Raw genomic sequence first — 285,997 nt, forward strand, 5'->3', positions numbered from 1 at the left:
AATTTCCCGCAACTTTTCTATGACATCATGGAACCTTGTTTGTGCGATTGGCGGCCGCCTAACTGACCTGTCGTGACGACACATGACTGGACGCCTGTAATGGGGCCTCTAGTTCCATTTGACCGCATCACTTGAATGCTAACGTGCAGTTAATACACTGAAAATTGTTTTATTGTTGGCCCATATGACGTCATTCTTGCTTATAACACGTCACTGTGGCACAAAATTTGAAAGATTTTAAATACTTGTTGCTTTTTTTTCGTTAAAAAACATATTTTGTGGCTGTAATGGAGCTGAGTGAGATACTGAATCCTATTCTTTCAAATTAAACGAAGTTGTATTTTCTCTTCGTGGCTCCTTAAAAGGCTGAAATGTAGGTTCTCTGAAAATCTAACACTTTTATGAAGGTTGAAGAATCATACCCCAACATACGATCCTTACTCCAGTAACTGCAACTGTACCCAGCGGACACTAAAACACGATATGTACACGTCTTTGTTCATTTTCGCCGGGGTGGTGCGACTTTTGCTCCCAGGGTCACCTCGTGCGAAAGGCTGTGAGCTAAGGACCTTGTCTATTAATAAATGGTCTGAGAACCAAGATCTCGAGGCCGGAAACAGCCGTGTAGAAATGTGCTCTTACAATAACCACATTGAAACTGCCTCCGCAAATACGTGTGGCTTCACCGAGAGAATTGATCCACTGCTGGAAATGAAGACTACGAGGCTGGCAGGACAAGGCACTGTCATGGTCCTTTGCGACTTCATCCTACATGTTTGGCCATTCTGTAAGGTTAGCAGTAATCAAACAGCCTGGCTTGCTGCTTTGCTGGTTCCAAAGAAGTTGTGCTACTGTGCATTTTATTTTGTGCGTATCTACTAATACAAACTTATGTCTGTATAACATGGTCACTGTGTGTAACACAGTGATGATGGAGTAGGCATTAATTTACAAGCTGCTACGCAGGACAGCAGTCTTTGAAGTATGCGATAACTACTTTAACCACATGTGGATTGGCTTTGACAGACTGATGTCAACCTACACAGATTGCACCAGACCACCCCCCAACCACAAGAGAGATGGTGGTGGCAAAACGTTTATTGAGCCAAAGGGAAGGGGTAAAAGGGCGTGGTTAGCCTCCTAAGTCCAGGAGGCCTCTTATCCGGGCTGCCTCCAGTGCATGCCGCACCAGGGCGACCTGGCGCTCCGGTGCGGAGCTGGTCAGCTCGGACTCCCACTGCTCAGGGGAAGAGGAGGGGTGGGGATGTGGGTGTTGAGAGGGATGTGACAAAGGGGAAATGTGGGATAGGATGATGTGGTTAAAGTAGGTTTCGGCCTGTAGTCGGCAGAGGATGTAGGCCTGTTGGGTGGTGAGGGAAGGGTTGGGGGGCGGATATCACTGTCAGGAGTTAGTGTGGAGGGAGAGGATGGAGTTGTACGTGGGTCGAGAGGTGTCAGGGCTGCTGGGTCGGGGCGTGGGGAGTTGTTTGGTCAAGGCAAGGCGAGGGACGTGTCCGGGTAATCAGAAGAAATCAAGCTGTCAAGAATGCCAGAGGGCACGGCAGTCGTCGCTCGGCATTTTTTCGTTTTTCAGATATCGGAGTTTAGAAATGTTTCGAACAAAAAGAAATGGTGAAAAATGTGCCTCACCAAGCCCGAAAGCTTTGGATTACGTGCCTGATGCCATACCAACTCGGCTACCGGGGCAGCTGTATTTTTGCTGCCACTTTCTGCAGAATTTACATACATGTAACCATATCCTACGCTTGAGGGGTGGTAGCCAGGGCTGATGCAACAACTCGGGGTGAAGGGGACTTTATTTATCACTTTTACCCCTCTGCACTGCGAGGAGGGGTGCTAAAAACAAAACAAAACAAAAAAAAACCACTCACATTCACACGTGGATGTGGATAAAAGCAGAGTTCTTCAATAGTATACATCAGTTGCGAAACTCCGCTTCATAATCCGGGCAGCCCAAGCACCCCCGTTTCATGGTAGGTAGCTGAGGGGCGAGTGTACCGGCTTGCTACCTAAGGAACAAAAACTGAATTCTGCCGGACATTCACTTAATAACACGACCTAATAAAAAAAAAAAAGAGCTTGCTTTTCAAATTAGAAAACTTTAAATTAGGTAATGTTTACTTATGTTTTCCGTTTTCCTTTCCATGGCTAGCAGCAGCAGCTGCAAGCCCTTGAGTACCTACTACTTCAGCTTTCTGCCGACAGATGGCAGGCTAGTCAACTTGCCCCTAAGGTAATTTCAGGGACCTTACTTGCCCCTGTTCGCACCCAGCGCAGGGAGGGCCAACCGGCGACCGTTTTTTGATACACGAGCCCTATGGGGAGTTTCGAAACTGGTGTGTATTGACTAACTCTGGACAAAAGAGAGCATCCGCATTTGTGTGGATTGTCTCTGACTTCTCTCAGCCTCCTCTTCAGCCAATAAAAGAGACGACAGCATCCGGCATCCATCCCGTTTGTATTCAGAACACGCAGGACATCTTTGAGAGCACCTCTTCCCGAGAGAGCATGTAGTCAACAGAGCCTACCAGAGAACTTTCCAGAGACAGACGGACCCTACAAGGAGGGAGAAGGCAACATTGCTCAACACAGAGCAACCCATCTTCCCGAGAGAACGCAACAAGACAGCGTGTATACACGCACAGCATTTTAATACACCACTTACAGACTAGACGGTACAGACAGACAGAAGCGACAGAGAAAGGAAGGCGGAGAAGGCAGTGTCACTGTCAGTCCTTGACGTCGGCTATACCCTGTGGGGTGATGGCGAACATGGCCTCGGCCTCTGGCAGGCAGGGCGAGTCGTAGATCTTGCAGATGCGGGTCTCCCCGCGGCCCTTGCGCAGGTAGAGGCGTGTGGTCGATGCATGTGCCATGATGTTGCCACCGATGGGCTTCTTCGGGTCTGCCGAAAACATGGCTGCACCGTCCACCTAATTGGGGGGAAGGGGAAAGCACGAGATGTCTTATTAAAGGGACCCTGCAACACTTTTTGAGTAGTGCAAGTAAACCTGCACGACGTTTAGATTACACTGCCAGGAATACCTGAGCCGAATATTACACATGCACGGGAAGCGGTGAGCGTGCAAATCGCTGTGAAAGACACGGAAAAACCAATGCCCTCTCTTCAGTTTTCTTCATTATGCCCCCCTGGCGTGGCCTCAACGACGTCATTGAGACCCTATTGGCTGTCACTGGTCAACTTCGCAGCTTATTTCCCACATTTCCTGTGACGATCTGCCGCCGTTGGCACTGTGTACCAACCTCTTGTATGCCTGAACCTGTACACACAGTTTTGGCGTTTCTTTTGTGTTTTAGGTGCGCGAACAGTTTTAGTCACAAACTCAATACTCCCCTTTCAACGAGACCACTTGACAACAAACGTTAATTGCTTCAAAAACGCCCTACCAGCCTGAGTGTGCGCTTGCGAGCAGGCAGCCATGCCTGCTTTTTGTGGCACCAAACCGGAAATAGACCCCTCCACGTTGCAGAGAAAAGGAGAAAACTCCCCGGCCCGTGATAAGTTGAAAGCCATGTCCCCCCTTAAACAGCAACCACCGTACATGACTCCCTTGATGCAAAGAGGACTTGTATCAGGTTACGTGAGGACACAGCCATAGTGTGAAGTCCCTGCCATCGACTGCAACCTGTAGCGCTAAAACTGTAGAGATTTGCTTCTATACTCGGTGACAACTTAAGAACGGCACCGGAAGTTGCCGCTGTGCCTTATCGCCGTAGCCGGATGTTTCTCCGTGCGGCGCAAGTATTTTTGAACATGACGTGAGCCATTCCCGTGATTTTTTGGGCTTAATACGCTTATAAACGACTCCAGTGACGACCAACAAACTGCGTGAGACAAGGCAGACGATATCACGCATTCATAGCAAACCCCTTTCACGACGCGCGCGCACTGACGTCACGGGTCCGGCGCTTTGGTGGAGTGATACACTACATGAGGTGGTGCCGTTCTTGAGTTGTAACCGAGTATAATGACCAACTCCGACACAAATTCCAGCCCTGGCACACCCACCTGTGCGACCACCTGGTTTGTGATGAGGACTGCGACGCCGAACTCGTCAGCCAGACGCAGCAGCATGCGTAGGAAGCGGGCCAGGTGCATCTGCCGTGCGCTGAGCTCCCCACGGCCGGAGTAGTCCGTCCGGTACAGTGCCGTGGCCGAGTCCACGATGAGCATGGCGTACCGCGTCTCTGCCATCATGGCCGACGCCTGCGAGAAGACGTTTCAAGGAGAGAGGCCTTGTGAATGGACGGCAAGGGAAAGAGAGAGTCGTTTGGGTGCCTCGAAGCGATTTAGCTGAGCGAATGCGGGGAGCCCCGAACATAGAGTTCCAGTGGGTCCCCGTAGAATTGGGAGCAGAGTAACTCGTTTATTTATTTAGGTACACTAAGGGCCCAAGTGGGCATTACATAGGGGGGGAATGAGTTGAAAACCAACGAAACGTACAATATTGCAAAAGAAAAGAATCAACACAACAAAAATTACATTGGAATACCATAAAAGTACAAGTACACAATACAATTGCAAAATACCGCGTTAAACGTTGTACCCCAAAACAAGAAGTGTAAAAGTGACCAAAAAATCTGGTATTTTAAAAACAGGAACACACATTTACAGCCTAGAAAAGATAAGCATAAAAAAGGCAGGTTACGGAGTATTTCGAATAGCTAAAAATGCGAGGAGTGCAGTTTGAAAAGAAGAGGCGTCTGTTAGCTCCACTAGGCTACTTGGTAAAGAATTCCATACTTTGATTGCCAATACGAGGGGTGAGTTCTGATATTTGTTTGTTCGGGCAAAAATTGGCCTAACTTTGTGAGCGTGGTCAGTGCGTGCGGACATATAGGGTGCCGGAAGGATGAATATGTGACCGAATGGTGTTGGATGATGGTACTGGTTGTGAAAAAAAGTTAATTTTGAGAACTGCCTGCGTTGGGTGAGAGGGAGGAGGTTAAAGGGGTCCTGAAATGCCTTCCGCCGATGCATGGATGTACATGTAACCAAATAAAGCAATGTATTAGCAATCTCCTCCTGCAAGAATTTTGTTAAAGCGATGAGTATTAGCTGAAAATCGTAAATCGAAAACCGCGCATTATCGCCGCGCCGTATTTCCTCCTCCTTTCAACTGTTTCTTCTCTGTTGGCCTCCCCTCCCATGATGCTTCGCTCCTCAGCGGTGACGTACTTCCGCTATTGCGCTCCCACAGACTGCCGTCTGCTACGGGCCAGCTCTTTCGGCTTTTTCGTCTTTGTTGACACCATGGACACTCCTCTAAAGGCTGGAAAAGCGAACGAAAGACCTGGCCGCATGTGTGCGGCCTGGCCTTGCCCTTTCGCGGTGTACGTAGCTGCAGTTGGTATCGGCGGCGAACTCGCAGCCGCGCAGGGAGAATCGTGCGCTCGTTCCTTTGGTGCACCGCGCAATGTTTATCCAAAAAGCGCGGTCTCAGATGTGGGCCCGCTGGTGCCGGGTCTTATTTTGCGGTGGTTGTAATTCCTACTACTGGCGGCATGTGAAAAAAAGACATTTTAAACCGACACAGAACCCGTGCACAAAACGCGCCGGATCGGATTGCTTTATCAGTGGCGATGAACGGGAAGGCGCAGAGCAAACCAACGCCGCACTCGAGCAGCGAGCATCCGTGTTCTGCCAAGCTGCACCCGTGTGTTGCATTCAATACTGATGGGAAAGCGTTGTTTGAACTTGTTTTGATATTCGTAAAATGTTCAGGCACTCCGGCACTCCGCTAGCAGATCAGCCGCCGAGTCATTTCGGAAAACATTTAACAGATGGCGCCGTATGCATTAGCATGTCGCAACGCAAAACTGATGAGACGTTATACTAAAACTCCCCTCGCGATGTTTACGTAGCGGGACGCAAAAATTTAGCGTTTAGCGTATGCAAAGGCACAAACGCTGTACTAAAACTCTCTATTAGCAGCAAAATAGCGTGCGTACGTGAGGCTGCTTGCGTTTACAACGCTGCACGCCGAGCGCTTACGTTTCAAACCTAGTGACATCGTTTAAATACACTCGTAAGCACAGTGTGACGTAGTCACATATCAACCGTATGCTCAGGCGACAAGCAAGACCTTATTTAATGTGGGACGGAGATTGCGCATAAAGGCCCGTTCGCACTTGCGACGAAAGCGAGCGAAAGCGATGGGAATTTCGTCGCTTTGTCGCGCGACGATCGTGCTTGTCGAATTGTCGGGAGAAATTTTCGTCGCGCGACAGAATTCCCGTCGCTTTCGCTCGCTTTCGTCGCAAGCGGGATTGGAAAGTTCTGCCCCTGCCGTATGCTACGCAGCACGGAGGCAACCACGCGATCTGCTCGGGCGAGACGAACGCGCACACTCCCGCACGGCAGCCCCCCAAGCGGCAGCCGGCCGCGTACATCGCTCCCGGCGCACGCCTGGGGCCCGCCCTCGGCACACTAGCAACACTAGCCAGCATATTTCAGGCACAATAATGGAGGAAAGATCTTTTGCTTCCGATGAACCAAGTTCTTTGCCCCTGTGTTTTTAAATACGTGAAGTGGTTAGCACGTCGCCCTCACGCAGCTCTGTATCGTCGTAGCATCGCTGACTGTTCGAACGAAGCTTGCAGCTAAGCCAATGCAGCGACCGAAGCTGTGTGTGTGTGTGCATCGCCTCCTGTGTGTAGCGTTCGTTTCGCGATGAAATGCGACGTTGTACTTCTGCGGGTGGATAGTGCTTCCCATGGTCTCGATTATCTTTCTCGAACGACGAACGACGAACGACTCAACCTCGCATGGGGTATGTGTAGTGTGCCTGGCTAAAAGCCTTCTCGCTTGCGTGCCAGAGTTCAGTGACTTGCTGTTCGTCCCCGCAAACAAAGCGCGAGGTGAGTGCCGAATTTACGACGGGCAGGAGGAAGCAACCGATCGTCTGTCAATCGCGGTTCAGACTTGCAACGCATATTGTGACGTTGTGTTCGTTCGAAACGCATCTCTGGTTTGTTTTGAAGTTGAATAAAATGTATCCGTCAAACCCAGGCATTCGGCTCAGGGCGTTCTCTGCGATTGCACGAAAGAAGTGCCACGGGGCTTCAACGCTTTCTTTAGGGAAGGTACTCAGGCAAGAGAATATCCATGTCGTGTTATGGCCGTGTTGCATTCAATACGAACGGTTAAGCGTTTGTTTACACTTGTTTCGTTTGTCGTAAAATGTCCAAGCACTCCGGCACTACGCTGGCAGATCAGCCGGCGAGTCGACGCTGAGCAGACGACTCATCTCTTTGCCGGAAGTGCGTGAAAAAGCCGCCCAATAGCAGGATGTCTAGCTCATGACGAACATATGGGAATCGATGATGTAGACATGTGAAGATGGCGGCGTCCAAAAACACGAAGGGAAGGGTGAGAAAAAAGCGACAAACTTTGCAACAAAAGTGTGAGCTTTCCGCTGCGCGTAAAAGAGTAATACTTGGCACAGCTGACGTTGACGACCCAATCTAACGATTGCGCTAGTTCATTTAGTGTGCTCAAAATGCCTTTCAGGACCCCTTTAAGTGTGTCCTTCAAGGCAGATACACTCTGGTATCTTGAATACGACAAAAGAATGAAGTGTGCGGCCTTGTTGTGTATGGGTCATCTGCTAAGGAGATGCATGGGTCACATTCTTTGAAAAGTATGCCACTGATGCTATCAGTGTTGAACGGATGCAGCGACATGTCCGCTGCAACTACATTACCACGACGATAAAGTTCGCAGTTTGCCGTTCGCCACTCCACGTGAATGCATGTGAGTTTGCTGTTAGGATCATGACGATAAAGTTTGTTGCTAGCTATTTGCTACTTGATGTGAATGCATGTGAGAAATTTTTCAAGCTCGAAGGGCCAACAATGTGGCGGCCGTAGGAAAAACAGACACCTTAATAAATGCTGTCTTTGTTGAAGAAAATAAATTCCAAAATAATCTAGCTTAAATACGACGAACTGAACACTCTATAAGCAGCTAAAATGTGAAGGTGCGCAAACATCCACAGGAAATAAAAAGGTGCTTTAACTCTTTCGAGACCATGCCATATGCCATCGTTACGGGTATCGTTGATTTATTTTTACAAAAAGAGAAGCAGTGATGAAAAAAAAGAAAATACCCCCTCACCCATACTCTCTCTCAGCGCTGCCTGGTGGAGTGTTGCTCCATGGCAACCGTTCTCTGCAGTGTTCGCATACGTAGTTTGCTGTGGCTTTGTGGTTGTGTTCCCGTTTCAGCCTTTTCTGTTAAATCCACCCTCCCTGATAATTTTCCCTCAATGATAATGCTGGTGTGATTCACTGCGCAGAGAATAAAACTGAAGATATGACTGCCAGTGTTCAGCCACCGTCCCAACGGTGTTTTTTTGAAGACTTATGAGAGGCGCCGATTGCAGTGTCGAACAATGCAAACACAATGAAGTGTTTACATTGTTTCTCATGCGACAAAGAGGAGGAAGTTCAAGTAATTCTGCGGAACACTTACGCCAGCTATCGTCACTGACATCATCACCAAGGGCACTTCATATCTCCGTTAAGCAGCGCACAGCCAGTGTCATTCAGGGAGCCTGAGTGCACACGGCGTAAGTGCACTTAAATAGGCACGTTTGATAGCGGTATTAATGGTTCCCTAGAGGATGAACCAGATTGTTTGCAGCTGAAGCTGAGAAACATGTACGAGCACTTTAAACGATTTTGTAAGCAATGCAGGAAAGCTTGTGAAAGGACGTGCTTCACCTCCGGAAGCTGGGAAGGGACCTAATACAATGTGCAGTCACAAAAACTATCACGAATGACATCTCTAAGCCAGCCTGAGCGATTTCCTGTTGACATGTTTGAACACATGTTGGTGCTGATGTATATAAAGCGACCTAGTGTGATTCCTCGGTGTTTTAGAGTTTTTGGCAACAGGAAACCTTGGCTACAGGAGAAGTGTTTCCCGGGTCCCATGAGTGTTGCTTCTAATGAAGTTTTAGGCAGGCTCAGTTTCTTTTGTTTCTTTGCTCGCTGCGTCTATTTTCTTGTTAGGTTCTGGTACCAGAGATAATCTGTAAAAGTGGCACTAATGATTGTCAACTGCAGAGAGAAAAGCCTTGTTCATGTTTCTGCTTGTGGCATCGACCAAAACAACAGCAAATAAAAAAAAAAAATCTAATCCTGAAAGCGTGATTCAGCGCACAGCAACATAACAGGGAACCCACACCGGGCTGACCTGAGCCCGACGAAATCGTGTCCACCACCGCGTCCACACCTGTATAAGCGGCCACACCTGGTAATTTGAGTTGCGTTGCAGTTAGAGGCATGTGCAGTCATGGAAAAATGAAATGCTAACACAAAAATACGAATTAGAACATGCAAAATTAAAAAACACAGTTTCTGGAGGTCCAATAATGGCATGCTATTAGTGTATTTGGAAAGCCACACCTCCCAACCTTGTTGCTGTAATTAGGCCACGCCTTGATTTGAACTGCATGGAAAGAATTCACACAATTCGTGTGCTCCAGTTCGTATTTTTGTGATTGCATTTCACTTGTCTATGACTGTACATTCAAAGACATTTATCTTGGAGACGTGCAGTTAGAGACATGAGCAGTTAAAGAAATGTGCAATTAAGAGGCATCTGCAGTTAAAAAAATGTGCATTTATAGACATGTGCAGTTAAGGAAATGTGCAATTAAGAGGCATTTGCAGTTACAAAAATGTGCATTTAGAGACATGTGCAATTAAAGAAATGTGCAATTAAGAGGCATCTGCAGTTAAAAAAATGTGCAGAGACATGTGCAGTTAAAAGACATGCAGTTAGAGAAATGTGCACTTAAGAGGCATCTGCAGTTAGAAAAATGTGCAGTTAGAGACATGTGCAGTTAGCGAAATGTGCAGTTAAGAGGCATCTGCAGTTACGAGACATGTGCAGTTAAGAAACATGTGCAGTTAAAGAAATATGCAGTTAAGAGACATGTGCAGTTAAGAAACGTGCACTTAGAGACATGTGCAGTCAGAGACGTGCCCCACCTGTATGAGCAGCTGCGTCTGGTGGTCCGAGTTGTAGGCGCGCGCATAGGCCACGTTGTCCAGCACGTCGGGGCCCGACAGGCCGAACTTCTCGGCCACCGCGAGCAGGCGCTCGGGCCGGAAGGTGCCCTCGGTGTCTATGTACAGGCACTTGCCCTCGCCCCCGCTGTGCTCAATCGGCAGCTGGCACGTCACCGCCAGCATGTGGCACAGCTGCGTCTTGCCCGTCCGGAACTCGCCAAACACCTGCGTTCACACAACAGGCGCCACTACGTGTGACAACATTTCAGAGACTATAATCTTTCTTGGGCTACTCAAATGAGAAAGTCTGTCTGCCTGTCTGTTCATCGATCCAGCCACGCCGCCAAAGTTGAAAGAATTCTTCGGCGAGATGTTTATATGAGCAAAACATTTGCAAACAACCAAATCTAGAAATATACTCCGTATTTGTCAACATTGCTCAGAAAAAAGATAATTGCAGGCTTATATGAGGAAACACATCAACAGGGGCGGATCCAGGTTTTTTCTGTGGGGAGGGTCAGCTTCTATTAGTCATGATAATGATGGTGATGATGATGAAAAGGAGGACAATAGCCTTTTTTGTTCACCAAAATTTTGGATTACAAAAAATACAAAAAAAAAAGAAACAATAATCAACTAGACTTCTATGATCTGACTGATCATCTTCTTAGGGGCATAGAGTTTCATACAATAACAACTAGAGAGGAATCTGGCGCTGCGATTGTACGCCTCAATGGGCGTGATGGGTAGTTCTGGATTCAAATTGGCGCTCGATGGCTTGTGGAAGCTACTATGGATTGGAGGCAGTTTCGTTTTCGTTTTGGATTTACATGAACGCATTTGCCTACGCAGGGTGTTGGAAGAAGCTATCAAAAATACGCTGCTCCTTGAACTGCATGTCGCGCGCGCACTGACGCCGCCCTGAGTGGAATGTTTTTTAACCAGTTGTGAATTGGGTGGGTTATCAATTTATTGCCGGCACAGTGAGCACGAAAACACAAATGACGGCGCTCTGTGCGGCGAAGTTGCCTGCAAATTAGGAGTTCCGGCGCTGCTCATTCGGCAGAGCAATGCATTGTCGAAGCTGACGACGGTTGTGAATCGCTTGGAACAGCCACACCTTCTGTGCGAACGCCGGATCCTACGGCATAGACCAGCAGTACTGGCGGCTGATAGGAACGCAGCTTGATGAATGTCACAAATTCAGGCAAGAATAACTTCTCCAAAGGTAATCGGTTTCTTTTTTTTTTTATGAGCACAAAACTTTTCTCTTCCTATTACAAACCACTAGCACCGAAACTTTTACAAGTAGTTTTTAAAGAAGTCCGCGTCCTGCTGTAGTTGGCGGCAAGTGGCAAACCTGCTCCACAAACCTCCTCGACTACGCGTCTGCTTTTTATTTAACCCTTTGAGGGCCGAATTTTTTTTTTAAAAAACTTTCCCTGGTGGTCAAATTAGTTTATTGCGGATTTGGAATGTACAAAATGTCTAAAGTCAGGATTAAATGGTAAAAAATTATCAGGAACAGTATTTTGGGGTCAGCATCACTTAGAACAGAAAAATGTTCAATAGAGTGTGGTATTCCTTGAAACACAGGTCTACGCACAGTGCCTTATCGCAGTCTGCATGCATAAAGCGCATGTCCGAAAATGAGCTGTCTTCTTCCGAAGAAAGACTGTCTTCCAATTCAGACTCGGTGAAAGGAGCAAACTCAGAGTCAGAAGAGTCATCGCAGTCGGTGTCATCTGAGCGGGCAGTTCGTTGGGCCATATCGCCGCTTTGTCGTGCATCTGAAGAACTCGAGGGCAACCCAGTAAACGAGGAGAGCGAGAATAACTCATGCGCGCCGGTGATAAACAAGCTAATAGCAGCGCCAATATAGATAGAAATCAACTTCTGCCGCCCCCGCAACGGAGTCTCCGATTAGGTTACTTCAGTTCCAAGCAAGGAGCCCAAGAATACCTAGTGAGCATGGGTAATAAACAAGATAAGAGCAGCGCCAATATAGATCGAAATCAACTTCCGCCGCCCCTGATAGCGAGCGCCGATCAAGTTTCGCGCGCCTCCGATGCGATCACGTGGCGGAACTGAAACCAAGAAACGCGTTGACACGTACAGACGCCGTAACGCGCCGAAGCCAGAGTTCTGTTTTTCACCGCAAGAAGGTAGCACAATCAAATTTCAAACACTTCTTGTGTGTCCCAGGAGGTGGCAGCACCTCCCAGGGAGCATGCATCGTTAATATGGCGCGAAATTTCAAACGGATGCTCGAAATCGTACCCGTACGGCAAAGACCTTGCGGGACGGAAAACCGCCGCAGTACACGTACGGCAAAAACCCTGAAAGGGTTAAACGCGCCGTTTTATTTCGTACAAAAGCGTTTTTTCGTCACTTTCTTGTTCGCCTTGTAATTTGTAAATGGAGAACTGGGCGACAAGAGTTTTTATGTCAAAAAACACAATTTGCGCAGTCAAAGGCCAGTTTCGATCCTACGCAATCCGGTTTTAGAACTACCCATCATTCCCATTGAATCGTAAGCGCCGCTGCCATGTTTGCATTGACACTAGCGCCAGTTTCCCCTCTAGTTATTATTGTATGAAACTCTAAGCTTAGGGGTATAAATTGTAAAATGAAGGGGGGACATCTGCCAATGGACATCAGTACATAACTGGTTTTTGCAGTGTGCTTTTCATTCAAAGTAGACACGCGCTCGATTTTGCCGAGAGTAAATTAAGAAGAAAGAGGTTTAAAACAAGGCTGGCACCCAAGCTTCATGCTCATGGCTCGAGTGCCAAGTCCGAAAAGATGGTGCAGCAGTGTAGATGCGGCCAAATTAAACCCTGCAAGCCACCAATGGGTTGAATGATACACGAGGGGAACAGGGTCAAAGTTGGGCAGAGGAGACAGGAGAGGCAGCTACGTGGCAGGGGCACCAGGATCTTTCAACATTTGCAGCCACATGACCAGATGCGTGGCCCGTTTTTTTTCGCACTGTACGTATTCAATGCCTTTCTTCTACAATGCTTCCTGCTGTATTTTATATGCATATAATGGGCCTAAACTAGCTCCACTTATTGGCCCAACAGTTTGCGCTACATATTTTTTGAAGAATTTGCGATAAAAAATTATGCATTCCTTTGTCCAATGATGACGATGCTTGAATCCGAAGATTTCTCACATGAGGGATTCCTTGGTCGCCGTCTGAGTTTGGACTTTGACTCGCCGACAATTTGGCCTCTGACTCGTTGAGCTTTGACTCGCACGCACTTTCGACTTTTGTTCGTAGCGGCTTCAACTTTGACTCTAAGCCATCTAATTTGTCACAAAGAAAGCTCGTGTTGAACTACCGTCGTCATTAGACGGAGGGGTGCATGGTACTTATGACTGATTTTGCACGTCCGTGCACCCCTCCCGACATCCACACTGCTTCGACCGCGTCGGACTGGCACAACTGGCGGAACGTTCACCTCATGATGTGAGGGACCCAGGTTTGATTCTGACCACTCATGATCATCATCATCAGTGCGTTTTTGACGCAACATGAGCCATCAATGAGACAAAGAAAGCTCCGCTTTAAAAAAAGAAGAGACACCCACCTCGGTGATGGAGCCCGTCTCGATGCCTCCCCCGAGCAGCTTGTCGAGCTCCTTGGAGCCCGTGGTGATCTGGACGATGTCGGAGCGCTTCTGGTGGATCTCGGTGGCCGTGGTGAAGCCGAGCGGCACGAGCTTGGCCGCCTCGGCCAGCAGCTTGTCGGCCTTGGCCTCGCTGATGCCCTTGATGGTGAGCAGCTGCTTCTTGGGCGCATACGCCACCGCCTCCACCGTGTGGAAGCCCGCCTCCTCGAGCTTCCGGATGTCCGCCGCACCAATGCCGTTGCCCTGCGACAGCGGGGGTTTCGGCAGAGAGTAAGAAACGAGACGGGAAAGAAGGAAGAAATCTGCTTCTCGAAGGTGGCTAAATAACGACGCAAGCACTTGGTGCGGGTTAAAGGGACCCTGCAACACTTTTCAAACTTTTTTTTTTCTAAATTTTAACTGCTTTAAGAACGTAGTCAACCAACACACAGTATTTAGAGTAGGTGGTCGCCAAGCACCTCAGCCAAAAATTACTGCTCTATGCCCATCGGATAACTTGGAAACTTGCTCAAAAGATTTTTCTCTCTTTCCCGGTCCTGGCATTATTCGACCGCTTGAGCTACATCATTACAGCGGTGTAGCGGCCATTGGCCGGCTTTCTTTCAGCTGCAGCAACGAATGCATTCGATAGCCAGTTCAAAATGAAAGCCACAAGAGTAAAGCAGAAACGGAAAGTGTATCTGCTGCAACAAGCAAATCACGTGGTGCTTCCAGATGTGAAGGAAAGAGTGAAAGCGTTTATCGGAAGTGCTGCAGAGTCCATTTAAAATAGCAGCATCTGTTGTGGACAAGAAACCACACCGACACCGACATCGGCATTCTGCTGTGCAGCCAAAACGTGCGGTGGCCACAGGGTCAGTGTGTGACTGCTATCATTTTGAGGAAATAAACTGAAATGAAATGAAATCTTGTTCGCGGTCAAAGCTGCAACGCTTCACAGTGCACACGCTGCATTCATTGTGTCATTTTGTGGTGCTTGCTGCAATGGGTATTTCACCCCCTGAATGAAATCTTGCTCCGTGGTGGAGAGTCACCGAATTAAAGGGGCCATACAGACAGAACACAAGCTTGGTTCATTAAAAAAATTGTCTTGTTGGAGTCATACTGACACCGCTTTTACCCTAAAAATCGCTCAAATAAGCTATATAAATAGGAAAAAAAGGGAATGGCTGAGCGACCCACTAGCTCATTTCCCGCAGCAGAACATAATGTACGTCCAGCTGTGCGATTGGCCGAGGCCGGCACAAGCAATTGCAAATTATGCCGGGCTTATGAGCTTGCCACACGAGCTATTTGCGCTTAAATTTAAGGCAAATTATTTTTATAGCAGTAAGAATGGTGGGGTAAACAATGAAAGTTACCAAAATACACGTAAGCATAGAAGCACCGATGCACACTGCTGTTCGCATTAAGTGCACTATGCTTGTTTTAGCTGCACAGCAGACTGCCGCTTTGGAGTTGTCTTACACGACAATGGCCGATTGGTGTAAGTGTTGTGTCTTACATGATTCTGTTCGTCGAGCAAAACCCATGTTTCACACAACGATTACTTTATACAGTAACAAAAACAAGCCAGGAGCAAATACGGTCGAAAACAAAGCAACGAAGGACAACGGTTTGCGGCTGAGTATGGTAGCACCATCTGGGAGGACTGATGGTAAGCAAGGCTGCAGAGTTAAGCGACGCACTGGAAGTTCGTTTGAATACCCGCCCTCGTGACTTCATGGCAGACGTCTCAAAAACACACGTTTTGGCGGAAGAACCAAAATATTAACTTAAATTGATTAATTTCTCAGTGAATAGAGCGTTGTTTGCTTCTGGACAAGCGCTGGGAGCACTATAAGACACGAATCATCTTCTGAATAAAACAAACTTGTATTTTGTCAGCATGGCCCCTTTAAAACACCGAAACTGTTCTGAATGGGGAAACTACTGCCTGGGCACAACCACAAAAGCTGATGCAACGAAGCCCTTCACATCCCTGCTGCAAATGCAGGATGCACTCCTAGTCCACAAAAGAAATAGCCTCGATGACAATCATCTACGGCTCACTATGGAAGCAGATGACACGGCAGCATGACCGTGGTGAGTGGACATGCTCACCAGTACCAGCTCTCATTGGTCTATGCCAGTGCATCCTGTCTTCTGATTGGCCGATTCTAGCTTTTGCCTCATTGGAGTTGCACTGACGTGTTGAAACAAATGGTATTTTTAATTTTCAAGTCCTGGGCATTTGTGGGTAGTCCACAACTACTCCCGTTAAAAAAAAAAATAATAAAAACTCTTCTGGCGCAGTTTTGGGCAGTCTAAATGACAAATGAAAGAAACCAACTGTGCAGTTCTATCTGAAGACTTCTGCTACGGTTACAACAGGTTATCTTGGGTCGCAGAAATGCAGCGATGAGTCTTCTGCAAAACAGATAATAGCCTGCCAGTTCAGTGAATAGTGCCAACAGCTCTAGTTGAGCAAGAATCATGGGTATTACATTAACTTTAGCTAGGAAGGTAGTTAGGTAAATATGCTAATGAATAAGTACTAAGATCAATCAGTTACTGAAATATCGCTGTTACAAAACAGTACTCGGAAAGATTTCTATTTCAGATATTCTAAAAAACCCTGGCTACGACAACAGGCCTAGCCAGAGAATTATCCGAAGTAGCTTGGAGCAGGGTATGCAATGCTTTAGTTATTGTAAGAAACAAAGCTCAGAAAAAGACAAAGGCAGCATGCGCTTGTGACACTAGTGTCTAATCACCGACGTTAGCTGCATTTCTAAATTTACCTCTAGCTTCTGGATCTTCACCGGTCCATAATTCTCGGCCTCCTCAAATGCCACGGCATCCCGCTCCTCCAGATCCGTCATCTTGGCTCACGATACGACGTTCCTCGGCTGCACAGCTCACCAACACGCGCGCTTCGGTCGAATCAAGGAACCATGGCTAGAAAAACAAGAAGAAAAGTGTGAAAATGGAGCTGTATTTGTGGATAACTATATAGACTCCGAGAACGATGGCAGCAGGAATGGAACAATTAGAATCACATAACAAAGTACACACAATAAAACCATACATAGGTAAATACGTCACTGATAAACACGATAGGTTCACTAAAGTGTCCATTAGCAGATTGCGAATAGGCCACACACGCATATCTTTTGAACGGCCCGCTCCCACCAGTTAGTGACAAATGTGGGGAACGGCTCTGCATGCTCCACCTATGAATTGTGCACATCCTGCAATGCCGCGAGAAAATGACACTTTCCTAAAATCTCCACATACAACATTCCGCAACACCCTTCACTTTTTTATAGGAGATGAACCAATGTTCGCTTACAAATGTATTGTACTTAACTTGTGGATATCAACTTCTTGAAACTCGTATCGTAAAGGGAATGACTTAAGACCCTCTCATCCTTGAGGGAGGTCCTGATGATTCTTTTGTGTGCGCAGGGAGCCCCGCTAGCGCATCGCCCTCTGAGGCTCCAGGCGATGTCACGTCTCAATCACGATCCTCTTACATCCATCATTAAGAGCATCTTCAGGTTTTAGTCCACGGGCCCTCTACACCCATATAGTATACATTTTTTTAGGCAATACCATTATCATCTTGTAATGAGACAGCACACCATCACACCCGAGTTTTGACATCCCGGGCTCCCTTTCTTTTACGCCTACACACGGCATCCCCGAAATGTCCCACGCGTACCTACTTACGTACAGGGACATAACCCAACATCAACAGCCTTCTCCGCAGGAACCTACCTCCCCCGCACCCTTCCTTTGCTCCGCCAGCAGCGCACATGTGGCGGCCCTTACAAACCGCACTCTCCTTGTGCACACTCACCCACACCAATTCACCTCCCCTCACTGCGGCGCGATGGACACTCCCTTCCACTCACTCTGTGAGTGTCCGCGCAACCCCTTCCCCCTCCTCTTCTCACTGGGAGCAGGCTCTGGGGAGCTCTGACCTCACAACGCAAGAAACCGTCACGGACAGAGCCCTGGACGTCGCGGGGCCCTTTGGGCCTCCGCCACCCCCCCTACACTGAACCCAATGTAAAATAAAGTGGCACTACTACTACTACTACTACTATCATCTCAGATATTTTATGCCTGAACCTGACACTGAAAGACCAGCTAATAGTCTGCCGCTCTTTGGTCATAGATACCCATGGTGATGTACTACACTGATAGAACAAAGACACATAACTTCCTTAGGATTTGTTCTAGATTAATTATCACATAATTTTTCAGGACAGTTTCGATAAAACAAAAGTTACAGCCGTTTTCTGTATCCATACTACCCTACATAGATCGCCATGCATTGACAGCAGACAGTAATTCTGTAACGTTTACAATTGCACTGTGAACTAATTATGAGAAGTAAATGAAACTCAACGTAATCATAGAGTCGTCGTAGTGGCCAATTCCGGTATGACTTTTTTCCCCCAGATACCTACATTAGCAACGTTACTAGAATAAGTTGTACATTAGATTGGGAGTGCGAGCATTTCACGCTACGCTGAAGCGAGCGAGTGCGATTCCTTGTCGACGCGACTTGACAGGCGCACCTGGCGCAAGACAGCTTTGCTGAAAAAAAAAAAAGTGTCCCTTTTGACCAAGAAATAAACGCCGGGAAACAGGGTTCGGCTTTCATTTGCAACACTCGCTTCTGTTTGTAAACGTCCCCACACGCTAGCTGAGGAGACAAACAATGTACTAAATGTTGGATACAAAACGAAACAAAAAGAGCACCAACACGAGACAGGCGGCTCCGGGAATCGCGCTGTCTTGAGAAAGTTGGCTGATACACCAAGTTTTGCCGATTGACTTCCTTTCCCGCCTTTATGTAATGAACGTCAGTAACCACGGTTTTGATTACGCTACTACATAGCCCAAGTATGTTAATTTTTGGTTACTTTCATCGCAATTATACGAACTTCCTGCCTGAGCCACAAACTAAAAAAAACTGCTCTAAAGCCGTTCCAGGCTAATTATCAGCTGAAGACTTTAAAATTGTCGTCTGCCAACTTCAGAGACAGTTAACTTACCTTTTAGTGCTCTTCGGCATTCAAATCTTCCTCATAAAGTCGTCAGTGCTCCAGTTCTCAGCAAAGCACACAAATACGACTCACGCGCTCAGGAATGCATGTCCCAACGCGAGCGTCCAGTTGGCATAGCCCGCCTGTCCCGCCGGCGCGCCATTCAAGCAGTGATTCGAGCGAATCAGCCACAGGCCCGCAGGTCAGCAAAAGTCTTGCAAATCGTCTGAGCAAGAGTTGCAAAAGCAAATCCAAACTTCAAATAACGACAATCTTAGTGAATGCTTAGAACGAGAGACTATTTTTCACAGCTGAGCGTACAGTACAAAACTGCACTATTTTACACGGTTGTGAAGCAGCTGTTTCAAACCGTAATTTCGTGGTTAAGAGTTTTAGAATGCAATATAAACTTAATTTCTAAAATAGTAAACGCCGCTAAAATAGTCAAACTGATGTTTTAATTGTGAAATATTTTTTCACAAGTATTACACATCTTCTTAATGCTTTTTATGAGCGCTAGGACAGCTACAGCGCAAATAAGCAAGATGGCGGCGTCCAGCACGTTGCGAGCCATGGAGTTGCGAGCGTTCGTTCGACGTTGATACAACGACGCAGTTACAAAGCTGTTATTTTGTTAAAGATAAGTTTATTTTTGCCTGAAATGACCGGGGTGATCGCGTAAGGGTTGCGTGTATTCGTCGCTAACTGCCTACCGGTAAATCAGAGCGTCATGAGCTCACAAGAGGCCAGCTCGTCGCAACCGAAACCCTCGCGCGTCCTGAAGAGCGCCTTAAAAGCCCTGCACTCATCGAGCTCGGACGTTGAAAAGCTGGCGGCGCTTCTCGTCCTAACGAAAGCCGTCGACGCCTCATCGTTAAAGCCCAAAGACAAGCGAAAACTGCTAGATGCCATCGGTGTACCGTTCGTCGTGAGGTTGCTGCAGGAAAAAGAAGATTCATTCCGCGTCTTGGGCGCAGACATTGTTTGCGCTTTCGTCGGCGAAGCCACCCTCTGCGATTCCCTTCTACCAGCCTTGAAGGCGTTCGTGGAAGCGTTGCGAGACCTGGACCCATCCAGCGGCGTCGAGTGCGCCTCCCGGCTGGTCTGTCACTCCCCAGGACGTCGAGCGCTTGTTCAGAGCGGCGTGCTATCCGCGCTGTTCGAGTCTTCTCCGCCCGAGTTGGGTGCCCTTTTAGCCGTAGTAGCGGCTGACCTACCCGACTCAGACTTGGGCGACGGAGATGCTCTACTGGTGGTCGTTCGCCACGGCTTGGGCCAGGCACGGGCGGGGCGCTTGAAAACGGATGCGCGTCGCGGGTTGTTCGCCCTGCTCGCCGCGCTGACAGAACACCGCGGGCCGCACGCGCTCGACGAACCGGCCGTCGCTCTGGCCGCGGTCGAACTGGAGATGCAGCTCTGTGGGGAAGAAGGCGAAGTACCAGACGCCGGACTGGTGGCCAACTGCTGCCTGCTGCTTGAGGCAGCTGTGGATGGTGCCGTTACCGGGGGAGATATGCCTACCGCTGCTATTCGTGTTCCGGCCGTGCTTCTGGCCTTTCTGGAGCAGGTAGGAGCCTTTTTTTGTTTATTTCCAACCTGTGGTTGTGTGCAGAACGAGGAAGCAAAGAACATGCATGCGGGAAGGTGATGTAAAGTGGTGGGTCATGAAAGCTGCTGGTGTCGTGGGCTGGTGGCTATGTGCACAGCCTAGTGTTGTGCTCGTTCAGTCGTCTTTTGTAGCGTGCGCTACCCGAAGCTCAGCAACATGTCAAGACAGTGTGTCACACCCCTTGCGGGCTTGCACAGCCTAGAGCATGGTAACTGTTGTTTGCTAGGTCAGTCGGCCCATTTGGTTTGCGCATGCATCAAGGTTGTGGTAAGGATAGGTTGAACAAACGGACATTTACTGCTCGTCTCCTGGCCAGGCATAAAACAAAAACAGCAATACCAACACACGCACACAACTGACAACACACAAATGAACTATCAAAGGCTAAATCGGAGCTTTTAGTACATCACAAGAATGGAGTCCCCCCACCCCTTGGTGATGGCTTGCATAAAACAAAGGAATGCTGGTGGACCCCATGTATGCTAACTCGGAGACGAGGCCTATCCATTACCCGAACGACATCCTCAAACAAATCCTGCCAAGAAGTTGCACGGTTGCCACGTATGAGTTGAACAAAACAGGCAGTCGAAAACTCAGTAAATCACAAAGCTCAACTTGGAGCTTTAACAAAGATACGGAATATGGGTTGTCCTTCCCAGGGTACAGCTTACCAGAACAAAGGAATACTTGGGACAAACACAAAACATCCTCTCCACGCTGAAGAGAGGGCAGGAAAGAAAGACTGCAACCATGGTACATCCAGATACAGTTAGTTCTCACAACTGCTGCGGGATGAATCATCATTGTGCCGACACCTGTCTGATGCGCTGGCTTCTCCACACTACACACTGGCGTACCGTGCACACGCAGAGTAGCAGTGAGGCAGTTTGTGCTGAATCGTTACAGGGTGAACACCGGAACATGTAGCACTGCTCCTGGGAGCATTGGAGGTGGAGTTCTTGCTGCATCATCTGCTTGAGATCCTCACCATCGTTGCACTCACTGTCCAAGAGTGCGCGATCACTCCGACTGTCATGCCCTAACAAAATGAAACTAGGCCCATTTAGGCAGGCTAACAAACAGGTTCTTTTGTACGGACATTTTTGCTCACAGAGGTTCAGGTGGGGGTGTCGTGCTTTGAACCTACACGTGTACTATGATGCTTGACATAGTGGCGCATTGGCAGTTAATTCAGACTCTCTGGAGGATCTTTATTACGTGCCAGAGTTTGGATACCTGGCTATTTTTACCTTTCATTGCCATAAAAAGCCTTTGCTCACCTAAATTCTTTTATTCCGGGAATCATGTGCTTGGTACTTGGGGGGTCAGTAGTCAGGGCTCTCAATAGTTTTTCATAACCAGCTGTACAAGTGCAGCGTGTCACATATTTTATGGAGTACGGGCACCCTACATGGAGGGCTGGTAGCATTATGAAGGAGTCCCTGCTTATATGTAGATTAACGTGCGCACAGCAAAAGTGCCGCATAATGTTTATGGACTTGCCAGGTGAGGTAGAGTCCAGAAAGTGTTCGAAAGCACCGTGGGTGCTTTATTTTTTATGGGGCTAGGCTCACTACAGACTATCTCGGATGCCTGTACTATCCAACTAATAGGGATAGTATTTCAAGCTCTGGATGGTTTATTGGATGCTCCCCAAGCCAAGCAGCGGAACTCTTTTGTCCGTCTCGGCTAAAAGCTCAGGTCCGAACCTTAGGCCCGGTTCAGACTGTTGTCGCAACTGTCCTAGTATCTTCAAATAATGACATCATTTCATGTTACAGTTAACCAAACTGTGTGAAGTGCCATTTTTTACGTCCATAGCACACGATATGTCTGTTACGTCGGTAGTCTGAACATAGCATTAGGATGTGGAAGACATTATGCACCTATGCCACAAGCCCAAGCCCCAGACATGGTTTTCTTACCTTGATGGCCGCGCTATGCCACAAGCCCAAGCCCCAGACATGGTTTTCTTACCTTGATGGCCTCAGAACACAAAAAGTTCCTGTCATTAGCAGACATCCACACCATTCAAATACAGTCGAACCTCTGTACAACAAAATCGTTATTTCAGATAAAAGCTTGTACCGTGTATAGCATGTCTATTTTTTTGTTTCAGTAGCATTTAAGATTTGAAGAGAACAAAGATTGTTACGTTGCAGATTTCGTTGAGGTTCACCATAATGGGTTCCTTATGTGTTCTTGCATTTCCCGATACCCTCTTAGAGTGAATTGTTGTTCTGATTCTCAAAAACCTTAAATTTTCACACTGGACAAGCTGAAGTTATAGTGCAGAAACTTCACCTTGAAAGCAAACTTAGCGAGTCCGAAAATCTGCGAAAAGGACGCTATGTATAATGCTTTCGGATAGGAAGCAACATCCTTGGAGTATACAGTTCTGTGGGAATTAAGCAGGACACACAATTTGGCAGACTGACTATGCTATGGCTACCAATAGGCATGGTGAGAAACAAGGGCAGTCAGAGAACTCGTAAAGGAGGAAGCTGGAAAAAGTTCACCGTGCCAAATAGTGGGTCTGGATGGCCCAGGTCGAGGCCATTTAGGAGAATCTTCATTCTGCGGTGTACGCTAATCATCATCAGCAGCAGCCTATCTACGCCCACTGCAGGGCAAAGGCCTGTCCCATTAATCTCCAATTACCCCGGTCCTGTTTATTTATCCCCGCAAACTTGTTGATCTCATCGTCCCATCTAACTTTCTGCCACCCCCTGCCATGCTTGCCTTCTCTGGGGATCCACTCTATTACCCTTAATGACCAACAGTTATCTTGCCTGCGTAGTACATGCCCTGTCCACGTCCATCTCTTCTTCTTGATTTCTACTAATATGTCCTTAACACGCGTTTGTTCCCTGACTCGCTCCACTCTCTTCTTGTCCCTTAATGTTATAACACCTATCATCTTCCATTCCATTGCGTGCTGAGTCGTCCTCAATTTGAGTTGAACCCTTCTAGTGAGCCTCCAAGTTTCTGCCCCGTAAGTGAACACCGGTAAGATGCAGCTATCATGCACTTTCTTCTTTAGGGTACACTAATAGACTGATGATAAAGTCAGGCAGGATCCTACTCATTCTGCAGTTCGTATAACCTCCCTATTTTTCCCTGCAGGCGTTTCAGTCTCCGTCCTGGGGCCCCGGTCATGAATCGGTGCTGCCCGTATCCCGCCTGCTGTTTCGATGGTTGGCCGACGACTCGACGTCCATGCGGCCTGAAGTTGCCAAAGTCTTAGCCCCGCTCCTCGACCTTGCCTCTTCCGAAGAAGCCATGCTGCCTCTGGTCGTGCCAGCACTGTGCCACCTGACAGCCGACGACACACTACGGCCGATCGTGCTCCGGTCACCGATCCTACCACGACTTTGCCAGTATCTGACTCGATGGAGTGACTCGTCCGCACAGCAGCTGGAAACCTGCGCTGGCATCTTTCTCAACCTGGCTGTTTTGGACGCGGAAGCGTTGCGCCCGTTTCCAGAGTTTCTGGACTTGTGTGTCGGGAAAGTGGTGGCAAATGAGACGGAATGCCCGGCGCTGTTGAGAGCGAATTTGGCGCTCCTGGGTCTGTTTCTGCTGCGAAACAAGTTGCGGAGCTCGGAACCTGTTCCCGACGCGATTGACGTGCGGGAGTTCGTTGGACGTTGTGCGTCGCTGTTTGCGTCTTTACCTCCTTCTGTGGATGATGCCGCAGAGTGGGAAGAGTTGAGTTCTTTGGGGAAGCAGGTGATTGCAGATCTGGAGCCTGTTGTTCAGAGGACTGTCCCGGGTGCCGTTGTTAACTTCTAATAAAGGTTTTGTGCATTTGCTTCGTAAACGACAGCTTTACGAAGTGAGGAGTGAATCCTCTCTGGCCTCATTCAGAAATTTTACTGATAGAGTATAAATTTCTCATTTGTCTTTGGCACATTTGCTTCAGACGTACTACCCTGTGTTCCGAAGGCGCATGCTCTAAATGATACCTGCCTTGACTTTCTCACATAGTAAATATCTCATGTCAAAGTTTAAAGTGGTCGCATTATTTTCCAGCTGTACTGTTTTAGTGCTTGCGGTGCTAAACAGTCGCATTGGTCTGCTATTTTCCAGCACTCCTTTTGAAGACCTGTCTTTCTCGTTTGAACTGATGCGATACCTCCCACTTGATGTCAACGCTTTGTGTTGCCTACTCACCTGCTCATTATTTCAAGGTGCTGTACCAACTTGATGGAAGCTCACTTAGCAAGTAGAGTCCCGGAAAAAAAAAAAAAAATTCCCGTCTGTCATTTTGTTTCAGTACTTGGTGGCTTGAGTCGCAGCTGTGGCAGCATTTATTCGAAGGCTACGATGTGGAGTGTGTCCCTGCCTACTCTCGACTAACTTATCAGTAGTAATTCAATCAAAGGCAAAGGCAGGTCCAAAGCCCCCTTGCCCCTGCCCACAATTGAATACCGACTTGGTGCTACCACTTAAGCCAACAGCGCTTGGCAGATCTCCACTTTCCATGCTCCGTACCCACTGCACCAATACTTACTCCCCATAAGAAGTACCCTTGGTTCGGCTCTGATCAACCGAATTTCCGCAGCAATTTTCTGCAGTGATGCTCCCTGCCAGCAAAGATATCCGAACCGCTATGGTCAAACCAAATACCCGTCGCAGATCTCGTAGATCTTATGGTATTATACGCATTATGGAATTATGCAGTCCCTCAAAATGGGTGGTCGGGCAGAAGAACAATACTTACAATATTTTATTTCTACACAAATGGGCTGGAGTGTACTGGAAGGGTTGAAGGAACACACTGAGGGGCCGAACACACTGGCCTAGACAGTGTGGGATTAAAATCAGGATTGTCCAGGCCATGTGGTTTCCCAGTCCTTGTCAATGGACGATTTATTTGAGTAAACACAAGCATTCGCGTTGTTCATCTGGCGCCAACGTCACAAACGTGCGTATTCCTCCCCGCATTCGCGTTTTTACTAAACTAAGCGACATGCGACGGATGCCTCGCGTGCTCCGGCCGCTCACGTCGCGTAGCGCTGCGATCGCATTAACCGAAAGTGCGTGGCGGCGTCGCGTCCGCGTCTTCGGAGTCCGGCAGCAGTCTCGCAACCGCTGACCGTAAAAAAGCTATGCTCTAATTTTTTTTTTACCACCTTGTTTTCCGCCCCAAGCATCCAACCGTCCAACCACGGTGCAAACAACCCACTGCCGCTGCTACCGTCACCCTGCGTCCCCACCCAACGCTAATCTGTTCATGCGGCCGCTCCGTTCGGAATTGACATCGGAGATGATGCCGTGGTAATCCGAACGCCCAGCGAGCGCAAAGCTGGGTAAACTCCGCGCCGCGCTTCCCGAAGATGAATCGGTCACGGATGAAGATGTGAGTCAGCCGGGCCCGTGCGTCGAACGCGTGGCGTCTCTAAGCGTCCTGCAGCTACCGGCGGTGTGCGTGTGTGCCGGCGAGATGGCTGCGTGCGAGGTCGGCGGCAAAGACGAGTTGAAGACGCAGTTCACGACCCGGGAAGGCACATACAAGGTTCTCAGCCTGTCCGAGTACTCGCGTCCCAACCGCGTCGGCTACACCAGCACTCAGTCCAACAGCCCTGTCAAGGTGTCCTTCGTGTCGCTGGCCGACGCTGCCGGCACCGAGGATCGCATCTGCTTCAATGTTGGCCGGGAGCTGTACGTCTACATGTACCGCGGCATCAAGAAGGTAACGGAGGGAACTTGTAAGGGACCGGGGCGGGGTAGTCGTTACTTGGTACAAAACACAAGAACGTAACTAAACTAAACTACGGGACTGAGGGGTTACTTGGTACAGAAAAAAACTAAACTAAACTACGGGACTGAGGGAGGGACTTGTCTCCTCCTTTCTTTCTTTTTTTTCGTCTCGTTAAATGCCTTTAGGTTTTACAAGTCCAGAATGTAACCTGAATCTCTTTCGCCTGCTTTTACTTGGCCAGAAGTCAGTTGTGTCGCTGTCTATATCCGTTTCGTTTCATGATGTAATCACTGCATTGCATGAACTATTATTTTAGCTTTGTGGCAGAAGTTTTTAGCTAGAAATTGCAAGTTCTCCGTCAAATCTTTATTGCGACTGCCTTCGAGCAATTCATGCATTGAAGAACAGGTAAAATCAACAAGGAAAGAAAACACATAGACGGCCCACTTGAGGTTAAAATGCATTTGACTAAGTGTATGATGAGGTTAAAGTAGATTTGCACTGCACATTAAATGTCGCGCAATGATTTTTGGGGAACAAGTCTGTCTACATCACTAAACATGACCTACCGTCGGTTCATCATCATTAAAGTATTCTCTGCTTTAACTCTGTTAATTACGTCCATACCACGCATGTGTGCTTAATGAGTGAATTGACGGGTTAGTGACCAATTGCGAAATTCAGCAAGAAAAAAGGACAACCGCAGCAGATGACCATACTGTACTTACCGAATTGACCAATCGCCCACATTTTGGGCGTACTGTAGTGAATTAAATGACAAAGAAAGGTGCACAGCTCTTTCAGCATCAGTGTAAAAAAAAAATTCGTTTTTGTATCGCTGCCACAAACGCCAGGCATGGAGTGTATAACCATTAACCTCTAACCTGCTCTGTGGTTCAACACCGATTCATCGTAAAATTAGCGTCAATCATTGCAGGTTTGTATCGTGCACACAGAGCTTTTTTCTTCAGTTATCAAACCGCAGGTATGCTGTAGTTCACCCCTTCTCTCGTCATATTTTCAGGCACTGTTTATGATTAATCCCTTGCTCACACTGCATGCATAGAGCTGAAGGGCCCTTGCTATTTGGTAATGTCCCCTAACCCGTGCAATTTGGTGTGCTTACATTCGAATCAAGAACCCGTGTCTGAGGCAGTTGACTCATTGCGAGGTTGTTTATGCCCCTGTCACACGTTCACTTTCAATCCAAATTGAAGTAAAGCGTGCAACGCAATGCCGCTGTTACACGGCACATTTCGATCCCGATTGAGAAGTTGCACCGGTTGCGCTCACGTACGCCAGATGGCACCAAAAATGGACTTCACGGCCGGCGTAGGTGTACGTAACTATATAAATGTTCCCGCATTCTTATTTGGGTCAAGTTATTTGACACAATTTCTGGCGTTAGTTGAAATTGTCAACTTCTGTGCCATTAGACAGTGGGGACGAGAGTATCACCGCTTTCGTACGATTACGCTTGGAAACCTCAATCGCGCTTGGGAAACCAGGGTTGAGTTCGAGCACGATCGGGCTCGATCGCAATTGAAACTGCCGTGTAGCAGCGCGCGATCCGGATTGAGCTCAATGCGGATCAACTCGATCGCGGTTGAAAGTGCCCGTATGACAGGGGTATTACTGAACCTGTTGTTTGTTAATGGAGTAAGAAACAAGAACGCTCGTCGGTTCTTCACGACAACTGTGCACACGTTAAAGATCCCTAGGCGGGTTAAATTAATCCAAAGCCAGTAAATATGACACACCTCATAGCGCATGTGTAGTAGCTTTGATGAGTGAAAACCACAACTTGAATTTGCGTCAGCACGACTAACTCTCTCTTCTCCCCTGTTCAGGCGGCCGACTTGAGCAAGCCAGTGGACAAGCGCGTCTACAAGGGCACCTACCCGACCTGCCACGACTTCCACCCGGCCACCACGGCTGAGGGTGGGCTCCTCCTGCTGGTGGGCTTCTCCGCGGGGCAAGTCCAACTCATCGACCCCGTCAAGAAGGAGCTCAGCCGTCTGTACAACGACGAGCGCTTCATCGACAAGACGCGTGTCACCTGCCTCAAGTGGCTGCCCAACTCGAGCAGCCTGTTCCTGGTCTCGCACGCCAGCGGCCAGCTCTACGTCTACAAGGAGGACCTCCCCTGTGGCTCGACGCCGCCCCACTACCAGCTCTTCAAGCAGGGCGACGGCTTCAGCGTCTTCACCTGCAAAACCAAGAGCACCCGCAACCCGCTCTACCGCTGGGTCATCGGCGACGGCGTGCTCCACGAGTTCGCCTTCTCCCCCTGCGCCCGCTACCTGGCCACCGTGAGCCAAGACGGCTTCCTGCGCGTCTTCTGCTACGACACCATGGACCTCGTCGGGCTCGTACGGAGCTACTTCGGCGGACTACTCTGCGTTTGCTGGAGCCCCGACGGCAAGTACGTCGTCGCCGGAGGCGAGGACGACTTGGTGACGGTGTGGAGCTTCCACGACAAGCGGGTGGTCGCGCGCGGTCAGGGACACCGGTCGTGGGTGCAGGGCGTGGCCTTCGACGCATGCCTCGAGGGCAGCGGACACGCGTCGGGGGACTGCCCGCCGGTGGACACGTCGTACCGGTTCGGGTCTGTCGGCCAGGACACCCAGCTGTGCCTCTGGGACCTGACGGAGGATGTGCTGAAACAGCCGCGGGCGCCGCGCGCGTCTTTGCTGCTGGCCGGCGGGAATAGCCCGAACGCGGCAGGAGCTCAACAACCGCAGGCTCCTCAGCAGCAGACGACGCAGCAGACAAAACAGCAGGCGACGCAGACGACGCGCAGCGCCAACGCGGCTACGGTCGGCTCGGCACACCAGAAGCTGGTGGGAAGTCCGGCTTGTCCACGGCTTGATGAAGTGCCCATGTTGGAGCCGCATATCTGCAAGAAAGTGGCGCCTGAGCGGCTGACGGCGCTGGTCTTTCGCGAGGACTGTCTCGTGACGGCCTGTCAGGAAGGTTATGTCTGCACCTGGGCGAGGCCTGGGAGGGCGTCCACCGTCGTATGACTCTCGGTGCTGCTTGGTGGTGCGCGTCCAATAAAAATTGCTTGGCTTGGCTTGTGGATTGAGGCAACCCTTCTTTGGACTGCCTAGCTGCCACTACAGTTGAACCCCTTTATAAGAGACACATACGGGGGAGCAGTTTCTATCTCTTGTTGAGAGGTCTCTTATTGGCAGGGAACCATGTTTTCATATACTGGTCAACCCCTACTTTAATGTGAGCAATGTATGACTGAAATAAGCTCAAAAGAACGGTACAGCATGTTGAAAAAGGTTTATTATAATTTGTTTTGCCCCCAGAATATATGAAATAGTTATGACTCTTTGTTCGCTTCATGACTGTATTTATACTGTTTTTTACAACAGCTTCTACAAGCTTTCTCTTCTTTCACTGTCTGCAGAAGATAAAGAATCTTAGATGTTGAGTCCACAAGCCTGCTGAATAGCCAGAGTCCACACTTTCTTCCGCTGTGTTCTGTGGCTGTTCAGGAGGCTTGCAGGATTCAACATCTGCAATGTTTCTTGATTGGGAGCTACGTGATTTGGAGAGCCTACTGCACACTCCCGGTATTCTTGGCTTGCGCAGACGCCCGCATGCGTAGTCGCGCTTGTACGCATGGCAGTAAGCTTTAACCACTTCTATACATTGCATTTCCAGTGGCAGAGCTTCTTGTCATCGTTTCGTAGCTGACTGAACCACTGTGTGTTTGCTGAAGTTATAATAAATAGCGACTGCGGGTGTCTGTCGTCCCCTTTGATTAGTGACTGGTGGAACTGCATCTAAAGCTAAAAATGTCTCTTGCAAGCGAGCACTAAAATCCAAGGATAACTTGTACTTTATAACCAGCTATCTTTTACATCCAATGTCTGTTATCAAAGAGGTCAATTTACTAGGAAAGATAGGGCGGCCATCCATCTGGGTGTATAGTGTCTCATACCCGATTGTCTCTTACATCCATGCCTCTTATAACAAGGTTCAGCTGTAGTCAGAAAATTCTGTTACAATCAAGCGTGTTCTAAGATAGCAGTGCAGTTGATTGATTGATTGTGGGGTTTAACGCGCCAACGCAGGCGATGAGGCGCGCCGTAGTGGAGGGCTCCGGATTAATTTTGACCACCTGGGGATCTTTATCGTGCGCCGAAATCTCGTACACACGAGCGTTTTTGCTTTTCGCCTCCATCAGAAAAGCGACCGCCGTGGCCGGGAATCGAACCCGCGACCTCGGGCTCAGCAGCGCAACGCCTTAGCCACTGAGCCACCGCGGCGGGTAGCAGTGCAGTCTTTGCAAGCTATGCTATAGAAATGATCTTATGAAGCATAGGCTTACAATCAAGCGTTGTGTTCCTTGGAAGGCACAGATGAAACGACTTCAGTGCGACTGCATGTCGGGTGCCTGACCAGCCTGCCTGGAGCCTCGTGAGGCATTGATGCTGACACCACACGTTCGCAAGAAAGTGGCACTAAGGGAACAGGAGGCATTACTTCCCATGCTTTTTTATTTGTCTCTAATGCTAGCAACGCCTCAAGTTTTCTCGCTACAGATATAAAAAGTGGGCCCTGCTCTTTTCGGAGTGGAAATTTGTCACATCCAGTTGCCCTTCTCCTCCGCATATATGTGAACCGCAGTTAATACAGCCAGGCGTTATCTGAGCTAGTTGTGGGGTTATGTACACAGCTGAAACTTGCCTAAAGCACATAAAACCACTGTTCGTGAAATAAGAGCTAAAACGAAACCAAAATGGGCGAAACCACCCTAATTGTAAAAAAAATTAATGTTGTCACAGCCAGCTCTGTCAACCCTTTGCTGGCCTATATGAACAACCAAAACTAACATGAAGGAGTCAAAACCAGCCAACTAAAAATACTGTGAATTAAAACCCACCCAGCACAACACCACAGTCACAAAAAAAAAACTTGGAACAAAAGTTGCTTGAAAGGAACAAAACCACTAAAACCTACAAAAATAGTAGCTAAACACGAGCTGAGAGAAGTAAAGCTACCTGAAATCTCATTTATGGTGCACAAAAGTGTCGTAGCAGATTATACGCTCGATGAAAAATATTCTCGTTGAGGTGTAAGACAAATTTTAAAAATACAACCGGTGTTTTTATGGGGTGAAAACCCAGCTTGCTATCCATAAGCAATATTTACACCACGACGCCAGCTTGTCCAGTTCAGTCAAACTAAGTTTTAGGAGGCAAGTGTTCAAACGTGCCCCTTAATGACACAGTGTGTCACTGCTCTCTAGGAAAGCCTATACGTTACCCCTTTGCCATTGTATTCAATGTCTTCCCTGTATTACCACCCCGTATCGCCTTATTTTTCGTATTGCTGGCACTAGCAACACAAGAACATCCATGTGTGTGGCACTTGGTTTGCTCCAAACTTGCAAAAGGTAAGTGTATTCCAAGCACACCCTATGTTCTAATTCTGACTTCAGAATTGGGAACTCTCGCTTAAAAGTTGTGTATCTTTGTCCACTCTACACAACCAAGCCACTTGACGCCATGCCCGATATCACTCTGTAGACAACCAATACATTGTGTGCAAATTTGGCCTGAAATGGGTGTTGCTGCTGAACCTTTGCAAGTCTGTTGCGGTGTGCATTAGTTCAAGGAACGTGTTGTAGGGAAGAACGTAATAAAGACAAAAAGGGGACAATATAAGCATTTCATCGTCGTCTTTTATTCTGTGTAAGTGTTTCCTTCAAGGCGGTCTCCTACAAACTAGCCAAACTCTCTCTGTCATCCGCTCAGAAGGCGACTAAGGAACTTTTACGCTTTCTACGGGCGACGAACTTAAACACCAGACTATAGACTGAACGCCTTCAGTGTCAATTAGGGTCAGTGCTTGAGCGCTGGACATATGTGTCTACTCCAAATTCTCTTCATTCTTTCTTTTCTCTTTTTTGCCTCTTTTTCCCTTTCCCACTTTCAGGATAGCAAATTAGCCTCTAGCCAGGTTAACTTTCCTGCCTTCCTTCTACACCCTTCCTTCCTTCCTTCCACTTTTATCAAAGAGACGCGGGTTCGATTCCCGGCCGCTTTTCTGATGGAGGCGAGAAGCACAAACGCCTGTGTGTTCGAGAAAATCAATCCAGAAACCTCCGCTGTGGCGCACCTCATGACCTGCATAGTTTCGGCGTGTTAAACCCCATTATCTGTCTACCTTTTACCAAAACAGTTGGTCTAGCCTTGCACAACTGCAGGCACCTCTACCCGCTTTCGCCTTTAAAGCAGCCATGAAGAGAAAATACAACTTCGTTTAATTTGAAAGAACTAGGATTCAGTATCTCACTCAGCTCCATTACAGCCACAAAAGATGCTTTTTTAACAAAAAAAAAGCAAGTAAAAACTTTCAAATTTTGCGCCACAGTGACGTGTTATGAGCAAGAATGACGTCATACGGGCCAACAATAAAACACAATTTTCAGTGAGTTAACTGCATGTTAGCATTCAAGTGATGCGGTCAAATGGAACTAGAGGCCCCATTAAAGACGTCCAGTCATGTCTCGTCGCCACAGGTCAGGTGAGTTAGGCGGCCGCCAATCGAACAAACAAGGTTCCGTGATGTCATAGAAAAGTTGCGGGAAATCGGCTAGGGGGTCGCAACTGCTTCACACGTTTTCTTTAGTATCTCCGTTATTTGTTCGAAGATTGCGGTGGTATTGGTATCATTGTTATCGGGACTAAGCACTCTTTCTAATAAACCCCACTTGCATTTTGTCTCCATGGCTCCTTTAAATTTGCACTGACCAGAGGTGCAGGGCTCACGGTACTAGTGACCTGCCAATATGTTAACAACGGTTAAGTGTACTGTGAAAAAGGGGGGGAGAAAGAAACCAATAGTGTCTTTTTGAATACATCTCGAAATGTTCCCGCAGAAGATGGAGGGTGGGGGTATTGGTGTATCTGGTGAGAGTTGTACAGCTAGGAAAGACGAAGGGAGGCAAAAAAAAAAAAGAAAAATGAAGGAAGCTCACACTAACGTGTAAGACTTGAAGGTAGCGAAGCTGTACGCAAACCTTCACGGCCATCACGAAGGTTCGAGTTCATGATTGCAGCCTGGAAAAAGTTTTGAAAAAAAATTGCAGCCGATTTGCTTCTTCTTCGCTGCCGCAATGACCTTTACTCCGTCGATGTTGCTATGCATGCGAGCTTCTTTCATTTTTTTTGGAAATGATATTCATTGGGAATCGCCTTAGAGGGGCGTACACTATGGCGTCTCTTCCTCATTCCAAGCAAGTGTTGATTACAGCAAACGCTGGAATTTTTCTGTTTGGCCAGTCTTGCCCAATCTCCGCAAATGTGTATGCCAAACGTACACCTGGGATGCTCGGTGGTCCACGCAAGGCATGCACGCACGAGTGCTCATAATTTTCTTGTTTTTTTTTAAATGCCAGGTGGTCGCCGCGAAGCCCGTTCTCAGGGTTGTGCACTTGGCATTTTTTTGGTATTTTTAAGTGCGGAAATGTAAAAATTACAATATGCTAAACAACTTTGCTGTTAAAAAAAAGATTTAACAGCAGCCTTCCCAGTGCGACAACAGAAAAGAAGTGAAATTCAAAATTGTCAGCGCCAAGAGGCTGGGGGAAACTTGGCCCAGAAGCTTTAAACCTAAAGAAACGTTTACTGTCTACCTGGGAGTATACTGATCTTGAAAATTGTGCATATATTGATAAGTGATCTGCTAGAAATGTGTATGCAAGTGACGAGACATATCAGCTTGAGGTCTGAGTCGTGTCTAACGACTCAGACCTCAAGCGATTTTGGCAAGTACGGCATGATAGTAGCACACATACTGGGACGTTCACTTTGACGCTCATAGAGCTCGTGGCTTGGCCCTGAGTGAACTTCGGAAGTTTTTGTCCGCACACATGACAATCCTATAGCCATGAACAGCTTTGTGGTAGTGTAAATGGTATGGGATAGCTAAGGTTATGGATTTTCAAGGTGCAGGACAGTGTGTGGCCTTTCACCTTTCTCTTGCTTACTAGTACAGATTTCTTCCAACGCATAGCTGACGGAGTTCTGATTGTGCAACTAGTTTGCTTGCAACCAAATGAATTGACCAGTTGTTTTGACCGAGCGTCAAGAATAGCACTGCTGTGATTGTAGGCGATATGTTCGGAAGGCGTCTTTATGAGTACAGCCCCGAACTACCAAAGAACGGAACTCCTCTGATACAATCGTGGAGTCTGTCAAGGAGTCGTGTGATGGGTTTGCCTTGTAAAATACTACTGTCAGGTGCATGGCAGAGTAGCAGAACAACTGGAGATGTTAAGGGCACGCTTGTTCCACATACTTGGTTGTATAAAGCCTTTGGAATTACTGAAAAAAAGAAACAAAACAAAAAACAAATTTGTAGACGCAAGCGCACAGTTTGACCAGACTTGGCATATGTGATTGCATTTGGTGCTTTTTGGTCATGGTGTCTTCATGCCAGAAAGAAACCAATATCGTAGCGATTTCAGGTATACAGTATTTAGGTTGTCATGCAAGTTAAGAGAAGATATAACACTTGAGTGAGTAAAAATTAAGAGGGCCTGTCCACTGCTATGCACGAGTGAAATGCAGGTGGCTTGCAAGTACAAAGTCATTCACAAAACGTTCTAACAGTTAGAGGCAGCGTCTTGCCACACTGTGCGGTCATCGCTCAAAAGTAGCAAGTGTAGTTTGCAAGAGAGAGAGAAAGAAAGAAAACTTTATTTTGGTTAGTGCCTTTCAGGCCGCACTTGTAGCCGGTGGCATTGGCTGGTCCGCTGGTGGGCAGATCCGGCAGGAGAGGTGATAGTGTGTGTTGATGTCATTAAATGTGGCCAGGAGATCCCTCACATACTGCTCCCCGTGATAGGGATGGAGATTAGGCCCTGCCCGGATTGTGAGCCCTCAGCTGTGTTCGTGGGCCGTCCCTCGTTTTCTAGAATTCTAATTTTCTAGAATTCTGAGTGTCACTCGTAAAAACTGGCCAAAGTCGAAATTTTTAATTGCTGTCTTGGAATCAGATATTACAGTTGAACCCCTTTATAAGAGACACGTACCGGGGAGCAGTTTCTGTCTCTTATACGAGATGTCTCTTATAAGCAGGGAACCATGTTTTCACTTACTAATAAAACCCTAGTTCAATGTGGGCACCGTATGACTAAAATAAGCTCAAAGGAACGCTACAGCACGTTGCGAAAGATTCCTTCTAATTTATGTTTGGCCCCCAGAATTTATGAAACAGTTCTGAATCTGTTTGCTTCATAACTGTAGTTACATTGTTTTTTACAACCGATTCTACAAGCTTTTTTTCCTTTCTCTGTTTGTGGAAGATGAATCATAGATGTTGAGTTCACAAGCCTGATGAATAGCCAGAGTGCACAGCTTCTTCCGCTGTGTGCTCAGGCTATTCATTACGCTTGCAGGACTCAACACCTGCGATGCTTCTTGATTGGGAGTTACGCGAGTGGGAGAGCCCGCATGTGCGGTCGCGCTCCAATGGATGGCAGTAAGCTTCAAACACTTCTGTAAGTTGCATTTCCATTAGCAGGGCTGCCCATCGTCATACTTTCATAGCTGACTGAACCACTGTGTGTTTTCTGAAGTTATAATAAATAGCGACTGCAGGCGTCTGTCGTCCACCTGTGTTTCCACAATGGAAGCAACTGCAGTTAGTGACTGGCACTGCATCTGAAGTTAGAATGTCTGTTACAAGCGAGATTATTGATTAAAGTTCAAGGATGACTTGTCCCTTATAACCAACTGTCTTCTACATCCGATGTCTGTTATAAAAGAGGTCAAAGAGGTAAAGAACTGCAATGGGAAAGATAGGGCAGCCAACCATAATAGTGTCCCTTATACTTAATTGTCTCTTACATCCATGTCTCTTATAACGACGTTCAACTGTATTGTACTGTCTGTTTTCTGGGTGGCTCATATTGTTGCCAAGTTCAGAGGCCCGTTAGTGACTGCGTGTGCATCGCAGTGCCCGTATTCTTCTGCACATGGGTCTTTGGGACGAAAAAGTGCCCAAAAAAGCATCTTTTTAGGTAGCACTTTTCTCTTGATTTGCACAGCTTTTTCCTCTGAAAATTCCACACGTGGAATAGTACCAGATACTCATAAAAGCCATAGAGGCCAGATTTAAAAAAAAATAACAATTTTCCCATAATTCCCACTTTTTCGCAATGAGTGGTATCCCAGTGATACAAAATTCTCGAGAGGTACGTCCCAGCATGTAGCGCAGCTAGGAAGATCATTTCTTTTGCACTGTGAAGCTGAAAGTTTAAACCATGTGATATGGGAAGCAGATTTTGCTTTTTATGTGTCAGTATAAATGTATAATTAGCATTATTTTTAATTGCTCAGCAAGAGTATGTTCAAACCTAGAAGTTAGAATTGATGTAAACATGCATATGATTACTAAACAAAAGAAAATGCCTCCCATATTTCCTTCTACACAACTTCTGGTATCTATTCATGCCTCGCTGGTAGTCTTTTGTTGAATAGTTTTTTTTTTTCAACAATATGGGAAAATTTTTAATTAACTCTGAAACTAGTTACCTCACATCAACACTAACTAGATATTTGGAATCAGTTAGAAAAACTGAACAAGCCCAGGAAGTTTCGTCAAAATTGGTTGGAAAGCAAAAAAAAAGTTTCTAAGACCAGTGTGCCCCCTCAAATGCTTTTAATGGTTGTGTTGCAGTGTGCACTAAAGAACTGCAATCGTTTCACCTGCTACGACATCGGAAAATGTATGGTGCCAAAGTGACCCATTATCAAATTGCAAAGCCTCATTGTTCTTAGAAGTTACCTTTCAAGTGCAGGATTGAAAATTCACCCAATTACTGCTTGCTATCTGTGATGTGTGTCCATTTTGAGACTCCAAAACATGCGGACTTTCTTCTTCTGTAGTAGAGGGTTTAAAGACTTCATTGAGAAAAATGATACCACTTTGCATTATGGAATAGCAGCTTTGCTTGCTTACGACGGTAGTGCCGCTTCCAAAAAATACCATTGGGGGGGGGGGGGATTTACTAAGGTCCCCCCCTGTTCCGGGAACCCTAAAAAAACGTAAGCAAAATCCTACCGAACTCACGTTTTTGAAGCCACATATTTTCTGTATTTTAAATTTGATCCGCAGATTTAGGGCGCACATTTTGCTTTTATCTAGAGCTGTTACTTGGCTTTCAACCTGGCCGTGACCTACTTACGATGAGGATCCGTGATCATTAGGCACGGTAATCAAAGCTGCCGAATCGCCAATCTTTTCACGAGTAGACATTCCGACTGGTCAAATTAATATGCATTATGTTAGTACGCTTAATTCACCGTATGAACTGCCAGAGCGTTATCTCTTCCCTACCGTCTCAGTAAGGCAGGCTTTGTAACGTTACTTCGGCGCTGTGCAGTGAAGCCACGTCAGCTTCGGTACAGGGCGCGCCGCATGTTTGCAATGCTGTACTTGAGCATTGTGCGCGCACATTTTCCGTATAGTCCCGAACTAACCTTAATTACAGCATAAATTTAGCACCCGCTACAGCTTGCGCATGCAGGGATTTCGTTGTACTAACTCCGCAAATCGGCGTGCAAAGCAGGCAAATGCTTACACACGATCGCCCCCCCCCCCCCCCCCCCCCCCCCCCCCCCCCCCCCCCCCCCCCATTTCACACAGGAAGCACAAGTGACTCAGCAAATGAAAATTTATTTTAACACAACAGTACTTTATATAAACACAAGCATGAAAACGACACTAGGAACACAGGTGACGTGAAAGTTCAGTGACGGTGGGCAAATGTACAAGTGACTTTTTTTCACACGACCACACTAGCTGACCAGCAGCTTAGTCGACCTCCTCCATCCTCGACGCGTCTTCGTCGTCACCCTCCAGGGGCGGCATCTCTTCCGCCGCCGCGGCAGCAGCCGACGTGTTGTCCCCAGCCCCAGCAACCTCGTCCTCGTCGATCCCCAGGCCCAGCTTGATCATGCGGTAGATGCGGTCGGCGTGGAGCTGCGGGTCCTCCAGCGCGAAGCCCGAGCAAAGCAGCGCCGTCTCGAACAGCAGCATGACCAGGTCCTTAACCGCCTTGTCGTTGCGGTCGGCGTCGGCCTTCTGCCTCAGGGTGTCCATGACAGGGTGGTCGGGGTTCACCTCCAGGTGCTTCTTGGCCGCCATGTAGCCCATCGTGCTCGAGTCCCGAAGCGCCTGCGCCTTCATGATACGCTCCATGTTGGCCGTCCAGCCATACTGCGACGTGACGATGCAGCAGGGCGACTTGACCAGACGGTTGGACACGATGACCTTCTCAACCTTCTTGTCGAGGATGTCCTTCATGACCTTGCAGAGGTTCTCGTACTTGGCCTTGTTCTCCTCCTGGCGCTTCTTCTCGGCCTCGTCCTCGGGCAGCTCGAGCCCCTCCTTGGTGACCGAGACGAGAGTCTTGCCGTCGTACTCCTGCAGCTGCTGGACGCAGTACTCGTCGATGGGCTCGATCATGTAGATGACCTCGAGGCCCCGCTCGCGGACGCGCTCGACGAAGGCGGAGTTGGCGACCTGGTCCTTGGACTCGCCGGTGATGAAGTAGATGTGCTTCTGGTTCTCCTTCATCCGAGACGCGTAGTCCTTCAGCGAGCACATCTCATCGCCGGAGGCCGAAGTGTAGTACCGGAGGAACTCTGCGAGCTTCTTGCGGTTCTGGGAGTCTTCGTGGATACCCAGCTGCAAATAAAGCAAAGGGTATTCATGAGCCAACATGCCAAAGAAGAACATAGGATGGGGCTAGTTGGTACTGCTCCATAATGAATTGCACTGGGTATACCATGACTATGGGGACTGACTAAACGCTTTATCCTAGTTCATCGCCCAATTTGTCATACACAGCGCAATTTGATGCGAAGAGCATGCAAGGGCACAAATTTAAGTTCAACTACATGGGCGAGACTTTAATGCAGAAATGTTTTTAGAACGGGCTTTAGAGCCAGAAATAGTGTGAGCTATGGTACTACAGGAAATTCAGTAGAAATACAAGCAGAAATTACTCTTATGTCGTGCATTACAACGCGAATTTACAATGAATGTAGCACACAATGATATGTAGGGCGTGTACGATTGACCACGCCAATTGGGCATACAGAGAGAGGCCCTGACGAGATCAGAGATTTCGCCCGGGGTTAATATCCTTCCGTTAATGCACCACCGCAGACATCACCGCGACCGTCACCGGAGCCCCACAGGGAGGCCCAATGCCAGCGCTTGTACGCGGCGCGTTTTGTGCGGGAAGGGATTATACTACGATACGAAGAGCGGGTCAGATTCAAAAACGCTTACCTTAATGTTCTTGCTGAACTGCTCGTAGAACTTCTTGTACATGTCGCGGTCCTCGGCGACGCTGTCGAAGAGCTCGAGACACTTCTTGACCAGGTTCTTGCGGATCACCTTCAGGATCTTGTTCTGCTGCAGCATCTCACGGGAGATGTTCAGGGGGAGATCCTCAGAGTCGACGACGCCCTTGATGAAGTTGAGGTACTCGGGAATGAGGTCCTCGCAGTTGTCCGTGATGAACACGCGGCGGACGTACAGCTTGATGTTATTCTTCTGCTTGCGGTTCTCGAACAGGTCGAAGGGAGCGCGCTTGGGAACGAAGAGGAGAGCGCGGAATTCGAGCTGGCCTTCGACGGAGAAGTGCTTGACGGCCAAGTGGTCCTCCCAGTCGTTGGTGAGCGACTTGTAGAACTCGCCGTACTCCTCCTGCGAGATGTCGTCCGGGTTGCGCATCCAGATGGGCTTGGTCTTGTTCAGCTCCTCGTCCTCCGAGTACTTCTCCTTGATCTTTTTCTTCTTTTTCTTGTCCTTGTCGGCCGACTCGTCGTCATCCTCGACGTCCTCGATCTTGGGCTTGCCCTCCTCGTCGGCCTTCTCGGCGTCAGCCTCTGGCTTGTCGGCCTCCTTCTCCTCCTCCTCTTCGTCGTCGGAGACTTCCTTCTCGCGTTCCTTCTGGACGAGCAGCTTGATCGGGTATCCGATGAACTGAGAGTGCTTCTTCACGACATCCTTGATGCGCCGCTCCTCCAGGTACTCCGTCTGATCTTCCTTGAGGTGGAGGACGATCTTGGTGCCGCGCCCGAGCGGCTCGGTGTTGTCGGTGCGGATGGTGAATGAGCCGCCGGCCGACGACTCCCACGTGTACTGCTCATCATCGTTGTGCTTCGAGGTGACGGTAACCTTGTCGGCGACCAGGTAGGCAGAGTAGAAGCCCACACCGAACTGACCGATCATGCTGATGTCCGCGCCGGCCTGCAGCGCCTCCATGAACGCCTTGGTGCCGGACTTGGCGATGGTACCGAGGTTGTTGATCAGATCGGCCTTGGTCATGCCGATTCCGGTGTCGATCAGCGTCAGGGTGCGGTCGTCGCGGTTGGGGATGATCTTGATGAAGAGCTCCTTCTGAGCGTCGAGCTTGCTGGGCTCGGTGAGAGACTCGTAGCGGATTTTGTCCAGGGCGTCCGACGAGTTGGAGATCAGCTCCCGAAGGAAGATCTCTTTGTTGGAGTAGAATGTGTTGATGATCAAGCTCATCAACTGAGCGATCTCCGCCTGGAAGGCGAAGGTCTCCACCTCCCCGGACTCCTCCATGCGGTTTTCCTCGGGCATCTGCGAAAAAAAGCGAGAAAAAGGAGCGGTTCGGTCAGAAAATGCAGTCACAACTATCACACACGTCACGAGAGTCAGATGCCGGCGATAAATGCGAGCTCAAATCTAGATTAAGCCAACTGCGCAACGCAAAAAGAGCGGCACCTACTTTCAAATGTCACTCAGTCCGTAGCTTCCACGGCAACGAGCGAAGCAATGAGTGGCCCACGAGGTGATCGCTGACTTTTAAAGAGGCCGCAGAATGTTCTCGGCGCCGTTCTTAAGCGTGTCACTGCGCACTTCCGGTACGAGAAACCAGAAGCGTAGGAGATAAATTTACAAATTACTTTAGTCCACTTTTAGTGCACTTAAATAAAGCCATAAAAGGATAAATATTGCACTTTGTGTGTTTGAAACTTAATTAGAAAAACGAAAGCAAACCTACTTTGAGAACTCTTTACCGGAAACAGTAATATTTGAGTGAAAAGGCAGAATGTTCTAGAAGTTTCTGGAAGGTTCGATCCAAAGTAGTCCCTTTTCCGGCGGAAGTCGCTTTGACGGCGGTGACGTCGTAGCCTTTGTTCCCGTTTATTTTTTCTAGTATGTTCGGGAAGCGTCTAGGTGCAACGGCATGAAAGTGACGATTAAACGTATGCCAGTGTTCAAATCTTTAACTTTTTAATCGCAAGTAGTGCCCGAAGCGTAGAGCAACGTCCCCAGCACCTGATGTGGCGTGGAATTTTACTTTCTGGTTGAAATCGGGCGGTATTTTCGTGTTGAATTGGCATGTGCCGCCCGGCGTTTCTGTCGTTGCAGGCAATGAAAAATGTTTTATGCGCATGTTGAGCTTGTAAAAGTATGCCGATGTTTTTTTGCGATCATAGTAGTGCAGCATGTTTTTTTAGCGCAGCGAAGTTGCTTTGATTTTCTCGCCGGCGTGTTGGCGCCAACCGAACACGCATGCTTTGCCGCCCAATCGCGGTTTCTTCCTTGCAAAATGGTTTTGTGGCATTATTTTCTCCAGCCCGTTGCATTAGTAATTTAATCAAGCTGTATAACACCACGTTGCGAGCGGCTTCGCATCTAAACGCAACCTCGCCGGCGTGTCTAACTGCGTACTACACGTTTTTTTGCTTGGGAGAAAAAAGGCGCGCCGCTGTTTTCCACTTACGTGCCATGCGTGAGATCAAACTCGTGAAATAAAATTCACCTTATCGTTATGTTCGAGTACGCGACAAAGACAAATTCCGCCGTATTTCTGGGAGACGCATGTTGCGGTCGATTCAGCATCGTCCATTGTGCGTCCACATTTCTGCGCGTTTATTAAAAACCTCGTTCACCCAACCGGTGAGATCATTCGCACGGCGAAACACGTTGCTTAATTTTGCTGCCGCAATGAGCGGCCTTCGTGTTTCCCTCAGCGACGTAATCTCGCCGGTGTAGTAAATTGTGACTCAGAGAACGAAAAGGAGAATAAATGTGCGGAGAAGATTGCACCTGTATTCAACTCGACACGGGAGAGAATATCGTAAGGAAGAGAAGTTATTGAGAAGAGTTTTCATTGTCCAGTGCGGCGCGGTCAAACGTATCACGTACTACCTCGTCGATGCAGCGTCCGGGAATGACTCGGCCGCGCCCGCACCGCGGGCGTCGCCTACGTGCAAGCGATGCAGCTAAGTGCAAATACCAGTACCGTTAGAAATGAGCGCTTGCCTCTGCAAAACCAGCAGATCACGTGCCAACTGCGCCCTCCGTTATTTTATCCACCCCCCGTTGATTTCGCGGTTCGGCGATACAATAGACACGTCGCACTAAAATAGCGGTTGATTTGCGACAGATAGGAGGGAATAGAAAAACGCCAAGTGCATTGCTGTTAACGTGTGTGCCAAGGTTGCAACCTGCGCTGTCTCTTTTCACTTACCTTCATAGTTTTCATTAAAAAAATGTGAAACATCATCTCAAATAAAAGAAACATGATTTTTTTGTGGCAAGAAGCTAGGTGTAACCATAGCAGGGAAGTGGTATAGTGCCTTGAGTGACCGGTATTTCACTGGTATTGCAGGTTGGACCAGCGTTGCGTCGTGGCGCTGGGTGGCTAACGACGACAACTGCGGTATTTGCCGGGTGCCTTTCGATGGATGCTGCCCCGACTGCAAAATGCCTGGCGATGAGTGCCCTTTGGGTACGATTTTAAACACCCCAGTCCCTCCAACCTTGTGCGCTCTAATGCAAAGTGCATTATAAATCCAAAAAAAGTCTTTCCACTACGACTTGCCTCAGTGTTTCGTTAATTAGTGCGGAAAGTTGGGCAAGTTGGTACTGGGATAACTGGGACAGGTTTTCTAGCACAAAAAAGACGGGACTTAGAGAAGAATACGGACAGGACAAAGGCTAGACATCAACTGAAAGTACAAAACATTAAACCATGAGAACGCCGGTGCCCCCCCCCCCCCAAAAGAAAAACCACGCTTCTGTGCACATTACATCGCTAGGCACATTTCTTGTTGAGATAACTCAGTTCCTTCTTTAATAATTCCAGTCATATTCTCTACTCTTCTCTAATGCTGTATTCTTCTGTAAGTTCCCGTCTTTTTTGCACTAGAAACGTCCCAGTTATCTCGGTGTTCCAATTCAAAGGGGTGTAGCCATAACTTAAACTGTTCTGTTGATAAGCTTCCCTGAAAGACCGCATAACTCCCCAATATTATAGCTGTAACAGACTTGCAGTTCTCTATTGAGAACAGTGTAGACCGGTACGTAGTCACTCATACAGTGGAGCACTGCTGAAGGATGTAGTCAGCCCCACAAACTCTCTTTTGGTAATGCTTTCGATCGCAAAGCTGCCAATTAAAAAAAAAAATCTGCCCATACGATTATAATTGGTTAAGCAGTGTATATAGTGTGGTGTGTGGTTGTTATTGTTAGTGGTTAGAATTCTCTCCCTTCTCCTTTTTTTTTTTTTTTTTTTTTTTACCGCTTGAATGGGTGAACTGGTTTATCTCACCTAACACAGTCTATCAATGCAAACCTTGTTTGTTTGGTCTGGGTGTAACAGCTCGTAGAAAAGAAAAGCAATTAATTTACCTTTCAATGACGGCTGCTTACATTGAAGTTTACATCACAGTTCATGCAGGTTAGACCGTCTGATGTGTAGTGCTGGGGATATCCTTTTGCTTTTTTGTGTGTAATAGGAACAACATTGAAGTGAAGTGCAGTTTTCTAACTGAACAAACGGATTACTGGTCTGTTCGTTCGGTTCTACACAACCGAAATCATTTAATGGTTACTCCCTGATGCTTCGTGGAGTGAAACATTGAAATTAAGCACAGGTTTCTAAGCGAACGAATAAATCGTGGTTTATTGGCAGATTGTTCAACCCCTCATTGTTAATTGTCCTAATTAAAAACGTAACAAGTGTAAGCATTGTCCATAAACAGCAGTGGAAACACAAGTGCCTCATTTGGACCAGGTGCTCCCCTTAGCTCAGCACCTCACTATTCTTTAAAAAAATGTAGAAGAATAATTTGCATAGCAAGTACCATTTTTTTTCAAAGTATGTCGAGAGTATCAGCTAAATTAGTAATTTGTGGCCTAGTGAAATTCAGCATCTCGTTTCTCGAGTGTCGTTTAAACAGTTAGTAGCCGCTGCTGAGCTCAAGACAAAGCTAAACTCCCCCTACTAAAGTTCTTCTGTGCTTGTTGTATGGAGGGCCTGTGGGAACATGCACAAAAAAGCCAAACAATGACTTCTTTTAGCTTTTTTTTTGTAATCTCGACAATAATGCACTCCGAACCTGTGCTCTACAAATAGTTGCACTTTGACCCAAATAACAATAGCAGGTTATTATCTAAGCTCTCTGTCTGGCGGGATAAGCTGCGTTTTTACTACTCGCATAGTTTTTATTGCTGAAAAATGTAGTGGCATCAGTGTTGGTGTTGACAGTGTGGTTAATTTACAGCTGGGTAAGAATGTTGGTAACGGAGCTTTTCATCACAAACAAGTTGAGAAAAATAGAAAAGGTGATCACATGTAGCCGCAAAAACACGAAACCTTTATGGAATTTGCCATTCTTTTTAGAGAGCATGCATTGAAAGAACCTGTAGCCCAAAGATTAACGATGTTGAGATAAAAATTCTACTCTTCAGAGAGCAAGTAACCAAATCCAAAGCCTATCGAAGTAGTAAGTTTGTGGAAATCGTATCCTTCATGCAACAATGTGGTAGAAATGCAGTATGGGGGGTCATCTTTGTCCACTGCATAGAATATAGCTGCCATGAAAAAGCATCTTTTTGATATCCTTGGTTTTTAAATGTTGGTGCTTAGGTTGTAGACCAATTCTTCGTAAAAACTTAGATGGCTAACTTTGCAGTTGTGATTACTCTGTTCACAGCGGTGACCATGCTAATGCAGTGAGCTATTAGATAGCTATTACCTGTTTTTGTTGAACTTCAGGCGGCCTTCTTGATTATGCTGGTGAATTAATCAAATTTTTATATTCTCATTTTTATTCATTCTGAAAAAATGGCTGCGCATTATTTGTTGCAGGTTGTCGTCATTCACTTTTGTGCCATGTTTATAAGTTGAGCATTCTTTTCGTTGTTCAGTCTTTGCTTGGTGGTTAGCCCTAGTTGGCTTGACACTTTGTGGACTTGAAGCCGCAGTACTAAAATAGTTAACACCAATGGAATTTCTTGGAACAGAAAAAGCCAAGTTTTGCTTCAATGTACTGCCGGTCCGCAATAACTGATGCTATTAAGTGAAAGCTTTCATAGTGGGGCTGATGGCGTCGTGTCAAAAAACTGATGGATGCATTTCCCCGTAGACCGGTTGGTAGACCGAAAAGCTCTGATAAGAGCTCTGTACACACAGCACGCGCAAAAAGCCGGGCCTCCATTGTGTCAAAAAGGTTACTTGAAAACCGAGAAAAAGGAACAGTACCAGATTAGACAATACACGCATCGATCATGAAGGAGGAGTACGATAGTATACCTTAATCTCATAAACCACGTATCGGTGTATACATTTAGATCATTCGTGGATGCGTTTACTTATTGCACTGAAAATTGTCGCATGGGTTTGCTTTTCATTTGCGATTTGGGTCTTTGAAAGTTTGACGACTGATTGGACGCGCTTTCAGTGAAGGTGGGATGCAATTTTAGCTTTCGCTCTTCTCACAACTTTCTTTTAGGAGGGATGGTAAATTTCTTAAATTTCTGTCATTACATAAAAGTCTGTCTGGAATGCAAAATGGGGAAAGGAGGCTTTTTTTTCCCCCGCGTCCCGCGAGAGGAGTTGCCCTATGGAAAAAGAGTTAGAGGCTAAGTGAGGTCATTATAAAAAATCACAGCATTCAACCCAATGTTCACCGTTCCACACCAATTCGAGGTGCATGATTGATGTTTTCGGACAGAGTGGTGAAGAATTAAACTGAAATACTTCACAAGTGGATAGTGCGGGAAATCAGCACTACATCACCAACGTGGACGTTTCTCTTTCTTTTGTTCAAAAGCTGTTGTGACTTCAATGTATCTTTTCCTTCGCAGCCATGGGCCTAGTCTGGACCTGTTAAAGTTGCACACAGTTTAAAACATGATGTGACCACTTTTGACCTTCACTGACCTAATAAAGGGGTCATGAGGACGACATACAACTTTGTTTCATTTGAAAGAGCTAGCCGCACGCCTTGATTCCATCTGAAAACGATATTTTTTAACCAAGAAAAGATAGTACACATTAGAACGTTTCAAATTTCTTTGTGCCCGACGTCAGCTGCTACATAATAGGGGGAATTCTAATAACATAGCCATCACTGTTAACTGCTTGTTAGAATTAAAGTGATACAATCAAATGGGGTTAGATGCACCGCAACAGTCGACCAGGCATGTTTCTCAGCAGTGGCCTTGGTTGGCAGCCGCCACTCACACGACCCAGATGCCTGTGATGTTGAGAACTCACCGAAAAGTGGCTGGGAATTTCTACTGCTTTATGTGTTTTCCTCAATATTTTGGTTATTAAGTGGGGACACTGGTCTTGAGGACATTTTTGTTATTTTTTAACCTATGTGCTTGAGATTTACACATTGAGTGCATTTCAACATCCTGAGCATAACTATGCAGTCAGTTTTTGTCTATGGGGTGTAAGTCTAGAGTTGTGCAACATGTTATGTCACTCCGTTTCGGGCAATTTTTTCATTATGTACCTATGAAATACTCAAATAGCTTTTATCCCTTTGTGCTCTAGAAGGACCAGGGAGTGCAACTATACCACTGTAGTAATTTTAGCATAGTTTCTGCAAGCACTGTAAAATTCGTAAATGTCAGGTCATCAATTTGCAATGTTTTTGTAAAACTAACTGCATAAAATCTTGTGCCAGCAAAAAGAAATTCTGTACTTTTATGGTTTTATTGCACTGTTCAGTTCATAAGCTTTCGAATGCAGCAAAAATGATGTAAATCGAACCAATACATCCCAAGATATTGTACCCGACAGCTGACCATGTGGAAAAAAAATTGGTTCGAGAAAACAGGGCACGAAGTTTGCAAACATAGGCAAAAATGGTCATTTAGGCGACTTCAAAGGGCGACAGCTTTGTGAATACTTATGATACAGCTATGATATTTTGCAGGTACATTATTTAGGACCTGTAGACTTCAAATAAAATTAATACAGAAAATTGATTTTTTTTGGCAAATTTTCGGTCCTCAAGACCAGTGTCCCCCCTTAAGTGCAGAGCACTTAAGGCCTTGTTGTCGTAACTCGCTCACTGGACCCAAGTAGAGCCACACGGCGTTCTGTCGTAGCGGCTGTTGTCACGGCGTAACCCAAAGGCTTCGAAAGCCAAGTGGTTTATTTAGTCATAAGCGTTCGAAACTCGTGAACCGCTGGCGCTTGCCATACACCTCCCCGTTGTTTAACACAAAGAAACCTGCAGGTACATTTGAGGCAAAATATACGCAACGGGCAGTGCCCGCGTTCATTTAGTTAGGAACGCTCGTTGGGTTGGTTCTTATGGTAGTAAGCGAAAAAAAGTGGCAGTGCAACGCCGGCACATGCGGGAGGAAAAGCGAGCTCAAAAAGAACAAAACTCCCGCTGGCGCAGTTTCAGGCAGTGGGCACGCGAGCACTGCGAAGGCGGGAAATTTGAATTGCATTGGGTGGTAGCAGTGGGCGGATAACGGCGCTACAGCCCATTATGGTGAATCACTGCTCTGCACTTCCGACAGCTTTCACGTTGAGTGGAATGGCTTTATTTTTTTGGTTTGTGTTTGAAGTTTGCGGCCAAATTGATATCATTGTAATGGTGGCCAAGCAATCTTTTGAATCAAACGAACTTGTGTTTTATCTTTGCGATCCCGTTAATCTCTCGCCCCTCCCCTCTCTCCTTTTGTTTTCAGTGTGGGGCCAGTGTTCGCACTGTTTCCACATCCACTGCATCATGAAGTGGCTCAACTCGCAGCAGGTGCAGCAGCTGTGCCCCATGTGCCGGCAGGAGTGGAAGTTCAAGGAGTGACCGTGCGGACATGGATTTGGATGTGGATGTGGCTACGGACCTGTGCGTCCATCCTGGACTTTCTGCACTCCAGCTTAGCTGTGTGTCTGTGTCAGAGAATGGATCTCAGAAACCGCTTTGTGTGTGACACAAGATATGGACCAATTTGAAAGAAAGTGCGTTGTACTGGAGTTGGTAATAAGACACTGATTTATTCCCACTACTACTTGTCTTTTTTTCTTTGCGAATGATTGAAAAAAGGGTGCTGGGGGCAACACGGTGGACTCTCCTGCAACGGAAAGTTGGTGAGTTAATAGGGATACTGGACAAGACAAGATGGAACACTAAGAGGTCGACGGGTTATCAGTTAAAAAGATGGTAAAGTGTTGAACTCCCATCTCTCCCGTCTCTCTTTTGGTCACCTACCTTCTCTTATTTTCATTTCAACTAGTAATGAAAAATGACGGTTAGCTGTTCTAGGGCGGCTCCTGGTCACGGCCTCTGGTGGCATCATGTCACGCTCTCTCTAGTGCAGGTTTCTCTGTTGCCCAAAACCAGTTACAATATGGAAAAAATCCACAAAGAAAAAAATAAGGAAAGGTCCTGAGGCATTCATATTTTAATACAAGATGACTTGTATTGCCACTGGAAGAATGTCTTCCTAGCAACACACTTGTGTTCGTAGGTGAAGTGAACTTTAAGGATATTGATGTGAGCTGGCTTTTTCACATTCCACAGTGAAGAATGGCCATCCATGGATGGAGTATGCTTACAGAAAACGGCTTTAATTCTTCGTGTTATCGAAAGCATCTCGAAGCAAATCATATACCAATTAGCCGCTGAGACAACTCTACCGTTATGCCGAGTTTCATTTACCTGTCATGATTGGTCAGTTCGCAGTGCAGTTGTAAACGTTTAAAAACAGTCTGCTGTCAATGCATGGCCTTTTACGGACGGAGTATCGTTACAGAAAACGGCTGTAACTGTTGTGTTACCGAAACTATGCGGAAACAGAGAGCCCTGAAGTTTTGCATCTGAGCTTATTTATAGCTTCAAACCAAAGGATGTCTGACCTCCGTTGAAATAAGCAGTGTTTCTTCATAACTTCGTTATTGAGGGGTAGGAATGGCTGTTTGAATTAGGAGTCATTTGCTAAAGTGCGCTGTAGTGAAAGGCTACGGATTCCTTTTAGACCTGCTAGGGTCCGCCTATGCAAGCTGAAGTCTCATAAAGGTGATCAACTTTTTTTCTTTTGCATTTTGTCTTTGCACTCATTGACGACATGCTCTCTATACAGAGTTCAATTTTGGATTATTTTAGAGTGCCCTGAGGCTTATCTGTCTCCTATAATTCGCACGAATGCAATGTCACGACCTCCAGAATACCGGTCTGGTATTCCGCACCAGAATACCGCACCAGACCGGTATTCTGGATGTCGTGGGTTTGGATCCCACCTGGCGTGCATTTTTTCTCCGCTTTCTTTCTTTCCAAATTCTTTATCTGTTTCAATGACCTACCACAACCTCCCCTTTGCTTTCCGAGGTTTTCTTGACTGCCAACCCTTATTTCTGTGTTATATATATATATATATATATATAGAGAGAGGTTTAATGAATAATGAAGAGGTTAGACCCACAAATGGGAGGGCTTGCTACTTCAGATGGGAACATAGTGATCAGGGGTGAAAAAAGAAAAGAAAGGGGAAAAAGTTCTCAGTAATAAAAGTATGGGGCAGAAGAAAGTAAAATCTGTTAGGAGCGTAGAAAAATTTAGAGCATAGGGAGAAAAAAATGTGAGCATCTCAAGGTTAAAGAACTCTGATTACTCCTGAGTCAGACAAAAATGGTAAAAGAGCCTTTCTCCCTAGCGCTGCATCGGCGTGATTCTGCCATGGACCAAGAAAGGGATGCAGTTCTAAAGAGTTTCTGCATAGCAGTCGCGCAAGAGTTCTTTTCGCTGTTTCGCATTAAGTTGTATGCTTAAGCCGAAACATTATAAGCATACAACTCAATGCGATTGACACCCTCAGTTTGTTTTGGTAGGCCTCGCGGAAACTGGAAATTGCGCTGAGGGTCAATCGCATGCAGAGGCAAGGATATTCCAAGAGGGTCGTGCCAAGCTGACGGCTGCAGTTTCCATCCCATTGCATTCACAGCTGTAGTTCCGTCTTGTCTGGAAACAAGCAGATTGTGCGCCTCTTTCGCTGCTGCATCAGAGACAACGTTCCCTTGGATGCCAGAATGACCTGGCAGCCACTGATGTTAGATTCGGTGCCCGTCTCGTAGTCAAGTGTGTGCAATGCGTTTAACTCGCGCTCAAGTTGGCTCCAGCGGTGGGATGGCTTCATCAGTGCTTCGACAAAGATCAGAGTTGACAAAGATTATCCATCGCTGAGTGGGACTGTTGGGGATGTAAAGGAGCGCCGCCCTAATAGCAGTAATTGAGTAAAGGTGGACGTCGTCTTGTGGCTGAGTTTCTCTTTTACAGTTAGTCCTACTGGCTAGACAACTGACGGGAGTAAGTTCAGGTACTTTGAATATACCACACACTCCCGAACGACAATGTTTGTGAAGTTACGTCGAACGATTTTCCACTCAGTTCAACCAGACTTTAGTAAGAAAGCATAATAAAAACACAAATGGATTAAGTTATGGGTTATACAGTGTCCATTTTATTCTAATCTATCCTTCACCGATTTTAGTACTATTCCAAAGTGTCGAAATTGAGGACAAAAGAAAGGAAGAAATGCAAATCAATGAGGTATAGCCATAGCAGAACAACGAGATGCATTAGCACATTTACAAAGCAAAACTGTCAAATGCAAGTGTATACGCATGGGACGTAGTTTTAACCTTGCCATAGTGCTTTTCGGAGCAAAAATGAGAAACTCCCCCAACCTTGTTCGTGGCTTTGTCAATGCCTTCTGCCAGGATGTGGCTCTTTAGGGGGTACTACATGAAAACGGCGAAGAGGTTTAGGAAACTACCTTGTCAGGGTACCCTCCAACCTTGAAATATGGTGGTGGTATGGTAGCCACCGCCTCCTTTCCAATGTATCCCAGTGTTTCCCAGTGCTTCACGTTGGGGAAATTAAAATGAAAAGAGCATTCAGTTGTATCTGGTTTATCGCAGAGAGGGCATTGACAGGATGAAGTCAGACTGGATTTAGACTGGATTTATGTAAGTAAAGAATTAAAGAAGGAATTCTTCATCAAAAAATGTTACCCTTCTTCATTTCTTAGATTCACAAAATCTTGGCTTCCGTTATAATGAATAAGTGAGTTGTGGTTATAATCATGAGATGAGAGAAGGGTGTCTTGCCGATGGCTTTGTAGATTGTTTGAATAGAAAACTGTAGATTGGAATTGGACATTGCATGACCAAGAGACAGACTGGCCTTGCAACTTCGTTCTACGTACAAAATCCAAGCGTGCATGGCATGGGACCCACACTCATTGATGTATTTGCAATGCTTTGTACCACTCCCGTCAATAATGCCCAATGGGCCATGAGGGTATCTGAAATAAATACATAAATAAACTGAATCTCACGAAGCTGATGAGGAACAATTGAACGGAAGGTGCAGATGGAAGAATCTTTTGTTAAGGTCTTGAGGACAGAAAATTTGCCAAAAAATCAGTTTTCTGTATTAATTTTATTTGCCGCCTACACATGTCAAAGAATGTACCTGCAAAATATCATAGCTGTATCATAACTATTCACAAAGCTGTCACCCTTTGAAGTCGCCTAAATGACCATTTTTGCCTTTGCAAACTTCGTGCCCTGTTTTATCACAACCAATTTTTTTACCACATGGTCAGCTGTCGGGTACAATATATCTTGGAATGTACTGGTTCGATTTACATCATTTTTGCTGCATTCGAAAGCTTATGAACTGAATTAGTGCAATAAAACCACAAAAGTTCAGAATTTCTTGTTGCTGGCACAAGATTTTGTGCAGTTAGATTTACAAAAACATTGTAAATTGATGACCTGACATTTATGAATTTTACAGCGTCTGCAGAAACCATGCTAAAATTACTGCAGTGGTATAGTTGCACTCCCTGGTCCTTCTAGAGCACAAAGGGGCAAGAGACACCCCATAGACGAAAACTGACTGCATATTTGTGCTCAGGATGTTGAAATACACTAAATGTGTAAATCTCAAGCACATAGGTTAAAATTTAACAAAAATGTCCGCAGAAAGAGTAAAAACACCTGCAATGTTATGGGGTAATTTTTGAAGAGTCACATCTGGAAAATATCTTAATCAAGTAATCTAATTGAAAAGGACCATACAAAGTACTGGGAGGATATGCCGACTTCAGCCTTCTCATTGGTGTTACTGCATCGATCTTTGACCACCATGCTCAAATAAAGGTGAACTTGCTTGACCTTTATTCAACCTACCTACATTGCTGCAAGCGTTTTACCACTTGTGAATGGCTTGGGACAGAGAAAAAGAAAAAGGAAAAATAGAAGAGAAGACCATGCAGGGGAATTGGCAAAAATGTGTCAACTTTGGAGCAGTTTTTCAACGGGAAACTTTAATTGCGGGTGTACCTTCCCAGGGGGCACCGTATGAAGGCACAACGCATATGCTGCGCACTTGTAATGACTGTTGAAAAACTTGAAACATGTAAAAAACGTAACGTAGAAACAAAACAAAAAAACTGCCCGGTCAGGCACCGGTGGGATTCGAACCCACGATCTCCTGTTTACTAGACAGGCGCTTTAACCAACTAAGCCACGGCGCCGACGAGGCATCAGGGGCGAACAACCGGTTATGTCTTACGTCATCAGAATATTCGTTAGAACCTTTTCTTTCCTCCATGGAACTTCGCGTATTGCTGCTACCGTTATCATTTGCAACAGATGATATGAATTTATTCGTGCATGCATGTAAAAACTAGTAGTCTGTGGCTTAAGAGATAGGAGGAGGGTTGGGAATGGGGTGCGGGGCTTCTCTGGATCCTAACCTCTTCTTCCTACGCCGTATTCTTTCAGAAACTGTCTTAAGGAGACTAACAAATAACCAAGTGACCATTTTAGCAAACACAGAACGACATCATGTTTGAAGCGAGCGGGTAATCTTGCGCTAGAGTGAACTTGAGTTCTAGCATGTTCCAGTCTACAGCCATCGCCTATTATAAGCATCGGTGTGCTTCACAAGGTAAAATTGAGACTGGTGAAAATGCATTTTATTTTCTCCTGCAGTTTTCTTTCGAGAAAGCGAAAAATGAGGCCGCGGCCCGCATGGCAGCTTCCTGTTTTGTTTGGCAAGCCGCTTCCAATCCATTCGTACATTCACGCATCCGTCATTATCCATTCCAAGCCGGACCGCCAAATATTGATATTCGGCTGCTGATCGACGCCTGGAAAGTGTTTGCCAACTTTATTCGGTGGATTTCCACGTTAATAAGACTCAGGACTGATCATCGTCAACCGCTCTTGCCGTCGCCAAGGAGGAACTCATGAATCGTCGATCGTAGCAGACGGCGTGCCTACGGACTTCGAGGGCGCCCTCCAAGGGCAAGTGAGTAGCCGTTTTGTGGGACCATGTCATCGCCGACTACCCCGAGTGCAGAACTCGATAAATTGCGCGTCGAGGTGGGCATTTTGTGCGTGCTCATGCGAACCGTATTCCCTCGGCTACCACCGGAGAGCGGTCTCGGTCGTCTGCGCAGACTGCGCCGAACCCTTCGAGCTCTTGTTGGGCATTCGCGCAGGCCACCCGGGAGAGCGCTTTTGGCTCAAGCAGCCGCAGACTGCGAGTTGTGCGGGGCCCTTTTAATGCAGCGGATGCATCAGGGCCATCAGTTGGAGACGCTGCTAATGCTGCTAGCTGTCACAGCTCGCACGCGTTGTCTGGTTGAAGCACTGCTCTCCCAGCGAGCTCATAGCAGACAAGATGACGGTGTGGTCGCTCTCAAGCGGTTGTACCGCAAGCTGGTGAAATCGGGGAGCGGCGATTCCGCGCTACTCAAACGAACGTGTCTCAAAGGCCTGCGCGCCGTCCGCAAGGGAAGCAGCACTGTAGCCAGAGAGTCGCGGAGGATGCTAACAGTTTGCAAGCGCAAGATACGCTAGTCAGACCCGGAACAGTGAGATTTTCTCTCGTCGAACTGTGTTGCAGTGGTCTGGGAAAAGTTCAAGGCCATGCCGGGTAGCGCTACCATTCTGGTGACCGGCTGGATGGCGATCATCTACTGCGGATGGCTGAAGATCAGTCAGAACGACCTGTTCGTGCCCCCACACGAGCGGAAACCACCGCCCCACGTCCTACTCCGGGACTACTTAACCGAGAAGTTCGGCGGTTCGGCCGATGGACCGCCGGCCGGCGATAATAAAGGAAAATGAAAAATGCAAGTCGACTTCTTTATTGCTGCTGGGGTTGGTCGTCGGGCAGTCGTAGTTGGCGCGCTTGAAGAGCAGCTTGGACCTCGGTACGGGCCTGCCGTACTTGCGGGGCTCCGGCACGTCCGGCTAGGAGATCTCGTTCGAGCTGGGCCAAACGTCCGGCTAGGCCGGCCAGTTCTGGTCTGTCGTCGCTTTCAGCGAAGCTGCAGGCACCCCTGCGCGAAGACGAAAAGACACGTGAGTAGTCGGCATTTAGGTGCTGCGAGGGCTTTGAACGTACCGGACCAAACCTCTCCAGACGGCAACTTGGCGCAGCAGCTGGAAGCCCTCTCGGAAGCCCTGGTCGAAGCCCGCTTGAAGGGCGCGTTCTTTTCCTTCGGACAGGCCGTCCCGAAGTCCGTCCTGGTCCCGGGCCGCTTGCAGCCGCTGCCACTCGACGTCTGCGACGTGGGCTTCCCAGTCGTCGGCCATCGCTCCGTCACCGCTGTCGCAGCTTCACAGCCATACCTTCTACTAGTTCAGCAAGCAAGTCCTCAAGTTACTGATAAAACCAGTGAGCAGTATGCGAAAGCTATTTCCGTGCAGGCGCACTTGTTTGCTATTTGTAGGCGGCCATTTTGTTGTGGCTGTGTTTGGATTGGATTGGCTCTCGATGGGTTAAGCGTCGATTGGCGACTGATGTCGAGTCGACAATGCGAACATACGTAGTTTTAGCTCAGGCAGTCATTGATCGCATACACCTTGTCTTTAGATTCAGAGAAAAAAAAAACATACAGAAATTATACCTCCTAAATGGGAGTTCTCAGATGAATGCGCAAACCACTGTTTTAGCGCGAGCCCCCGTAAAGCCGTCTTGACTGCTACACACGAATGCATTGTTCGGAAGGCATTTTTCCTGGGCAAAAATAATCAGCCTGATATGACAGTGGGACAAATATCTCCACAACACCATGTGTATCTCTGCAAAGCTCAATGCATTAAGCCCCGTTCAAGCCGCCTTCACAACTACACATGAAGGCATTGTTGGGGTAACGAAGTTGTACCAAGTGTTTTAAACTACCTACAAAACATATAAGAGCTTACAAGCATTAATTACAAGATGTTCTATGTTCTACATTATAAAACAGTGCTCAGATGGTGGCAACACAAAATGGCAGCTTGGGATCCGGTTGTACTGCCATACAGGTCATGCGAGCTCAAGACCGAGACCGTGCTCACGCCGGCGCTGGCGCGCCACGTGTGCCCGGAACTCTACGAGCGGACCGAGTGCTGTGTGTGTGCGCGAGTGCCCGCGGACCTGGCCCACATCATGTGGAGCTCCGCCTCCCGCCGGATATTCGCGAGTTTATCGGCTCCCCGGAGCACGGCAACCAGCTCAGGGCCGTCCGAGGCAGCTGCTCTGGTGCTGCAACGGCGAAAGGAAAGCCAGCGCCCCTCGCCTCCCGGCCCCCGCGGGGGTCGAGCGGACGGCGACGGCGCGGGCGATCCGAGTAACCCGCGCGGCCAGCCGGGCACGACGCCTCGGGCTCCGCCCGCTACCTAGCGCAGGTAGTTAGACGAGGTGCGGCGAAGCCCTGCGTGGCCTGACCCGCACCTTTCTCGCAGGACGAATCAATAAAGGTCATTTCTCTCTCTCTCTCTCAAAAATATCCCACTTTATATGTATGTATACAGTGTGTTGCAACGATAACTGGAACACTTTAAAAAATTTTCCTGAGCGATCCGCCGCTCTGTTCACGCTCAAACTTCACACAAAGGTCGCATTTTGTGGTCTATTTTGTTTGACACCGGGAACAACAACGGTACTTACCTGTTTATTCTGAAAATAAATAAAAACGATTTTCGCCTATGGGAAAATGGCGGCGATTTGGACGTGCGAGTCCGAAAACCGGGTTTTCTGATCGTCTGTTAGCTCATTTCTAGGTGCATTTTCTGATCGTCTGCTGCACCATTTGGCTCCGTACGTGAATCCCAAACGTGCGTTTCCCTCTGCAGGTGGTTCCGTCGTTCCAACATCAACTTGCGCTGGCTCGCACGTTCAAATCAGCGGCCATTTTCCCATAGGCGAAAATCGTTTTTATTTATTTTCAGAATAAACAGGTAAGTACCGTTGTTGTTCCCGGTGTCAAACAAAATAGACCACAAAATGCGACCTTTGTGTGAAGTTTGAACGCGAACAGAGCGGCGGATCGCTCAGGAAAAATTTTTAAAGTGTTCCAGTTATCGTTGCAACACCCTGTATATCAATATAAAAATAGCCCCATCTTCCCGAAGGGAAACGCTGAGTAGATGCGGAGCATGTCGGGGTTTCGTTGGTTCCGTTGTGTTTCCGTTGTGTTCGTAGTCGAATTTGGGCGCCAACCCACTGACGGGACTGTTGCTTCCATCACACTTCATCGGAAGAACGGAGTGAAGTGGAGTCAACCGCAGCAAGCGCTGAACCACAGAACAGGGAGGATTTTGGCTGAACTGAATGCGCGCAGCGCGCTACCCGATTTACATTCAAGGTTGAAGGAGAGGAGACGAGAGGAGGAGAGATGCGCAAGCGCCGAGCATGCGCCGCGAAAGCAGAAGCGAGAACGCGGGAGAAGCGAAAGCGAAGTGCACGCAGCTGGTACGAGAGAAGAAGTGGCAGGAGTATCGCGCAGCTGTGGGAGAGAGGGAAAAAGGAGAGTTGCGCATGCGCCGTGTGAGTGCGGACGCCGACGCGGGACATGCCCAGACTATAAGATGCTCCGCATCTAAAAAACAAGAACACCCTAGAAAAATTTTCGTGGCCTTGTGAGACTGACACCGCAAATTTATTACTGGCAAGTTACTTTAAGGTACACCACTATAGCAATTAATAAAGACTGATAAAGTCTTACTCGCCATTTTTGGAATGCATATGCACACATCCTGTTCGTAAGTGTGGGATATGGTCATGGGCCCTTGCAACAGTTTGATGACAACTCAACAACCACTGCAGTGTGCAAAACTTGCAAATTTTCGCAATTTCACAAGGAGATACCTTGTGCTACCTGGGAAGGACTCCTAGCGCAGCCAATGTCTTGCAAGGCTCATCATCACTTACCAGTGTCCATTTCAATACATTACCCACAGCCTTTGATGCATTTAAACCACTTTTAATCCTCACATCACTATATGACAGAAGACTGTGATCTACTTGGTTCTAGCTTTGAAAGGTGGTCGTGGAATGTGGCAAAAGCTGAATGACTGAAAGGATGTTGAATGTTTTCCACAAAGGCATGTTGTAGCTAAACGTGACCTTAGGTCAGCATTTCTTTAGCCACGTGTATCGTTTCACTCTGCTGTTTGTGTTTGAGGAGTCGTGGCACCCCCTTCCTCTTTCTTTTGCTTTTAACTAACTTGATAAAAATCAATTTGCACTGGGTGACATGCTAATGCACGTGTCACCCGGTAATCTTAAAACGAAGCATATTTGCATGCTTTTTTTTATGGTCCCATTATTGAGAGCTCAGAAGCAAATGAGATCTCCGAAACACACAAGCTCCAGGTGGTACAGGAATGGAGGCAAAGAAAGGTGGAGGTAAGGGGGGCAAATCAATAGGCCTTTATTACTCATTCACTGACATCTCCTATGTATGTACACGCGTGGCCATTCGCTGGCCGTTCGCCGGCCACATTAGTAGGGCCGGGATGCCTGCTGGTCAACGGCCTGGACGCACTTGGCCATGGTGGGCGACGCCCGGCTAATGGCGTCCGTCATGTAGAAATCCCGCAGCGACAGCAGCTGTGGCCTCAGCGGTTCCTGGGCCGAGAGTTCGGCGGATTTTGCGGCGGCATCGTCGTCCGGTATGGGGCCGGGCTCCTGTCGTTCCCCGTATCGGGTCAGGTGGGGCGCCAGCTCGTTCATGCGGCCCCGCACCTCGCTCAGGCTGTCATAGGGCAGGGGTGCTCCGAGCACTTCCGACAGGGCACGCACGACCTGGGTTGGAGAGCATAAACAAAAAAATTGAAGCTGTTCCACTCAATGCGAAAGCTGTCGGAAGTGCAGAGCAGTGATTCGCCATAATGGACGGAACGCCGGGCTCTACTTGGGTCCATTATCTCGCTGCGCCGCCTGATTTCGGCAGTCGCTTGACATCGACCGTTAGCGAGCTACGACAAGGTGAGCCCATAAAGTGCTTTGCACTTAAAAAATTGAACCGGTTTCGCTCAATGTGAAAGCTCTCAAGTGCGGAGCAGTGATTCGCCAAAGGGGCTGCGGCAGCCTCTCTTGACTAAATTCAGTATCAGCCTGGCGTTGATACTAAAAGTAGCCAAGAGAGAGCACTGCAGCCCCTGAAGAGGCATCTCTTTCTTCGCTTCCGTTTTGTTGGTTTTCAGGGCGCATTACTAAGATAGGCACGTTGGCAACGCTTCCCATGAACAGCTCACCCAGAATCAGAGTTCTTTGTAACTGACATGCACCTGCTCTGCTCACGGTACGAACACATTCACCTTTCACACGGCACGCACCAGGTTAGACAAAACAATGCTAGGCATAAAACTGTAATCTTCATATTTCCTGATACTACGAATCCGGGTGAATGCACCATAGGAAGCATTTTTTTGATGCATTGCTTGGAACTAATGACTAACACTGTTTTTCTTGTCCGTTGTTCCTCCCAAACTGGCCGATTATCTCTAATTATCTCGGGTAATATTTGACTGACCCAGAAAATAGTGGCATATTTGAAATCGGTGGAAAAAAAGCAGCCAAGACTGACAAGTTTCAGAGTTCACTTAAAAGTTAAAAAGCAATCGTTTTAAGACCCACGCCCTCCCTTTAAAACAAAATAGGCAACAGTTTTGCGGTGCTGTTTTCACTGCACACTGCCTTCGCTTGCGACATTCTCGGAACTTATCTGGAGCTGCAGCAAGGAACTCCTTGCTAAAAGGGAGACCTCTTCGAGGGAATTTCTGTCTTCACAGTGGCACACAACACCTTCAACTAATACCTCCAGGTTCGAAGTACATCTTTTCTGAGCAGTTTTGTACACCGACGCCTCTTATGGCAAACACTATTGCAACTTGCACATTGTTACAGACCTCGCTAACTCAAGGTGGGAAGCATTATGATGACAGCTGCAATGTGTCACAATGCATGCACGGACAAATGTTGGCGTCACGCCAAGCCTCGGCATCAGACTTCACAACAAAAACACACCCTGCCTCTTTTTCTGTCACATTTCACACACACTGCACATTATTCTCGCACGCAGAGCAACGACTGGGGGAGCAGCCGGTCTCGCTTGAACAGCCACGGGAGTAGGAACCATTTATACACACCACCAAATCCGAGCTTCAATTCCTGCCTGTACTGTGCCCCTCTGGGCATTTAGAAAGCTACCACCACCATCATCATCACCAGCTTGTTCGTGTCCAGTGATGAAACAAGGACTCCCCCAAATTCCTCCAGCCATTGCCGTCTTGCTATTTTTGTAATCTGTCCTCTGCACCCATAGAGTTTCATACTAATATATGCTAGACGGAAATCTGTCGCTGCAGTCGCATGCTGTCATGGATACCACCATAGCAGCAAGCGACGTTCCTCACCTACTTGACTTGGCTAGCCATACAGCTTATTTTCTCTCTTGAAGCCAAAAGCAACAAAGAAAAGTAACATTATTTTCTTGTTTGTCTTGCATAAAGCTTCTAATTAATTTCTGACGAGTAAAATTTTTGTGTAACCCGATTTTGTTCATAATTAAACACATCTAAATAATCATTTAGAATAAATAGTATTATATATTGCTTCTTTGCAGCCACAGGCAACTTTTCAGCCTGTTTATGAGCCACGCCAAGGACAAGTGGAACATACATGACGGCACCGTCGACGAAGCACAGCCTGCCTAGACACTGGTGTCATATTTCTCTCTCGTGTATATATTAGTATGAAACTCTATGTTGAAGGTGAACATTTTGACAGACTTCTGTCTGGTTGGGAAGTTACTGAACTGAGATTTAATTATGCTCCAACCAATACATAGACAAAACCTGACGTTTCGAAGCCCGCTCGGCTTCTTCTTCAGGGGTGACTGGGGCCACGCTGCAACTGCGTTTCTAGTCTTTCACTTTTGCTGGCCTCACACAAAGCCCCTCGCTGCAGCACGTAATGCGTGTGTGTACACCGAAGGAAGAGTGCCAAGCGAGCGATTAACGTTCCCAGGGGTGCGTGGGATATGCCACGAATCAAGGAAAAGCCGCTTCCGCCAGTTCGTTTCCCTATCGAGGATGGCCGTTCCGGAGAAGTCAATTTTGTGGTCGGCCACTTCATCCCCAAATTTCCTTATTTTGTCCCTACATTGAGTTAAACTGTCTTCCCCTGCTTTGAGTTCAGTCTTTCGCCAGCCATTCGTGGGATAGCTCAAACCGGTGAGGGTGAAAACGTAGATGCGCGGTCACCTTCCAGTCTTCACGAGCTAGGCCGGGTGGGTTGACGGCGGGCAGCGTCTGCTGGGCCCGCCCCTCCGTGTTGACGTAGGTGGCCTGCTTCTCCGTATGGGCTGCTCCGGGCAGCACCGCGTCCGCCAGCTCGGCACCCCGGTCACCATGGTGGCCCTGCGCACACACCGACCGCTCAGGGACACCACTCCACCTTCTCTCTCCCTCTCTTCCACCGTTAATTTTTGGGAGCGCAAGGGCACGAAAAGGCATGCACAGGAGAGAACCCGTCAGCAGCACAATTCCTGCCAAAATTCAATTCAATTAATTTATTCAGCCTTCTTAACAAAGAACAACACGAATGCTAGGGCAAGGACAAAAAGCCACTAGGCAGCAGCTTGACAAAGGTCCTTGCCCCTGAGTTTGGCAAGGTGCAGCAACAAGCATGATCGAACAAAAACACAAATACAAGCTTACATCGAACTTAGTGAAAGAACAAGCGTACAACCAACACATATACATTACACCTTGATACAAAGGTTCACAATGTTTCATAATAAAACAGACAGGAGACAACAACATACAATATTTCATATCTTGAATATTATTTGCAACAATCAAAATATATACAATCAAAATATATAAAATATAAAATGAGTTCTGTTCCCCTAAGAGTGAGTTCTCTTTCCAGGTACATCATCAGTAACAGTTTTTGACGAGTGTCTGCTATGAGCTTGTTGTACACTTTGGTGATCCAACGGTGGTAGTAAGTTTAGTACCATTTGTGAGAGTACCATTTGTGTAGCCATTGAGCAGGAGAGGTTCGAATGGGGTCACATAAAACAGAGGCCTAGCAAATCAAAAGAAGCAAAGAAGGTTAACTGCTCGTTCCCTTCTCAGTGACATTAAAGTTTGCAGCCAAATTGGGTGCAAACACATCAAATCTGGGGCGGTATTCTCGAGTTTTGTCCCTTTTGCGTCCCTTTCAAAAGTGTCCCTTTTGGCGAGCTCTGATTGGCTAAAAGCAAACAACCGGAATTGACGTAACGCAAGCGCGGCAAACCTACTGCCAACCTTTCTCCATACTGCCAACGACCACTTCTTAACCGGAAGTACGTCATGATAAAAGGGACGCAAAAGGGACGTTTTCAAAAGGGACAGTTACGAGAATACCGCCCCTGTGTGTGTAGCAGCACGCCGCAGTATAGGTGTTGTGCTGGAGTGCAAGTGTGATTTCACTCAGTGCTGAAACGAGCCAAAATTGGCCAAAGCTAACCATAACTGGCTGGCATGACACTGAGCCACAGTGCACAAGGGTTAACTACGGATCTCTTATTTTCCACCCTCCCATTGACAACGACCGAGAAACCTCATGAACTGATGTTAATCCCGCACTGTCTAGGCCGGTGTAGTCCTCCAACCCTTCCAGTACACTCCAGCCCTTCTGTGTTGAAATAAAGTATTCTAGGTATTGTTCTTCTGCCCGACCACCTGCACAATCCCATAATAGGTCCAAAAAAAGCGAAGCTCAGTCACAGTGCCGGGTATTTTTCTTGCATCTGTTGGCAAGTACGCTGCAACAAGCTTAGTTCTACAGCGCCCAGCATCGACTTCCTGCATCAGCCTGGACTGCAGCTGTCGAAAAGTAACAGAGGGGTAAAGGTTAATTCAAATCACCGTTCTTTTTAACTTGAGCCCAAAGCTTGCACACACGCCTATCTTCACACTTCAAAAACCTCTTCTTGCTCAGCATCACAACTCTTCAGCTGTCCCAGCATTGCAGTAGGTACAAAATCTACAGTAATTAGTTGGTTACAATGCACAAGTGGACTAAATGATTGACCAATTACGGTCATTACTTCCGTCCCTTGCACCACTCTGCTCACACAATAGGGCTCTTCGACTATTGGCTCTCGACTGCCCCAAAATGCAATCCGGTGGATTTAACTTTTCCAATAAAATCTTGTAGTGTGGAGAGTCTACCACTGAGGCTGCAAATTGAAAAGCAGCGCCAGAGTGTACGCACGAGCAAGCCTCCTGCTTTGATCCCTTCCTGCCGCGAACAGAAGCGGGGCCAGAGGGAGTCCTTGCCTGGTACACGACGAAGCAGTTGGCGGGCAGGTCCTCCCTCCTGACGGCCCCTTCGTCAGCTCCGAGCAGGTAGAGTACGTTGGGCTTGACCTGGCGCACCGCGTCGGGGCCTGGCCGGAAGCCCAAGTCCAGGGCCGCTCCCTGGGCGGCAGTCCGCTGGAGGACGTTCAGCACCCGCCAGCCGGACTCCGCTCCCGTTGCCCGCTGCGCCACCTGGCGGGCGAGCGCCAGCACGGCTGCGCCGTCCGAACGCTGCAGCGGCACGCTGCCCACCAGCACCAGGGGGCGCTGCGCTTGTGCCAGGACCTGTGCGGAGGCAAGAGGCCAGGAAGGAGGTGGCACATCATAATCATCATCACAGGGTGCATTGTGTCCACTGTAGGGCAAAGGCGCCTGTTCCAGCAATCACCATCATCATCGGGTGCACCATGTCTACTGTAGGGCAAAGGCGCCTGTTCCAATCATCATCATCAAATGGCACACCATGTCTACTGAAGAGCAAATGCGCCTGTTCCAATCATCATCATCATTGGGCAGATCATGTCCACTGTAGGGCGAAAACACCTGTTCCAATTGACCACTACATCTACGCGAGCCGAGAAGTGCCAGATCATCATAATCATCATCAGCAGCAGGGCAGATGACGTCCAGCATAGATGTCTGCCCCGACTGACCGGTAAGTCCATTGGAGCTGAGAAGTGGCACGTCATCATCATCACTACCATCATTAGAGGTCGGTTGATATTCAGTGCAGGGTGACAACATGTGCTATGATAGACCAGGTAACCTACGGAAGCAGAGTAGTGCCAGATCACCATAACCATCATCATCAGAGGTTGGTTGATGTCCAGTTCAGAACAAAGGCTCCTTTCTGTTTGGTAGACTGGTAAACCACTCCTACTCAACCTGTGCCACCCAAGCACATTCCCTGCCTCCTCGAGAGCATCAAGAAGTTGTCTGTCTGCATGTGGGCAAAACTACCTCTCATTGGGACTGGAACAGTGGTGTGGAACGACTGCATCTTGAGACAACGCTGCTGATAATGAAGGGGCGCCGAGATGTGCAGTCTTTGTCAAAGGTTTCTAGGCCATGCTGAGGGCTAATAAGCTGAAAGAATTCAAAATAAAAGCTCACCTCTTGGGTAAAACTGAAATTTCTTGCCTGGAAAGCTGGCAAAGGACATTTCTTTCTTAATGTCACACACTAATTCAGTCCCACTTGAACGTTGAGCATTTGCTTTGAATCCTTTGTGGCCCAGAAGCATTTCAATAGGCCTAGGAAATTTTGACACCGACTGAACATACATGTGTCAAGGCTTATCATAATCATTATCGTCAGCACTTTTTGTAAATGCTGGTGGTGACCATAGGAATAATACATTGTGACTTACTAATATATGAGTGTCAAACTAATTCGGTCACACTATAGTGCCAAGCTTTTTGCTTTGAAATATTTTCAGCCCAGAAACGTTTGGCATGACCTAGAAAATTTACACAATGATTGTACATGTGTACAGCAAAGGTTACTGTAATAATCGTCACCAGCACTTTTTGTAAACGCTGGCAATCGCCATGATGATAATAAGTTGTGACCTCCTCACATACACTCCGAGATGTAGTTCAAAAAGACTGCGAGTCAGGCGAGTTGCTGAATATTCATCATTACCGATCAGTGCACAAGAAACAAGCCACAAAACGTCTAATCTGGAGACAGTCTTTGAACTGCTGCGCTTGGCTCCACTACTAATCAAGCAGAATCCTGTTGGTCTTCACGCCGTGTCTTATTGTAGAGTCCATCACTCCTTTTTGTCTCGTTTCATGTGCACTGATCATTCATGATTTACATTTCGAGAAAAAAAAAGCACACCATGCTCCAAAACAAGCAAGTCTGGAGTTCCAAAAGGCCCTATTTGTAGTTCACATCTCAATTACATGCAAGGCACTTGACACCAGACGATGCAAACATTTTCCTGAACTATACAGACAACACATCCAGCTACATTCACCATACTTCTTGGCAACAACCCAACGTTTTCTATCAAGCGTGTTTTTCAGTTTTTGAAAGACGTCAAATTCTTACAGCTCTTTACATATCATGCACAATCATCCTGACCGTATACACCAACTCTCTTCATTACCTCTTGTTTCGTTTCACTTTTGTTTTTGCTGACCTAATTTAGTATTTACGTTTACATCACTGTCATTCAATAACTCTTTGCCCTAGCAGGCCTTGTGCCACTAAACACCAACCATCATCATCAAACATACCACCACACTCTCCCCTACAATGACCTCCACCCCCCACCTTGCAGAAGGGGTGCGACCCGGCCGCCAGCGCCTGCAGGGTGGCCGGACTGTCGCCGAGCTGCTCGTAGTCGTACGTCAGGTCCATGTCGGGCGGCCCCAGGGCGGCCACCCGCAACTCGTTGTGCAGCCAGTTCTTGCGGATGCGCGCGTTCAGCGTCGTCGCCTCCCACCTCGGGTTGGCCCCGAGAAGTAGCACCAAGTCCGCTTCGTCTACGGCCGCCAGTCCCGCGCCGAACAGGTAGTCGGCGCGCACGTCCGCCGTACCTGGGAGGCGAGATCCCGTTCCCTCATGGGTACAAGCCCCCCACTTCCTGTGCGAACCCGGCGCCACCTATCGGTTCACTTCAAACACTACCGCTATTGTTCTGAGCAACTGCTAGCAGCAGTAGCAGTGTGTTTTAGTGGCGCAGGGGTGCCTGACGCCAAAGAGCGCAAAGTCTATGTTGCTTAGTTTTCCAATGTTTCGTCTTCCGTGAAGAAAAAATACAAGTTTGGTTCAGCAGAACGACTGCTTCGTCCCAATTAACAATGTTAAACCAATTTTATGGCAAGCTTCGAACAAAACATGCGAAGCAGTGGCGACTGCCTAGCCACTTTTTGGCAACTTTGTTATGACTTTGTTATGATTAACGGCTGCCAACCTGAACCATCGCTAATACGCCTGCCACACGGCAAATCTAATGTCATTCAAAGTGAATGACATTAGCTGTTAATGACATTCGGTTTGGCTGTGCGGGTCTACACGGCGAAACAAATGTTATCTGATAGTAATAGAGCTGATGATTAGCGAGCTCGCAAAATCCGCAAAATTATATTTCAACTGCACCTAGAATGTTTTCATATGTAACATCTTTTTAGGACATAACAAAGGATTATCTTTTAAAATAAAAATAAGAAAATTACCGGTTTAGGTGACATCAGTAGACATTACAAGCCAAGAAAAGTCCGCAAGAAATCCGTATTAGGGTAACGCACGCACTGGAGACAAGATTTTTTTTCTTGTTAGCACTTGTTTGTCTTTATTTAAAAAACAACACGACGAGGAAAATATAAGTTTACTAACAGTTTCTAGAGACAGTATTCCTTGATTTATTACGTACTCAACTTTTTTCTCTAGTGAAGCGCCACTGCTGTCGAGGCTACTCATTTGGCTGCTGAATGAGCTCCCAAACCTCAGTTAGCTGCTAAATGTCATTCGCCTCAAATGTCATTCACTATACCCGTGTAGCGCCGAATTAATGACATTTAGAGCGAATGACATTTGCTGTAAATGTCATTAGATCTGCCGTGCGACAGGGGTATTAGACACGACTGGACGATTGTAAGGGGGCCTGTAGTTCTTTTTGATCGCATCGCTTGAATGCCGATGTGCAGTTAACGCACTGAAAATTACACTATTAGTGCTGGCTTGTACATCACCCCTGCCCATAACACATCACTGAAGCGCGAAACTTGAAAGATTTTCAATACTTCTTGCATTCTTTTGATTACAAAATGTGTTTTGTCTGCAATGGAACAGAGTGAGGCGCTGAAGATTAGTTCTTTCAAATTAAACAAAGCTGCATATTGTCTCCATGGCCCCTTTAAAGCTACTGATGGGGTGAACGTGATGTACACTGAAACAGTTAATCATCACCATCATCACCAGCCTACCTAAGCCAACTGCAGGGCAAAGGCCTCTCCCATTAATCTCCAATTACCCCGGTCCTGTGCTAGCTGCGACCACTTTATCCCCGCAAACTTCTTCATCTCATCTGCCCACCTAACTTTCTGCCGCACCCTGCCACGTTTGCCTTCTCTAGGGATCCACTCTGTTACCCTTAATGACCGACGGTTATCTTGCCTTCGCATTACATGCCCTGCCAACGTTTATTTCTTCTTAATTTCCACTAATATGTCCTTAACAAGCGTTTGTTCCCTGACCCACTCCGCTCTATTCTTGTCCCTTAATGTTACACCCATCATCTTCCGTTCCATTGCTCGCTGAGTCGTCCTCAATTAGAGTTGAACCCTCTTAGTGAGCCTCCAAATTTCTGCCCCGTAGGTGCAGATAAACAGATAATAGAGGGGCGTAAAGGGGCCTCGAACTACAACTTGCAGATGGTCACAATGAAAAGTGAAAATGATGATGTGAAGGCATAGAGGATGCCTTGAGCCTCAGAGCAAGGCCCTTGCCCCACCAGGGACAGCAAGAGTCCCGGTACATAGCGGAAAATCTCTAGAACCGCCCTCGTTCCCAGGAAGGCCCGAGGTTACGTGCGGTAAGAAATGAGTGATAAAAATCTGCCATGAAGGTTAAAAGGATAAAAGTCACATGGTTAAAAACACGGGTTCATCCACTAAAGACAACGAAGGGTGCAATGAGGCTCTGCGTTTTGAGAAACTGCCAAGAGACCCTGCTGTTCACCCTCGGTAGTCTAACGGGTAGAACCGCAGGCTTTGGAATGAACACACTGAGTTCGAGCACCAGCATTGCCACTTTCTTTTCCCTCAAAATCCATGATCTTTTCCTAGTGTAAAATGTTCTCTTAGCTCAATTCTGCACACACTATTTTTTGTAAATAAAAGTGGTTTAGTATCCTTCAAGTTGTTTTTGAGGTGGGGCACGGCATATCGACACATTTAATGGATGTTCTGCATTTCACCGGAAATGCCAGGCTTGTACAGCCATGAGCAAAAGTTTACGAACCACGAAAATAACAATTTTAGGTTATTTCTCTCTTCCAGTTGTAGCCCACAAACAGGGGTATACACGTGAAATGTCGTATGATTACTCAGGTATTGCAAGAATACCGTACGTAATGCCCTGGGCTGCCGCATGGCAGAGAAATAACCCAAAAATGCGGCTTTCGCGGTCTATAACCTTTTGCTCTTGACGGTACCTATCATTAATTTTTATTCTATAATGTTGACTCAACCCAGTTCTATGCATCCTGCCGTAAATAAGGGTGGTTTGGTATCTTGTAGGTCAATTCAGGGGTGGAACACGGCATATCGACACGTTTAATTAATGTTTTGTGTCAGATCAAAAGTGTCGTTTTTGTACCTATCTCGAAATGGAATGTCGTACCTGGGAACCGTTCCTCCGTGCATAGAGTCTCCGAGCCCAAACTGTTGAATAGGTCCTTGAGCGCAACCAGGGCCTCGGCGTCAGCGAGTGCGCCCGTCAGGGCAGCAATGCCCCCCGTGCCATCTGGAGACGCAGCCGAAGCTGCAGCCGACAGGCGGTCAGCCACAGCCGACAGCACCTGCTCCCAGCTGCATGGCTGCAGCAAGCCCTGCAGAAAAGGCGAACCAGCGTGATATTGGTGCTAATGCGTGAGCATTCTTAGGCAACTTTTTACAGAAATCTGTCTGTCCCACGCGTACATAACGCACGAAATGGTAAGACGTCACAAATCCAGCCTCTGCCAGCAAGTTCATAACGTGACACAATGCCCTTTACACGTGTACACGAACCATATGGAGGGTTCATGCACAGACATTTGAAATGTTTGCCAGTTTGCATACACATTGTAGGTGTAGAGGTGCCGTCAAAAGTAGTTGGAACACAGTCTCGTGAATTTACTAGAATTTCTTCTTCTGGAAACTGCTTGGCTGTTTGGCTGTGCATTTAAAGGAGTCCTCCTTAAAAGAGAAAAAGCTTCCTGTAAACTGGTAACGGCTGTCATAAACCAGCAAGACAAATATTTCGCGATATTCACAAATCCTTGTTCAGGTTACTTATGACGGCACCTGTACATCGGCTACATGAATGGCCATCGCACATGTCACACCACGCTGCAGCATGTCTGGTTACGTGACATAATCTTCTTCCACTATTAATAGAGCTCCCACAGAAAATATTGTATTGGACCAAATAACCAGGTAAAAGTGTGGTCACCAACTTGGTGTTACACAGAGGGGGCCATAAAGTGAAATTTTTGTGCAAAACTAGAGTGCAAGTGAGCGAGCAACTCGCCTTCGAAAACGTTTTTTGAAGTGGCTTGATTAATGGTGCAACGTGCTGTATGGTATCATTTGTGGCGAAATCAGTTTGCCGAAAATAGAAGCATGATGGTGTGTATTTCATAAAGCAATTAATGCTCTTCCCCACAACTGACACACTATTCTCTACTTCATGCTGTCAGCTTACAAGAAGGCATCATGCCTTACTAGCAGGTTACGTAGAAGAAGATGAAGAAAAAAGCATGAACAAGTGTAACATGCAGAGTATATGAGAGCAGAGCTTAAGTTATTCCGAAGCTGACGCAGCACTTCAACAAAATCTTAGCACATTTTCATTAACACACCCGAAAGTTCTGCCTTGGATTACAAACACAAATGAAGCTGCATAGAACCCCACAACCTTTTGCCATAGATGCTGGCACCATGTGGCGTAAACGCCACAGCGGTGGAGTTTCTCCTGCGTTTTTAACACCCCAGCGCAGTTTTTCGAGCACCAATAAATGCAAACAATAAAGCATCGCACTCCAGGATTGAGAAACTCCACCAATGCACTTCAGCTAAAAGGGCTGTCTGTTTTACACACCGAAGCGATTTCACCTCCAAGATGCATCGTATCGAAGAGTCTTACGTTACTATTAATAACCAATACTGCGTTGGATCACAAGGCACTGGTTGGATGAAACACACATCGGGCTTTTTCTTTTACACGGTTGTCACACTTTGAGATTGCATAGTAGATGCTCCACCCCCCCACCTGCCGGTCTCGCAGCATTGGCGTGGTGAGGCGCTGTCGTCGGAGGCCGTCGTAGGCAAAGCGCGTCTTGTCCGAGATCCACTCCTCGTTGATGTCGTCGTTGGGCCGCGGCAGGACCCGGAGCAGGTCTCCCGTGCGCGTGCTCAGCACGATGTTGCTGCCGAGGCCGTCCAAGATGTCAATGCTCTCCACCTTGCGCGTCTCCCAGGGCCGCGCCACGAACGAGTACGGCTTGGACGTGAGGGCGCCCACGGGACACAGGTCGATGATGTTGCCCGACAGCTCCGACAGGAACATCTTCTCCACGTACGTACCCACCTGGGTGGCGAAATCGGTTTTTCATCATCATCATCAGCTTGTTCACGTCCATTACACTTTGATCTTATCCAAAAGTTCACTGTATGACAGAGGTCTTCCTTACTTTACATGTTTCAGTTAGTTTCAATTCTTAACCTTCTTCCCCAATAAGATAAAAGTCTGACTTGGCCAATCCCCCAGAGTGGGTATGCGCCAGTGTTATGTTGGCTCTGACTAACTACTCAAGGCCTCACCTGAAGCTTTCCAGATGCTTCCACTGCAAGTTTGTCCAGTTCGTTCTTTTCACGGTTTGGGAAAACGTGCACTATCGACAGGGGGAAGAGAAAAAGATGACGACACAAAGCATCTTCTTTTTCTCTTACCCCTGTCGATGGTTCGTGCTTTCTAGAACCCTTATGTCACACCAACTCGCCCAAGCAGCCACTCTTACAAGTTCATTCTTTTCCTCGCAGTCGGGTTGCCTAACTTAAACACCACAGCACTCCAGCACCAGGTACACTCTACAAGTTAAAACAGCTCTGGCAATGCAACATGAACTAAACAAACCCTTGGTACAGCTCCGTCAAAGTGAAACTTGACCTCAACGTCTGGAGGGGCATTTAAAAACACAGGCACCAGCATGTCGTTGGCAGACAGCTTCTTGGCCAATCCCCCCTGGGTATGTTCCATGCTCTGAGTCAATTAACCAACCATCCAGCCTCTCCAAAAGATTTCCAGCCACCGAGTTCATTCATTTCCCCGTAACTGGTTAAGCTAACTTAAACGAAACAGCGCATAGCAGCACCAGGTGCGATCCACAAGTGAAAGCAGCTCTGGTGACACTACGTAAACTAGCGAACCCCGCGTTTGCCCTCTCTGTCAAATTGACAATCGACCTCAAATCTTGAAGTCTGTGGGAGGGGTATTTGAAATTGAAGGCGCCACCTGCATGTCGTTGCCGCGACCGGTGGTGCCGAGGTCGTCCACACCGGCGACCTCACTGGCGAAGCGAATGCAGCGCGTGCACTGGATGCATCGGGTCATGATGGTCTTGACCAGCGGGCCCACGTCCTTGTCTTCGACGGCGCGCTTGCCCGAGTAGTGCACGTCGGTGAAGCGGCTGCGGTCGCTGCCGAAGGCCATGGACTGGTCCTGAAGGTCGCACTCGCCGCCCTGGTCGCAGATGGGGCAGTCCAGCGGATGGTTCATCAGCAGGAACTCCATGACCCCCTCGCGGGCCTTGCGGGTCATGGGCGAGTCGGTTCGCACTCGCCAGCCCTTCATTACGGGCATGGCGCACGCCGCGACGGGCTTGGGCGACTTCTCCACTTCCACCAGACACATTCGGCAGTTCCCGGCCACGGAGAGCCGCTCGTGGTAGCAGAAGCGCGGGATCTCGACGCCGACCATCGCGGCCGCCTGGAGCACCGTCGTGCCAGGATCGACGAGCACGGGCTTGTCGTCGATGAAGACCTCGATTTTCTCCGGCTTCGCCTGCTGCTTCTGCTGTTGCGGCAGGCAGGCGGCAGTGCGCAGGGCACGCGAGTTTTGCGCTAGGGGCCTCAAAGAGGCCCGTAGGCCCTGATTAAGCGGTACGCGAAGCATGTTTACACACAGAACAGGGAGGATTTTGTTTACAGCCGTCCGGGCTCACCGGCTGGGACCGCACGAAGATTATGGAGGTCACATTGACGCCAGCGCCCCCTGCGCCGTCGTTTTATTGGCCGCGTAGCAGCAGGCCCAAGAAGCTCCGCAAGAAGTCGGAGCTTCTTCTTTTTCCTTCTCTGCTTGTGAATTGAGCAACTAGTGACTGACCTAGCCTGATTCGATGCTGTTATCATCTTTGCCAGCTTTCTCGTCACCCCTAAAGTGCCGTGCTCACGGATCTGTGTGCCGGCGGATCAGCTGTGAGTGCGGCCGATATCTTTCCTGTTGACGGCGCTGCCTCCGTTGCCCCTGACGTGTACTACCACAACCGGGAGCATGGCGCTCGCCAGCAGTTTTCCTTGCGCCGCGCTCTTACTAACTTTACTATGTGAAAGTAGGCTCGCTGGAGCATCGGGCCTGCCGGAACGAATCTGGTGCGTCGACAGCAATTGCCAAGGTAAGATATGGCTGGAGATGCGGGCTTCAAGTGTATGCGTGTCTCGGTTGACTGCCGCTGTGTCACTCGAATGCACGCATATTGTCCTATCTTTCGCCAGCAACGTTCCTTCCTTCGAGTGTGCCGTTTGATTCGATGACAGTGTGGTGGGTCGTGGATGTGTTCGTGAGAAACTGGCCAACGTTTTCTAGCCGTTTTGGTGTGTTTGCAAAAACTCCTTTGACGCCGTCGTCATACTGGGTGACCGAAGGGTGGACTTGCTTGCTACTCGTATCTCGCATTCCCTTGCCGGCTTTTTTCCTAGCTCGCGATGTTCCAGACGAAAGTTCAGCGTGCCCTGTAGCAATTATTCTACCCCGTTTCGTTCAACGCCAAAGTGTTTTCGCCGATCTAGCGCGCACCGTGACCGGATTATGCAAGAGGCGCTGAAGCATCACGAAGCTTGGGGCGGGTAACGGTTTCAGCTAGCTACTGTAAGCTGTGTTGTCTTGGCTTACCTTGCGACTACTTTTCCCTGTTCCATTTAAAAGGGCAGTACCACGAAATCCGAGCCGAGAAAGCTTTTTAGATGTTTCTTACGGGGGTGCATTGTAAGAACCCCCCCAAAATTTCAGTAACACCACTTACTGGTGTACATTGTTAACCCCCCCTACCCCCCCTAAAAAAAAATTGCAGTAATACCATAAAACGACATCTGCCTACACAAACGCAGTACAAGAAACCACGCTTGCTTCGTACATTGGGTTCCAAAACACATCTACAAAACTGTAATCTGGATGCCTCTGGTATCAGCATTGTTCTACACGTATTCTGAATATGTATTCAGTAGAATAATAAATGTTTTTCTGCGTGTCATTTCAGAAAAAATAGGGGAAGGAATCGCAGTGCAGGACTACCGGGCCATTGACGAGAACTACGTAAACTTCAAAAGAAATGACAGGGTCACTGTCTATGGCATGGGAGAGGACGATGTCCTTCACGTGGAGGTACTTTGTTGTGCCGTACTCTGCCTGTGGAGATGTGAATTCTTGTCGGTCTGACTGCATTAATTCTTTCCAGGTTGGCAATCAACGAGGCTATGTTACAGCAAGTTTCGTCAAAATTGACAAGCAATTTAAGAAAAAAGCTGATCTTGTGGAAGGCAAGGTAATTGAACGATTAAACGCAGTGACAACAGGAATTTCATTAACGATTTTGTATTACAAACTTTTAGATTCCTGGCCTTTCAAGTGAGGCATCTTCAACCGATGTGACTGAAGGTAATATTATCCACTTTTCATTGTAATTGAAACTTGCTTGGCTTGTAGAAGGGCTTGCTCAAGGTAACGTATAACCATACGTAAATGCTATACTTCTAACTTCAAAGCACTAAAATGCAAAGAGGTGTTTGGGCAACATTGATCCTTGAAGAGCTACTGCTTTACTTTTGATAAGAGCTTGCATGCGCAAAGGAGCTTGTCATTCTGATTCTGCGCTAAGTTAAAACCTATAAGTACGAATTTAGGGTGCCAACGTGCCTGCATGTGGGAGCGAATCTTGCACACTGCAGTTTCAGCGGGAGTTTTAGCATACTTAGTGTAGGATTCATCTGCAAAATCCGGGGAAATGCATTCTCAAAAGTTTGGGTGTAGTCAGGGGTTTGAGCACTCGGCGCATATGTGACACAAATGCCGCTAAAAACGGGCCTATGCTGTGACACTCCATGGCGTGTCTAGAGAGCAGCAAAGATGTATCAAGCACACATTTTTCATTGTCTAACACACAGCTGCTACTATACCAACAACAACAACAAAAAAATCTTGGCGCGGTCAAGGGTGGAAACAATGGAAAGAAACAAATGACGTTTGCGCGATCAAAGGCGTGGGGCTATGCTTGCATTTATCCGAAACAGTGCACTAATAGAGTTATAGCCAGAGGAAAACCGGTCCTAGTAACACAACCGGTACATGATTGGCACAACCGGTTTCACCGCCTCCGCGTGTGTGCAGTGGTGCCGGTTCCCTACCGGGTACCATACTGGGACCGGTTCTCTGCTCTGCTCTCTCTAATGTCCTGCTTCTTTAGAGCAGTTTGGTAACGGTGCCGGTCTGCGTCATTTTGCTTTTAGTACTTAACCGTATCAGCATGCCGCTGCCTCTTCTGCATGGCTTTGCTTGCACTCTATGGTCTAGAAATACACTGGGAACGACCTAACCCCTGTGCACGTGCCTCTGTTTTTAGCGGTGAAAGCCACTGTGGAGCCCATGCTCACAGATGCCGTGCCCAGCTCGCCCATCACAAGGAGCTGCAACCTCCACGGTACCGTCATGTACGGTGAATTTTGCGACGATGTGGATGCCACTGAAGAGGCCACCGACACCAGCGATGACCCCACCCGGTTACAGGCCAGTATAGACAGTCCTGGTGCGTTGCCGTACACCGGGTTGCCGCTGTTTCGTGCCCCGAATGGTGCCAAGCCTGGTTCACCAGTGGGCGAAGACACTAAGCTTCCGCTGGACGGCCTTCCAGTGGCCAGCACAACGGAAATGTTTGATACAAATACCACCGGTGAAGATACCGGTGTGAAAGCGGCGGAAGCCGATGAGCAAGGTTCGTCCTCAGAAGCAGTGGAAGTTGATAGCGAGGCATCAAAGGATGAAGGTGCAGTGGAAGAGGAGGAGGAGGAAGGTGAAGAAGCTGAAGAGAAGCCAAAGCCAATCCCCGGAGAAGGAGATGATGATGATGACGACGGGCACGTGGAAGAGGTGACGCCTGATGAAAGCGACCAGGTGGAAAGTTCCCCTGTGGCGTCTAAGGAAGTGCAGACGTCATTGCCATCGGAAACGAGCCTTGATGCGAGTCCTGTGGATGAGGCGGCGGCGTCCACTGCGGCCACACCACCACTGGAACAGTTCGGGGCAGTTGATTCTACGGAGGGCACCTCCCCAACCGTTAGTTTGGGAGAGTTGTCTACATCGACAAGTGAAGCTTCGATAGCTCAAGAGACGAGTTACGGTTACAGTCAAACAGCGGATGAGTCTAAAGCGGCCTTCAGCATGTCTGCTGAGTTGCCGGAGCAGCACTTGGATGCGTCTTCACTACTGTCTTCTGAACAGTTTTCTAGCGTGGCTGCACCGGATGCGAGTCCCAGCGCAAGTCCTGTAGATGAATCTTTGGCGACGTCTAACACAGCCATGCCGTCTTTAGAACAGCAGCAATCCGTTCCATCTGCTTTCTCTGAAGACGCCTCTTCAGCAACCACTGAAGGTTTAGCAGCTTCTGTTGAAACTGGCCCCGCTGAAAGTTCCGCAAATGAACCTTCATCTTCAATCTCAACCACGCCACTAGCAGAACCACCGCTGTCCGAACAAACTGCCTCTGCTCAAGACGTAGTCTTACCTGCCTTGTCCTCCACCGCACATCTGGAGTCTGAGCCAGCCTCCCTTGCCACTTCAGCACCCGTGCAGGCAGAGGAACCCAGTGACAGCTTCGCTGGTCAACCTTCTCCGCTGTCCTCAAATGTGCCACAAGTGAAGCCACAGCTGCCAGAAGAAACGTCCTCCGTACAAGAAGACCCCTCCTTGCCTTCGTTGTCTTCCATTGCTCATCAAGAGTCCGAGTCTTCCTCCCTGGTTGCGTCAATGTCCCCACAGGCAGTACCCGGTGAGAGTCCTGCTGGTCAGTCCACTGCGTCCTTGTCCGCACCACAGGCTTACTTGGTGGACGACCTTTCTACAGCCGTGTCCCAATCAGTCCTCCAGGATTCTTCAAGTACGGCTGCTTTGCCACCCCTCGATGCTTGGAGTGCCTCGACTACAGTGGATGAACCGTTGGCATCGGCCACGACCGCACCGTTTGTGGAACAACCAGTGGCGGCACCATCCGTGGAAGATTCCTCGCCAACGCCGTCATCGGTGCCACCCAACCAATTCAAACAGGAACCTCCCGGGCCAGACTACCTTGGTGGGTCCGTTCCATCAAACGTGGTAACACAGTCCCTGGACCCGCAGCAAGTCCAGTCGGCTTTCTTGAAAGAAGGCCTTTCGTCCGCTCTGCCGGGATCCGAGTCTGACCCCGCGGCTTCCCTGGCTCCGTCGACCGCAAGTCCGTCGGAATCTAGTGCAGGGGGAATCGGAGCTACTGAGACGCTGGACGCGCACACCACTCCATCGGTTCCGGTGGGCGAATCCTTAGAGCCGCCTCCCTCCTTGCTGCCGGCAGATGGACTGGCCAAGCCCCCGGGAGTCCCCCTGCCCGAGAAGCTGACGCAGCCGACAGAAGACGAGCCAAGCGGATTCGTGATGGACTGGAAGGTGCTCGAGGAGTACCTCTGGCAAGTCCTGGCACTGGTGAGTGGCTTTGGCCGTGGCGGGTGCAGATAGGCTTGGCTGCGGCTTTACTGTTTTAAAAGGACCTGTGTAGTGACTACTTGCACCCCCTAGGCCGTTGGTCATCCATGGGGGAGATTAGTTCGAAAAGCGATTCTTTCTGACATGCTTGCTCCCAAGGGTGATTGAGAACTCTACAAGTCAGCAAATGGAGTGTGGGTCGTGTGTGAGAATTTTATTTGGCATTTGTTTGGAAAAAAAAAAAAGGAAATGGGTTGTGGGAGTCCGTGCCACCGTGAGACTGTGCAGGGATTAAAAGAAAAGTTTGAAATTTTATAGATTCTTAGACAAGAGCGAGATGATACGGTGATCTGAGCTGGCATGGTAAACCCAAATGGTTGTCTGTATATATCAGAATTGCTGGTTTTTCTATACCATTCCTAATTGTCTTATGATAGCAGTGAATTTACAGTGAAAGGCTGCTCTAGCGGTATAGATAAGGAGAGGAGAACTTGTCAAAGGGTCGTAGCCAAAAGAAAGAAACTGATTTTTTTTTGACAGTACAGCACTGTTCATTTGCCTAAAAGTACACAAATGCGGTATTTACTCGCATAATGATCGTACTCGCATAATGATGGCACCCTTGAAGTTTGTTGTCAAAATTCGATTTTTTTTAATTTCCCGCACAAATGGACGTACTCTGAACTTGCCGCAGCAGATGTCATATGTGTGCCAAGTCTGGCTGATGATCGTGCTTACCTTGGTTTCGTTTCCTTTCAAAGCAGACATGTCTACGTTATTGCGGCAGACTTGCTGATATTAGCGATATCGACAAGCATGCGTTCAATATTGATGAGGAAGAAACTCTCACTAAATGCACATAATGTACTCGCAAGACAAAGAAGAAAACGCGCTCGGCTTGCTGCGTCGGCCCCCATATCTGGTTTGAGGTCCCGCACTGTGACAGCGGCAGCCACTCATCGGTTACCCTGTTGTCACCTCGCAGCAAACTCGTTCCGGCGCATTCCGTTATTCTTGAAAACATTGCATTTTGCGTCACTTTGCAAAGTGGCTGGCGGCGGTGTGCGGAGTTTTTATTATGTTTTTATTATTTTTATTATGTTCATGAGACCTATTGTAAAAATTCTGACCCGCAACTTGCTTGCCTTTTCTGTGCTCAAAAGTTTTTCGCGAAAAATTTACGCCGCGTAATGAACGCACCCCTAAATCTGCATCAATTGTTTTGAAAAAAAAAAGTGCGATCATTACGCGAGTAAATACGGTATAGGTGGCCCTATTTGGAGCTGGCTTTCAGCAAGCCTTTAAATTTGTAGTCTGGCATCTGTATGTTAATGCTTTGCTTTAAAAAAAAAATTAAGAAAAGGAAAGCAAAAAAGGACAAATTTGCATTGTGCACAAGAGACTTAGATGCAGAAGTTTACAGTTTCGTGCCAGAACATGGATACTTTGAACTTTATAATAAACGTGCCATGTTGCTCAGAGCTCAGGTGTTTGTGCACATGCAGTTAACCATGTAGACAGCTGTCCCCCCTGTCCTTCACCCTTCACAAAAAGGTGTAAGGAAACAAACACACACACACAAACAAAAAGATTCTGCTGGAAATTGGCTGCATGGAGAAGGAAATGGTACAAGTGTGGAGGCCTGTGAACAACAGCTGGTCTCGCAACCGTCTGCCGCAGCACATGTCCTACCTCCCAGTGGCCTCGCGTTGGTCTAGTTTGTGCCGGGCAGAATGGGACTGCCGATGCTTTGGGTGATGACGTCTTTTCTGATTCTCGGCGACATGAATTTCACGCAATATTGTGTTTTCTCATGCCCACTGAGTTCAGCTAACAGTGTTGAACCCATTTTAACAAAGTGGCCAACATTGCGTTGGGCGCTTTGCGGCCTCGAAAGTTTGTATAAAACAGGCATGTCAGCTCCAGTATCGGAGTTGTGGGAGTCTCTGTTTTTATAAACTTTCATAGCCAATATCAGTATGATTGTTGTCTTGTGTTTTTTTTTTTTTTTTTTTTTTTTGGACCACACAAGCTTCCATCCAAGTGTTGATTTAAAATTACAAATTGCACTGAGTTATTTTCTGTTCCTTTCAAGTTTGGAATACCCGAGTTCAACTGCGTGCACTTTGTGGAGTTGTGTTTGGGTGTATGTGTTCAGTGGCAGGGCAGTGACACCCAGTGCACGTGTGGTGCAGGTTCCGGAGCCACTCCAAGCGGCCCTAGAGTGGCCCCTGGTGCCCTCGCTGCCGCTGCTGATGGCCTGCTGTGCGCTCCTGGTTTTCAGCCTGGGAGCCAGCCTTCACACTGCCTGGCTGGTGAGGGATTTTGTTACGAGGTTTTTGGGAGCTGGGAGGCTCTGTTGTCTTATGACTCAACCTTTTTTAATCCTCTTATCCACTGCAGATTACATCTTGTGGGTGTGATTAGCTGTTCCTAGTCAACACTTTCTTAAAAACTGAGTTTTGCGTAAAAACATTGGCATGCTAGCTGCATCAGGCATGGGATTGCCATTTCAATACAATAAAAAAACTGTCTTTTCGGTTCTGAGGTTGAACTTCAATGCAGCCTTTTTTTTTTTTTTTTTTGAATCTGGCAAGAAAATCCCGAGAAATTAACCGGCAGTGAGTTTGGTTATTAGGTGTTAAATGCATGGTGAGGTGCACATATGGATGATGTCTTGCCTTCGTATTGTATGGGTTTTTGTTACAGATAACGTTAAATTGCTATTTAAATTTTCAGTTTTTAATGAGTGAGGCAGAATGTTGTAGTTAATTAAGCTGTTCTGCAAAAGTGCATTCGAACCGTTAAATAATAATGTAGCGGAGCCATCATGGGAAAGGGGAAAGGTTTTATGTGAAACGCCCGTGTGTACGAAATTTCGGCGCACGTTAAAGATCCCCAGGTGGTCAAAATTAACCCGGCACCCTCCACAACGGCGCGCCTCATCGCCTGAGTTGCGTCGGCGCGTTGAACCCTACAATCAATCAATCAGTCAAAGTTTTTATGTGAACGAGAGGAAAGAATTATGGGTGCTCCGACTTATCCCGTCGTGAGCTGCTATTGTCAACGCGTTAAACCCAAGTTTGAAGCATTTTACTGAGGTTTGTCTATGAGTGCGGTTGGTGGCTTTGCACCAAGCAATGCCATCTGATGTGCCATTCTGTTTGATATCGTCGTCACCCTAGCTGGAGATGAAAGCCATTGATATTTTTTTTAATGTGTGGGACTTAAGGGCTTAAACAAATTGTCTACGAATTCGAACCGTAGGCGCTGTCTTTTCAGTCGAACATTTAAAGCTGTTTCTGGTTCTGTGCAGTACTGTTTTTTTATAAAAAAAAAAAAAGGAGGGGAAACATGTTCGCAGTGCTTCTTCTTAATTGTAGTCTGGCATGCATTGTCAAAGTTACGGTAATGGCTTCAGGGATCTTTAACCTCTTGTTGTTTTTGTCTCCTTCCTCCAGCAACGTCGGAAGGTTTCGTCCCTCACAGGTGAGTGCTCGTTTTTGCTGACGAGTTAATGTGATTCCCCTGCCGGTAATAATGTTATAGGAGGCAATTTTTGGGGAATTTAGTGGTGCCGAGGGCTCAGACTTTCACTTTTCGCACTCCTTGAACACTTTAGTGCAAGGAAGGTGGAACTGAACCACCAAGTAACGAGTGCAGCGGTCACAAGGTTACGCCGGAGACTTAACGGGGTCCTAAACAATATTCAGCTCTGCCAATAGGTTTTAATGCCAAAAGGTTTTAGTAATGCAAGAGTGACGCAATGTGCACTTGTGGACAAGTGAAACGCAAATGGGAAAATATTAACCAGAACACACAAAATCGGAAAATACTGTTCATAGAGGTAAAGGAATTGCGCGCAATCGGTATATTTGGAAAGCCACATTCCCACCGATGTTACTGTAATTAAGCCAAGCGTGAATTCGAGTTGCGTGGAAAGAAATTGCGCTATTCGTGTGTTCTGGTTGATGTTTTTTGTGATCGCGTTTAGTTTGACCATGACTGTACCTTACGCTGGACATAGACGTTTTTGTGTCTACTTACTAAGCACGTATCAGCAAACAAATCTGTGTATGCGAATCCTTTTAGTGCATTGAGTGTTTTGGCGAGTGGCAGATAGGGCTGTTTGCAAAACAAGAAATCGCTTTGCGAGTGCACTCCGTAGGTCAGGCATAATGCAATGAAAAAAACTCTGTGCGATTGTCACAATGCGTGCGTGCCTCTGTGTATGTTGCCTCCCTCGTTTTTAAGCTTCCCGAAAAGTTTTCAGTCATGAACTGTGGCTTTGGCTTAAAAAGTGGCTCTGGCTTGGCTGTGTGCGTGCGCGCATGCCCAGGCATCCTGTCGGAGCGGGAGCAGGAGCTGTTCACCCTCAAGACGGAGCGCCAGGTGCTGTCGGAACAGTTGGCTCAGGCGAATAAGGACTCGGTCGGGAACGACCGCTCGCTCTGCGAGCAGAAGCGCGAGCTTGAGACGCTTCATGAGGAGGCCAAGGTGAGTCCGTGATAGGCCAGCTTGAAACCTGTCTCAAGGGGGGACACTGCTCTTAAAGCAGCTTCCTTTAAGGGGGGACGTGGCTTTCAAAATCAACTTTTTTATTTCTTTGTGGATTTTGATGAAAAATGGCACAGCAACTGGAAATGCTTCCGTGATAACACCATAAAAATTTCAAGCTAATATTCTGAAAACTTTTTTATGTATTAAATTTTCTTTCTGTTCCGCTTGTACCGAGCTTGAGCGGCTTATAAAACATGATAGAAAATTTGTTCGAAGTGCTTTGCATTCCCAAATGAATGGACGAGGTCGTGACAGTTTTAGAATTTTTTTTTTACAACACAATGTTTTTTAGTTTTCATTTTTTTAGAGGTTAATGTGCAATAGGCATGTTGACGGTGAACGATTATGTGAATAAAAAAATCACAAAAAACAAATCTGGAAAACCAAGAGTGTCACGACCTGAACTGTTCATCAAGGAATGTAATGCAAGAAACGGAATCAAAATAGACCCAGCGGTCACAAAGAAATCCCTGGTACAAGCGACACAGGTGGCAAAAAAAACTGTTTTGAGAAAACGGCTTCCAAAGTTGCAACATAGGTTTCACTTATCAAAAGTCGTCACGGTTGTAGCCTTTCATGTCCTTTTGAACATGGGGCTTCTGGAATGCCTTGCCTTGAAATTGGAGTGCCTTTCACAGCCTTTCTCTTTCCAGAAAATATCATTTTCAGCTCCTCTGTGAAGAGTACATACCCCACTTTGCAGATCAAATGAAGGGGGAGATGGGTTTCAATGGGCTTTCAATGCAAAGTAGGTTAGCTGGTTGGCTGTATCGCACTGAACAGCCTCCTTTTGCAGTGTTGTCACCATGGCAACAAGTTAAGCATTTTTTCTACTTAAATTTGAACATTTTTGGCTTTTTTGTATGTTTTATCATCTTGCCTAGCACAGCAACTTAGTACTCATACGTGCAGGTGTTCATTGCCAAAAGTTTGCATACCACAAGGATGAAAATTAGCTACTTTGAAGCTTGGTAGAGTATTCTGCATAACTCCCAACTTCAATGCAAGAGCATATTTTTTTACTACTTTTGACATTCAAGGCATCCAATATTTCTCGCAGCAAAGCCAGTATGCCCTGAGCAATGGAATCAATAATTTCACTAAAAAATCACTGTTAAATGCTGCGACAAACGTACATTTTTAATGCAGAGAACATATTTTTATTCCTATATTACTAACTCAAACCTGTTCGCATGAAAATTACAAGTGCACGGGAAACGTTGCGCAAGAAAGGCGATATGGCTCGCGCGCATCTTAGCGCACGCTTACCGCGACATATCGAACTTTGATTACAGCTGATATGGCTGGTCAGGTCGCTTTTAAGATTAAATCTAACGACGCAGGCATTAATTACAACTACTGGCGTTCAATCGTAACCGGTTGCCCAGTCATGTGCTGCCCCAATGCGCGTCGGCTATGCCGTGCGCGCCGCAGCGTTTGACGCGTCGACCGTTTCTTTCTCAAGGCTAGCGAGCCCACAGTCAAAACACAGCAATAACTAAGCGTGTAAACATCGCAAACCCGACCAAAAGTTCACTTCACGAACCGCTATTGCAAGCGCGCACACCGCGTCACCCTCCGGGGTCTGGCGACGGTAGAGTCACGCGCACCACGAAGCGTTCGATGACCTCCTCCTTTCGAGCCACACAACTTCCCGTAATCTGGCTCGTTATCTCCGGCATTCCCACCGCGATAACGTCCGTGTTGAATGCCATAGATTGAACAGAAACTCGGCCGAGCGAAGCGGCGAAAATGAACTCAAACCGCTCGCTACGCAGCTCAGGCGGCCGCCATCTTGCATTGCGCCCGTGACATCCAATCAGGAGGGTCGGTGTTCCGCGCCCCGACCGAGGACCAATAGCGCTTCAGCTTCTATTTCTAGCTTCGTTTGTGCGTCGTTTCTTTTCTGCCGTTTGTGCGTTTGTGAATGAACGAAGATAAAAGAGACGAGCAGAACCGGAAAGACGATCGCTCGGCCGATCTAACCATATCAAAATGGCCGCGCCCGGTGGCACCGGTGCGGAGATAGAGCGCTCCGAAAATTGCCGTTTTTTCGCCCTTTTGCGCTGATAGTTTGTCACCGCGCCTGACAAAAGTATTTTTTTATGCCACTTTGCGACGCTTTTCAGCCTAAAAACTTTGCAGACGCATAGAATAGGAAACATAGAAGCCGAATATGTGGGTTTCAAAAAAACGATGTTTTGGTCATTTTTCCGAAGTTGAAAGCCGCGTCCCCCCTTAATTGTTAAGTAAACTCTGTGAAACTTGTCAGTCTTGGTGATTTTGTTCCACTGATTCCAAATATGGAATTGTTTTTTTAGTAAGTCAGTTCATGGATAATTAGAGATAATTAGTCATTTTTGGAGGAACAATAGACAAAACAGTGTTAGTCATAAAAGTAAAAAAGTGTAGTTTTCAATACTACTATGTACCCTGGTGAGTGCAATAAGAGAAGCGGTTCTTTGACTCATTACTTGGAACTTATTTTATAGCTCATTAAACCTTGGTGGCACCAGTGGCAAGGAACCATTTCGACTGCCCATTTCAAACACCAAAGCTTAATGAGCTGTGAAATTAGTTCCAAGCGGTGCATCAAAAATCCGATTCACTTATTGCACTCACCAGGGTTCATAGTGTTGGAAAATATAAGGATTGCAGTTTTATGACTACCGCTGCTTTGTCCATTGTTCCTTCAAAAATGACTAATTATCTCTAATACTGGTAACTAATGGACTTACTGAAAAAATAATGGCATATTTGAAATCAGTGCAACAAAAGCACCAAGACTGACAAGTTTCACAGGGATTACTTTACAATTAAAGGAAGCTGTTTTAAGAGCCATGTCCCTTAAGGCAGGCAGTGGGAGAGCTTGTTGGAGTGAACACCGCAAGAGAACTAGTGCCTCTGACAGTAATTAATTTTTTCATTGCTGCAGTAGCTGTGTAGACCATCTTCCCCTGAAGTCGCTGTGTTCACGCGGGTGTTTTCTCTGTTTGTGGGTGTCAGGAACGCAGCAAGAAGGTGGACAAGCTGACCGGCCAGCTGTCAGAAAAAGTGCAGCAGTTGGAGTCCGCCCAAGCAGCCCTTCAACAGGCACAAAAATTGGTGAGTTCCTCCTCCTGTTCTATTTTTCTTTTCTTTGCTGCCTGAGGACTCTCGAGGTTGGGGTAACTGAATTGTGCCTTGAATGCCGGTTCCTAGTTTGGGGCCGTGATGACGCAGGGCTTCGATTCTTTGTCATTTTCTGTGAACATAGGCGGTCAAACTTTTCACGCTTATTGCTATTTCAAGTGTCTTTGAAGTAGTAGGGGAGCGCGGGCATTTTTCATAGCATTCAGACAAGGCAGTTTCCGGTAGCCTAAAAGTAGTGAAGTATTCCTGCTCATGAAAGAAAATGCTCCGAACTGCCTCTGTTCAAATAAATGCATACATTCGGCTGAGAGTGCGGTTCTGCTGTTTGGTTAACTCACTGGTGAGGAAAATGAAAAGGTTCTGTGTGCACTGCCCAGACAGCAGCACTGAAAACATTGCAATCGCCACTGTGTACGGTGGGCCTATTTATCCAATCTCTCTGTATTCTATTCACTGTCGACTAGCAACATTCCGCTAGTTCGTAGAAATGTTAGCGAGGGACAAAGTGGCACAATGCTAAAGTGTTGACATATTTCGTATGGCGGTAAAATTCCTGCCATATAAACCTTACATATACCTCGTTAAACCCAATTCTGCTCATTTGTGCGAGCATAGCTAATAGCGAGTACTATTTCAAAGAGGCCGCATGTAGAGGGTAGATGCTGCAAATGTGGGAGGTTTAGCGGATCTACTGTGGTTCAAGAGGAGCGGACACAAGCTTAGTGCTGCGTTAAAACTTTCAGGGTGCAGTTGTAACTGAACATGGGCCTTAGCAGAGGGTTTTAAGAACTGGTGTGTGAGAGCTGACGTTGCTGTGTGCAGCTCCAGCAGCGCTCCGCGGAGGCCCAGGAGCGGGGGGATGCGGCGACCTCCCTGGAGGAGCAGCTGCGAGAGGCGTGCGAGGAGCGCGACCGGTGGCAGGCGCAGGCCCGGGAGAGCGAGGCCCAGGAGCAGATGCTGCGCCAGAGCCTCACCGACGCCACCGAGACCAGCGACCGGCTGTGGGCTGAGCTGGAGGCGCTCAAGCGAAGGTCGGTCGTCCTCCCTGCCGGTCACCCGCTCATGCCGACTCGCCTGATTGCGGGATTTCGGTTAACCCTGTAATGCCCAACATTTCATATAAGATACACCATCTTTCAGCTTTCTTGTACTTGCACCTGGGCCTTTCGATCGCCAAGAAATGCCCACTGTATCATTTCTGATACCTCCTAAGCCTTTTTCAAAAAACTGTAGCTCTATAACTGGCCGCATGGAGTCCCAAATACAATTTGAAAGATGGATTCCTCCATTGTAAGCGCACCCAGCGGGTCTACACCTTCTTTCAATGGGTGTAGATACTTTTTTATGAAGTATACGATTCATTATATACCTACTTTATATGTAGGTATACACATACCTATATGTAAACGGGTATATGGTACATTATGTACCTACATTATATATGTAGGTATATTTTTACTTACTTTTTACGCATTTATGATACATTATGTAATTTTATAACCCTAGGGGAAAAAGTTTTTCTTTGCGTTTCTTTATTGTTTGAGTCACAAACTATAATGTAACAAAGCATTGGAATTTTTATTTAGTGTTTTAATTGTTTGGGCATTACAGGGTTAATGTGGGGATGTAGGTCTTGGAGAACAAAAATGGCTCCCAAAGTAAACTTTTGAAACAAAGGTTGTAGAGAAAACGCGGGCGGAATGTTAGAGCTCTGTCAGGAATACTGACCAAGCTGCCGCTCTCCAAAATGCTCGAAAGGCCTATTTTTGCCAACATTCCTTTTAACTTGCTCGCTTGTTTTGTGAAGCACTGAACTTTGGGCAACTTTAAAAGTTTCCCGCGCTGATATCTCGGCACCTAGTACAGATGAAGTTACAATTTTCTTTGAAGAACGAAGCTTAGTATATCAGGCATGCAACTTTGGCAGCATATTTTTTAATTTTAATGTTGAACAGGAGAGGATATTCCCAACCCCTTCCCTTCGTACATGTGTATGCAATGTGTGCATAGTACAGTCTAGTCCACTTATAGCAATATCCAAGTCCAAAGGAAATTCCATCGTTAAAACAGATAATTGTTCTAAGCGGCATGTGTAAAAAAAAAAGACTAAAAGAAGACCAAAAATATTTTATTTGCATGCATGCAAGGTTTTACTACTACTTTTTTGCAAAAAAAGAGCCATAGTCGGTCAGCGTAGTTTGCTGCACGTGAAGTTGCCGCACATCTTTTCCAAGAGCATCTATAAGTGCTTCACCTAGCTGAGCGAAAGCGCCACAAGGTCCTTGGAAGAAACGCAGTCCCTGAGGGACTGTATCATGCGTTGGGCCTCTTGCAAAGACCCTACCTGAGTAGGCTGTGCATCGTCAGGGTCGTCACTGTCACCGCTGTCCGCAGCCTGTATCCGCGCAATGATCGCCTCTTCAGTGAGGCACTTGGACGTTTCCAAAACATCTGCCCTGACGTCCCTGCCGTGGAAGAACATGGGTAGTTGCAGAGGCACCCAGTCAAATTCAAAGTGGCACGCACGTGACACAACAAGCAAACGGGCAAGCAGGCGCGGATACGATGCCAAATCGCCAGGAGGGGGGTTCAAAAGAAAAACTGCTCTCCTCTCCCCCTCACTTCCTCGTAAGCAGCACAGTCGACTCATTTGCTGAGGGGTGGAAAGAAATGTGAGGTGCATCGCTTCACGTGGCGTGTACCGCTGGCGTGGTCGGCGCGTAGAGCCGGCAGCAGCTCACATTTTTGGGGCACGCGGTAACCAATTTCAATCATTATAACTGGTATCGCGGCACTGGAGCATTGTAATGAGTGGTTTATTTTACCATAGAACGCATACAAAAGTGGACGGTGCCATAGCTGTTCATCGTTATATCCGATCTATTGTTATAAGCGGTATCATTATAAGTGGACTCAACTGTATTGGGGCATCTAGGTGGGGGAGATCTGGGCACGGGAATTCCAGTGGGGATCTTAGTGAGGGATCTGGGTGGGGACGCCATCTGTGGGTGTCTCAATGAACCCCCTCTCACCTGCTGTTCGCGCCCTCTGTCTCGTGGCAGGCAAGATGAGCTGTGTGAGGAGGTGGCCGCCAGCAACCGACAGGCCGACAGTGTGGCCGAGAAGCTCCGACAGAAGGAAGACCGCATCCAGGTGGGTTTCCGGGTTTCCGGCACCAGTTGGGCTTTTTCGGTGGAGACAACTCTCCCCTCTCTGCTCCCGCAAATTGATAGGGCGAGTAAAGAAGCCGTCTCGTTAGCGGGGGAATGTTGGATGCAAGAAGTTACTTGCTGAAATGGAAGATTGGGCAATTTGGTACATTTCTGAAAAGAGTCAACAGTGCAAATCAATGAAACACATGAGAGAGAGAGAGAGAGAGAGAGAGAGAGAGAGAGAGAGAGAGAGAGAGAGAGAGAGAGAGAGAGAGAGAGAGAGAGAGAGAGAGAGAGAGAGAGAGAGAGAGAGAGAGAGAGAGAGAGAGAGAGAGAGAGAGAGAGAGAGAGAGAGAGAGAGAGAGAGAGAGAGAGAGAGAGAGAGAGAGAGAGAGAGAGAGAGTATGAACATGCACACCGCTGTGTATGTTTGTATTCTTGTTCTTGTGTTTAGGTGTTTCGCGCTGCTTACTCTTTTAAGAAATTCCAAAAGTGCTCGGTGAATTGAAAATAAACCTTGTTTATGCCCTTTCTTCTTCTTTTCAAAAATCTTGGCCAGTTGGTCATTGTTAATTCAGGTTCGTTAGTAAATCTTGATGACTCAAGATAAGCCACTCTCTGCCATTGGATGATGTCCTCGTTTTGTTTTTTTTGTGTCACTGGGCTGCCTAAGCTAAAAACCTGTTATGTTCAGCTGCTACTCATTTCCAACCCACAAGTTCGTGCAGGTATGCATGTGGTATGGTATGCAAGCTCTGTCTCGTCATTCTTCGTTTTTTCTGTCCTCGTTTGTAGCGCTCGATTTTCCTTATGCAAGCTGGTATGCGTGACAAGCTGGTTTTTCGTGATACCAGCTGAACATCGCTCCGTCTGCTGCTTTTGCTGCGTTGGAGTTTTGACGAGTTGTCTCGTCGCAGGTGCTGGAGTCTTCGCTGGAGCAACTGGAGCTGCTGCAGAAGCGGTGGAGGACCAGAAAGAGCGAGAACGAGTCTGAGAACGGGGCCGAGAACGAAGTGGATGAGGAGGACGGTGAGGAGGCGAGTCGGGAAGAAGGGCGGAGGCATTCCGAGCTGAAGGAGCTCTTGGACGCCACGCAGGTGGGTGCTTATTTTATGACGGAGAAATTTTATTAGGAGAAATTTTATGACGAAAAGCCTTGGGTGTCTGATCGAACATGGAAGGTGTTCGTAGTTGGAAGTAGCAATATCGGTGTCAACGTGAATCGTACCAAAATGGCCGCCGCTGGAAAAAAATAAATGGGGTTTGTGTGGGATTTTGAGTTTGGGTTGTTTCATGGCAAAATTTGCGTCAAAAGACGAAGAAGCGAAAGCAAAGGAAGAGATGCAAACAGTATGTAGCAGTTTTTGATAGTCTTTGATAATGGCTGGTTTTCGCCTTCAAAAGCATCCAATACCCCCCCTGCTACACTAGCGTCCGAATGTCCTTTGAACCAAATGCCATTTGACTCAAATGCGAAGTTGTGCTGCTGCACTGGGTTTCAAAATGCCATTCGGCTCCAATGACATTCGAGCCAAATGAGAACCCAGAGAGACATTTGTGGCCTTTGAATGCCATTTCTAGCACTCTTGCACACAGTGTTCCAAGTTAACATAAACAAATACATTACTGGTGTACTTAAAACAAACAAAATATTCTTAATTGTGGGCCTTTGTTTACTTCTCGTTCACTTAAATCGTGATATCGAGATGTAATAATTCTGTACTCTCAGCACCAGTGCGAGCAAGCGGCAAACCAGTGTGGCCAGACAGCACAAAACAGCACGAAAAAAATCTCGATTGCCTTTCAGAATTAAGCAAAAACTGTGTCAAAGCTTACGTTATTGATAATTTGATATCATTTTAATGACAGAGACTACCGCTAAATTTGATTGTTGCATTACTGTGTAAAAACAGAACTCGACAGGCGCACCGCCGTGCAGCATAATGAGCAATTGTTAAAGCTCTTTCAAATGACATCTAAATTGTAGTGGAGCACGGCGGGTTCTGAATGACAGTCGAAGCACCCTATTTGAGGCAAATGACATCTAGTTTAAATGACATTCGGACCCTAGTGTAGCCGGGGTATAAGCGTACTTAAGTTCTGGGGGGAATTCTTCGTTATTTTATTTTTTCCCCTTTTTGTCGCGAGATGTGGCCTGCAAGTAAGGAGTTGTTCTTTGATTTTCGGCAGGTGATGTAAACAGGCGATGTCAGAGGTTGTTGACACCTGATGGCCCTTTTGTGTTTCGGGGAGAGGTTGGCATCAGCACTTCAGCACCAAGGCTGTTGACACCAATTCGCAGCGGGGGATTTGTGTTGACAGGCATCGTTAAATCGTGTGGCTCGGCGAAGCAGCAGTTCACTGTACTGAGAGCACTTCAGAGTGCATTATTGCAAGACACATAACAATTTTTTTTTTTCCAGTGTGTTGTAGCACATTTAAGGTTGTGATTTGGCTGGCAGTTTGTACATCAAACGGCAAATTGAATTTGAGGCCATTCGACAAGCTCTTCTAGGCAGTGTGGGTAATTTGCCCTTCATCCGTTCTGCTGCAATGATAGTTGAATGTGGTATGGGGATTACAATACAAGTGACGGAAAATTAAAAAAAGTCTATTTCTACTTTTCATTTCTTTTGTTTTTATTTGGTTTAAGGGCAGAGCTGCCCATTCCCCGTTTCATTCTAGCGCTGCCTACACTGCCCCAGTGGCACCCCAGTGTTGCCCCAGTGTCGCACTCTTCCCGCACAGGCTCGTCGGGAGCGTGACCAGGCGGAGGAGCAGTGTCGGCAACTGCAGGCACAACTCGACGAGCTGCGGGAAAAGCTCCAGTCCCAGGAAGGTACGGGGGGATTGGCCTCTGATGGGGGATTGGCTAAAGGGGTGCAGGGGAAGCTGAGTTGTAATTATGAGTGATTCTGAACACTCTGGAAGTTGGTGTCTTTGGGGAAAGGGGGGCTCTGGGCATCAGGACTCAAGTTTTATCTGTGAAGTTAAATCCTTTTTGTTAACTAAGGCTGGATGGTCACTTACGAGAGGTCAGCGGATTAACAGTGGGCAGATTGGATTGCTACCATCATTTAGTGTGTGTGCATGTGTACGTGTTTGACGTCATTCGACCAAAGGGGGAGTAGAAAATAAATGTACGATTTCTCGGTGCGGCAATCAGGTTTTTTTTTTTTTCACATAGGATATACACCACCTCACGCTAAAAAAGGAAATATAGCTCTCACATTCACCTGCGTGTACAAGGCAAAACATTCAACTGAAATCGGGGAACTGAAGCTAAGCTTAGAGCCAGTAACAGTGGGAAAACCTCTTCAGTAAGCTTCAGAAGCTGAAATTTGTCCGTTTAGAAGCGTGCCCTCCAGAAGAGGTTCCCGTACACAGTTATTTTTACCGTTATGGTGTCTCTTGCAATTTTTTGTTTCTTGAAAAATGCTCGGGCAGGTTCTTGTAACCCCGTTTCGTCATTCATGATTCACGATATCACGAATTGTGCGGGAAAAACGGGAAAAAATGTGTCCGGTGCCAATAGCAGTTTTGATGCTTTTGTCATTTTTTTCTCCGTTGCCACAAGTGGTTTATACCTATTCACAGCACTGTAATATTCTTCTGATATAGGCAGACTTTTTTTATGCTTTAGTGTCGCTTTAAGGGTGCATGTGCCCTTTGTGTTCCTCATATAAGTGGCGCAAAGCTCAGTATATTTGCTTTACCTCTCAATTTGATCAAGTTTAGCTGTTCAGATGCATTTCGGATGAACTTACGTGTCTTTATCTACCTTGGTTAATAAGATTTCGAGCTAAATTTGGCCAGATTTTTGGGATTTCGAAACAATCTGTTGATGGTGATCCACCGATATAATGACTCCACTATCACTGACGATGTCGCCTCTAGCTGTCGCATTCCTGCGTGTACAGTCTTTGTCAGAATTTTCTAGGCCGAGACGAAAGTCCACAGGCCGCGAAAACTTCGACGTAGAAGCTTACGTCTCGAGAGCGAGGCGGAAACGTTTTATGCCGGAAAGCTAGAGAAAACACCTTTCTTTTTTGGTGTCATAAAATAATTGTCGCCGTTTAGGTTAAGTTTATTCTTTGAATTTGTCGTCCGGAAGGGTTGGGTTGGCCTAGAAAATTTTGGAAAAGACTGTACATTCCCAGAAGGAATACCATCTGGACTTGTGAAAATGTTCAAATCTTGTGTTTTTTTTTGCTCGTAGTGCAAGTGGAGTCCCTGAGGAAGGAGCTTGAGTCGAGCGTGGCGATCAAGGTCGAGTCGGAGCGCAAGTGCGCGGAAGCGCAGACCAAGCTGGAGGTGCTCACGGAGTACTTCAAGGATCGTGAAGTCCAGCTGCAGAAGTGAGGTGGCCTCGACAATTAGTGCGGGCTTTGTGTTTTCTAAACTTTTGTCTCGCTTGGTGGCAGCGAGTCTTCAAACTCGAGTTATGTGGTTTGTTAGTGAAAAGCGGACCGCAAAGGCAAAGTAAATCCCGGTTGTATTTGCGAGAACAAGCTTTTGACGACTTGTTCGGCGCCGTTCCGGTCCTGAAAAACAGTTTTGATCAAAAGGGGATTACAGATATTGAAGTTTTTTTTGCAGCGTGAAATCTGCAGTACCAAAAACAGCGTAGTTATCAGGCGCACTACTTCTGTGCTGACATTTAAGTGCTGTGGGTTAAATGGGCCTGAGACACCACTTCACTGGCGCAGTCATGGCCATTGGTGGTAGCTTTTGTCAACAGCTGCTAGTTGTACAAACCGAGATTTTACCCAGAATGTGGCTGATGAAATGCTGCTATGTCTGTTTTTGTATTATGAAAGTCTAGCTTAACCGTTAGGGCTAAAACTGGCGTGACTTATATTCTCACGTTTCAAGCTTTCTTGTGTCCTCTTTGTGGTCCCTTTAATGCGGTGAAAGATGTGTAGAAAAAAACAAAACAGAAAACGAGTCAATTTAAAAAGGGCAGGGCACAGACACACGGGCAGGTTGGGATTATTTTTTTTTTTTCATTTCCACATATATTTTTTTTTCTTACGGCCCTGGCTGCTTGTGTCAGGGCATGCCCCATTTTTTTGTTTTATTTTGGTAGACGAGAGCTGCATCATATTGCAATCTGTCTTTCTGACGCTGCTGCGTTATAAAATATTTCACACGATGTTATACTTTTCTAAAACTAAGAGGGAGGGCGTTTTCTTGCTGGAGTGCTTGTCCCTGCTGTAACTCGTAAAGGCCTAGTTTAGTGTTCATGATAGGCGTTTTGTCGTTAGTTTGTTTCCTGCAATCGTGGCGTGGTTGGATATGCCGTTCCTCTTATTAAAGTCGTTTAACGTATGGCGTTCCTTGTCACTGGAGATGTAATACATATTGTTTAATGGTAATGGATATTATGGAAACATTAATGGCCATAGTCGAGAGCTCAGTTTTTCCCAAAAGAGAGCAACTGAAGGTGATGCCATTTCTCTGAAAACTTTTTCCGGTTACTGACGAATATTGAGGTACGTGTCGATTCCTTTTGACATTGCAGAGAGCTTCCCTTTATAATAACCGGGGCTTATCTCTTGCATTGCAGGGAAGTGGGCCTGCAGGAATTCCAGCGGAGACAGCGAGAGGCGGACGCCAGCACTACCGCCCAGCAGGTTTCAGTGCTGGAGCAGCAGTGCCAATCGTTGCAGTCAGTATCCGCTTATACCCATCCCCTGCTTTTTATGCCCATTCCCCCCCCCCCCCCCCATTGTTGAGCGGTGGAGGTAGAAATAAGAAAGAGTGGTCAAATGCTTTTTTGCTGTTTATTGGGATCCTGGCTTAACGTTTAGGTGTCTAAAGGTATGCATTTTACTTTGCAGTCAGTATATCCACTTATGCCTATCCCCCACATTTTATGCCAGTCCCCCTTTGTTCACAACCCCAGCAAAGAGCGGTTGAGGGGTGGGGGGTAGAAATCTTAAAAGGGATCAAATGCTCACTACGTGTTTATTGTGATCCTGCTTAATGTTGAGGTATCTAAAGATAAGAATTTTGACCTTTTTCTTTTTGTAATTGCAGCTAAATCCCCAACAATTGAATGTTATAGTTCTGAGGTTGGCACCACCCGAATTGGGTTCTGGTTGCATCGTTGTTGGATTTATTTGCTGCTTGGGTAATGAAAAAAAATTGACTGCGCGTAGAGGGTTGATCGCATGATTGGCGCCGTTCGGGAGCGTGCACAGTGACCGTATAGGCAATGATCTGTATCAAACCACGCTCTGATAATCGGCTCGAAAAATTGGTAAACCGCGTTGAACCCCACAAATGCAGCAGACTTAAACTTCATCATCATCATTACCCGCCGCGGTGGCTCAGTGGCTAAGGCGTTGCGCTGCTGAGCACGAGGTCGCGGGTTCGATTCCCGGCCGCGGCGGCCGCTTTTCTGATGGAGGCGAAAAGCAAAAAACGCCCGTGTGTACGAGATTTCGGCGCACGATAAAGATCCCCAGGTGGTCAAAATTAATCCGGAGCCCTCCACTACGGCGCGCCTCATCGCCTGCGTTGCGTCGGCGCGTTAAACCCCACAATCAATCAATCAATCAATCAAACTTCATCATCATTATTTATTTTTCTCTTAATTAAGGGCCCCCTTTTGGGGTATAATTTAGAAGGGGGAGGGGGGGAGGTGGGGAAAGCAACAAGACAATAAAGCGTGGCTAAAAAATAAAACATGCATGTTTAGCGAACGGTGGCTCAAAACACACATTTTCACGATTGTGAGTAGTATTTGATCCAAAAAGATGGCTTGCGTACTCAATTTCTAGGACTGCGTTGCGTTTGAAACAATCCCTTGAAGCCTAACAGCAGACGCCGATTTGGCGCGGTGCAGAAAAAGTTGACGCGATGCGTTTGTACTCAACTGTGCAGGTCTCAGCTGGAGTCGCTTCGCCAGGAAATGCAGCTCACTGAGCGCAACTACAAAAACCAGGTGAGGCGGCGGCAGTGTCGTTCGGACTTTCGGACTCAAAGCTGTGGCACTTCGACGCCAGCCGGAAGCGACGAAGCCCTCATCCAGCATTAAGGGGGCATTTGGGTCTTTGGGGCCGAAAAACGGTCAAAAAAAGCGTTTTCTGAAAGATGGCATTTTTGGCCTTCATGGCCATTTTGCTATCAGTCTGTAAATATCCTCATCAAAAGGAACTATATTTTGTTGATATTATATTATAATACCATTTTAAAGTGCACTCTACAGCTCAGTTAGCGCAGAATTCGATGGTGAAACGGCACTTTTCTTGCAATGCAAAGCTAGCATTTCATTCTCAGATATCTTGGCTCCCAGAGCAGGTACAACTGTAATTCTTTTTGCTTCTGATACTGAAATCTGTGCAGAATACAATGTTGGAAACATTTTTCAAATGGAGGCTTTGGAGAATTATTATTGTGTTGAATTGGCACCACCCGCGAGCCATTTCTGGCAGAGCGCGGGAGAAGCGAAGTTCACTGAGTTGTAGAACGATCCAAAATAGCTGAATCAAAAAAGTTTTTCCTACATTGTATTCTTTAGTCATTTGTCTGCCTAGCCACATGGTAATTGCCATTCTGTATGGAGTGGTTATTTTGTAACTGTGACCCAAAATAATGGCAATAAGTCATTAATTAACTCAAAATATAATCAACTTACAAAAAATCTAATAGCATATTTGAAATCAGCACAAAAAACTCTATAATGCAGCGCAGTTTCATTAAAATTGGTTCGTAAATAAAAAACAATAGCTCTAAGACCAGTCTGCCTCGTTAATCGCAGATTTAGCAATTAGTACTCATAACCTCGTTGCCGTTACTGTGAGCAAATGTACTCTACGTTGAAAGTTCTTGAAAGTGGAGCTTTTTGACACCCTTTTGACCCCACAACCACGCCTTTCAAAGCCTTCATAACTTTTAATCTTCCCGTGAATTTCTTCCCGGTGTACTACTCTTTTTTATGGGACTCAGGTTGCGAATACAGGAAGCAGTACAGGACTACTAAGTAAAAAAAAATCCCGGGCCATCTCCACTACAGGAAACTTGAGGAAGAGCGAAGCATGTAGTGTATAAGTGTATTCTTTCTGCCTTGCCGTTTTTGCCAACGGAGATGAAACCATTGAGGGGTAGAGGTATACAGCTTTACCGTAAAAGTCTCTCGTCTTTGAAGCACGAAGCTCTCTAACGTGAGGCATAAACGAGTGTGCCGGTGTTTTTTTAGTATGCGTCACGTTCTAGCGCAAGGTGCAAACGAGTTTCCCGGTGTTTTAGTACCGTGACTACATCAGACGAGTGACTATTGCGACGCCGACGGGAGATGCCAACAGCCCCAGCCCCTAAGGGGCTTCATCCCTAAGACTTGTGTGTCTGCATCTCAATCACGGTGGCAGCTGTGGTGACCGGTGTTGTAACGGAGCCTGTGACTGGTGTGAGCGATTCTTCGCTTATTCTCTGCGTGTCGTTTCAGGTCACCGACCAGGAGAAGAGGGCACACGACAATTGGGTGAGTGCGAGGCAAAGAGAGTGCTGTGTCGGTAATATCTAAGGAATTTGCCGGGAATGTGCGCTACACTGCTGGCCCTGGCAAACAAGCTGTTAGAAGTCGGCTGCGTGGCCTAAGGGATGGTTCCCCGCAAAACACTCAATGTATTTTTGTTGGCAACGAAACATCGGTACTTTGTAGCTTGCTGCGCTCATAAAAGAAACAATGCAGTCCTTTTTCTTTTTCTCGTAGTTAATGTGAATGCAAAAAAAAATAAAAATAAATCAAGTAGTTGCTTTGAAAGTGGCACGTCCCTGCTTAAGCCATAAGAGCTAAGGGAGAGCGCAAAGAGACCTTGGTTAGTGGTGTAAGGGCTAGTTGTATGGGGAGCGAAAATTAAAAGTTTAAGGTAGAAAAGCGAGCTGTTTTCCGGTAGAGTTTGAACCTACATCCTTTGAACCACGCGTCGTTTGCCAAGAAACGCGCTTCGGAAGCAATACTGCTCGCCTTTCTATTTTTCTCAGTATTTTTGTTTGCACAAGCAACTTGCAAGACCAGCGAGACGGGAAAAGTTGTGCCTTCTCGGAGAGGTGCTGCCTCTTCCCGCCGTGTCTCGTATTTCACCTGGGTGTGCCTCTGTTGATGAGAGAGGGAGGTTTCTGGGGTTGTGGTTGCGAGGGTAGCTTGCTTTGTGGTGGACTTGTACGCGCGCCACACGGCAAATTTAATGTAATTCCCATTGAATGTCGTTCGTTCAACTTAATGCCATTTTCTTGATGCGCTGCCACGCGGCCAAAATTAATGTCATTTGCAAAAATGATGGCAGTTGCGATGGTGAAAACTTGCAGAGAAAAAACATTTTAGTGAGCACTTCAATATTTTTGAAAACTGAGCGAAGAGAGCTTAAGCACCTTTACTGCACTTTAGGTGCAGTTGCAGCAACTTATTGAACACAATTCAACACTGCCGTTGCACCAGCATGCAGTATATAAGCCGCTGGCGCCCGCCACACCGGCTGAGGCTGGCCTGGTAGCCAGACTAGCAGTTTTCATTTTTACACCTCTATTCGGCTTGTTTTATATAAATGAACAAATGACTAAAATAATATACGCTTGTAAATATACAGCCAAACCTCATTACAAGAGACACTGTTACAAGAGACACTTGGTTATATAAGAGACGTTAGAATGAAACCACTTTGGTTGGTTTTCCTATGTTTGCAATGTTAGCAACATTGAATACAAGAGCCCTTGGTTAAAAGAGACACGTTTTCTAGGTCTCCTGAGGGTCTCTTATAACGACGTTTTACTGTATTACAGTGCTACTGACGCTTTAGTAATCCGTTTTGGGTGGGAATTCCAACAGAGTCTCTGCTGTCGAGGTAGCACATCTGCTGGTGAAGCGCAGTTTATTGGGTTCCGCAGACTCCTTAGGTCTCTAATGTCATTTTGATTGAATGTGATTACGTTTTCCTCTGTGGCAACGAACAAATGTTGTTTTGAAGGAATGGAATTCGATGGGAATGGCGTAAAATTTGACGTGTGACAGGGGTATTAGTCTCATGTGGGTGAGGAAACTGCATCGAGCTTAGCGAGAGCAACCTGCTGAGTGTGCTCACTTCTTTTCTTTCAGCTGGCAGCGAGGGCAGCCGAGAGGAAGCTGGAGGACGCTAACCGCGAGTTGTCGTCTCTGCGCCAGAGGTACGCCGTCCTAACGTTCGGACGAATCCGGGAATCGTGTGCTTTGAAGGGGTCGGTGATGCCTTGGCCTTTTCTTGTGCCTTTCCTGCACAACCTGGTGGTTCTTCGTGACAAAGATCATCACCAGAAGCTCCTAAAATGGGGTTACATCGAATGTCATTCGTTCAACTTAATGCCATTTTGTTCGGGGTATCGTTTGCTTTGAAGGGGTCGGTGATGCTTTGGCCTCTTCCAGTGCCTTGCCTTTCCTGCACGACCTGGTGGTTCTTCGCAACAAAGATCATCACCAGAAGCTCCTAAAATGGGGTTACATCGAATGTCGTTCGTTAAACTTAATGCCTTTTTCTTGATCCGATGCTAACACGGCAAAAATTAATGTCATTTGCGATAATCGTCATCAGAATCATCGGAAGTTCCTGAAATGGGGTTACACCAAAAGTGAATCTCCTCGTCTTTGAACGAAAGTTGGCGCTTGTTGGCTCTTGTTTTGCGGTTCTTGTCCTGCCCAGTTTGCGTGTCGTCGTTTTCATTGTGAACGAATCGCGAATGACGGGCTGTTGGTGGCAGCCAACTCTTGACTTGCTGGTTGCCCAACTTTTTTTTTTTTCTCGCATGCGTACTGTTCCTGCACGATATACTCGGAAAGTTTCTCTGGTTTCTTGCTTTTACTGAGGTAGCGCTTGCGGAAAAGAGGTTGTGTGCGAAGCCACATCACGATTTGTAGCTGTCGGAATGTACAGCGCAACCGCATTGACTAATGGGTAAAAACTGGATGGAATTAGATGAACACTCACACACACACAAAAAATCAAAGCTCCTTCCTAAAAAGAGAGATGGTTAAAACGCAAAGCTTTCTCCCACGCAACTGGAATCAAACTAAGTCTAAACTGCTTGTGCCTTGTCGGAATGGTGCAATCAGATAGACGCTGGCTTTATAACGCGAGGGACCCAGGTTCAAATCCCACCAGACGAAGTGTCTTTTTTTTTTTTTTTTTTTGAGCCACTTGATGTGCCTTTACTTATCATCATCACCGTGTTGTGAAACAAACTCTGCAAAGCCGGCTTTCCTGCGGCGCGTTTTGGTGTGTATGGTCGCCATCAGTGGGGCATAGTAAAGCTTCGCGTCTAAGACACTTGTTTCTCATCTGTTTTGCCTCATGGACCACGGCTCACGTTTTTGTTGTTGCCTAGAAGCAGCGCTTGAAAGTCTGCTGTTGTAGCCGATGTTGGTGATGGTGGCAATGCGGAGGACCTAGTGGGGTCACGGTGGGAGTTGGAGTTGGTGAAAATACCGGCTGTGATTGCCTCGTTGTGCGAAAAACTGGCATTGTTGTTGTCTGGTTCAGAAAGTGGGCTCAGCCCTAAAGAGTAAAAAAAAAATGCACGTTTGAGTTTGAATGGAAGTAGAACTTCGATCTTCACAGTAGGAGCTGAGTCCATCACCCTGCCAGTGGCAGAAGGTCCACAGGGAGTCTAAATTGATCCGGAGACCACCACTACGGCGTGCTCCCTAGCCCCCAAATTTTTTCGCCCCAAATTTTTTCAACAAGTTTTTTCGGATTTTGAACGAGAGAGCTAGCCTTGTGCTTTGTGAGAGGCGGACGTGACGGCACGTGAAGTAGAACACGTGCGACACAGCCATGGGGAACGTCAACTCTGAGGAAGCTGGGGACAACGTAAGAACGACTTACTCGGCGTGGTGCAAAAAGTGTCTTACTTGTGAGAATTTTGATTGTGACACAAGTCATTTCTGTGATTTTTGAATTTAATCTGCTTCTAAATTCCTGCAGCGACGACAAAAGAACTAGGTGTGAAAAAGAAGGCGATGTTGCGCATGAAGCGCAATCTCGTTTCAAAACACGCATGCGTGTTGAAATCCATGTTTGTTGCTTTGGCAGAGGGATACACTACATGAGCTATTGCGGTTCTTAACTTATACCTGAGTATAGTTCACCCGCCTGCTGGTTTCCCCGTTAGTTGGAGACACCGCGCCAAACGGTGACGAAATTCACAGCACCCTCGTGCGGCCGTCGTCTTTTTCTCTCCGGCAGGTTGACTCTGGCCGAGCGGGAGCTGCAGCAGCGGCCTCCCCTGCTCCCTCCCCCCGACATGTTTCCCCCTCCGCCCCTGCCGCCGCGTCCCCGGTCCAAGGACGGGGAGGCCTCGTCCCTAGACGGGTCCGTGCCCCCGCCGCCCCCTCCGGACATGCTGGTGCCACCGCCGCCGCCGCTGTTCGGGCCCTTTGGCATGTTCGGGCCGTTCCCGCCGCCGCCACCGCCGCCGCCGCCCGAGCTCCGCAAGATGATGCGCAGCGGAGGAGGCAGGGGTAGCCCGGGCTACTTCGAGGACGACGACGAGCTGGGTAGCCCCATGCCCCCGCCGCCTACGCACCACCACCACCACTACATGGCGCCGCCGCCCAGGGAAGGGCGGTCGAGCCGGACCTCGCGTAGCTCCTGTGAGTGGGCTTCTCCGCGCGCTCATTTCCTCCTTTGGTTGAGGGTTAACCTCTTTGGTGAAACCACAGTGTTTATGGAGGATGGAGCTGTCTTCCTAGACAGTAGAACAGTCTGCGGGAGTGTGCAGGGGAGAGTAGACCTGTTTTATTTGTCATTTTGCACTACACCAGAGCAGCTCTCTATTTTATTTCTTGTAAAATTTCTGTTGCAAGAACAGTTTTGAACTGCCCAGGAATCGATCGGAATGGCTCTCAACAGGCAAATAAGGCTGTTCGTATGCAAACCTGAAGCTCTAGCCCTGGGCCACTGAGGTGGAACAACGAAGTTAATCTGTTAGTCTATGTGGACAGGTTTGTCAATTGCGCTTCCTCGACAGTGCGACATCTATACTCGGTGTGGTTGTGCCATATCATTTTGATTTTCCTAAAAGTTTCAGGGAAAAAAAAAAAAAAAACACACTAGAACTAACTTGGGGTGTTTAAGAAAAGGGGATGCCTTGAGTAAAGGAAATGCGTTCTTTACTTCACTATTAAAGACGGGTGTTTTTGCTGAAGAAGCTAATGTGTAGCGCAGGTGGAAAAAAAATTGCTGGCATTGAGTGGGGCAGTAATTTCAGTACATTATGAATTGCCTACTTTTCGCTAAATCTTCGAGTGATCCTCATTTTATTAACAATGGCTGTACAGCAAATTTTTCAAACCGGAAAATTTATTTGTTTACTTATTTATTTGATATCTGCCCAACATTTTGAAACAAATATCGCTTGACCCCTTTGTCTTCAGAATCAACAAAGTATAATACGATTGTAAAGCTCCCCACGTCAATGCTGGGCATAGCTTAAAACCAGGCATGCGCAAATGTTTGAAAGTTTCGGATATTGAGGTAAATAACACGATATTTTATTCTGTTTCGAACGGAACAGTATTGTTCCACAACTTTGAATATTTTAGAAGTAGGGTAGTACTTCAAATTTGAAATTGCAAATAGGCAGTTGTCTTGACGGGCCCGGATACATGAAATTATGCCTCGCTGAGAACCAAAAGGGCGCCGCAACAAACACGTTCAAGATATACCATTCGCACCAAGTTGGACTCTGGATCTATCGACCACTGGTGGCTTTCTCCGTTAGTGTTGATGGGCTTTCCCTTAACGCACCAGTGTGTGGCTGGAAGGCGACAGGAAGGGGCCTTTGGAGCCCCTGTCATTCCCTTGGCAACAGGCCAACTTTTGCTTCTCTTTTCGCGTCCTGATAAAGTGGTCCCTCTTGGCGGCACCCGAATAAAGCTGCACTGACGGGAAGCTGTTGACGCTGTGGCTCTTTTGTCTCAACTAAGAAAGGTTTCTTGCTCACATGTAGGCGTGTCAGTAGTCTGTACAGTCTCTGACATTGAAGACTGCGCGTAACTAGTGTCTGGACACATCATTACAGAAGTGGGTGAAGTTTTCTGCAACATGTTATGTTTTCTGGGCCCCGTTTCTCGCAAAATTCAGTGCCAATGTACTACTCCAGAACGTGGTTGGATTCATGGAATATTGAGCTAGCAAATAAGAAGTCATTTGTAGTATTATCTGGGAGTTGGAACAAGCACGCCAAGTTCATTTGTCTGTGGAGGCAAATGTGTAGATTGGTAGGATTTGCAAAATGTTTCTGCAACACGGAGAATTCAAAGCAAAAGCTTAACCTTCAAGTTTGACCGAGCTATTTGATGACGGTAAAGAAAAAAAAAAAACGGCGTGCTTTCACCAGTTTTTTGGTGTAAAAGATTTCAGTGTCACTCAAAAGGGAATACTTCTGGCATGACGTAAAACCTTCTGACAAAGACTACATTCAGATACACGTGCATGCACTTAAGCTGAGCATAAGTGTACTTTGTAGTTGTGATGTGGTCACTAAGACATATATGTGCTGATCAGCATACAGCACTGTAGAGCAGGAGGAACAGCAGTGCTACGACCTTTTGAGCACCAATATTTTTATACCCTTTGTTCTTAAAATGGAATAGCAGTGAAAATGTTACCTTCAACAATTTGGAGGTAATTCTTTGAGCTTTTAATACAAAAAGTTGTCAACCCTTCAGATATCGCTCCTGCAAGCCAGTTCCTGCAGAAGTATGCCTTTACGGAAAAAAGTGTCATGCTCCTAGATGTTTGCGCACAACATACGTGAGTGAAAAAGAAAAAAAAAGTCTAATGTGGGCAAAATATTATAAAAGAGGATGCTAGGAGAATTCTCCATTGCAGTGGGATTGGGAGTGTTGCGGCCAATCGACCAATTTAGTGCTATGATAAAACTAAATATCTGGCAGTCGGTCAGAGTCGTCAAGCAGCTTAGTAAATGATGCATGGTAACAGCGCTGTGGTTACGAGTCTGTTCTTGTATCGTCTCTTTTTTGTCGTCGTGCTGCATCATTTACTGAGCTGTTCCTTTTAAAGTTGGCTAAAAATTCAAGTAAATGGAAGTTTGTGTTGGCAAGATTGTGCGTAAATGTGCAGTGCGGAAGATGCGAAAATTTTGTGTCTGACAAGCAATTCCGTTGTCTCATTTGCAGCTGCATCCGAGAGCAGAGGCCGGCCAATCAAGTCTAGTCCGCAGTCTCCACTTTCCGACGACCGGAGAAACGGAACCAGCGGGCGCAGCACACCGCTATGATCCCCCTGACCTTAGGCGACGACTGTCATCGGGTAGAAGAAATTTAACTGTTCCATCGCTCGACCCCACGACGATCATAGACTCTCGCTAGGACAGTGTGACCCTGCCCTCATGCGCCCTGGAAAAAACATTGGGGGACAACCAACTGCGCGATTCCCATCTGCAACGAACTTGCAGTGCAGCCCCGAGTGAAGACACTGCAGTTTTTATCCTGGCACCTGCGTCTGCGCGCAATCGCCAAGACGTGTGTAAATAAAAATGATGGATCCTGTCCGCATTGTCTTTGTCTGGCCGCATGCTGAGCAGCTGTGTTCGCGGCTGCTGCGAAGCGCCGCGGAAAGGGTGAAACGGGGGAGGGCGCGAAGTAGTCCTAACGAGCTGGTGAAAAGCAGGTGTCTGCAACAACCGCTTCTGCGGGCGTCGCTTTTTGGCATGCGTTTGTCCTTTTCTGCCGTTTGTCGTGCAAAGCGCCGCTCCTGAGAGGTTCAAATTTTGCGCAGCAACAAAGCGTTGCCGCAAGCGCTCGTGACGTCACGGCGCTGTCACGACTGTTTTGTGATTACGCGAGCGTGCCTGCGCCATTGAAAGGTCACGTGCGCCCCCCGGACCTATCGCGTCAGTTGTTGGTAGTCGCACTCGCTGGCGGGTGTCGAGTACTGCTCTGCAAAGTTTGCACTTAGCCCATGGCGGGTGAAGCGTTAATAAAATAATGCCGAATCGGACTGACAGAGAAAAGGTGGGTCGAGCGCTGACAGCCGCGTCGAGAGCCGGACGGCCGGCCGTCCGTCGGACGTGCGCTGGCAGTTTGGCTGCTCGTTAGGCTTAACTCGGCTCGCCCATTCCGGCCCCTCGCAGGTGCCTGTGAAAAACAACAGCTCCAGCGCGACGGCCAAGAATGGCACCGGCAAAGAGGCGAGCGACGCCGCTGACGAGGTGAGCTGGACGTTCGCGCGCGAGCGTCTCGTGTTTGTCGGCCGCCCGTCGCCTGCGCAACATGGCGGGCGACTCCGAGAGAACGGCCGCTCGGCTGCGCAGCCCGGGTGTTCTCTCCGCGCGCGCGGGGCTCGGGCTTCTGTCGTTCGCGGAGCCGCAAGCGCTGCTTGACGTTTCTTTATTCTCCGCTCGCGTCGGCGCGACCCTCCCGGTGCGTCTCGGCGGGGTGTCCGTCCGTGTTGACCCCGCACCACCTGTCCGGAAAACCATGTGCAATTTGACAGGCCAGCCAGCCGGGGCAGCTTTTCAGCCAAACCCAGCGTCCTTTGAGATTCCGTTCTCAGCCCCGCCCTGGGAGGTAGTAGCACTACGCTTGTCAATACGCCGTGATACGTGGCAACTGTCGGACCTAGAAAAAAAAAAACACTACGTGCTCGGTTTGAGGAAGTTGTCGCCGGTGGTGCGCGGACGTTTTTTTGTCGCTTTGGTGTCGTGAGAATGTCCTACTCGGCGTCCACGCAGGTGAGCCAGCCTTGCAACAATAACAGCGGCGCCAGCAGTGTTCACAACAGCAGCAATGGTTCGGGCGGTGGTGTTGGAAACACGGCGGCTGCTGCTACACGGGGTGCCCCGAAGTCTGCACCCCCGCCCCGCAAACTTGGTCTCCAAGTGTAAGCTCGCCGGAGCCGTGCCGACGGCTCCTGGAAGCGGGGTACGCAAGGAGAAGCGACAGAATTCGTCGCGTTTCAACGTTAGTCACAACCGCGAGCTTCAGAAGCTGCCCTCTCTCAAGGACGCGCCCCTGGCCGAGCGCGAAGATCTCCTCCTCCAGGTGAGGATAGCCCTTTCGAGGTCGCTGCCCCGGTGCGAAGCGCGGGGGTTGTGGAAAAAGTGTTTTTATGGCCACTCGATTGCTGCGCTTAGCTCGCGTGTTGTTGGTATCGCAGGTTTTTTTGTTGTTGTTGCTTCAAAAGTGGACAAGTGTGTGTCACCTAGCCCTGCTTTTGATCTAATTAGCCAAGGCCAGACGCAGTTCAAGGTCAGGAGCACGTGTCTTGTTTTTGTTTTTCTAATATTTTGAACACGCCATGCCTGTGGCGAGCCGTCGCTACTGTGGATTTACTGACTGTTGCGCAATGGTTCCAGATGGTTCATAGAATCATTTACTTTCAGCCAGTGTTTCCAACATGGTTAACTGGTCAAACCTGTGCCTCTTAATTGTTAAACACACTGCAATACGCTGCGATGTCGTCTTCGTTCAGGGTGGTGTATGAAAACTTTATTCATTCATTCATTTTCGCAGCATGGCTAATGAGACAATTGCTAGTGGGACGCATACTCAAGTGCGTTGCGTTCAAGTTTGGATGGGATGGTGGGATTTATTAGAATCATTGTGATTGCAAACGACCTTACTCATTTAACAGGGCGGAAAATGTAAATGATTGATAACAGCAGTGTTTGTGTATATTTCGTGTGCAAACCCTCGTACCCCTATTGTGTGATTACTTATAGTGGTGTGTGGTTTTGTTTACTGGTTAGTGGTGTGTAGCTTGATGCAGATTGACAGCGTTGGGAACTTGTGACCGTTAAAAAAAAAAACAAGCCCTGATGCAGGTTGACATCGTTGAGAATTTGTGTCCATTAAAAAAAACCAAGCCTTCATATCGTAAGACAATGCAGCCCTAAAGCAGTATTTTACAGTATATCTTGAGAGAGCAACAACCTTTTTGTATTGCTACTCACTTCAAGGAAGAAATCAAGCATTTGTGACCTGTGCAGCTGGTCACCGAGACTGCTTTGTGAAGTGTTTCTTCGGTGTAGTTTCTTATTTAACTGCACTGCGGCCGTTCCTTGATGATGGTAGCTGAGAAAGGGGAGGAGCATTTTGTAGGCTTGGTGTGGGTTTCGAGTTCATTAAGTTCTCGTGCAGTTGACTTGCTGACTGTCGCCATTGTAGACAGTTCCCAGCGGGGCAGTGTCATAGCACAATAGAGGTGGCTAATAAACAGGTGGTGAAAGAACTGTTCAAAAACAGATAAATGCCTCGAGGGGAGTCTTGTTATGGGTGTCTGTGAACAGTTTCTCTGTGGGCAAATGTGTTATGAGATGAAAGGACGTTGTTGCGTCCTCTACTGTCCTGTATACATCAACGGTTAATTGTGTGTAGATACGTCTCCAGCCGATCTATATATGTTCAATGTGTGGTCCTATATATGGGACTGTGTCGTGTACATGTTCGACAGGTGAAATGGCCGCCTCCTTCCCCCACCTCCCGTGCAGAAAATCCGGCAGTGCTGCGTGCTGTTCGACTTCGTCACGGATCCGCTGTCGGACCTCAAGTGGAAAGAGGTGAAGCGAGCGGCGCTGCACGAGATGGTCGAGTACATCACCTCGCAGCGAGGCGTGCTCACCGAGCCCGTCTACCCGGAGATGATCCACATGTTCGGGGCCAACGTCTTCCGAACCCTGCCGCCTTCCTCGAACCCCAACGGCGCCGAGTTTGACCCCGAGGAGGACGAGCCCACGCTCGAGGCGGCCTGGCCGCACCTCCAGCTGGTGTACGAGCTGTTCCTGCGCTTCCTCGAGAGCCCGGACTTCCAGCCCGCGCTGGCCAAGCGGCACCTGGACCAGCGGTTCGTGCTGCAGCTGCTCGAGCTGTTCGACTCGGAGGACCCGCGGGAGCGGGACTTCCTGAAGACGACGCTGCACCGCATCTACGGCAAGTTCCTGGGCCTGCGGGCGTACGTGCGCAAACAGGTGAACCACATGTTCTACCGCTTCATCTACGAGACGGAGCACCACAACGGGGTGGCGGAGCTGCTCGAGATCCTGGGCTCCATCATCAACGGCTTTGCGCTGCCCCTGAAGGAGGAGCACAAGCTGTTCCTGCTGCGCGTGCTCATGCCCCTGCACAAGGTCAAGTCGCTGAGCGTGTACCACCCACAGCTGGCCTACTGCGTTGTCCAGTTCCTCGAGAAGGAGCCCAGCCTCACCGAGCCCGTCATTCTGGCCCTGCTCAAGTTCTGGCCCAAGGTGAGGGGGGGAGTGCCACAGGGACCCCTACTCGTGCCTCTCCTCTTCCCTCCTTCTGCTAGGAAGGCTAGGTATTACTTTGTTTTTGAAAAGTTCACTGAACACAATGTAGTGCTCTGCTGAAGTTCTCACTTCTTCAAGGAGGGTGGATGCCGCAAGGGCCGCTACTGTGACCTCTCCACTTTCTATCTTGCTTTCCTTCCTTCCACCTTTTTCTTTTTTGTATTTCTTCCACTAAGATGCCTGGTGCTTTTAGTTTACGTTGGTTACCGTACTTACCCGATTCTAACACGCCCACGATTATAACGCGCACCCGATTTTCCTGGCAAAAAAAACGAAAAAACTTGCACCTCTGATTGTAACGTGCACGGAAATTGAGCAACAAAAACGAATGCGAGAGAAACGGGCGATTTATTTCCCGAAGTAATCTCGCTCCTCGTCGTTCTCCACTGACTACAACATCTCGTCCTCGGTGCCGTGAAGCGCGTTCGCGATGCCACACTTCTGAACAAATGTTCAACCATGGTCGATGGAATCGTGGCCCACACCTCACACGCCCATCCCGCGAGCTTCTCCAGAGGCGCACGCTTCGGCCGATCACTCGTTTTGAACGCGTGAGAGCCGCTGCTGCCATTGCTGTTATTACGCGCGCAAGTGGACCGATTTGATGATTTGTGTGAATGCCGATAGAAAAGCCTAGGCGCCTGTTTCCTGCGTCCAAAAAATCATTTCTAGAAGCTTTGGCAATGGGTGGGACAAAATTTCCGCTGTTTCGGTATCGTATCTGATTCTAACGCGCATGCGATTTTTCGGCCTATTTTTCCGGAAAAAAAGTGCGCGTTAGAATCGGGTAATTACGGTACGAAAACATCACTGAGCCTGTTGCACTCCCTGTGCAAGGTTAGGCGGGAAGGGGGGCGGGGTGGCGGCACAGGAACTGCTACTTGTTCCTGTTATCTTTATTTTCCGCTTACTTTCCTTCCTTCTTTCTTGGTTGTTTTGTTTTGTTTCTTCTACTAAGATTGCTAGTTATGTTTAGTTTATTTTAATTGCGAGAAGATCGTTGTAGCGGCCATGCTCAAGTTCTGGCTCTAGGTTGGGAGATTTCGCAAGGACCGCTACTTGTACCCCTTTATTTCTTTCACTTCTATTACCATGCCATTTCTTTTTAGTTGACTTTAGTTGCAAAGAGGTTATCTGACATTCTGAGCTGACATGTTGTTGCCAGAGCATCTCACTATAGTTGTGAATCGCAATAAGGGAACGTTCCCCTAAGATTTCTACCATGAGGTCAGGGTCATACCTGTAGTGCCTGCGCTTTGGTTCATTGTGTGTCTGCTGTAAAGTCTTTCATTGCATTTCGCCAGTGAGAGAATCCAGCAAAATGAGCGCTGTAAATCCAGCATTCTGTTGGCATATCTGATGGGTGCATGGTGAATAGGAATATTAAAACCCAGCAAAATTGTTGAGTAGGAATGGCCATTCATTCCCCTTTCGGCCCTTACACTGTTATCGAGTCTTACTTTGGATCTAAGCATGCCAAACTACTTTTGGTTTCTTCATTGTATATATGGGCGCAGCCTGGGTGCAGCTTGCCTCAGTACACTGAAGTAATTAGGGGGGGGGACACGGCTTTCAACTTCGGAATAATGACGAGAACGTTTTCTTGAAAACCACTTATTCGGCTTCTATGTTTTCTAGTCTGTGCGTCTGCAAAGTTTTTCCGACAAACACAGTCACAAAGTGGTGTAGGGAGGAGGAGGACGAGGAGGAATAAATGTTTATCATACGAGCGCTGGTGCTGCAGTTAGGGCACCCGCCCGGTGGGGGGCGGCGTCCCTAGTCCGGGATGTCCTGGCCTTGGCTGGCAGTCCAGGCCCTCTTCACCAGTATGTGGGGAAAAAAAAAAAAAAAAAAAAAAAAAAATCACCAGCCGCGGTGATAAAATAACCCAAAAGGTGGTAAAAAAAAACTGCAATCTTCAAAGCGCTGTATCTCCGCAACATTTCCACTGAGTGCGTCCATTTTGGTACCATTAGATCAGCCAAGCGATCCCCTTTCCGGTTTTGGTTGTCTCTTTTATCTGTATTCATTCATGAACGCATGAACGGCAGAAAAAGACGCACAAACGAAGCCAGAAATACATGCTGAAGCACGATTGGCCCTCTTGGGGCACGATGAAACGGCCCTCTTGATTGGGCGTCGCTGCGTCAACTCAAGATGGCAACTGCCTGAACTGCGTAGTGCGCGTTTGAGTGCATTTTTCGCTGCTTCGCTTGACCATGTTTCTGTACAGTCATTTTATCTGCTGTGGTAATCAACACGGACATTATGGCGATGGGAATTCCTGATATTGCGAGCCAGATTGCAGGTAGTTGCGTGGCTCGAACGGCGGAAGTCATCGAACACTTCATAGTGTGCGTTACCTCGGAGGGTGAAACACGGTGTGCGCGATTGTGATTGCAGCTCGCGCAGGGAACTTTTAATCTGATTTGCTATGTTTACACACTTAGTTATTGCTTTGCTATGTTTTAGTGGGCTTGGTACACTAGCCTTGGGAAAGAAACGGCAGACGCACCAATAGCTGATGTTCTTGGTCTGACGCTCTAACTGTTGACAGTAGTGCATACCTGACTGTGCAACCAGTTACGATTGAATGCCAGCAGTTGTAATTAATGCCTGCGACGTTAGATTTAATCTTGAAAGCGACCTGACCAGCCATATCGGAGATAATCAAAGTATGATAGGTTGCGGTGAACTTGCGTCGCGATGCGTGCCAGCCATATTGCCTTTCTGGGGCAATGTTTTCCGTGCGCTTCTAATAATCATGCAAACAGGTCTGATTTCGGAATAAAAATGTGTTCATGGCATTAAAAATGTACCTTACTGTTGCAGCATTTAACTGATTGATTAAATCATTAATACCAATGTATTCATCCATAGTTTAGTGCACATTGGCTGTGCTGTGAGGAGTATTGAATGCCCTGAATGTCAAAAGGACTAAAAAAATGTTCATGCATTGAAGTCGGATTTATGCAAAATATTATACCAAGCTTCAAAGTAGCTCATTTGCATCCTTGGGGTATGTAAGTTTTTGGCAGTGAACACCTGCAAGCACGAGTTCGAAGTTGCTGCTACAGGCAAGGTTATAAAACATAAAAGAAGCCAAAACTCAATCTTCAAATTTAAGTAAAAGAAGAGAGTGCTTTACTTGTTGCCATGGTGACAACACTGCAAAGTTGTCCAGTGCGATACAGCCAACCAGCTAACTTCCTTTGCATTGAAAGCCATCTCCCCCTCCATTTGGTCTGCAAACTGGGCTATGTACTGTTCACAGAGGAGCTGAAAATGATGTTTTGTGGAAAGAAAAAGGCTGTAAAAGGCACTCCAATTTCAAGGCAAGGCCTTCCAGAAGGCCTATGTTCAAAGGGACATGAAAGGCTACAACCCTGACTACTTTTGATAAGTGAAACCTAAGTTGCAACTTGCTCACTTGCTCCAGTGGTTTCTTTGTTACCACTAGAACTATTTTGATTCCATTTTTTGCATTACATTCCTTGATCAACAGTTCAGGTCGTGACACCTTTGGTTTTGGTTTACTTTTTGTGAATTTTTTATTCAAGTAGTCGTTCACATTCGGCGTGCCTTTTGTCATACCTGCCAACTCTTCCGAATTTTCCATAAGGTGTACAAATTTCGATCCGTCTTACTATTTTACGAATCTTGCCTGAAGTTTTACGGGAAATATTCTGTTTTTCGAGCGAAGGGGAACATTATTAAAACGACACTGTGGTACCTTGTGCCGTCACAAGAGAGAAATACGCACTTTGTTATCAGCAGCAGCTACTTGTTTTTTGTTGTTGTTTTCTCGGGAAGGGCTACACATCCATATCTAAAACTTGCTACCACCTCAGCAAGCCTATTTACAGCACATTGTTCGTAGGCCGGTTAGGACTTCCGTGTTCGATGCTATACGACTGGGGGTACGACCGCGGTAGTTGTTTCACAGCGCAATGGCGGGCTCGAAGCCACGACAGTACTACCAGTGTTCTTGAAATCGTGCACGTCAGAATTTCCACGCTTAGTGCCGTTGAAGACAGGAGAGAAGCGTGGAATTTGCACCATGTGTGCCTTTAATGTAAACCTTTCGCATGGCGGTAAGTCTGACATCTTGGCTCACATCGCTTCGAAAAAGCACCAAAGCCGCAGACCACCAGCAAAGCCTGACACCTTTTGTGTGTGCTGATAGGGACTTCAGTGTGGTTTGTGCAGAATGCCTCTGTGCATGCCATTTTCAGTTGAACCCAACATTCCGCTGACGCCCATTGGAGTTGTTGCTCATTACTCTTCGAGACTTACGGTTTTCAGTTGTGGTTGTGAACACGTGAGAACGCTTGTCACAGAACGGTAACCCTTTCAAACAAAAAAAAAAAACCAGTTTCGCGGGTTTTACGAATTACCACGTTGGCAGGTATGCTGTCGTACATTCACCTCTAGAAAACTGAAAACTAAAAAAAAAGTGTTGTAAATTAAAAAGAATCCAAGAGTGTCACGACCTCGTCCATTCATTCGGGAATGCAAAGTACTTTGAATTATGAGCCGCTCATGCTCAATACAAAGTGAACAGAAAGAAAATTTCATAAATGAAAAAATTTTTCAAAATATTTTGAAATTTTTATGGTGTTATCACAAGTGTTTCCAGTTGCTGTTTCAATTCTTGTCAAAATATACTAAAATAAAGAAAGTTGGTTTTGAAAGCCACGTCTCCCTTACGCACAAGGCACATTGACCTAACATTTTTAAAAATGAGACAAGCTTTTGCAAATTTCGGTGTTCACGAGTAAATTTGCTGGAAAATGATATTGCAGGATTTTTTTATGCCTGATACTTGCTATTTTATTGTAGCGGTAAAATGAGTATTTCAAATGAATAAATTCACGACACAGACATTAGTTTCGATTGTTGATCTCAGCTGAAAGTGGTCATGTCAAATGTAGTTTAAAACATTGAATTGCACTAGCTAACTGAATGGGATTCAAGGGAACTTGTTCACACTTGTGCCCTGAACTGACTTGTGTTGCGTTTGCGGTAGAGTTGAATGGCGCTCGAAATTACGTGGGAGTTTGGACAGCCACCGAGTGTTTATTTTTAAACGTTTGATCATTTTTTTCTATCTGGTATCTCGTAAATAAGCGCGGAAAGTCTGGAAAATTTCAGTCGCAGCATTCTGTGGTGGGAATTTGTCGATGCAAGCCTAAGCATGTCGCTTGACATCAGTCGCCTCTGAATTATAATTTTTAAGTTCTATTCTATTGGCACAGAGCTGCTGGCACTTGTGCAACATTGAAACTTTGTGCGCGCATCTTGTGTGCTGGAATTTCGAATTCACCCAGAATTTTTTTAATATGGGTGTACATTCCTCGTAAATTTGAACGATTTACACAACTGTGTATTTACAGAGCGTCTGTTGAATTTTAGTCATGTCAACACTTATAAGATTTTCTAGCCCAATTTTGTTGTGAAAAACTCTCTACTTAATTTCGCAGTTATTTTAGCCTTTTCACCAGCAGCCATTAAGGGGGGACATGGCTCATAAAACAATTTCTTTTAATCTTCAGGTAAACTCTGTGAAACTTGCCAGTCCTGTTTTTTTTTTTTTCCACTGATGTCAAATATTACATTATTTTTTGACTCCCTCAATTAGTTCCCAAGATAATTAGCCATTTTTGGAGGAACAATAGGCAGCACAGTGTTAGTCATAGAACTGTAATCTTTATATTTTCTAATACTATGAATCCTGGTGAGTGCAATCAGAGAATCGGTTTTTTGATGCGCCGCTTGGAACTAATTTTACAGCTCGTTAAACTTTGATGGCACCAGTGGCAAGGAACCATTTCGAAGGGCCATATCAAACACTAAACTTTGGTGGCACCAGTGGCAAGGAACTATTTCAAATGGCCATACCAAACACCAAAGCTTAATGAGCTGTAAAATTAGCTGGCAGCACACATGGGACACACAGACAGATAACAAACTACACTCAATAAAACCACACCTGGGAAGATACACAACAGAAAAACAAAACTGATTCGTTGAAGTATCGATTCATAAGCTGCGCACAGGTCGTGTCACACACGCATATCCTTTGAATGGCACACTCTCACCAGTTTGTGACAAGTGTGGGGAACGGCTCTCCGTCCTCCGTGTATTAATTGAGTGCACATCCTGCAATGAGGCCAGAAAAACGGCATTTTCCTAAAATCTATAGCTACAACATTCTGCTACATCCGTCACTGTTTTTAGAAGATGAACCTATGTTTACAAAGAAATGTCTTTTAATTTTTCTTGCAGACATCAATTTTTTGAAACTCGTTTCATACAGTGCGTGACATTAGAGCCTTCCTTGGTTCGCACGGGGGAGCCCGCTTGGCTCGAGCTGCAGTCACGTTTCCATGATCCCCTTCATCAGCCATTATGAACATCTTCGTGTTTTAATTTACGGGCCCTCTACACCCATACATACAATATTTTAGAATGTATCACACTCATCTCGTTCTTGTTTTATGATTAAACCTGACAATTGAAGGACCACATAACATAGTTTTGGCACTCATTGGTCTTGGATACCCTTGCGCCAATAAACACAAACATACATACAATTCGAAGAGGTGCATCAAAAACTGATCCTCTTATTGCATTCACCACGGCTCATGGTATTGGAAGATAAAAAGGTTACAGTTTTATGACTGGCACTGTTTTGTCTATTGTTCGTCCAAGAATGGCTAATTATCTTGGGAATTAATTGTGGTGCTCAAAAAACAATGGCATATTTAAAATCAGTGGGGGAAAAAAGCAGCAAGACTGCCAAGTCGCACAGAATTTACTTAACAATTCAGAGAAATTGTTTAAAGAGCCATTACCCCCCTTAAAGAGGCACTGAATGGAGTTTGCCTAGTGATAGTATCAGGAAACCTTTATTGGCCTTGCTGAAAACCACTTTGAGGCTGAATCACACGTCAAAAGACTAGTTTCTTTTTTCCCATGAAAGGGATTGCTCCCCGCCCTTTTGTATTTTGCTGCATGTGCCAATTTGACAATGCGTTTCGCGAACATATGCTCCTTTGACAAGCACATATCATGCTGCTGTGTTGTTTTTGACCTTTTGCGATCTCTCTTGCCAGGCTTTGCAGTTTTGCTCAGAGTGTACAGTTAAATAATGTGCAGACGTGAGCTTGTGTCTCTGCTTGCGAGTCTACTGATACTTGCCATAGGAGCGATATGACATTTCTAATTTTAAAAAAAGTTTAGTTTTTGTTTATATCTTTTTGCAAAGAAGGGGTCAGTTCACAAACTGTGAGTCTACTTTTATTTTTCTGCACAGAAAGTAGCTTTCATTATGAAAAACAAATTTTTGTTTACTTGCAAACATGGTATTGTTAACGACTAACTAGATAAATGTAGTGTGATATGTTACAGTTCTGTGACTTTACCAATTGTCACTGGTAAGCAAATGCTAATATCTCATGAAATCAGGAAATGGACAAGGGCATTGCAAGGCAGGTGGTGAGAGGACATGGAAGAATCCTTTGTCGTACAATGGACACAGACGGGCTGCTACTGATAATGATGGTGATTGGTTCTCTCAGAGTCTGCAAATGCGCTCCCTCTAATCCAAATGACATGTGCCAAAAGTGGCCTTTGATTGGCTGCGGACCATGAGTAGGATAGGACTCCAGTCGATTGTTGACGTGCGCTTTCGCAAAAAGGGTGTATACCAACGTTTGCCAGGAGTGATCTCGATTGATCTGGGTGTTCAGAAGGCTTGGAAAATGCATAAAGGGTGCGATGGACGAAACAGCGCAAACACGCAACTACTAACTCTGGGTCGTCTGCTCTTGGGTAGTTGTTGGGCAACCCAAACCTTCTATGGGTAAATAAAATACGGAGCTGCTTTAGAGCAGTTCTGAGCAGCCCAAAATGACAAATATAGAGGCCTTTAGAGGAAAATTAAAGCCGTTCCACTCAATGTGAAAGTTGTCGGAAGTGCAGAGCAGTGATTCGCCATGATGGGTTCTAGCGCCGTTATCCGCTCACTGCTACGATGCAGCGCAATTCAAATTTTCCGCCTTCGCAGTCACCCCCTGCCTGAAACTGCGCTAGTGGGAGTTCTGTTCTTTTGTGCTTGCTTTTTTCCTCCCGCACGCACCGGCATTGCACGGCCACTTTTTTTCGCTTACTATCATAGAAACCAACCCAACAAGTATTCCCGACTAAATGAACGTGGGAATATTTGGCCTCAAATGTACCTAAAGTTTTCTTTGCGCTAAACAATGGGGAGATGTATGACAAGCGCCAGCGGTTCACGAGTTTCAAACACTTATAACTATACAAACCACTAGGCTTTCGAAGGCTCTGGGTTACGCCGCGATGACGGAACGCCGTGTGGCTGTACTTGGGTCCAGCGAGCGAGCTACGATGACAAGGCGAGCTTTTAAAGTGCTCCGCACTTAAAAGAGAGAGATAACTTTATTTGCTTAATGACCAGCTGGGCAAGCGCAACACTCCGGGACAATGCAGTGTTTATTGGGTTACACAGTTTTTCTAAAGAAAGGTCTTGGTTCGTGGGGTGTGCAGGCACTTGGGCATGCCCCTAGGACGTGTTGAAGTGAGGCGGATGTTGAGATGGTACACTGTATGTGGACCTTCAGCTTCAGTTGTGTGCCACTCGATGAGAGGAATCGACGCTTCCGTGCTGCATTCAGGTGCACTCCCCGAAGGAGGTGATGTTCCTGAACGAGCTGGAGGAGATCCTGGACGTGATCGAGCCGGCCGAGTTTGCCAAGGTGATGGTGCCCCTGTTCCGGCAGCTGGCGCGCTGCGTGGCCTCGCCCCACTTCCAGGTGGCCGAGCGGGCCCTGTACTACTGGAACAACGAGTACGTCATGAGCCTGGTGAGCGACAACGCGGCCGCCCTGCTGCCCATCGTGTTCCCCGCCCTGTACCGCAACTCGCGCGCCCACTGGAACAAGACCATCTACGGGCTCGTCTACAACGCCCTCAAGCTCCTCATGGAGATGAACCAGAAGCTCTTCGACGACTGCGTCCAGAACTACCGCCAGGAGCGGCACATGTGAGCGTCTTCTCCTTTCTTCTTCTCCTTCTCGTATCTCTGAGCCCGTTGCCAGGAGTGGGAATGAAGGCTCACCAGAATGCTGCCATAGAACTGCACTTGTTCTGTTAAGGGTCGCTGAAGTGGATGCGTGGGTCCTTTCTTTGTGGATGTGTAGCTACTACTTTAGTTTAACCCGCTGAAGTATAGAGGCTTACGGTGTACTTGAAAAGCGGGAAATGAGAGGAAACTCGAGGCACTTTGCCCTGTTGTTGCATCCTGCTGTTTTTGAGCTGTCCTTTGTTAGCCATCTTTCCACGATGAAGAGTGGGCTGGAACAACTGTCAGCATGGCCTACTCATTAGACACTGGTGTGATAAGGTGGTGGTCTCAGTGTTCCTTTAAGGGGGGACACGGGTCTTTGGGACCAAAAAATGACCAAAAAATCGATTTTGTGAAAATGGCATTTTCGCAATCTGCAGCTATTAATCTCCAAATTCACGAATTTTCTTCCTCGAGAGATCAGTATTTTAAGCGTAATATTGACAATAAATCATCGCGTCGGCCGAAATTTCTCATGAGGAGACGATAAAACGCCACTTTTTTCATTGCGCGGAGCCGCCGTTCTACCGTACCGATCTCGGCCATGTTGGGCTCGTTTGAAAGAGCACTCTCTGGGCTTCGATTTCCCGCCACTGCGGCTTGCCTGCCCTCAGTTGCCACTGAGAAAAAGAAGTACAAACAAGAAAGAAAACGTGGGGTCTGATTCGCTGCTGGGTGCACGTGACTGCAACCGAGCCATCCGATTGGCAGATTCCGCCAGGCGTCGTCTGCTCGGCCTGCCGGCGGCAGGGCAGCCGACCGCTGGACGCGTCTGAGACGCCATATTGCCGAGAGTCGAGACCGACGCGCAACGATGCCTCTCAGAAAATTTCGCTCGCGCCATAAATTTGGCAAAAAGAGTAATAGTGCGCGCGGTGACAACTTTCGAAAACGGCCTGCGTCCCCCGAAAGCTCCGACGATGTGCAGGAGTCAGCGGCAAGTGAAGGACTTCCCACGGACGAAGTAGGCCTAACGAGCTCGGCGACGCCTACGCACTGCGAGCGCCTCCGCCACGACACGACGATGCTGCAGCCTTCGGAGTTGGAGGAAAACAAAAGAAAAGCAGAAAAAAAGATACAGGAGCTGGAGTCCACCGGCGCAACGAAGAGGAAAATGGATTTCGTCGGCAACTGTGAAGCCTGCCCCCTTGACGATACTGACGGTCGCCGTGCGGACGATACCTTCAGTATTGTTAGTTTGGAGTGCCTCGACGAGCTTTTGCGAGCCGTGAAGTGTAAAGTGTGCGGCGGGGATGTCAACATCTCAAAAGGCGAGCGTGAGTACGGTCTAGCCGTGAAACTTTTCCTTGTGTGCAGGAATTGTGGAGACTTGTCGTCAGTATGGAGCTCGCCGCGCGCACAAGGCAGCCGAAAGGTAAATCCGTTTGCCGTGAACATCCTTGCCGCACGCGCGATGCAAAGCACTGGAAATCGGCAAACTGCGCTGAACGATGTGTTTGCGGCCATGAACATATCGCACCGTGGCCTGCACACGAAAACGTGGCAGTGTTATGTGAAGAAAAAACTGACGCCCGCAGCAACACGCGCCGCCGAAAAAGTGTTGCAGGACAGCGCCCATGCTGTTCGGCAACTTTACCGCGAGTTGAACTTGGACAACCCCGGAAACATTTCTGTTTCCTTTGATGGTTCGTGGATGACCCGGGGTCATTCATCCCACATCGGTGTCGGTGCAGTTATAGAAATTTTCACCGGACTCGTACTGGACTATGTTGTGTTCAGCAACTTTTGTGCCGGGTGTGAGCGTGGCCCTAAGGAAGGCGACCCATCTTACAACGTGTGGAAGGAAAGCCACGTCTGCCAAAAAAACACGGAGAAAAAATCCGGGGAAATGGAGGTACAGGCTGGACTTGCTTTGTTTGAAAGGTCCTGGAAAAAGCATGGCTTTCGGTACACCACTGTACTTTCGGATGGCGACAGCCGCACATTCCTTGCACTGGTAGAGGCACATGTGTACGGCTACATCAAAGTCGTCAAAGAAGATTGCATAAATCATGTGGAGAAACGAATGGGCACATCCTTGCGGAATGTGATTGCTAAATGCAAAGGCAATGGAGCTGAGAGCCTTAGTGGCAGAGGAAAGCTGACGGGTGAACTTGTCACAAAGTTAACTTCTTATTACGGCTGGGCCCTGAAATCCCATGCTGGAGATGTCGGGGCGATGCACAAGGCCGTAATGGCAACGTATCACCACGTGACCTCGAACGATAGTGTGTCAAACCACACCCTGTGCCCGACAGGCCCAGACTCGTGGTGCCGCCAAAACGCAGCTGCGGCCAAAGGAGAGCCTGCTCCGAAGCACAGGTATAACCTGCCCCCACATGTATGCCAAGCGCTTCTTCCCATTTATGAGCGCTTAGCTGAGCCAAAGCTGCTGGAGCGGTGCCAGCGCGGAAAAACCCAGAATAGCAATGAGAGCTTGCACTCGCTAATATGGTCCCTTGCACCGAAAGAGCGACATGCTTCGCTGTTTTCTGTGCAAGCAGCTGTCGCAGAGGCTGTTGCACGCTTCAATGCGGGAAATCGGCAAGCATCCTCACAAATACTCAGCGAGCTGAGTGTAAACTCTGGCCTCCACAACATGAAGAGGATGGCTGAGAAGGACAAGCGCCGAACAGCCCAGTCAGTACGCAAGCGGGCCTCTGCAGAAAATGTGCGTCAGGCACTGAAAAAACAGCACACTGGCCAGAACAAGCAGTCGGACTACATGCCTGGGGCTTATTAACCCTCAGGAAATGTAAATATGTATATATCTTCTTGAAATTTTCAATAAATAGTGCCTAGTTTGGTTTTTCCCTTTTTTCTCAAAATGCAAAATCTGGACATCTGGCTGCTTTGGTTCGTCGATATCTCTGCATCTAGGAGAGATAGAGATGTACTTTTTTGTGCTAAAGTAAGCCTAAGGTGCAGTGACTGCAATAATCGAAGCACATTTTTTCAATGAAGTTTCAAACATTTTTTATTTTACATTGTTCGTTGAACCATGGTCAGCACAACTTTGACTGTTGGTATTCCAAGTACTGTAAAATTGCTAATAAGGGTGAAATAGAGAAACTGCTTCGATCATTGCACTCTTTGTTCATTGGACTATGTAGCCATGCATTAAAAATTATTTTTAATCGAGCCAATTTTTTTACACGGAGGTACTAATTAATGACTAATTAAATCTACTTATCTCAGGAACTAATTGACTTAGAAGAAAAAGAATTGCATATTTGAAATCAGCGTGAAAACCTGAATAAGATCATGTAGTTTCATCAGGATTGGCCTGAAAATAAGAAAAATAGCTCTAAGACCAGTGTCTCCCCTTAACATTAAAAAAAAAAAGGCTGAGAAGCGTGTGTTTAAATGACTGCTGCTGCATCAGAATGTGGCAGCCCTGGGGGTGTTTGGTTTGTGAAGCAGGGCCCACCACTGAACTGCACCTTATGACTGCCAGAGTTTGTGTGCACCAAGTTTTACTCTCTCCTTGATAGTGTTCTCCCTTCTGATCGCTTTTTTGACTGCGCCCTGCCTTGCAGCGAGAAGCTGCGCATGCGGGAACGACAGGATGCCTGGAGTCGGATAGAGTCCCTAGCCGAGAAGAACCCCCAGGTGCGTTTCGGGGGCTCTCGTTTCGCTTGTGGCGCTCGATCCTTGCGTGTGGGAAGACGGGGGTTCCATACGTGCTTCCTCCTCCTCCTCCTCCTCCTCCGTTGTTGTGCAGTTCCAGCTGGTACGGCCGCCGATAGGATCCCCCAGCCAGGCACCCGATAGCCCACCGGAAGACGACGACATGCTCTACGACAGGCTGGAGAGCCAAGCCAGGGAGGTGGGTGCCGTTGACGCGCTGCATGGGTTGCGAAGTTAGTTGCGCGAACCACGAATTCACTAGACAGTTAGTTGCAGAGCTGACTGCACGCGAATTTCATTCCTGCAGCTGTATTCGCGAAGAAATAGTGTGCAAAGGAGCTTTGCAAGAATCAAGCAGCTCACGTTTGTGGGTACAAAGGCCCAAAACTGTGAAGGTAGTGATTTAACTTCGTTGGTTTTTTTAATTTGGTCAGTCGTGGGAGGTGAGGGCCAGCTACTACACTAGGGTGGCCGGATCTTTCTCTGGTGAGGGAGTGCTGTTTGTGTCCTCAAGAGCTCTCCTAGCATAGTTTGCACCCATCTAGTCAAGCCTCGTGAGTATCCAGGATGATGGTCGCTTCCAGAGCAGGCAGCACTTGCACTCTGTGCAGTAACGTAATTCTGGTGCAACAATGAAGAAAGTGTAGGGCAGGATTTGCTTGTTTGTTGGAGGTCAATCCTTTGTCCTGCAGCGGACTTAAATGATGATGATAGTGAGCCAATGGTGTAACACATTGGCATGGTGTTGCATAGACCTCTGCCCGAAATCCCGTTCCCAGCAGTGTGTTGTTTGACTTGAAGGAAATTCCGGTGTCCTTCGTTGGTGAACCCTTCCAATAAATGAAACAGAAATTGTTGGAACGCAAACCAGCAAGTGTCATTATGTTGGACCATTTTGAGCAGCACCATCCAAATTGAGAAGTACCGTACAGTCGAGCCAACTTACAGCGATCTGTTCATAGCAAGATATCTGATATAACGATGAACAAACTATAGCACCATCCACTTTCGTATGCTGTCTATGGTAAGATAAATTGCTTATTACAATGCCCCAGTGCCACGATATCGGAAGTAACGATTGAATCTGGCTCCAGCGCATGCTGAAAATGCGAGCTGCCGCCGCCTCACCGCGCTGACGGCATGCCCCGTGAGCTGCAATGCGTCTTGCATCCCTTCCACACCTGAGAAAACGAGTCGACTGCACTGTTTACGAGCAAGACGAGAGGAGGAAAGCAGTTTTTTTTTCGTACCCCCTCCCAGCGCCGCCGCATCGGCAGCATCCCTGCGCTCGCTCGCGAAATCGCGGCGCCGCTCGCTTGCGCATTCGCTTTTTGTAGCGTAAGCTGCACTGGCCGAGGTTGAGCAGTTTCGCGTGTGCCGTGAAGGGCCGTTCTGCGCAAGCGCGAGAGACATTGGATTGGCTTGGATTGGATTGAATTAAAGTGGATTGTGTTGCGTCATAGCTGCGGCAGACGCACTGGCGCCTGTGCGTGCTCTGGTGTGTGCCTCAATTGCGCAGCAGCCAAGTCTGGCACTGCACCGGAGCCGCTTGATAGCCGTTTCGCGTGGCTCGTGAAGAGCCGTGCTGAGCATGCGCGAGTAGTAGTGACTGGACTGGACTGGACTGGGTTGCTGAACCTTAGCTCACGCTACGTATATCCTGGCATAGCAAAGCTAAGCCACTACTAATTTTTGTGTCACATGCGCTCTGTTTTTGAATTCGACTGGGTGCCTCTTCGACTGCCCCCGGTTTTCCGAGGAAGGGACGTCGGGGACGACGTTGTGCAAATGTCCGAGTGCCTCACTGAAGAGGCAGTCGTTACGTGGATATGTGCTGTGGACAGCGGGGATAGTGACGACGTGGTTGCGCGGCCTGCTCGGGTAGCGTCTTGCAGGAGGTCCAACTCGTGACACAGTCCCTCAGGGAATTCCGTTTTTGCCTAGGTGCTTTCGCTCAACTAGCTGAAGTACCTATAAATGCGCTTGAAAAAGATGTGCGCCATCTTCACGTGAAGCAAACAAAGCTGACTCCGGCATCTTTTCTGCAAATTAGTAATATGACTTTGCTTGCATGCGAATAAAATGTTCTTGATCTCTGTTTCGTCTTTTTTTTTTTTCTCGCGCAATTATCTTGGCGCCTAATATTGTTTTAAGTGGACTAGACTACGCACGTGGCCCGCATAGGCTTGTTCTGCACACGTGCGTATGCCAGCCAGTGCGTTCTCTGTGGCAAGACTGAGGGCTCTTGCCAATGCTTCTGCACAGGTGACGCCCCTGGCCCCCGGCAAGAAGGAGAAGCCCCTGCTGCGGCGCAAGTCGGAGCTCCCGTTGGACTCGCTCACGCTCAAGGCCCTGAGCGACCACAAGAGGGCCGACCAGCTGCTGGCTCCCCCCGACGCCCCCCTCTGATGACCGCTCTCCCCCCACCTCCACCCCCTCCTCCTCCTCCGGCTTATTTATTTGCCTTTATTTTTGTACGCCCTCTCCCCTCTCCTCTGGCGCCTCGCTGGGCAAGGCCACCGCGGCCGCCGCCCGAACAGCGGCGGCGGCGTAGCACTTACCACTACTACAACACCACACGGAGGGGGAGAGGCCCGAGGACCAGCTAGCAACGACAACAGGGGGCGGAGGGACGCACCTCCGCCTCCGACGGACCGCTAGGCACGCCGAGTGCGGCGCGCTTTCCGTTAGAGGAGCGTCGGCGGCACCCGGCACGTGGCGTTCGCGCTCAGCAGGCAGCCCGGCGGCCGACCCGCCCGTGGTCTCTCTCTTCTCAGCGGCGGCAACACAGCGGCCGGCGTTCGGCGACCGTTATACAATCTCTCTTCGGTAGACGAGCGGCGTGCAATGACTTTGTGATAACCTCGTGCGGGGAGCAACCGATGATGTCGGTTTTTTTGAGGTTTCTTATGATCTGCCAATTCGCGTGCCAGTAGTAGGACGAGTAGTAGTAGCTTTTTGTTTCACGCTTTTTCTTTTTTTTTTGTCTCCCCCCGTTGGAGGTAGCTTCGACGAGTATTTTGCCAGTCGCTTGTGCGAGGAGTCGGGGGCCTTGGCTTCAGCATGTTTTCGAGTCACACACTGTGCCTGTTAGAGTATCCACGGGAGCGGAGTAGGCGGCGACGTGAGTGCGAGGGCAGTCTTTTTCCGGATGCCTTGGCACGACCGAAAGGGGTCGCTGCAGTTGTATGCAGCTAGAGAGTGACGGGAGAGGTTGCCGCCGGACACTTTTTGACGCCAGGCCTCACCGTGTTGCCGCCGCTACGAGGCACCACGGGCGCGGTACGTAACAGACAAGCGAGAACGCGCGTGTCTGGCCCATGACACGTCGTTAGGGCAGTATAGGCGTGACGCCTAACTATCCCAAGTTGAATAAAGAGTATCGATAATCTCATGCCACGTGTGAGATTGTGTGGTCTTGTTGTTGCTTCAAGTCGTGCGAAGTGCACTTCAATACCTGGTCTGCTTGTGGTGGGAGGTAGCCTCCTGGATAGTATGTGGGCTGGCCGGGTGGAATGGGAGAACATGCAAAGGACTACAAAGAACCCAATGTTGTGGAACCGCATTGGTTGCTTCCTCAGGGATGACTGTGGTCATGTCTCAGTGTTTTATAGTGTTTTTGCAAGGGCAATCACTTGCGAAGTGCCTCGCTGTGAGCGCAGACAGGCGGGAGAGTTCCAGGCGAATGGTTTAATCTTTGTACTGTTCTCCGACTGTGCCGTGACTCAAGTAGCTGAATTGATCTTGCTTTCGAGGATGGCTGTTTCATGGAAGTCAGTTGTGTAGTCAGATGTCTCGCAGGGCTTGGAAACTGCACAGCGCTCTTTTGGTCTAATGTAATGTAATGTGCTGCCCAATTTGTTGTGGAAGACGTTTTTATTTGTCCAATAAAGGAGAAGGGGCACTTAATGCACGGAATGTTGCGTACGACAACAGTCATCTGCTTTGTTGCACGATGTGCACATTCTTTTCAATGCGGAGGCACAAGTTGCTCATCTGCAAACTGTTGGGGGCGATCTTTGTGGTTGGCCGTTGCCATGGATGCTGCCGTAGCTAGGCCAGAAATAAGTACACATTGGTAAAAAAAAAATGTGAAAGCATTAATTACATTATTGAAACTCGTCTTGTGACTGCGGTATCAACATCAGGCTGATGCTGAAACTAGTTGAGAGAGGGCACCACAGCCCCTCTAGCAAATTGCTGCTCTAGTTGAATCACGTTGGGTGGAACTACTATAATGCTTTTGAATGTCTGGACCGTAGACTTTTGGCCCTGTGGAATAAAGAGTGCAACAAAAGTTTGTGGCTGACAGGATGAGCAGAATCGTAAAGGTGGCGATAAGGGTGGATTGGGGCTCTTGCTTGTATTGCCAGAAAAAGGAATGGTGCTATTTAGGCATTGTCTGAAGTTGTAACTGCACAAAAACAGTCGTCCACGTAGCGAACAGCAAGAGCAAGCAAGGGCTCTGTTTCTGTAAGCTTCACGGTCAAATTTGCAGTTATGACTGAGGTGTAGGCACATTGAGGGAACAGGAGATAACCGAAGTTGTTAACTTGGGAAAACTCTACAAATTTCTACACTGTGCTCTGCAGTAATGGATGTTTAGTGACCTGCTATCTGCCAATTAAAAGATGTCACTGCAACATGGCCCAGACACTTGGGAGAGGCACTTTGTCCTACAGTTGGAGTCATTACCTCTGTTCTTTCCAAACCAGACTGACAAACCTGTCAATATCTTCCTGTGATAGACTGACGTCGAATCATGCCACGAGGGACCGCTGCACCAGCGATACAAGGCTTCCTATTGGTCACTGGACTGCTCAACTGCACCAAAGCAGATATTTTTATTTGCTCATGGCATAATTACTGTCTACCAGCCACCTCGTTGAGCACAGTTGAACCATAATAACATTCACATTATCACATTTAATACGAAGCGTGTAACGCTCTCGTGGTAAAGTCCTGGCTAACGCACGCACAGAAAGCTTCACTGGTCCTCACAGTATGAGAGATTCACAACCGCCTGGCCACGACTAGTCTCGAACAGCTCCAGCGACGCGCTGACAAATGCGTCTTAGCGCTGTTCGCTAGTCCGCCGGGGCGAGGCCGAGCGCTGCGCCGCAGGCCGCATGTCGGCCGCTCCCAGCGAAGGCGAGCTGCTGAGGCGAGCCGCCGACTGGGGCAGTTCAAGCGACAGCCGCTGCTGAAGCTGCTGGCGCCGTCCAGACGCACCGGCGCTGTGCTGAGCCGTAGCCGCCGCTGCTCTAGACTCCCGGTGCGACAACTGCTGCTTCATAAAAACCGCGTTGCGTAACAGGTCCTGGACGTTTGCAAGATGCTGTCCGCTCTGCTGGAACCCGCGCAGGGCCGCGATGGCGTAGTCCAGGTCGTAGCACTTCCCTCGGAGCTCTTGCCGAAGTTCGGCCATCTGCAGTCTTCTTTCCACGGCCGGCTGTAGAGACTTGCGGACGTGCTCCTGCAGCCGGTAGCAAGCAAGAGACGGTTCGTTGGCGAAGATGTGCACGTTTTCGGAGATGCGACCGCAGGTGCCTTTGACGCGCTGCTCGAGTTCCAGGTCTACGTTGGGACGGGCCTCTTCGGCGACCGTCACGGCTTCGGTGGCCATGGCTGTCGTCTGCACAGCCGAATCACGGAGTGGGAAGGATTGTCGACGCGATCACAAGCATGGAAAGTGAAAAGCACTGAACCTAAGCCGGATCCTTGGCTGTCGTGACCACCGCCGACTCAGCTGATCGATCGCGCAGATGGATGCAATCGTAGATGCAGCCAATCATAGAGCTGCGCATTATTGTGAGTTTGGTATTCGAGTAACACGGCATGCAGCGCCAATTTCCAGCTGCGCCGCGGAAAAAAACGTTTGTATTTTACTTCAGCGAAGCAGTGACAATATAAAAAAAAGTATCAACGGTAAATTTTAATTGTTTGTGAGCCTGCTCCTAACTGCGAACAGCTTGTTCTTACTCTTTTCCGGTTTTGTTTTTGTTGTGCATCGCTTATTGCGCGTGGTTTTTGCGGTAGTCAACCAAAAGAGCACCCCACGTGACCGCCAGCGGCGCCGCGATTGGTCGGCCTAATGTTTCCCGACGTTCACGACATGGAACAAGAAAATGGCCCCACAGCAAGGTTGATGGGGGTGGTTGACAAGTTCTGCCTTTGTTAAGTGGTGCAGAAGAAAAAATCTCCGCGCTGACTCCTGTTCCCCGAAGATGTCCAGTGCGGCGACCCGGCCGTCGAGACAGACTGTGCGCAAAACGCGGAAGAAGCCCGTCAAGCGAGCCGGGATCACGTCCAGGGCTTTCGACGAAGGTACGCGGTCCTGCTTTTGTGGGGGACCCTTTGGGCCTCGATTAGGCCTAGTCGGCAGGAATATTTTCCGCGATTATCGCCTCCCCGCGCTGTTTAGACCTCCGCCGACGTTCCGGAGGCTAGGTTCCTTCTGTCCGCTGATCGGGGCGCGGTCCTAGACCCGAACAGCCGCTCTCGAACGCGTGCCTCGGCTGTGCATCGGAGGCCCTTGTTCGATTCGGGGCCCCCGACAGCGTCACCGAATGCTCCTTTCGGCAAGATGCTTCGGTATTGCAAAACAGAGGCGGCGGCATTGATTGTAACCCCGCGTGGTTGGCGGCCGGCGATCGAAGCGTTAAGCTTGACTGTTGGGCCAACTAGGCCCTGCCCCGTCGTACAAGCTGTGCGTTTTACGCACCCTGGACGCGTGTGAAACGCGAGATGCGGCCCTAATCTGCGCTGGGAATGCGGCTCTTGTAGCACGCGTCATTAGGCGCGTTCGGCGTGCATCGCCGATCGAGTCGTGTGTGGCCGTATGGTGGGAGCGAATCCTCGGGAAGGTCTGCGTCAAATTCCGCGTTGGTGAGCTGTGTCGGATTGTGGCGTAACACGGGCGCTGACGGACCGATCGCCGAGGGATGACTCGGAAGGCATGTCTCGTGTTAGCTGTCCGCGTCTCCGACGAGGTTCTTGTAAGTGCGTGTGCTAGCGTGTAGCCTTCGCTGAATCTGCCCGGATGCGTATGTTAGGTCGGGCTGACCTTTTTTTGTTGTCGCGGAGAGCAGCACACGCACAATAGTAAAGCGAAATCGGCCTTCGCAGTCCGCCGAGCTGGGGAGTTCATCTGCTGGGCGAGATGTAATGTAACGTGGCTTGTAGGCGTGAAGGCGTTTAAACGCGAAACCGTTAATTACAGCTTGGGCATATACGGAGGCTAAATGTAACGCGTCTTGTGTGATGAACCGTCCGTCGAGCGTTTTTTTTTTGTGCCGTTAATTGCAGTACGCGGATAAACGTACTAGACATCCGGGAAATTGATTGAGAAACTTTTGCATGTCGCTGTGTGTTCGGCTGTACACCACACTGAAATCTTGGCTGTCGGAAACGCGAGAAAATATTGCGGAGATAACTTTTAAAGATTTGGTGCGCAGATACAAGCTTATCTTTTTCCGTTCCCTTGCAGATGAGCCCAGTGGTCCGCAGGATTGTGGTAAGCGCAGTCACTTCTGTCAGTTCTTTTGCTGTTGACACTAGTCAAAGCACTGTTGTTTGTCAGTGTTGGCCGAGTGTTGCTGACGTTCTGGTGTACTCAGCAACGCGGAGCAAATTTGTTCCGTTGAACCGGGACAGGGAAAATGTGAACTAGAAGTTTGTTCAGTCGTGCGCCTTTGTACATTCGTGTGCTCGCACTGTTCAAAGGTTGCTGCAAAGATTGTTTTCGTTGTTCGCGTGACAAAAGTGCTTTGCGAGTGAAGTGTCACAGTGGCGGGGTGTGTTGTATGGGGGGAGATTGTGGAAACTGATTGCCTCGTGCTTTTTGTTGCGAATTTTCCAAAACTGTCCGTTTCCTTGTTTTTCCTTCAGTTTTGAGCACAACCTGGGGTAGTAGCATTGCTGGTTTGTGTGAAGTTTGGCGAAGCATGCTGCAAGAACTGCATGTGAGGTCCTGCACAGGGCACGAGAGTTGCGATGTTATAAATGCAGCGTGCGAAGTGTGACGTTAGAGTGCACTGCGAAGAATGGTTAAGAAGGCTGCCATGAATCGGAAGGGGAAACCCCTCAAACCCGGCAGTTGTAGTGCCGTTATGTGATGCTGAGGAGAAACTGGCTCTTCTGGAAAGAGTTTCGAGAAATCTCAAGGGGAACCACCTGAGGTCGCATGGGGAATCCCCTGAAATCTTTGAATCGGGGCGCTGAGTGGTACATGCACTCCTACGCGTTACAGCGGCAATTGGATTGGACCACTTGGTCGTTGACATTAGAGGTTACCCCCAATGTTGACGCTAGCTCTCGAATATGAGAAGTTTTCATTAGATTGTGCATCGAAAGAAAACGTCAGCCTCTGTGAAGAGCCCTACTAGGTTGCTCTTGGTTTGAGTGGCAATGCCTAGCTTCTGTCGACAAAATAAAATTTATGATTGTGATTGTGCTGTTATGACAAAGTTGCTCTTCTTAAAGCTGCGAAGTAACTGGTGGTACCATAACCAACATTGTTTAATTTAATCACCTGGGCATCTAATACTTCACCATTTGGTAGGAAACATTCGTGCAGTCGCTCTCAGTAATTAGTGGTTAAATGGGTGGATTCCAAGTTTTTCTTTCTGGCCACCATAACATGACGTGCAAAGCACTCTGTGATATACCTGGTGGAGCAGTAAGTACATAAATTTGATTTTCTCGACAGAAGCTAGACATTGGGTATTGCCACTCAAACCAAGACAAACATATTAGGGCACTTAACGGGGTAAAGGCACTATGCTGTTTGGCTTCATTCTTGCTTCAGGCAGTTAGACAGACTACAGATATTGAAGGACTCAAGCTCACCTGTATCTTAGCAGTCCTCTGGGGGAAAGAAAGGGGAGTCGAAACAATTTGTGATTTCGATTTCAAATTTATGATGCCCTCTCAGTGGCAGTGCAATAATGCCCTCACCACTTGCGCCATTCACATCTGGTTCGTGGCAATTGCCTGTATGTTTGTGCGTTGTATCCGTTTATGGCGTGTTGATGTTGTTTTGAAGCTCAACCAGGGTGATAGTTTCACGAGGCAATGAAGCTGGTGAGCTTATTTGATTGAAGTTAGCTTTAGAATTGGCGTCAGGACAATCCTGATGATGCAGCCATTCGAATGAAGTAAGGTTGCATGTATATGACTCTTTGGAACCTTTTTTGAAGGGGACAAAATTTATAAACAAACATAGTGGCAGTTCTGCAATATTTTCCCCTCCTAATGTGATCCCATACTTCTTCGCACGTTCCGTGACAAGCACCGGTGAACTTCATGTATAATTTCTTCTTTACTGACCAGTTTTGTTCACGAGACCAAGACAATTAATAAGCATTTGGCTTTATCCTGTAATTTGTGCGGGAGTTGTTATTCAAACACTGTGAAGTGTGTTGTGTTGGAGTTTAGTGTGGCGAGGAGGAAGAAAAGGTTCACGAGGCTGCGCATATCAGTTTCCAAAGTTCAAGTTGCTTGACAGCATTATGAAATAGAAACTAAAAAAAACGAAGAAACAAGCCATCACTGTGGCAGTGGTTGAAACTTGAATCCCCAGTCGATCGTGTGGAAAGTGAGTTTGTGCACTGCTCTGGCTTTTCACGTGTTGCTGCCGTCACACCGCTAAATGCCTTTTTTTTTCTTAAATTTTATTTCTTTAGCGTTGTAGGCGTTGTGACCTCGTGTGGTTGTAGTTAACTGTAGTGACGTCTTGTGAACCAGAGCCCGATATTTTCGTGTTGGATGTAAAAAATCCCGGGTAGGGGTAAAAGATCGGAAGTTTTAACTGCACCTCCTTTTTGTGATAACCCTTCCTGAAACTTTTTACAATACATTTTTTTTTGTGTCATGTTTTGTGTACAGTGCTCTTGTAATATTAGTACCGTTGAACTGACATACTTTTCAAAGTATTATTGCCTTGATAATGTGGAAACTGGGTTCTCAAAGGAAGACAGGTCAGCAAGAAACAAGCGGTTAAAAGGGCTTGGCATATTGCAATCTTGTTTTTGTAGATTATTAAAAATCTAAGCACATGTGGTTATCTTCGAGCGGGCGGTTCGGTATCATCGGAGAACGGGATAACACATGTCGCTTATCAGTGCAGCAAAACAGTGTATATATACTGTTTTGCTGCAAACTTAGCTTTTTTGCCTAAGCCCATAGACTTAGCAAGGAAGGCGTGCACGTTTCGACAAATTGGGCAGTCAGCGAAAGTGGCAGCTTCTTTGCCCATTGCCTAAAGTGTCGCGCAAATTAAAATAGGGGCTGTGTCAACAAAACAGCGCTTGTCAAAATAGATACACCAGAACAGCTGTGTATCAGTACTTCATGGTCTCGCACAGCTGTTCGTTACTACAGGCGATTGATCGTAACCTTGCATTGTATTTTGAGAATTCAGCCTGTTGTGGTGTGTCGTAATGTACTTGGCATTCCTTCTGGATAAACTGTCTCAACAGATTTATTGTTTTTTCGATTTCCTATGCAGTTTCATTGTACCAAGGACTCTTATATGGGGCTGTGTTATTTTCAAACTTTGTGTAAATTTTTTTTTTTTTTTTGGTCAACAACGAAACTGTATGTATTGGTGGGGACATGGCCACATTGTATTCTGTCGCAGGCCGCTGTCTTGTCTCTAATGGACCAACACAGGAAAACTTGGCAAAAGCGACAGAGCCCACTTCTAGTCTTGCACTTTGCCCCGCAACTCGAACAACTTCTGCAGGGTTCGCACAGGTCCTTGAAAACCCTTGAAAACCCTTGAATTTAGAAGTGTCAATTTCAAGGCCTGGAAAGTCCTGGAATTTTTAAATGGTCCTTGAAAACCCTTGATTTTTCTGGAGAGAACCAATGACTCTGTCTTTTCACAAGAATTTAAAGTGTTTGTCGTGGATTTTAGGTGTTAAAAATGTAAAGAAACATTGTAACAATCAAGTTTCAGTGTATTGCATGAAATTACGAGTTTGGTGGATTGTCATTATTACGAGGCAACATTGGGAACAGAATTCCTCAATAGAATCCATGTCATGATACAATCCAGTGAAGGCCGGCTTCTCTTCTCTATCTTGCATGTTCTATTTAGTCTGTGGACGGCCGCTCATTGCATGTTTGCTGTGCCTCATACGCTCCATCTGCGTTTGATTTTACGTGCAAATGGTGGACGTGTACATAGTTATTCCTGCCTTGCAGCAACACTTGCTGATTTAATTTCAGCTCATATTCTTGCTGACAAAGCAGAAGATGCAGGCAACATTATGAAGTTTTGAAATCAAACAGCCTCAGCAAAACACCAAGAAAAAAGAAAGACCTCTAAATGCCAGCTGTCAAATAAAAAATAAAACTGGGGCAGCATTCACGAACCCGTTAGCGCCTATCTAAATGTGCACTAATGTGCTTGGGTATTGGGCAATAACGAAATTTCGCACTGTGTTGAAAAAGTTGTAAATAATCGCAGATAAAACATTAGACGGCGGCCTTGAAAATGTGTTTTCTGGTCCTTGAAAGTCCTTGAAAACCCTTGAATTTTTGCTTTTGAAGCTCGTACGAACCCTGCTTCTGTGACCCTTTCCTGAACCCCTTGTGTGGCCATTTTAAGCATTGCGATATCTTTTGGACGCATTCAGAGTGACGCAAATTTGTCCGACTACAATTGAAAATGGAGGGCCATGCAGGGTGAAGGCCAAAGAAGGAGAAACTGTTGTACGCACTAGCAGAGGACTTGCCGATGTACTTCGTAGTGACGCTCTAACATAGACTAATGATACTCATGGAAGTGAAGTAGGGTGCAGCTGTTTCGGTAACTCCCATCAGCAAAGAAGCTTTGATTATCCACAGCTTGTCAGAGTTCAGTTTTCTTTTTGTCAACACTGCTTCGTTTCCTCTCCTTCCTGCGTTTGTTAATTTTTATTCCCGTAAACTGCGTAAAAACTGGCAGTTCCTCCGACCCCTCGCGGTTTATTCAGTATCCACAACTGGTTTCTTTCTTTAGTTTTCGTGCTCCGTATTGTGATGACCATGAAAAATGTTGGGTTTCCTGGGAACAGAGTAAATAATAATCATTCGAGGTTTAGGCGAACATTTTATGCCTATTTGTTTTGTTATAAAATAGTTGATCTATGTTTTACCAGTAAATCTAGGCAGAAATGTCAGATTGCATACTTGTAGAGTGTCAGGTAAAACACCAAATGCGAGTGTTAACAGGAACACTTGGGAACAATCAGAACCGTGGTGACTTAGTGGCTAAGGTGTTCTGCTGCTGAGTTCAAGGACGCGAGTTTGACTCTCGGCCGCCGCGGCTGCTACACCGCTGTAAATGACGCAATTCCAACGTTCGAAGAACTCCAAGACCGGGAAAGAGTGAAAAGTCTTTAGAGAGCAAGTTTCCAAGTTATCTGATGGGCATAGAGCAGGAATTTCTGGCTGAGGTACTTTGAGAACTCCTAACCTAAGTGCTGGATGTGTTGTTTGACTACGTTCTGCAACCATTTAGGATTGAGAACAAAAGTTGAGGAAAGTGTTGCAGGGCCCTTTTAAGCGGCATTGCACCTCAATTTCAATAGTTCAGGGGGCAATCGAAGGAATGAAAACAGCGCGGTTGACGGGACACACGAAAGAAGAGACAAAATCTTGCTGCCTCTGCTTTCGTGTTTCCCGTCTCTCAGGCTGTGTTCTCGTTCTTCCGATTATGTGCCAACCTGCCCTATTAAAACGTATTGTTAGGGAAGTTGGTACAGGCTTGCTCAAAGTACGATACGATAAATACGATAAACACAAAGTACGATAAACACGGCGACGCAGAAGAAGCTGGAGTGCTTGTCCCGTCCCACTTCTTTGGTGTTGTGGTGTTTATCGCACTCAAATCTTTAGAACAACAAGCCCTACCTACTTGCCGTGGTGACGCAGTGCCTAAGGCATTGTGCTACTGAGCCCAAAGGACGCGGGTTTGAATCCCGGCCGCTGCGGCCGCTTTTCTGGTGCAGTTCAAAAGTGGAAACGTCTGTGTGTCGAGATTTGGGCCCGTGCTAAAGATGACCAGGTGGTCAAAATTAATCCGGAGCCCTCCACTACTGTGTGCTTTTTATTATTATTATTATTTTTTTTTTTTTCAATCTTTATTTTTCCAGAAAAGTTTGGGTGGTTCTTCAGGGCTAAGCGCCACTCTAGGCAGTTTGGCCAGTTCCTGAAGACCGTTACATTTTGCAGCATATGACGTTTACAGCACATTTGTACATGAGATGTATGGGAACATTGTTGCGGAATGGGTGAAGACGCGTTTAACATGGCAACGTGCAATTCACTACAAAGACATAATAGAGTACGATTCATTAAGACAGCAACGATTTACTTCAAATATAGCATGATCAACTTTATCGTATAAAGCGCTAACCACATGGAGCGATTTTTCCAGCGACGCGACGAGCGACGCGACTAGGATCCGCAGTCGCCGAACCGAAGTCGCTCGCCGAGGCAGCCACATGACAGCGACGGCTCGAGCGACTGAGCTCTAGTGCCTGGAATATTCCAGGCACTATAACTGAGCATGCGACTGAGGATGGCGATTTCAATGTTACTGCACTGCGCATAGTAACGCGCTTGGTACGCTGGATGTTTGCAAACATTTTTTTTGTTCATTTGTCATAAAAAGCATGACTAAAAAGTATTACGCCTTTCTACCTTGCTTTTTGCACTTCATTGCATCTCTAAAACTGGTTTGCCATGGGTTAGCGATAGCGCACGCTTTTCCTTCTGCGCCTCGTTTCTCGGCTCCAACATGAACGCCGTGAAGAATTCGCTTTCTTGACGTCGTTTTTTCCACACGGGTCTCACCCAGTGTGAGCGGGAGCCTTCTTGCTTCTGCTTCAGCGTGTACACAAGCTTTGCCACGCAAAGCTTTCTTTGCCGCTGCACCGCAAACGTCGTCTGCGTGGATTTGCAAAATCTTCCCCCCATTCTCTTTCAAAACCGGAGGTTGCGTGCTTACGTAGGGGCTCTCCTATTGGCTAGTCGCTGAGGCTACTTCCGGGAGGCGAGCGACTGTTTCTGGCGACCCAGAACCGAGCGATTCGATGAGCGACTTGGTGCGCGGCGAAAAGTAGTTCGTCGCTAGTCGCGTCGCGCCCCAAGTCGCTCGCAAAATCGCTCCATGTGGTTGGGGCTTAAACAAAAGAAAACTTGACATGTAGAGAACATATTGTGTGCCGACGTTTGATGGGGTGAGTATACAACAAAGAGTGTACAGAAGTGGCATAAAGATGGCAAAAAGATATGTGGCACAAAGATGGCAGAAATGCAATAAGAACGTAAACAGGAATGAACCGATGCCTGCAAGGAAAACATGAAAGCACCTTCCTAAGGATCACACCGTGAAAGCCGTTGCTCACGTCTTGTAGCCCCGGGGTAGCTTAGCGCGTTAAACCTCACGGTCAGTCAGAACAACCAGGCCAGGTCTCAACACTTTGAGGGGGTGTGATCGTGGGGGGTCTTTTGGTGGGCTGTCTTTGTTGAGGGGGACTGTCGGTGGAGAGAGTGGTGCCTTACTCTCACCCCCTCGGTGGTGCAGGTGCAGGTGTGGAGCAGACACTGGTGAGCGTGCTGGGCGGCGTGTGCACGGTGGGGGGCGGGGGTCCCCCCCAGGGGGGCAGCGCTGGGGGCGGGGGTGGTGCCGGAGGGGGAGGGGCGGGCGGCGGGGGCCACCAGCCGCCCTACGACCTGCGGCGCAAGTTGCCCCCGCACGATGGGGCGCCCCCCTGTCCGCTGCCGCGCAAGCGCCAGCGCCGCACCCCCTCTTCCTCCCAGGGAGCCTCCTCTTCCTCCTCCTCAGAAGGTGAGTGCGACCCCGGTGTCGCCCTGGTGGCGGTTGGTGCGGACGGGGGTGTTGGTCTTAGCTTTTACCTGTGCTTGTTTACTGTTGACTGGACATTTCCCATGAAAGGTGGGGAGCGGTGGCACAGATCAAGTATTGTCTGGTATTGTCTGGTACTGGAATTGATGGTACTGGTATAGCGGTGGCACAGATCGAGTATTGTCTGGTACTGGTATTGATGACTGGTATTGTCACCTTCTCAGGTACGTCGCCAGGCGGTGCCAGAGAAGGTGCATGGCTTAGATCTTAAATGTTTGCGAACATTGAAGGAAATGTGTTTACTCGGGTTATTCGTTGACTGCCTTCCTTGATAATGTGTTTGACAGCGCTGAGTTTTTTTTTTTTTTTTTTTTTTTTTCTTGAGGGCGGAAAATTCTCTGCACTGTAAGCTGTTTACTGGAAGCTTCCCCGAGATCATAATCTGGGGCACGTTATGCAGAGAATATCACCTCTCCTGCTCTTAAAAGGTGCAACGGGTGTAAGGGCTAGCGTTCCGCCTCGCAAAACCGTGGAGATGTGCAAGGGAGAGTGCTGGCCCCAATGTCGGTGTTAGCGGTGCACAATCATTGTAGGCCACCTTCTGAATGTAGGAGAGGACTCCGTTGTGGAGTGGTCTGCCCCAGTGGTCTCCACTGAGATGTCAATCGCCATTTTGCGGTGAAGCTAGGGAAAGACTGCATCGTTACTGATACCTCCAAGACCCATTCCTTTCAAGATAAACTCTACTGGAGCCTCCTGATACAGAAGTGATGGGGGCAAACTCACTGTTGCGGCGAATGGTTGCGTTGCGTGATTCTTACAGTTATCACTGGTAATCGTAGCACTAAATGAGACCGTCGTCGAAACTTTCACATTAAGCCTAATTTTTAAAGCGAAAGCTTTCTTAGTGGGCCCAATGGCATCCTGTCAAAAAAACTAGTGCATTTCCGCACAGTCCGGTTGGCCGACCCAAAAGCTCTCATGAGATCTCTGGACACACAGCGCATGCGTGAAACCGGGCTTCCATTCTGCGAAAATGGTTACTTGAAAATCGCGTTTAATAAAGGAATGGTTGTCTAGATAAGACAATACATGCAAATGATCGCGAAGAAGGTGTACAATAGTAACATACTATTATCTCATAAACCACGTATCGGTATGCGTTGAGATCGCTCGTAGGTGCGTTTATTTCGCGCGCGAAAAATCGTTGCGTGGCTCCGTTTGTGATTTGGGTCCTTCAAGGTTAGAGATGCACTTCTAGCAAAGGTTTTGGCGCACTTTTGGCCCAGTTTTGCTGCGACAAAGCTTTCACACTTTGGGAACGGGTGGTAAAGTTTTGGACATTGACTGAAGGGGGAGGGAGAACTTGCTTTGCCGGTGTGCTTTGACCTCCTCTCACCTCGTGCAACCATCCCTCCCCGGTACCGCAGAGGGCAGCAGCGGTGCGCACTACCTGCTGCTGGAGGTGCCGGACGAGGTGCTGCTGACCATCTTCTCGTACCTGCTGGAGCAGGACCTGTGCCGGGTGGCGCAGGTGTGCCGCCGCTTCGACACCATCTCCAACGACACGGAGCTGTGGAAGACCCTGTACCAGGGGGTGTTTGAGTACGACCTGCCCCTCTTCCACCCGGCCCCCTGCAAGTTCGACTTCGTCGCCCCCGACGAGGCCGACTGCGCCAACCCCTGGAAGGAGAGCTTCCGCCAGCTGCACCGGGGCATCCACGTGCGGCCCCACTTCCAGGTGGGCGGTCCCCTCTTCCTCCTCTTTTCGCTCTCCCTCTGTCTTCGTCCTCCGCCTCCTCCCTTTTTCTCCATCTTCATCTTTTGTTGTCCTGCATCCTTTGTCCTCTGTCTTCATCCTTTGTTGCTCTTCATTCTCCTCTCTCTTTTGTTATCCATCTTCATCCTTTGTTGTCTTCATCCTCATCTTCTTCCCTTGTTCTCCACCTTCATCCTTTGTTGTCTTCATCCTCATCTTCCTCCCTTGTTCTTCATCCTCCTCCTCCTCTTTTGTTATCCATTTTCATCCTTTGTTGTTTTTCACCCTTGTTCGCCACCTTTATCCTCTTTTGTTCTCCTTCATTCATCCTTCACATCTCTTGTTCTCTGTCTTCGTCATCTTTTGTTCATCATACTCATCCTCCTCCCTTGCGCTCCTTCGTTTTCACCATTTGTTCTCTCTCATCCTCCTCTCCTGCCATTAACGTGACGGAAGGAAGAAATCAAGTTGTTTGGAGCGAAAGGATGTTCTAGGGCACTGTAAAAGCAGAAGCAACTGGAAAAACACGGGGCGAGGCAGAACATGCCTTGCAGTGAACACTACCTGCGTGATGACGACGTCCACTAACTGCTGTCCTCGTCCCCCTGCCGACCGACCCCACGCAGGCGCAGTACGACAACCAGCCACAGCGCTACCGTGGCCGGTCGCTGAACTACTTTGACACGATTGAGACGGCGTTCAACTTCTGCGAGGACGTGGAGCGGCCGGTGATCTTCGTGCACGCGGGCACCTACAAGGGCGAGTTCCTCATCGTGGACACGAGCGTGGCCCTCATCGGGGCCGCGCCGGGCAACGTTGCCGAACACGTGATCCTCGAGCGGGACACGGACTCCACCGTCACCTTCGTCGAGGGCGCCCGGGGGGCCTACCTCGGCTACCTCACGCTCAAGGTAGCCGGCTTCTTCTTCGTCTCTGGATTGACTTGCGCCTTCTGGTGTTGTGGTTGAAGCCAGAGTAGTGGGTGACCTCTCCAGTGGCTTTCTTTGGATTGGTTTGTCTTCTGACCCAGTTGAAGCCAAGCCAGTAGCCGACTTCTTCAGTGGCCTTTAGACTGGCTTTAGACTTCTTGTGTCCCTTTTGAAGCAAATGCAAGTTGCTGACTCCTCTAGTGGCCTTTGCGGGATTGATTTCTGTCTTGTTTCCCCGTTTAGGCCAAACTTGTTGCTGCCATTAGCAGATACTGCACTTCCTCTTTTGTGGGCTGAATTTGAGTTGTGGACATCTGGATTTGTGACCACCGAGATGTGGTTCTTCTTTACTGTTCTTCGATTTTGAATGCTAGAAAGTTGTACTTGGGCATTTGCCAGCAATGCTGCGGTTGCGGAATTTGATGCGGGCATGCGGGTCTCCACAGTATTTGAGTGCCAGTGCGGAGTTAAATCACAGGCCGTGGTTGTCTACGTCTCAGCACATCAATTCTTCGGTACCGAGAACCTTACTGTTACGCAGACATTGTTCTGGCCTGTTGATCTTTCCTTCCCGGGTAAAAGGGACAGTCCAGGGCGGTAAAAATTCAATGAGCCGCAGCTGTTTCAAAGGCTTTGTTCAGCAATCCAACTTGCGTCTTCTCCTCTTAGTTCACGCCGGACATCACGTCGTCGGTGCCCCACCACAAGCACTACTGCCTGGAGATCAACGAGAACTGCTCGCCCACCATCGACCACTGCATTATCCGCAGCACGTCCGTGGTCGGAGCGGCCGTGTGCGTCAGTGGCGCCGGAGCGGAGCCCTGCCTGCGCAGCTGCGACATCTCCGACTGCGAGAATGTTGGACTCTACATCACGGACTACGCACAGGTGGGTTCCAGGCTCTTGAGAACGAGTCACTAGGTAGTGAAGTTGAGACCTCTGATTATATTAGGCTCTTAATTTTGAAAAAAAGGGAGGGTGGGTATTTTTGTATGAATAGAATAATTAATTGGCGGAGCCTGCAGGCACACCATACTGAGTGATCGATTCGGAAATGCCGAAAATGAGAGAGAGAGCGCCGTTCTCTCATCATTACAGCTGCTAAACTGTGCGGTGTAACATTGGCGTGTGCAATGTCTGGCACTACAAAACGAGAAATCTTGGCGAAACTGGAGATGGAGGGAGTTCTGTTTTTAAAAAGTTGGGTCATTTCAAAGCTAAGAAAGCACCTTTGGGTGCTAGGACTGAGAGCTCTGATCTTTTCAGTTGGCACAATCTTGGCACAGCTTCTGTATCATACTGAAGAAGCCTTCTATTCCACGTGACACATCATTTCCCCCAATGAAGAAGGGAAGAACTTGCCTAATTGCATCCTAACCTTGTTGCATCACTCTGGTGGGAAATTCTAACAGAGCGTTGTATTGTAAGTTATTAACATGAAAAATGTTTTGGTGGTACATTTAAATTCAAATGGACTAAAAGGGAAAACAGAAATTGCACAATGCAAAGTTTTAAAAACTGGTTCCCAGTCCCTTGCAAGTGAGTATTCTCATGTAGTCCAAAGGGGGGAGGGGAGTGGTGTTACCAGAGTTTTTTAAGTTGCTTATGGTTGGCACTTACGTTGCCTGAAAGAGGAGCTAGCCTGTGTTTTTTTAAAGACCAGTGTTCTTCCTGAGCTGCGGCCAGCCAGGCTGTTGCTTTTGGTCACTGATAAACCGGTGTTTGCTAGCAAGCCATGGTATTTCTGGTTCTTCTTGTCTATCGTCTGCACTGACGAGCTCAAATCTTGCCGCCCGCTACAATGGCTCCGTGGCCAAGGCGTTGTGTGCTGCGGAGCCCAAGGGCGTGGGTTGGATCCAGGCCACAGTGGCTGCTTTTCGGGTGGAGGCAAAAACAAGAACACCGGTGTGTCATGACTTTTGGGCATGTTAAAGGAGTACTGACACGAAATTTCAAAGCTGAGATAACTATGTAAAACGCTTCCTTTTTATCAGGAGATATCTCCCAGCAAGTTTCAGCAGCAACCAATCAGCGAAACATATTTAAAATCCATTTTAATCTTCGCCCGCACGAGAAAGCCCAGAGCGGGCCGACGTGACATCATCTGCTACGTGCCCCAAACTGCCGACGTCGGGGCTCCCGTGACGAAGCCTACGCGCTGGCTGTGGTTGGCGCGCGCTGCTCGGGCGTGTGTACACGTCATGGTTCTGGGACTGACGTCATGCTGCCCGGGTCTGTGGGGACGGCGAAGACCTCGGCCGGTCTGGGCGCGCGCGTGCGCTCGCTCGCGCGCGCTTCCAGAGAGGCAGCGATACGGCAAGAATGGTGACGCCATGTGATACATGCTGTCATGGCGGCCGCTCGGCGTTTTTTTGTCGAAACCGAAACTGGCACGAATAAACGACGCCGTAAATGAATGTTTACCTTGCGCTCGACCGTCTAATCTGTCATTCTATGATTAGTGGGCTGGTAGGCACGCATAGCAGCATAAAAAACGTAACATAAAAATTTCGTGTCAGTACTCCTTTAAAAATCCACCAGTGGTCGAGATCAACTGGGGGCCCTCCACTGCGGAGCGTGAAATGCTTTCGCACATCAAACCCCAGGGTCAATAGATGCGGTCTGTAAAACCTCCCGAACTTGAATTTGAATTTGAAATATTTCCCGCCTTCCCATCCACGCAGGGCATCTACGAGGAGAACGAGATCAGCCGCAACGCGCTGGCGGGCGTGTGGGTGAAGAACCACGCGAACCCCATCATGCGGCGCAACCACATCCACCACGGCCGCGACGTGGGTGTGTTCACCTTCGACAACGGCCTCGGCTACTTCGAGGCCAACGACATCCACAACAACCGCATTGCGGGCTTTGAGGTCAAGGCGGGCGCCAACCCCACCGTGGTGCGCTGCGAGATCCACCACGGCCAGACCGGAGGCATCTACGTGCACGAGAGCGGCCGGGGACAGTTCATGGAGAACAAGATCCACTCCAACAACTTCGCCGGCGTCTGGATCACCTCGCACTCCAACCCGACCATCCGCCGGAACGACATCTACAACGGACACCAGGGTGGCGTCTACATATTTGGCGAGGTAATCTTTCTTTCTTGGTAAACTCGAATATTTTAGAGGGGCTTTCTTAGGTTATTGATTGATTGTAGGGTTTAACGCGCCGACGCAACACAGGCGATGAGGCGCGCCGTAGTGGAGGGCTCCAGATTAATTTTGACCACCTTTCTTAGGTTATTGAACTACCCGCCGCGGTGGCTCAGTAGCTAAGGCGTTGCGCTGCTGAGCACGAGGTCGCGGGTTCGATTCCCGGCCGCGGTGGCCGCTTTTCTGATGGAGGCGAAAAGCAAAAACGCCCGTGTGTACGAGATTTCGGCGCACGTTAAAGATCCCCAGGTGGTCAAAATTAATACGGAGCCCTCCACTACGGCACGCCTCATCACCTGCGTTGCGTCGGCACGTTAAACCCTACAATCAACCAATCAGGTTATTGAACTGAGGAGTGCATTCCCCCGTCTGTTTTGCAGTGGTTTGTGTTGAATCGCATTGTGTCCTGATGTTAGAAATTGGGAGTCTATTCTGGTGGAAAAATGAACTGGTGTTGCAGTCGAGCTGCAGGCACGGTTACGTCTGTAAAAGCTTAGCCGTGCATTTATTTCTATTTATGGAGTTGCCAACAGGTCACCGTCTATTTGTAAGTTGCAAGATTGTGGGGTGGTTTTGAGGCTGGGCACATCAAAACGACTCCAACAAAGCTTATGGCCTATTTTTGAGGTACATACTGGCGTGCTACGGCTTAGCGTTTCAACCAGTGGCACAACAAAGAAATTTTCGAAAGGTGCGAAAGCCCTGGATAGATGAACTTCTTAAGCGAATTAAAAATAAAAACTCAATGTATCAATAGTCTTATATATTCACAGCTAAATCTACCCGTCTATGTCCGGTGTAATGTTCATTCTTGTCAACATTTCTGAAGAAGAACAAGATTCACTATGGCAGCGTAGCAGCAGTATGCATCAACGAGAAGTCTCGGTGTGCTCGCTTGTGTTGTGCATGACGTGTGCTAAGTGAACTAGTGTATTTTGTCCCCTGGCAGTTGGGTGTGCCACAAGGTGTTGTCTTGAGCCCCTTAATTTTTATTTTCCTCCCTCGACTGCTCACTTTGGGAGCGGAACAAGATTGTGCTTCAACACGATATCAGCATGCACTTGCTTGTGTAATGCATGACATTTGCAAAATTTGGGCGTGCCGCAAGGTTCCGCCCTGAGCCCCCCACCTTTTATTTTCAGGGCCGGGGCCTGATTGAGCACAACAACATCCACGGCAACGCCCTGGCGGGCATCCAGATCCGGACGAGCAGCGACCCGATAGTGCGCTACAACAAGATCCACCACGGTCAGCACGGGGGCATCTACGTGCACGAGAAGGGCCAGGGCCTGATAGAGGAGAACGAGGTGTACGCCAACACGCTGGCGGGCGTCTGGATCACGACGGGCAGCACGCCTGTGCTGCGCCGCAACCGCATCCACTCGGGCAAGCAGGTGGGAGTCTACTTCTACGACAACGGGCACGGGCGCCTCGAGGAGAACGACATCTTCAACCACCTCTACTCGGGCGTCCAGATCAGGTAGGCGGCCTGTCGTGTTTGCTCCTTTGTAACCTGTGCCTGTATAAACTAGGTGTAAAGGCGATCTGCACCTTATATTTGCCAGTGTAGCGAACGGAATAGTGATGTTCCGTTTGCATATGCAAGAACAGTATGCCCATCGGCTGGTTCAGTGGTCTATGAGCAGATTTTGCTTGCAGTTTTACCGAGTGTGGTTTTCAAGACATGGGCACACATTGCAATCCATTAAGAGTTTCAAATTTTCTAGCGGTCACATTAGGCACCATGTATCAATATTGCATTCAGCAGGCATTCTTAGATAGTGAATGGCAGCCTACCATTGTTCCTGAAGAAAGTATAAGACAGCTGCGTAGCGGGTTCAACTTAAATTGAGGATAACTCAGCGGGCAATGGAACAGAAGATGAATGGTGTACCGTATAATGCGGAATATAGGTCGAGATTTTTTACAGAAAAATTTGCCGAAAAGTCACCCCTCGACCTATATAGCAGTCATTTGGCAGTTGTCATCTGGCGACCGGGCAGCCCATCGAGCCCATCCAAACCCCAAAGGCACCATCGCCACCACCATCAATCGGACGCGACGCCATCTTTGTTTTGTTGCTTCTCTCGCTGTCGGCGAGTGTGTGCGTACTATTTTCTTGCTCAAAATGAGTTTAGGCACTTGGTGCCAGTTCACAGCAGCATTTAAAGAAAGGGTGGGGGTTTTCCCAGGCCAATGACGCGTCTGCCTTGCGCCAGTTCGGTATCACCAAGAAGTGTTGCTAGCGGCGTTAGCTGAAGGGGCAGCTCTCGGTATGCAACGCTCGGACGACCTCGCTTCATGGGCGCTGCTCTGTGAACCTGTGCTGCTGTACAAAGGGGCAAATTTTGTCCGCTAGCGTCGTGCGATGTCTCTAGGAATGGATACCCCAAGATGTTTGCTGACCGCCTGCACAGACTGGCTGTCGCTACGGTCTGCACACGATGACATGGTCTTGCGAGTGTTTAAGAAGTGCTGCATAAGCAATTCCCTGGACTGCACCGAGGACGACCTGCTGTGTCGGCGACAGCGAGCCATAAGCAGTCGTCCGACGATAGTTCAGACAGTTTTAAATGAGTAATCTGAGACGAAACAAGTTATAGTCTCAATAAAACAATGGTTGGTACCTAATTATTTTTTTTTTTGCATTTTTCGGCTACAAGGTAAGGGGGTCGACCTATATTCCGCCTCGACCTATATTCCGCATTATACGGTAACATCAAGGGACGCGAAGAGAGCGGAGTGGATCAGGGAAGAAACCCGTGAAAAGGACATATTAGTAAAAATTAAGAAGAAATGGGCGTGGGCAGGGGATGTAATGTGAAGGCAGGATAACCGCTGGTTATTAAGGGTAACAGCGGATCCCTAGAGAAGGCAAGGGGGGAAGGGGGCGGCAGAAAATGAGATGGACAGATGAGATCAAGAAGTCTGCGGGGATAAATTGGTCGCAGTTAGCACAGGCCCGGGATAATTGGAGGTTAATGGGAGAGGCCTTTCCAGCCTATCTACGCCCTGCAGTGGGCGTAGATAGGCTGATGAGGACGATGATGATGAGCAGTACTGGCGCTTCCACGTTCCCCTTCTGCGGGGGGTTGGTGAAATGTAGTGTAGTATAGCAGTCGAAGCGCGTTCCGCAAGACTGTGTGTGTTCACCTGCTGCGTCCTCCTCCCGAACAACAACGCAGGACGGGGAGCAATCCGATCATCCGCCGCAACAAGATCTGGGGCGGGCAGAACGGCGGCGTGCTGGTGTACAACGGGGGCCTGGGCGTGCTGGAGCAGAACGAGATCTTCGACAACGCCATGGCGGGCGTCTGGATCAAGACGGACAGCAACCCGACGCTGCGGCGCAACAAGATCTACGACGGCCGCGACGGGGGCGTCTGCATCTTCAACGGCGGCAAGGGGGTCCTCGAGGAGAACGACATCTTCCGCAACGCCCAGGCCGGCGTGCTCATCTCCACCCAGAGCCACCCCGTGCTGCGCCGGAACCGCATCTTCGACGGCCTGGCCGCGGGCGTCGAGATCACCAACAACGCCACCGCCACGCTCGAGTTCAACCAGATCTTCAACAACCGCTTCGGCGGGCTCTGCCTGGCCAGCGGCGTCCAGCCCATCCTCAAAGGTGACTGCAACTGAGCCCTAAGCGGAACCTCGGGCGATTATGTTGTCTGCAAAAAATGGGGGGTTATCCACTGATAACTACCTTTATTGGTGAGGTTTGCGGTGCTGCTGTAGCTATACTCGGTGACAACTTAAGAACGGCACCGGAAGTTGCCGCTGTGCCTTATCACTGTAGCCGGATGTTTCTCCGTGCGGCGCAAGTAGGGCGTTACTGGGAATATTTTGAACATGGCGTGAGCTGTTCCCGTGATTTTTTGGACTTTATATGCTTATAAACGACTTCAGTGACGACAAACAAACTGCGTGAGACAAGGCAGTCGATATCACGCATGCATAGCAAAACCCCTTTCAAAACGCGCGCGCACTGACGTCACGGGTCCGGCGCTTTGGCGGAGTGATACACTACATGAGGTGGTGCCGTTCTTGAGTTGTAACCGAGTATAGAGAAAGCCAAAGCATCATCCGAGGCTTTCACAGGGTACAAAATTTGCTGAACAATCCTTGCACTGGTTAGACCTAGGTTGGAGAAATGGCCGTTGCCTCACCTTTGTGCAGTCAGTGGAAGTAGTGGATGTGCAGGTCACGCTGTGGATTCCGCTGCCACCTGGCTAAAACGTTCGCGCGGAGACCACTGGGTAAGGGTGGGGGTACAGGAGTCTGGTAAGATGACTGGCGGCCTCCTGCGACGCACGGTTAGCTGTGCTTGTGCTTTCTCCTTCCTGAGGATGGCGGCTCAAGTCTGTGCTCTCTCCCCCGTGCAGGCAACCGCATCTTTGACAACCACAACGCCGTGGAGAAGGCGGTCACCAGTGGCCAATGCCTGTACAAGATCTCCAGCTATACCAGTTTCCCCATGCACGACTTCTATCGGTGAGTTCTAAGACGTTTTTTGCGGGTGCAGGAAAACCTCGTTGCATGAGACGCTTGGTTGTGAGAGACGTTCGAAAATTGTTTGGTTGGCTTCTCAGTGTTCACCGTGTTAGGAACACTGCATACAGGAGACACTCTGTTACCAAGGGCAATTTTCTTGGGTCTCTAGAAGAGACATGATGGAAGAGGGGCATTCTTATATGGAGGGACTTATGTGCTCTTGTGGAAAACTGCCTTGACAATAAAGTTGGGGCCTGAATTTAAGGGGGGACGCGGCTTTCAACTTCGGAAAAATGACCAAAACATCGTTTTTTTGAAACCCACATATTCGGCTTCTATGTTTCCCATTCTATGCGTCTGCAAAGTTTTTAGGCTGAAAAGCGTCGCAAAGTAGCATAAAAAAATACTTTTGTCAGGCGCGGTGACAAACTATCAGCGCAAAAGGGCGAAAAAACGGCAATTTTCGGAGCGCTCTATCTCCGCACCGGTGCCACCGGGCGCGGCCATTTTGATATGGTTAGATCGGCCGAGCGATCGTCTTTCCGGTTCTGCTCGTCTCTTTGATCTTCGTTCATTCAGGAACGCACAAACGGCAGAAAAGAAACGACGCACAAACGAAGCTAGAAATAGATGCTGAAGCGCTATTGGTCCTCGGTCGGGGCGCGGAACACCGACCCTCCTGATTGGATGTCACGGGCGCAATGCAAGATGGCGGCCGCCTGAGCTGCGTAGCGAGCGGTTTGAGTTCATTTTCGCCGCTTCGCTCGGCCGAGTTTCTGTTCAATCTATGGCATTCAACACGGACGTTATCGCGGTGGGAATGCCGGAGATAACGAGCCAGATTACGGGAAGTTGTGTGGCTCGAAAGGAGGAGGTCATCGAACGCTTCGTGGTGCGCGTGACTCTACCGTCGCCAGACCCCGGAGGGTGACGCGGTGTGCGCGCTTGCAATAGCGGTTCGTGAAGTGAACTTTTGGTCGGGTTTGCGATGTTTACACGCTTAGTTATTGCTGTGTTTTGACTGTGGGCTCGCTAGCCTTGAGAAAGAAACGGTCGACGCGTCAAACGCTGCGGCGCGCACGGCATAGCCGACGCGCATTGGGGCAGCACATGACTGGGCAACCGGTTACGATTGAACGCCAGTAGTTGTAATTAATGCCTGCGTCGTTAGATTTAATCTTAAAAGCGACCTGACCAGCCATATCAGCTGTAATCAAAGTTCGATATGTCGCGGTAAGCGTGCGCTAAGATGCGCGCGAGCCATATCGCCTTTCTTGCGCAACGTTTCCCGTGCACTTGTAATTTTCATGCAAACAGGTTTGAGTTAGTAATATAGGAATAAAAATATGTTTTCTGCATTAAAAATGTACGTTTGTCGCAGCATTTAACAGTGATTTTTTAGTGAAATTATTGATTCCATTGCTCGGGCATACTGGCTTTGCTGCGAGAAATAATGGATGCCTTGAATGTCAAAAGTAGTAAAAAAATATGCTCTTGCATTGAAGTTGGGAGTTATGCAGAATACTCTACCAAGCTTCAAAGTAGCTCATTTTCATCCTTGTGGTATGCAAACTTTTGGCAATGAACACCTGCACGTATGAGTACTAAGTTGCTGTGCCAGGCAAGATGATAAAACATAAAAAAAAGCCAAAAATGTTCAAATTTAAGTAAAAAAAATGCTTAACTTGTTGCCATGGTGACAACACTGCAAAAGGAGGCTGTTCAGTGCGATACAGCCAACCAGCTAATCTACTTTGCATTGAAAGCCCATTGAAACCCATCTCCCCCTTCATTTGATCTGCAAAGTGGGGTATGTACTCTTCACAGAGGAGCTGAAAATGATATTTTCTGGAAAGAGAAAGGCTCTGAAAGGCACTCTAATTTCAAGGCAAGGCATTCCAGAAGCCCCATGTTCAAAAGGACATGAAAGGCTACAACCGTGACGACTTTTGATAAGTGAAACCTATGTTGCAACTTTGGAAGCCGTTTTCTCAAAACAGTTTTTTTTGCCACCTGTGTCGCTTGTACCAGGGATTTCTTTGTGACCGCTGGGTCTATTTTGATTCCGTTTCTTGCATTACATTCCTTGATGAACAGTTCAGGTCGTGACACTCTTGGTTTTCCAGATTTGTTTTTTGTGATTTTTTTATTCACATAATCGTTCACAGTCAACATGCCTATTGCACATTAACATCTAAAAAAATGAAAACTAAAAAACATTGTGTTGTAAAAAAAAAATTCTAAAACTGTCACGACCTCGTCCATTCATTTGGGAATGCAAAGCACTTCGAACAAATTTTCTATCATGTTTTATAAGCCGCTCAAGCTCGGTACAAGCGGAACAGAAAGAAAATTTAATACATAAAAAAGTTTTCAGAATATTAGCTTGAAATTTTTATGGTGTTATCACGGAAGCATTTCCAGTTGCTGTGCCAATTTTCATCAAAATCCAGAAAGAAATAAAAAAGTTGATTTTGAAAGCCACGTCCCCCCTTAAGAGGTTCCATAATTTTTTGTGCAGAGCATTTCAGTAACTCTCGATGTCACCCGCGTTGACGTCCGTAGTCGTGGTCCGCATCGCTCCCCGTCGGTCTGTCATTGGATTGGATTCGATTGGATTGGTTTGGATTTGGATTGGATTACAGTGGACTGTGTTGGATTGTGTTGCGTCATAGCCGTGCCACATTGCGTCATAGCCGCGGCAGGCAGTTCACGATGTGTTTCACCATCTTCCTGCCTCTCGCGTGCTGTTTTAAATGCAGAGTATTTCAGTAACTCACGATGTCACCCGCGTTGACGTCCGTAGGCGTCCATAGTTGTAGTCCGCACCCCTCCCCCTACACTATATAAAAAAAAAATACTATCCGGCTCCTGGTTTCGATCCCTCGACCCTGCGGGCGGAACACAATGTACATGGTGCTCTACCCACTGCGCCACAAAGCCGACACAGAATGGGAGGCTACGAACGCGCCTTATATCCTTGACTCATTCAAATTACTGCTGACGAGCGCTCTCTCGTCAGCAGTTGCCACAAGTGCAACAACATTAACGTAACGCAAACTACTTAACGTCGTGCACCCCCGGAAATGCTCTGCATTTGATCGTGCCCCTCGCGAGGGGGATGTTTTTTTTTTTTTGTGCTGTTTGTTTCTGCAGATGTGAACCCTGTGTGCTCGGAAGAGCTTACTGGTTATGTGGTTTTCGCACAAGTAAATAGGGGCCTAGAGAATGAACTTGAGGAGGAGCACCACGATAAAGACATTGCAGGGCAGAAAGTGGGCAATTGAGGCTGATGAACATCTAAAAGCGCACTAATGGTATCGTGAGAACAGGAAGGCTTGCAAAGTGAAGTGCTTTACTTACGTAAGCTGGGAAGGGAGCTAATAAAATCTGTGAACACTTTTTTTAAGCCGTACCGAGTACTTCCTTGTCAACCCGCCTAAACGCGCTTTGATGCTGATGTAGAACGAAGTGGTCTAGCCCCATTCCTCAGTGGTTCTAGAATTTTTGGTTACAGGAAACCTTAGTTGCAAGAGACATTTTGTTCCGGATCCTTTGAGTGTCTCCTGTAACAAGGTTTACTGTATCAGCATCAGGTGCGGTTTGCACTGTGTAATAGATGATTGCTGCTGAGATGCATTTTGACACCACTTCTTGGGTTCCTCCCGTCTTGCCTTTGCAGCTGCAAGACGTGTAACACGACAGACCGTAATGCCATTTGCGTCAACTGCATAAAGACATGTCACTCGGGCCACGAGGTGGAGTTCATCCGGCACGACAGGTAAGGCCGGCGCTCCTCCGTTCCGTCTATAGCATGGATATGGCCTGAAAGGCATCCTCATGGCAAAAGCCTTTCTCCTTTTTTGGTCATTACTGTCCATATCAAAGTTTTGGGTATTGCTGTTCGTATTCATGTTAGGCTTGCTCATGGGGAAGCCTTTTCCGCATTTCGGGCATAGCTGTTCACCCGAAAATTTAACACTTGTTCATGGGAATTCTGGGCATTGCTGCTTGTATCAAAGTTGAATGCTTGTTCTTGGAAAAGCGTGTTGCCGACTTTGGGGATTACTGGTAGTCTTATGGACGTTATTTAAGGCGTAGCTGTTAGCTGTTCGTATCAAAGTAGAATGGTTGTTTGTGGGGAAGGCCTTTGTTCTTTCTTTGGCATTGATGTTTGTATCATCACAATTGCACGCTTGTTTGTGGGAAAGCCTTTGTTTTTGGCTGAGGAAAAAGCGACAATGCATTGGGGCTTCGAGGTTTCACCGGTCGTGGGGGGATCTTGCAAGGCCCCCATTTATTGCCACTTCTCTTCACAGTGAGTTGGATGTGTTCGTGGCGGCGGATTGTGCAGCACTTCACAAGCTGTGCTGCACACAGCTTCTGCAGTGAACTACGAGTTTTGTGCTGCACACATCTTGTGAAGGGAACTGTAAATTTTGTTTCTGGGCTCGGTGTCTTCCTGTATGAGGGTGATGCGAGTCCAAGCCCGTAATGCGCGCATTCCTTTCCACCCCAGGTTCTTCTGTGACTGTGGGGCGGGCACGCTGAGCAACCAGTGTCAGCTGCAGGGCGAGCCGACGCAGGACACGGACACCCTGTACGACTCGGCCGCCCCGATGGAGTCGCACACCCTGCTGGTCAACTGAGAGCCGCTGCAAGCCAAGCCAAGCACGGACTCTATCGTGTCGACCGCGCGCGTGTGCACCTCCCCCCTCCCCAACCCCACTTCGCGGTCACGGGTGGACCGACCAAAGTGCCAAAAAACAAGAACTGCCCGGTGTCTGCGGCCCTCCTTTTTATTTATTGGGGGTTGTTGGGTGGACGACGGCCACCCCCATCCCCCACCCGACAGCTGGATCTGTCGCGCTATGCAGTTGGCCCCCCCACCACCACCACCACCTACACCACCGCAAAGACGAAGACGGTGACGACGTGGTTTTTGTATCGCTGCTACTACACCAGTGTGTTGTAACTCTTCCCCCATCACTGCCCTGTTCCCCCCACCCTCTCGCCTTGTGCGTGCGCATTGCTGTGGAGAAAACCCCCCGTCGCTGCGGGACAAAAAACTGCCGCTGCAAACGGGGGTCGCGTTTCTTCGCCCGTCGGAAGCCGAGGGTTCGACGACGGCTGGACTCATGGGACTTCTACTGCGCCTACCCGCCCGAGTGAATGAAGTGTTGTGCTGTGGTGACAGTTTTTGCATGCGTACCTACTCGAAGCCCACCCCCACCCGCCTCCACCCCACCCCCCACCCCACACTCCTATACAAGTACTACTACTACTACTACTACAACTATTATCGAGCATTTCGAATGGACTGCCGCAAGAGCTTATTTTTAACCGCTGAGTTCTGTCTTCGGTTATTGCGCTTTTCGACGGGCTAGTGTATGTAAGCAGAGTACTTTTTTTTTTTTTGCGTTTGCGAAACGTAGAGCGCAGAAAGATGGTGACGACCTGACGAGCGCTTGCACCCCAGCTCGTTGCTGCCGCTTGTTTATTTCTCCGATTCAATTTACGTGTAATGAAAATCGTTTTACAATGGTCTTTCCGTTTTTTTTTTTTTTTACCCACCTTCTCGTGTGTTTGCGTACCACTCTTCAGCCCGTGACAACCTCAGCAACTGCGGACATGCATTGATGACCGACGTCTCTCTCTCTCTCTCTGCCTGTGTTGTGTGTACGTGCGTCAGTTTGGAAGACAGATTTCTTTTTTTTTTTGGTCGTCGGATAGGGAGCAAACTAGCGGAACAACCTCCCCCACCCTTGGGCATGCGTATGATTGTAGCGCTATACCTTATAACAATGCAGCGCTGCAAAGCACAAGTAGGGTGCCGTGCGCTGCGGCTAAAAACGCGCGCCATTTTGTCGGATGCTGTGAAGAGGTGCCAAACTCTGCTGCAAGGCATAGGGCTCTCCACGGGCTGCCACCCAGAAGAGTGGAAAGAAGTAAGTGTGTCTACGAAAGCAATTGTCTGCCATCGACGTCTTGGCCAAGAACTGTGTGTCGCATAAAGTACACCACTTCTCGTGACAACAACACCAGAACGCTGCTCACTTCCTTTTTCATTTTGCCTCCCCCACCCCTTAGCTGTACGAGACGAGGCAAGGCTGCGAACAACGCCGGAGTCATTTTGCGTGTAACATACCTGGTGCACCGACAATGTTTTGTTGATCTTTTGTGTGTTTCGACTAGAGCAGTAGTGTTGTAACTCGTGGGGGTTGAAAAATGTGTCGGGGGAAACGGTGCCTATGCAAACGGTAGCTTTGTTTACTGTCTGTGGCTCCCAAAGTACACTTCAGACTTTTGAAAAAGAAAGGGGCGAGTTCGTTCTTGGCCGACGGCAGCGGGTCGTGTGATGGATAGCACTGCCTGAAGAGCGAATTTCGTGTGAGATAGCAGTGGTGGGATGTGTTGGGCCACGACAGTCGGTGACTCGTGGCGTGGCGACGCTTGTATTCGAAATTTCGCAGTGTACTTTATCACCGTGCAGGCTGTGAAAGGCCTCTTCGGTGTAGCTGTACAGAGAGGATGTAGCCTGGCATTGGCTAACGAGCTGTGGGTACTGCCGGTAGCACGCGTCTCTGCTCTTTGCACCAGCATTTGCGATGGCGAAAGGTCTTCTGGCGATGGCATGAAGGAGCCTGTGCGCCATTGGAATGCACGTACAACTCGGGGGGGGATCCCCTCAATGTGCGACATCTGCTGTGCGCAATAAACCCCGTACGTCTTCACTGATAACAACCAGTGGACGCCTCAAAGCGACCCGGACCTTCACTTGTGGAGGGCTTCGCAACTCCTCTCTTGGCATGCTCGTTCTTGTGTTAGATAGTTTGGACAGCCTCAGTGTAGCACCGATTGGAGCTTCCCCCCGAAAAAAAAGGCCTGGCGGGACCTGACCGGCGTGTTTTCTCTGACCTACAGTTCATTTCACAAGTTGTTTGCAGCACTGTGGATACTCACTGCTCAAGAAACCACCTGCATCAGTGCATGTAACTCGTGTACAGTAAACTCAAAGTGTTGAGCCATGCAAGAACTTTTCTGTGGCTCCACTCGGCAGGAGGTGGTATTGAAAGACTCCAACCTATTACCACTTTTCAAAGTTCGCCACTGTAGAATGTCGAGGTGTTACACATGCTGATGTCGGTTGATTATTGTTCAGAACAGTGTAGCACACAGCTTGTGAAGTCGGCTGGAGTTGCAAATTTGCCTTCTGTGCCATGTATGTGGTCTGGGCAAGTGCATTCCCTCAATGGGCAGGCAGGGTAGCCAGCAGCCGAAAGACTGGGTTGTGAGTGCTTGGAGTTTCTGGTAGAACTTCGAGGTGGAAAACACCAAAAGCCGCCAACTTTAAGGTTGCATGTTGTCGACGATGGGTGAAACTTGTGCTGCTAGAAGTTAAACCACTTCCCCAGACACAACTGAAGAAGCGGGTGTTGTGCTGCTGATCTGGGACGAACCTTCCTTGAAAAAGTAGCTGTTTTGGTAACTTGTATTTCTCAAAGTACAACACCAGCACAAATTAAATGTTGAATATTATTGTTGTAGTTTAAAAAAAAATACTAATTATAGACAGCATATGTCCATTAGGCTTTACAGTTCGCAAGCTGTGTGCCACACTTGGTGGTACACTGCTGTCAACCGGAGCATGTTTTACCATGGCATTATATGGAGGCCAGCTGAAGAAAGTGACAGTAGCCGTGGGTGCTTGAGAAGGAAATGTCCCACCCCTGTGCAACTAGAATCACCTGCTGCACACAGCTTGTGAAATAGACTATAGATTGTCAATAATGGTAGAAGGTCCCTGTATTACTACTGCCCAATACTTCTCGCTGAGAAGTGTTGCATCTGTGTTGGGTGGTGCGACTGTGCTGCGCTCTTTACTCCATTAGATGTTTCAGCAACCAGGGTTGGATTATCCAGGGTTAGAAAGGTTAAAATGAATCTGGCCGTTCGGGCTTGATAGGGGTTCTGCACAATGGACAAAAATGTGTGCAAATTTTGTGATTTTCCCAGGAACAGGAGCTTCCTGCTGGTTTCCATCACTGAAACAGTCTATCTGTTGCAGTATTTTATGTTTTCTGAATGTTTATATGCTTAATTCTAAGGTACACTTGAAAAGACAAAAAGCCTGGGCACTCCACAATCGGCAGGACTAATTCCTCCTCCTTTGTTGATAACGTTGCCTCCTGTAGAGGGTGTCGGCCCTTGCCACGAATTTGACAAGCGTCAACCATTTTGGTGAACTGTGTTCAACAGCTTGTAGACACTTTCAGATCGTGTGATCTGCCTGCACAGCACACAATTTTGCTGGCCACATTTCCAGGAGGTTGTATCAGTTGTATGTCACAGCAGGCTACCATTCCCGCTTTTGCTGCAGGCAGCGTGTTTCCATCTTGGTACCTTGTGGCCACTGCAGCATACTTGTGGACCTCGTCGGAGTGTCGATTCCTTGTGGCAGCTGACTTGCTGCGCTGCACAATCTCGTCTGGTGTAGGCGCACAGCCAATCGATGAACGAGGCTAATGGCATTTTCAGATACCGTCTTTGGTAAAAGTCGCGTCGCAAACACCGTAAGCATTGCTGAAGGTGATGGTGAAGAGCGGATTGGCCGTGCTTGCAACAAGCGGGCTCTCCAGCCCGTTTCCTCTGTCATGGCATGTTGGTTACTCTTCCAACGACGCGGTCCATTGAATTAAATCGGCTTTCCTCGTGGGCCGAGTTCCTAGCAGCGATTGACCACGCAAAACTTTGCACGGTGTTACATATGAAGTTTATAAGAACCTCGATGGACCAGTGCTTAGTCATCTCCTTGACTCCATCTATGAGGTTTGACTTGCTGATCACATACCAGAGTCATGGCTTCACGCTGATATCATGCCTCTACCGAACCCAGGCAAGCTTCCCAGCCATCTCCTCGATTTGCACCCAATTGCCTTGACATGCACTCTGTGCAAACGCTTGAAGCGCATGCTGGTAGCCTGCCTTCAATGGTGGTTGGACACAGTCCTGTGGTACCACTCGGCCCAGATAGGGTTGGGGTTTAAACCTCGTCTAACATAGAGGATAGGTTTGACCATATGTCGTCAATGGTGGTACGTGGAAATTGGTCACACTCAGTGTGGATGGTGCTTGCCATGGACATTCAGAAGGCCTAGGTAACGTCACCACAGTGCCATCTTGAAAATTCTTCAAAGCCTTCTTGTACCAGACAAGGTCTGCTCTTTCATTCAGACGTACTTTTCTTACTACAGGATCTTTTTCGATAGGAATCGCTGGGGCAAGCTATGGCCACTTAACACCAGTTCGCGGAGTGCCTCGTAGGTTGGTTGTTTCGCCCCTCCTATTTAGTATAATGCTGCCACATGCCTGACATCTTGGCCCCATACCGTACCTGCACTTCCTAGTCTACGCGGACATTACAGTATGGACCGTCTACCCAAATCTGCATCGCCAAACTGTGCTTCCAACAAGCCTTGACGGACACGCAGAAATTGTGTCAATACGCTGGACAGCCATTCTACCTGTGGCCTGTGCTTTGGGGCTGTCGCAAACTGGATATGTCTCCAAAACGGCACAGTTCCGGCCTAACTGTACACACGGCCATCTCTCTCGGCATGTTGGGATTGGAGATTTCTGCATTTCGGTCAGCTGCCACGTGGCTTCGATCTTCCCGCCAAAAAAGCAGGCCAAAATGTTTAATCCTATCTGATGCATCTAGCAGAAGACCGGTGGCTCCACTAAAATGGCCTTTATCTTGGTGGAATCAATACTTCAGCTTCTACTTGTTTACCAGGCTGAATGGTCCAGCACATGACCCAGACGTAGTGGGCCCCGACTTGAAGCAATTAACACAGCTGTTGCTGAAAAACGTTATTTTAAAGGGGCACTGACACAAAAATTTTGCATCTTGTTTTTTTTTTTGGTGCGATAAGTAGCTAGTGACCTACTTATAACCTGTAGAAACCTCATTTGCTTCAGCGTGCCACGGTTGTTTAATTAGAGGCATTTTCAATGCGGCCAGTCGCAGTTTCGGTTTCAGCGAGTGCCGCGAAACGATGGATTTTGTGGATTTTGTGTGAACAAAGCTGACCACGTGACCGTCGGAGGGATATCACAGAGCAGAGCCGCCGTAGCACTGTCGAATCCGCATCGACGGCAGTTTCTGCGAATGCCCCCACGTACTGATCTCGTGAGGCGCTTAATTAAAAAGCGACCGTGGATGTGACGCAGGCGCTGCGAGTGCAAATGCTACCGTGGCTAAAGAACGACGCGCGACGCTCGAGACGGTGGGTGGCAAGACGCGCGCTGGGAGCAGCCGGCCGGTCTGCCTACAGGTCCGCCTACAGATGTGTTCGGCTTAGCACTGCGGCGAATATTCGAGTGCCTCTCATAAGCGGTGCAGATGACAATTTTAAATGCAGAGCATTTCAGTAACTCACGATGTCACCCGCGTTGGCGTCCGTAGTCCGCACCGCACCCCTCCCTACTATATAAAAAGAAATTACTATCCGGCGCCCGGTTTCGATCCCTCGACCCTGCGGGCAGAACGCAATGTACATGGTGCGCTTCCCACTACGCCACAAAGCCGACACGGAATCGGACGCTACCACGGTGTACCAACGCGCCTTATATCGTTGACTCATTCAAATTACTGCTGACGAGCGCTTTCTCGTCAGCGGTTGCCACAAGTGCAACAACATTAACACTTAACGTCGTGCGCCCCCGGAAATGCTCTGCATTTGATCGTGCCCCTCGCGAGGGGGATGTTTATACAGGAACTCCTACTTCTAGCGGACTCCTGGCGCCCTCTTTCTGCCATTGTAGAGACTATGAGGCGGTCTTCGAAGGGCGCCAAATTTGAATTCTACAAAATCGATTTCTTCTTGCATGCGGTCGACAATGTTTGATTGATTGATTGATTGATTGATTGATTGATTGTAAGGTTTTTTAAAACCTCTTGGTGTAGCATATGCTTGTGTTGTTCTAAGCAAGACATCTTTTAAACGTTTACAAATAAACTTCTCAAAACTGCTAGTGGTAAACGTTTGCAAGATGTCTTCACGTAGAGGTAGACGATTGTAGCTGTTTCAAGACGTCTTCAAGACAACTTGTGTTTCATGGGGAAGGAATCTGGTGCAAGCAAGGGAAATCGCGACGACCCATTAGTCTCGCTCATTTTTGGACACCTGAGCCCCCCCCCCCCCCCCTTCCACTTTTTAATGCAACCCGCCATCGCATCATTAACTCCTTTCTCATGTAAGCCCCCCATGGTCGGGACTTGGGGACAATTTCGTGCAGCGGTAACAAGCTATCACTCGAGCTACCTGCGCCGGCCTGGGCCACTTCGCGGCCGTGGCCGCCGCCTGCACAGCGACCGTGCGGCTAGCTCAGTGGGCTTTTCGTGCCTCTGGCGCGTTTTCGCATCCAATGGTAATAAACAGTAATAGAAATAGAGTGCCTGGAATCGCTGTAGAACTTTGGTCGCGGCCAGCTGCCCGATGAGCTGACGAACTCACGGCGCCTCCGCCGCCAACGATCGGGTCGTTCGTTTTTGAGAGCAGAAGCTCCGCCCTCCGGCCCTCCGATGGGAGCGGCGAGCCGGGCGAGGCGGCGAAAAACGCCAGCGCGGAAGCGGGAAACACAAACTAGTGACGTGTTTGGATGTTGTTTATTTACACAATATCCTCGGGATGTCGATTGCCCGTGGTCCTCTGCTGGCTGCTCGGTTGCGTTTCGCACACTTCAAAATTGATTTTAAATATGTTCTAGGCTGTATTCGCCGCTATTTTGCAGATGATGTATATGTGTTCCCACCAATCTATCTCCGAAGTTATCTCGCCTTCAAAATTTTGTGTCAGTGCCCCTTTAAGCTTGGTGGTGTGAGAGTAGTCCCATTCCAGGAGACCATGAGGCGACTGTGCTAACTGTGCTGTTTCAGACCTGGACACCAGGAGTTGCTGGGCAAGCAGGCGCTGGTCATCAGGTCCTCCCACAGCACAACCTTGAGTTGCTATTCGATCTTCCAGGGTTATGGGAACATATTTGACAACTCCTGCTTTTAGGATATGCTTTACTTACAGAAAAATCGGCAATCTGGGAGTCACCTAAGCAACTACCGGACGCCCGTCGGCCGCCCAACGTACAGTCTTTCTCAAAATTTTGTGGGCCAAGTCGAAAACGCGCACGCTGCAAAAATTTCAATGTACAAGCTTACGTCCCGAGCGAGGCTGAAACTTTTTATGCAGGAAAGCTAGAGAAAACACCTTTCATTCTTGCTGCCTTAAAGTATTTTTGCCACATTTAAAGGTAAAGCCTATTCTTGGAATCCTTTTCACAAACTCCTCCCCCGGATAGTTGCTGGGGTGAATGCAATCACCCTCCCACAACAGCGCTGGAATGCGGCAGCTTGCATTGTCCTCGTAGCAGGCAGGGCGAAACAAAGGAGGTGAGCACAAAGCCGAAGGGGGGACCCCGAATTCCTCTGCGAGGCGCACAATGGCGTCGGCCGTCCGAAAATAAAAAAAAATGGAGGGTCTGGCCTGCAGTTTGTGACAATCCTTTGTGGTCGAGAAGGCTTAGGATTTGCCCACACAATTTTGACCAAGGGTGTACGTCCATTAAAACTACTCTATCGGACGTCCGCAGGACGCCCGTTTCAGAGCCTACGGACATACCATGTACGTCCGTGAGGCGCACGGATGGATTGAACACTTCCGTACGTTCATTAGGACTTCCGAAATTGGATGTATTTTGGATGTTCAGTAAAAATTTACAGAATCACAAATGTTTCATTAAGGAGGAGTATATGTTCCTACAACGAATACGCCGCACAACACCAACGCACTACCGAGCATACAAGGATACACGAAGGGGGCAAACTAGCTTCACACGTTTTGTTAGCAGTTCTCATTTTTTATATACCGCTCCTGTGTATCCCCGTGGTACAAGCGAATGTGGACGCTCTCACCTTCTTTACCGCCTTCCCCATCCCTGACTAGACCTTGAGTCTCCCCTTCCGAATAAAGAATTATAATAATAATAAAATATACCGCTCCCCAAAGAGATCATCGTTGGATTCGGCGAGGTGTTTCAAAAAAGCCTAAAATTAGGCTAAATTTTAGCAAGATACAGGTGACACTTGCAATATACCATTCAAAGGTTTATGCTTGTTGGTTGGAAAACGTTTATTCAGAAAAAGGGAGAGGGGAGAGAAAGTTAGGAGCGGTGGAAGGCCATCCTATTCCGGTGGGCCAGCTTTATGTACAAAAAAAATTTTTAATTGAAAAGCAGAGTAGCTTTTGTGTTCTGCTATGATATTTAACTTACACCATTATATTATGCTTCGTGGTAACTATCTACCTCCACAGGCGGATGTCCTTGGGACATACCCAAGCAACCACCGGACGTCCGACGTCCATTCCGGCTCTAGCGGACGTCCTAATGACGTCCGTTTCAGGGCCGATGTACGTACCATGTACGTCCGTCGGACGTCCGGTTTTAACACTTTCGTACGTCCAATCTGACGTCCGAAAGTGGCTGTATTTTGGATGTTCAGTAAAAATTTCCAGAATCACATAACGAGAAGCTAATTTTCTTACAACGAATAGTACAGTAACCCGCGCAAGGCTAACGCACTACCGGGCAGACATGAACTCAGTGAACTTGCCTCGCATGTTTCGTTAGCGGCTCTCAATTCTTATATATCCTTCCCCAAAGAGATAATCGTTGGAGTTGGTGAAGTTGGTGGAGTTGGCTTCAAAAAATTAAAAAAAATTAGGCTTAATATTAGAAATATGCAGATGAAACTTCCAACCTACAAGCCAGGGTGTTAATGTACAAAATCTTTTTAATTGAAAAGCACAGTAGCTTTTTGTTTTTGCTTTTATATTCAATTTACGCTATTATTTGATGCTTCATAGTAACTTTTTACGTTTGGACTTGTACATCCGTTTCTGGATGTCCACTGTACGTCCGAAAATGTACGTCCAAACTGGGCCTTGGATGTTCGGCTGTATTTCGGACGTCCAAAGAACATCCGTGGTTGCTTGGGTACGGAAATGTATATCCTTCCTACATTCATTGCTGCATGTCACCTGTACGCCCGAAAATGTACATCCAGACATGTACGTAGGTACAGTGGCCGTCCAAACCTGGCATTGGATGCTCGGCTGTTTTTCGACGTTCCACGGACGTCCATGTTTGCTTGGGAAGTGCGCAGGCCGTAACCTGTTTCGTTGAAACGGGAGAGTATCACGGAATAAGAGACGTTGCTGAAGGCTCTGTTTAGGTCCAATGAAAGAATGGCCCAAGATGACTGTATGGGGCTGATACGACAATTTCTTTTATGCGAAGGTGTATGGCCTGCGTGCACAGATGTTTTCGGAAGCCATACATAGTATTGCACCATCACCCGCCTTCCTAGAATGACTCCGATATTAACACGTTTGATGAACTTCTTGAACAGCATTGCTCAGCCCGTAAGCACAAACGTACCTGTTTCGAAGGCAGTGGCCTTAGCTAGAGCGACTATAGTAAGCTAGTGTCCCTCAATATGCCTCTGTTTAGGGAGACTAGCCATAGCTAGTTACATGAGTTATTCACTACCCGCCTGACCCATATCGGCATCGGCCGGGGGGTGCAAATGGGGTGCTTGCCCCCTTTGAGTCAAAGAAGCACTTACCCCCTCACCCCACCCGCTCCCTCTCCCCCCGCGATGCCACGTGTTTGGCCCCCACAAGGCAAAATCCTGCCAATGCCAACGCCCATAGCCTGAACAGATCGCCCTGTAACAAGGTCGCCCTGCAGCTGTATTACCAGGTTACATTGACTACCGACCATTGACACGACTTCACAATCGATCGACCGGAAATGCAGATGCGAATAGTGCTGGCAGCACTGGCGGCTGAGACCAAGGCCCACGTGGCACAGGCCTTTGTGGACACCATGGGGTCTACGATGTCTTTCCAACTACGTGTTGCAGTGTCCCGTCTACCGAGACGCTCCTCAAAATTGCCACCACCAAATAATTCGACCATGCCATTTGTACTGGCGTAGCTCTTGCAGATACAGGCATTAACGTGGGCACCCTTTCGCGCCTTAGTGGGTTCTACATCTTCATATGGAAGCCACATCGGCGGTGCGGGATTTACGCCCAGTACCCAACGATTCCACTATCTCATGGGGCAATGGACAGTACCCCTTCCCTCTCCGGCGGTTCTGGGATCGGCAAAATACGCTGCCCGCTCACACTGCGGGGGATGGAGCTTGCCATCCTACATTTATTCCTAAGCCGCTGCCATTGCTGACAATAGCTCCACGAGAGAACTCTCTCCAACGCAAGGAAGATCTACGTCGCGCCAAATGTGTCATCATCCCACTCTATGGAACAGAACTCCCCAGTAGACTTGCTCGCTTGGAGGAGGTCTTGCTGCGCAGACTTGGAGTTGGAGTGGCTTTTTCACATGCTGTGGCCCAGGAAGGGTCCATGCCCCGTTCGATGATGCCTGCCCCTTCTGCACAGCTCCTGCCGAACAACCTGATGCCAATAATTAATCTATTACGGACGTGCCCTTCACATGAACCAGCATGAAGTCAACACCTTCGGGGCACAGGCCTCCATTCTGGGAGAGACCCGACCTCCAGCAGCGGCTCTAGGGACCCCACCACCAGGATGTCGAAACGGAATTTTTTTCTGGCTTGGTTCGGGTTCATGCATTGCGGGTTCGGTTCCGGGTTCGGTTCACAAGCATCATTCCGTTCCAGTTCGACCCGGTTCGCATCGGTTCAATCGGGTTCGGAGAAAAAAAGCAGGAGGGTTTTCTTGTCTTAGTTTTACAGCAAAGCTGCAGTATACCAAAAAGCAGCAGGGCTTTTTATCTTACTTTTACAGCAAAGCTGTATACCTCTACTTTCCAACGGTTTCATCGCCTTGGGTAAAAACGATCTTCGTGGGCAAAAACGCCAAGGGACCAAGGCCTAAAGGGCGAAACACATGAGCGGAGACAGACGCGTGCCCGCACGAGTCATTCCTCTCTGGAAACCGGTCCGGCCGCGGTCAGGAGTACTCATGACGGCTACAGGACCGGTTTAGGAGAGGAAATAAAAAAAAAAATTGGCCGCGTATCTGCTCCTTTCGTTGCAAATGCCGTCAAAAGACGATAGTCTTTATCGGCTTTTGCGAAGTAAATGCCTCCCTTCGCGTTACCACTCACCTCTCATGTTGTTCCTCTTGCGTCGCGCTCCTCCCAAGGTAAAGACGCCAAATGTTTGCTTAAATCATTCTAAATTTCCCGCGTTCCACTGCTCCAAACCGGGCGTCTCGATGCGAACGCTGCCGTACGGCGAAGACGCGCGTTAATCGATGCGCCCTACTTCAACGTTTATAGAACCGCGTTTCCCTACTCCACGTGCGTTGCAAGCAGAACATGGAACCTATATAGTGGAACCTCGCGTAGCTGTTGCCGGTTGCTTTCTTAAAATGGCACCAGAAGCTATAGTGGCGCGGGCGACAGCAGGCGACGGCGGAGTGAATTCTTTTTCTGCAATTGATGAAGTATTTAATTTCGCAAAAGTCAAGCATGTTTGAATTTTTATAAAGGAACGCTGCAAATATCACTTCTGCACTGATTTATTGTCTCATATTTGCGTAATGTCTTGTTCTTCTTTAACAATGTTGAGAAGTATGAACATTACACCGGACATACACGGGTAGATTTACCTGTGACTATATAAGACTATTACGCAGGCATTGTTTTGCTTTGGCCGGTTGGCTGAATCGAGTCACAGACAGACAGACGGACAGACAGACATACAGACAGACCAAAATTTCTGGGTTTAAGGAGCCCAAGAAAGACTATCATCTTTAAAAAAAAACGCTTGCGGAAACGCGCCGCTCTCCGCAAATGTGTCCGGCCCTTACGACGCCGAGCGCATATATGTCAGGCTAAAATTAATACAGCGTAGAGCTCACAATTCGTTTAAAGGAGCCATGAAGAGAAAACAGAAGTTTGGTTCATTCAAAAGATTGCCTCGTTATAATCATACTGACACCAATTTTGACGTAAACTTCGCTCAAATAAGCTAGCTGCATAATCCAGAAAAAAAGGGAATGGCCATGCGACCCACTAGCCCATTTCCCGCAACAGAACCTATGATGTCATACGAGACAGCTCTGTGATTGGCGGAGGCCGGCAAAAGCAAACGCAAATTAGGCAGAGCTTTTTTAAAAACTTGCCGAACGAGCTGTCTGCGCTTAAATTTAGGGCACATTCTTTTGAAAGCCCTAAGAATGGTGAGACAAACAGTGGAAGTTACGAACGCACACGTAAACATAAAAGTACCGATGCGTACTGCTGTTGGTACTGCGCACACTATCCTTGGTTTAGCTGCACAGGAATGCGGGGATTTGGGATTTTCTCAGACGACACTGGCCGATTGACGCAAGGAACGGTGTCTTACGTGACCATATTTGTCGAGCGAGCACCATGTTTCACGAAACGATTATTTTCTCCCTGAACAAAAAGAAGCCAGGTTTAAATACGGTCAAAAACAAACCAGAGGCAGAAAACGGCTTGACTGACTGAATAAACTTTATTGAAGTAAAGATAGAGAAAAGGGGGAAGGGGGAAAAAGATTGAAGAATCATAGGTGGAACCCTTTGTCCAGGGCTCCAGTGGCTTCTGCTCCTGTCTTCGCCCGGCTGATTAGGTCCTTTTGGATCTGTAAATAGGGCTGACGATCGAGGGCGGCCTCCCATGATTCACGGGAGGTCAGTGGCGGGTTCTTTTGGTGTTAGGCCCCTGCCCAGAGGCGTGGGCAGGCCCACGTGGCATGGAAGAGGGTAGCAGTCTCTCCGCATAGCCTGCAGTCTTCTGTGTAGTCGGGGTGCCGTTGTTGGAAAATCTTCGCCCAGCGAGATTTATGTATGAAGGTATTCGTTTGAATCTTACGTAGCATCTGGGCTTCCCTTGCTGTTAGTTCGAGATGCGGGATTGGATACGTAGCCCGCTGTTTTCTGGTATTTTGTAGGTATTCCCCGTACGTAGTGGTGCTAGGGTATCGTAAGGCGCCAGTCACAGGGGTGTGGTGAGTGAAGGCGCACGCTCGCCGGTTCGCCGCCTCGTTACCCGGCAGTCCCTCGTGTCCGGGGGTCTACGTGGTATTCTTCTTGCCGCTAGCATTCGCACGGCCGCTTGCGAATCGGTGATGATGTTGAGGCCGCGGCCATTTCGTTCTCCCCAGCGAATCGCGAGGAGGAGGAGGAATAAACTTTATTGCAATAGGCAACTTAGGGGCGGGTGGTGATCACTGGGCGCAGCCTAGCGGTGACTTCGGCAGCACGTTCCATCAAGGCTTTCTGGACCCTGGGGCCTGAGCCGCCCAACGCCGCCTCCCATTGACCAGCAGAGGGGATTAGGGGTAAGGGGTTTCGAGGGCACGCCCACATAGCGTGGCAGATGGTGTCGACATCTCCGCAGTGGGGGATAGGGGTGATGGGTACTGATCGGGGTATATGCGATGAAGGTGTGCGCGAGAAGGAGGGCGCCGGTCTCCGCGTGCTTTGTGGTGGTGTTTCGCATGGTGATGCAACCTATGATGTCCCCTTCACGGGTGGTCACCACTAATGCCGCCGTTTCTTCATCATACTTCGCTGCATCGACGTACACCGTATTATCGCGATGTTAGAATTTCCTTTGCAGGAAATTGACCCTGGACTTTCTTCTTTCTACGTGAATATTAGGATGCATGTTTTTTGGAAGGGGCAGCGCTTTGATGCCGGGATCGTTGTGCAGGGTTTAGGTCTGTTTCGTGCTCTTGGCGTCTGCGATCGGGGGGATCACCTACCTGCCATAAGATCGCCCTCCCCGTGCGGGACTTCTCTAGTCGCATTCGTTGTGCTTGAAGGGTGGCGTGTTACATCTCTTCCATGGTGTTCGTGAGCCCCAGGTGAGTGAGCTTCTCATTGGAGGTGAACTGGGGTAGGTTGAGCGCAGCTTTGAACGCTGTGCGTATTATGGCGTTGATGTGCTCCTCGTCCGACTTTGTGAGATTTTGAAATGGTAGACGGCTTGCCGTGGTGTGGTGGCGCCATCTAGGTTCACTAACGGTAAAAAAGGCCCTGTGATGTCATTGCAGACAACGAAAATGCACGATTTAGCTGGAAAATCAAAATGTTAACTTAAATTAATTAATTTCTCAATGAATAAAGCATCGTTTGCATTCGGACAAGCGCTGGGGGCACTATAAAACACGAAATCTATCGAATAACACAAACTTGTGTTCTCTCTTCAAGGCTCCTTTAAGAAAACCACAAAACACGCATCGAAACAGCTTTATGGATGATAAGGCGCCTGTGAACAATGGGACTCCCCACCATGCGTTCCTGGTAAAGATTACATGTTTGCAGTTTACCTTTGAAAGCTAGGCAGGTCACTCGGTAAGGTATAGTTACACTAGGCAGGACTAGTGTCACTAAACAGAGCAGTTCTTGCGCAAGAAGCCCAGCGAATGCGCCAGGCTAGGCAGGACCTAGCATCCATTGCCACCAGAGAAGCCGAGCGTAGTGTCAGCAGATAAGGTATTAGAGCACGTGCCGCCACTGAGGCACGCAATTCAGCAACGGCGGCCATTTTGTCGTTCGTCAGTGTACTGAGACTGCGGCATCTACGGCTTCGCTGTTAACTTTGACCAGGTCGTTATTGTTAACAACCCTACTGAAGATGCAGCAAAACGGCATCTTTGGACACACTTCTGCTGCTGAAAGGCTGCTAACGCGTTATCTTTGGTGCGCAGTCGCGCGTAGCCGCAGAGCAGAGAGGACAAGCTAAGCCTACCAGAGTTGGCCGACTAAAATTCATAAACAACAAAATGGGAACGCCTATGAACCGTCGCAGTGTAAACAAATGTCACGTAATGCGAACTGACCAATGATCATGGCGGCGGCACGGAACAGCCGGAGGAAAGAGTGCCGATACTCTGTACCCTCATCTATACTCGGTGACAACTTAAGAACGACACCGGAAGTTGCCACTGTGCCTTATCACCGTAGCCGGATGTTTCTCCGCGCGGCGCAAGTAGGGCGTTGCTGGGAATATTTTGAACATGGCGTGAGCCGTTCCCGTGATTTTTTGGACTTAATATGCTTGTAAGCGACTCCAGTGACGACAAACAAACTGCGTGAGACAAGGCAGACGATATCACGCATTCATAGCAAACCCCTTTCAAAACGCGCGCGCACTGACGTCACGGGTCCGGCGCTTTGGCGGAGTGATACACTACATGAGGTGGTGCCGTTCTTGAGTTGTAACCGAGTATAGTGACACTAGCCGAGCGCAAGCGACAGGCCCGTCGAGACGACGAGAAACCTTTCGCACCCTCCTCCATCCCTATTTGTAGTGGTTTACAACAGCTTCGCTGGACATCCCCTTTCGCACGGTGGGATGGCGACCCATTTTTTAAATGCTGCGTTTTTGTTTCTCGTTCAGAGCGGTATAAAAAGCAATTCATAATGTAGTTTGTTTTTTTGTAAGTGCTGACTTTGTGAACTCGACTGTACAATCCACTGCAAAATGTTTACCATGAGAGGGCAACAATTACAACACCAACTGAAGCGAAATAACAGGTTTGCCGGGACACTTAAAAGAGCCATGAAGAGAAAATACAACTTCGTGTAATTTGAAAGAACTAGGATTCAGTATCTCAGTAAGCTCCATTACAGCCACAAAAGATGTTTTTTAACGAAAAAAAAGCGAGAAGCATTTAAAAACTTTCAAATTTTGCGCCACAGTCACGTGTTATGAGCAAGAATGACGTCATACGGGCCAACAATAAAACGTAATTTTCAATGCGTTAACTGCACGTTAGCATTGAAGTGATGCGGTCAAATGGAACTAGAGGCCCCACAGACGTCCAGTCATGTGTGGTCGCGACAGGTCAGTTAGGCGGCCGCCAATCGCACAAACAAGGTTCCGTGACGTTATAGAGAAGTTGCGGGAAACTGGCTAGGGGCCCGGTCGCAACTGCTTCACACGTTTTCTTTAATATCTCCGTTATTTGTTCGAAGATTGCGATGATATTGGTACCATTGTTATCGGGACTAAGCAGTGTTTCAAATAAACCCAACTTGTATTTCGTCTTCATGGCTCCTTTAAGGCTGCTTAGGTGTGTGAGTGTGAAAGCGTTACTTTTTATGGACGCAAGCCTATATATTAATTTATTTTAGCTAATTAGTACAATTAAGATTATTTTATTCTAGCTCAGCAGTCCACAATTTCACAGACCGCAGTTGCTTTCTTGATTAAATAAAAACAACAATGGCTCCACATAGCCATCGCGGTGCCGCCTTGTGCTGGCCACTCCCATCGCCGACCAGTGAGAGGCCGCACCTTGCCTTCAAATAGTTCATACTTGGGCAGCCTCTTTGGCGGGAAGGCACATTTTTAAAATTTTTAAAATTTTCATACTCTAAGGACCCTGGAGGGCATTACATAGGGGGGATTAGGAGGATATTCAACCAGTACACAATGCATTACATGTTGCCAGACATCATTATATAAAGCTTAAAATGTAAAAGCGCAGGAAAACTACACACAACAGGAGTAAGAAGGGCAAAGGGGTGCATATGAACTGTGCACAAGAACAGGTGCGTTAATGATACAACACGCCCCAGGTGACTAAGTGTAGGCGCAAATAACACCCACGCAAAACTATCAAATAAATAACATCAGCAACATCACCGCATAACTACGCTGACCAATTGGAATTTCTAAGAACACTTTTAATGCTTTGAGAAATATACTCTGGTAAAGTTAAATTATCTGGCAAGGAATCCTATTCAGTTATCGACAGGGCTAAAGGCGAGTTTTGGTATTTTTTTGTTCTCGGAAAGATGGGATTAACTTTGTTAGGGTTATCAACACGGGCTGAAATGTATGGTGGCGAGAAGATATGATTCCGCGCGAATGGGGAGTTGCTGTGGAACAGTGAGTGGAAAAAAAGATAGCCGTGCAAGTTTACGGCGCGTGGCAAAGGAGGGCAGATTAAGCGGTTTTCGTAAGGCAATTACGCTTTCGTAACCCGAGAATGACGATGTTATGAAGCGCGCAGCTTTGTTTTGAATCGGTTCAACCAGGTTAGTTAAATTTTCAGTGTGAGGATGCCATATGATGGAAGCCTATTCGAGCGATGGCCTTATCAGGCAAATGTATGAATGGAGTCTGGTTTCTTTGTTAGCAAGATACAGTCGCCTTTTGAGGATGCCAAGTTTTTTTATTGCTTTAGTAGTGATATGTTCAATGTGGGTGGCCCAGTTTAGATTGTCTGTGAAAAACACCCCAAGATATTTAAAGGACAGCACATGCATTCACATTGGGTATCATTAGTGGTGTGTGTGTTATAGGAGGAATTTGAAACAGAACTAAATTGTAAGTGCTTAGTTTTTCCCACATGTATTCCCATTTGCCACGTGTCGCATAACTCAGTCAACTTATCGAGGTCAGATTGTAACATGGTAATGTCCCTAGGGTTAGTTATTTGTTTGCAAATTACGCAGTCGCCCGCAAATAGGTGATTTCGCAACTGATTTTGCATGCTATGTCATTATTATATATTAAAAGCAAAAGAGGACCTAGAATTGAACCTTGCGGAACACCGGATAAAACCCTAGTACGGTTAGAGACATAGCTCTGTAGTTTTACAGATTGTTAGCGGTTAGTGAGAAATTCCAGGATTCATTGTGTTGTCGTTTTGTCAAGCTTGAGATTGCGAATTTTGAGTTCTAAACATTTGTGGGGGCCCAATCAAATGGCTTAGAAAAATCTGGAGAGCACAGGGCCTTCTCGTCCGCCATCTTTTTGGGTACCATAAAATGCTGCCACACACTGGCACACACACGCTCTCTCTCTCTCGCTCTCTCTCTCACACACACTCTCTCTCTCACACTCACTCACACACACACACACACACACACACACACACACACACACACACACACACACACACACACACACACACACACACACACGCACACACACACACACACACACACACACACACACACACACACACACACACACACACACACACACACACACACACTCATGCGCACACATGATGCCCACACAAACACGCACACGCGCACATACACGCGTCCGCGCACGCACGCATTCCCAGAACCGGTTCGGAATGGTTTCCTGGATTCGCTCCGGTTCGGGCTCAGTTACAAAATGGCGAGAAAAGCACGAATTCAGTTCAGTTCCGGTCGCAGGCAAAAATTCGAGTTAGGTTCCGGTTTTCGGGTCGGTTCCGATTCCGCGTGGACACCCTGGCCACCTCCGCTCTTTTCTTGTTACCTCCGCGAGACGGGTGCCTACCTTTACCTGTAAAATCTGTTATTTTTAAGCCATTGGGCAAATTATCACACATTAAAAAAGAGTTATCTCCGTCTGAAAAACAAGGAGTCCATTTCAACTTCCGCCTCCGGAAGGTGCAAGGCCGAAAAACGAAGAATAAACTACACCTCAAACTACATTTAAAGGGACACTGAAGTTGGAAACATGAAGTATATAAAACCAATTTACACTTTTATTTATTTTTAGCATTTTAAGCAGCTTAGGTGACTGTTTGTTGTATAGCGCTCGTGCAGTAAGTCCCCCAAATTTCCACAATATCCCACGTCTAGCAATTACATTTCTTATACGGAAAAGCGTTCGAAGATGCGTAGTCGTGCTGCTGACCGCTGTGCTTGTGCACCCAGCGCAAAAACGTGCTTCCTGCTCCCTAGTTTTACGCTGTACGGTAAACATATCAGTTGTTTTTATTTACTTAGTACCTATATTGACTTTGCTGGCTTCTTCCGCCTTCAAGTGGCCTTAGATTTTCTTACTAGTGTACCAGTCAGCGAAGCGTCGCATGTGCGCTTGTGCATCGCTTGTGTGGAACGACCTGGTTCATCAGATTCAACATATGATTAGTCTTCTTGCTCGAAATGGTGCCTGTGTACGTGTTGCGTGGATACCGCGGGACACATCACGCAGGGTTCCGGCAACCAGGCTGCCCATGCTGAAGCGCAGGATAGTCTTCAAGTAACTCCTCCACTGGTTGACAGCCCCGCTCCTCCGCTCTCCGTCAGGCAGCAGCTGGAGAGAGAGAGAGAGAGAGAGAGAGAGAGAGAGAGAGAGAGAGAGAGAGAGAGAGAGAGAGAGAGAGAGAGAGAGAGAGAGAGAGAGAGAGAGAGAGAGAGAGAGAGAGAGAGAGAGAGAGAGAGAGAAAAACGTTTATTTGAGCTTTCTAAAGTGGGAGTGGTTCCCTAGTCCGGGAATCCATCAAGTGAGCAGAGAGCCTTCGCTCTGGATGCCAGGAGCTGCTGGACGTCCAGACGGTCGCTGGTCACCAGGTTCGCCCACAGCTCAGGGGTGGGAAGAGGGGATTGGAGAGGTGGAAGTTTAGGATTGCACACACACTGTATTATAATATGAGCTAGAGTTCACAACCCGGCAGCAGCTGGATCGCGCCAAGGAGGTTGTAAGTTTTATACAACCTCCTTGGATCACGCTCGCCAGGCTATACCCGGGAACAACTTATTAAGAACGGCAACGGAAGTTGCCGCTGTGCCTCATCACCGCAGCCGGATGTTACACCGCGCGGCGCAAGTAGTGCTTTACTGGGAATGTGGGGATAATGACACGAGCCGTTTTCGCTGTTTTTCGGACTTCATATGCTTATAAAGTACTGCAGCGACGACAAACAAACCAGGTGAGAAAAGATAGGACATACCACACATTCATAGCAACCAACTTTCAAAACGCGCGCGCCCGTCGAATCCCCGTCCGTCGCTTTGGCGGAGTGATACCGTACATGAGCTATTGCCGTTCTTAACTTGTTCCCGAGTAGGCACAACCGCCTTGCCGCTGCCACTCGTGCAGGTTTTCTGCATAACGCCCCATCACTAACTCGTCCTGCTGACGTTTTTATTAATAAATTTCGCGCGAACGCTGCATTGACTCCCCACGTCACACGCAAATGGCATCACCCGACCGGCGATCCTCCGCCCTACTGCCCATATCGCAACACAGCTACATTAGCAAATCTGACCCACCTTATTTGGCACTGCTCTGCGTACCAATCCTTCCACCCCATCCCCTTGAATTCCCTACCCAATCCAAGCGAGATACCCCCACTACACTCAGCGACCCCGATTTCCTTGCTGCCCTTGGGCGCTTCGCTCTCGAGGGTGGCCTCGCAAAAGTAGTTCAGCCGGGATCTACCACCCCTGTCTGTGCATTCACGAACTGACTATTTCTATCCAAGATCTTCAAATGAACATCACCTCGTGACCACCTCTCCCTTCCTCGCTTCCCCCTCTCCTTTTCCGGCCAATGGGCCCTCCTTGTGTTAATGATGATGATAAATTCTTTTATTAGGAAGGGGAGGACCGAAGGTCGCTGGAGGGGGAAGAGGGGGAATAGGGGGGGAGGTAGACGCCCACTAAATCATGCTCGCCAGGCCACTGGCAACACCAAACTGGGCTAAGGTCACCAGGTGTTGAGGATTTTCGAGAATGCCCCTATGTAATGCTTCTATATCTGAATTTTGAAAAACATTATGGTCCCGTTTATGAATATCAAAAGCGGAGCAGTGCAACACAAGATGGTCCATGTTTGCTTCACACACAGTGTGACAAAAGGTACATGTGCAGGATAAAAGACTTTCACTCATTCACCTGGACTTGGAGCTTGATACAGCGTACAAACTAACTAAAGAAACGCACATTCTTCCGTTCACAAACGTGTCGTGGCTTAGTTTCAACTGAGCGAACGAATTGCGACAGTCCGTCGGCGGCCGGCGTTCTGAACGCTGGGCCGACTGAATCTGTCGGAAGGTCGGCGAGCCGTGCAGTAGCGCAGTCAAGCCAAGTCATCTCCTCCTGACGTACACACGAAAACTCCACAGAAAATGGGCGAGGATGCAGAGAGGAGGACAGCATTTTCGAATTGATTTTTCTACTAAATAAGTTCGCGTAAACGCGCTCAGAGTGGTCGAAACTTGAACTGTCGACCCCGGACTACAATTTGCGCGAGTAATCCCGCAATGTTTACAAATCACTTCAGTGTCGCTTTAAGCTACACCTAAAACAAGCGGGAAAGTTTTTTGGGTGACGACAACCTAAATGCTATAAAATATTCCTCTTTGGGCACTATTGCACTGTTATGTTATTTCTGCCGAAAGATTGAGGTAGGTGTAGAACTACCTCTTCTACACCCTGAATCTGCGAAAAAATTTATAATTGGCGAAATAAAGGAACCTGGTCGTTTTAAAAATTGAAAGTAACGTCATCGGCCATAAGAAACAAAGGAAAACTTAAAAACAATAAAAATAACACAGCTCTTTGGCTGCTCACAGCCAAATTTGGCTCTAAAGAGCTCACATTAGAGACAAGCGGCATAAGAGCGGCATTACAAAACAATTTTTCTGAATTTCTGCAGAATACCCGCCGCGGTGGCTCAGTGGCTGAGACGTTGCGCTGCTGAGAACGAGGACGCGGGTTCGATTCCCGGCCGCGGCGGTCGTTTTTATGATGGAGGTGAAAAGCAAAAACGCCCGTGTGCACGACATTTCGGCGCACGGTAAAGATCTCCAGGTGGTCAAAATTAATCCGGAGCCCTCCACTACAGCGCGCCTCATCGCCTGCGTTACGTTGGCGCGTACCCTATAAACCCTACAATCAATCAATTTTTGCAGAATTAATTTGAATTTTGATTAGTGTTCGTGATGCTTGAAGCATAACCTGAAGCACTTTTTTCCACAGCAGTAATAGGTTCACGGGTGTATTTTTTCACGTTTTTTTTATGGATGTACTGCCACCATTTTTTCGAGGGCGAGAGTATCCGAGCCACCTGTTTAAAAAACATTTCTTGTGTATTTGGAACCAAGAAGGCATAACACAAGGACGACCCTTCGGTTTGCCAATCATCGAAATGGCCGTCAGGTGGTGTCACAAGAAACCACTTGCTTAATTATCCAGGATCGAAGAGGCGAATGTTTTCGCGCGGTACACTTTGGTGCGAGAATTTCTTGATAGAGTCTTCAGGCCGGCAATCTCGTCGGTATTTGGAAGCCGTCATTTTCAATCGAAGTGCTTTTGTTGTTATCCTAAGAGCATCTCACGCGAATAACGCTGTCAGATTCCCCAACTTCTTTTAAATATATGATTGTTTTAGCGAGATAGGCGAGGAGCAGGAAACATTTGTCTTTATTATCATGTTAAATACATTTGGCCAAGATTTCATGCGTCATGCCACTGATGTGACGTCATGCACTAATGTTAGACAAGCCTCCTAGGCCTCTGCATTAACTTAAATACGGAAGAAAATGTACGTGTCTGCAAAGTTTTATTAGCGTGGCGTGCGAACATGAGTGTCGTGAAGAAGGAAATAATTTTTGTTCTGCTTTTGTGGACCAAGTTTAACCCCTTGGAACTGCCGCTCTATCCTCTGGAGCTCGGTGTTATGGCCAACCTCAAAAACGAGGAGTTTATTGCTATTGCCGCATTTGAAAATTCCTCAAAACTTCTTGCTCCCTACATTTCTGAGCTTCCTAAGCCCGACTGGCTGTGGTCGCATTTTCACGAAGGCTCCTTCAGGCTACCTGGCGTAGTTTTAGAGCAAAAAATGCGGCTTTCCAAAGTTGTAATCTTTTCATCTTCGCTTGAAAATTTTCCTTAAGAGTTTCCAAGCGTTGTAGATGCTATCGCTATGCTGGCCGTTCAGACACACCGGGTGGTCTCAATAGACGAAACAAAGCCGCTCAACTGGATTCCGAAATTGCAGCTACTGGGGCAGGCATGTCAGGTTGTTTCTGTGACATCCACTCACATGGATTCGCCCATTGTGCCTTCTCCTGCACGAACACTCCCAGTGCCTCGCTAATATTCCTTCCTCGGGAAGCAGACGCCGAAAAGTACTTTCGGAACTTCACGCTTACATTTGTGCACGCGAACGATGACGCAGCATAAGTTCCGGAGGTAGCAGCGGTAATTCAAGCGCACACGCATCACTCAAACATATCTCTCATCTGAATGGACAAAAAAATTCGAGTCCGCGGTTACGTTCTTATCTGAGTCACAATGGCCGACATAGACATACAGTTAAGCCTGGATTAACGGAGTTGATAAAAATTCGCAATTTTTCGTTACATGCAGGTTTGGAGTTAAAGCTCCCGTATATGAAGCAGACACTAAATCAAAGTGCTAGACATCGTGGAAAGTTAACTCCCCTTAAGAATTTATTTCACAGTGAAAAAATGCGTGCTTTGCGCCTTCTGCTTTCCCATGAAGCTATTCAGTACACGGCCCTCCACAGCATCAAGGTCACTTACCCCTGTATTCGCAAACATAACTTAGGTATCAATTTTGCCTTTTGACCATCTTCGGTGCCTTAACCAGTTTCAAGGGCCCAACGTATAGGCTGAAAGGGCGCCTTTTCGCGAACTGGACGCTCTTTGTCGCACTCAAACTTTTTGAGAGGGTTCCAGCGTGGACACGGTACCGGACGAAAACGTTGGTCTTTCTTGCCGGCCGAGACGGCACCTGAAACTTCGAGCTTGTCTTGAAATCACAAAACTTTTCGTTTCCTTACATCAGAACTCGTAACCGGCAAAACTATGCCTCAGAAAGCAGTGGAGACGCGCAACTACACACCGTCAGGCGGGCCTGGCACCTAATCGACACTGGAAACGCGCGGTAGTTTGCGGTGCGGGCAAAGTTCGCTAAATTAGTGCATATCTCCTGCCGATTTTTCAGAAAAAAGTGCAAAAAACAATGGCTCGTCAGCGTAGCGAATTCGTTAGATCAAGGTTAACCGTCGCCATGCCTTCGTTATGTAGAGGACGCAAACACATCGGTTTCAATGTGTCTGGCAATGGGGAATTGAAAAAAACTTTGTTAAATGCAGGAATTCGTTATACATAGAGGTTCGTTATATCCAGGTTTAACTGTATGTTCAAATTCATTCTTTCACAAACACATGCAGAATCTTTAATTTTACACAAGGCGTTCCCCTTGCTATGTGCTTTTTTACATGCCTTGCAGCAGCCGAGGGATCTTTCCATCCTTTATACAGGGCCAATCTGATGCCACTTATTTCAATCCGTTTTCGATTTGCCCTCGAAATCGTTACTACACAGCAGTGCGCATTATATTAGATATTCAGCAATTATCCTCTCCTTACCTTCAACGTCCCTAGGAAGGTGTCCACAAATGTTTTCTATTGCAGATGCTACCTTAAAAAGTTGCTGGCTTTATAGATGTTCGGTTTTCTCATTGTTGGCACATCACCGCTGATAGTGGAAGACTTGCAAGAATTTGAAAAGCTTCCAGACACGCGGCGGGTGCTTCTGTATATAGACTTGAGCTTTCTGGTGATTGTATTGCAGCATTTTTGAAACCCCCTTTCTGGAGAACCCGCTTCTTGTAAATGTCATAGCGACTGAATTATTCCTTACAGGCAAAAAGGGTGGTAAAGTCTGTTTCACCAAGGAAGCTATGCTTAAGTCCGTGCCTGCTGCAGCTATGACTTGTACATTGCCTTTCGGCAAGGCCTCATAAAGGGCTACGGAAATTTAAAAAAACGTATAACCGGGCAGCCACAATGCTTTCTAATCTTCCCCAACGACGGCAGAATCGCCGTCTTCTTTTGGATATTTCTGAATCGGGGCTGGGCTTTCGTCGCATGAGGAAAGCTGGTGGAAAGCACTTCGAGAGAGAGAAAGTGAGAGAAATAACTTTATTATGTTCATTGGGTACTGCGACGTGGTGGGTGCCCCTTGTCCAGGGCTCCAGTCTCCAGGGCACCGGTGGCTGCTCTGGCGACCGCTCGGCACTGGTCGTCGTCGTCGGCGCTAGACAGCGCCTCGCTACTCCACTGCTCCTCTGTTGGAGAGTGTTTTTGAACTTTGTGGCACACTGCTGCCGTATGGTAGAGGGTGGCTACTTGGTTGCACTTAAAACACAGCTTCGGGTATTGGGTTAGATAAAGTTTGTGTAGTCGGGAGAGGTTGCAGGTAAAGATCTGATCTTGCATTCGCTTTCAAGCTACATGTTGGTTTTCGCAACAGGATGCGTCGGCGCTATATCGGTGTTCTGTGCCGAAGTTGTCAATTTTCGTGCGTCCTGGGCGCAGCATGGTATGCTGAGGTTAGAGAGTGCTATGAGCTTGGCCAGAAAACTCTTTTCGTGGAACAGCCAGCAGAGATTCGTCTATCCTAATCAACTCTACGTTTTACAGTGATGTCAGAGGGAGCGGCTGTGAAATAACAAGCGCATGTCATCACGTACCTTGCTCGAAGGAGTTCATTCATTCATTCATTCATTCATTCATTCATTCATTCATTCATTCATTCATTCATTCATTCATTCATTCATTCATTCAAAGCCTAGCATTCTTTTCCCAGTACACACACAGCGAGGACAGCGTAAATCCCTGCATTCCCACATAATTGTATAATTGGAGGGAGTAAAACATTTAATCGCTATAATATCATAAATGAAGATAATTGGTGGAACGAAATTTCGAGGAACAAAAAAACAAAAAACAAAAAAACAACAAAAAGCTACAAGAAAGAACTGACCAAATAAAAAAATATGGATATTATACACCCCCTCAGAAAAAAAAGAACGGCTACTAAGTTAAAGAAGCCAAAAAAAAAAAAGAACGGGTACTAGTGAAAGAAGCCCACAAAACAAAATTCGAAAACCCTAAGAACAAATACCGAAAATGAGCCGAACGCATAATGTCCAGTCACAAAAATGCGTAATCAGGGGAAGAAACAGATTTACGCACTATGATGGCGTAAATGGAAATAACTGGCCGAACGGAGTTTAAAACAACGAAAAATGGCGCAGCTTCTCCAGCTTTGCGCCCTAGCGGTGCAAGGCTGGAGATAAAGCAGAGCTGGCGGCCCCTCTCCCTTTGTCGGAGACCCGGCTGTTGCACCTCACATGGATTTCCGAACTTGCCGCTGAAAGTTCTTCACGACTGGCAAGCCCACGAGCAAGCCTGGACCACGCCGGGCGCGATCCAGGCGCGGTCCCGAGGCGCGTGCTCGCGTGCGCTCGGTTTTTTGTAGCGTAAGCTACACTGGCCGAGGTTGAGCAGTTTCGCGTGTGCCGTGAAGGGCCGTTCTGCGCAAGCGCGAGGGACATTGGATTGAATTGGCCTGGCCTGGTCTGGCTTGGCTTGGATTGGATTTGGATTAAAGTGGATTGTGTTGGATTGTGTTGCGTCATAGCCCCGGCAGACGCACTGGCGCCAGCGCGTGCCCAGGTGTGCGTCTCAATTGCGCAGTAGCCAAGTCTGACGCTGCACCGGAGCCGCTTGATAGCCGTTTCGCGTGGCTCGTGAAAAGCCGTGCTGAGCATGCCCGAGGAGCAGTGACTGGACAGGACTGAACTGGACTGGATTAGACTGAATTGGACTGGACTGGACTGGAGTGGAGTGGACTGAACTGGACTGGATTAGACTGGATTGGACTGGACTGGACTGGACTGGACTGCATTGGACTGGACTGGACTGGGTTGCTGAACCTTAGCCCACGCTACGTATATCCTGGCATAGCAGAGCTAAGCCAATACTATTTTTTTTCTTGGTATTTTTTTTTTGCGGACATATTTTACGAACACCGCCGGACCAAGTTCAAGCTAAAAAAGGTCTGCTGTTAAAGCAGTAATTGAATAAAAACAAACAACCTTAAAATGTGCATCTTACACATCTTCCCCCAAAACGAATGCTAAGCTGAAAAGGCCGGGAAAAGAGCGTTCGCAATAAGAAAGCAATAATATCGAAAATGAGCCAACCACGTGGCGCCCTGAATTTTCCACAAAAATGCCTAATTGGCGGAACTAACACATTTAATACATATAATGGCGTAAATGGAAATACCTGGTCGAACGAAATTTGAAAAGAAAAACGGGAAATAGAAAAAAAATTATACAGAACCGAAACGGCCAAATCAAAATTATGCATCTTATCCGTCACTCCCACAAAACGAATAATAATAATATAAAAAAGTAAAAGTAAAAATAATTTCTTCCTCGGAAATACCGGGGAAGAAATCGCGAAAATGAGCCAACCCTCCATTTCTGCTAAAAAGGCATAACTGCCGGAAGTAACGCATTTAACCGTAATAATAGCGTAAATGGAGATAATTAGCCGAGCGGAATTTTGATGATCCAATAATTACAAGAAAACAGAAAAAAAAGTGCACACAAATGCACTCACAAAATAAAAAAATTACACCATCTTCCCACGTGGGAACCCTGAGGGGATGCAAAGCCGTGGAGTAGTAGCGTGTTAATTCGTTGTTACAGTAAAGACACGTGTAGTACCGTATTAAATGTCTTCTTTATTTATCGAGTAGTGGGGAACGTTTTGCGGATTCTCGTTCTCGAAGCGAGGAATCCGCTGTTCTACGCTGGCGTTTCGAAGCGGTGTCACGTTGCCGAACGCCACCTGGATCAGCTACTCGCCGCTGGCGTTTCAAAGCGGCTTCTCGTTCTCGAAGCGAGGAATCCGTTGCTCGACGCTGCCGTTTACGTTCGGCATCGCGAGCTCTCCTCTGTGCAGCCTTGTCTTCGGAGGTGCTCGCGGTTCTGACAGTGTGCTGGCTGGCGCTAGTTGAAGGTGTGCCAGCCAGTTCGCTGACGTAATCGTTGGCGTCCATTTGCAGTCATCGGACGGCGCAGTACCGAAGAGGCAACTGAGCAGAGCGCGGACGGGTTTATTTGCAGAGCAGAGGGAGTGGATGGGGAGGAGCAGTGCGCATGCGCGTGATTGGACAGCTGGTGTGCAGAGCAGAGGGAGGAGCAGCGCGGCTAGCGCACAGGTGGTGTGGAGAGGAGGAGGGGAGAGAGAGCGGCGTTATCACAGCTGTTGTTGAGAGGAGGAGAGGTGCGGACGCCGGACGACGGAGGGTCGACTAAGAGATGCTTTGCATCTAAAAATATGCATGTCATACATCTCCTCCAAAAATGTAAGACTGATACAAATAGCCTGAAAAAGAACAACAAGAAAACAGGAAGGAGAAATCGGGAAAACGGTCCAACAGAGCACTACACCTTAGATCGGCGGAAAAACGCATACCTGACGAAGTGAAGGCACTTAGTCACTCTACGGGTGTAAATTTACATTTTGGCGAATAGATACAAGATAAAACGTACAAAAAACGAATAAAGCTTACAAACAATAAAATAAAATAACGTATTCGGGAACGTAGCCAAATCTGGTGGTAGAGAACTAACGATCTAGACAAGCGGTATAATAAAAAAAAGCGAAAGCCCACAGCGAAAGCCCACAGGGACATAACAGTCTCTCTTGGGTGAGCCCGGACCAGAGGAGGCGATGCCCACTCCCGGAGGGTCTTGATGTACGGCGGAAGATGGGCTCTTCTCTCCGCCGCGAGCCCCGAGTACTCCCACAGCATGTGCTGCATTGTGGGCCTTGTTGGCGCGTGACACGAATAGTGAATAAATTATATTAATACGAGCCCCGGTCCGCGCTGGCTGCCCTGGCCCTCTCCACCAGGCTACGCTGGACTGAGAGGTCGGTGCTGGCCAGCTGGGCCGCCAACTGCTCGTACGTTGGGTGAGGATTGGGGGCGAGGGATGGGGTTTTCTGACACTCCCACACCTTGTTGTAGAGGGTGCCAGGTTGAGAACAGAACTTACAGGAAGCGCAGTAGTGGATGGGGTTCGTATGAAGGAGAGTGGCGTGAGGATAAGGATTTGTTTGAAGTCGGCGAAAGGTAGTCCCCTCGGCTCTGGATAAATGGGGATGTGGTGGCGGGAACTGTCGTCGTTCGTGGCGGTAATGGGCCACGATGTCTGTGTAGGCACTGAGAGTAGCGTACTTGGGAGAGCGAAGGGGTTGCATGTCTTAGCCTTCTTGAGAAACGGCTCGATGTGTATGAAGGGGCGGGCAGCAGCGTGTGCCTCATTTCCCTCGAAGTCGAGAAAAAAAAAACACCCAAGGGCTGTCATCAAGCGCCACCGTCAATATAATGTTTAGCATGAGAAACGCGACGATATCGATGCATATGACGATGACTACTATTAGCACAGCGAAAAGCAACGACGGAACGTGTAAATATTTTTAAACGTGTACAAATGCGTGGTGATGCGTACTTCAGTGCTCACGTATAAAGAAATCCTGCAGCTGCGCTCTGGTTCAAGCCTTGCACGACTCAGTGCAAGCTTCGCCAGTTGAGCCTGTGGAAGTCTACAATTCTGAGGATGACTTTGCATCCACCACTCACCGCGAAGAAGACGACAACGTCTTTGATGCACATGATGACGATTACTAGCACCACAACTATGCAAATAAACAATGATACTGAAACGTAACTATGTGTCCGGCAATGCTCACTTACAACAGGTTCGCCATTCAAGTCTTGTGCATGAGTTCAAGTTTCCCTGAATTTTTTTATCGTAGATTAGTTACATGTCGCCAATGCCTCAGTATTTAGACGGGATGCAGCGTGGGTGACAAAAGTCGCGGGCATCTGCGTCCGATTCAAATTCCTGGTGGATGAACACGGAACATCGTTTCCAACTTCAACATTTAACCTCGGGGAGTGCCCAGAACTGTAAGCCTAATAAAAAAAGATTTCACTGTTTTACTTTTGTGTGGCCAGTTGAACTTCTCTGAGGAACACCTTTAGCGTCGTGTGATCTATGCCGTGACCAACCTCGAAAATCAGTTCACTGCTATAGCAGCTCTTGAAAACACATCGAAACTTATTGTTTCCTATATTTCTGGGCTCGCTAAGCCCTCTTGGTTATGGAGTCGTTTTCGCCAAGAATCGTTCAGGCTAGCGGACGTTGTCTTCGAGCAAGAAAGGCGGCCTTGCAAAGCTGGAATTATTCTTACTTGGCTCATAAATCGTCCTAAAGTTTCCAGGCGTTATACACTCAATAGCTGGAATGGGCGTTCGAACACTCTGGATTGTCTCCGCAGACGAAAATACAGAACATCACTAATCTATTTGGATCAGTGGTTTTAAGCTTCTTGTTTCACGTAGTTTTGTTCCATCAACTTAATTCCTGTTCATTTTTCCTTTCCTGCGTTCCATATGTGCGCTGTGTTCCATATGCACGCATGTAGCGTGTATCAGAACTATCGTAGAGAATAAATTTAAGCATTATAATTTTTGCGAAGCAATTAACGACTTTTTAACTCAACTGTTCCGTGACTGAAAAATATTGTTGATGAGAATACTTAGATCATATCATGGTAATATAACTGCGTTACTAGGCAGTATGTCATGATCATGAAGTATTTCTTCACTACCGTGATTTGTCAAAGTAGAATGTGTGCAGACGAACTCTGGACACACGGCGTTCTAATTATAGCTGCAGCAAACTATGGAAGTCAGCTCTCCGCGCTCTGCGGACTGCACAAAGGTCACTTCGCCTCCGACAAGTGCCGAGCCAGAGTGAGAAATGCAGTCTGTTGGCCCCCAGTCGACACGGAAATCGAAAATCTCGTACAGTGCTGCAGTATCTGCCTCGACAACAAGACTAACCGGAAGGTGCCACTCCAGCAGCTGGGCATTCATCTAAGAGTCGTTGTCAGAGGGCACGGGAAAACCTAGTTTGGAGGTGTGGCAGTCAGCCTACACTCATGCAATTGCGAGCACGTCCTAAGCTACGCATGCCAGTACCAGCCCGTCTAAGCGCTGAACCAGGTGTTTGCGTGTGTTTCGTATTTTTATAAAGCGGGCGGAAAGGCAATCCTTTTAGAGATGGGGTCCGTGTTGTGCGCCTCCTTGAAGCCTATTTCCGTGCTTCAACATCAGCAGGCAACAACATCAATTATGCATCTTTGGTCCTACCATTTCCAGCGTCATTGTCAAATGCGACCGAGCCTAAGGTGCCGGTTCTAAATTACCATTTTTAGCGCATTTGCAATTCAAAGTGGACGGTACCGGCATGGACGTTTCGTTTCCCAATTATCCAAATGCTCTAAGGTGTTGCTACCACGAACTACATACTTAACAATTCAGGATTAAACAAGGGATCTTTTTCATATGCGATGACTTACAGTAGAGTATTGATAATAATGTCTCCAAGCCCGCAAGGTCAGCAGTAGTTGGAAGCTGCACTTTTCCGGTGAAGCCTTCTTCTCTTTGACGCGAGTGTTTCGAATGAATGACGTAGCCGAGTTGAATGTTTCTGTTAAAAGCAGACGTTTCGTGAAAGCCCAGCCGAGCACCATTGAAAACATTTTTGTGGTCATATTTCAAATAAATCGCTCCAAAAGTTCGGTATTTAGCCGTGACACAGCGCCGGTGAGTGAAGCCGCCTCCACGTTTTCATTGGATTTGCATTACGGAAGCTAGGAAGGGTAGAGAAAGTCGTTGCCGGCGTTTGTGGTGAGTTAAAAAGAAAGCCTCAGGGGAGAAAATGATCTTTCTTGTTCTCATTTTGTGCGGCCGGTTGAACACTTTGGACGCAACGATTAACCCTCTGGTACTCGACATCATGGCCAACCTCAATAGGCAGGAATTCGTTGCAATTGCAGCTTTCGAAAACTCTACGAAACTTCTTGCTCCGTATATTTCTGAGCTCCCCAAGCCCGTTTGGCTGTGGACTCGTTTCCACAAACAGTCTTTCAGGCTTCCGGACGCAGTCTTTGAACAGGAAAGGCGGCTTTCCAAAGTTTTCATTTTTCTACCTTGGCTTTTAAACGTTCCTCGAGAGTTTCCAGGTGTTGTAGATAATATTGCTGTAGTGGCAGTTCACACGCGCTGGGTTGTCTCAACGGGCAAAGACATGTCGCTGAACTGGATTCCGAAATTGGGAGTGGGAGCATGTCAGGTTGTCTCAGTGACTACCACTCACATCGAAGAACCGGTGAATGGATTCGCCGATTGTGTCCTATCCCGCAGGAACGTTTCCAGTGCCTCGCAAGTATTTAGGAATTGGGAAGCAGATGCCAAAAAGTACCCCAGAAACATTAGGGTTAGGATTGTACACCCTAACAAGTACGTTATCGCAGTTCCGGAAGTGGCAGCACTAATGGAAGCGTACGCCGCTCTTAACACAACTCTCATCCCGCTGGACACACGCGTTCGAATCCCGCGTTACATCTTGATCCTGGCCCGAAGAGCCGACATTGACGTGGATCCAAAACCATTCTTTAAACAGCGCACTCACAATTTTTACTTCCACGCAATGTACCCACCCTGCCACATGTGCTTCTTTACGCGCCTTGTAGCCACCAAGAGATCTGCGCTTCCGAGAGACAGCGGCGATCTGATCACATTTGTTTTTAGCTTCTTGCTACTTGCACTAGCAATCGCGATTGTCAGTCATCATCTTCACAGCAGAGGTCATTCTGCGAGATTGTCAGCTATTGTCCTCTTTTTAGCTTCAACTTTTTTAGGAAGGTCGCCTCAAACGCCTCGATCGGCAGGTGCTACTTTGAAAACCTTGCTCGCTTTATGGATGCTTGGGACTTTCATTGTTGGCTCCTTCCTGCAAGCGCACATCACCGCCGATATTTCCACAGTCAGTTTCAATCTTGAGGTGGAAGACTTAGAAGTATTTGAAGAGCTTTTCGATGCAGGGAAGCTTCTCCCGTGTATTGACTATGACTTTATGTTGTGTGTTCTGGAACATTTCCAAACTCCTTTTCTGAAGAAACTGGCATCGGTCATTTCTACGCGTGCCAACGATTGTGTTAATTTGAGTGGAGAAAATGGATGCCATCGGCGGGTTCACCAAGGAAGCCATGCTTACGTCCGACCATGCTGCAGTTACGATGAATACGTTGCCTTTCAGCAAGGTCTCCGAAAGGGACGTGGAAGCTTCCAAATGTTTCACAGGGCTGTTACAATGCTTCGCAACTTGCCTGAACGACGACAGCATCGCCGACTTCTTTTGGCTATTTCTGAATCCGGGCTGGACTTTGTGCACAAGATGAAAGCCGCTCCTGTGTCCTTCGACGAAGATAACCTTCTCGACCCCCACCCGTTCTCCAACTACGTGTCGGTTTTCGTTATCGGATGCATCAGCGCTATCCTGGCGCTCTGTTGTGAAGTGATCATTTTTTGTATGTGTCGCAAATGCAGGCTATAAAGCTGGCGCTAAAAGTGCAATGAACATGTAAAATCTCTTTCGCGAAAGCGGTTAGCGATAACTCAGGCATTTGGTAGTGCAGGTCGCTTTTTTTCTGCGAAATCGGGGAAACCGGCTTGGAAATATTCACGCGTTGTCCTCACACGCAACGACACGGGTGCTGAAAAATCAATGAAAGTGTCTCGTCGAGCAGATGTTTCTTAAATTGAACAGCGTTATGACGGTACAAACTGACGAGTAGCTAACACGGGCTCTCCGGTGTTATTACCTATTATTCCTCACTTTGCCCCACCTTAGCACTGTTCACTCTACAGAGTGTACTGAATAGCGGAGCTACAAACCCTTCTGGACGTGGTGATAACATTAGAGCGCGACTGGAACAACGACAACAGATAGACGACAGGACAAGCGCTTGTGCCGTCTTCTTTCTGTTGTCGTTGCCCCAATCGCGCTGTAATTTTATCACAATTATGTCCCTACTTGCCCAACAACTTGTTTTACTGAACCTCCTGCGGGTGTTTTTTGTTCGACCAATAAGCGAGTTCGTCATTTTAACGTATGGGAGCGGTTACCGCACGGAGTTGTGCGCGAAGTTGTGTAATAGTAAAGAGCATCGCATTGCCATACGTAAGCTGACACAAGTGACGATTTTTGCCATTTTTATGGAAAAAAAATGAAGGACGCTCACACCAACGCGTAAGACTTGAAGGTAGAGAAGCTGCACGCATCCTTCACTACCATCACAAACGTTTATGTCCACGATTGCAGCCGATTTGCTACTTCTCCGTTGCCGCAATCACCTTTACTCCGTCATTGTTGCTATAAGTGTGAGCTTCTGTCATTTTTTGGAAGGAATAATCATTGAAGATCACCTCGGAGGGTCGTACGCTATGACGTGTATTTGTCGTTCCGAGCAAGTGTTACCGCGATTACAGAGAACGCTGGAATCTTTCTAGTTCCGAGCAAGTGTTGTCATGATTACGGCTAACCCTGGAGTTCTTTTGGCAAATGTTCGGAAATATCCCTAAGTGGGTATACTTGGCTTGACAGACGTGCGCCGGAGAAACTTGGCGTGTCTCCGTGAGGCACGCACACAAGCGCACTCGGCATTTTCTTGGTTTCTTAACTGTCAGGTGGTCGCCGGAATTTTGGTCAATCTCCGTAAGGTGGGTATGCTTGGCTTGAAGAACATGCGCAGGGGACGCTGGGCAGTTATCGCGAGGCACGAGTGCTCGGGATTCCTTGGTTTTGCTTCGCCGCGAGGAACGACACACGAGCGCTCTGCATTTTCTTTGTTCTTGAACTGTTGGGCGGTCGCCGGAATCTTGGCTAACCTCCCTAATTGGGTATGCTTGGTTTGACGAGGGTGAGCAGGGGACGCTCGGCGGTCGTCGCGAGGCACGGACACACGCCATTTTCTTGCTTTTATTAATTGTCATGCGGTCGCCGCGAGGACCGCGCTCACGTGCGCGCGCTTGGCAATTTCTTCTTATTTTTAAGAGCGGACACGAAAATTACAATTTCCTACGCAACTTCGCTGTTAAAAGGCACTTTTGGGCGTCAATATAGATCGTCCACGTGTGGTTTATAAGCGCGAATCTAGATCGTCGTCGTGTTTTTTTTTGCAATAAAAGAGCAGTTTGCTGCGAGTAATCATATTCTGTATCTATAAAGAGACGGGACTGACTGACTGTTCAACCGACCGCCTGATTAACCGACTAAATGACTGATACATGAACTGTTAAGCAAAAACCTTGTACCTATATGGATGTCAAATTTCAGGGAAACATCAATGTCATGGCGTAGGAGCTCACAGACTGGATGTTTGGTAATTATACGCGTAAGGAAGTAATACGGGGTAATTGAGTTTCCACAAAATACCTATTCCCCTCACCCTTTGAGATATCAACCTCGTTTTTGCTGATATATGTAACCCGTACAAATATCTGAAAAGCAGTTTAATGGTTTCTCTTTAACCAAGGGCTTTGGAAGTCAATCAGGTAAGGCTGCTCAGTTCTCAATATAGGGCCGGCCCCTTGAGGTATCACATTTGATTTCGCTGAGAGAACACATGTTAGATATAGAATGCTAAAAATCTAAGAATTTCAACTTAAGACTATGTTGAAAGGGCGAGAGGGATTTCTTGAAATTACGGTTCTACCAGAATAAAAGGCCTAACAGGTAATATCAGTGCACAGCCAAACTGATGGTCCTGGAGACATGAAACTACTGGAGTACACAACTGTCATTATGTAGAATATCTATGTGGCTGCATGTAAAAAACTTTTTTTAGACAGCGAAATATATGTTTTGTTAATACCTCATTACACCGCAGGCCACTTCAGTTATCGACCTGGTTGTTGCTGGTGAAGGTAGTCCATATACGAATGTATAAAAACTATTTAAAAGGGCTTCTGATGATGAACTCGTAATGGCGTGAATCAAGATTTTGTGCAAATTACGTGTTTTTACGTCTTGCTCAAAGAGTGTTCAGCCGGTTGCTGTATGCAAGTTACTTGGCTGAGACAAGTTACCCAAACGAATGCCCCCCAAGTATTTCCATTCATTGACTAACGAACATGTCAAAGGGCGAGCGGTATTTTACAATAAAGAACTCCTTAGTGAGCCAACATGGTTAGAACGCATTATCAAGGCCAACCTCAAGCGCTGTGCCGAGAGCTTTCAATTTTCGTACTTCATTCATATTACTTCATACGTGCTTTCTATTCCCTGTGCTTCTATTTCTATTTTAAGTGCGAATGCACTTTATAAGCGACCCCAAACCATCCACCGCCGGCGTCGGCGTCGGCAGTGCCCTTTAAAGAAGAAACAGCATCCGGCGCCAGGTTTCGATCCGAGGACTTTGCGGGCCGCAGCCCGACGCTCTACCGAATAAGCCACGGACGCGACGCTGATATTGTCAGTAACGCGCCTTATATCTTTAACGCATTCAAACTACGTCGTCAGTGGCGTGCGTTGGCGACTCAGTGGCGTTATAGCGGCTTGATAACTGCGTGGTGTACACGTGATACTACAAACCCGATGGAAGAGATAGAAGAGAAGGCGGCGAGGCGGTGGGCTGCGGGGGCCGAGCGCAAGCGCCGCAAGCGGGCCGGCAACCGTGCATTCGCACTTTCACATTCTCCCCCTCGGGGAAATGCGGGGGAATTTTTTCTCTCTCCCATTCTGCCACATTTTATATAGATATACGCGCACTTTTGAAACTGCATCTCTTGCTGCATTTATGTGCATCTCACTTTCCTCCCACCACCAAAAGTCAAGTGCAATGCTCAACAGCCTTGTTCTGGCAAATTGTTAGCCATCTGTATTTCAGTGTCGCTTTTTGTGTATTTTCTTTGTGTATTCTTACCCCTTCTTATATTTATAGCGTTTTTCTGCCCGCCGATCGCAACCCGATTGTATGGACAAGCCCTTTTCTCTTGCGCTTTCCTCTTGATGTATCGGGTGTATATGACATTTTGAAGTACGCATCTACTCTGCTCTGATCAAGGCAATTCCTCTTGCCGAAACGTTAAGTAAACGTCGTTGCTATTGTTCTTGATGTGTGTCCTACTTTTCAGTAACATTATTTCTTCGCCCTCTTTGGAAGTTTTCTTCGTTCCTTGGTTTTATATATACTTACATTCATACATACATACATGCATACATACTTGCATACATGATTACATGCATGCGTACATGCATACATTCACACATACACACATACATACATGCATAAATGCATATATACATAGTGTACATACATACATACACGCGCAAATACATGCAAGCATACACACATACATACATACATACACGCGTACATACATGTATACATACATACATGCATACAAACATGCATGCATACATTCATACATACATGAATGCACACATACATGCATACATACAGGCATACATACATACATATACATACATACATGCGTGCGTACATGCATGCATACATATATATATATATATATATATATATATATATATATATATATATATATATATATATATATATATATATATATATATATATATATATATGAATACATAAGTACACACATCCATCCGTCCATCCATCCATCTATCCATCCATCCATCCACCCATCCATCCATCCATCTATCCATCCATCCATCCATCCACCCATCCATCCATCCATCCATCCATCCATCCATCCATCCATCCATCCATCCATCCATCCATCCATCCATCCATCCATCCATCCATCCATACATACATACATACAAACATGCATTCATACATACATGCATGCATACATGCATGCATAATACATACATACATGCGTATTATCGCGGTCACACTTAGTGGGAACACGGGAGCGCGTGGCGCGAGCTACTACTAGAGCATCCTAACGGCGCGGCGCGGAAACCGCACGCATGCGCGCTGTGAGGGTCCGGAGAATACAGAGCTCATCGCGCGCATCGCGTCACCGGGCGGCAGAGCGTCGTCTGCTACATGCGAGCTGCCGGCGCTAAACGAGCAGCCGTTGCCAGCAGCCGTGAGCAGCATTCGCAGGTATACGCAGCAATTTGTTGCTGGAAATCAAGATCAGATCGCCGTTCGTTCCTCAGATACGAACCGCTATTCTGCCGTCTTGGCGTTCACAAGCAAGAATTGTCACCGCGAGCTGATGAATCTTTGATGCGTGACCACACTGGCTGTGCGCGGCCACTGCCCGCTTCGTCTGTGGGGATCTCATCTTTAAGGGAAGTTTTTTTTCTTTGTGAGCGTAAATATGCCCGAAACGCCGGTCATGGGGAAATACGTTTTACGCCACTGATGTCGGGATCCACGCATATATATCGTTTGTGCGTGTTTTTACTTCATCAACAAACTTCATCAACAAACTTCGTTCGTCCTTGTTCCTTTCGCGCTTACTTACGCGAAGCTGGCATGCATGCCAGCTTCGTGTAAGTAAGCCGACCTCAACGTGAAGGGAGCCGACCTCAACGTCATCGAGAATGTTTGGGGTCGCATGAAAGTAGAGGTGAACCGGACCGCCATATATTCAGCCACTGAGGACGAGCTGTGGGCCGCAGTGCTCGCCGATTGGCAGCGGCTTGCAAGCGACACCTCACTTGTGACAGCGCTCTACGAATCGCTTCCGTCAAGAATGTCTGCTGTCGTCGAAGTCAACGGCGACATGAGGCACTACTAAGGGCGTCTCAACTGGTTCCTTATTATTTTTAATGGTCCAGACGGTACCACCGTATTTCATTAGAAAAGCTTGCAATAAAGTGTTTCCTCGGACATTTACTTTACAGCACCTTTGTTACTGGCATTACCATGCGAAATAATTTGCGCGCTCGCGTCAGCGATAAGCCCGTCGCTGATACCTTTTCGCCTTGAAAAGCATGCAAAATGTATTAACCTTCAAACAAAGTTCGTAAAGTTATGGTTCTGCCTATTGCGGAGCTCGCGGGGACAATTCTTATCTGCAAAAAAAAAAATCCTAGACGTCTACAGTTGTTTATTGCTGTGGTTCACGGCCACTGGTAACGTCTGCTGCTCGGTTAGCGCCGGCAGCTCGCTTGTAGCAGACGACGCGCTGCCGCCCGGTGACGCGATGCGCGCGATGAGCTCTGTACCCTCCGGACCCTCACAACGCGCATGCGTGCAGTTTCTGCGCGGCGCCGTTAGGAAGCTCTAGTAGTAGCTCGGGCCACGCGCTCCCGTGTTCCCACTAAGTTTGACCGCGATAGTACATACATGCATACATACATACACATACATGCATGCATACACGCATGCATCCATACATACAAACATGCGTACATACGTACATGTGCATATGCATGCATGCATACATACATACATGCGTTTATGCATGCATACATGCATACATACATGCATGCATATATACACATACATGCATGCATACATACATGTATACATACATACATACACACACATGCATACATACATACATACTTCGCACATGCATACATACATACATGCGTTCATGCATGCATACATGCAACATGCATGCATGCATGCATATACACATACATGCATACATACATGCATGTATACATACACACATACATACATACATGCTCACATGCATGCATGCATACATACATACATGCGTTCATGCATGCATACATGCATACATACATGGACACCTACATACAAACAGGCGTACATACATGTATGCATGCATGCATGCATACATATATGCATCATTATCATCATCATCATCATCATCACCAGCCTATCTACGCCCACAGCAGGGCAACGGCCTCTCCCATTATTCTCCAATTACCCCGGTCCTGTGCTAACTGCGACCAACTTATCCCCGCAAACTTCTTGATCTCATCTGCCCATCTAACTTTATGCCGCCCCCTGCAGCGCTTGCATTCCTAGGGATCCACTCTGTTACCCTAATGACAAACGGTTATGTTGCCTTCGCATTACATGCCCTGCCCGCATCCATTTCTCCTTCTTAATTTCTACTAATATGTCGTTAACATGCGTTTGTTCCCTGACCCACTCTGCTCTCTTCTTGTCCCTTAATGTTACGCCTATCATCTTCCTCTCCATTGCCCGCTGGGACGTTCTCAATTTAAGTTGAACCATCTTAGTGAGCCTGCATGTTTCTGCCCCGTATGTGAGTACCAGTAAGATGCAGCGGTCATGCACTTTCTTCTTCAGGGACAATGGTAGACTGCCATTCATTATCTGAGAATGCCTGCCGAAAGCACTCCACCTTATTCTTATCCTTCGGATTATCTCTGCCTCATGGTTGGGATCAAACTTGGCCAAAGTAGATATATTCGCTTACCACTTCCACTGCCTCGCCACCTATCTCAAACCGCTGTGCTGTCCCGAGGTTATTAGATGCGAATCATCTCATGCTCGGGGCTGTGTCCCTCCCTCCCTTGTTGTTGTCCACCGTCCGCACTCTACTGCGCATGCGCGTCTCTTCAGCCCCGTCAGCGTTTCGGCTGACGTCAGCGCAGTTCACTATAAAAAGAAAGTTAGGCGGCGCCCGGTTTCGATCCCACGACTCTCTGGCCGCAACGGGAGGTACATGGCGCTCTTCCCACTGCGCTACAAACCGAGACGGGAGCATGTGCTACGAACGCGCCTTAGGTCCTTCACTCATTTTTAATATGCATATTGGCGAGAACTCTAAAGCCCCAGGCGTACTTGTAACGCTCTCTACATGCACAAAAATGAGAATCTGGTTAAGAATGCTAACGTGTTAGAAGAAAAGTGTCAAAATAGCTGTGTATTTTCGTTTATAATTAAACGGCGTCACCATGAACGGGAATGGGGCATGTCCTTGGACGCCGCCGAGGCTCAAGGGCTACAGGCTGCCGTCTGACGAGGGGAGGCGTTTGTGGGATCTCCATCGCCGTGCGTCCCTTTCTGAGTTGGGAACCAAACAAGGTTGCTTATCATCACCATCATCATCACCATCATCGCCATCATCGTCGTCGTCGTAGTTGTCGTCGTCGTCGTTGTCGTCATCATCATCATATTCTCGTGTCACCGCGCTTCCACCGCATCATCATCGCCAGGACAACTCGCGCCCAGGCATGCGAGCTCCAGAAGCGCGAGCAGACCGAGAATCCGCCATTCTAAATAAAGAGACAAGAAGACACTCGTTCATACCGGGGTTCACACTACGTTCCCATTCGTGCTCCGATAAATGAAGCAACATAACGGCAACACAATGGAACCTACACGGAACCCCCATGATGCTTCGCATCCTCCTCATGGTTTCCCATGGGAAGATGGTGCAATTTTTTGTCATTACTTTGGTTTTCCGCATATTAATTTTCAGGCCCACGGTTCTACTGTTTGTCCAGTGCGGAAAGCATGCTTTGCAATTAGTCCCTCGAGTTACTTAGGAAGGCAGCGCCATCTGCAAATCTGAGGTTACTGAGGTATTCTCCATTAACCCTTACTCCCACCTGTTCCCAATTCAACATTCTGGGTACTTCTTGTAAACATGCTCTGAATAACATTTTTAGAGATTGTGTCTCCTTGTCTGGCGCCCTTCCTTAAGTGTTGTACTGCTCTCCTTATGGAGGATAATGGTAGCTGTGGACCCATTGTAGACATCGTCTATTATTTTTACATAATACCCCCTGGTTCGGTAACCCCTGAATGACTGCTGAGGTTTCGACCCAGTGAAATGCTTTCTGATAAGGCCGTGCCTAGAGTGCCGTCCGACGGTAACAGGGAGTTTTAGAATAGGGGGCCCTTGCGTTTGGGGCCCCCAAGAAGTTAGGGGAACCCAAACGCAACACGCTTGCGCGCGACCAGTTTTAGTATAGCGTTTTCCCCGGCCGCTTTGCGTGTTTCACTCGCAGCGTTGTCGCGGCAAACGAGCAAAGCTTTCGGAAGGCGTAAATTACAAAATTTTCAAATACTTTAGTGGGTGTACTATAATTTGCCTTCAATGCAACTAATAATGGACCAGTTCCTTACGACGCACGTACGCCCGACGACTTCTGAAGAACATGTCCAACACGTCAGAAACAACCCCCAAATTTTACAGAAAATTACAGAATTCGGTCTCAAAACAGGTCTCTATAAAGTAGTATGATGGCGGATCGTTCACCCTCTCTCTAGATGTACCCCCAAACATACCCCTTGTGGCTCCTGTACCGCTCCTTTTGGATACCCCAATCATGGTCGTATTAGAGTGCCCTCGTCACAACTTCACCTGTGCATATCGTGCTAAGTGAACGCTCACAGTGCAGTGCAGACTTTATATGAACAATCTTCCCCTCCCCTTTTCCCCGTGTCCCACACCAGGGCCTATTGGCCTCCTCCTGTAATAAAGTCATCCTTTCCTTTCCTTTTTTCTTTTCCAAATATTGGACCGTCAGCATAATGAAGTCAATACAATCCAATATCTGTACTGCGGCTAGTTACTTCGACTGGGCTACAGTGTACTCATTTCTGTGCGCAACTTCTCACAGTTGTCTTTTCTCGTGTGTTTCCTTTTCTTTTCTTTTCTCTGTACATAACTTTCAACGGTGCCAATAATTTCACCGTTTGTTTTAGCTTTTTTTCTTATTCAGTGTTGTTTGTAGTGTTCCTGATCGTTGTAGTGTTGTGCTCCTGTAGTGCTCCTCATCGTTGAACGATGCCCAAGTTGAGGCCAACCCGTGCCAGCGTCTTTTGTGACCAGCTTTTGTATTTAGATTTGAGTTGGGCGGACTTGGAAGACCTTTTTCTCGGCTACCGGGAGCCAAAGCCACGCCAGTACAAATCGATGGCGGCCTGCTGGACGTCAACAGCTTCGATGAAGAGGAGTTCCGGAGGATGTTCCGCTTCGAGAAGCAGCACCTCGACTTGCTTAAGGGGGAACTGAGAGTGCCGGATATAATCCGAAGCAGCCAATGTGTGAAAGTTTCGGGCCAGGAGGCACTCCTGATGGGTCTGCGGCGACTGGCATACCCCAACAGGTGGTGGGACTTAGAGCCGATGTTCGGTCGTCATTCGTCGTCCATGTCGAGTGTGGTGAACCAACTGTTCAACCACGTCGAGACCACGTTTGGCCACCTGTTGGGAGACCTCAACTCCCATCAGTGGGTTACCGTGGACGACCTCCCGGAGTTGGCCGAGGTTAGTACATGCTTGCTACTATTCAGCGTGGTGTATTGCACTCGCCAAGTTATGAAATATAGAAGGTACTGACTACAGTGACGGGGCCCATCGCTTTAAAATCTGCGCTACAGTGACGGGGCCCCGTCACTTTAAAAGAATCACTACAGTGACGGGGCCCTCTCAATATAACAAAATCAAAACCAGCCGATTAGCCGCCGCTTCTCGTTCTGATTTTGTGTTGTGGTTCTGCCGCTGACTACGGACGTTGTAGTCCGTGGTTTGATTCTCGCACCGTGGTATTTTTTTGTGTGTGCGTGTGCGTGTGTGTGTGTGTGTGTGTGGCCGCGTGGTTAGCGTTTTGTAACAGCAAAACAATTCACACGGTGAGAGCAGTCGGTCTTGGTTTTTTACTCAAGCGGCCGAACCGCTCCCGCTCACTGGAGCCAAGGCCGACGTAGCCATCGCCAGTTACGCCCGATCTCCTGTAATTATCACCAGTGATTAATAATTAACACTGACTCTGGCTAGTCAGTGAGTGGAAGCGATTTGGCCGGTTAGGTAAAAATCAAGACCGACTGCTCTCGCTGAAATATTGTGAAGCGGGCGTGGTGTGGCGGCTTGGAGATCCGTTCGGATAGAGCTAGAGTTAGTCCGACCATCTGTAATTATTAATAATGATTTGTAATTATGAGTGATTCTGGCTAGTCAGTGAGCGGTAGCGGTTTGGCCGGTTGGGTAAAAATCAAGAGAGACTGCTCTCAAAGCGAGTTGTGTTTCCTCTGGACGGAAATTTAGTGACAGCTGCCGTTCCATCTGGACGGAACGGTAGACACAGCCTTTCCATAAACAAGCGCCAGGCAGCGCGTGCGCCAGGCAGCTCGTGCGAATGACTGACTGGCAAAACACGTGTAGTGCATGAACAGATGAGGGGGCCCCGTCACTGTAGTGCAGATTTTAAAGCGACGGGCCCCGTCACTGTAGTCAGTACCAATACAGAAACCCGGGGTCCGTCCGGCATGACACTTCTTTAAATAAGGGAGCCGAGGATCACATTCCTGCCAATTACATTCCAGTGCACTGCATTGTAGTCTATGCTATGACACTTCAAAAAGGTGGCTCATAGCAAGTAGCGATGCAGTGAGGTCCACCTTTTGAAAGCTTTCTTCAATTTCAGAACAATAAAGACTACATTAATACAAGTCAAATAGGGAACATGTGTGAACAGAGCAATTGCTCCTTTTTAGTGCTAAAGAACTACTATGAGATCCTCCTGTGTTAAGCAGCCGACCTGTCATTATTCTTTTTTCTTTTTGTGCGTGCTAGTACGGTTACAAGCTTTCTTCGCATTGCGTGTTTAATTAAGACTTTCTTCACTGCAGGCTGTGCACAACAGAGGAGCTGCGTTGACAAACTGCTTGGGCTTTGTGGATGGCACTGCAAGGCCCATCTGCCGGCCATCCGTGGAGCAGAGGATCTACTTCTCGGGGCACAAGAGGGTCCATGCAGTCAAGTACCAGGTCATCATGTGTGCTAATGGCATAGTGTGCGAACTGGATGGGCCTTACCCAGGGCACAGGCATGATGCTGGTGAGTGTAGCTATTGTCGTCGGGTATAGACCACAATAGCTGCGAAGGCAAAGGACACTTGTAGTGTTTGGCAAAGGGCACTTGTGGTATCGGGGCATGAGCGCAAAGTTTAACCTTTGTAGACATTAATGCGATTTTCAGCTACTAAGAAATATGAACACATTGCCATGTGTTCGACCAGCTCATTCTACAGCCATCCTTGCGTAATCTGAAGCAGAGACCTTTAACAACAGCCAGCAACCGAGCAAAGCTCCGAATTCAGTGTCTTGAGGACAGCACGCCCCGAAGGTGAGATGTGTAAAGTGACCGTATTGTACAAGAATGAAAGTAACGAAGAACACCCTACAAAGACAAATCTTTCATTTGTCCCAATTTCTTATTTTAAATGAAAAAGACGCTAGTAGCGGCTTGCGGGCACGCTGGCTGCCTGTGACTGAGAACCAGCTGCCTATGGCTTGTTACAGGCCGTCCATACTTTCGGCCAAAAGCAGGACAAACCGCTTTCCCGAAGCAGGGGGCCGGGAGAGCACCCTACGTTGCTATTTTTCACGAACATCTTCTACAGCTTTGAATTTGACGCCTTTGGCGCTGTTATGTCAATGGCAAGGTAAAGAAAATACTAATTAGCCGATGTTTCGACACGCACGGTTAAAAAAATTCAATGCCCTTCTACTATATGAAGGATGGCCAGTGGAGCTGTGGGGCATAATGTTAGTCGTCTCGTGGCTCATTGTCATACAATTTATTTCGCGATAGTTCCGGTAAAGCAACAGTTACAGCTGAAGGGGGCGTGAGAAGAGGTCCCGCCTTCATTTATTGAGGAGGACCGAGCGAAGAGTAGAAGGCGAACTGCGCCGGTGACGGGCGAGCCATGGCGCCAGTGGTGGTCCTGCGTGGCAGAGAGTGCGAGCGCAGTGCTGTCGGCTCGTTGTCTCGATCCCAACTGCCGGCCGCGTGACTCGTGCCTCGTGGCTCCCGGCTCGGGACAGGATCTGAGGTCACGCGGTGCACTGCTCTGGTGGCGCGAGCCCGGCTGCCGCGGCTGAGCTGCTACAACTACTCCCCCTCCAGTTGGCTCGCGGTATTGAGACGCGAGAGAACGAACAAGACATGAGCAAAAGATTGAGAACAAAAAATGTCCTATGTACACTGTACACTATATACACGTTCATTCCAGTCACAGTCCCAGAGGGAGGGGAACGGCAAACTGTACACTATTTACAAGTTGTGTCCAGTACTGGTTCGGCCGTTGAAGCTGTCCGGTGGTTTGCCATTAGTTCAGGTGGTCTTCCCAGGGTGCTCAGCTGTGGACGAGTCACCGGACGCAGGACTAGTCGCGGAGGTAGAAAAATCGGGTGCTTCTGGTTGAGCGGCGTGTTGCACCGACGAATCGAAGGGACCATGTTGATAAAACTTGACTGCTTTGGGGCCGAGCGCTTGCGCCAACAATAGCATGAGGCTCTTGCTTTGGCACATGGTGCACGCCGCGGCGGACATCGGAACTCCTTCACACGAGCTTTCAGGTAAGGACGTTCGGAGCGGAGGGTTGTCGTTTGGCCGCCGTGCTGCTCTGCTGTGTGTTTGCGTTGGCACTGACTGCGGCCGCCTGCCAGTGGTCGTTTGCGATGGTGGTAGATTACCCGCTGTTGCGCAGTCTTGGCCATCGTTCTTAGAGACACGATAACAGAGGCGAAAGGCTTGCGTGGGCAAGTGTGTTGAATTACAGGTTGAGCGTCCGTGCGTTGGAATTGTTCGATGCTTGTAACGGTGGAGGCTGATCCTTGGTAGTTAGACTTGCCGCACTCGGGAGGGTTTCCACCCTTAGCTACGTGTGACTGCTGAGGTATAACTGGCGACAGGCTGCTTACTCGTTGCGATGAACTGTAAGGAGCTTGAATGGAGGTGAAAGAGCCTAAAACGTCTCTCTTTTGGGTGAAGGACGTCGCACTCCCTGGTGCATTAGTGGGGATACAATGGTTGGGAACAGAACTTACAGGTAGCGCAGTAGTAGGTGGGGTACATCACATGAAGGAGAGGGGCGTGAGGATAAGGATTTGTTTGAAGTCGGTGAAAGGTAGTCCCCTCGGCTCTGGATAAATGGGGATGTGGTGGCGGGAACTGTCGTCGTTCGTGGCGGTAATGGGCCACGATGTATGTGTAGGAATTGAGAGTAGCGTACTCGGGAGAGCAAAGGGGTTGCAGGTCTTCTTGAGAAACGGCCCGATGTGTATGAAGGCGCGCAGCAGCGTGTGCCTCATTTCCCTCGAAGTCGAGAAAAAAAAAACACCCCAGGGCTGTCATCAAGCGCTACCGTCTATGTAATGCTTAGCATGAGAAACGCGACGATATCGCTGCATATGGCGATGACTACTACTAGCACGGCGAAGAGTAACGACGGAACATGTAAATAAAGATTTTTAAACGTGTACAAATGCGTGGTGATGCGTACTTCAGTGCTCACGTATAAAGAAATCCTACAGCTTTCTCTGGTTCAAGCCTTGCACGACTTAGTGCAAGCTTCGCCAGTTGAGCCCGCGGAAGTCTACAATGCTTAGGAGGACTTTGCATCCACCACTCACCGCGAAGAAGACGACAACGTCTTTGATGCACATGATGACGATTACTAGCACCACAACTATGCAAATAAACAATGATACTGAAACTTAACTATGTGTCCGGCAATCCTCACCTACAACAGGTTCGCCATTCAAGTATTGCGCGTGAGTGCAAGTTTTCCTGAATTTTTTTATCGTAGATTAGTTACATGTCGCCAATGCCTCACTATTTAGACTGGATGCAGCGTGGGTGACAAAAGTCGCGGGCATCTGCGTCGGATTCAAATTCCTGGTGGATGAACACGAAACATCGTTTCCAACTTCAACATTTAACCTCGGGGAGTGCCCAGAACTGTAAGTCTAATAAAAAAAAGATTTCACTGTTTTACTTTCGTGTGGCCAGTTGAAATTCTCTGAGGAACACCTTCAGCGTCGTGTGATCTATGCCATGAGCAACCTCAAAAATGAGTTCACTGCTATAGCAGCTCTTGAGAACACATCGAAACTTATTGTTCCCTATATTTCTGGGCTCGCTAAGCCCTCTTGGTTATGTAGTCGTTTTCACCAAGAATTGTTCAGGCTAGCGGACGTTGTCTTCGAGCAAGAAAGGCGGCCTTGCAAAGCTGGAATTTTTCTTACTTGGCTCATAAACCGTCCTAAAGTTTCCAGGCGTTATGCACTCAATAACTGGAATGGCCATACAAACACTCTGGGTTGTCTCCGCAGACGAAAATACAGAACATCACTAATCTATTTGGATCACTGGTTTTAAGCATCTTGTTTCACGTAGTTTTGTTCCATCAACTTAATTCCTGTTCATTTTTCCTTTCCTGCGTTCCATATGCGCGCTGTGTTCCATATGCACGCATGTAGCGTGTATCAGGACTATCGTAGAGAATAAATTTGAGCATTCCAATTTTTGCGAAGCAATTAACGACTTCTTAACTCAACTGTTCCGTTACTGAAAAATGTTGTTGATGAGAATATTTAGATCATATCCTGGTAATATAACTGCGTTACTAGGCAGTATGTCATGATCATGAAGTATTTCTTCACTACCGTGATTTGTCAAAGTAGAATGTGTGCAGACGAAGTCTGGACACACGGCGTTCTAATTACAGCTACAGCAAACTATGGACGTCAGCTCTCCGCGCTCTGCGGACTGCACAAAGGTCACTTCGCCTCCGACAAGTGCCGAGCCAGAGTGAGAAATGCAGCCGACACGGAAATCGAAAATCTCGTACAGTGCTGCAGTATCTGCATCGACAACAAGACTAACCGGAAGGTGCCACTCCAGCAGCTGGGCATTAATCTAACAGTCGTTGTCAGAGCGCAGGGGAAAACAATGAACCTAGTTTGGAGGTGTGGCAGTCAGTCTGCACTTAGGCGATTGCGAGCACGTCCTAAGCTACGCATGCCAGTACAAGCCCGTCTAAGCGTTGAACCAGGCGTTTTTGTGTCTTTCGTATTTTTATGAAGTGGGCGGAAAGGCAATCCTTTTAGAGATGGGGTCCGTGTTGTGCGCCTCCTTGAAGCGTATTTCCGTGCTTCAACATCAGCAGGGAACAACATCAATTATGCCTCTTTGGTCCTACCATTTCCAGCGTCATTGTCAAATGCGACAGAGCCTAAGGTGCCGGTTCCAAATTACCATTTTTAGCGCATTTGCAATTCAAAGTGGACGGTACCGGCATGGACGTTTTGTTTCCCAATTGTCCAAATGCTCTGAGGTGTTGCTACCACGAACTACATACTTAATAATTCAGGATTAAACAAGAAAACTTTTTCGTATGCGATGAGTTACAGTAGAATATTGATAATAATGTCTCCAAGTCCGCAAGGTCAGCAGTAGTTGGAAGCTGCACTTTTCTGGTGAAGCCTTCTTCTCTTTGACGTGAGTGTTTCGAGTGAATGACGTAGCCGAGGTGAATGTTTCTCTTAAAAGCAAACTTTTCGTGAAAGCCGAGCCGAGCACAATTGAAAACATTTTTGTGGTCATATTTCAAACAAATCGCTCCAAAAGTTTGGTATTTAGCCGTGACTCAGCACCGGTGAGTGGAGCCGCCTTCACCTTTTCTTTCGATTTGCATTACGGAAGCTATAGTAAGGGTAGAGAAAGTCGTTGCCGGCGTTTGTGGTGAGTTAAAAAGAAAGCCTCAGTGCAGAAAATGATCTTTCTTGTTCTCATTTTGTGCGGCCGGTTGAACACTTTGGACGCAACGATTAATCCTCTGGTACTCGACATAATGGCCAACCTTGATAGGCAGGAATTCGTTGCAATTGCAGCTTTCGAAAACTCTACGAAACTTCTTGCTCCGTATATTTCTGAGCTCCCCAAGCCCGTTTGGCTGTGGACTCGTTTCCACGAACAGTCTTTTAGGCTTCAGGACGCAGTCTTAGAACAAGATAGGCGGCTTTCCAAAGTTTTCATTTTTCTCCCTTGGCTTTTAAACGTTCCTCGAGAGTTTCCAGGTTTTGTAGATAATATTGCTGGAGTGGCAGTTCAGACACGCTGGGTTGTCTCAACGGACAAAGACATGTCGCTGAACTGGATTCCGAAATTGCGAGTGGGAGCATGTCAGGTTGTCTCAGTGACTACCACTCACATCGAAGAACCGGTGAATGGATTCGCTGATTGTGTCCTATCCCGCAGGAACGTTTCCAGTGCCTCGCAAGTATTTAGGAATTGGGAAGCAGATGCCAAAAAGTACCCCAGGAACATTAGGGTTAGGATTGTACACCCTAACAAGTACGTTATCGCAGTTCCAGAAGTGGCAGCACTAATGGAAGCGTACGCCGCTCTGAACACAACTCTCATCCCGCTGGGCACAGGCGTTCGAATCCCGCATTACTGGTTGATCCTGGACCGAAGAGCCGACATTGACGTGGATCCAAAGCCATTCTTTAAACAACGCACTCACAATTTTTACTTCTACGCAATGTACCCACCCTGCCACATGTGCTTTTTTACGCGGCTTGTAGCCTCCAAGAGATCTTCGCTTCCGAGAGACAGCGGCGATCTGATCACATTTGTTTTTAGCTTCTTGCTACTTGCGCTAGCAATCGCGATTGTCAGTCATCATCTTCATCGCAGAGGCCATTCTGCGAGATTGTCAGCCGTTGTCCTCTTTTTAGCTTCAACTTTTTTGGGAAGGTCGCCTCAAACGCCTCGATCGGCAGGTGATACTTTGAAAACCTTGCTCGCTTTATGGATGCTCGGGACTTTCATTGTTGGCTCCTTCCTACAAGCGCACATCACCGCCGATATTTCCGCTGTGAGTTTCAATCTTGAGGTGGAAGACTTAGAAGTATTTGAAGAGCTTCTGGATGCAGGGAAGCTTCTCCCGTGTATTGACTATAACTTTATGTTGTATGCTCTGGAACATTTCCAAACTCCTTTTCTGAAGAAACTGGCATCGGTCATTTCTACGCGTGCCAAAGATTGTGTTATTTTGGGTGGAGAAAATGGATGCCATCGGCGGGTTCACCAAGGAAGCCATGCTTACGTCCGATCATGCTGCAGTTACGATGTATCCGTTGCCTTTCAGCAAGGTCTCCGAAAGGGACGTGGAAGCCTCCAAATGTTTCACAGGGCCGTTACAATGCTTCCAAATTTGCCTGAACGACGACAGCATCGCCGACTTCTTTTGGCTATTTCGGAATCCGGGCTGGACTTTGTGCACAAGATGAAAGCCGCTCCTGTGTCCTTCGACGAAGGTAACCTTCTCGTCCCCCACCCGTTCTCCAACTACGTGTCGGTTTTCGCTATCGGATGCATCAGCGCTATCCTGGCGCTCTGTTGTGAAGTGATCATTTTTTGTATGTGTCGCAAATGCAGGCTATAAAGCTGGCGCTAAAAGTGCAATGAACATGTAAAATCTCTTTCGCGAAAGCGGTTAGCGATAACTCAGGCATTTGGTAGTGCAGGTCGCTTTTTTCTGCGAAATCGTATAAACCGGCTTGGAAATATTCACGTTTTGTCCTCACACGCAACGACACGGGTGCTGAAAAATCAGTGAAAGTGTCTCGTCGAGCAGATGTTTCTTAAATTGAACAGCGTTATTATGGTACAAACTGACGAGTAGCTAACACGGGCTCTCCGGCGTTATTACCTATTATTCCTCACTTTGCCCCACCTTAGCACTGTTCACTCTACAGAGTGTACAGAATAGCGGAGCTACAAACCCTTCTGGACGTGGTGATAACATTACAGCGCGACTGGGACAACGACGACAGATAGACGACAGGACAAGAGCTTGTGCCATCTTCTTTCTGTTGCCGTTGTCCCAATCGCGCTGTACTTTTATCACAATTATGTCCCAACTTGCCCAACAACTTGTTTTACTGAACCTCCTGCGGGTGTTTTTTTGTTCGACCAATTCAGCGAATTCGTCATTTTAACGTATGGGAGAGGTCACCGCACGGAGTTGTGCACGGAGTTGTGTAATAGTAAAGAGCATCGCACTGCCATACGTAAGCTGACACAAGTGACGATTTTTGCCATTTTGATGAAAAAAAAAATGAAGGACGCTCACACCAACGCGTAAGACTTGAAGGTAGAGAAGCTGCACGCATCCTTCACGACCATCACAAAGGTTTACGTCCACGATTGCAGCGGATTTGCTACTTCTTCGCTGCCGCAACAACCTTTACTCCATCATTGTTGCTATAAGTGTGAGCTTCTGTCATTTTTTGGAAGGGATAATCATTGGATATCACCTCGGAGGGGCGTACGCTATGACGTGTATTTGTCGTTCCGAGCAAGTGTTCCCGCGATTACAGAGAACGCTGGAATCTTTCTAGTTCCGAGCAAGTGTTGCCATGATTACGGCTAACGCTGGAGTTCTTTCGGGAAATTTTCGGAAATATCCCTAAATGGATATGCCTGGCTTAACAGACGTGCGCCGGAGAAATGGGTGGTCGCCGCGAGGCACGCACACAAGCGCACTTGGCATTTTCTTGTTTTTTTAACTGCCAGGCGGTCGCCGAAATTTTGGCCGATCTCCCTAAGTCGGTATGCTTGGCTTGAAGAACATGCGCAGGGGACGCTGGGCAGTCATCTCGGGGCACGTATACAAGAGTGCTCGGGATTCATTGGTTTTATTTCGCCCCGAGGCACGCACACACGAGTGCTCTGCATTTTCTTGGTTTTTAAACTGTTAGGTGGTCGCCGGAATTTTAGCTAACCTCTCTAATTCGGTATGCTTGGCTTGACGAAGGTAAGCAGGGGACGCGGGGTGGTCGCCGGAGGCGCGGACACACGAGTGCTCGCCATTTTCTTGGTTTGGTTAACTGTCGTGCGGTCGCCGCGAGGACCGCGCTCACGTGCGCGCGCTTGGCAATTTCGGGTATTTTTAACAGCGGACACGAAAATTACCATTTCCTACGCAGCTTCGCTGCTAAAAGGTACTTGTGGGCGTCAATATAGATCGTCCACGTGTGGTTTATAAGTGCAAATCTAGATCATCGTCGTGTGGTTTTTTGCAATAAAAGAGGAGTTTGCTTCGAGCAATAATAATCTGTATCTATAAAAAGACGAGACTGACTGACTGATCAACCGACCGCCTGATTGACCGACTAAATGACTGATACATGAACTGTTAAGCAAAAACCTTGTACCTATATGGATGTGAAATTTCCAGGAAACATCTATGTCATGGCGTAGGGGCTCACAGACCGGATGTTTGGTGATTATACGCGTAAGGAAGTAATACGGGGTAATTGGGTTTCCACAAAATACCTATTATCCCCCTCACCCTTTGAGATATCAAACTCGTTCTTGCTGATATATGTAACCCGTACACATATCTAAAAACCAGTTTAATAGTTTCTCTTTAACCAAGAGCTTTGCAAGTCAATCAGGTGATGTTACTGAGTTCTCAATATAGGGCCGGCTCTTTGAGATATCACATTTGATTTCGCTGACACAAGGCATGTATATAAAATGCTAAAAAATCTAAGAATTTCAACTTAAGACTATGCTGAAAGGGTGAGAGGGATTTCTTTAGATTACTGTTCTACCAGAATAAAAGGCCTAACAGGTGATATCAGTGCACAGCCAAACTGATTGTCCTGAAGCCATGAAACTACTGGACTACACAACTGTCATTATGTAGAATATCTATGTGGCTGCATGTAAAAAACATTCTTTAAACCGCGAAATATATTTTTTATAATACATCATTACAGCGCAGGACACTTCAGTCATCGACCTGGTTGTTGCTGGTAAAGGCGGTCCATAGGAATGTATAAAACTATTTAAAAGGGCTTCTGATGATAGACTCGTAATGGGATGAGTCAAGAGTTTGTGCAAATTACGTGTTTTTACGTATTGCTCAAAGAGTGTTCAGCCAGTTGCTTTATGCAAGTGACTTGGCTGAGACAAGTTACCCAAACGAATGCCCCCCAAATATTTTCATACATTGTCTAACGAACATGTAAAAGGGCGAGCGGTATTTTACAATAAAGAACTCCTTAGTGAGCCAAATGGTTAGGACACATTATCATGGCCAGACCCAACGCTGTACTGAGAGGTTTCAATCTTCGTATTTCATTCATATTACGTCGTATGTGCACTGTATTCCCTGTGCTCCTATTTCTATTCTTTCTCTCTCCCATGGTGCCGCATTTTATATAGTTATACGTGCACTTCTGAAACGGCGTCTCTTGCTGCATATGTGTGCATAACTTTGCACTTGATTTTTGTTGGTGGTACAATGCTCAACAGCCTTGTTGCGGCAAATTGTTAGCCATCTGCATTTCAGTGTCGCTTATTGTGTACTTTCTGTGTGTATTCTTACTCCTTCTTACATTTTTAGGGTTTTTGCTGCCCGCCGATCACAACCCTTTTGTATGGACAAGCCCTTTTCTCTTGCGCTTTCCTCTTTCTTGATGTATCGGGCGTATATGAAATTTTGAAGTCCGCATCCACTCTGCTCTGATCAAGGCAATTCCTCTTGGCGAAACGTTAAGTAAACGTCGTTGTTATTGTTCTTTACGTGTGCCCTACTTTTCAGTAACATTATTTCTGCACCCTCTCTGGAAGTTTTCTTCGTTCCTTGGTTTTGTATATACTTACATTCATACATACATACATGGATACATTCATACATACACACATACATACATGCATACATGCCTATATGCATAGGGTACATACATACATACACGCGTACATACATGCATGCACATTGCGCTGCTGAGCACGAGGTCGCGGGTTCGATTCCCGGCTGCGGCGGCCGCTTTTGTGATGGAGGCGAAAAGCAAAAACGCCCGTGTGTACGAGATTTCGGCGCACGTTAAAGATCCCCAGGTGGTCAAAATTAATCCGGAGCTCTTCACTACGGCGCGCATCATCGCCTGCGTTGCGTCGGCGCGTTAAACCCTACAATCAATCAATGCATGCTCACACACACATAGATACATACACGCGTGCATACATGAATACATACATACATGCATACAAACATACATGAATACATGCATGCATACATACATTCATACATACATACATAAATATACATGCATACATACGTGCGTACATGCACGCATACATACATACATACATACATACATACAAACATGCATTTATACATACATGCATTCATGCATACAGGCATGCATACATACATGCATACATACATACATAAATATACATGCACACACACGTGCGTACATGCATGCATGCATACATACATACATGCATACATACAAACATGCATTCATACATACATGTATTCATACATACATGCGTATCTACATGCATACGTGCATACATACATACACGCATACATACATACATACATGCATACATACATACGTGCAGGCATACATACATACATACATACATACCTACATACATACATACATAGATACATGCGTTTATGCATGCATACATGCGCACATGTATGCATGCATACTGTTGTGTCCGTGCTCCCCAGCGGAAGCGCAGTTCTGTGTCGGCGCCTCCCGACAGCGCGCCGATTAGTGTCCCCCGCGGAGGGGCCCTTTCCCTCCCCGGCGCCGCCCCCGACTCCACGGGGCGATGGACAATGCACGGGGAGGAGCCATGGGACCTTGCTTCACTCCAGTCACAAAAGCCGTGCTCTTCTTGAGTGACTAAACCCTATTTTCAATTGTGCTCGTGCGTTAGCTTGATTCTTGATTCTATGTAGGAGTGACTGCGCGGACATAACACATACATGCATACATACATACATGCGTTCATGCATGCATACATGCATACATACATGCATTCATACATGCATACATACATGCATGCATACATATACACATACATGCATGCATATATATACACATACATACATGTATAAAACATACATACATGCGCACATGCATAAATGAATATAAACATACTTTCATGCATGCATACATACATACAAACCAGCATACAAACAGGCATACATACATGTATGCATGCATGCATGCATACATATATGCATCATCATCATCATTATCATCATCATCGTAATCACCACCAGCCTATCTACGCCCACTGCAGGGCAAAGCCCTCTCCCATTAATCTCCAATTACCCCGGTCCGGTGCTAACTGCGACTAATTTATCCCCGCAAACATCTTGATCTCGTCTGTCCATCTAACTTTCTGCCGCCTCCTGCAACGCTTGCCTTCTTGAGGAATCCACTCTGTTACCGTTAATGACCAACGGTTATCTTGTCTTCGCATTACATGCCCTGCCCACGTCCATTTCTTGTCCTTAACAGGCGTTTGTTCCCTGACCCACTCCGCTCTCTTCTTGCCCCTTAATGTAACTACTATCATCTCCCGCTCCATTGCCAGCTGAGTCGTTCTCAATTTAAGGTAAACCCTCTTAAATAGCCTCCAAGTTTCTGCCCCGTAGGTGAGTACCGGTAAGGTGCAGCTGTCATACTCTTCCTTCTTCGGGGACAATGGTATGCTCCCATTCATCATCTGAGAATGTCTACCGTATTAATTATGTCTGCCTCATGGTTGAGATCCGGGGTCACAACTTGGCCTAAGTAGATACATTCGCTTACCACTTCCACTGTCTCGCCACCTATCTCAAAGCGCTGTGCTTTCCCGAGGTTATTGATCATTACTTTGGTTTTCTGCGTATTAGTTTTCAGGCCCACGGTTCTACTCTGTTTGTCCAGTGCGGTAAGTATGCTTTACAATTCGTGTCCCGAGTTACTTTGGAAGGCAACGTCATCAGAAAATCTGAGGTTACTCAGGTATTCTCCATTAACCCGTGCTCTCACCTGTTCCCAATCCAACGTTCTTATACTTCTTGTAAACATGCTGTGAATAACATTGGAGAGATTGTGTCTCCTTGTCTGACGCCCTTTCTTATAGGTATTTTACTGCTCTCCTTATAGAGGATGATGGTAGCTGTAGACCCATTGTAGATACCCTCTATTATTCTTACATAATGCTCATCTACCCCCTGGTTTCCGTAATGCCTGATGACTGCTGAAGTTTCGGCCGAGTGAAATGCTTCCTCATAATCTATGAAGGCTGTATAGAGGGGTTCAGTATACTCAGCGCACCTAAATCACCTGATTGATCGTGTGAATATGGTCCATTGTTGAATAGCCTTTACGAAACTCTGCTTGTTCTTTAGGTTGACTGAAATCTAAGGTTGCAGAAATTGTTAGCGAATACCTTGGTAAGTACCTTGTAGACGACTGACTGACATATATGCATACGCATACATGCGTACATGCATGCATATATACATACACACACGCATACATACATGCATACATGCATGCATTCATGCATGCATGTATACATACGCACATACATACATACATATATATATATGCATACATACAACATGCATGCACGCAAACACGCATACATACATACATATACGCATGCTTACATGCATACACGCATACATACACACATACGTACACATACATACATACCGTATATACATAGATACATATGTACTTGCATACATCTGTGCGTGCATGCGTGCAAACGGGAGTAGGAATAGCTCATAGCTTGACTATGTTGGAGAATCTGCGGAAACCGGGGATTCGGCGAGGCGGCTCTGCTCGTGTTTTCCTGCTCATGGTGGCTCTAAGATAACCCATCTGCGCTATCGTCTCCAGATGTCTGCTTATTGAAAAGTGAGGGCCACAACTCCAGCCTACCCCGCATCGCCATTGGCCTCGACACCACCCGGGCAACAATAATGGACTGCGTCCTAGGGACAAAAGAGCCGTAACCGCGAATGAGTGCATCACAAAAACGTAATAATTGAGTGTGTTATCAAAGGGCTTGTTTGCATTCTCATTGTTTGTATTCTCGTGCTTATTAGCTCGCTTTTCTTGATTCTATGTAGGAGTGACCATACGCGTTTTTTTGTAGTTTTGAGTGCTGTGAATAAAGTTTGTTTTGAGTCAATGCCCAAGTTGCCATTTGTTTTCTGCCGTCTTGTGGAGGCCTTGTGTTCGATTCCCGTAGCAAATTTAAATTTACGCCATTTTCCGGTAAGCTCAATCACTCTTTCATCCCATTCGGGATACTGCCCACTGCCCATTTTGACGGCAATTTCTAGGTTTTGACGTCCCGTGATTTTCACCTTATCGAGTCAGTAAGGTTTTCGCATTACCAACCGTTTGTAAGAAATTCTCAAACTTCAGAAGGTATATTTAACAAAGCATAAACGTACCGAAAGGCAAATGCAAAAGATGCGGTTAGCAGTTGCTGTAGCGTGAAAATTTTTTGGATAGAAGCTGGCGAACTATCAGAAGACGAAGGATACTATGGTGAAAGCCAAGAGTATGGAAATATCAAGTGCGGATGGCAAAGTAGAATCACCGGAGTAGTTACGGAATTCAGAACGAAGAAGGAGAGTATAACATACTGCCTTTAGCAATGTGGAGATTGAAAAAAATTGAGAAGTTAGAGTCGGACAGAGAATACTTCGTAATATCAATGGTGGAGTTATGTTCTCAATTTTCAAAAGCCCTCAAGAATGCGAACGTGACACAGGGTGTAAGATTGTATCCGTGAAACTCAAGGCTGCCTTCCAAAAGTATGCTTATTCGTGCGGGGGCGCGGGATCGAACACTGGTTGCAGGCAGTTCATGAAGTCGAAGATGCAGTTTGGGGCAAAACCGAGCCTATGCTTTGCATCCCACCTTTGCTGTTCATGCATGCCATATTTAACGTGGTTGCGTTGCTTGCCAGGCTCTTGCAACAACAATTGCGTGTGTAAGGGGGATGTTTACAATAAAAAAGACGGCAACAGTCTTCAAAGAGATAAATGCATGTCACCAAAGCAAATCTTTCACTACAGCTAGAACCATAAGTTCTTCGCTATGTTGAAGTTGCTTGTGCATATTGCATGTCTTGGGAGTTGACGTCGTTGTGCCTTAATGCGTCCATATCATGGCAGTGCTCGTGTCAGCAAACGGCATCCGTGAACCCGGCTTGCATGGGAAGGTAGCCCAGAATTCGTCCATGCTTTTCACGGGAACGTCGAATCTGTAATGATACGCAATGCAGCGCAGAGTGAATGAGTGATATCTTGACAGATTGAGAGGCCAAGCACTAGGATTCATGCGACATTGATGCATTAGCTCAGTGTCTATCTCGTTTGCTTGATGCGTAGGGTGATCACACCCACACTGATTAAAGTTTTCAAGACAATCTTTTGGCGAGGGCATTGCCAAAGGGCGTTGTCCTTGCTCAGCCCTTCTGCCAGGACGCCTTCATCTCATAAGCTTGGTATTCTTTCATCGACATACGGGTCCGCGTCCACATGCACACCCTATTGCCACGCGTTAAAAATCTGCAGACAATATTTTATGGTGCTAAAATTATCGGCTTCAGCAGCTCTAGACGACTGGGAAATAAAGTAACCGAACACGGATTTCACATGTGGACACGATCTCGACAGTGTTGCAAACCATTGCCGAAAGCCAGCGTTCCACTTATCCCAAAGCAGTCTAACATTTATCCAAAATTACCCCAATGGCAATTAAGGTAGAAATCCATGACAAATTGGCTTGTAGGGCGGCTTACATGACGCGAATTTGACCGACAAACTTCGCTCAGCGGGTGCAGCCGTCGGGACGCAATGGCGAACATTCGCCCGCCTAAACCCCACATACCGTATTGGCACGATTTTAACGCACCCCGATTGTAACGCGTTGGTAAGTGTACTTATAAAAATTAAAAAAAAAAAAACAATAATTCACCGACGATTCCAGCATGCGATGTAATACATGACACCATATACCCGGAAGAAGACCTTTTATTTTACGTACAGAACTAAGGCAACAGGAATCCCTTGTACTTCATAAACTTGCTGATTGAGCTTCTACTGGAATCAAAACTAAAAAGAGGCAATGAAAGCCGTTTTCGGCTTTGAGCCCGATTTGAACGGGCACGTAAATTTAAAGCTACTTTTAACAACAAATGGCATGCATGAGAATCGTGCTGGTACGGTATTCTAGTTCACTCTACCTCGAATAAAGTTATACTTTCATTTGTCTAAGATCAACGACGAATTGCCTGTTTATAGTGTAGCAACTCCTCCTGCTTGTCGTCGCCGTGGCCACGTGGCGGCCGCCGCCGGGTGGCATTCGCCGTTTTTTCGCCGTATCTTCACTCCATTGAGACGAACCAGAACCGATAGCCCACTTTACAAAAGGCGCCAAACAAGTTGACCGTCAAAAACAGGCGGAGACTTCGTGGTTGTACTAGCCCGCACCGGGAGATGTCGATCGATATCTCGTCGAACACCATTTATACACCTTCGCTCAGTCACGTAGGAGGGTTTGCATGTGCTCTGGAAAAGGTAGTGCTCTGCGTGTGAGGACGACCCTCAGTGGGGCTATATCTGATTCATGGAAAGCGCGCTTTTATCCTCTTTACATATACTCCGTGCACTCCATACGCATTATGATTGTCTGAAACGAGTGAGGACGAGCCATCGTAGCCCGATTTTGAGTTTGGTTTACCTGGCTCTAAAGGCAAGTGAATCATGATGTATTATGAACATAAATCATGTAGAAAGAACCTCCCGAGCTGCTAGGGCTACGTCAAGTAAATTTAAGCGCCTTGAATCTTGGTCCCTGCTTCAAAACCTGACGGAAAAAGAATTTCAAGTCAAAGTGACCCTTCTTGGCTAAGAAATATTTCTTGGCTGAGAAAACATTGGCTAAGAAACTTGGCCAAAAAACAGATTGGCGTTTCTTGCCGAAGCCCAATGCGCCTCACTGCAGTGGGCACTCCAGCCGCCTCTCTGGAGCCAGCGTATACTGCCCAGCGTTCAGGGAATACCATGTACACCCTAATGTACTTGCGGAATTCGCGTCGGGAGACATGCAAACCATAGAATGTTTTGACCCACAACACAACCACAGCAAGCATGCAATGCTCAATGCCTCGGAGCAAAAAAAAAAAAAAACGAATTTTGGCTGCACGCCCAATATCGGCGTTCTCTAGACTACATTTAACTTGCATAATCACAAGAAGCTTTCGACGATGTGGGCGCAAAATGAAGCTTCAAGCCTAAACCGAAGATTGGAAGAATCGGTGGAGACCGTCGTCTGGGAAGCGTTGTCTCCATGTGCCACCACATCAGCCTACCTCATCGTATACTCTCTCTCACTCTGACGAACGCTTATGGCGCCTCATTCAAACCAACATTTTTCCCTGTCGCACCGGACTGCACCTAACTCACCCCACCCTGTATCAATCCTCAGCTGCCCTGCATGTGGCTTGAAGGACACGATCATTCATGTTAAGTGGGCATGTAGCAAAGATACCTTCGCGGTATTCCGTACGACCTAGCAATGGAAGGGAGTGCTGGGTACGTCAGACCCGAAGATACCAAAAAGTTTGGCGGAATGGGATGCCCTGATCACCGTCGAGGTGTAACTCCTGGTCACTGCCCCCTCCTAACCACCATTTGCAATAAAGTTTATTTCTCTCTCAGTCTACCCTAGCTCTTTCTCGTAACATGCACGATCGCAAGAAACTTCCTCCATATTCACACGAGGAAAACACCAAAGCGCCACTCCTCACCGGCCAAGGGGTATCCAGGTAGCTGTCCTTCCGCATGGCTTGATATTCGAGGAGGAAAGAAAAGCTTAAAAGATTAACAGAGGACCTGACGTCACCTCTACTGTAGCCGGAAAAGCCATTTTTTGGACGTCGCCCTTTTTTGCTTGCTTTTTGCGCGCACATGCTACCTTCTTCCCCATCGCTCGCTTCACTGTCGTATGCTTTGTCTCGTTATGCCGACCATTGGATACCCGCTGGGTCACGCAGTGACGTTGGGCCTCTGTGGGCCATTGTTAGGACACCCAATCAGTGGAAAAAAATTACACCATCTTCCCGTAGGGGAACCCTGAGTAGTATGCGAAGCAGCCATGGGGTCGACTGAAGTTCCCATTAGCTTTTAGAAAAGTTCGTCGTTTCCGTTGACGTTCAGCTTCGCGTGCCTTTGTTGTATCAGTAGCTTCTTGACGTAGTTTGAATGAGTGAAGGACATAAGGCGCGTTCGTAGCACACGCTCCCGTCTCGGTTTGTAGCGCAGTGGGAAGAGCGCCACGTACCTCCCGTTGCGGCCAGAGAGTCGTGGGATCTAAACCGGGCGCCGCCTAACTGTTTCTTCTTATAGTGGGCTGCGCTGACGTCAGGCCAAACGCTGACGGGGCTGAAGAGATGCGCATGCGCAGTAGAGTGCGGACGGCGGACAACGACAACAAGGGAGGGAGGGACACGGCCCCGAGCTTGAGATGCTTCGCATCTAAAAACCATGTGGCTTCCTCCACAGCAGCTTACGGCACTACTGCTCACCTCATCGAGAGAGGCCCGGATCACACGACGGCCCGTAAGCGCTCCTGTAACGCTGCGTCGAAGAGACGCAGACTTGCTCATGCTTCCCACAGGACCTCCGGGTGCTTGCACTGCCTCTTCCATGATGGCTTTGTCGTCTCCCTGGAGGAAGAAGAAATATTTATAAACAAATATCAGCTGTCTGCGGGCTGCCTCATCGGTCGCAGGCCTAAACTCCTTTCATGGCATCATAACCGAACAACGACAGTGGTGTGGTGTTGCCATGTCTACGGCTCCAAGATAGCTCGGTCTCTCTACCCATGAGAGCGCTAAAGACAGATATCATGGCAATCTGGTTGGTGGGCCCGGAAACTGAGCAGGGACAAACCGGTATGTTACGGCCACATGTCTACCCGGGTGGTCACCCTTATCACGTGTTTCGATCAAGGCGTCGGTATGCGCTTACATTCTACTCAATATGATGCGTGTTAGGAAATTCAGAGGGCGATAACTCCAAGGGATGCCTCATTCGATGTAAGCTGGGCCTAATGCAACGGTATCGGCTTAATAATGGCTGAAAAAAAGCCTTATTATGCTTGCTGTGGAGCGCGTAACTATAAATGTCGATAAAGGCCGTATTTTGGAGACGTCGTCGTCACCATGGGGTGCTGCATACCCGTCAGAGACAAAGCAAGTGCCGTACCACCAGCAGAGAGTGCGCCGCAGTAGAGATGTAAGTTTTCATGAAAAATCTTTTAAAGCATTTTTTTCAGAAAGAAATGAAAAATTGAAAACATACGGTTCCACACAAATCTACAATAATTAGACACACTTCGTAAGACGAAAGCCTTAGATGTCGCATCAAACGCGGAAAGTGACTGTAGTTGTTGGCGGCTACACTAATAAAACCAAATTACAGACTAAATAAAACGCACAAAGGAACTTATTTGGGCTCGAATGGGATTTGTACCCGTGTCGCCAAGAACCGATGTTGCTGCGCAGTGCACAGAACCCCGCTCGTTTCTCAACACCTATGTCATGATGCGCATTCCCCAGGAAGGCCAGATCTTCCACAACCTAAGATACGGAGGTCATGCTGATAGATTTCGTAGCGCAAGCTACACTGGCCGAGGTTGAGTAGTTTCGCCTGGACCCTGAAGGACCGTGCTGCGCAAGCGCGAGAAGCAACTGGATTAGATTGGAAATCCAATCCAATTGGAGTACGGGTGTGTAGAGAATTGGGTCTGCACATTCCTTGGTGTGCGCATTCCAGAGGAGTGACGTCAGAGCCGCGGCAGACGCACTGGCGCCGGATCGTGCCCAGCTGTGCGCCTCCGTTGCGCAGTAGCCAAGTCTGACGCTGCGCCGGAGCCGCTTCGGTTGACCAACCGGTCCATAGGGATGAGTGTTTTGACGACATGAGTGTTTTGCATGAGTGTTTTGCATGCATGAGTGCATGCGTGTTTTGACGACATCGGTCTCACTAAAAAAAGCTTTCGCTTTGAAAATTGGGACAATTAAAACTCCCTAATGGGGAATTTCCATATACTGCAGCCGACCTTTTTTTCTGACTCCGGAAATTCCTACTTGCTGGATATTCCGGACTTTCCCGAGGAACCGCCAGTTCCACAGGAGTAATTACTCGCGGAATTTTCGGACTACTCTTTTATTCGGACTATTTTTAGTTCCCCTCCAGGTCCGAAAAATCGGTCGTCTACAGTAATGGTTAACATTAGCAGTGTAATCTTCTCAAAGATGAAAGCGCGAAAAAAGGACACCAGTGCAGGCGACACGAGGACTGCGCTGATCCTTATCGTCCTGCTCTTCTGCTCAACGCAGTTCTTGTCTCGTCTAGGTCAGTGTCTTTTCCTGCATCTTTTTTTTTTCAATCATGCACCAACACGCCTATTTCGCCATTTTAATCGTCTTCATCGCCCACTTTTTGACGCGAAAGTGTTTTATTCCCGGAAACAGGAAGATTTCGCTGACTTTATATCCGTCACGGAACTGACGCCAGTACAACGAAGCAAGCGGCCTGTAAAGGCCGCAACCCTGCACACAGGGTCTTCTTGCGGGGAAGCGATGTTTAGTACGAAAGAGTACGTTATACTTAGGGTTGTTCGTTTTCGGGTTTGATATTTTAACAACAAGTGTTTTACACCACGATACCCAAAGATTTCACTGACGTCATATCCGTCACTATAATGACAACAGTACACCTTTGCCGAAGCGACCCGCCACAGGACTCGCTCGTCAAGAAAACCCACAAGACAGCCGCCGACCCGCAAATCATGCTCAGCTACAGATTTCGGTGAACATTTCACTTTCGTGTTTTACTGATTCCTATCACAAAGGAATCAGCCAGTTTCTCAAACAACCGGCCGGCCGGATATGTGCGGTTTAAGCCCTCCGGACGGAGTTGTTGAGGAAGCTTTCATCACTTTACTTTTGCTCAATTCGGCTCCGCTTACAAACGTGGGAACACATTTTTTTCCTTTTCTTTTTTTGAGCTTTTATCAATCATCTCTGTTTATTAGTTATTGAATTCTCTGAATTGCGGATACTTTGGGTACTATAATAACAAAGCGGTTCCAAACACCAGCTCAAAACAAGAGAGCCAACTCAGAAGCAAGCAGACACATTCTACAGTACGAATATTCTGTGAATTTTGTTTGTACGTAATAAGGATGGAGCCAAAAGCGAACGGTGGGCACTTTACGTCGTTTACTTATTATATCTGGAGTGAACCAGTAACGAAAGCACGGTAGCTATACGAGTCCGCGGATTTGGATGAAACGTCAGGTGAAGTTCGCATTTTTCATACCCAAGCAGGCAGGGCAATTCTGTTAAGCGTTCATGCAACATTAATGGTATTACATTCTTGAGAAGCGCTTATAATCAAACGGAAACAATTTTATAAGCGTCTCAATGTGGCTCTTGTGCACCGTGCATTAAAAGGCATGCCAAAACTACGTATGCGTCGTAGAGGCGGACCCATGTGCACGACGGGCATTTTACATACGGGAACTTTTTGCCAAAGAAAAGGTTATTTAGTGTTGGGAGATCGTAAGGCCGACTATGAAAATCCCGATGTGGCTCACGTATTCCCATGAAGGGACAGAGGGACGGACGGACAGGTTTCTGGAAAGCGCCGGCAAAGAAGGCCTACGCACTAAAAATTGCAGGTGTAATTTGCCTCTGGTAACTGCCTGCGCGTGGCTCTGGAAAAGTACTCGCCGAATCAATTGAGTGAGCTTCCACCTTACTATAGTTTATTATCTACAAAAAATGTGATGAAAAGGTCTACTCACCCAAAGCACCTTCTGCGCGGAGCAGGCCTTCGTCACGTCGGCTGGGCTCTTGTCCTCCGTTGGGGAGGCTGCGAAAAAACGTGTTTTAAGGGTTAGGAGTGTACTTGTGTAGGTTTAATGATTGAAATTGAAATGAATGAAGTGCAGAATGCGTAGATCATCCTACTGGGGCTTCTGGGTGATTTACGCCCACTTTAAGGAAGAAAAACGCGTTCGAAGCTGCCGTTTCCTCACACCCTCCTCCATGCCAACTACACAGTTACATGTCCGCATGCAACCATTGCGCCAACATGCCAACATGCGCCAACAGTGTGCCAAGGCGCCAACACTGCGCCAACCAGTGCGCCAACAGTGCGCCAACATGCCTGCAACCAGTGCGCCAACAAAGAAGTAATATTACCCGTGACAGTGACTACAATCGAAATCTTGGAGATTTCCGATAGCGTGAAGTTACGGTGAAAACGAATTCGACGACACATTACGGTAATTTGTTCGGGGTCTGCGAACGGCGCGAGTGCTTCTCCTTCTGTCACCAGTTGTTTAGGAAGTATGCGCGTAAACTCACGCTAAATTGTCGAATATTTGATCACATAGGATAGCTGAACTATTGTCACATACCTTTTTGCAGGCAGCCTCGAAGACGACGAAGACAGAGAACCTCGGGAGCGCAGAACAGGAGGGGATGTGTAGGGTCAATGGGAGTTGAATGCCGAGCCCTGTCGCTGGCAGGCGGACTTTCTTCAATGGTGACCGGGGAGAGGCTGGGCTCACTTTCGGCGGTTTGCGCCCTCTCCACGGTGATGTCGCTGAGAAGGTGGCCCCGGTCGGCGTCACGTCAATTGCTTGGAAAGAGAAAGAAAACTTTTATAGGCCCGATTAAGTGAGTCGTGTGGGCCGTTGGGAGTGGTGCCTTATTCACTGGAGCACGTATTACGTTTGGGCCTCCTGTCCACCAGCGCAAGGAGTGTCTGCAGTGAAGAGCTGGAAATCGAGATCTCCAAATGCTCTCAAAGTGCTGGTGGCGGAATAGGAGAGGGATGGATTTTCTGAGCTGAACTTTGACTCCTCAGTTCTGTGGCGGAGTGATCCTGTTTCTGTACAAAATTTACATTCGGCAGCGTGCTGCTCCAGTAGCATCAGGCGCTGTTTTGTTTGGTGGGGAAGCATCCAGATTGAGTGAGGCGAACAACTGTTTATTGGTCTCTAGAAAGGCTGCAGGGTGAGGTGAAAGGAGTGTCCATCTTTCAAGCCGATATTGTAGTGCGATTTATCTGAAAGTGATGAGCGGACAGTACTCACGCTTTTATCCTCAGCTGCCGGCGGTCGCCTGCTTTCTATGGGCTACGTGGGAGTATTGCAGGACTGCTTGCAGACAACCGGCTTCCGGAGGTGCAGATATTGCCGTTTGGGTGCCTTCGGTGGCAGTCATGGACTTCACCAGACCGCCGTTGCTCGCGCCTGCTGGCCGGATGCTCCGTTCTTCCAGTGACCCCCGTGGAGACGGCACGATCTCGTTCTGCGAGATAAAAACACGTCGGTGGCCTTCTGAAACTGTTGTTCATGCAGCGCGTCAACCCTGGCCGCGTGGTGATGGCTCAGTTTATTTTTTATTGCGCCATTTTGCCACAGGGCGCCAAAGGAACTGAAGGCCAGATACGTGAGCAGATGAAAAGAAAAATAAACAAAATATGGAAACGTGAAGGGATGCAGGTGGCTTGATCTACTAAGGAATACCGTATAGGTCAGTCTGTGCCAAAATGTCATGCAGTTGCTGGTACCGAGGTCCATGCATCCACTGGTTAATATCGTGAGGACGGCTAGTGCGACGTCCTATGGCCCCCATGTGCCAGGTTCTGGCTGATCTGAGTCCTGGGCCCGTTCTTACGCACGCATAAGTTACCGCTTGCAATAATATGGCAACTGCCGACTACAGTAAGTCGAAGTCGTACTTGGCAAATAAGTCGGTTGCCGGAAAAGACGACGGAAATGCCTAAGCATCCGCACTCTTGTTTCGATTTCGAGCAAAGGATTTATTTCTTATGGAGCGCTTAATTCGTAGTTGCTAAGTTATTCCCCGGCTTATCGCGTTCGGGCGAACGAGCCCCGGACATGCCCCCAGGAGGTGGTTCAACGCCACTTCCGCCACGGAAGCAGCCTCAGTTCATGCTCCTCAATTTAGACTGGCCACAGAGCAGGCAAACGAAACAATGGACCAACGGAACGTGCGCTTACTACATTAGTTGACACCTAAGCACCCATATCCGCATCGAATACCCTCAGGCCGGCGTTACGTGTTGCGCGAGTCGTCGAAGGACGGACGCCAGCGGTTGCAGTGTTGTGGTCTGCTCGTGGGAGAACTGCTCGCCACCCAACATCTTTGCGGTTCACCGTCTTGGACACGTACCCCATGACGTCATCTCCGGTATACATTTCCTCTCCGAACACGCAGCTCATTGCTTGGCCAAGAGTGGGGCTCCCACTTGAGCTCCCTGTCGCGTAAGCAGCTGCCGGTGTTTCCCAGCCTCGCCTGTGTTTTCACTGAGCATGTTAGCTTGCCTTCACACACTGATCCACCTCCATATGCCCCCATGACTCCTTGGGCCGTGCAGCGACTACACCGTATCACCACTCATTGATGTGCTGCTCACGCGACGCACCACCCTTTCTCACAAAGCTGAGACGTTGACTAACAGGATTACTATGTTTATTTATTTATTCACGTACCCTTCGTGTCCAGGGGCATTACAGAGCGAAGTGGGTGATTACAAAATTATTTCAAAACGATACAGGAAATAATATATTAACAAACACTCTTTACACATAAGGCTTGGCACTGCGATGGTTGTATCAGCAGCAAACAGCTGCTTACTTAATGAAGCATGCGTTGCACAAGTTGGTGTACGCAGTGATAGGATTGATATTTTCTCCAACTGACCTTTACTGCACAAGTTGGGGTGGCGACAATACATTTCCGACCTTTACTTGAGAAGGGTAAATAAACCGTGGCCACCGCATTCCGCTGCCTGCGGTATGCCGGCAGCTGATTGCTGAGGCCACGTATAAACGCTCCCCAAGTCAGGGTAAGTAATACCATTATGACAAACCGATTTTCAATCCAACAGTCCGGATACTGCCCAAGGAATACTGTCCGCCTAAAAGCCCCGACGTCCAAGGTTTCGGCAACTGCACCTGGGAGTTGGTTCCAGTTAACACACAATTGTTATCATTATATAATCAAGCATATGATCACTATATGCTTCCTTAGTATGCGCTAGACGTGGTGTGTTTATTTTTTTTGTAGAAAATAAAAAGATACACGAGTTTTTTCTGGTTTTGTGCTCCGAGGCTGCACTAGTACTCTGAGGCGAGCCGTAGAAAAGGGCTGCGGGTTAATATAGAGTAAAATATTACGCGGACAACGCGGGATTCTACGGTTATACGGTTCATAAGCTTAAGTACTCCGTTGCTCAGACAGCACTCAGCGACGACGCAGTGCCATTCTCGATAAGATGCTAATATTTTCCCCCAATTTAACTGTCTGCGTAATAAGCTTGTTATCGCATGGTGGTATGACAAAAACGCGTTCTTATATGGTTTCCTGAGCTCAGAAACTGTCGCTAATAAAATATCGACTTCAACAACAACAACAACAAAAAAGAACACTTGCCTTGGTTCGGCTGGGCATGCTTGTTATATAAAAAGAGAACCCCGAATGCATAACGCTAGTCCTCTAGAAATTCAGTTCCCTGTCTTTATCGGATACATGTCGCTCAATAAATCAGTTGAAGCGCAGTTTTCTGCTCCCCAATATCTCTAGACACTTCGAGAAAATTCTGCTGCTGAGCACGAGGTTGCGGGTTTGATGCCGGGCCGCGGCGGCCGCTTTTCTGATGGAGACGAAAAGCAAAAACGCCCGTGTGTACGAGATTTCGGCGCACGATGAAGATCCCCAGGTAATCAGAATTAATCCGGAGCCCTCCACTACGGCGCGCCTCATCGCCTGCATTGCGTCGGCGCGTTAAACCCTACAATCAATCAATCAATCAATCAATCAATCAATCAATCAATCAATCAATCAATCAATCAATCAATCAATCAATCAATCAATCAATCAATCAATTATTCAATCAATCAATCAATCAATCAATCAATCAATCAATCAATCAATCAATCAATAATTAAATCATTAATTAACCTATATAAATAAATAATTAATTGATCAAACAATCAATCAATCAATCACTTTGAGAAAATTCAATTTTTCAAAATTTGTCGTTCCCTTGAACCCACTCAGTCACCCGCAATGTATTATGGCGGATAAACATTGCCTAAGGCTTCGTACTACACTCAATTGGCGCTATGTTGCAATTTTGTTTCATTACCTTAGGAGCTACGAATGCAGGAATGATGAAAGCTAGAGCTTAATTTCATGTTGTTTTTTTCCATCAAGAATGCGGCTGATGCTGAGCCATGCTTTAAACTACTACGCAACTATATAACTGCTGGAGATCATTGCAGTCTGACTTTTCCTCGGCAGAGAATGAATCACTCACGGCCACGAGGCAGGGTGGGTGGTGGTTCGCTCAGTCTGTTTCCGGTTGGCTGCAAAAGAATCACGCACGAGTACAGGCCCTCCCCCCATCCGACATCCATAATGCAACATCTTTAGACAGCCGCCGCAAAATCACGTTAGGGAATGCAAAACCGACCGAGGTATTTTTTATACCAGACCGTGGGGCGGCCTTTGCCAAATTTTAGTTGAGCTCAAGTCGTCCGTTTCGAATGGTGGCGTAAGTTTTGTACTGTTTTGTTTCTGAGCCTATGCTCCGCAAGTATACAAGACCCTTCCAAAGTTTGACTTGTACATGATAAACACAGACAGATCTTGTAACTCTTCGCGCTATCTTGCGCCATTTATTTAAACTAGCAGCAGTGTAAATTATAAACCATATTTTAAAATTTACTATATTCAAAATAAATAGCAAATAGTAAATAGGTACATTTAAAACTATATTTTCAATAACACAGTTTCATTCTGATACGTAGCAGGGGAAATTTGTCGCAGGATTTACGTGCTCTCACTCCCGCCGCCATAGCAGCCTAAAGTGTTCTTTTCATGCTTGGCCTGACTTGCGACATGCCTTGTTGGCCCTGACGACACGGGCAAGAACATGAATGACATTTTGTTCAGCTTGCAAGAAGGCTCTAAAAATTTATGAAAAATCACGTTTTTTGTTATGTTTTCTTGCATATAAAATAACTTTCACTAGTCGTTTAATAACCTTTAGTACGGTTCATGCAGTCACTGGGAACTTTTTAGATAGATGGCCAGCCATGCCAAGTAAAGATGGAACGCTCCCCCGTTTTATACTTGAAGGCACGCTCGTTGAAGCGTGGCGACCGTACACATTTGCGCGAGAGTTCCCTTGAGGCATATATCAGTATGCAAATGCTTACAATCCAGCTTTTCAAACTTAAACTACGCACATAGTTTAATACGTAACTACCACTAACCTAACTACTAAACTAGATCACTACTTCAGCATTTCACAGTCTGTGCAGTTTTATGCTCGCCAGGCAAGGAACAGCACTTACCGGAAACGTGCAGCCTCGTAGTCTCCCGTGGGTCCTGCGCAGTAAAAACGTGGAAATATGCATAGGGTTCTACCGTGAATATTTTTCAATGTCATTTACTATCGTGGAGCATCGCTAAAAAGAAAGCGCTGATGATGAGGCCATCCCTCGAGCAAGCGAACGAGGCGCACGTGTCGCTTCAGCTTACTCATCTCGCTAGCGGCGTGGACATCCCGAAAGACACAGCGATTATCACGATGACGGCGTTACGTAACATAGTACCGGCCAACAAGGATACATGCTGATTGTAATTATAATGCCCTCACGCAGGATGGTATTACATTATGGGCAGGGGGCACAGACACAGACATATAACCTAAATATACACGTGCATTCAAGCAGTGCAAACGAGCAGAAAAACCACAAAGAAAAAAATCAATAGTGATGGGAGGGCGCTGATACGTGTCTTCAAGTCAGCCTCTGAGAACTTCTCGATAATTGTATTCAATCCCCTCGTATGACAATTCCTTACGTATGTGTAAGAAGTGCCTCGCTGTTGTCCTGTGCAGATCAGCAGTAGGAAGCCTTTTCGAATTCCTCTCCATTACCGTGAGCTCGAAGACATCACTTCCGCTTTTGTACCACCTGGCCCAGTTTTTGTCCACCAACGTCGCCACTCTGTCCCACCAGACCACCCTCCTAACTCTCCCAACTTCTCTCCATTCCGTCCACCCTACTTTGTCCCGTTTATTCTCGCAGAGCCTTGAAAACAACAGCTGATGGTAAGTGAGGATACAGGGGCTGGCCGGAATAAGGAACGGTAGGCTAAAAATGATATTCGTATGTCTCAACTCTACGATTGAGCTAGCGCAACTCACCCTACTTACGAAATGAACGAAATAAAAAAAATTAGAGCCCTTCTACTCAACGTATAAGCTGTCGGAAGTGCAGAGCAGTTATTCGCCATAATGGGCTGTAGCGTCGCTATCCGCTCACTGCTACCACCCAATGCAATTCAAATTTCCCGCCTTCGTAGTGCTCGCGCGCCCCCTGCCTGAAACTGCGCCAGCGGGACTTTTTTTCTTTTGGTGCTTGCTTTTCCTCCCGCACGGGCCGGCAACGCCTTGCCACTTTTGTTCGCTTACTATTGTAAAAACCCAACCCAACCAGCGTTCCTGACTAAATGAACGCCGGTGCTGCCGGTTAATTACTGATAGTTAGTCTCAAATATACCTAGTTTTCTTTCCGCTAAACAACGGGGAGATGTACGACAAGCGCCAATGGTTCACGAGTTTCGAACGCCTATGACTATATAAACCGCTTGGCATTCGAAGCCTCTCGGTTACACCTCGACGACAGCCGCTACGACGGAACGCCGTGTGGCTCTAATTGGGTCCAGCGAGCGAGCTACGGCGACAAGGCCAGCCCCTAAAGGGTTCTGCACTTAAAAAAGCCTTACATCCAAAACAAAGCAGCGTTGACCAAGAACGACTAACTCATTTGGGAAAGTAACCTGAGGGCTACAACCACAGTGAGGCAGGGAGAAAAGCGCTGAGATTCACGCGGCCACAGGTTGCAACAATGTTGCACGAACATAAAGCGCAGAATGTGTATTGCGCGGGTACCCAGCGAGCCCGCCACGGCCGCCTTTCCTCCTACGACTCAGCTTGAAAGCGCGCCCCAAGAAACGCTAACCCTGGTCCAGCAGCCTTCACGGTAACACCGATGTAACACCTAGTTGCATTGAATGTGCATCGCGTAGCTGCCAATCAAGGCGAGTCAACGGCTACCCACTGAAAGGCACAAAAACTTCGGCTTACCCGGGCTGGACGTCGTTTGGCGGCTGAACGGAGCGTTGGGCCCCGCCGCCGAAGCGAGTCCTAACACTTGCCTTCGAACAACTGAACCCGCCGCACGTGAAGCTTTCGCCTGCGTCACCTCACGAGTGGAACGCGCTTTGGCAAAAACTAAACGGTGATGATGATAGTGGAGAAGCTGAGGATGACGAAGATGAGGATCTATTGGATTGTCTTTCTGCTATAGTCACGGGAATTCCGAGGAATACAATAATTATGGGGGATTCGACTTTTAAGTGCGAATGCACTTCTTAAGCGACCCTGAACCTGCGTCCACCGGCGATGTCCGCATAGCATACCCACGTGGGGGATTGGCCAGGAATCTCCTCGTCTTCCTTGGCAACGGGGGGAGATGGGCGCGCGCTGCCTGGCCGCTGACATGGCACATACCCACGTGGGGGATTGGCCAGGGATCGGGCGTGAGAAGGGCTAACGCACCCGCTTAAAGGAGTGCTGACACGAAATTTCAAAGCTGAGATCCGCTCTAGCAATCAAGTACAACGACAACACAAATAGGTGTCTGTGCATGGCACATACCCACGTGGGGGATTGGCCAGGAATCGGGCGTGAGAAGGGCTAATGCACCCGCTTAAAGGAGTACTGACACGAAATTTCAAAGCTGAGATCCGCTCTAGCAATCAAGTACAACGACAACACAAATAGGTGTCTGTGAATAAATGCATCTTTCTTTCTTTGTAGTTGTGTGTGTGTGTGATCTCTCTTTCGCGAACATTACCGAACCGCGCAAATTCAACTCGTGCACTCGCACTTTCACATTCTTCCCCTCGAAGAAATGCGGGGAATTTTTGATTCCAGTGGACTTTCTTTCATTTCCCGCCCCTTTTTTCATTTTCCATGGAAAATGAATTAAGCCGATGAGCTCTAATCCGACCGTCGAAATTCTCAGTTGTGTCGGTTTCGACCATCTCCATTTCGCGCCAGTTTCAGTAGTGACGTAGTTACTCTTGCGAGGCCTCTGACCTTCCGCATGCGCTTACATTTTACTCAAAATGATCCGTGTCGGCAAATGCGGAGGACGATCACGCTAAAAGATGCCTCGTTCAATGTACGCTGTGCCGGCTGCAACGGAATAGGCGGATATATAGCTGCACAAAAGCGTTACTATGGTCGCTCGTGAGCGCGTAATTGTAAATCTGTTGATAAAGGCCGTGTTTAGAGACGTCGTCGTCCCCATGTGGTGGTGTATGTCCGTCAGAGATAAAGCATGTGCCCTACCACCAGCGCAGAGTGCGCCGCGGCAGAGATGTCAATTTGCGTAAAATTTTGAGGGGCGTTGAAAAAGTTTTTTTCCCAAAAATGAGGAAAACTGAAAAAATACAGTTCGCACAGATGTATAAAAAAATCGACATACTTCTTAGGGCGAAACCCTTTCATGCCTCATCAAACGCGGAAAGTCACCGTAGTTGCCGGCGGCTACACTAATGCAACCAAATTATGGCAGCTGTAAAAAGAAAAGTAAATCAAATACACATAGAAACTTATTTGCGTGCTCCGTTCTTTGTCCCCAGACGACATTTTAGTCTTTTCTGTTAGTGTGAAATGGTTGATCCCTCTTTCATAGGAATCGGCAAAACACGAAAGTGAAAGGGGCCTTCACAGGAGCAGCTGAATGTTAAAGGAATTTCCTTCTTGTGCGAAGGGTTCGTGAGCCTGACCCCGCCAGACGAAGTGACACCGACACGCAAGAAACAAAAAACAGGGGAGGTACAGGGCAGGATGCCTCAATTCACGCGCGTCCCCCGTACACGAACGCGCCGGCATCGAGGCGCCAACTGTCGGCGCTCATTAGCGTCATGATGCACTACTTCGCTTCGCCTCTTCTAGACGGCGTGCACCACCTGAATGAGTCATAGGGAAGGACATAAGGCGCGTTCGTAGCATATGCTCATGTCTACAGTGTGTTGAAGCGCGTCAAGATGTGCATCCAAGCGGCAGCAAAAACTTTCTTTTTTTTAAGTTGCACACATCAACGTTGCCTGTTAAAACATGGCTCAATAGTAAAGGTGTATATGTGCCTTGGTCTGTTAACTGTCGTTTGTGTCACCAGCCGGTGACAATTGATAACTGCTTTGTTTTATGTCGGGATGCTGTGTTTTTTTGGGATGTTGTGCAGCGGACTCTTAAAAAAGGACATAGACATCACCCCATACAGTATACGATTCTTGTCAGTGATGAAGAACTGTTCCGTGCCATATGACCTTTTCGTGCTGATAGGATTGTTTAGCCTATGGAGGTGTCGCATGGTTGACCGCCATGCCGAGGAACCTCGTGGAACTAAGTCAATGTGCGCTTGTATACAGTGTCTATGCGGCCCAATCGCAGCCGCCGGACTGGTTGCATCTTCTTGAGGCGTGTGTGTACCTGCCTGACTTTTAAAATGTGTTAGTGAATGTAGCGTTATTGTACTTAGGGTGGCACTTTAAGCTATTTGGGCTAGTTTTCCATGCAATAAAGAAAAAAAAAACGGTTCATAGCGCAGTGGGAAGAGCCCAAGTACTTCCCGTTGTGGCCAGAGAGTCGTGGGATCGAAACCGGGCGCTGCCGCCTCAATGGCACTTTTTCTGGCGACGTAACTTCCGTGACGGATATCACGTCACGAAAATCTTTGTGTAGCCGGGCATAAAACACTTTCGTGTTAAAAAAATTTGGTGGCTTAGTCGATCCGCCTGTGGATAGCCAGTCATCCTCAACAATCCTGACTGCCCCACCACAAGATATTGCAGGCCCGCATGCAACCGATCAAGTTATCAGCTCCGTAGTTTTGGCTTGCCATAAAGCAATGTTTATTTATTTTTGTTGCATGTGTCCTCTATAAGCAGTAAGCCCAACGTTTGCAGTTAATAAAGTTGATAGTTCACGGTATTTTTTGTGTAAATAAATGCATGGATTTCTCTGTCTATAGTGCAGGTAATACGCTAGGATATTTTTGCCTTTGGTTTTCGTGAACATGAACATCGATATTTAGGTTCTCTGGAGTCAAGTCAGGTTTGGTTAAAATTATCTCTTGTTTCATTTCACTACTTTTCCTTTTAATTAATTACTATCTTAGTCTTCGTTAGTTATTTTAGTTCTGGAGAGTCTTATTAGGTGAAGAATGAAGGTAAACCTTTAATCTTCGGCGCAAAATAGACTATTTCGTCTATCTGATGTTTTCTTTGTGTTTTTTTTCATGACTGTAATTGTGTTGTAATAACAGAAACAAGTATTTTCACTTGTTTGAAGTTTAGTTAGGTGTAGCTATTTAAATCATCTCTAATTACTTGTTGTTATCGTTATTGCTCTATTCGCTATTATGCTTTAATTCTGGTAAGAGGTTTTTCTGACTTGTCGAAAAAATATTCGGCTCGATATCGATCATATGTTAAAGGATTCATGGAGACAAAATACAAGTTTGCTTTATTCGAGAGATTTCATGTTTGATAGTGTCCCCCGCACTTGTGCGGATGCAAACCATGTTTTCTTCACTGAAAAATTAATCAATTTACGTTAAAATTTTGATTTTCCCACTAAATCGTGTGTTTTCGTGGTCTGCAATGACATCACGGGGAACCGACCGCTCTGCAGCCGATTGGAAAGTCTCTGTGTACCGTTAGTGAACCTAGATGGCGCCCCCATACCGTGGCAAGCTGTTTTCTGCCTCTGGTTTGTTTTTGACTGTATTTGACCCTGGATTGTTTTTGTTCAGGACGAAAATAATCGCTTCGTGAAACAGAGTGCTCGCTCGACAAATATGGTCACGTAAGACACCATTGCGTGCGTCAATCGGCCAGCGTCGTCTGAGACAACCCCAAAGCCCCGCAGTCCTGTGCAGCTAAACCAAGCATACTGCGTGCAGTACCAACGGCAGTACGCATCGGTACTTCTATGTTTACGCGTGCTTTCGTAACTTCCACTGTAGGTATCACCATTCTTGCTGCTTTAAGAAGAATGTGGCCTAAATGTAAGCGCAAAAAGCTCGTTCGGCAAGCTTATAAGCTCTGCCTAATTTTAGTTTGCCTTTGCACGCCTCCGCCAATGGCAGAGCTGGCTGGTATGACATCATAGGTTCTGTTTCGGGAAATGAGCTAGTGGGTCGGATGGCCATTCCCTTTTTTCTAAATTATACAGCTTATTTTAGCTAAGTTTACGTTAAAAGTGGTGTCAGTATGATTCTAACGAGGAAATCTTCTGAATGAACCAAACTTGTGTTTTGTATTCATGGCTGCTTTAAGTTAATCCAATTTATTATTTTTTGTGCTTACCAACAATAAAAAAATTTCAAAGCAATGATGTTCCATTCCAAATTTATATTCCCAAACTGACTGCTACAAGATTCTCCTTTTGTCGCTCGAAAGGTGCTCGAAAACTCTTGTTTTGCACTCCAAAGCTGCACCAAAGCAGCATTATTCCTTTTCTCTGAGCTGCTCTGAAAGGCGTAAACCCGCTGTCGCGCTGCCTTTGTCACCAACTGTAAGACCTAGAGACACACCCGGCATTGCACTTGTACACTTTATTACTATTACTATCTTAAAGTTGTCCTCCGTATTTTATTCTCTTTGCAATTTATTCACGCATGCTTACTGTGGCTGAGCTGCTGTCATCATCAGCCTGTCTACCCCCACTGCAGGGCAAAGGCCTCTCCCATTAATCTCCAATTACCCCGGACCTCTGCTAACTGCGACCGATTTAACCTCGCAAACTTCTCGATTTCATCTGCCCACTAACTTTCTGCCGCCATCTGCCACGCTTACCTTCTCGAGGGATCCACTCTGTTACCCTTCATGGCCGACGGTTATCTTGCCTTCGCATTACATGCCCTGCCCACATCCATTTCTTCTTAATTTCTACTAATATTTCCTTAACAAGTGTTTGTTCCCTGGTCGACTCCGCTCTCTTCTTGTCCCTTAATGTTACACCTATCATCTTCCGTTCCATTGCTCGCCGAGTCGTCCTCAATTTAAGTTAAACCCTTCTAGTGAGCCCCCACGTTTCTGCCCCGTAGGTGAGTACCGGTAAGATGCAGGTGTCATACACTTTCTTCTTCAGGGACAATGGTGAGCTGCTGTATAGTTTGCCACTTTTTCAAGCGACAGCTTCCCGCCTTTCTGAAAAGAAGCTTGGCGGGAGGAAGCAGGCAAACTCCAAATAAAAGACCGCCAGAAAGTGCACACAATTAGAGAAATTTATGTTGACAACGTAAACAATATATTTATTTGCCAAAATATAGGCTCCCTCGCAATTGTTAGGAGGATTCGAGGAAAATTTGTGCCGGAAATTGAGGTGACTCCAAAAGATGTGTGTGGTGTATTGCGCATATTTCCAGTGAGAAGACGTCTTGGGAAACTGATGCGTCGTTACCACATCACGCAGCGGTCCTGGTCATTGAGCCGCATGAAAGAACCCTGCTTGCATTGGAAGGCGGCGGTAAATTCTTCCATGTTCTGCATTGGAATGTTCACTCTGTTGAGACGTGAAAAAGAAAAGAGAGTGTAGATATCGCCGTTGTAATAGAAAAAAAAATGATGAGCCATTCATTTCCCTTTGTTAAGGCGGATTAGCAAGTTTGTACACGGAATTTCGTTTACACCGAATGTAAACGAAAAATATGAACTATTTTTTTTCTTTTGAGCGTTGATGAAAGTAATTCCAAATAAAGGCCGATGAATATTTTGTTCACGCTCTTTAATGGTTGAGGTTTCTACCGGCCGCCGCCGATCACGTTCTCGCATTTTTTCTCATCGTCGCTGTTCATAGGCGCTCTCCTCTACGGTAGTTCGCACTTTACGCGGCCTCTCCCTTACGATGGTAGAAGAGACGCCGAATTCAAAATAGAGAACGGCAGCTGGTCTAGTTAAAACAGTTGCGCAGCTAAATAAAAAGAACAATCACGCAAACCAACGATAATACAAACGAACAAACGCACATACATGAACGCCCCGTTGTTGCACACACATTCCAGTACGTTTTTGTTTTCAAACGCCTTTCTATATATTACACCTAGCTCGTCAGAGACACGTGGGTCATGGGAAGTTTCGGTTCAGACACAGAAAAATGAAGGAAGCTCACAGTAAGACTTTGAGGGTAGCGAAGCTTGACGCAACCTTCACGATCATCACGACCGTTTAACTCCACGATTGCAGCCGATTTGCGTATTTTACGCGGCCGCAACGATCTTTACTCCACCATTGTTGCTATAAGTGGAAGCTCCTTTAATTTTTTTTGGAAGGGGTAATTATTGGGCATGACCTTGGAGGGGCGTGGTGCTATGACGTGTTTTTCTCCTTCCGAGCAAGTGTCGCCAGGATTACGGCGAACACTGCAGTTTTTCTCGTTCCGAGCGAGTGTTGCCACGATTACGGCGAGCGGTGGCGATTTTTTGGCTAGTGTTGGCCAACCTCCCTAAGTGGGCACGTTTGGCTTGGCAAATGTGCGGCGGGGACACTGAGCGGTCATGGTGAGGCACACACACGCGAGCACTCGGAAGTTTCTGGTGTTTTTGTTTAAACTGCCGAGCGGTCGCCGCGAGGCACGCGCTCACATGCGCGGCTCATGTGCGCTCGGTCCGGATTTTCTTGGTATTTGCAAATCTGTACAGGAAAAATTACGCTTCGCTAAACAGCTTCGCTATTAAAAATTTACCGAACACTAGCCACGCAACATTAGCTTAAAGAATCTGCAGTCGATCATACGTGGTGTTATTAATATGGCGTCAGGAGCTGTAGTCGATTGAGGTACTAAATAGTCGCCTTTAACATTGGTCACGCTTATATTGTTAAAGATCTCACTTCTCGCGGTTTCAGGGAAAACATTTCCGGCGACATACAAGACTTCTTCCTCCCCGACAAAGAAGACGTCATCGGAGTCGGGGACATCGAGCCCGATACCAATATGTGTGGGTGCAGGGATTTCCAGGAATCGGTTTAGCCTTAAAAATTTTCAACACAGCCATGCTCAACTTCGCCGAGGAGGCAGCCTCAATTCGTGAGATTCATCACCCAGCACACGCCTAAAATATCACGGTATGTACACAAAGAGGATCGATAGGAGCCTTGCAATGAGAACTCAAACAGACTTGTAACGTACTTTATGCATTCGCAAACCACTGCCCCCGTCGTGTATTCAGCGGGCACTGAATACACCCGTCATGGAGATAAAAGTAACACTGGACAAATGTAGTATTCTCATTTTTGCCCTACTAGTATCATGGGTGTAACCGTTTATGGAAACTTCAAGCATCAACTCAAAACTTAATTAGAACCTCGTCACAGTAGTAAGAATGCTATGGAATATTCGAAATAAAAGCGCGGCACGAAAGAGTAAGATATGATTTGTTTGATCCAAGCCTTCCCATTTTACATACCCTACAGCGGCACCTGGGACACCTTTAAGATGTTGAAAAGGCAACAGAATAACAAAATAAAATATAAGAATATAAGGAAGCCCAATCGCTACGCCAAGGTGCAAAAAATAACGACTTGCTGGCACTTAAATAGCAGGTGACAACAGAAAAATGTTTAAGCTCAACTCACTGCACAGAGATTCTACCTACTCCGTAATATACCTCTTAATGCCAGTTGCTCTAACATCTGTGCTATTTACTACCACAAGTGTTTGAAACTATGCCGGACGCAGGACATTGGATGAAGACAGGCAATGTTCCACTTCTAAGGACCATGGTTCCTCAATGCTTCGAAGGGAGTGGGCGTTCCAGAGGCATCCAAAACAATTCAAAGTTCCAGCGTGCTTGAATACACGTACGTAACAACCTACGAGGCTATAAATGCAAAGAGCGCGTCTCCCTATCTTTCTCGCCACGGGCGCAAGTAGAACACAATCTGACGCATTCCAAGCGGAAGACGAAGGGACCATTTTAACTATTAGGAAGGTTAAATTCAATACCATACCAAAATGAATACAAACTTGGGTACCATTATTGTTTTACAGCGAAGCTGTTTAGCAAATCGTAATTTTTTTTGCGTCCGCAGTTAAAAATACGAAGAAATTGCCCAGCGCGCTCAAGTGAGCCCGGGACTCGCGGCGACCGCCCGGCGGTTACCAAAACCAAGAAAATGCCTGGCGCTCGTGTGTGCGTGCCTCGCGACCTGCGTCACCTGCGCACGTTTTTCAAGCCAAGGATACCCACTTAGGGAGATGGGCCAAGATTGGCCAAAAAATTCGAGCGTTTGCCGTAATCTGGCAAAATATGCTCGTAACGAGAAAGGCTCCAGCGTTCACCAGAGTCGTGGCAACACTTACTCGGGACGAGAAACAGACGTCGTGGCGTACGCCCCTCCAATTATCACGTCCAAAAGAAGAAAAAAATGTTCACAGTGATAGCAAGAATGAAAGGTCGTAGCTGCACAGGACAAGAGGCAAATCGGCTGCAATTGTGGACCTAAACCTTCGTGATGTTCGGGAAGGTTGTGTACAGTTTTGCTACCTATTTACGCGTACGTGTGAGCTTTCTTCATTTCTTATTGCGCCTGTGTTTTTAGTGAAATGGTTTTAATTGGTTATATTACGTTTTAGCCATCTTTCATTTTCTAATTTTTAAGCCATGTTTTTTGGTTGTTGCTTTAAAATCAGTGTGTTTATTGTGGTTGCTTTATATATATAACTATTATTATGGGAGGTCCCGCCTGCAGCGTTTATCTTGGGAACTCACACTGTTTTTCCCATTGAGGTATCATATGCACGCTTTAAAATACAATTTACCGAATTGTTGCAATTCTAAGCACCCCCGAGTCTAAGTGTCCTCCCTAATTTCAGAAAATATATTTGAAAAAAAAGTCTGTCTGCGAATCTTAGCACCCCCTTTTCTAAATAACCACCGCAAGGTGGCTTTCAGACATGTCGAAACGGGTCTGAGTTGACGTTGTGGCCAAGTCATTTATGAAGTTTGCAATGGTAAGCCACTTCAACGGAACAGAAGACGACCTGCTGGGGGATACACGAGCGACGACCCAAGCAGCACAGTTGCCTCGAATGGTAGTGAGGGTGACTGAGAATCAGACGTGAACGGTTGGTTCATTGTCTGGACATGTTTTTTTTATTGTTTTGCAGATAAAACAGTATTGCTATCACTCGCCTCGTCGAGATACTGCCGCAAAAAAAGTGTCGGGGTGGGTAATTCAGGTTTCTCGATTCTAAGCACCCCTCTCACTTTGGGAATCGCAATCGTGGAAGAAAGGGTGTGCTTAGGATTAAGTAAATACGGTTAGTCAATTCTATTTAGTCTATAAGGTTACATAGTCCTCATGTGATCCTAGATTTGCGTGGCTACTAATCGATATCACACGAGTAAAGTCAGTTTTCAAATAGCCATAGTACACAGATCGGGCTCCGCTATTACTTTGGAAAGAAACATTTTGTGTCTCTCTCTGCACCAACACAGGAAATCTGTTAACGAGAATGGCCAAAATAAACGCCTTCGTCTATGCTGGGAATGGCGGGTTGCTTGGCTGCCGCTTCGCTTAAAGGAGCCATGAAGAGAAAATACAACTTCGTTTAATTTGAAAGAACTAGGATTCAGTATCTCACTCAGCTCCATTAGAGCCACAAAAGATGTTTTTTTAACGAAAAATAAGCAAGAAGTATTTAGAAACTTTCAAATTTTGCGCCACAGTGACGTGTTATGAGCAAGAATGACGTCACACGGGCCAACAATAAAACATAATTTTCAGTGCGTTAACTGCACATTAGCATTAAAGTGATGCGGTCAAATGGAACTAGAGGCCCCATTACAGACGTCCAGTCATGTGTCGTCGCGACAGGTCAGTTAGGCGGCCGCCAATCGCACAAACAAGGTTCCGTGACGTCATAGAAAAGTTGCGGGAAATTGGCTAGGGGGTCGCCACGGCTTCACACGTTTTCTTTAATATCTCCGTTATTTGTTCGAAGATTGCGATGATATTGGTATCATTGTTATCGGGACTAAGCACTCTTTCTGTTAAACCCAACTTGTATTTTGTCTTCATTGCTCCTTTAAGTAGTGGCCAAGTCAAATGGTTTGCTTTCAAATTTTGTATTCTGAACGTATTTTACAGGCGAAGATGAGCTTATTTACCCACCTGTATATATGGGGTGCATGTTCATCATGCAGTATTTCCGATGTAACCACCTCTCTTGTTTCGGCCATGCACCACAGCTTCAAAAACAACCACAAAAAAAGAAACAGACATCGGTATGCATAAATGGAAAGAACAATTAAAAGACCCTTTTCAGGTTACCGTCCTTTGAAAATTTTCTAGAAAGATAGACACAGGTCTATGAGAAACGTTCTTACTACTTAAAATGCCAACTTTTTTCTGCCAATTTGCCTTACGCAGTAACTAAGGGATAATTTTTCCCTCCCTATGGGCAGTTGCTACGAGTCTCCTACGATTTGTTGCAGATTCCTGGTCCCTAAAACAGGGCTTTGCTGCTTTGCCGTCTTCTCTGCGGTGGTACAGCATCTCAGGATGTGAAAGTCATTACGATCCAGGGTTCCCTCCTCGCAAGTCCAGAAAGCGGTTTGTGTTCTTGTCAGCACCCCCAACGTTTACGCTTTGCTTGGCACATGAGTCTGGAGGAAATCATTACAAACCACACCCTTGCATACCTGCATAATGGGTCGGTAGTATCGAATACACCGTGATGAGCTTGTAGACCAACCCGGGCGTGTTTTTGTCTTGCCGACGATCGGTTCAGGTTCGACATCAGGGCAAATTCTAGAGCCCCAATGTAGCTGAAAGTGTGTTGCATCGAGCTCCAACACAGATGACGCGGCAATGAGCGGAACGCGAGGTCTTTCGCTTGGTGCTCGCCAGCTAGGGGCAGCATGCTCACAATACGAAGAGGCAGTGCTGAGGCTTGAAAGTTTGGACTCTAGGTGGGTTGCAATATGCTACGAAAAAACTAGGATAACAGTGCCCTCGACAGCCATTCAGTTCGCATTTCTGCTGCCATCATCAGAGTCGAAGCTGGTTGGGCAACGAAATTGCGGCCTTCTGAAATCGCATAAATCATATGGTCTAGACTCTAGAAAAGCTGCGTATATTGGCTTGAAGAAGACAAAAAAGTTGGTTCTAATCAGCTACACGTTTTAGTTCTTCCCTTAATGATCATACCTCTGTGTACTGTGAGGGGTACGCACTGTGCTGTGAACTGTGAGGTATATGGAGCTCTCCTGTTGAAGTGTTTTATTCCTTGATAGTGGCTTCACATTTGTACGAGGGCAGTAAAATGTGACACCTTACAAAAAACGGAAGGTTATAGTTGACCTGTCTCTGATCTTAAGCCGAACTAAAAAAATGGCTGCAGCTCAGCTACAGCTAACCCCAGATATACACCTTTTATTTGTCTTTTTTTTTGTACTATGCCAACAAAGCCTACTTTGGTATTCTGTCGCGGTCCAGCTTTTGCCATTGTACGAGCCGTTTAGCGGGCTGTTTTCCGAGCCCTCGAGTGAAGCAGCTCGCCAGGCTGCGGTTTGGTCACACGCTGCTTGTCGGCGACGGCTTAAAACCTCCTGCTCTATCGCAACGTTCAGAGGAGACGGCCCGGCCGCGCTCTCATCCATGGAAAAGCTCGCATGCGCGCTGCGAGTCACGGGGTCAGGCGGCGACCCAGCAGGGAAGAGCGCATGCGCGAAGCTGGCAGCGGCGGCGTGGCGGCTGTCGGCGGGGCTCGGCCCAGCGAGTCACGTAATTTGATGGCATGGGTACGGCGAAGCTGCGGCCAAATGAATGTCAAAATCCCCGCGACGGCGAAACCTCTCGACGAGATTAGTAAAGCTTTGCTTTAATAGCTAGCGTCAAAGTTAAATGTTTTTGTTATGGGTGGAGAGTGCTATACGCCGTACTCTCACCCCCGGTTTTCTTTAATCAGAATTGGAATATCTTTGCCCTCTGTGAAAACTTCTAGTTACCTGTCTTTTAATTCCCGTACATGTTAGGGATTCGGTAATAAAATGTTATTTTTCTGGTACGAATTTGGATGGATACAATCATATTCTCGTCAGTATCTTTCCGTATTTCAAGACACGCACTACGATGCGTAATATCGAGCTGGTGTCTATCAAACCGGATGCCTAGGAATGAACTAATACAAGGAGCAGAAATATGGTGGCTTTCTCCGCAGGATGGGTCAATGCTGTAAAGGTAATGGCCCAATGCCGTTGGGACCAGAAGCCGAGTCTGGGTTGAGAAACCGAATCACCGCTTAGAATTGGGCCCTTGCGAAAGTTATCTGTAGAACAACAGCATTACGTTGTGAAAGTCCAAAAAGGGAACTGAAGTGTTGAAGAGTGAATAGACTAGGTGATGTGATAGCCCAATGTAGGCCACACTTACGACGAAATTATTCTTAGAAAGAGATGTGCGCCTAAAGGATTGTGTAACTCACACCTCAGCATACGGATTCGCGGTTTTGCACTGTCGAACTATTTGACAAGGTTCGAGGCTAACTTAAGGGAGAGCGTCGTTTTTGTTTTGCAGAGATACTAAGGCGTTGCGCTGCTGAGCACGAGGTCGCGGGTTCGATTCCCGGCCGCGGCGGCCGCTTTTCTGATGGAGGCGAAAAGCAAAAACGCCCGTGTGTACGAGATTTCGGCGCACGTTAAAGATCCCCAGGTGGTCAAAATTAATCCGGAGCCCTCCACTACGGCGCGCCTCATCGCCTGCGTTGCGTCGGCGCGTTAAACCCTTCAATCAATCAAAATCAATCATTTGCGGAACGTGCAATCGTTCCGGCTTTAACGTTATTAAGCATCTTATGAACGCCAAAACCGAAAAAGAGCTGAATAAATCTTTGATAAGAGTAATTAAGTGCTCACCATTGCGTTTGAGATGAAGAACAGCTGCTCGGGCGTGTATTTCTCCAGGCCAGGCAGGGATATTTGTGGCTTGTCATATTGAGTCAATACATAAGTCTGAAAGAAAATAGCGTCAAAGTGAAACCGGGTTTGGTATGTTTGACTACGTATTTAGCCCACTGTGTGTATCTGGAAGAGGTGGTTCAAAATATGGAAACAAAGAAGGACATCTACCTTAATAAACAGCAATGCTCTTCGCAATAGTTTCAAGGGACAAGTTTTGGTTTACAAAATGTCTCGACATAATAGTAGTAACAATAGTTGTAAATACAATGGCATAAAATATATAGTTTGTATTGGTTTTTATTCTACATGAATAATATTTAAAAAGTCACGCGGCCACCGACACCGCCACGTGCCATGATTTCAGAATGTTAAGCTAATAAAGGCGGCATGGCATATGCGATAAAACTGCTGCCCAAGGACTATTACGACGAGAACTCGAGTGGGACTGAGCTACTCCAATCGATGCGCTTGAACACGTCACAACCGAGGGGAAACCACACATATATATATATATATATATATATATATATATATATATATATATATATATATATATATATATATATATATATATATATATATATATATATATATATATATATATATAACACAGAAATAAGAGTTGGCAGTCAAGAATCTGTTTCAATGACCTACCACATCCTCCCCTTTGCTTTCCGAGGTTTTCTTGACTGCCAACTCTTATTTCTGTGTTATTTTAAACGAGCCCCTCATTTCCTATTCTGATTCGCGATTTAGAATAGGAAATGAGGGGCTCGTTGGAAATAACACAGAAATAAGAGTTGGCAGTCAAGAAAACCTCGGAAAGCAAAGGGGAGGATGTGGTAGGTAATTGAAACAGATAAAGAATTTGGAAAGAAAGAAAGTGGAGAAAAAATGCCCGCAGGTGGGATCCGAACCCACGACCTCCAGAATACCGGTCTGGTGCGATAACCACTACGCTACCGGCGGAGCGATTTTCCCCTCCACTTTCTGGGATATTTATGTTTAGGTATTTTTGTTTCCTGTGCTTGTGGGTGGTAGCCAGCGCCGCTCTTGACTACTCGGGGTGAAAGGGACCTTCTTTTAAGCCCCTGGGCCGTGACTCGAGTGTCTACGACATGTCGAGAGTGGTCGACCAGCGTTGAACCCTCTTAAGCTTCATATGGCACCAAGACTGCCAGAACACAGGCCCTCGCTATGCATGTAGCAATTCTGAATCGCTACATGCATAGCGAGGGCCTGGGGTTCGGTCCCCACTCTGGGCGCGTGTTTTTCTTTCTTTCTTTCTCGTGTAATAATAATAAAAAATTATGTAACGTCACTAACGGTAAAAAATAGTCTAACCATTCCCCTATGCCTTCTTTTGCGTTGTAGACTGCCGGCATTTCTTTCTGTATATATATATATATATATATATATATATATATATATATATATATATATATATATATATATATATATATATATATATATATATATATATATATATATATATATATATATATATATATATATATATATATATATGTTTGTGTGTGTGTGTGTTGTGTGTTTTAAGGGCACGAACGAAATATTATGTCGCGATAACAAACAATATCCGCACTTCAGATTGCCATGTACAACACTCGAACACAGAGTTTCAGCTATACAAAGAAAAGTGTACCTCAGCACATTCTCTTCAAAACCAAAAACAATAATGAAATGATTGTAAGCACAAGAGCCATTCAAGGTCGGCAATGGTCAGCTGTCGTACTAGAACTTTACTTTGTGCAGTCAGGCAAGAACCTCGAATTGATACTCACAGCAAAGGCCACCCTCAGACCCCCATTGTCAGCGATGTTTTCTCCCAGGGTCTTTACTCCATTCAGCTGCGCGCAGAATGAAAGTCGAGAGGGCGAAACTGTTAGAATGCATTGGTTTTATACGAGTTGTGAAGTTTTTTGTAACCGTGATGTGCAGAAGAGGAGTGGCGCGATTTACCTGCAACAAGCGTGGCAACTGAGCGCGTGGTTTTCCTATGCAACACCGACGCCGTACGCGGTATCTACCGTATATACTAGCGTAATGGTCGCTCTTTTAAAGACGAACGTCTTTCTTGGGCTACTTAAACACAGAAATTTTGGTCTGTCTGTCTGTCTGTCTGTCTGTCTGTCTGTCTGTCTGTCTGTCTGTGACTCGATTCAGCTACCCCGCCAAGGTAAAATTGATATTGCGCAATAGTCTGATATACTCACAGCCAAATGTAAACGTTTAAGCCCGGTTTATATGTTCATACTTGTCAACTTTGTTGAACAAGAACAAGACATTACGCAAATATGTTTTTTCAAAAATATGATGCAAATTTAGGGGTGCATTCATTACGCGAAAAAAGTTTCAGCGCAGAAAACGCAAGCAAGTTGCAGGTCAAAGTTTTTACGATAGGTCTCATGAACATAATAAACATAGAAAATAAAAACATAATAAAAACTCCCCGGACCACCCTCAGCCGCGTTGCAAAGTGGCGCAAAATGCAGTGTTTTCCTGAATTACGGAACGCGCGCCGGGAGGGGTTTGCTACGAGGTGAGAACAAGTCGACCAATAAGTATGGCTGCGGCTGTCACAGTGCGGGACATCAAAACAGACACAGCTGCCGACACAGCAAGCTGAGCGCGTTTTTTCTTTGTTATGTGAGTACAGGATGTGGATTTAGGGAGAGTTTCTTCCGCACCAATAATGAACTCACGCTAGACGATACCGCTCATATCGAAACATTCTGCGCCAATAAAGTAGCCATGTCCGCTTTGAAAAAGGAGGAAACGTAGTTAAGCAGGACCATCATCAGCTAGATTTGGCACACATTGATGCGGCAAGTTCAGGGTGCGATCAGTGCGCGGGAAATAAAAAGTCGTATTCTGACGACGAACTTAGCGGTAAATTCATTACGCGAGTGAGACCATTATGCGAATAAATAAGGTAATAACCCCACAGTGCACGGGAAGAAGACAACAACGAAGTGCGGATGACGCATACGGTGAGCTGAGCGTGACACGTGTTGGGACAGGCATATGGAGCACTCAGTGTGCTAGCGGCAGTCAGGCAAATGGACGCAAATAAACTTTGTTACTTGTGTGGACTGTGCGTCCCTTGGTAGCCACAGTTCGGCTGTTAGAGCCCCGCACCCACAGGCACTACCGCCTAAAAAAAGGATGGGGTTCCAAAAAGACAGCTATCCACAAAAGAAGCTCTGATACTAGAAGTAAAAAAAAAATGGCAGCATCTCCACTCCGTGGATGATGGCGAGGGTGCGGAGTACGGGGATTAGAAATGACATCCAAGTTGCGCACCGAGTGACACTCGATTTGTGCCCCGACCGTCATTCGATTTGAGCCGTGAGTTGCACCTTGATGATTCCCTAAATGAAAGTGCAACTCACGGGTCAAATCGAATTTCGCTTGTTTTTCGCTTGATGGTGGTGTGCGCACGGATGGACGCGGACGGACATTGGGAGGTCCTAAGGCGTAACAGGTGAGGGAGTAAGCCGTTTGACTCTCTGGTACTAACTCATGGTCCTAGCCCAATGGGTAAGACGACCGAAACTAACTCTGTCTGGTCTACCGGACACAGGCTCGAATCCTACCGGTGCCTGTGTGTGATTTCTTGCGATGGTAAATGCTATGCGCGCGGACGCGGACGGACATTGTGCGGTCCTAAGGTGCTCCGCACCTAAGATGGATTCGGGAAAACGAAAATTTGGAGAAGAAAGAATGGAGGGCAATTCCGCATGGCGGAATTGTGGACTCGAAGAGGTGAAGTACCTAACCATACTGCTTGAACGAGACCACGCGATAGCGGGCTGAGGCCGTTCCTGGTTGAGCCCAGGACCACCGAGAGAAAGCCAAACAGTGTTTCGTGGCGGAAACGCTCGTGCCACGCTCACAGGGCGGCTCCTGATGCCATCTGGGATATTCTCCTTTGCCTTCTGGCAAAGACAGCCAAGCCTCATTTGCCCATGAGTGACATCCGCAGAACAACTGTCCAAGCCATTCAATCTTTTAGGTATGCTATACTGCAATTCTATTCGTGACGCCCAAGCAGGATGGGGGTACAGAATACAATATCGTGTGAGCCATATTAACGAAGCCACAGAAACGTAACGCGCAATGCATAAAACTATGACTGTAATAAACGGCCAACTTAGTCCAAGTATAAAAGCGAGATATTTATTTGGGAATGTTGGACAAGCAAACAGTATTTCTGCGTCTTTAGACTACTTCCGAACCGTTTGAACCTCGACAGATCTGTTATTTTGCCAATAATAAATCGGCGACTACAAGTCTTATGGGGGGAAAAGCGCCACAAAAACGGAGACCGGCGTATACACGTGACCAAGCGCCCTAGAAATGGCACCTATTAAAACTGAGAGTTGAACGGGTTGGCATAGATTCATGGTGGCCAATGCGCTGTAAAGATGAAAAGATGCAAGTACATAATAATAATAATAGTAGTCCCTTTATGTCCATCCAAAAGTTATGGGGGAGATTGAAAAAAAAGCTGGGAAAAAAAGAAAAAAAAAGGCAGCTTCAATAGTTTCCTACTCCCCATAGGACGATGACAGGTAGGACGATGACAGGTAAATGCCGAGCACGAAGAACTTTGTATTGTGTACGTGCATGTATTCTTCGTCCTTGTAGCGCGTGACCTTAATTTTAATCAATACCCAGACGCCCAACTCCTCGTTCTTCCAAATGACGACGCGTCTATTTACCAGTCCGTTTCCTCCGCCTGCTTGCATCTGGGAAACGAGGGCGGTCTTTCAACGCATACTCTCAAAATCTAATGTCCTCGTAACACTCACCGACATGTTAGCCACGGGATCAAAGATCTGCCCGTATTGCTCCACGAAGCACTCCGCTCTCTGTTCAAATTCTTCGCGTGTAAAATTGTCCCACCAGTCCACCTGTCTACCGCGTCCATCGAATTGGCTTCCTGAAAGAATACATATCAGTATGTGGATTACTATCTTTGTATTCCACGACGGTGGGCGCAAGTGAAGAAATACAGTCCATATGTGAGGAAGGCAGGGCTGTGCGTCGCTGATTAGCATGTATTAACCGTGATGTCTGGATTAGCGAATGGTGTTCTTTGAGACAGTCGCTTATCTTTTGAGTGGAAGTATACCGTCGCTTCTATTGGCAAGCGTAGCTGCGAGATGTGCCGGCACGGCCATCAGTGAGGTATATATTGCTCTTACAGTTGCCGCCAGCTGTGAAAGAGGTAATTTTTTTACATAGAATAATAACTGGAGACTGCACGTATTTATAGTGCAGTTGCTTCAAAGGGGAAATGAGCAATTACCTGTGTCATCGTATCCATGAGTGATCTCGTGACCCATCACCGCTCCTATGGCACCCAGGTTGATATACCTATAAAAGGGTGAAATCGTGGCCGATGAGTCAAATCAGCTAACAAGCTTCCGTGTGGGACAAACGATTAATCACAATTTAAAGTGTACGATAATGTTCAGCTGTAACCGGCGAAGAAGCGATAGAGGCAGCTGCGGCGCGCGGTACAAATGTTGGCATAGGCTACTTCGATTGGCTTGCATTCAGTAAAACGTCACCGCGAACTGCAGATACAAAGGTGGGGATTGCTTAGGCGCCAGAGCATTCACCTGGAACGCACATTTTGTAAAGGATGCCTAGTAGAACTGGGTGTATTGTAGAGCAAAACTGCGTGAAGATAACAACGCTGGAGAACTGGGGCGAAGACAAGCAACCGAGGTATGCCGGCGGTGTTTACCGCTGTGCAGTGTATTTATCTAAGAAAAAACAACCCGAAAAGGCGAGCGCTAGACAAAATTTGCACAGCGCACACGATACGCATTTAGACCACCACGCGATGACCCGGGTGGTTTCGCAATCAGTACCAAACCATGACGTATCGCCGCGGAAAATTTGTGAGGTTTTCAATTATCATCCGTTTTAAAGTTACAGCAGGATGAGAGTACGTAGCACAGCCAATGCGTCGACAGTGGCGTAGCTCTTGGTGAACGTGCCAACCATTTTGTTGCTGGGTGAAAAGCCGACTAAGGACACTTACAGTGAGATGGACAACACCATATTCTCCCAAAAAACACTTATTTTGCCCACATTGACCCAGTTGTAAGCGGCGATAACATAGCCGAGAAGGCTTGTGAAGCGTGCATACGCACTTAAAACTATATACTGCTAAATGTAAGTTAATATACTGAAACACGCTAAAGGGATACTCAAAAACGTAGTTAAAAATTTGTATATAACATGCCGACCCCGGCGTCTACACCGACTTGTTGAGAAAAGCTCGTCGTCGATGAAGGCGATCATACCCTGCCGAAAAGTTCAGCTCAAGTTGCGCTTTGCAGTACGGTCTTCCTCACGCTTAGCTGGAACTTTAGATTTTAGTTTAGCGTAGAATATCTCGAAAACTCTGTGGAAAGATTCTTCAATCTTAAGTGGAGGACCTGGGTGCCCCCTTAAACTACATAGAAATGAGCAGTTGTGACTAAATTCTTTACGCCAAGATAGGAGGAGATAATACATGGGTAAAGCATTGATCCAGCTCAGTCGGTGAGCGACTGTACTACTCCGGGCCGGCGGACCAGTTGTATTTAAGCCACGCGACATTTTGGTTAGCCGATAGCACTTGCCCCTTTCATTTGCAGTTCTAACACTCCTACCTCGATATGTCTTGATTGTTTGCATGGGGCCAAATATTTATTTGATTTTGATTTACGCTGAGGCTATTTGAAGGAAGCACTTGCTAAATATGATACCCAGAAAAAGCGTTTTGTCCCTAGATTATCAAAATGAATTTAACGTAATGACATTTGCTCTACGCAACGCGTCAGCCACTTCTGTAAGAATAACTGGCGTTTATGAAGTTCTTATTGGGCCACATATCTCTGGTAATGACGTGATGTATTCTTCCCTGATTTTAAGACTGATCCGACCCATGTGCACCAAATACTAAGATGCCTAACCGCTGCTGGGATTGAGGTCAACCTTAAAAAATGTTAGGAGAACTTGTTGCTGATCTTCTTGGTGGCGGTCTAAGAACATGATAGCAAATTTGATGATCGCACGCTGGCTATTCCCGGCCGTGTCATGCCGAAAGATGGTGTATTGACCGACGCCGAAGAATTCCCTACTGTTGCCACGTTTCCGAATCCGACATATATAAAATCGGTGACCGCACCTGACCTGTTTTCCAAGGACCTTTATTAAGGCCTATAATTTATTTATCGCGGACTCATGCCACAAGTTCTTGAAAATTGTGGGCATCATCTTATCCTTAATCCTTGCCATTAGCATTAAGGAACAGATTAGAATAATAGAATAACGCGCCGTCGTTATTCTCACTGCTCTCGCGCAGCACCGAACTGCCCTGCCGAGAGACTGCCCACAACGGGTTCGAGAGCGAGCCACAACTCTCGCCGCGAGTGTACGTCGTCAGTCACTTCACATGGAAGCGATACATTTCATAGTACAGGGGTTTATTACGTGGGAAACCACGATACAAACGCTACACTGCACTACGCACCTAGCCCCTGGGGCATACAGCCGTCAGCGTGTGCCCAGCCCGTAGTCGGGCAGCAGTTAGCGTCCGCCGGCGTTGGCCGGCCGCAACGCTCGCTGACGTAGGGGAAGGAGGCTCTCTGTGGCCGCTACACATTTCAAGCCACTGGACTCGACCGGCCGGCATCAGCGCTCGTCCGCTGACCTTAGACGGCGCAAGCCGTCACATCGCGGACGCGGGGGCAACCCATCAATGAGTGGAATATGCCCGCGGAGACTCGCCGGGCATCCTGGATAAACGCACTGACGCAAATCGAGGCATGCGCTAATCGACACGGCGGGTGCCGTGACCCACGGAAGTGGGAAACAACGGCCAATGCAGGAAACGGCCAAAAGTGGCCGAAGGGAACTTACGTACCGTGCGATCGCTGCGCGTCCCAAGGGCAGTCTCCCCCGGGGAGTCTCCTGCGCGCATCCCCCGTCGCCTCGTAGGGAGAGGAGGGAGGCGCGCGAGGATCGCCCTCGCCCCACCGAGGAGGAGGACGTCGCTAGCGCCTCCTCGCCCCCATTAAGGGGGCTTGGCCCCCACAAAATGCAATAACGGAACACTCCGCCGTGTGAAACAAGATTAAAAGCAGTAAAACGCCGCAACTGTTCCACGAGCATCAGTGACTTACACAAACTTCAACCTTTTCTTTTTGCAAATTGCACCTCGTTATTCAGTTTCGAAAAAAAAACAATAACTAGTGGTGCTATTTAAATTCTGCGGAATAAACAAATAGACTCTCAACTGAGCGACTACCATTTTCACCTGAGGTGCATAGGGGCTTGGTTTGTTTCATAGAGAAACTAAACCAGCAAAAGCAGTTTTGCGCTCAGAGATGTGTCTGGCACCGCACGCACCGTGATGAAACGTGATGGACGTCCCGCGTGCTTGTGTACGCAAGCACACGGAACGGCCCACCTAGTAAGGGTTACGCAGCCCCACACACAATGTGGCAGACCACCATGGTGAAAAACGGCTACCTAGAATAGTTGACCCACCGACGTCACTGTGATATAATCACTCGGCGTTAATGGCAGTAAAAATTTCATTAGGCTTACAAAGACAAGCTGCAACTACTTACTCCGGCAGCCCACTCTTGAAGAAAACACCGTCGAGGATCCCCGCTAAGATAGCTGTCAGATGCAGAAAGAAGAAGCTTTAAAACAGAGTTTCCTCTGTTGCAGTCGGTATCCAGCAGCGTGACTCCGCAGGCTTACCTAGTGAGTTGATACGTGGTACGTAGTAACCATTCACATCTTCGTATTTGAACTCTGTCCTGCGCAGTTTACGTTAGAGGGAATTTTCGCAGCGGCATGAGCACAGAAACTGCATGCATGTATCTGACTACTTAGCAATTACTTAAGCAGTTATAATAAACAAAATGCTGAAAAAAAAACTGCTAAATTGGAGGGCATCGGTTTGCAGCCCTTCAACTCAGAGAATAAATATTATTTATGTTTAACAACGACCGCTCCTTCTGAGGGCTACCAGCAACCACAGGACACGTGCAAAATATTATTTGAATTGATGAAAAGGACTTCCTTTTCATCGAGCGGCCGCGGCCGAGCATTGCATAGGTGTGCCTAGGACATTAAAATGGTTTTGTTACCCACTTGGGAGGCGCACCTAAAAGCTGTGCTAAGTTGCTCGTGCCTGCAGGGCAAACTCAAAATTGGCAGCACAGTGGTCGTCCTAGCGACGTTTGGTTAAGCCCGTCCGTTGATTGTCGAAATAGGAAATCCAGGCCAATCACCTGAAGCATTATGCTCGCGGAACGCAAGCCTTGTCCCGCGCATGACGTATATAAAGTTTAAGGATGACGGAATATGAGTACAAAGAAACATAAAGCCGCACGTAGAGTTCAGGTGTGAAGACGACGAAGCTCTGAAACCATTGATGCCTGCCTCTAACTGTAGTTGTAAGCTGTGTGGGCACTAGATGCATGCGAAATACAGTAGAGCCTCGTTGACACGATTCGGCATAATACGTTTTTCTTTTTATTCCCGGCAAAGGTCCCTTAGAAGTAATGCATCTAATACGATCACATTTTGCTGAAAGTTGGATAATACGATCGCGAAAGTGGATGTTGACCGAAATTTCTGGAAATCTCACTTTTAATCTTCGCTATACTAGCTCAAACCTCTTTCCAACAAGGCAGCGTTGTGGAGCCTGTGAGGCCGCAGCAGTGCAGGTTTCGCGGCGAAAACATCGCTTCCAGGAGTGGCTGCTCCGTCCAATGACGATGGTACGTCAGGCGATATACTGCGCCATCTTGCGAAACGTATCATAGTCGCACCGGAAGTCGTCCTGCTTACATGCTTTGAGGAAGATAGAGCGGCAGGAGTGAAAATCGAAGGGTCAATTCTACGCGAAGTTGCCATATTCGCGCCCTTCTTGCACACTGAAGACTTCCAAGCGTCCGGCGGCTGGATTCATCGGTCTACGGCACGACACGAATTGTCGTACAGAACAGCGCCCGGCGAAGCAAAAAATACCGCTAGCTTCTCTTTTACCTTGCAGAAGAATGTAGTCCTGGACGTTGGAAAGAAGAAAGTGCCGCACAAATGACGAGAAGCTTAAAAGTTGCTCGATAAAAGTGAGTTGCTGACGAACTATGCATATTTTACTCCTGCTTTTAACCTCTGTAGATGATACGATCTCCGCGTAATACGTTTTATTACCCGGTTCCCGACAAAAACATATCAGCGAGATTTCACTGTATTACCAAATAGAGCTACTATAGATTGCTACAGAGCGCTAGCTCCATGCACCTGCGGTGAGCGGTGAAGTTCTTATTGTGATCCTTGTAGGACAAAAAAAGACTCACCGAATTTGTTGACGGGGGTCTTTAAGCAGAGACAATGTTTTCAACAGTTTGTTTTCGCGGAATTTGCTAATAATGCTTAGCGATGAGTCATTGCGCCGGACGCTTTTTACCTGTAAGAAACGCCATGATTATGACCATCATCATAAGTGGCACAGACCACAACACACACGAAAGCGGTCAATGTTGGCCTTACCTCCCCCCTGTATCTTTTTAGCCTCATTTCGCACGCACAAGAAACGGGGTAGCATTCAAGAGTCGCCTACTTTCCGGTTTCTTTATCAACATTAAATACTATAAGGTAAGGCGAACAGGAAAGTCTCGAGCTGGGAGTTTTGCTAAAATGGCTGGTTTTTTCAAAATACGTCTTTCACATATTGTAAAATGCTTCCTGATGGTGCTACACATAAATACCAGTGGGTGTAAGGGCACTGCCCTGTACGAACCATTATGACCCCACATGGGGACTTGTCGCTCACGTCAAGGACATATTCACGATGACTTTTCGCAGTTTGCTGATCTCAACGCATTGAAGTGTCTGTGAAAATGTCTCTTCTCCAGATTTGGCACCATGGGGGGCACTGGAACGCTGCGTGACTTTGCATGGCACAGTAAGAGGGTGAACACGAGATAAAGCTGTTACTTTCCTTGGGGTGGCTTTACATTTCTGAGCTTTCACGAGCTGTATTTCAGCGATGTACATTAATGCCCATTACCTCCTAGGGTTACTAGCCCTATTAGGATACTTTCTGTGGCGCGAAGAGGCATCTGTCACCGTGCTCCTAGCTGTGGCCCTGTGCCGCCCTTGTTGGCGCTGATAATGAAGCATCTGCATAAAGGCGTCAGCCCGCTAACGGGAAACAAAAACGACAGCAGCTAGAAGCTAGCGCCCACTTAATTTGGGAATCGGGTGCAGCGACAGCTGGAGTGAGAAAAGGTGGAAGCGTGCCAATGGGTTCGCCAAAAAATGTGGTTGGTCCCTCTTCCGTAGGAACCGGCAAAACACGAAAGTGAAATGTGCCTTCACAGGGGCAGTTGAATTTTTGTTGTGCATCCATATGAACTTGCACATCGCTATTCATATTTCGTCGGTATGGCACCGTTATACCCATCAACGTTAGACACTGGGCTGCGCCGGAGCGTTGCGTAAATCCTACTGAAACCACAGGCGCTCGCAAACCGTCCGTGCGAACGAAATCAAACGGGTTGTCAGCGAATCGTGTGAACACACGGTCCGCGAAATTCGCAAATCGGCGCATTTCTTTCCTCCACACCTTACAGGCTCCGCCGCAGCTTACGCTGCGCGCCCCCGTACACGTAGGCGCTGGCATCGAGATGCCAACTGTCGGCGCTGAATGGCGTCACGATGCACTACTTCGCTTCGCCTCTCCTGTACGGCAGCACCACCTGAAGGAAAGAACATAAGGTGCAACCGTCGTCCTACTGACGCGTCTGTTCATAGCGCAGTTATTTTTTTAGGAGCGCGTTTGGTACGTCCCGTTGCGGAAAAAGAGTTCGTGGCTTGAATCCCGGGGCAGCCGCGTCAATTGAAGTTTTCTGGCGATGTCATTTCCGTGACTGATATGACGTCGTGAGATCTTCGTGGACCCCGGCATAAAAGGCTGTCATGTTAAAATCATACCAAGGCGGAGACGAAACAGAGGACACGTATATTTCCTCAATCATGGTTTGCGGTCATGAGGCGTTGCTTTTATATGAAGAAGCGTACTGCCCGATACAATGATGTTTGTCGTGTGGACTGCAGGGCCATTTCACATATTACGTTGAGGTGGGGTGCAATCTTCGGAGCTACGCAAAACGTTGGTACGGCGCACCAGGCACTGGGCGACAAGTATTTAACCAAGTACCAGTTTTCTATCAAAGCAGTAGCGTGCACTTCAGACAGACATAACAGCAAAAACAGTGCACTTTCAGTTGCTTTTTGTACAGTGCAGGGTGACTATAAAACCATAGCGACTAGGTTCTATCTATCGGCTGAATTTCGATGCTTCGGGGCCACAGATAATGAATACAACCATTCCGGTCGAAAACTGTCGCTTGACGATAAAATAACGCAAGCCAGAGTAAAGTCTGAAAACGTAAAATTAGGTTAATGTGGCACGTTTATGTAGTGAACCTTGAATGTCATTGGTAATTTATTTTGTAGTTTGCCAAGAAGAAGAATACTTTGTTGTGAGTTGTGGGTTTTGAGCATTTCTTTGCGACACCAACATACTATCGTCCGAAGTAATCGGACAGACTGCGGTGTTGGGATAGAGATTTTAAAGTCTAGACTTCAGTACAGGTGCACACTCGACCCTTGGTGGAGTTGCTCATGGCACTTCTTGAGTCGCTGAGCGCGGCGCGACACTCGGCCTCGGAGGTCGTCAAAGCGGTGGCGACCTCCTCGGCGTCCATGGCGCCCTTGCACCGCACGCTCGCTGCCGCTGTCGTGCTACCCGTGGTAGCCTTGACGGGCACCATGACGGAACGTTCTCGGCGGTTCTCCACCGCGTCGACGTAACGCGCGTGCTCGTACTTGGCGCGCTGCTCGACGAGGGTCTGGGACCTCGCCGCAGGCTGCTCCTTGTTTTATTCCAGGTGGACGTTCTTGGGGATCGGGACCACTCGTATACGGGCCCGTGCATCCTCGACGATGCCACTCGGCTGCCGGTTCGCTGCTCCGGGGTTGCAATCCAGAGTCTTGAGTATCTGGCGTCCTGTCTCGGGGGCTGAGAGGCGCTCTAGCTGCGCAGTCAGCTGCGCCTCCTCGATCTATTTGAGGGAGTTGTGCACGCCGAGTTGAAGTAAGCTTGCCGTGCTCTTTGTCTTCTTGAGGCCTAGCGCGGTCTTGTAAGACTCGCGTATTAGCGTGTTGATCTTGTTGCGTTCCGTGACCCGCCTGTTGTGGTAGGCCGCCACGTACGTGATGTGACTTGTAACAAAGGACTGGTAAATAAACACGGGCTTTGAGTGATAAAGACAACACATACAGGAAGGACGGGACAAGCGCTTGTCCCGTCGTTTTTTGTTCAAGCTGAAATTTCAAGTCGATATGGAAAACCAACTTGCCCAAACCCAAGCAATTCTGCAGTTTCTTTCTAGTTCGGCAGCACTGTGTCCGTGTTTCCTTCCTAAGTCCTGTAGTTTTTTGTTCAAGCTGAAATTTCAAGTCGACCATTGAGTCCGGGCAATAGCCTTCTTTCTCTAGGTAGTCCTGCCATCGGTTCGCGATCACGTGCTCCAGCGGACGCAGATGCGGTCCGCTGGATTTCGGCACACGTCCCTTCGGTGTCCCAGCCTTCCGCACTGATAGCACACATCGACTTCCTTTCGGTAGAGCAAGCACTTGGTTAAAAGTTCGCCGTATTTTACGAAGTTGGGAACCTTGTTACTGGCGAACGCGATCACCACCGTCTTCGTGTTGCTTATGTGGCTTGCTACCACCGTCTTGGGTTTAATTCGTTGACCACATTTGCGCTTATGTCACGGATGGTGTCTTCGAGAGGTATGCCACGTATTACACCTTTTACCATTCCGCGGGAGGGGGGGGGGGGTTGATTGAGCAAATTCATAGTGTATGTAGGAAACTTGGTTTTGGTTGCTACATACTAATGAAGGCCTAGCAACACTTTGTACCCAACATTCTCCGCTGCCTATACTTCTCATCAGTACACCGTCATAAAAGTTATTGTAATAAAAGATGTAACAAAAACGGCATGCCCTCTCTTTGACTATTCAATTAGCACATTATTTGTCGAATTTCGAGGGCTCTGTTTTGCATCTTTTTGTGACTACAAAATTGCCATTTGGGTCGATAGTACAGTAAAGTTTAACTGTTCCATGCCCTTTAACTTGTTTTTTTTTATGGCTGGTACGACGAGACAAGATACAGACGGAAATTTCAACCTTCCTGTTTGTAAAAATGTGTCTGGTGAACAGTCGATTGATTTCTTTGTTCCGAAAGTATGGTATGCGTTATATATTGAAACTGAAGTTGCAAGAAATATTAAATTGACTAGTAAAATGTTTTACTTGTATAATCAACATACTTAGTTTTCTGTAGTTACATAATTCTTGTTTTGCTTTTCTCGATTTGCCTTGTTTTGCAACCTTACAACACATTTCTGTAAGTGGACCGGAGACTACCATTTGGCTGTCGGTCGAAATACTTATTGTTATAATTCCAAAAACCATTCAATAAAGCTGCCTTATGAAAAAAAATTAAAGTGAAGAAAGCGATGCAAATGCGACGTTGCAGCAAAAAGGGAAGAAGTGTCGCCAGCCTTTAGGCTTTAAAGAACGTAAGCAGCTTTAAGTGCCTCGACAAATTCTTTTTGATAGGTCCATGCCATTAAAGTAAAAATGAATTTGGCCCTATATATAGAGCGGCCTTTTTCAATGACAAGCAGAAGTTCTGACACAAAAAAAAAGAAAAAAGGGCTTACCTCATCGTATAAAAGCTCTAGCCTAGTTCGGTTCAAAATATTGTCGGTATACCCAACGTACGGTGTCATGTTCCAGAGCTGAAAAACGAGATAAATATCTATCAAACAGTGGCCCGATTGTGGGCACTGAAATTCATCAGCGCACATTTTGACGAAGGACGGACAAAAGTACACACCACAAGCGCTGACTATCAACTGATCACTTTATTAGAAGTTGCAGAAAATGAATAGCACACTTACACCAAAAGATGAACAAGCGCGTAGAGAGAGGAGAGAGAAGGCTGGGCAACGTTCTCCTCTCTCTTTCTACGCGCTGGTTGCACCTTTCCCTGTAAGTGCGCTATTTATTTTACACAACTTGTTATAAAGCGATCAGTTGATAGTCAGCGCTTGTGGTGTGTATTTCTGTCCGTCCTTCGTCAAAATGTGCGCTGTTCCTTGCTTTGTATAAGCTGTGTGCGTGTTTTTATTCATCCTGTTTGTCCTCTGAGACCAAAATTATACTACATAAAACTTTTCCGGCAGCATTCATGATTGCCCTCGCTACCTGGCAAGTATGCTCCGTGTCCGGAGACTGAAATTTATGAATTTCCAGAACAACGCTCCCGGAAATCTTATTACATGGCGTTTGCAGCAACACTCAACATAAGTGTCGGTGTGCTGAATGTTATAACGGTGCTTCTAATACCCGTGCTACACGAGCGTTTCGAAAGCCTTCGAGTCGAATGCTATTCGACTCAAATGACACCTTTGAGCTGCTACACGAGGTTTTTCGAAGACATTTGGTTAAAATGGCATTTGAGTCAAAGGAGCACGACAACTGACCTTTAAGAGTCTCAAAGGCCTTTGAAACACGAGCGGTCGCGCCGTCTGGCTCAGTTTCTGCAAGCCGTAATAACAAAAACAAGTAAACGAGTAGAACTTGGTGTTTGAAGTGCAAGTACAAGTAATTTACGAGTAAAACTTGGTGTTTGAAGTGCAAGATCTTCATAATTTTTCACTCGTTTTAGTTCTCTGTCACTCGCTTACGATAACGAGGTAACTTAGTACTCTCAACATCGGCGGTGCGAAAAAATACAATGAAACTGGCTGCCTTGTTCATGTTTTGTGCGCGCTTGTAGGTCGTAATCAATTCGATCACTAATTGTTTTTTTTGCCCGTTTTAACTCTAAAATTAAATTCTTGCAAAGAACGAAACATGGCAGCAGTGGCGACGGCAAAATAAGGCGGGCAAACGCGAAAACTTTCAACTGCCTTTGAGAAAGAGTGGTCGTGTAGATCGACAGAACTCCTTCCAGTTCGAATGACATTTGAAAATATTCAGTCGAAGGTCATTCGACTCAAATGTCCTTCCAAACGCTCGTGTAGCACATGTATAAAACAACTTAACAGCTTTCGAGTATCGTGCGCTGTAGATAGACTTAACGGTTTGTTAAAAAAACCCTTGAAAACCACAAGTGTATTCTATGCGAAGGCAAGTGGCATTTATCCTCTGACACGCATAACGGAACATCAAATGTACAAATTGAGTAATCTGTACAGACCGGATACCCTTGTGACGACATTGTTTTATAATAAATCGCGAAGGTGTATTCTTAAGAGTTTTCCGAATTTCCTGAGCTCTGCCTACGTATTGCAAAATGACGTCACGTGGTTGTGGACGCCTGGCCAAATTATGATCTTGCATATCGCAATTCGGGCGCGGTTCTCTTACAGACTCGACAGATGAAGACGTTCTCTTAACTGTGGTCGTTACTCAGTTAGAAGAGGGCAGCCGTAATAGTAAGTAAAAATAGGAAAGGGTACGCATACGCTGAACAGGGAACGCGGTATAAAACTGCGTCTGTAAAAATGCGCCTAGAAAAAAATCTGCATCATATCAACTGGCTACCAGAAATTTCTTACTTCTTGCACAAGAGGAAACTGACAACGCAGTCACGCGTCATTGTGGGAATGAGGGAACGCGTACAGCTTTCTGCTTTGCTTCGACAGGCCAAGTAAGCGGTTACAAAATACTTTTAACTTTGCCGCTACCTGACGAGGTAGATCTTAATCCTTGACTCGTTATAATAAACGAAGAAGATATCATAACAGTGCCTAAACAGTTTATACATACGACATAACTTTTGCGCCGCACGCCGCCCGACCGGTGAAAGCAGAGAACCGAAAAGATCTGGGGATATTGTTGAACTCAACGGGGAGTTAAATAATATCCGCAGTTCTTTTATCTTCCCTGCTTTCTTAATAAATCACCACCACGGGACCCTCATACAATCCAGGCGAGAGAAGGGGGGGGGGGGTTTCAAGGGATAGGAAGAGAGAAAGAGTGTTCGTCTGGTATTATGATTCAGAATATGGTCTTAAACCACCGAAGCTGTACCTGAAATATGAGGCGCGCTGTGGTAGAGTGCTTAGGAATAATGTTGACCACTCGGGGATGCTTATGTGGGCTCAAAATCCCGACACAGAGACGCTTGCAGTTTTTGCCTCCACCATAAAAGGAGCCCCCCCCCCCCAAGGCCGGAATCGAACCCGCGTCATATGCCTTAGCCACTGAACCACGGCGACGGCTCGTCTGGCGTTATGAAGAGTCTGTGGTGGGATGGTGGGATAAGGGTTGACCGTGGGGCAAGTATTTTGTACTATGTAAGGGTCGTGCTTTAGGTCATAAATGCATTCGTTTCAAGCAAAGCGCCATTACTTTCCGAAAGGGTGGCGCCATCGTGTAGAATACGACTCGAGTAAGAAAAAATGCCACTTTTATAAAAAAAATTGTTTATCTTCGATTCTAACAGGAGCCGGCTTTACTGTGGAAGTAATCCGTACCTTATTTAAAGCGTTCTTCTTTGTCGGTGTATCCATCCAGGTAACTAGTTTAAGTCGCTCGTTGTAGGTAGCGCCGACATTGTTAAGGAGGGACCTTGCCTGAAAATGAAAGATGTCACAAAAGCTCAGTGTTTTGATAAGTCAGTTAATACAAAACGAGTTGCCAAACTTGCACAGATACCCTTACATATATAAAAACCATGGTTCTGTTTCACTCTCAAAATTTATAGATGGAGGTATTGCTAGCTCGAAATAAAAAAAAGTTGCAGTATATTTTGCGGCTACGGGTAAAGGCAAATTAATTTGCCTGAGGGGAGCACGGTGGTGAAGTAAAAAAAAATTGAATGGGAAGGGTGCCTCCAGATGGTCATCATGTGCGAACAGTTTGTTCACCATTAATATACGGGGCAACTGCTGTTTTTAAATACCACAAAAACACGAATAGTTGTTTGTTCTGCCGGTATCAGTTACAATGTGGTGTGGATGTTGCCTATTTCGGACTCTCTGCACTTCTTTGTCAATGTCTCTAGTCCAGTTAAAGGTAAAGTGGTAGAATTACCAGTAACAGCCAAACAAAAAAAAAAACAACTCTTGAGCAAACCGTTGTTCACTTCAGCAGAGAAACTGAGTAAATCGCACACTTTTCTTCTACCCGAAAGAGTATTCGTAGTTTCTTCTGCGCACTTACGGAACGAAGCTCTCCAATCGTGTAAACTACTACATATTAATATTTGGCAAGTCACATACTAAACTTTTCTCCATGCAAAATTTATTCTTGTGCGCAGGACTGCGGTGCGAAAATGACTAAAGTGGAGGAAGGCAATGGTTGAATATCATAATGGTCCTCAGGTTGGAAAATGGCAGAGGGAAACTAACTATCGATTAACTATAAGGTTCGTGTCTCATAAGCCACAGGCTTGTGTCTCACTAATCAATAGGCATTATACCCACGTTCGTAATGTAATTTATTCGTACATGCGGCCCTTTAGTGATACTTCGCATGGGGCCAAAACTACGCTAATTTAAATTCCTCCATTGAAGACGAAACTTTCCTTTCCTGCCTCGCCTCTAAACAGCGATGTGTTACAGAAGAAAGAGAGGCAGTGTTTAGGATAGCCACATGACTCTGTATCGACAAATTATTGACAGGCAGGGTGTGTGAACACGATGACAAGGTATATGTTTTTGATACCGACCTCTTGCTTCAGCTCTTCACTGAAATAGTTTTGTATGTAGAAGTTGGTGATTATATCCGATGCTAGATCCTCAAGGAGCTTAAAGCACTCTCCTGTCTGCATGCTGTCTGCATCAACGAGCATGTTCAATTTCTCTTTGTAGAGTAAGGACCCTGCTAGACGAAACTTTTTTGACGTCCTCATAAGAATCTCCACCGCTGCGCGAGCACCGAGGTAGTTGAAAACATCAATTCTGAAAAAAAAGGGAACAACGATGAGACTTCGCACACTTACCTGAGCTAATAAAGGCAAGATGACAATTGACAGAAAGGAATATAAAAATTACGCCCACCTCCCCTCGCGGGAACCCTGGTGTGATGCGACGCTGAGGGGGGTTCAAGCGCAAGCGGAAAGCAACCGTCGACCGAAAGGCCATCGGAGAGCGGCACACCGGTTATATGCGCAGCGCGCCCGAAGGAGAGGAGACCGCGGAGAGAGAGACTACTGCACATGTGCAGCACCGCGCTTAGCGCCGCCCACCGGCAGAGTGAGAGCACGCTGGGCCGCACACCCGCAGATGTTGAGAGAGAGTGTTCGTTCACCTGGGCACGCGCCGGCGCCAGTGCGTCTGCCGCGGCTATGACGCAACGCAATCCAACATAATCCACTTTAATCCAATCCAATCCAATCCAAATTTAATCCAATTCAATCTAATTCCAATCCAAGCCAAGCCAAGCCAAGCCAAGCCAATCGAATCCAATCGAATGCCCCTCGCGAGAGAGTGTTCGCTATCGGAGAGGAGCGGGGGTGAGCGGAGGAGAGTGCGGACGACGACGCCGACGATGACGACGGACGCACGCAGGAAGGACAGGGCCGCCGGCAAGAGATGCTCTCAGCGTCGCATCTAAAATGTTCAACAGAACATTTCTTGCGTCGCTATTCCAGTGCTCATGGCACGGTTCCTACGGAACACCATAACGCGTCATTCTTAAATATGTTTAGTGCAAAAACCAGACGATACACCCGAAAGGAGACGCTTGTCCTGTCTCCTTTCATCGTGTATCGTCTTTGGTTTTTGCTCTAAATATATTTAAATATCATGAACCAACTAGCCACCCAACAAGCTTTGTTATAATATAAGACATTATGTTACGGCAGGTGCTTCTTCAGCAGTATGAATATGACCAATAACCAAAACATGACCCGTTGACACTGTTTTGGTTATCGAAATTCTGCTTTTAGTGTGGTGCTGGAAAGCACCCACGACGTCACGGTGTCCACACAGTCAAAACTGTTTGATAATTTGATAAAATACGTATTTTTTAATGCACACTTGTTTCTTTTGGTAGGCTACCAGTCATGGAATAATTGCTGTTAGTACCCTTCCCCTAAGGGCACTGCACGCGCTAAAAGGAGGTGGTGGTGAAAACGTTTTATTGAGCTGGAACGGAGATAGTTGAGCCGTTCCTCCCTTGCGGGGGGCGTCGTCCGTCCAGGAGGCCCTGGGACGCTGACATCCTAGCCCATTTACGTCGCACTAAAAGAAGCAAGAAATATTGGTTGCTAGTTTTGTCGTGGGAGACATGCAGTGCAGTTTTTAAATTGCTGTACTTCCCATATTTGGTAATTTAATTGGCTTGCTACAGATTGGGATGACCTCAATATTTCACGAGATGATGCTAAAACCACAATTTCGCAGTCTTGACTTCCCAATTGTCAAGCTCATAACCTGACCGCTGTGCTGGACGCCGGCGGAGATTATTCTATCGTGAGCCAACAATTTGCCGAGCGCTTGCGCAATGTAAATACTTCGTTGGACGGACCCCAGTTTCCGCCGCCGGAGGCCACCTTCGTGTACCAGTCGAAAAGTGTTCTGGAAAAATTTGTGTAGGAGACACCGACTTTTTCGCACTTCCCTCGCTCTAACTGGGTGCTGAGAAGACTTAATCTCGGGTATGGATTTCCTGCGGGAGTACGGCTCAGTTATAGGCATCGGCGAGCGCCGAGCAGCCACAGAAAACGAGTGGCTGACTGTCATTTGGGCAGTACCCAAGTTTCGACCATACACACACTGAACAGGGGATGTCTTGGTGTAACCGATATCCACGCATCATTCGGGATGAAGCTGCGTTTTCTCCGTTATGGTCGCCTGTGACCACTAGGCTGGACATGATTCTGCCGCATCACATTAGCAGCTGCAACACGCGACTGTATGAGTGATGGAACGACCGGAAGGTGCACGACAACTGGGCCACTGGTGAACAAGGGAGCAACCGTTATAGCAGTCACCATTACAAGCTCCGCCACGGGGCTTTCGTTTCCAAACCCGCAGCTGAGTTTGCGTTTGGGCTTTGACCGACGTCGAGGACTGTCTGAGAAGCTTTTAAACGTTTCTTGGGCCCTTGCAGAGTGTCGCGGCGGGGTATCGACGCAATATACGAAAATGTGGACGATGGACTCGTTTCTTGAGCCATCATAACCGTAGCCCTGACGTCGTTCTTGCCGTGCGCATGAAGCCCGACTTCTCGCGTTGGCACTATCGTCGACAGTGCCGCAACCACACTCATTTTGTCGCTGATTCTCTTCGACGGGGTGGGGACAAATCTCCCGTGTATATCAGATAAGCCGGGCACTATCGCGTTCGAAGTGTGCACGGTCGCCGTGTTCTCTACAATCTCCCAGTGAGCAACACGTGCAGTGTTTCTTGGCTACCCATGACTACGACGGCGACGGCGTAAATGTGCGTGCCCCGCGCTCGTGTGACACAAGTCAGTCAGCTACGTTCGCCGAGGCCCGCCTTCCGTGCACCATTCCTGTCTTGGCTCTTCTGTCAAAGAAACGTGTAAAAAATAGGTGCATCACCAGCCTGATGTTCATACCTTCGTCTACCAGGAGCAGGAATATGGTACGTTATTTGCATACATAAGAATATGAGTGTTCATGTCCAAGTCTACAGCACATAGTGGACGGCCTAGTGAATGGTTGGACCAGGGAGGTAAAAATGGTAGACACAGGGTCATTGAACGTTCTGAAACCCTGCGTGCGTAGCTCTTTTCTCTTTCACACATATGTTTATCTGCCCTACGCATCCTCGCTAACTGTCCGACCTCACCCCGCCCCCCCTCGATAAACGCATCATGTGTGGGATATGCGCACACATCGTCATACCCGGCAATGAAACGGCCCACGCCGCGGATTGAGATTTAGCACACCGCATCCTTGCCGACGGTGGCCAATCTTCACCTACAAAGGAAAAACCCAATCCGCTGACCGGCGACGGAGAGACGCTCACCCATTACCGACAAACTCGCGACAGGCCCCCACCCCCCCACTGGCGCCTCTCTTGGGAGAGAACCCACAACTTGATGGCGGCTACAGACTAACACGTATACCCTCATCCCACCCACCTCCACCGTATCTTCCCCACCCAACATTCCTACCTGTGCGCTTACTGTCCCAAGCCTAGCCCCCCAGATTCGCCACCACTTCCCTTTCCCCGCCAACAAGTGGAGGCTTTCTTTGGGCAGCACACTTGGGTTCTCTGCTTAATGTGGGAACCAGAGCTAGAATAGCCAAGGAATCCCGGAGTAGGAATGCCGTTTACAGGGGCTGTTGCAGTTGGGCGTCCACAACACGGTGGACGAGATCATCGAGGCGCAACTGGAAGCGTAGCGAGAACGGCTGGCGCGACCAAGACGGACAGAAGCATCTTCGAGTCCCTGGGCTACCAGGTCCGAGGGAAACACTTACAGAATCTCTACGAGAGAATGCGCGAGAATGTGTGGGTGAGCCCCAACGAACGTGTACCCGTGGCACAACCAAGAGAGAAGACACGCGATAGCCAAGTTCCTCGTCGAACAGTACGGCGGGAACCCGCGGACGAGGTGTTAGCACGGCAAAGTACGGGCAAGGAAGATACGCTGTGGTGATCATGAATGCAAGCACAGGACGGATTTCTAAGTCCGTGAGCACGAAGTGCTAGAACGCCGCCGAGGCCGAGGAGATCGCCATAGCCCTGACGATGTCCGAGGGAGGTTGCGACATGATCCTGAGCGACTCACAAGAGGCCGTCCGCAACCTGAGGAGAGGTCGAGTGAGCGCCAAGGCGGAAAGAATCACCGAAAGATCGGGAGTTCGAGACGGAAGACGAGGGCAGGTTAGATGGCATTCGGGCGACTGTTCGCTGTAGGCGCTGAAAAACAACGAGACGGCCCACAGGGAAGCGCGCGCTAAACACACCGCGCTTCCAGTGTGGGCATTCGCCCCGAGTTGGAGTGTTGGATGGATACCAAGGACAGCTGTAGGGGCTACGGCGAAACATTGAAGACCCTACGACTGGCCAGACGAACGTACCCGCAGTCCCACCGGTCGCTTGGCCATGAGGAGGATGCATCTAAGAAGGTTCCAAGCGACGTCGACAAATGTTACATCGTTACATCGAACGTACCTGGACGAGTAGCCGAGTGATAAGTGCAATGTGTGTGAGAAAGGACCGGAAAACCGGTGGCATATCATGTAAGACTGTGCCTCCAACCCGCACGGCGCGATCTTCGAAGAGTATCCGGCGGAACTCTAGAGAGCTATCGAATGTACAAGCAAGAGAGACGAATCATGGGCGATCCAGCAGGTCTTCGCCGCGCTCGAAATGCGCGGGCTCCGTAAAACGGGCTTGTGACGAGTAGGGTCTCAGAAGAAGGCACGACGCCAGGCCACGTCGAGTCGTAGCAGTAACCCGGCTCCAGCCTACTGCAGGACTTATTTCAATAGACTTCTGCAGTCAGCAGTCTGCAGAGGGCGAGAGTTGTAACGGCAGCCTCCTCTAGACAAATAAAGCTCGATTCCCTGCCTCCCTTCTTCACGCCTTATATTCGAGTAGGTTGTTGGACAACCTACAGTACTCACGGATGGTACCACGAGTGAGAAAAAACGTGTACTTACGGATCCTGTTTAAGAATGAAATTCATGCGTGCGATAAAAGAATCTTGGTTCAAAATTATGATTTGGTTTTGGTCAGTGAATGTAATATTAACCTTCTTCAAATCGGCGTTGAGCAGCTTGAGCAGGGGAAACTGAAACATAAGGAATCGGAACGTTTTAGTGGCGACAAAAATGCTTTTATTGCTGTTGTATCAAAGGTTGATAAAAGCGTTTTTTTTTTATCCCGAGAACTGAAAATAGCAATGTAAAAATACTCAGGGACGACTACGCAACAGCACTACCAATCTCGCAGTCATCGCATTGATTTCACGACGGATCTCAAATTTCGTCACACACTTCTTTTAGATAAGATAAGCCAACGAAATTCGGCAACGCGTCTTGCCAGAGAATCCAATTAGCGCTGTTCCGAAGGTCGGCTCAACGGGCCATGGAAGAAAGGATAAAAGTAACGTTGTAAGACGAGAAATGAGCGTGTTCGACTAAGGACTTAGCTCAAGGGGGTGATGCTATAGTTCAAACAAATAAAAAAGAAACTTGGTCTAGCCACGTAATTTTCGAAATGGTAGCCGGTAGACCCCATTGTAATAAACCTGCTGCCGAGAGATCGGAATAGCAGGGAAGACCGCTTACTCAACATTGGATGAATTATAAAATTTGGGGCCAAAGAACGGACTGCGAAAAACGCACGGCAGGGGCGCTTGGACGTCAATGGGAAGGCTTTGTCTTTTTAGTACATAGAAACTGATGATGAAATTATGACTGGCCAATCCTGGCCTATCTAGTGTGGGGTTCATCGCAATGGTTGAGGTTTTTAAAGTGTCTTTTTCCCCTTTAAAGTGATTGTTTGCTAGTAAAGTTCTAGAAACACAGAAAATGCTCCTTGGTCTGGATACATATCTGTCTGTAGAACATTTTCCGTTACATTTTTTTGTCCACTTTGGAGAGCGACTTCTGAAACCAAGCTTTTGTGAATTGTAACATTGAGCTACTGGCGAGGTATGTATTTAACAGCAATTATTCTCTCTTTAGAAACATCCCTAGCAAGTGGCAACGTCAAAAAGTTAAGTTCAAGGTTACAAATATCTTTGGTATCAGATGTGAAGGCGAAAGCCTATACTCGGTGACAACTTAAGAACGGCACCAAAAGTTGCCGCTGTGCTTTATCACCGTAGCCGGATGTTTCTCCGCGCGGCGCAAGTAGGGCGCTACTGGGACTATTTTGAACATGGCGTGAGCCGTTCCCGTGATTTTTTGGACTTAATATGCTTATAAACGACTCCAGTGACGACAAACAAACTGCGTGAGACAAGGCAGACGATATCACGCATTCATTGCAAACCCCTTTCAAAACGCGCGTGCACTGACGTCACTGGTCCGGCGCTTTGGCGGAGGGATACACTACATGAGGTGGTGCCGTTCTTGAGTTGTAACCGAGTATAGTACCACCTTCTGTTTATGTGCTCTTAAACATTTCGTTGAATTGTGCAGTTCCCTCCGTGCCCACTTGACCAGCTACACTTCACCAGGAGAATCCCAAGCTCCTTCCGCTCACTAACCATCGATAGGAGCATCCTGTCGACCACCGTTCGCCTCTCAACAGGGCTCGTATAGCACGCGCAGCAGCCGCTTTCCTTCCTTCGGTGCAGTTGTTTCCGTATACCGGTACGCGCTTCCTCGCCCTATCTCATAAACCTCCTCCGACCCCATCCCGCACCGCTGTTTCCCTTTCGTAGCGGTTGATCTGGCTTTTGGGAAATCTTGTATACTTCTCAACATTTTTTTTTTCACTTCGTGCATTTCATGAAACACAGACATGTAAGCTTTTATTCTTAAAAGAGGCTTTCTCATGCCAAATAAACCTCCACAACAAAACACTATAACTGCCGAATCAAAATAGTGCTGGCATTTTCGCGCGCAGATACGAAGGAAGGCTCCACACCACGCCCGAAGTTTTGAAAACGAACACTTCAACAAGTTGCAACTCGATAATCAAGAGGAAGGGCTACATTTGTCTGAGCGCCGTACCTTAGGTACCTGAGATTCAACTTCTTTGATCGTTGCTTTCCATGGGTAATAGTCAGAGCTGCTCGAAACATTGGTTGTCACCTGCGAAAAAAGTTACATTCCCGTTATGTGTGTTGTGATATTCCGCCCTTAAATGCCATCCAAAAAATGTTTCCTATATTGCAGTTGCCCACCGTGACACGACACAGTACACGCGTGCACGCGATAATAATAAACCGGCACACAGGTAGCTACATCATAGTTTCTGAAAGATATAAGAATCGTCGGAAAAGGCGGCTTGCATTGAGCGAACTATGCCACCTGAATCATTTCAGCAATTAAAAGAGGCAAGAAATACCAAAGTCACATAGACTCACAAACGGATGCAAAGTGTGCTAAATATCTGGAACGCGAATGGTCGGATAGGTAGTCCATAAGCATTTTGGCTCGAGGTTTCCATCTCCACAACATAAATAACGGGATGAATGCGTACGCCTACCTCGTCGATTCTCACCCGTAAGCTGTTCTTTCTGGGGAAGTATCACGCGACCATACCTCTCCATGGATGCAGCAGTACAGTGTCCCGAAAGCTACTTCACCGTGACGCGAACGGACGTGTTGTGCCTACCAAAAAGTCATATGCTTATCAAGAACTCATTTGCGTAACGAAATGCATTTACCACGCCGGTGTTCGTTAGCTCTTCGTGCAGACGATTGTCCAGACTAGCCACCAGGATGTTGCAGAGCGGGAGTGCTAGTAAAGAACCTATATACATTCCCTGCTTCAGTACGTACAGGTCACCCCCGAGGTTATCGAAAGTTGAGGTTAGAAAGAACGCCAGTAGTACCCGCAAGTTGCTTGCAATAATTGCGGGAGCATTTGTGAACTAATCACTCGAAATAGCCGATGCTTTCACACGCGCAGGCAAAAAGGAGAGGTATGGTGGAAAAAAATTGAAGTTAAACTCAACGTGAAAGCTGTCGGGAAGTGCGCAGCCCGCCAATACGGGCTGCGTTGCCTTCTTTTGACTAGTCTTGCCTGGCGTTAAAAGGGCCCTGCAACTCTTTTCTCAAGTTATTTTTTGAAATAATATATCCATGCAGAACGTGGTCACCCAACGCACCCAGCATTTAGATTAGGGTGTCGGAAGTACCTCACCCACAAAATTACTGCTCTATGCCCATCAGATAACTTGTAAGCTCGCTCAAAAGATTTTTCTCTCTTTTCCGGGCTTGGCGTTCTTTGACGGCCCAAATTACGTCACTTAGGCCACGTAGCGGCTATTGGCTGGTTTTCCTTCAGTTAGAGCAATGAACAAATTCGATAGCAAGTTAAAAAATAAAGCCACGAAAGCAAAGCAGAAAAGGAAGGCGTATTTGCTGCGACGAGCAAATCATCCAGTGCCGCTATGTGCTGGCGATAACTGTAGCTTTTGCAGTGCTTCCACATGCGAGTGAAAGAGTAAAAGCGTTTATCGGAAGTGTTGTATGGTCCCGTTACCAGCGGAAGTAGTCAAGAGAATGCACCGCAGGCACCGAAAATACCTCTAAAGAGACACTGGATTGAGTTTTCATTAATGTGGGGTAAATGATGCGTGAATTCATAATTTTTTTCTCATTTCATATTATTGTGTGCTCATTTGCGTCCTATCTACAGCAGCGTCCGCTGCAACGACGCGGCGCAAAAGATCGCTTACTTCCCGACACGTTGAATACGGGTAACGTTTGCCTCTGTGGCGCAATGGGATTGACATCGGTTTCGTAACACCAGGGACCAAAGTTCGATTCCAACCGGGGGACGCGGTTACCTTTACCAAGCGCCTGGTCGGGTGAGGGAAGCTGTGATGCCGTGCTCTGTTAGCGTGAATGACGCCGGATGAGATACAAGGACAAAAGGTGCCCCTATTAATGCTCCGCACTTAAAGGGTCCATGAAAACAAAATAAAACTTTGGTTAACTTGAAATAGTTAGGCTTCAGTACCCCAGTCAGTTCCATTCCGGCCACGAAAAACGTTTTTTAACAGATAAAAACGCAAGAAATACTTAAGAACTTTCAAATTCCGCGCCACAGTGACGTATTATCGGCACGAGTGACGTCATATGGGCCATCACTAAAAACGTAATTTTCAGTGTCTTAACTGCAGGTTGGCATGCAAGTGATTCGATCAAACGGAACTAGTAGCCCACTACAATCGTCCAGTCATGTGTCCCGGCGATTGATCAGTTCGGCCGCCGTCAATCGCCCAGACAAGATTCTGTGACGTCATAGAAAAGCTGCCGGAAACTGGCTAGCGAGTGGCCACTCCTCCACGCGTTTTCTTTAATGTCTCCGTTATTGTTCCGAAGTTTGCGATGAAACCGGTGTCATTGTTATCACGACAGAGCAGTCTTTCTAATGAACCAAACTTGTATTTCGTATTCATGGCCCCTTTAAGAAAACATAATTGATGTCGATGGAGAAGGCGCTGAAGTTCCCAAAGCACTCAACGTTCAGAAACTTGGACGCAACCTTTTGCTATGTAGACGATTTCTTCAAATCTTATAGTGCTCGGTGGTAGAGCGTTACAGAAGGTACAGTTACAGAAGTCGCAGTGGCACTTCTCTGCAGCTTGTCGTGTCTGAAAGATTTGTCCTCACCAGAGAGCTGCCGGTCGATGGCCAGCTGAGTGTTGTTTTAATGAGCGTGTTTATTAGTCGGAATTAGGTGTGTTCGGGATGCACGTACACACAGAACACGAATGAGCCGAAATGGAAGTAAATGACTTGTTGCATAACAGTCCCAAGTCGGAGTATCCAATACTCCTTCCAATGGGAGTATCGTCGTACTCCCAGTGTTTCCGCAGTGTATTTAGTAGTATATGGGAGTAAAGTTTTACTGCCACTAAAATGGGAGTTTTGAAGGAGACCATTGGGCGTATAGTGTTTTCTCCCACTACGAATTTTGTGGAGGTGCGTTGGGAGGGCTGTTCCGCTGCATACAGAGTATTTTTGCTGTTTTTTAGGTGTTTTTTTAAAAGCGCTATGAGGGAATTTGTGACTGTATTTGGGATCTGTTAAGAGGCTCATAGCTGGTATTTATGTTATTTTAGCTGTTGAGTTACCGCTTTGGGTGTAATTAGTAGTTTTGACTAGTAATTACTAGTTACTAGAAATGGCTGGGTTTTTTTTTTCGAACATTTCAATAGCAAAACGTCAAACGTCTGTTTTCTGCACACAGAAAATGTATTGCATAGTAATTGCATACATACAAACAAACTCAACACATAAATACCCACACAATATTAAAACGCTCAATCAATAACACACGTTTATTGAGGGTGCTAGGTATATTGCAAAGATGTCCATCCCTAAAAAAATAGGGCTGGCCGAACACGCCTTACGGCTACCGTGTGCAGTCCATTCATAAAAAATAGGGCTGGGCGAAGATGTATTTTCGGAGGGTTGATTCCGCAAGTCGTATACTTGAGAGAGGTAAAAATTGTGCAAAGGAGCGTACAAATTAGTTTCCACGAAGTGGTATACAGAAAACAAAAAAAAAAAGCCTCCAGTACAAAGTAATCGCCCTCATGAATACAAGGTTGTGCCTGTTTGATACTGGATGACAACGTACCGTCCGTAAACGGCATACAAATTGCAGACAAACGAAAAACAAAACCAGGTTTCAGTGATCTCCTATGTGCTAGGAAATCGCGGAAACATAATGAGAATTTGGAAAATAAAACCTCAAGTTTTCTTGTCATTTTTCTAGTTCCCACAAGAAGCTAAAAGTGGCAGTGTTTAAAACACAATTTAGGAAATATTTCTTCGCTCCAATCATTTTTTCATTTAAATAGTCTGAGTTAAATTTCTTGCCTTCATGAAGATTGATGACCGGGTTGGGGAGAAATGTCGCCTCTGTTTAACCCCAGACATCGCCAAACAAATATTTTCTAGCACTATGTGTTCCCCCGCATTTTCTCCCGTAACGGGGGGCAGGAAAGAGCAGGCATATATATTTGGTATGAAGGACAAATTTCGCTAATTACGAAAGTGCATTCCAAACGACTGGTGCATAGTGGTTTAATCATTGGTTCGTACCAAAATTGGTTAAAGTGCGCTTTGTCCCGTGTTATCGTCTTTCTGCTCTGTGCTCTCACTGTTCAAAGTTAACTCGAGCTATTCCGTAGCAACTAGCACCTACGGATTCCATGTTAAAGGGACCCTGCAACACTTTTTCAACTTTTTTTGAAATCTGAAATGCTTGCAAAACGTAGTCACCCAGCACACCCAGTACTTCGATTAGGGGGTGGCAAGTACCTTGGCCAAAAATTACTGGTCTATGCCCATCAGATAACTTGGAAGCTCGTTCAAAAGATTTTTCTCTCTTTCCCGGTCATGACGTTCTTCGGCGGCCCGAATTACGTCATTAAGGCCATGTAGCGGCTGTTGGCCGGTTTTCCTTCAGTTGCAGCAGTGAACGCTTTTCGATAGCAACTCTAAATATAAAGCCACAAAAACAAAGCAGAAACAGAAGGCATATCTGGCGCTACGAGCAAATCACGCTGTGCCGCTCCGTGCTGGCGATAACTGTAGCTTTCGCAGTGCTTCGAGACGCGAAGGAAAGAGGGAAAGCGTTTATCGAAAGTGTTGCAGGGTCCATTTAAAAAAATGGCCCCGTCAACACAAGGTCAGTCTGCCGCGGCAATGTGATACCGAGGGCGTCACCGAAGTCGAGGAAGGTCAGCTTTCGCTTCTCTGGCTTTACTGGAGTGCTAGTGGGTAATTACATTGTATAACATCAGGGGGACAGCGACAACGAATGCGGGGGTGACAGGAGCGCTGCAGGTTTGGCGCCATTCACCCCAATAGGAATGAATGGGGATGGATAGGGGGTGAATAGGGGAATAATAGGGATGAATAGGGATGAATAGGAATGAATCAGCAGCTGACGTTATAAATGGACCCAATAAGCTCTGTGTTACGTGCAATCTTCGGTATTACTTCACCTGGTTGAACTGGAGCAGGAAAGAAGCGGTGATGTTGGCCCATTTTATGAGATCTTCCTTTGGGAGGTCGGGTCTGAGCATCTGTGCAGCATTCGTCACTAACGAGAGGTGAATTTCAGACTCCGGATTAATTTTTGTAGGTTCATCAATGCTGTAAAAACCATGAAAAGCAGAGTAAGGTGGATGAATCTGAAAAAAAAGAGACGGGTAGTGTTTTTTAGGCCACGAACATTGCCACCGCCTCAGTAGGATACATTAATCTGAAAACCAAAAAACTGCCCCTTGGTGAATCAAAAGGGAGGATGTTGAGGACGACCTACTCCTCGGGAGACAGAGAAAAAAACTGATTTCTGGCGAGCTCAGTCCTAGCGAGTCTCCCTCTCCCTTAGATGGGGAAGGCGCGCCAGGTAATCTTGAGAGTGGTGGTCAGAAGCTGTAGCTCCTGCCATCAGTGAACTGTGGTGACGTGATGCATAGTTGGCAGTTTCGAACCCGCCTCCCAACGTCACATTTGCGCTGCGCTCGTACAGTTGTCAGGCGGTATTTTATGCGGAGTGAATTCAGAGGAATTGGACTTAACAACCCCGCTTTGTCTTCTTATCGTGGATTTCAAAGAAACAGAACTGCCGGAGATGCCACTTCTCAGGAATTGAAATAGAAGGGGGTACGCAGTATGCCACCGGTATTATCTCACCGTTAAGAACAGAGAATTCTGTTCTCCGGTCTCGTCCTCATTCACGTCGCAGCGCAAAAGCTCGCTGAGTCCAGCCGACAGCAGTACGTCCTCCATACTTTTGTGTGGATTCGAATCACTTCGTAGCAGGGGCCATCCACCGAAGCCTTTGTCTTCGAGCTCCTTCTTGACAAGCGCCAGCTCCTGCTCCTCTGTGAGAGCTGAAATCCGCGAAAACATTTGAAAGGCACTCGACTTTGTCAGGATCATTGATGAAAAGTAAACTATCTGGGACACCTTTCATGCGATGTCTTTGATTTATGGCATCATTTGAACAGTGACTCATTTGGGCACCACCTATAGGGCCCTAGTCGAGAATAGGGTCGACGAGAATAGTGCAGTCGAGACTTGTGCAGTCGAGAATAGGGTCGAGAATTGTGCAGTCGAGAATAGGGCCCTAGGGCCCCTATTCTCGACTCCACAAATTGCCGGCAATTTTTTGCGTGAGCACGACGTAAGCAATCAGTGACGTGCGGCACCTATAGCTATGACGACATGCAGTGTAATTTGACGATTCACTCATAAAGATCGCAACCAAGGTATCAAATATTGTGCAAGAAAGATATAAAAACACTTGGCATGTACTATAAAAATTAAGACGGTAGCTGAGGCTGACAAGAAAAACACATTTCTGGAGGTCAAAATTGGCGTCAACACCACAAGGCGATCGAGTAAGGCTGATCCAAAAGCGAGCGAAAGGCGGATGTCGAGCTAAAGAATATCACATAATTTTTTTACCGTATCTATTCATTTTATTCAATCGCTTTTAATAACATAGCTGGGCTCTCTGCTTCAGTGCAAGCTTTGTTGCGTTATCACATTCCCTGCCGCCACCGCCGTCACGCCATCGTCTGCTGCTCTGTTACAAGTTTATGGCGTGATCACAGAAAAAGACGGCCGCGACCATTGCTTCTATGACACATAAGAGCAGCGATGCGCTACGCCTGATAACCGCGGACTGCACCGATGTCGCCGATCCACTCAGTCGTGAATCTCGACTTCAATTAGCGCTGTAATGAACCAAAGAGACTCTTTTCTTTGTAATTTTTCTTTGAGTTCGATCATGTGACCCAACAGCTTACTAGGACGAGTGTGGACAAATGCCATGCACTGGGTTCTCTTTGTCATGGAGAGGCTTGTACTGCCCTCTTATGTTGCGGTTACGCCAAAAAAATAATTTTTATTTTATTGCCAAACATAAAAGAAAAATACTGCACGTTATTTGTATGCTCCTTGTTCGCTGACTTGGAAGCAGTTGAAACTATAATTTGTTTCGGTAGGAAACATGATTTAAACAGCGTGCATGCGAGACTGCGCCTGCTGCAAATTGGCGGACATTTCGCGGCGCCGAACGCCGGGGCAATTTTTTGCCCTATTTTGCTTGTATTTTGCGACAAAAACAGCCGCCCTTTTCAAGCTGTTACGTAGCGTTACGTCACTTTTACACAGCCTGAAGTTGCCAATGCATGATGTAATCGTTTCCGCCAACTGTTGCTGCTGCCCTGATCAGCGATTCCTAACCTCTAGCCTTCAGAAAGTTCTTTGCCAATAAATCATCTTTCAGTATGCTCGTTGGGGCGTTTTTCACAGGTATTATAAAGCTACTATCAAGTGCGGTGCCTTTATCCCAACATGCAATTTTTTTGCATTAAAAATGAACGCAGTTATCCGATCTTGTGCGTTTTTAGGGGAGAAAAACGTGAGATGTGCATTTGAAACCACTACAAAGTTTAGTTCCTTCCGTTTTAGCGTGGTGTACACAGTATGCTCGATCTTGTCCACTTCACATCGAAGCACGAGAAATAGTTTTAATGGCCATTTTTCGTGTATGTTTTGAGCAGGAGTAACACCTTCAATCGCAATCTTATCTAGGTGAGGTGTGTTTCAAGGTAAAATCTGCCATTAATACTATTTCACTGTTCACTTGTGCAAGTTTGAAAGTAAAAATTTTGACAAAAAGCGACCTGTTATGCAGATTAAAATAAATATTTAGCTCTATCATGAGGACCAGGCGTTTTTATTAAGCTCGCAAAAAGTTAGGATAGATATAAATCTGCAAGTAAATTGATTAAATGGACGCCTGTGTATCTTACCGTGTTTTATTCGTCCACAACTAGTTTTCGCCACGCTTTATTCTTTCTTAAAGTATGTACCAACGAGCTCAGCAACAAGTTTTGTTAATTAAATTTACCCACGCCGCACACACATACACGCACACACGCACACGCACGCACACACACACAACACACACAACACACACACACACACACAACACGCACACGCACACGCACACACACACACACACAACACACACGCACGCACACACACAAACACACACAGATACACACACGCACGCCCACGCACACGCGCGCGCACGCACACACACACAACACACACGCACGCACAAATACAGACACAACCACAACACATACACACACATGCACGCACGCACACACAACACACACACGCACATACACAACACACATACACACGCACACGCACACGCAAGGGCGCACACACACACGCACGCACACACACAACACACACGCACGCAAGCACGCGCACGCACACACGCAAGCACGCACAAGCACATGCACGTACACACACACACGGAGAGGGAGACGCACGCACTCAAACAAGCACTCGCATGTATACACATATTGAGAGAAACAGGAAGATCGACGGCAATGAAATTTTGTATATGGTGTCTCGACAACAAAGAAAACTGTGGACAACGTTGCGGCCTCAGTCAGGCGGAAACACCTCCACAAGAATTGACTTTAAACTTCAAACACTTACTCTTATCCATGCAAGCCTTAAACAGCATGCCCGCTTTCTCGGTACTGTTCTTGGCTTCTGTAACATCTGGCATTCCCAAGAACATGGCTGAAAAAGAAGTTATCAAAACAAAGGAATAAATGCTGTTTCAGCTAATCTTTGTATTTGAGGGGACTATACAACAAGTTGCTTTGGAAATTACTTTGACCAAGAGATGTCAGTTACCCACCGCGGTGGCTGAGTTGCTAAGCCTTTGCTCTGCTGAGCACGAGGACGCGGGTTTGACTCCCGGCCGTGGCGGCCGCTTTTCCGATGGAGGCGAAAAGCAAAAAATGCCCGTGTGTATGAGATTTCGGCCCACGTTAAAGATACCCAGGTGGTCAAAATTAATGCGGAGCCCTCCACTACGGCGCGCCTCATCGCCTGCGCTGCGCCGGCGCGTTAAACCCCACAATCCATCAATTGCCAAAGATGTGTCTATTGTTCAATATTTTGTTCCCGAATTCCTTTTGTATATCAGCCAACAATCCATGATAACCCTCTAACTCTGCTAGGTGAAAAAGCCAGAAACTGCTTGATAGACGACGATCTGCGTTGGGCTACTTAAACGCTGAAAGTATGGTGTGTCTGTCGACGTGGAATTCGTATCACCCACGCGGCCGATAACAGTTGTAAGGACTTTTAACAAGAAAAATAAGTGAGTTCTGCGCAGGTAAAACAACTAGCGCCAAAGAAAAGTCTTATAAGCATTTTGTATCGGTGAAGAAAGCAAAGATTGTATAACTCGTTTTATGGCATTTTGGAAACTGTGGCATAAAGAGAGAGAGAGAGAGAGAGAGAGAGAGAGAGAGAGAGAGAGAGAGAGAGAGAGAGAGAGAGAGAGAGAGATGACTTTATTTGATGCCCGAGATGGCTTCTGAAGGGTAGACGACTTGGACGGTCTCCCTCCCCCATCCGTCTGCCAGGATTCCTTGGATCCTCGCTGCGGCTTCGGCTATCCGGACTGCTGTCAGTCTGGATAGCCGAACTGACAGCAGAGATCAGAGTTATCATGGTTATCATGAGTAGCATGGTTAGCATGATTAGCATGGTTATCAGAGAACGGTCGTTCTCTGATAACCATGCTAATTTTTGTACCCGTATAAATGTTCTTTCTTTCCAAAGTTAAACAGTTGTTACCGCCCGTGTTTGTCGCCTCTACTCTTAGTCCCGTCCCTGCGCTGTTATATTTCATGCAATGAACCAACTAGCCCAGTTACAAACCCTCCTACTCTTCTGGCGGGGTCTTTGATCGAGGTGTCATGGTTCAGGGTGAATCTGCGAACGAATTGTAGGGACAAGGCATGCGCCAATACAGGCCAAACGGAGCCCGTTGATCCGGAGGCCAGGTGAAGGTGAAATCTGCAGTGTAAGAGCAGCCCCGACGCGAATCCTTCGTAGCGGCACCTCCTCACGGCGGGTGAGCCCCGCAGGGGGTTTGATCCACACGGTGGAATAAGTGCGCGTGTGGAGCGCCGAAGGTCTTCTTTGTCAGTGACCAATTTGAAATTTCTTCGTCTGGAAATAAGGTCAGTGGATGCGTCGTGGGAGGTATACGAGTCGCCGCATCCGCCTGTTGCTGTCCAGGGGTCGACGTCCTCTGGGCCCAAGTAATCTTCACTCTGAACCTAAGGGTCGCAGCTTTCGCGTGGATGGTTTCGGATATGGGCACTTGATGGGCACTTGGGCACTTGAACCGTCCGAGACCTTCCGGAGGAGGTTTCGGACGGTTTGCGTTAAAGCCAAGAAGTGGACGAACTAGGCAACGGTGCGAACGAGAAAAGTGTGGCAGCGGCGTATAGGGCAGTGACAAGTGCTGCTGACAAAAATGGAGCCTATTAGAGAAGGCCGATACTACCGGGCGAAAGAATGGAAGCCCTGGATGAGTGGGATGATGGGGAGAACGAAACAGCAGGAGCAGGCTGCATGAGATACAGACAGTATGGTCCCTAGAAATATTTCTAGGGACCATACGGACAGCGTCGGAGGAGGAAACGAGGGGCACGCGGCCAGGCCATCGACTACGCCACGCAAGCTTGGGTGGGGGCGGACCGATATCGCATCAGCTCTGGCTCCCTAGTCGAATCGCCAACCTGTGCTTTGGCGGCCCCAGCGGTAGCGGCGGGGCGCCCGGTGCCGCTTTCTCCCGCAGCAATGATTTCTTGGCCTGAGGCTGCCTCCTGCTGCGTTAGGTGCGTGGGACCCATGTCGGGATGCACGGCGGAACGACGACGCCGTCCTTCATAGACTGCGCTCCGACGCGGACACCACCGCCGCCATGCCAGGCAACTACGGCTACCCACGCGCGACAACGACGCAACGTCCACGCCACGTGAGGGCCGCCGACCGCGGTAGGCCCGTCCACTGGAGACAAATAGTCGTAGGACAGAATTTTTTGTGTCGGAAATAAAAGGGATATTAGCGTAGAGAGCCTGTTTGTTTATTACCGATGCTTGGTTAGGACGTTCCCGGGTGAAGGTTCTCGAGACAGTAATGAGTAGTATTTAATTTAACTTTGTGTTGTTAGGTGTCTACGTCTTTGCAGCGTGATTTATTTGGGGATTTCTTAGTGCACAGATCATTCTGTGCTTTATAAACCTGTCGACGCGTCCCCCTCATCTATGCCTCAGACCTGGTCGAGGCATCGCGGGACACCAGGTACCTTAATATGTTTGCGTAAAACGCAATTTCAGAATTTCTTAGGGTCGGTTGTATTTTTAGTTTACTCCACACGTTCTGACTCAAATATGCCTGAGGTGTCTTCTGCACAGATACAAGCTGGGGAGTGTCTCGCCAACACACACTGAATGTTCCTGTCTCTCATGTGTGCACAAAGGTTCTTGCAGAGGATCATAGCCACCGTGCTACAGAAAACAGCCACAAACGTATGCGCCTGTATATTGATGCGAAAATGTGACCTGCAGTGCGACTAAATGACTCGCATAATAGGAGAGTTTAGAATAGGTATCACACACACTATGCGAAAACAAATAATCGGGCGTGATATAATAACCACAGGGTGGACGACCACTCTCGAGTAACTAATTTTACATTACGCACTAATATGAAAATGGGCTCTGGGTAAAGTTTCAAACTCGGTACGCGGGTGTTCATTTTGGTTGAAATGCAAATACTGGCATACCTTTTATTCTATGTTTCACAATGTGCAACAGTTTTGTCATTGGCGAATGGCGATGGCCTTGTTTCATTCGCTTCCCGCAGGCGTACAAGTAAAAGTTGTCACAAGGGTCTAGCGTTTCGTCGATGAACGACAAGATAACTTTGGCTGAAATAGAGATAGTGCAGTCACTATTAGTACAAAACTACGGAATGTGAGCGAGTTACTCAATAGCACTTGTCAAATCGCTTTTCCCCGCAGTATTTCTGATGTCTCAGCCACAGGAACACGCAATATTCAAACATAGAGTGTTTCTTGTAAAGGGGTATTCACACGACGGAGAAATCCGCGTGTGGTTCCTGGGAGTGATCGCCACGTGATCCCTACGTCACGGCTTCTCTCCGGTGCACTGCTCCGATCGGAGGTCGGAGCTTCTGCTCGCGAGCTACTAACGATCCTACTCTTGGTGGCGGAGGCGGCGGGATTTAGTCTGCTCGTCGGCCGCGACTCACGTTCCGGACGCGAAAATGCGGCGTGCACACGACAGCCGGACTAAGGGCACGGTCGCTGGGTGAGCGGCGGCCGCGGCCGCGAAGTGGCGCAAGCCGGCGCAGGTAGCTCGAGCGAAAGCTTGATATCGCTCCGCAAGGCGCAAACAAAGCTGCGTATACCAGAAAGGGGGTAATGATGTGATGGAAAATTGCATTAGAAATCGTCATCTGCGCCGCTTGCGAGAGCGGCAATCGAATATTCGCCGCAGTGTTAAGCCTAACAACATCCGTATGCGGGCCTGTAGGCGGACCGGCCGGCTGCTTCCAGCGCGCGTATCCCCACCCACTGCCTCGCGCGTCTCGCGCCGTTCTCTACGCGTTGCTACACGCGGCAGCGCCTGCATCGCGTCCGCGGCCAATTTTTTGGCGGCTGACAAGGTCAGTCCGTAAGGGCTTTAGCACAAATTGCCGCCGTCGCGGAATCGGCGGTGCTACGGCAGCTCTGCTTTAGAGATAGGCGACTGCAAACAGTAATGTCCGTCTGACAGTCACATCCTCCGTGTGAGCGAAGGAGCTGGCCGAGCGGAAGACCGCCTGCAGTGACGTCACGACCTCCCCCGGATTTCTCCGCTGAAAGGCGCCGTCGCGTGAATGCCGCTTGAAGGGTAGTCCTTATTGCGACTCAAGGCGAAACCATCAAACGCGGGAATATGAAAATTAACTTACTCGTTACATGGTGATTCGTTATGCCTTCTTTGATTCACAGAATCTCCAGTAGGAAAACCACGTTTAGATACCGGACTTTCACGCGCCATTGTGCTTGAACTTCCTTCACCCGTATATTTTGTGGGAAGTTTTGAGAAAGGCTTGTTTTATAACGTGTTATGTTGGAATGCGGGATGCCACGCCTTTGTGGAGTTCCCAGCCACAACTATGTGCGTAGACATGAGGCGAACTGCGCAGGTAGAGCAGCACCTTTTCTATTCGGACCTTGTGGTCTGGTATTTGGCTAATGGACTGGTAACCGCAGGGTGGCGTGCTCCTTCTACAAACTTTTTTCATGAACGTCGCTGCAGAATGGTCGGCGAAGGTCTTTCCGCACCCTTAGCCGTGGGAAGGAATTTCCGCGGAAGGAATTTTGTAGAAGTGCCGCAAACGCCCTCGCACCGAAACTCTACTAACGAAATCACCAAGAGCGAATGATGCCGTTTGCTTTTGCGCTGCGGGACGCAGCCGCGCTAATATGCTTTTCTTTGATTTTTTAATTATAATCAAGCACTGAAGGACACTTTACACCAACAGCTGAATTGAGGTTAGTTTGCACTAGTATGTGACTTTTACATGTTTAAAACATGTAAACGTCGCATGATCTTATTGCTCATTTGCATGGCGTTTGCAAAAGGTAGTCTGCTAACCATTGCGAGAACTTTACAAGTACTCTTTTTATGCAGTTTTTTTTGTTCCGGCGGAGTATTACACATGCAGACACACTCATATAAACTTAGGACTGACAACCAATACAAAACAAATAATGAAATGCCCAATTCGCATGGTGAATTAAGCATTAGATGAAAAAATAGCAGCACGAGTGTTCCATCATACAAAACTGCTTCGTACGTTCTTAGACGTGTTCAGAGCATTAAAAGCCTATTACAGGTAAAGCACATGTACATAAAGGAACCATCAGAAGAGAAAATGCATAAAAACACGGAGAATTCGGTACAGTTTACAGAAACATGGAACAACTTTGCATGAACAATTTTCAAATTTGCCTCGTATTTATATTGTGCATAAACATGGTTGGAAGACGGAATATTGTCGGAATAACGTTTGCACACCTCGCTCCTTGCAGACGTCGGTGGTACAAACAGTTTTCTGTTCCAACGAGCCTGTAAGAAAAGAGAATATAAAACTTTTTGTTGAGTATGGCGACCTCAGGTTGAGGAAGTCGTGTGTTCTGGGGAATATTCACGTCAAAGTACATATTTTAAAAAAGCCTGAGGATCAAAAGTACGAAATATATACAAATGTTAAAATTGATATAAAAGTTTTTATCACTGAGTTCTCACAAAATGTACCGTCCTGCGTAGTTAACAGCGGTTTCAACTGCCGGATGCAATGAATCAAACACGCTATGTCATGATAAAAATTGACAAATAGCAGCCTGGATGTTCAAGTTTAGGGCAGATTCGAAATAAAATATTTGAGTGGTTTTTGATGAAGTTCAACGCCCCTTAATATTAGAAACCCCGCAACAGAAATTCCCGCATTCTAAACTTATAGACAACAATCCGTGAGTGCCTGCGATCAGTAAGGCAGCAACCAGCGACGCCATTTACAACACTACACTGTCAAACTACCCACGCACACACAAAAAAACCTCTTCACCACTCCCTGTCAAAATATCAAGCCACATACTCAGAAGACTGCACACAGAATTATACAATTACACAATCGTCTTTCACATAACACCGTAAGTGTGCGCATCCAATTTGACCACTGAAAATTACCCCTCCTAACGTATAATCTCATCAACTCCCGCCCGCACGAACTCTACCCCTAAGAACCTGCCGTTTGAGCAGTTAGAATCCTCGCTGACTAGATCCGCACAACAGCTTCAACCAGCCCTGGTGCAGCAAGCCGTTCTTTGACGCAGGCTCACGGCCTTTATCACCCATCCCTGTCTTCATGCTCTTTTGCTCACTTAAATGTTAATTCCTGTCCCAGACAGGCAATTCTGCTGCTCAGAAACAAGTTGAATGCCCAGACAAACTGTGAAACACAATTTCTCTGTATTTGGAGGTAGACATTTTGTCCGCGCATGGCGAAAACAGTTAGATTCGTTTACACCCTCTGAAAAGCAGAAAGGAATCTTGTCTACACTACAGATTCTTGCTAGGAACCGCCTAGTGCTTGTATTACGGGCCCCCAGTTGAATAAAAAATTAACCACATCTTTCCGCGGGGGGAAACCATGGGGTGATGCGACGCATCTGGGCGGTGCTTGTTACGGTTGTACCGACCATCGCTGTAGCAGACCTGTTAGTCTCCATTAAAATCATCGGTGGTCATCGGATGTCATCGGAGCGGCGGCGGTGGAGCGACTGAGCGGAGCGGCGCAGTTATCGCGTTTATATGTACCGCGCGTTAACGGTGAGGGGAATGAGAGAGAGTAGCGCATGCGCATGTGTTAACCGAGCGCTAACGCGCGCTGACGCACAGCTGGCATGACGAGGGGAGCGAGCGCTAACGCAAGATGGCGCTGCGGTGAGAGTGGCGTTACCGCGCAGCTGGTGTGGCGAGAAGAATGGGGGAGAGGCGTGCGGACTACGGATGGATGGAGGGACAAGGCGAGTCAAAGAGATGCGTCGCATCTAAAATTTCCGGTTTTGTTAAACAAGAATATAGTTACTCTGTTATATTTTGCTTTGTCTGAGCCCTCTAGTGACATCAACCCCCCCCAAAAGCCTCAAAACGAGTAATGAATTGTGAATGCACAAAATGCAAGGTGTTAGGAATGTTATCGCAACGCTTCTAAATGCGCCATTTCTAAGGCGAAAAACTTATGCTTTCAATCGCCGTAAATAAGACGCTGTTGTCGTCCGGTCAAGAATATGGCCATCGCAGTTAAGAGCAAAGAAATAAAAAAATCAGGTGAATGATCTTAGAGGATTCGAGCCCTAGTCTACATAGAAGGAGCCCGGTGGTCTATCTTGTTTTCTTTATTGACGGTATTTTACGTAAACAAAGCCACAGTGCAGAAAATAAAACCACTAACTAAACCTGGTAAATAACGTGTGTATAATTGGGCACCTATGAAAAAAATGCCAGAGGCTAAAAAAAATACGTCAACGAAAAGCTATCGAATGGTGGTCACAAAGTGGTCATTGTGTTTTTACACGTCATTTTTAGTTGTTTCTTCATACTATCCCTTAGAAGTACTGAAATCAGAGCTAGCTATATGTGGAAAAGATTTTAATTTCGAACCTGTGCTTTCATTTCGTCGCATCTCCTCGTTGGTTTTTAAGGAGGGGGGTAATGGTGTTTTAGAGGAAGTTTTCACATATGCGAAGACCATAATAAATTACGCCATCATCCTCCACAAAAAAAAGGGAAACCTTTCTTGGTCTGAAGAGCTGCAAAACAGTTTCCAAATTTTTGTGAATTCATATGGCGCAGAACATTGCGAAGGTCTTCCTTTGGTAGCTTACGACAAAATTTTCATTATTTTTTTTTTGCTTTGGATGGAGAGAAATTCGCTTGAAACTTAACTTACCTCTGTCGACTGAAAACAGTTTTCCTTGCGAAAGCGCCAAGAGTTGAACGGTAGTTAGAAAACAAGCGAACAAAGCATTCAGCATCTGTAGTAAAACGAGTTGCAAAAAAACAAGGTTTTGTAGTTTGACCAATACCGTTTTCTTAGTTGGGTTTTCGCTTACAAAGTAAATATCAATACAGAACTAAAATTTTGGAGTCACCAAAGCACGCCTTGTGTAGAAAATGCGATAGCTTCAGGGTTTAACTGTCACATGTGACCTATAATCATGAGTGCGGGCCTTTTTTTACATCCGTTTCCTTCTGCATGCTTACACCCTCTTATCTAACTCGCACTTACTTCACATAGCACACTAACTAGCGTTCTTGCATTGGAGTTTATCAAATATAATTTGTTTTTTCACGAGCGAGAAGCTCGCGCGCAGTCTCTTGGACAACCCCTACGATTGCAAGATTCAGCTGACGCCACATGCTGGGGCAACTGAAGCACTCCAAGCAGCGGAAATATTTTGTGGAAATGTTCTTCGTTAGTAGCCAAATTTCTTTTTCTAATTAATATTCTGATAGTACCTATGCAATCTCAGGATGTCTTCTTGGCGAACGGTTCGGTGTCAAAAGCCGCCATACTGGTTAGATCCAAAAACTTTTAAACTTTTGGCTTTGAACACATTTAACCTGCACCTGAGCTATGGCTCGCTTCATAGAGGTGGGCTCCGGATTAATTTTGAGCACCTTGGGATCTTTAACCTTGCGCCACAATCTCGACGGACGGGAATTTTCGCTTTTCTCGTCCATGTGAAAAGCTGTCCCTGGGACCGGTATTAAAGAGACCCTGTAACAACTTTTTTCAAATTTTTCAAATCTTAAACGCTTGCAGAACGTAGTCACCCAACACACCCAGTACTTAGATTAGGGGTAGGAAAGTACCTCCACCAAAAAGTACGGCCGTATGCCTATCAGATATGAATCAAAAGATTTTTCTCTCTTTCCAGGTCGTGACGTCCTTCGACAGCTCGAATTACGTCATTAAGGCCATGTAGCGGCTGTTGGCCGGTTTTCCTTCTGTTGAAGCAATGAACGCTTTTCGATAGGAAGTTTAGAAATAAAGCCACAAAAACAAAGTAGAAATGGACGGCGTACCTGATGCGTCGAACAAATCAAGCAGTGCCGCTCCGTGCTGGCGATAACTATAGTTTTCGCAGTGCTTTCAGACGCGAAAGACAGACTGCAGTGTCTCTTTAAACCCGCGTCTGTGTCTCAAAAGAACAACTCCGTACCAGTAGGACACACGGCTGGACGAGTTGTTGCATATTTGGCATACCTTAGAGCGCGATCCGACAAGTACGATAGAAAGGCGAGAAACCCAAGCGCTTGTGTTTGTCGTCTTCCTGTTGCCCTTGTTGAATCGCGTTCTAAGTTTTACCAAACTCCGCACCAACATTTAGTCAGTTCAAGTGGTGAGTCCTCCGTGGCGTCAGAAATGCCTGCTGCCTTCGCATTCTGGAGGCCAGGAGTTCAATGCCGAGGCCCAAGTTTACATAATTTTCTTTCAGACTCAATTACCCAACTTTTTTTTTGTGAGCTTCTGTAAGGAATTGCTTATCACCCCGATCACCGCTACCATCGTCCATCGAAAAAATTGTCTGCCATTTATCGGCCGTTTTGCTATCCATCTGTTGGCCACGACTCGGGAATGTCGACCTATGGTATCAACTATCGCTTTCGCCTGTAAACCTTATAGAGCTCTTGTTGCAGTAGCTGCCTTGAAATGGCTGAAATTCTACAGATGCGGCGCACAGGGGGAACGACTGAATCTCACTGCATGCAACGTTGTTATGTCTGTGACAATTCCCCGCAGATAACTAAAACGAAAAAGTTGCGTCATAATTTTAAATGAGTAAAGAGGCGCAATTTACCCTTGTGTAATCACAGCGAGCCTCCGTCGCCTTCAGATCGAGGGCTCAGAGGGCCACGTCACGTCAAGGGCTTTGAGTAGCGGTATATGATATTCTTACGGGCGGCTGTTTGTCGACAGACTGCGGAGGCTGTTTATCGACTACGGAAGAAAATGCAGTTTTGGAGCTGAATGCATGTGAAAGCACAATTATACCCTTCGGTGCCGTGCTAGCCTGATTAATGGTGATGGTGGCCTAATCTCTTAATTTTAAAAATTGAAAATACATTTTCTAAGGAAGAATGGCTCGGACCTGTGCGAGTTCATTTAAAAATTCCTTTCAGATTTTCCAACTCGTTTTTTGCTGTGCTACAATATTGTTCTGATGGTGCAACTGCACATTATACTAATGGCATAAAAAACATTTCCTTTTCATACCTGAAATGAAAGTGCAAATTTCATCCACAGTATACACACGTGCCTAAAAGTCGTAAAAGCGATACGGCACAGATACAATATTCTACAATGCACAAATACTAAGACAGTGTGTCTAGCGGTGGCCTCCTAGAGGTGCCGGTGTAAAAGAAATTTACAAACACCAACAAAGTATCCTTGTAAATAATGATTGCTAATACTAGCTTTATCACTTGCTTTCATGCAGCATTTCTTTTGTCAATGCTACAAAAAACAACGTTATTGTCATTTTTTTATACATTGAAAGAAAATGCCTGTGGTTAGAAAATCGGGTATGCCTGTTGCGACAGGTCGACTTCAACGGCCGGCATGAGAAAACTATTGGTTTCAAAATTTACTATGAACTCGTAAGGTACTAACCTTTTTGTTATGATGAAAGAAGCGCTCCCAGACTGAAGCTTTCCAGAAGAGAACTTCACTTGATCTTGCAATGGACGATTGGGATTTCCTTATTTCAGCAGAGCGTCGAACAAAACATACAAAATCACTCGTGGTGTACGTGACTTTTACTCGGAGAATTATCGCTTCTGGTAAAAATCCTACGGTTGAAAATATCGCCTTGCCGGGTGTTTAAAGTGTAATGTTACCTCCAAGTGCGTTCAACGAATATTATACCGTTCATTCTCAAATGTCGACTGTCAAAGGGAGAACACATGCGGTGAACAGGAATGAATACTTCACATCAGGAATGTTGAGAAGGTCGGTGCTTCTAAATTCACTTTTTGTTATTACGCCTGAAAGCCCTTCATTGTCCACTGAAAGAACAACGCATCTAGAAACGTCTCTGGATCGTTGCCCTGCGAAGGAAATTTGACATCCACCTAATTTCAAGCGTGCGGTTACAAATAATAGTTACATGGCTTTATCAGAAACTTCGCAGTTGAAGAAAAATTCGTCCTTATTCAGGATCACCTGGCTTAGGACAAAGACTCTGGACGTGGACCAATTTTTCAACGGGAAAGTCTCCGAGAAAGCTGTATAGCTTTCCACTGTAGAATTGCTGTATTTATTTATTTATTTATTTATTTATTTATTTATTTATTTATTTATTTATTTATTTATTTATTTATTTATTTTCCTCATTTATGATACCCTCAGGGCCAAAAACATTGCATAGGGGAGTGCGGGTAGAATACAAGTAAAAAAAACAAGGAAAACGTAAAACCCAATATTCGCTCACTACGCAGTGTCAGCTGTAACACCGAGAAAAAAAATACTGAGGAACATGAAAAGAAAAAAGACGTTACCAAGCTCCTATTCATACAACTGTAGCTAGAAAATTTCAGAACTGTACGTTATCAGTACTAGATACACCACCAGAAGGTGGATGTCGAATTTTCTTTCGCAGAAACTTACTTCACCTCGAATATATCCCCCACATCTGGTCAACTAAGATGATCGCCCTGGAGGTCTGACTACCTGCCTTGTTGTCCTGACTATGCCATTCTTGCGGAGGGGGTTTACATATTCGACCCTTTCCTCAGTGTTGCACCCCCCTTTTAACAGCGAAGCTGTTTACCAAATCGTTAGAGCTTGGGGGTCCGGAGTTCAAAATAGCGAGAAAATGCCGAGCGCAGGTGAGAACGTGCCACGCGGCGACCTCCCGGCAGTTAAAAAAACAAAAGGCCGAGTGCTTGTGCATGCGTGCCTCCTGACGACCACCCAGCGTCCCCGGCGCATGTTTGTGAAGCCAAGGATACCGACTTTGGGAGATTGGCCAAGGTTGTGGCGACCGCCCGGCAGTTAAAAAAAAACAAGAAAATGCCAATAGATCGTGTGTGCGTGCTTCGCGGTGGCCGCCCAGCGTCCCCAGCGCACGTTTGTCAAGTCAAGCATACCAGCTTAGGGAGAATGGCCAAGATTGGCACAACGACTCCAGCGATCGCCATAATTGTGGCAACACTTGCTGGGAACGGGCAAAAAACGTCATAGCGTACACCTCCCCTGATGGTGATGTCCAATGATTATCACTTCTAAAAAAGTGAAAGAAACTTACACTTATAGCAAAAATAATAGAGTAAAGGTCGTTTCGGCAGCGAAGAAGTAATGTGCTGTCTAGATGAAGTTCCAGACAGCCCATTACAGCCCAAATAAATATCACATTTTCTTTTTTTCCTCGTACCATTTAAGAGTGGAACGGCTTGCCTGCAAGCAGTTTACGCTCTCCTGGGCTTATTTACGCCGAAATTTGAAATTGTTTTTCTAACTATTGCACCTATTCCGCGTTTGCCTCCCCACTCTTACCTTTCATCGATTTTGTATAAAAATGTTGCGCTTTCCGCTTTCTATTTTCTTCATTCTTGTGATGTTGTAATTGAAATGTTGTGCATAATAACTGTATCACCTTGCCCCTCCTGCTTTGGCCTCTGGCCAGCAGTATTTGTAAATAAAAAAATTGTAAATAAATTACCCACGCGAACACGAAATGTGACAGTCCTTAAAGGGGCCATGAGGACAAAACATAAGTTCGGTTCATTCGAAAGATTGCCTCGATGGAATCATACCGACACCACTGTTAACGCACACTTCGCTCAAATAAGCTACATACCTAGGTAAAAACGGAATGACCATGCGACCCACTAGCTCATTTCCCGCAACAGAACCCATGAGAACCCAGAATATGAGCCCAGCTGTGCGATTGGCTGAGGACGGAAAAACAAACGCAAATTAGGCACGGCTTATATGCTTTCCGAACGAACTGTTTGCGCTTAAATGTCATATTCATTTTACAGCAGTAAGAATGCTGCGGTATACAATGAAAGTTACGAAACGCACGTAAGCATAGAAGTACCGATGCGCACAGGTGTTGGTACTGGGTGCACTATGCTCGTTTTAGCTGCACAGCATTCCGCCGCTTTGAAGTTGTTTACAGGGCACAGGCCGATTGGCGTAAGCGTCGATGTCTTACGTGACCGTGTTTGTCGAGGATGCCCCAGGTTCCACGAGACGGTCACTTTTTACCGCAACAAAAAGAAGCCAGGTGGAAATACGCTCAAAAAGAAAGGGCTGACGGACAGCAAGGCCGCAAACCCGAATGACGCAGTGGACGTTTGCTTGCATAAACGCGCTTCTGGCGTCATTGCTGACATTACGAAAACCCACGATTTGGCGGGAGAATAAAAATTTTAACCTAAATTGATCAATTTCTCAGTGAATACAGCATCATTTGCGGCAGTACAAGCGCTAGGGGCACTATAAAACACGAAATCTCTCGAATAAAATAAACTTGTATTCTGTCTTCATGGCTCTTTTAACAACATAGAGCATGTTACCGGTAAGGCGCCAAGTGACTGGAAATCCAGCACTATACCGTATCGCCATGTTCTGTCTCCGTCTGTCCTTGTCAAAGAATACGGAGAATCAGTGTTGTTTATGGATGAAGGCATCTTTCACGTACGATTCAGAAGCAACCAGCCGATCTGTAATGGACCTTCCGGACCTAACACCTGTCTGATTTATGTCTAAAATACCATTAGATTCGAGAAAGCGCAACGCCAATTAATCATTTTTTCGAGCAGCTTACATAAACAGATGGTCAAGGCGATACGCCCGTAACTCACAGCGAGACACGATTCTTTTCCTTCTTTTAGAAGCGGTACCGGGGGGTATCCTGGGCCGCCGAATACCCACCGGTTCCTTTAAAGGGTGCAAACGTCCCCGTACCGTAGCTTGTATCGACGGTAAAACAAACGCTTGGAGCTTCACTACAAGCAGCCATGGGGGGCCATGTAGTAGGTTCCTCGAACCCCTTCTGGCGGTGTCTGGGACCGCTAGGCACCCACCAGTTCAAAGGGTACAAGCGCCCCCTCTCTCGGCGGGGGATGAAGGGCTTGGACACGCACTACCACTGCGGCCGTCTTGGTAGGTTCCTCTGGAGCCACTGGTCACCAACCAGGATAAAAATGGCGACAGCCAACCCCCGTACGGGGGATCAAGTGTACTAGAAACCGTTCTACCACGTCGGTTTGTATTATGGGGTACGAGAATGTGGGAAGTGCTTCGGTACCGCTGGGCACCAACCAGGAAACACTGGTACAAGCACCCCCTTACACAGGGGATCCCGTGCTTGGGAAGTTACCCGACTTTGTCAGGAAATGCCCCGGTGGAAGGGGTCGTAACTTTTACGGCAGCGATGGCTCACAGACGTACAGCATTCGCCTCGTAGGCGGGAGGTACCGGCTTCGAATCGGCGTACCGCCGGGTACCTACCGGTTTCTTTAATGGGTACAGGCGTCCCTGGTCGAGTGCGGACCCTTGAAAGGGGGTTTTCACGTCTGGAAAGCTGCCTTTACCCTTGCGAGGGGCCCCTGACCCTTGTCCATCTGGCGGGGCCCCCGGCCATTTGCCGCGTTGCCACATTGGCATTGCCGGGGGTGAACGAGTCTGGCGGCATGTCCTGCCACAGGCGGTTGCGAGTTGAGCGTCCACCGTGGTTGTGGAAGGCCTTATGTGCATTCGTGTGCCTTGGTGGCACCGGGAACCTACCGGTAAAATAGGTAGAAGGGACTACCCGGCCTGGTGCTCGGCAGTTGTGTGGGACTAGGAAGTTTACCTGGCTTGCATGGGAAATCGCCCCTATTGAAAGGTGCTGCAAAAACGCAGGAATTTTTTGGAGATGACCGGTTATGATGTATGGTTCCGGTAGCTCACTAATTAGGTTTTCCAATTGGACGTTGGGCAGGCGATGGTCAGGCGGAATGTAAAGAGAGCACACTGTAACTAGCTTCCCAAAAACTATGGCTCTAATGGCTACAGCTTCAAAAAGTATGTGTAGCTTGAGGTACTGACAAGCCACAGACTTTTGTAGTATTAGTGCCACACCAACAGACGGCTGGATGGAGTTTTGTCTGTGTTTTCTGAAGACAACGTACTACGTTAAAAAGTTTGTGACGGGGGCAGGTGTGTTTCTTGGAGGCACAATATTTTTTATTTGTGATTGGAGGATATGTCATAAATAGAGACCAGAACTTTAGGAAAAATGCCTATTTTTTCCTTCAGTCAGTATCAAACCTATTTAACATATCAGGTCGAACTAGGGGAGCGGGAGCATTTTAAGCAATAGTTTATTGTGCCTATTTTGACTATATGGGCTTTTTCATGCCTATTTTGACTATATGGGTTTATGGAGCCTAATAATGCCTTGTTGTGTTATATATGCCTTTTTTGAATTTTTTTGAGTCAATGTTGTGCAGAGACAGTTCTCGCTTCAGTAGCCCGCAACGGGGTGTTTGCTTCACGCCGCTTGCGAGAAAAATCTACGAGCCGTGCCAAACACGCAAAAAGCCCCGCACGGGGCACCTTGAGTATTCATGGTGACGGTGAGCAGCGACACCGCGGACCCCGAGCTCCCAACATAAGCCGTGTCCAACCGTGGCGACGTGTTTAAAGGTGAAGGGTAGAAGCCGTAAACGGTGGCCGTCGGAGCCTTGGTCAAGCTCCGGCCGATGGGCTCCCTGCCTGTCTACCAGGCAGGGAGCTCCGGGACCTCTTTGACTACCAGGGTAAGGTCAAAGGAGAAAGTACCCCCGTCTCCCTGCTTTCCAATGTATTATATGGCATTTTCCAAACCCCCCCCCAAACGTGATCGGCCCCCGAAAAGGGGCCGCACCGAAGTTTCGTTCCCACCACTTCCCAACTTGAGTATTTCGAAACCGAACAACTACCCTCGCTTCTTAGTAATAGAATCAGTTGACCAGTTGAACCCTCTTGCTTCAAAGTCAGTATTTCTCGTCTCCAAATTTCTTGAAGGTGTCATCGGCGAATCATATAAAGCCAAAAAACAAAGAACCGGTGAAATCCTTGTTGAAGTCAGTAGCCAGAATCAGGCTGATAAACTACTTGCACAAACCCGCATCGCCGATCTGGCCATCCGAGTCACGCCCCACCGCAGCCTAAACAGCTCCCAGGGCGTGATTTCCGAATATGACCTAATCAATGAATCTGAAGCTGACCTGCTGGAGGGCCTTCGTAGTCAGGGCGTAACAGCGGTCAGGCGCATAACCATCCGCAGAGACGATAAACAAATACCGACAAAGCACCTCATCCTAACCTTCGACAAGGCGACCCTTCCTGAATTCATCAACGCAGGTTACATTCGTTGTTCAGTCCGGCCTTACATCCCGAACCCACGGCGCTGCTTCAAGTGCCAACGGTTCGGGCACGGCACAAACACCTGTCGCGGCCGACTTACCTGCGCAAAATGCGCCCAGCACGATCACCCGGCCGAAAACTGCAACGTGCAACAACTTCTT

General features: G+C 47.4%; 12 protein-coding genes, 2 long non-coding RNA genes and 1 other non-coding gene across 17 annotated transcripts; 8 read left to right on the plus strand and 7 right to left on the minus strand.

The window, feature by feature from the left end:
* Nucleotides 1–2,655: 2,655 nt before the first annotated feature.
* On the minus strand, nucleotides 2,656–19,090 carry LOC144142889 (DNA repair protein RAD51 homolog A-like). 2 transcript variants are annotated; one of them, XM_077674718.1, is made up of 6 exons: nucleotides 18,839–19,090; nucleotides 16,487–16,643; nucleotides 13,662–13,946; nucleotides 10,045–10,290; nucleotides 4,052–4,249; nucleotides 2,656–2,954 (listed from the first exon to the last, which is right to left on the minus strand). In XM_077674718.1, the coding sequence occupies exons 2-6, from the start codon at nucleotides 16,565–16,567 to the stop codon at nucleotides 2,751–2,753; spliced, it is 1,014 nt and encodes a 337-aa protein (XP_077530844.1). In that variant the 5' UTR covers nucleotides 16,568–16,643; nucleotides 18,839–19,090; the 3' UTR covers nucleotides 2,656–2,750. The 2 variants fall into 2 exon arrangements, with proteins under 2 accessions (XP_077530844.1, XP_077530842.1); XM_077674716.1 differs by having other exon boundaries at nucleotides 18,755–19,090.
* A 201-nt stretch (nucleotides 19,091–19,291) lies between these two features.
* LOC144142890 (neurochondrin-like) lies at nucleotides 19,292–24,177 on the plus strand. The gene is made up of 2 exons (XM_077674719.1): nucleotides 19,292–20,312; nucleotides 23,481–24,177. Exons 1-2 carry the CDS (start codon nucleotides 19,476–19,478, stop codon nucleotides 24,147–24,149), a joined length of 1,506 nt encoding a protein of 501 aa, XP_077530845.1. The 5' UTR covers nucleotides 19,292–19,475; the 3' UTR covers nucleotides 24,150–24,177.
* A 1,208-nt stretch (nucleotides 24,178–25,385) lies between these two features.
* On the plus strand, nucleotides 25,386–29,145 carry LOC144142891 (WD repeat-containing protein 20-like). The gene is made up of 2 exons (XM_077674720.1): nucleotides 25,386–26,052; nucleotides 27,912–29,145. Exons 1-2 carry the CDS (start codon nucleotides 25,804–25,806, stop codon nucleotides 29,085–29,087), a joined length of 1,425 nt encoding a protein of 474 aa, XP_077530846.1. The 5' UTR covers nucleotides 25,386–25,803; the 3' UTR covers nucleotides 29,088–29,145.
* Nucleotides 29,146–37,750: 8,605 nt separating this feature from the next.
* LOC144142892 (heat shock protein HSP 90-alpha-like) lies at nucleotides 37,751–40,983 on the minus strand. Its single transcript, XM_077674721.1, has 3 exons — nucleotides 40,865–40,983; nucleotides 39,394–40,716; nucleotides 37,751–38,784 (listed from the first exon to the last, which is right to left on the minus strand). Exons 2-3 carry the CDS (start codon nucleotides 40,714–40,716, stop codon nucleotides 37,909–37,911), a joined length of 2,199 nt encoding a protein of 732 aa, XP_077530847.1. The 5' UTR covers nucleotides 40,865–40,983; the 3' UTR covers nucleotides 37,751–37,908.
* A 214-nt stretch (nucleotides 40,984–41,197) lies between these two features.
* Nucleotides 41,198–48,405, plus strand: LOC144142893 (anaphase-promoting complex subunit 11-like). The gene is made up of 3 exons (XM_077674722.1): nucleotides 41,198–41,345; nucleotides 42,758–42,877; nucleotides 48,091–48,405. The coding sequence occupies exons 1-3, from the start codon at nucleotides 41,327–41,329 to the stop codon at nucleotides 48,204–48,206; spliced, it is 255 nt and encodes an 84-aa protein (XP_077530848.1). The 5' UTR covers nucleotides 41,198–41,326; the 3' UTR covers nucleotides 48,207–48,405.
* Nucleotides 48,406–52,867: 4,462 nt separating this feature from the next.
* Trnat-agu (transfer RNA threonine (anticodon AGU)) lies at nucleotides 52,868–52,941 on the minus strand. The gene has a single exon. It is a non-coding gene; the product is annotated as a tRNA-Thr (tRNA).
* A 576-nt stretch (nucleotides 52,942–53,517) lies between these two features.
* LOC144142896 (uncharacterized) lies at nucleotides 53,518–54,553 on the plus strand. The gene is made up of 2 exons (XR_013317064.1): nucleotides 53,518–53,720; nucleotides 54,321–54,553. It is a non-coding gene; the product is annotated as an uncharacterized LOC144142896 (long non-coding RNA).
* LOC144142895 (uncharacterized) lies at nucleotides 53,719–54,323 on the plus strand. The gene has a single exon (XM_077674724.1). The coding sequence runs from the start codon at nucleotides 53,744–53,746 to the stop codon at nucleotides 54,272–54,274; it is 531 nt and encodes a 176-aa protein (XP_077530850.1). The 5' UTR covers nucleotides 53,719–53,743; the 3' UTR covers nucleotides 54,275–54,323.
* On the minus strand, nucleotides 54,549–55,169 carry LOC144142894 (uncharacterized). Its single transcript, XM_077674723.1, has 2 exons — nucleotides 54,825–55,169; nucleotides 54,549–54,759 (listed from the first exon to the last, which is right to left on the minus strand). The coding sequence occupies exons 1-2, from the start codon at nucleotides 55,013–55,015 to the stop codon at nucleotides 54,564–54,566; spliced, it is 387 nt and encodes a 128-aa protein (XP_077530849.1). The 5' UTR covers nucleotides 55,016–55,169; the 3' UTR covers nucleotides 54,549–54,563.
* Nucleotides 55,170–58,095: 2,926 nt separating this feature from the next.
* On the minus strand, nucleotides 58,096–71,972 carry LOC144142899 (NADH-ubiquinone oxidoreductase 75 kDa subunit, mitochondrial-like). The gene is made up of 7 exons (XM_077674729.1): nucleotides 71,276–71,972; nucleotides 70,034–70,351; nucleotides 68,402–68,609; nucleotides 65,330–65,595; nucleotides 63,026–63,331; nucleotides 60,956–61,111; nucleotides 58,096–58,493 (listed from the first exon to the last, which is right to left on the minus strand). Exons 1-7 carry the CDS (start codon nucleotides 71,933–71,935, stop codon nucleotides 58,191–58,193), a joined length of 2,217 nt encoding a protein of 738 aa, XP_077530855.1. The 5' UTR covers nucleotides 71,936–71,972; the 3' UTR covers nucleotides 58,096–58,190.
* A 97-nt stretch (nucleotides 71,973–72,069) lies between these two features.
* On the plus strand, nucleotides 72,070–103,155 carry LOC144142897 (uncharacterized). Of its 2 annotated transcripts, none has more exons than XM_077674726.1 (20): nucleotides 72,070–72,434; nucleotides 73,296–73,420; nucleotides 73,494–73,580; nucleotides 73,648–73,693; nucleotides 74,655–76,762; nucleotides 78,958–79,077; nucleotides 80,224–80,251; nucleotides 81,102–81,259; nucleotides 84,329–84,427; nucleotides 85,277–85,485; nucleotides 87,517–87,607; nucleotides 88,524–88,703; nucleotides 90,355–90,445; nucleotides 91,826–91,964; nucleotides 93,176–93,277; nucleotides 94,498–94,558; nucleotides 96,059–96,094; nucleotides 97,706–97,773; nucleotides 99,825–100,231; nucleotides 102,782–103,155. In XM_077674726.1, exons 1-20 carry the CDS (start codon nucleotides 72,314–72,316, stop codon nucleotides 102,880–102,882), a joined length of 4,377 nt encoding a protein of 1,458 aa, XP_077530852.1. In that variant the 5' UTR covers nucleotides 72,070–72,313; the 3' UTR covers nucleotides 102,883–103,155. The 2 variants fall into 2 exon arrangements, with proteins under 2 accessions (XP_077530852.1, XP_077530853.1); XM_077674727.1 differs by having other exon boundaries at nucleotides 72,074–72,434; nucleotides 76,635–76,762.
* A 301-nt stretch (nucleotides 103,156–103,456) lies between these two features.
* Nucleotides 103,457–123,083, plus strand: LOC144142900 (serine/threonine-protein phosphatase 2A 56 kDa regulatory subunit gamma isoform-like). The gene is given in 9 exon segments (XM_077674730.1): nucleotides 103,457–103,618; nucleotides 103,738–103,815; nucleotides 104,338–104,463; nucleotides 104,465–104,647; nucleotides 106,096–106,848; nucleotides 115,611–115,978; nucleotides 119,599–119,671; nucleotides 119,784–119,888; nucleotides 121,955–123,083. Coding segments are annotated over 9 exon segments (1,857 nt in total). The 5' UTR covers nucleotides 103,457–103,591; the 3' UTR covers nucleotides 122,099–123,083.
* A 1,431-nt stretch (nucleotides 123,084–124,514) lies between these two features.
* LOC144142901 (BLOC-1-related complex subunit 8-like) lies at nucleotides 124,515–125,523 on the minus strand. Its single transcript, XM_077674731.1, has one exon. The coding sequence runs from the start codon at nucleotides 125,313–125,315 to the stop codon at nucleotides 124,764–124,766; it is 552 nt and encodes a 183-aa protein (XP_077530857.1). The 5' UTR covers nucleotides 125,316–125,523; the 3' UTR covers nucleotides 124,515–124,763.
* Nucleotides 125,524–125,766: 243 nt separating this feature from the next.
* LOC144142898 (F-box only protein 11-like) lies at nucleotides 125,767–150,930 on the plus strand. The gene is made up of 12 exons (XM_077674728.1): nucleotides 125,767–126,016; nucleotides 127,179–127,205; nucleotides 134,271–134,534; nucleotides 135,983–136,293; nucleotides 136,938–137,222; nucleotides 137,910–138,128; nucleotides 139,925–140,332; nucleotides 141,538–141,875; nucleotides 143,581–144,020; nucleotides 144,781–144,889; nucleotides 148,572–148,670; nucleotides 149,409–150,930. The coding sequence occupies exons 1-12, from the start codon at nucleotides 125,917–125,919 to the stop codon at nucleotides 149,536–149,538; spliced, it is 2,730 nt and encodes a 909-aa protein (XP_077530854.1). The 5' UTR covers nucleotides 125,767–125,916; the 3' UTR covers nucleotides 149,539–150,930.
* Nucleotides 150,931–211,372: 60,442 nt separating this feature from the next.
* Nucleotides 211,373–220,512, minus strand: LOC144141629 (uncharacterized). Its single transcript, XR_013316656.1, has 6 exons — nucleotides 220,473–220,512; nucleotides 219,431–219,479; nucleotides 216,177–216,393; nucleotides 215,496–215,719; nucleotides 214,878–214,945; nucleotides 211,373–211,728 (listed from the first exon to the last, which is right to left on the minus strand). It is a non-coding gene; the product is annotated as an uncharacterized LOC144141629 (long non-coding RNA).
* Nucleotides 220,513–285,997: the final 65,485 nt, after the last annotated feature.

The sequence above is a fragment of the Haemaphysalis longicornis genome, unplaced genomic scaffold (assembly GCF_048455015.1).
Source record: "Haemaphysalis longicornis isolate Haplotype H1 unplaced genomic scaffold, Haemaphysalis longicornis Haplotype H1 scaffold_6, whole genome shotgun sequence".
Taxonomy (NCBI): Eukaryota; Metazoa; Arthropoda; class Arachnida; order Ixodida; family Ixodidae; genus Haemaphysalis; species Haemaphysalis longicornis.

Excerpts from the sequence above, each read along its gene's own strand:
- LOC144142899 (XM_077674729.1), bottom strand. The coding sequence starts at position 71,935 with ATGCTTCGCGTACCGCTTAATCAGGGCCTACGGGCCTCTTTGAGGCCC. Across the intron at positions 68,610-70,033 it reads CAATGCTGCGAGACCGGCAG|GGCTTGCTGCAGCCATGCAG; the intron begins GTGGGGGGGTGG and ends CCTTTTCTGCAG. Across the intron at positions 63,332-65,329 it reads GGTCGCACCCCTTCTGCAAG|GTCCTGGCACAAGCGCAGCG; the intron begins GTGGGGGGTGGA and ends GCCTCCGCACAG.
- LOC144142894 (XM_077674723.1), bottom strand. The coding sequence starts at position 55,015 with ATGGCCGACGACTGGGAAGCCCACGTCGCAGACGTCGAGTGGCAGCGG. Across the intron at positions 54,760-54,824 it reads GTCTGGAGAGGTTTGGTCCG|GGGTGCCTGCAGCTTCGCTG; the intron begins GTACGTTCAAAG and ends GTCTTCGCGCAG.
- LOC144142891 (XM_077674720.1), top strand. The coding sequence starts at position 25,804 with ATGGCTGCGTGCGAGGTCGGCGGCAAAGACGAGTTGAAGACGCAGTTC. Across the intron at positions 26,053-27,911 it reads TGTACCGCGGCATCAAGAAG|GCGGCCGACTTGAGCAAGCC; the intron begins GTAACGGAGGGA and ends TCCCCTGTTCAG.
- LOC144142889 (XM_077674718.1), bottom strand. The coding sequence starts at position 16,567 with ATGACGGATCTGGAGGAGCGGGATGCCGTGGCATTTGAGGAGGCCGAG. Across the intron at positions 13,947-16,486 it reads TGAAGATCCAGAAGCTAGAG|GGCAACGGCATTGGTGCGGC; the intron begins GTAAATTTAGAA and ends CCGCTGTCGCAG. Across the intron at positions 4,250-10,044 it reads AGACGCAGCTGCTCATACAG|GCGTCGGCCATGATGGCAGA; the intron begins GTGGGGCACGTC and ends GTCTTCTCGCAG.
- LOC144142895 (XM_077674724.1), top strand. The coding sequence starts at position 53,744 with ATGTCATCGCCGACTACCCCGAGTGCAGAACTCGATAAATTGCGCGTC.
- LOC144142893 (XM_077674722.1), top strand. Across the intron at positions 42,878-48,090 it reads TGGCGATGAGTGCCCTTTGG|TGTGGGGCCAGTGTTCGCAC; the intron begins GTACGATTTTAA and ends TTTTGTTTTCAG.
- LOC144142897 (XM_077674726.1), top strand. The coding sequence starts at position 72,314 with ATGGCGCTCGCCAGCAGTTTTCCTTGCGCCGCGCTCTTACTAACTTTA. Across the intron at positions 73,421-73,493 it reads ACGATGTCCTTCACGTGGAG|GTTGGCAATCAACGAGGCTA; the intron begins GTACTTTGTTGT and ends AATTCTTTCCAG. Across the intron at positions 93,278-94,497 it reads CAGCAGTGCCAATCGTTGCA|GTCTCAGCTGGAGTCGCTTC; the intron begins GTCAGTATCCGC and ends TCAACTGTGCAG.
- LOC144142901 (XM_077674731.1), bottom strand. The coding sequence starts at position 125,315 with ATGGCCACCGAAGCCGTGACGGTCGCCGAAGAGGCCCGTCCCAACGTA.
- LOC144142898 (XM_077674728.1), top strand. The coding sequence starts at position 125,917 with ATGTCCAGTGCGGCGACCCGGCCGTCGAGACAGACTGTGCGCAAAACG. Across the intron at positions 137,223-137,909 it reads TCGGCTACCTCACGCTCAAG|TTCACGCCGGACATCACGTC; the intron begins GTAGCCGGCTTC and ends TTCTCCTCTTAG. Across the intron at positions 140,333-141,537 it reads GCGTCTACATATTTGGCGAG|GGCCGGGGCCTGATTGAGCA; the intron begins GTAATCTTTCTT and ends TTTTATTTTCAG.
- LOC144142892 (XM_077674721.1), bottom strand. The coding sequence starts at position 40,716 with ATGCCCGAGGAAAACCGCATGGAGGAGTCCGGGGAGGTGGAGACCTTC. Across the intron at positions 38,785-39,393 it reads AGTTCAGCAAGAACATTAAG|CTGGGTATCCACGAAGACTC; the intron begins GTAAGCGTTTTT and ends CTTTATTTGCAG.
- LOC144142890 (XM_077674719.1), top strand. The coding sequence starts at position 19,476 with ATGAGCTCACAAGAGGCCAGCTCGTCGCAACCGAAACCCTCGCGCGTC. Across the intron at positions 20,313-23,480 it reads TTCTGGCCTTTCTGGAGCAG|GCGTTTCAGTCTCCGTCCTG; the intron begins GTAGGAGCCTTT and ends TTTTCCCTGCAG.